At 44.5% G+C, this 235,031-nt stretch overlaps 1 protein-coding gene across 7 annotated transcripts; it reads right to left on the reverse strand.

Moving 5' to 3' along the window:
* Positions 1-2,724: 2,724 nt before the first annotated feature.
* On the reverse strand, positions 2,725-231,767 carry Map2k5 (mitogen-activated protein kinase kinase 5). Of its 7 annotated transcripts, XM_038321196.1 has the most exons (22): positions 230,980-231,765; positions 225,401-225,449; positions 213,153-213,220; positions 195,803-195,872; positions 191,767-191,807; positions 190,782-190,849; positions 184,375-184,423; positions 176,832-176,896; positions 153,709-153,748; positions 144,911-144,979; positions 144,731-144,812; positions 136,658-136,719; positions 131,191-131,239; positions 107,762-107,835; positions 106,786-106,836; positions 100,089-100,160; positions 78,157-78,186; positions 57,021-57,047; positions 56,676-56,708; positions 34,365-34,426; positions 30,980-31,025; positions 2,725-3,186 (listed from the first exon to the last, which is right to left on the reverse strand). In XM_038321196.1, the coding sequence occupies exons 1-22, from the start codon at positions 231,112-231,114 to the stop codon at positions 3,082-3,084; spliced, it is 1,347 nt and encodes a 448-aa protein (XP_038177124.1). In that variant the 5' UTR covers positions 231,115-231,765; the 3' UTR covers positions 2,725-3,081. The 7 variants fall into 7 exon arrangements, with proteins under 7 accessions (XP_038177124.1, XP_038177126.1, XP_038177125.1 ...); XM_038321198.1 differs by lacking the exon at positions 78,157-78,186 and having other exon boundaries at positions 230,980-231,766; XM_038321197.1 differs by lacking the exon at positions 57,021-57,047 and having other exon boundaries at positions 230,980-231,766.
* Between the last annotated feature and the right edge of the window lie 3,264 nt (positions 231,768-235,031).

Here is a 235,031-nt window from a genome sequence, read left to right on the forward strand (position 1 = left end):
GATCGGGCCAGCTGCAGGCCAGCACTCTGAAGTGTCTCTAAAACCAGACAGCCAGCCGGGTGGTGGTGGCGCACACCTTTAATCCCAGCACTCGGGAGGCAGAGGCAGGCGGATCTCTGAGTTCGAGGCCAACCTGGTCTACAAGAGCTAGATCCAGGACAGGCTCTAGAAACTACAGGGAAACCCTGTCTCAAAAAACCAAAACAAACAAACAAACAAACAAACAAAAAACCCAAAACAAAACCAGACAGCCGCTCCCTGGAAGGACAATGAAGCCTCCCATGAGGTCCCTTCCATGGGGCACTGGACAGAGCGCAAGCTGTGAATGACAGTTCTACCATGGTAGCCATTTAGCCAACAAATAAGTGTTTATCACCAGCCTCCTCAGCCAAGGCTGTTTTTCTCGGTTTGTGAAAAGCCCCTGGCTGGTGAAGCCTCCATTCTAATGGAGGACGGGAAGGTGAAAATAAACAACGGGTTTATCACAGTTGCCAATGAGATGGAGGGAACTGGTACAGGCGAGGGACACTAGGCCTGCACGGGCATGTGGAGGGCAGAAGTGGATGCCAGGTGCCTCCCTTGGTCCCTCCCCACTCTATCTGCTGTGTTCTGGGAGCGAGAACAGTGGTGGGTGCTTCAGCAGTGTGGGTGGCAGGTCTTCCTGGGAGGCCACCTGAGTAAAGATCTGTAAGGCGATGGGTCGTGTAGACGATGGTGGGAGAGAGGGCCAGGCATGCAACCAAGGTCAGCAGGTGTTGGCATCACACTGCCAGTAACATGGAAGCCCAAACAGGCGTCTAGCCCCAGCTCATTCAATAGCTCAAGGCAGGTGTGCCCCCGGGCAGTGAATCTGAGGTTTAGGGTCCCCCCACTCTTCAACTTCCCACCTCCTTTTGCAGTTGTCTGTTTTCCTTTGTCAGGAGGATGGAGGTGGGTATGATCTGAATCTGAAGTTTCTTGGCCTTCTTTACATTATTGAGAAGACCTAATCACATGACTCCCTATTAAACAGGGCGTTTCTGGGAGATGTAGTCTTTCCAGCTCTAGCTCCCTATAATGGAGGGAGTGTGAACATTTGGTGTTTTCTTGCTTTGGCTCTGAGGTGGCTGCAACAGAAACAGAACTGGAAGTAACAGGACTTAGAGTCAGTGATGTCACAGGGTTACATAGGCATGGGTGGATCTCTGTTGTCCTCCTTCCCGCCTCCCTTATCCTTGTGTATGTACCTGTGGTGTGCATGCATACATGCTCATTTACATGTATGTGGGCAAATGTGCATGTAGGTGTGCATGCCTGTGTGTGCATTTGGAGGTCAGAGGTTGGCATCAGGTGTCTTCTCTGGTAGCAAGTCACTTTATTTACCAAGGCAGGATCTCTTGATGACCTGGAGCCCTCCAGTTAGGCCAGTCTAGCTAGCCAGCTTGCCTAGGGGCTCCTGTCTCCTGAGGCTGGGATTACAGGCAGACTGGTTCTGGGGATCCACAGTCTGGTCTTCACGCTGGGAGGCAAGCGCTTTATTCACTGAGCTGCCTCTCCATTCAGTTCCCCCTCCCCTTTAAGCTATAGTGTTGTGTAGCCCAGGCTGATTCTTAACAGAGAATGACTGTGAATTCTTGATCTTCCTGCCTCTAGCTCCTGGATGCTGTAGGCATATGTTTGCCCTTTGGCTTGCTCTGAGTGGCTTGGGAAGCTTTGAAAGTCAGGATCAACAACTGTGCATGGTGTTCTAACAGGTTTCCCTAGGTGTCGAGGAGAGGGCTGCCTTCAGGGGAGGTGACATTGGAGCCTGGTGGGATGTCACTGTAGTGGCTGGTAAGAGGCATGCTGACCCAGCACTCGGGAGGCAGAGGCAGGCAGATCTCTGTGAGTTCGAGACCAGCCTGGTCTATAAGAGCTAGTTCCAGAACAGGCTCCAAAGCTACAGAGAAACCCTGTCTCGAAAAACCAAAAAAAAAAAAGAAAAGAAAAGAAAAAAAAGAAAAAAAAAAAAAAGAGGTATGCTGAGTATGTGCATGAGCCTGGCCTCCATTCCCGGTACTACCAACAGTAGAGAAAAAGCCCTCAAACATGGATGCGGGAGAGGAAAGGAGGGAGGCAGAGTAGGGAGCTAAGCCTGCTCCCTCTGCACACTTGTTTGTGCATCGGGAAGGCACTGTCACTGAAGTGACCCAGTAGGGCAAAGAGGGCCTGGATGGGGGTTGGAGTTCGTGTTTGGGCATGTGTGGGTGTCTCTTAGACCAGGTGGCAACTGGCCTCTCAGCGTTTCCCTCATCCTCTGCAAAAGGTGGACGGCCACACTTCCTCCAGGTGGCTGCAGGATTACCTCAAGTGGCCATGAGTGGCCTGGGCCACAGGCAGTGAGAAAGGCTAGTGGCTGCTGTGGGAAGGGTTGTGAAGGCCTCTGAATTCCCGCCCCTCACTCTGGGTGTCCAGCTTCCTCCTCGGCTGCTCCTGGCCACGCCCGTGTTGCTGTTGGTTTGCGGCGGGGGGCCTATAGCGAGCTCCAGACTAGGAGAGGATTACACCATGATCCGAGCCTTGGGGTCTGGACCTGGCCTCAGGACACTTTGCTGTGGGACTTGGTGCACGCAAGTCCTGGTTTCTCATGTGACAACTGAGCTGGGGGCATGGGCCTCAACACCGAGCTGCAGGAAATGCGCAGGATCTTGCAGGTACCCCTTTCAAATGGGGATGTGTGTGACAGACTTGTCCAGACAGACCCGATCCAAAGCAACAATGCTTTTATTCCCATCAGTGCTGCTGTAGGGCCTGACCCTTTACAATGAACAGTAGGGAAACATAAGGGGGTGAGGCCAGAGGAGGCGCCATTCTTATAACCCATCACCCTCCCCCATACCCTCTGCACTATCTCCACCTGCCTTGCTCATTGTCGTCCCCTCCCCAGGGAGGAGGGGTTCAGCAGAGACTGGCTCTCTTGAGGGCTCCTTAGGTAGGGTAGGAGGTGAAAGCAGGAGGCTGGGCCCAGTACAGCTCTTCCCAATCAGGCAGCAGACGGAGAGGGGTCACGGCTTGTTGTGTCCTTGGTGACTGGTCCTTGGTAGTCAGTATCCTGCTGAGGCCTCATGGGGGTCCCTGCTGGCTCCGCCTCTCCTCTAGGGCTCTGCACACCCACATGGACACCACGGTGGAGTTGCCATCATTGAACTGCACAATGAACGGGTGACCCTGTGGGAAAGAGCAGGAGATGTGACAGCAGTCCCCAGGCTAGGGGCCTGGTGCTGAGGATGAAGCTCAATTGGTAGAGTCCTTGTCTAGCTTAATGCAAAGCCCTGGGTTGGATCCCCAGCCCCATAGAAGCCAGGTGTGCTGGTGTGTGACTGTAATCCCAGACCCTGAGAGGCAGAGGCAAGAGAATCAGGTAGTCAAGATCATTCATGGCAAGTTTGAGCTACTTAAGACCTTGTTATAAAAAGACAGACAGACAACCAGATCAAACGAAAAGACAGCTAGGCATCTCAGTATGCATTCCAAGGTGTGTGCTAGCCTGGACCTGATTTCTCTTTTTCAGGAACCCTACGTGGTAAGGAAGGCAGGCTAGAATTGGTGCAGGGTCTCAGCAGGTAACAGTGCTGGAAGGCAGCCTGGACGACCTGCTTGATCTCAGGGGCCCACATGGAGGGCCCACTGACCCTGCAAAGCTGCCCTCTGATCTACGCAGAGGAAGCCAGGAAGCATGAGACTTTCTCTAGGAAGCTCAAAGGTGCAGCTTGTCTTAACGCCGTGCTCTGCCTGCTCCTTTCTCAGCTCAGTTTCACGACATAGCTACTAGGCCAGGGCCTGGCCCCTGGGCGGCCAGCTTTCCGGTCCAGTTGCTGCCCAGAGAGCAAAGGATCATCTTGTCAGAGGCGGTGTCAATCCCTGTTAGTCTCCCCCTTTGTCTCCTGTGCCCCTGCACGTGAAGCACAGTCTGCAAATGAAGCACGGACACCTCGCTCCAAGAGGAGGCAGTGGGCAGGAGGAGTGCTGAGGGGTTTAGGGCAGAGGGCTGGACTTCGGGAGGGGGGCAGCTTTGTTTCTATGTGGTCCATCTCCTGGTCTAACCTACTTAAACCCACAGCCAGGCCAGGTTATATTTAGCCCCTGTTCTGATACACTAAGACCAACATTCCCAATCTCAGGGTGTTGTCTGGAGCTTCCAGGGAGGGGGCAGAAGAGATCAAGGACAAGCCACAGGGCTGTCAGAGTCACAATAGGAACAAGGGACTGGAAAGTGTCATTCCAGTCACCAAGTAGCTTTCTTGACCAAACTTTGTAGCCTGCATGGAAAACAGGCCCTGGGGAGCTACAGTTTGAGTGGGGTGATGAGGCATCCCTGATGCTCACCCCAAGCCCCTGCTTCTCTGCCCCCAGCTGCCTCTTTCCTGCTCCCCCATTTTATCTGAGCCTCTCTCGGACTCTGTCCCTGTTGTCTTACAGGGCTTTAAGCTACGTTCCAGTTTACCTGGCTGTGACTTGTGGCCCTGGGAACCTGCTAAGCATCTCAGTGCCCAGCAATAACCTCAACACATCTTCTGCCCCATGGCTGGGAGGAACGTGGTTCTTCTGTGTCCTGACCCCAGCATCTACCAGGATCCGCAGAGGACCGGGTGGAGCTTAAGGATGGGAAGGAAGGCATACTACCCAGGCCTCTCCAGCCTCTTTGGGAGCTTGTGTCCAATTGAGGGCCCAGGGCTACGCCTAAAGCCTAGCTGGGCGCCATATTATTTATCCCTTATGGCACACTGTATGTGTGTGTGTGGGGGGGGTTCAGACATGAGTGTGGGACCCCAAGAAAGGGTATTAAAGTTAGGCTGGTGGGGACTGTAGGTGGCACAGGCCTGGGAGGGGTGAGACAAGAGACACTCCATTTTGGCTTCCATATGCTTTCCTGTTCACACTTGCCCAGCCCCTGCCTGCTTTCACTACAGCCTGAATTCCTGTGCACGCTCTTTTCTGGACTTGGGAGAGGCGACCTTGTGCCCTTCTGAAGAACAAAGACAGAAGCTGTGCTCAGGAGGACGGGTCCCTCCCCCAAAGCCCAGGGTAACACAGTGTCACTTTCCCAGAATGCCTGGTGACTTTGGGGCCATATGCTCCATCACGGGTATCATCTGTCTGAGAACAGGCAGAGTGGAACTGCAGGAGGGGAGTGGAAGCATTCCTCCTCAGCCCAGGAAGGGCTGATGGCAGGCATCACTGCATGGGTGCCCTGTGTCTAAGGTCACAGAGCTGAACCTTTCTTCCCACTATCTCCAGAGTCCAAACCTTGGATTACACCGCACTTTCTCTTGAGATAGTGCAGAAGGCATGGCACCTGCCTGCAGGAAAGCCCGGCCTCCGAGCAGGGGGAGTGATGATGTCATCTGCCTGCTGATGTCGGCATCTCTGGCTCTCAGTGCTATGGGGGCCCAGACCTTGAGGCCAAGGCAAAGGAACCATTAGAAGCAGTGGCTAGCAGCAGCCACAAACCCTGGCATTCCCTCCGAGGAGCTTGTCTGTCTTGCTCTCCCCAAAACATATTCCTGCTGTCCTTCCTGTGGCACACACTCTGCTACAGGTGTCCTTGTCACCTGAGCACCTGATCCTAACTCCAGTCTGGCCACCAGCTAGGGCAGGGCAGCAGTAGCCACAGAACACCCCAATGAAGTGGCTCGCATTGAAGCTCGTGCACAGCTGGGGTGAATCTGGAGCTCCCCTGAGAGCTCACCCTTGCCCACCAGAGACACTAGGAGGGAGAGGACAGCCAGGATCCCGAGTACACGGGCGAGGCTGGCCCTAGGCCTCATCCTCCAAATTAGCGAAGTCCAACAAGTTGCTGGAAGCCTGCCAGACAGGACTGCCCAGTAGTTGGGGTGCCTGGTGAGGGCTCTTGACTTCCCCTCACGGGGCCTGTGAGGCTCATTGGGAGTCTTTGGGCATCTTCTCAGAGATTCCAGCCTCCCCATCTCAGCACTGAGGCCAGACTGTTAGGATCTACACGACCTCAGACCTGTGGAGACAGGTCTAGAGAAACTAGAGAAGTTTCGTTCTGATTCTGTTCAGGAATACTTCAATCTAACTAATAAAAGCAACCTGTGCTCAGCCTTGTTCAATTCAAAGTACTACAATGAACACCATGCATTATGATATTGTTCTTTTGCAGGTCTTAGGGGCAAAGGCGGTCAACTTGTTTAATCTGGGCACCTGCTGCCGCCTTCAGATGTGTGGGCTGTGTGGTGCACTGGCTATCCAAAAACACCGGGAGCTGTGATGTCCCACTCTGACTGCACCTGAGGATAAAATCATGGGAGCACATCACCAGTGCCTAGGCACATGGCCAGCAAGGTGACACGGTGAGGAGGGGTGGCCAAGGCTGTGCTGACTGTCTTACGGCATCAGCTCCGAAGCCCTGAGCAGCTCCATCTGCACTCTGTGCTTGCCACAAGAGTTTCCCCTCAGCGCTACTGTTGGTGGCCGAGTCTTGCAATAAAACTTTCCTGCTACTCCTTTAAAATATTAAACATTAATTTAATTTTAGTTATGTGTATACATGTATGTCTGTGTGTGGGTACGTGAGCATCATGAGTGCAGTCCAGGAGAGGGCATCTGATACCCTGGAGGTGGAGTTACAGGTGGCTGTGAGCTGCCTATGTTAGGGCCAGGTCTGGCAGCACAGGCCTACAAGCCCAGCTATTTGGGAGGTTGAGGCAGGAGGATCACAAGTTCAAAGCTTGTCTGGGTTACAGAGTGAGTTCATGGTCGGCCTGGTTAAAAAGAGGGCCGAGGATACAGCTTACTGGTAGTGTTTGCCTGGCAAACACACGGCCCTAGGTTAAATAACCAGCAGCACACATGTACACACCCACACTGCACCAACACATGCCCGCACACTCCTCTGCCTTTTATATGAGCGGGAAGTGCTCTCCTGTTCCCTCCCTCCCTCGTGCCCCACCCCTTCCTCCTTTCTTCTTGTAGCACAGCTGAAATTATTTACTTAAAATTCAGGTGAAGAGGGCCAAAGATGTCTCACCAGTAACACCTCTTGCCCCACAAGCATGAGGGCTGATGTGTTCCCCAGAAACATTGTAAAAAGGTCTTAAACCAGAGCAGACAGGGTGGGTGTGGGTGGGTGGGGCAGAGACGAGCAAGTAGATCCCTGGAACTTCAGGCCAGTGAGAGGCTCAGGACCGCTCCCGAGGATGACACCTGCAGGTGTTCCCTGGGCTCTACACGCCACATCTACACACACTGCAACATGGACACACTCAGCCACACACACTTAAAAACACAATTCAAATTAAAGACAGGTGCAAACACTGAGTATTGTTATGCATTTAGTGATTCCTCGAGTTTTGCTAAGTTAAGCTAAAAATGTAGGTGATTAATTAGATACTAGAATTAGGATGTAACTTCTTCCTTCCTTTTTTCGAGAAGGAGTTTTTCTGTGTAGTCCTGGCTGTCCTGGAAACTTGCTGGCCTCAACTCAGAAACTGGCCTGTCTCTGCTTCCCGAGTGCTTGAATTAAAGTCGTATGCTACCATTGTTCGGCTAGAATGTAATTTCTAAACCAATGGATAGATCACGTACTTGGCAGGCAAGGCAGTTATGCCTATGTTTTGTAAATGTGACCTGTCTGTGAGTTCAGGTGAAGTTTCCCACCGTGGCATCACACCTGTGCTCAAACCCTTTTGAGTTTTGGAGTATTTCTGGTTTTTGGAACACAGGGGCTGTGTGTATGGGGAGCAGATGGGGAGCAGGCTGGAGTAGCCCCCTTGGAATACGGCAGAGAGTAACAGGCTGAGGAGTCGGCTCAGGGGTTAAGACTTATGTCCATTTTTAAGGACTTGGTTGGCACCATCTATTACTAAGCATTTGTTTGCATAAATACTACATAAATTTGGATTCTCAATTATTTCTCTTCTATATTTCTTTTGTTAATAAGGACAAAAGTGAGAGAAAGGACCCGTGTCAGTGGGAGTGATCTGTGCACCTAAGGGCACTGAGTTTGGATCCCAGAACCCACGTCAGGTGGCTCACAACCGCCTCCAGCGCCTGTTCCTCTGGCTTTCTGGCCACCTGCACTCAGGTGTCAATACCCCCTCTCCGACATGAACATAACTACTAATAGCAAAACTAAACCTTTAAAAGAGAACAAGAAAGGCCCAAACTCAGACCTTGCATGTAACACAAAGGACTGAGAACAATCAGTTTCTGGGCGTGTGGTGCACGCCTTTAATTGCTGAACAGGGGAGGCAGAGGCAGGCAGATCTCTGTGAGTTCAAGGCCAGCCTGGACTACAGAATGACTTCCAGGCCAGCCAGGGCTACATATTAAGACCTCCATCTTGAAGAAAGAAAAAAATGACCAGTTATTTTCCATTTAAAACTGTACTTCCCTTTCTATAAAAAAAAAGTCTATGAAAAAAGAAGCAAACTGGTTGAAAATTCAGATCATTTTATGGCCCAGCAGCAAATAAAAATCATCATCAGAATGCACTGTTAGCCTTGAGCAGTATTTCCTAAACTACCACACAAGGAACTCCTGGTACGTAGCTATTCTGTTATTGATTCACTGTGCTTTGCAAGGTAACGCTGAAGGAAATTAAATGTATAGAAGCCCGGCATGTGCTCTCCGTGGCTGTGAGTGGGTGACCTGTGTGTTCTGAGGTGGTGTGGCTGGTCATGCGCAGGATGAATGACTGAGGGGGCACACTTTGTCCGGCTATGAGGGCTGCTTTCAGTGTGCCTGCCTCACTGTTAAGGAAGGCAGAGGGGCGACTTAGTTATCAGCATGAGCTTTTTTCTTCCAGGAGGACCTGGATGCAGCCGAGCTCCCTGGGAAGGTGCCTAGGTTCCAGAGCCCTGGGACGTTTTCTGTCATATTCCTTCTCTTCGCCCCTCTCATTTTAGAGGGTCTCATGTAGCCCAGGGGCCTCTGTACTTACTACTTGCCAAGGACACCCCTGAACTTCTGATCCAGTCTCTTTTTCCCTTGTGCTGGGATGACAGACATATGCCACTGTGCTCAGTTTTATTTATGCTGGGGATGGCCTTCAGGGCTCACGCATGCTGGGCAGGCATTCTGCCCACTGAGCTACAGCCCCACCCTCTTTAGCACATGGCTATTTAGTGCCCTCAGAAAATAACAAAGCCTCAGCAACTTGACATCCACACTCCTTACTAAAGAGCACAGGGTCAGATTGCTTCTCACAATCTATGTAAAATATTTGTTTTTTATTTAGTGAGTCAGCTTGCTTCCAGATCTGCAGCTGCTGTGCAGTCTATGACCACTACAATTTAACATCCCACCTTAGACTGTGAATCTGGAAGTTAAACTAAAATTTGAACACTTGATTTTGATCTAGTCCCTCAAGGCTTCACTCAAGCCAATTGCCCTGGCTTGAAGACTTGTTTTTATTTTTGGGGTGTGTGTGTGTGTGTGTGTGTGTGTGTGTGTGTGTGCGCACGCGCACAGGCCAGAAGTTGAGTTCTACCGCTCATCTTATTTTTGGGAAGGGTCTCTCACTGCAGCATTTGACCAGAAAGCTGATAGTCAGCCCCAGGGATCTGGTTACCTCTGTTTCCCCAGTGTTGGGATTACTGATGCACAGGCCGTGATGCCCAGCTTTTGTTTGGTAGGGGTGGGATGGGGTTCAATACAGGGTTTCTGTGTGTAGCCCTGGCCATCCTGGAACTCACTCTGTAGCCCAGGCTGATCCTCCCGCATCTGCCTCCCGAGTGCTGGGACAGCTTTTGTGTGGGTGCCCAGACCCTGAAGGCTTTATTGTAACCAGTGCAGCCTCTCCTGCTTCAATCGCAAACACAGCAGTAGTGGCTAAGTACAAAAGGCCTTCGAAGGAAGGGTACTTCAGAAGGAAGTGCGGGGCCAGAACCAGGAGGCAGCACCTATTAGCAAAACTGCACAGTGAGGACGAAACTGAAACTCGGGTCTGGGGTCAACCACCCATGGACACATGGTCCTGCACACTGTAACAGAGAACCCCGCAAGGCTCACTGCCAAAGACCTATGCAAAGGAACGAAAGAATAAAAAATGGTAAGTTCAGAAGTGTGAATATGTAGAATTTTTAAAAACAAAGGAGTGTGTGATACATTTACAAATCTTTTAAAAAAGATTTTACTTTTATTTTCTGTGCACTGGTGTCTCACAGGCATGTGTTTCTGTGCGAGGGTGCAGGATCCCCTGGAACTGGAGTTATACAGACAGCTGTGAGCTGCTGTGTGGGTGCTGGGAGCTGAACCTGGGTCCTCTGGAAGAGCAGTCAGTGCTTTTAACCGCTAAGTCATCTCTCTGATCCCTACATTTAAAATCTTAAAAATGTAATTTTTCTTTTTTTTTCTTTTCCTTTTTCTTCTTCTTATTTTTGTTAAGTCCTGAGTTTATGCAGGATTTGCTTTAGTTAGCTGAGTAGCTTCCTGGGGTGGAATAGCTCATTCACCAGCCACACTGAAGTAAAAACACCCTGCCAACTGAGTGTTGGAACACCAATATTAAACACAGTAAAAGATATCACTTTGACCATGGCCTTTCTGGAACACTCTCTAGGAAGCAATGTGTGATGTCACAGGGGTAGAGAGACCTGACATCCTATAAATTCAGTAAAGACATATGGGGCAAGTTGCTCTTGGCTTCCTCTGTAGTTCGGTTACCTCTAAGATTTATGTTCATAGTGGAGGGAAAGAGAAAGAAACATCTTCCGGAGTAGATCTATAACCTTATCTTGTTTTTTAATAACATTAGGGATGGCGTCCTATGATATAATCCTGGAACAACTGCAGAGGAGCTCAGAAACTCAGTGGGAAGTTTTATATTTTGGCTTTGGAGCATTTTGTGGAGGCAGGGTCAGGTAGAGTGGGCCAGGGAAAGGAGCCAGGGAGCTTCAGAGAGTGAGTGTCAGCTGGTTTAATTTTCTGTGTCAACTCTGAAAATTAGATAAACAATGACAAACCAGGCTTTTTAAATGAACTTGTCACTTCTGTTTTTCTTGATACACGGTAGCATTTTTCAAGTCCTTGCAGCCTCGAAGACAGATTTAACCCCTGAGAGGATTACCAAGTGTTTGAAAGGCCTCACATCTGAAAACAAAGGCTTCAGTCCAACTTCGTACCCCTTAAAAGAAAACCAAATTCTCATTGAAATCTAGATACCCTTCTCACCACACTAAGGAGACTCCATCAGCAGGTACGGGGAGGGCGGGAAGTCTTTGTGGGAGGGCATAGAAGGCCTTGTGGGAGGGCATGGAGAGCCTTAGCTCTTCCCTCCTCTTTGCGTCCTTGTCCTCTTGGCTCTCCAGACCAAGTCAGCTCTTGAGCATAATCCCTCTGCTCTTACCCTCCTTTCCCAGTGTTCTAGAACACGGACGTGTGCACAGGTCCCCACCTCCTCTCCCTACATAGGGGAGCACGGACACTGTCTCATGGTTTCTCTGCCTCTGCCTCCCCAGTGCTGGGATTAAAGGCATGCACCACCACCACCTGACCACAACAAGTTTTTACTACAGTTATTCACTTATTTGTTCACTTACTGTGCGTGTGAGCATGTGTGTACCCATGCTACATCATGTCTGTGGGTATCCGTTTTCTCTGTCTACCATGTGTGTCCCAGAGACTGAACTTATGTCACCAGGCTTGGTGTTAAATGCTTTTACTCACCGAGTCAACTCGCCAGTCCCAGATTAGTGGGCCTTTCTGCCTACATTGCCTTTGCTCTAGAGGCAGCTCTTTCATGACGACATGGCCTAAGCATGCTTTGCAGAGACTGTTTTACAGGCAGTGGCATCTGGGCAGGTGATCCTTCCTGTCGTCAAGTCCATCCTCACAGCTACCCAGGGAGTCACTAACGGCTCCACTGCTCCTCTGCTCCGTTTGTTTGTAGGAAAACTAGACTCAGGCAAGTTAACTGGTTTGGCCAAGGTGCGTGTGGGATTTGAAGTGGAGGGGCTCCACACCCGTGCCTGTAGTGAATGTAGCAGCAGCACACGGCTCAAAGCAGGCCAAGGGCCCACATATTGCCAAAGGCTCCATCAGCAAGGCCTGGCTCAACACTTGAAAGGCAGAGGAAGAATGAGTTTCAGGCCAGTCTAGGATACATAAGGAGCTCCTAAGTTACATAGCTAAAGCCGAACAAAGACAAAATGAATGAATGATGGGAATGAATGAATGCTACCTTCTTTTAGAGGCAGAGCTCCTACACTTTGAGGTGGTGATGGTGGTCCTTCAAGCTCAAATCTCATTGGCTGGTGCCTATCCTCAGTTTCTCGGTTCCCAAACATGCTTGCTCGACATCCTGCAACCTGTAGAAAGAACTCCCCCCCAACACCAAAGTTGCAGATGCCTTGTCTGCCCTAGAGACAATGTTAATGTAGGTGCCATGAAGCGATCTGGTCCCCCTGCCTCTGCCTCATCCTTGATTCCGAGACTGTTCTGGTCACTCGGGGGAAGAGCTCCTCCTCTAAAGAGCCCACACTTTCAAATCATTTCTGATGGCAGCCAATGATCTGGAGAGGGCTCCGGAGTACGCACCCATTAAAGGGGTGCTGCCCCGGCCTCCCACTGTCTAAAGCTGTATCCCGGCTGTGCGAGGAAGCAGGGAACAAGCCAGCTGTGGGTCCCAGGCCTGTTTTGGTCTGTGAACACTGTCTCCTATAAAATATAGGAGCAGCCCCACACCCATATCACAAGGCGAAGGTAGGAAAGTAGTGCAAGCTGTCCCAGGCCAAGCCTGTGGTCACGACATGAAGAGACCTCAGTTCTGACGCGCCTGTCACAGTCCTCAAGGAAACCGACGACACCCAACACCCCTGCAAAGTCTGGTAGACACCAGGCCAGTTTTTGACACAACTTGCTGACCTTACAGAGGCACACAGGTAAGGGGGTCTGAGACTCTGCTTTCTAGGTATGAAGGCCCTCATCACTTGGAGGCGCAGCCTTATCTCTGGAACAGCCCTAAAGAACCAACTTGTTCTCCATGCGAAACAAGGCCAGGCTGACTTCTCCTGGGCTCAGCCGCCCATGTGAGAAAAGCACAAAATAGAAACAAGGACTCCAACTGTTGCACTCACCAACAGCCTACAGACAAGACAGCAGCGCCCTCAGACAGCATTTCAAATACAGTTTATTAGTGTGTGATATGAAAAGGGTATTTTTATTGCATGATATAATGCAATGGGACCTTGGGCGCTCTGTGGAAAGACCTCACACTCAGAAGTGTAATGAACCCATAGTCCCAAAAACATTATACTGTACATTAACCTATCATTAATGGCACATTAGGGCTAGGGGCATTGCACGCTTGCTGGTCAGGGCTCCATCAGGACAGTGTTGAGAAAACCACACAGTCTTCCCAGGCTTAAAACAAATAGAGAAAATAAATATTCCTGATGTCTACAGGCAGCTTTAAAGCAAGTTCAGTCCCAGCTCTGCCTTGCAATTTCAAAGCCTGCTTTTTGAAAAAAGGAAGTTAGACACTGAACAAAGAAAATGACTGTGTTGCTGTGTACCCTAGCTAGTAGTGTACCCCAGCTAGTAGCTACACAGCCTCAGTGCTGGCTCAGCAAGGGCCAGAGAGAGAACACCTCTGCTGGTGTGAAAACTGCCTGAAGAGGGGACACAGACCTTACAGCGTGGGAAGGGACCTTGGCAGCCATGGGTCCATTCTCTCATTTTCCAGTCCGGGAAATCAGGCTCAGAAGTGTGAAAAATGGTAGTGCAGCCAAGTAGAGAAACAGCAAATGATGTAAAAACACAACAAACAAACAAACAAACAACAACAATAACAAAAACAACTGGCCAACAAACATGAGAAAAAAAACTGCTCATTCTCAAACTTAATAAAAGAAATGCCAATCAAACAACAAATAGATAATTTGCCACTGATCAGATGGCTGTAATTTATATCAGATGAGGTAAGGAAACTGATTTTACATATCCAGCTTTAAAATGTATATAAAGTAATTGTCTTAAAAATTAAATGTATGTATGTACATGGGCATATGCCGTGGCATGGGTGAGGAGGTCAGAGGAAAGCCTGCTGGAGTTGGTTTTCTCCTTATCCCATGTGGGTCCCAGGTAGTCTGGTTTGGCAACAATCACCTTTACCCACTGAAGTCATCTTGCCAGTGTGAGAGTCATGGTCTTAATATTAAAATACAGTAACAGTTAACATGTTCTAGGACAGAGTTTTGGTTAAATAAACACAGCACAACCACATTATGGAAAGCCAAGTATTCACTATGAGTGAGGACACTGAAGAAAAAAAGAGTGAGAACTTCTACATGATGTAGGAGGATCCAGAAGACATGAACTACCAAAGAGCAAAGGAAAGAAAAAAGGACAAGAACCCGAGGTTGAGGACAGACGCTGGTCGTCAGCTTTGGGGATGGGCTGGGTCAGAAGGAGGGCAGAGCCTGGCTTCTTGTACAGGGTAAGGGATTTACAATTTACAGTCTAGTTCTGGAGTCTTTTTTTTTTTTTTTTTTTGGTTTTTTGAGACAGGGTTTCCCTGTAGTTTCTAGAGCCTGTCCTGGAACTAGCTCTTGTAGACAAGGCTGGCCTCGAACTCAGAGATCCGCCTGCCTCTGCCTCCCGAGTGCTGGGATTAAAGGCGTGCGCCACCACGGCCCAGCTTAGTTCTAGAGTCTTACTTGGGAACCCAGCCCTTCCCATCTCCTGTGCACTTTCTCTTTCTGCTGCACCTTGATTGTCCTTTCACCAAACGTCAACAGTGAGTTGGTCACAAGGATCCTTTCCAGCAAGGTGGAAACTCAGTCTCCACAGGACATCATACCTCCTTCTGGTGGCCCTCCTACTGACCTCCCTTCCTTCAACACCCAGGACATAGTTCCTTCTAGGTGGCCCTCCTATTGACCTCCCTTTAGCAGAGATCAATCATTTATAGCCTAAAGGGATTCTTCCCGACCCACAGCGGCTTCCCAGGCACTTCCAGAATCACCCAGCTCTGCTGGTGACTCACCTCCATCCACAGAGGACGGAGGACATGGAAGCTGGGCAAGGTTAGGACTCTGACTTTGGCTGAAGTGCAATCAGATTTCTTTCTGGAAACATCCGTCTCCTTAACATAAACAAGGAGAGGACCTAAGGACCAAAGACTACACACTGTTTGTATAAACAGTGTTTAGGACAGCACAGTGTTGGGCAGGAAAGTCTGGCAGCCCCTGATGTGCTGAGAGCTAAGTGGTCTCCTCATTTCTCCATCTTTCCATCTTCTTGATATATCTGGGTGAGAGACTTGGAGGCAGCAAGCTGAAATGCTGGATTTTGTTTGTCCTAGGGTCTGCCAGCACACGCGGTAATTAAAATGTTGATTAGTAAACAGTTTCAACATATGACAGACAATGTGGCTAAAGCCTACAGTTAGGTCAATAAGTGATTTAGACTTGCCATTTAAAAAAATCTCATTTAAATTTTGCATACATTAATCACTACCACACTTCAAGGTTCTGATATCCACCTGACTACAATATTAAAATAAAACTTGCTGCCCCAGGGAAATCCTACTTATTCTTAATTGTTTCCAGGCTTTGATGGGCTTTTAATCTAAGATTAATTTATGCAATTTTAAATAACTCTTCTTATGATTAATAAGCTTGAAAATTAAAAGGAGTCTAAAGCAATTATAATGAGCATTTGGTCATAACCTCATTAGATGAAGGAGTGAAGGGTACAGCTTTGGAATTCTTACAAGACTACAATTTAAGGTTACTTTTAGAGAAGTCAAACACAGCCCCTGCAATTGCAAAGGCAGGTTAGCAGGGGTCAGTGTTAAAATGATGGCCAGCAAGATTAGCATAGTAATGATGTTCCCTGACAGAAGGAAAGGACACCGAGAAAAGCAGAGAGACAAATGGCATTGCCGCCAAAAGGCTACAGGCTTGGAGCTGCGTTTCTGGTCCTCTTGGTTAGAGACTTTCAAGGGATTTGGAAAGAGGTAGAAGGTTAGGACAGATTTTGCTCGATGATCAGTTCTGGGCTAGAACCTGGCTCCTCTACTCCAGCCAGCAAAACTGTGCCCTATGTCCTTCTTGCTGGCTGCCAAGTGGCTGTCTGTCCAGCCTCTTCTCTGCTGAACGATCAGCGGGGCATCCTGCTTTACGTTCACGCTGGAAGGGTCCTCCCAGGTGGGCTGGGTCTAGCCCAGCTAATGTTTCCCACATGTCCAAGGTCAGCATCTGTACTTTGGCCAAGGTTGGCTCCTTGCCGCCCTGTTATCTTTGGATTCAGCCTGCTCTGTTTTCTCTTCATCGTCAACCCTTTAACAGCAACGGTGACGACAATGAGTGGCCACCATTTATCGATCACTTACTGTATGTCAGGCTATGCTAAGCAAGGAATGTATTTTTTAATCTCACCCAAAAGTGACACTTTGGGCTAGGGAGCCTGCACAGTTGGCAAAGTGCTTGCTGCACACAAGGATGCGCATTCCATCCCCAGAATTCCCGGGTGTGCAGTGCACGCCTGTAATCCCAACGCTGGGGAAGCAGGAGGCAGGCAGAGAGATCCCTGAGGTGTTAAGCCCCAGGCTAGTGAGATACCCTGTCTCAAAAAAAAAAAAAAAAAAAACAAACAAAAAATCCAAGTGCTTTGGTTAGGGTTTCTATTGCAGTGATAAAGCACCATGACCAAAGCAAGCCCGGGAGGGAAGGGTTCATTTGGTTTACTCTTCCACATCCCTGTTAATCACTGAAGGAAGTCAGAACAGAAACTCACACAGGGCAGGAACCTGGAGGCAGGAGCTGATGCAGAGGCCATTGAGGGGAGCTGCTTACTGACTTGCTCTCATGATTTGCTTTCTTATATAACCCAGGACCACCAGCCCAGATGTGGCCCCACCCATAATGGGCCAGACCCTTTCACGTCAACCACTAATTAAGAAAATGCCCCAGTGGCTTGTGTACAGTCTGATCTTACAAAGGAATTCTCTCAATTGAGGTTGCTTCCTCTCTGATGACTCTAGCTTGTGTCTAACATGGACACCAAGGTTGACAGATCCTCAGAAATGAAACCTGGGATTGAAATCTGGCCTCCACATGTACAATCATACATACACAGATGCACACACACACACGCACACAAACACACACACACACACACAGAGTCATGCTCCGTGAACTGAGGTGGGCAGGGAAGGAGGGTAGGGGTGTAGGGGTGTAGGGGTGGGGGGAGCTGCACTCTGCTGCTCCACCACTTTCTGATTTCTGAACTTAGGTTGACTTTTCTGAGAGGCTGAGACGGAGCCGCACATTTTCCCTGACCACTGTGCCTCCTCGGAAAACCACCCTGACATCATCCTCAAGAAGGGAGTGCTCAGCTTGTTCTGTTTCTCCGAATGTCACCAGTGGTGTGTCTTGGCTGATCCTGAGGACACTGACGGTTCTGATGTTCTTTCTGCAACTGGACACACACCTCACTGCTCCTCTTGGCGATTTCCTCCAACCACGGGCTCATTACAGCCCAGTGCTGACAGGAACAGACACAAAAGAGTCAGGATTCCCGTCAGTGGGGGGCAACAGCACACCAGTCCCTGCCAGAGAGACCACCAAAACCAGCAGATGTTGACTGCAAATGTCTCATATATCTGTGTTTGTTCCAAGTCCAAGAAGCTACCAACTGGAGATGCCCAGGTATCTTAGATGAGAAAATCAGAACCCAGCGAGGCTGTATGAGTCAGGCCTACACATGTCAAGCAATTAACAGTTTACAATCATCCTTTCATAAACTTATGCTGGAAGTTCACAGCAAAATGTGACCCTGTGACATGGGCATTAGCATTTCAATTAAAATTTATTATTATTATTTTCATGACAGTTTCATATGTAGCTCAGGCTAGCCATGAACTTGCTATATAGCCTTGGGTAACTTTGACCTTCTTGATCCTCCTATCTCCATTGCCTGAGTGCTGGGATCAAAACCTAGGGCCTTGTACTTGCTAGACAGGCACTGTGCCAACTGAGTTACATGCCAGTCCCACCTCTCTCGTTTTACAGGTAAAGGCACGGGCTAACTAAACAGCTGGGGCTTCCCCACTTTCCTAGGGGTAGTGCCTGTACCAGAAACCCTGATTTGGATGTCTACACCCGGATGCTTATCTCACAAACAAGAGGGAGGACACACAGATGTGACCCCACTCTTTCGTTCACAAGTCTCTCAAAGCTCTTGCCACAGTTTGGCATCTACAGGGTCTCACGTATCCCAAGCTGGAACTCACTATGTCACCGAGGGTGACCTATGTTCTGGATCCTTTCTGTCTCTATTTAAAGTGGTAGGATTACAGGCGCGTGCCACCATGCCCAGCTCTCCAAAGGTTTCCTTGTTTGTTGTGTTTGTTAACCATTTCTTTAACAGAGACAACTGAAGACCCTCCGGTGCCTTTGCTGGGACAGCTGCAGGGGATGCCATGGCTGACCTCAGCACAGCAGTGCTCCCTGCCTTCTCTTACAACCATGCAGCTCAAGTGGCTGGCTTGGAGCTGTTTGTCCCCATGCTTCAGGAGACAAGACTAGAAGCCACATCCCAACGAAAGCTAACGTGTGGCTTCTTCCACTGAGAAGTTTTGACACAAGATAATGTCAGCTGCTTCAAGCAATGCTCCCAGGCTTGACTCCTTTGCTTGGTGGCTGGGCCCAGGAAGGGAAGACACCACACTGTCTACCGCCCACACGAGGGGCACTTTATATCTACACATAGTACCTGCTCAGTAAAGGTAGCTGGGACATAGAAGCCTCTCCCAGGGGAACCAGATGTCTGGAAGCTAATTATTTCTATAACGGTAACTGGGATCGGGAGTGGGAATGTTGTGACCAGAGAACTAGCAGTTTTTTTTTTGTTTGTTTTTTTTTTTTTTTTTTTTTTTTTTGGTACAGGATGCCAAAACCAACAAACAATAAGACCTTCAGATGCTCTTGGCTTCCCTTTAGATAATCACTTAGCAGATCTGGTTCAAGCAGCTGGTTATTCAGTCTCTCTCCCTCTGCTGCGCTGTCTGTACTACGGTTCTGGTTCAAGCAGACCTTGGCTGCGGCTGTGCATGTGCACACCTGCTTGCGGCCTCCCTCAGCCTCCTGTGGATGTGGAAGGGTATAGGACCACGGCAGTGATCTGGGCAAAGAGACCAAAGGCTACACAGGCACCCGTTTTATCGTCTTATACATTTCTTTGTGGAATATTTATACTTCACTGAAAACCGAGGTAACACCCCGCTGCCTACTACGGGTGGCAGGAGACACAGCTCTGAGGTAGTGCACAGCTGGGTCCTGTGCTCCTCCCTGTGAGGGACTCCAGGCGAGTGGTGAACCTCTCTGAGCCTGCTTTATGCATTACCACCGTGGAAGTAGGAGTAAGCCTTCATATCCACATGAAGGTAAAAATGAAATAACGATGTGGGAGAACTCTCTCTCCCCTTCCTAAAAGATGCCATTGGCTTGGAATAACTTCTCTTTCAGATCTTGTTCTTATAAGCCAGGGTCTCTGTGTCACAGTGGCTAGCTATCTCAGACTCGTCGGCTCAAAGGAGCCTTCCATCTTGGCCTCTTAAACAGCTGTGGCTGCAAACCTATGCAAATAAATACACACTTATTTTTTAGGCTGCCACACACATATTCTATCAGAATTCATCACAGTCACAAAGTTCTGTGTAATCATTACTTTATGTCTGCCAAGCTGCTCCTGAGAAAATAAGCTAAGGTAGCAGCTCTGGCCAGTGTGGATATCAGAGCGTGGGACTTTCCCTTAGGAGCCAAGCTGTGTGTCACATAGGTGCATAGGTAGCGATGGTCGCACAAAATACCTGCCCTGTCCTGTGGGGCCTGGTCACACACCACTCCACTCACCGAGTCTCCCCAGATACCCAGGGCCAAGGGAAACCCTTCCTTCTCGGAACTCACTTTACCCATCAATAAATTCCTAGTGCTTCAATTCGGTAGCCATTTGCTGTGTGTTGGTCTCAGGCTGGGGCTAAAGATCTGAGCAGGGTGATAAATGGGACTTATCTGTGCTCTAGGAACCGTGATCTGGTCCATGACTATCACCAGCTACAGTGGGAAGGTAACATGCTAGAGAAAGCCACCTCTTCACTGCAGCAGCCTGGAAGGCAGCAGGGGGTGAATGTGGGTGGCTGGGTGAGAAGTCACCATGTGACTGGGGAGTGGGCTGTGGGAGAGCACAGGGCAATGTTCTAGACACTCAGAGACTGCCAGAACCGGGCAGCTGAGACAAGGGTCTGGGTGTGTGTATGTGTTTGCTGAGTGTGCGTGTGTGTGTGTGCCTGCCCCTGTCAATTCCATCACGAGTAGCTGATTTATCCTCATCTCTCCTGTGAGGCTGCAGGCTAACTGGAGTTAGGACCCAGGGACCACAAGGTACCCCTTTCCCATAGCTGGGTGGGATACACTGCATTGAGCTGGGGCTGGGGCTCAGGGCACAAACTTAGTGAGTGCTCACTGAAATTCTCCACAGCACAGAAAGCTTCTGAACCAGCCTGTACCCTGTGTGCAGGAGGCTATAATCTCGCTGGTCCCGAAAGTCTGCCATGCTTTCCTCCGGATGCTTAACCCACTTTTCAGGAGCCCAGCCCAGGCTCTGCAGACCTCCTGCCAGGGGGTGAGACCTGCTCTGGAGAAAGACCTTTCCAGCATCTGCCAGTTTCTAGGCTTGCCGGTCTGCCTCCCAAAAGCTAGAGGGAGATCATTCCAGAGGCAAGGCTGTGGCTTAAAAAAAAAATCATGTTTAATTTAAAAATTAGAAGCTGGAGCAGGCTGTGAGCACAGGGGTTGATTGAAACAAAATTTAAATTCCTGTCAAGCCCATTTAAACACGGGGGCCCTTCATAGACAATTAGCTGCTCCCTGTGAATGCTGGATAAACTCGGGCCTGGTCACTGTGAGAAGAGAGGCGCCCACTGTGAGGCACTGGAAAAAAATTAACTAAGATCAGGCGGTATGAAATATTTAGCCTTCCAGTGTATCACAGGGGTCTGCAAGTGTAAACAAGACAAAAATCGATTCCTTGGTGCCCTCCAATCAATCCCCAAAATGGCGAGGGCATCTGCTTTGGCTAAATTTTGTTTACATCGGCAGATTTGCCTTAATTGCGGTTGTTTATCTCTCGTGGTCCCGGGGGCCCTAATCTCCCGATTACTAATACTTAACACTCATTTCACATCTAAAGCTACTTCTAATCCTCAACAGGTTTGGGGGGCTCTTAGAATTATTGAAGGCACAGAGGCGGGAGCCGCAGCCTCTTTGTGAAAGGCCCATTTCCTACCCACTACCAGCTGGGCCCAATCGTCACCAGGGAGCGGGGGACAAAGGTGCTAAAAGGCTGCTCCACAATGACTGCCGCTCCGCGGGGACTGAGCCGATGAAAAGGAGCTTTGATGGGAAATCTGAACAAGAGGCTAAAGCAGTCCAGCCAAATAAAGTTACTGTCATAATCAAATGCTGTCAATCACCATGAAAATCCAATTAAAAAATGTCTCAGCACAGCCCTCTTAAGTAGAAAAATGTACCCTATTTATACAAATTTTTGTCAACTCCATACCGATCCCGCAATTAGAAAGTCCTGCTATTAATTGAATCCCCCTCCCCCGCAACTTTAGACAGAGATGCAGGTCGCGCTGAAGCCTTCTGAGGGAGCCAAGACAAACACAGGCTATTGGTGTACAATTAAGAGTTAATCGGGTTACATTTTAAAATTCCATTTTTATTTGTGCCAGGGGAACCTTTGCTCGAATAAATGAAGGGTTCCTTTTCTCCCACTTCAGACTCAGTGGCCATTTCTACGGAGCGAGAAGAGGAGCGGAAGCAGGACACAGGGAAGAAACTAGTCCATGCTCCAGCAGATGTCTCTCGGTAGACCAGGGCCCGATGGTTAATTCGAATCTTGAAAATTAAATAGAGGACGGAAGGCCCAAATGTCTGCGCTGCCTTTCTACAGTCTCTAAATGGCCATGTGAACCTCAAATTACCTTGCAGACAGGTTTAGCACCCCCCATCACTGTATCTGAAGCCGTAAGACTCCCAGGCCCCAAAGGTCCCGCTCAAAACGGCTACAAATTAAAAAGCAAACAACCCATTACACAAATCCAGCTGGCTACAACTGTAAACAGGAGGCTTCTCATATCCCCCACCCCCCCTCTGACATTCCTGGTTAGACGCATTAATAATTGATAAGAATCGCATCTATTTATCAGCTTGTTCTCACAGGGAAAACAACTTTGCTAGTTTCAACTGCCAAGTCCCGGGGACTGGCTTTCAGATCCTTTATGTACCTTCAACAGCTAACCATTTCTGGGCTTCTGCAACCTGACCGCTATTCCTGTGAGCACTGGGGCACGAGGGTGGTGTGCAGCGGGTGTGCTGACCGGGGAGACCTGGGGCTCCTCTGATAGTATCTCATCAGGAGAAGAGGTGCTGGCCAGGAGGTTTCCTTTACTCCTTGACTCGAGAATGGTCTCTTGATTTGGAATTAATGGTTGGAGGTGAGTTCTTCAGTGGTCAAAGGATTGTGATGTGGAGCAACACCTGCCTAGCACTCCAGGCTGTTCCCACCTCCAGGGTAGGGCTGAAACACTAATGTTTGCTTTGCTGTTGTTGGCCATGTCCTACAGCTTGGTGAAGTGCTTTGACTATCACCCATGAACACAGTAATGTCCTAGAAGCTGACTGTACCAGGATGAGCTGCATCAAACAAAAATTTTAATCAGACCATGTACTATCATATGGGGGTGTCATAATTTTCAGGGATTGCCTGTCCTTGGGTGAGTTTCTTCTGGGGACACATCCTGTTTGTCTTCAGCTCTCCTGTCAGAGCAGCCTTTATTGACTGGATTAGCGAGAACGGTGCATGCAAAGAATGATCAATAGCATTTAGCCTGATTGATAGGCAAGGCCCGAGATAGGCACTGAATTATGAGAGCATGCTCTTCCTTCAGCAGACTTACAATCTAGTCGGAGAAAAAAGTGAGTTTCGTTAAACAGTGAGCTTTCCCTCTGGCTGCTCCTTCTAGTTACCCAGAGGGCTGTAAAAGACAAAACAAAGCATATCTGTTCCCTGACCACAGGGCTGGGGATGCTCAGTCTAGTTAGAACCCTCACAATTCTCTAAACCTCTCAGATGATTCTGTGAGGTGTGAGGGCCGACTGGGCACACACTGACTGGCTCTGGATTGGATTAGCATGTCACTAGGTGCTGCTCAGAGTGGGGAGTGAGCCCTGCCAGGGGCAAACCTGAAGGAGGAGGGGACCTTAGGAAGGAATGGGGCCGCCTTCTAGGCTGGACACTCAAAGGCAGAACCTGCAGGCATTTCAGTGTATCCAACAGGGGGATGCAGGCTAACAGTGTGGCTCCCTCAGCCCCCAGCGAATCCGACAAGAGGGAAGAGGGGGCCAACCATGCACCTAAGGTAACCCCTTTCCTCGTGGGCTGGGACTGCAACCCCTCACTGTGCCTTGAAATGAGACACTGAGAAGGTGACAGTGATATAAACCGTGAGCGATGCAGGCTCAATGCAGTGTTCAAACAGCTGCAGTCTCAAACAGGCGAGTCATGGCTCTAAGGACAGATCAGAGTTGGGGCCAGGGAGGTGGCTCAGTGGTTGCTGCCAAACCTGACCTTCTAAGTTTAATCTCCTGGGTCCACATAGTGAGAAGTGATCCCTGAAAAGCCCTGTGGCATCCACATGTGTGCCATAATGCTTGCACATACAACAAACAAACAAATACATACATGCAATTAAAAGAAAAAAGGATCTGACTTGATGGATGGGGGAGTTATCCTCATCTGGAAATGAGAACTGCCAGATCACGACGGCTAAAGCTAGGTCTTTTCCATCTGTATCTTGCCATGTGCATGCATAAAACACACAACACAAACATACACACCTGTAAACATACATGTACACACATATACACATATGTACACATACATGTGTTTATTCTTTAAAGTCTCATAGTGGTCACATTTCAGGAGGAATGAAGCCTGTTTGCTAGGCTGTTTCTGTCTTGCTGAAGTGCTAACTTGCCATCAGAAATTCAAATTAAAGCGGACTGATTTGATTTAGCACTGTCTCAAACACCCAGACAGTGACTTTGGTGTTGTAGTTATATGCAGTTAAAGTGCTAACATGAGCCTTACTAGAGTATTCCTATGTATAAGGAAACACAATCATTACTTTAATGGCCTTTAGAACCTGTGGGGGAGGATGACACAGTTGTCAGTTGGACCCTATTTGATGCTACCATCATTTGCCAATGACTTTTGTGCTTGAAGGGGCCTCCAGTTAGGACTTCTGCCTCCAAATTCTGGGTGCCACAGCTAATGAGTGTACAGACAGAGTATAGAATCCAAAGGAAAAATGAAGTCTGCAAAAATGAGCCAGACGCTCAAGAAATTTTAAAAACAGGTTTGTATGCGACAGGCATGTTGGCACAGGTCTGTAATTCCGGGGTTGGGAATGAGGAGGACCTCAAGGAAGGGAGAGAAGGGAAAAGAGGAGGAGTGGAAGAAGGAAAATAAGACACATTGTACTTGACACAAGCGATGGTCAGTTGTAGAGAATGCCATTCACATTCCCAAGAACTCACTAACCACCCTTGGTATTTTAAAAAGTTTTCCCCCAGCACAGTGGTCCTGAGCACCCTAGGGGGCTGTGGAACTGTGTCTTTTCTGGCCTTCAGCCTCTTCAGTAGGATGTGGGGAGATGCTGGATAGGTGGGTCCTGTGCATCCAGAAAGCTGAGCATCTTCCCACCTTTTGTCAACCATAGAGAACCTTCTGGTCTCAGAGATGAGCCCCTTCTCTACCCTTCTTCAGCTCCTTTACCTGCCTCCATGGAACCCCCTTTCCTTTTGGTCTTTCTGGTTAACGAATGATCTTAAGATAGCAGAAGAGAAATCATTTTAGCTTGCAAAGTGCATTTTGCTTTTCACAGTGGATCAGAAGGTTTGTGTCTCGCGGCAAGCAAAGACGTGTGTGTAAACCCCAAAGTCAGGCGGGGATCTGAGTGCAGGAGGGACCAAAATCTAACCCGGGACCCCTTCGCGCTTTGAAAGAGACTACAGATGTTTGCTTTATCATAATTGAGAGAATAGCCAAGCACAGTATTTGAAAATGTAATTACAATCAGGTTCAAGCAAACAGAGAAGCTACCAGTGACAGTTTAATTTAGAGGAGTTAAACAAGTTAACATCTCTTTGCAAGTAATTAAATGTTTAAACAGATTTTTCTGGAGCAGTTTGGTGTTTATTAGCCCCCAAACATTACTACCTCGCACACACAAAGCCTTCGTGTTTGCAGCTGGGATCAGGTGGAGGGAGCAAACATCCAAAAACCCTGTTGTGATTATGGCTGAACCCCTCCCCTAAGGTCCACTCCTGCTTGTATATCCAGCCCCACGATTTACATGGTTCCTGAGCAAATTGTGACATTCCAATTGCAAACTGAGCCCCAGGTTGCTTCTTAGGAACAGAAAAACCAAACTGGGGGAGAGGCTAACACAGGATACCCTGTTCTGGAATGCACAGAGAGACACACAGGGAAACGCACAAAACAACAGGCCTTATTAGAACCTACGGAGAAAACCCATGTTTTTAAACAGTTACCAAAGCAGGATAGTAATAGCATAAAGACAATTTCTGTGCCAGCTTGTTTTTCTGAAATTCTCTCTGCCACTGAACGGCGAGAACAGATAATAACTATTAGTAAATCAAACTCCTCTGCAGTATCCAGCTGTGCCTCACGCATTTACATACAGATAGAATGGGTATATGTTTTTAATATGTATGGGACCCGTACTTTTCCCACAGCCGAAGTGTGTGCTACAAAGGAGGAGGAGAATAGATTCGGATCAGCATGAGATAATAAAGTGGCCTCGATAAAGTATTAGGCAGCGATTGATCTCAAACCGGGACGCTGCTTTTTTTCTGACCTGATTACTTACTATGCATAGATTCCATTAAATAGAGCTTAGACACGGGAAGCTCTAGGAAATGCTCGAAATGCATAGAACGATCTCCGCGCTGAGCCCAGATTGTAACTGTGGGTGCCTGTGGCCGTCACCCGCCTGCTCCTGAGCTGTGACCCTCATTGGGGACAGGCTGTGAGGTTAAAGGGAGCCTGGCAGAGTCCCACTGGTAGGACACTTCTTTTTCCTCCCCCACACCGAGCAAGCACCCTCCCTGTGAGTGGCTGCCTCTTCCTGAGCTGCTTGTCTGGCCTTGAGAGGAAACTGGAAAGAGCAAAGAGGAAGGTAGCCTGGGAGCTGAACAATCACGGAGGGTCACAGTCCCTTTGAAAAACTGGTGACAACTATGAATTTCTCTTTGCAGGAAAAAAAAGACGCAAATCCGCACATGAACACAGGATTCTGCCTGGAATCTCGGGTTCCTCACTGACTTCCCTGGTTCAGGCCCTGTCCTGGTCCAGGCCCTGTGACCCAGCATATCTCCAGGCTCTGCAGATGAACATGCTGGCATGGAAGGGGAAGGTCATTGCTTTGGGGTGATACAGGGAAGGACTGTGGCTCATACCCTTGCCAAGTCACAGCCTGACCTTCATTACCATAGAACCTAAAGGGAGACATTGCCTCAGAAGCAATCCTTTATGGTTTGCAGAAGCAAACTGTCTACATAGCAATGTTCCGCATCCTAGCTTCTTAAACATTTAAACATAACGATTTGAATAACAAAATAAGACTAGGCCTCCCATCTCAAGTGTTCCTTCTGTTCTCGAGTTTAAGTCTCTAAAGTAATATCTTGTCTCTTCTAACCTGACCTTAGGCATGATGGGGAATATCGTCACCACCTTTGTAGTGTTTTTCCCCTTTCCTCTCAAGTTACACCCATCTTTTTGACTGGCAGAAGCTGACCATGGCTGTCTGAAGCCTGATGATGTTTTGCACCTCCTTAGTCTCTACTGCCAGGAGACTCTTTGCCAAGGATTACTGGTACAAGGTTACAGAGCCCAGCGGCATCATTTGGTTCTTCACATGTGGAATCAAGATTACAGGAGCAGAGAGAGCCGATGGCAGACTGACAGCTCATGGCTTCCTTTACTTCCTGGGCCTTAAAGCTGATTCCTGATTAATAGATTAGGCTCTTGATGGCTGAAGACACCTCCATGTCCTCTGCACAAGTGACTTCCCTGCAGTTAACAGGATGTGCAATTCAAGAGCACTTACTCAAGCAGAAGGGTCTACACAGACAGGGTTCTGTGCTGCTTTGGTGTGGAGTCAAAGTGTTTAGAGCCTTCTGCGTCGACTAGAGGAGTTTCTCTAGTGACTGCCCAGCTGGGGATACATGGCCCAACCAAACTCCACCTTTGTGACTTTGGAACTCTCTCAGACCAAAGTCAAAGGGGTTTCGGTTCCAGCAGGCACTAGAGGCTTCTAAGGCTCTGAAAAGGTGTGGGGTGCACAGACATGGGTGCTTTGCCTGTTCTGCCTCGTTAGCCTGGAACGGTCCCTTGAAATGAACACAGTTCAGTCCATCCTTCAGGGGCGCTCCACAACTAGCCTCTCCACACAGCATCTCCCTTAACTGCCCTGGTGGGTCCCACATTGCTCTTGCTACTCCTCTAAAACTGCTAGCTGGGCACCCGACCTCTCCCTTGAGAGAATCTACCTATGTGGTTTACTGTCCTTTAAACCACATGTGCCACTGGGACAAGTGCAGGACTTCAGTGGTCTTTAAATGTCTGAGTTAGATTATTTGCCAGGCTCTGTGACCACAAAAGAGAATATAGATATTAATGATGAAAACTTGGAGTACATTGCTATTTGTGTGCTGCATGCACACGTGTGTGAGTGTGCCTAACCTGTGGAGGCAGAGGTCAACAGTGGATGCCTTCTACAGCTGGAGTTATAGGCAGTTGTGACTTGCCTGATATTAGGCTGGGAACTGACCTGGGTCCTCTGCAAGAGCAGTACACACTCTCAACTGCTGAGCCACCCCCTGAGTACTGGTTACAGCTATGCAGCAACATGACTAGTCTGAGAACCTTCTGCATGAAGTTGAATATGGACTTTGGTCCTTAACATGCGAGCATTATAAAGATTCCTTGGCCCAGTTTCACAAGACTTCCATTTAGGGCAATACAGCTATCTGAAGAACAACAGAGAATAGAATTTAGTAGTTCTACACGGAAATGTATTCTGAACCTGAGATTTTAAAAACTTTAAGAATTTAACCTGGTGCTGGGTGGCGGTGGCACACACCTTTAATCCAAGCACTTGGGAGGCAGAGGCAGGCGAGTTTGAGGTCAGCTTGGTCTAAAAAAAGAGTTTAACCTTGAGTTTCATATTTAGACTTAGAATGCCATGGACAATGATTTTTAAAGCTTGATATTGGGTACTTGGGTCTGTAAGGTTGTTATTCAACTAGATACAAAGTCTGAATGCTGCTATGAATACGGCCAGGCTCTGGGTAAGGGGTGATCTGGACCACCCATCTTGCATTCATATCTGTTTAGGCAGGACCACGCTGTGTTCCCTCCCAGTCAGAGGCACACCTGGAGTACATGTGAGACTTTCCAAATGGTGAATCGATAACTGTCATCTTTCCAAGCACGCCATCTTTGATTTTCTTATCATGACTTGGAAGATGCTGACCCACTGGGAAATTCTGACAATTATGTGGGCCCTGCAGCTGATACCTGCTGGCTGGGGTTACTGTACTTGGGAGATAAATTGCTCAGGCCCCCACCCATAGTGACAAATGGGCTCTACAGCCCTTGTATTTCCGAGAAGGCTCTTAGAGTCTTCAGATGGGAACACCATCAATGAGGTTGCAGGCAGCGAGGGTCAAGAGGAAACTAAAGCCATTAATATGTTACGAGGAGGAAAGAAATGGTTTCTTGAGATTGGGTCTCAGGATGTAACTCAGGCTCAAGACAAGGAAAACCACTATCTTTCCAACTCCCCTGTATTGAGTTTTTGACCAAAAGCAGCCAGGCAGGTCTCCTTGACCACTGCAGCTGCCTCCCCACTGTTTGCTGCCTCTTCACCAAGTTTCATCAAACAAGGACTGGCTTCACTTCTGCTAGACCTCTGGGGATAGATTTGCCAAAATCTTATCACTGAGTCCTGTTAAAGAAAAAATTAAGTGTAGGACGGTGTTTCCTGTTACTATGTTTTTCTTTATTTTTCTTTTAAATATATATATATATATTTGTTAATAAAAAGATGGAACAGCACACATAAGGGATTCAAAAGCTAAGTGTCCACCCTTCAGCCTTATTTTTGACCTGTACCTCCTTCCTCAGAGGATGTTCCTTACTCATACATACATTCACATGCATGTATGGGTGCACACATGATCTCCAGATGTTTTATTTATAAGTGGCCAGCTCACTACAGCATCAAACATGCACTTGCACACAGGTATCTGTTTTATGAAACCCCCTTTCTCGGTTCTAACAGCTGAGCTACCCAGGCATAGCAAAATAATGACCAGGTAAATGAGTCTCTATTTCTTGAACCTGCTCCAAGCTTTCTCGAATGTGACTAACTGTAAGATCTTCCAAACCACCAGAGACCAAACAAAGCCCAACAACAAACAAACAATAAAACCCCCAAATTACTTAATTAAATAGCAAATCAGACCAAACCCCCAACCCCACCTTCAGTCTGGACACGAGACCCACAGCTACAAATTGCAAAGGTTTCGGGGACGAGCTTTTAATTTGGCGCTTTTAAGAAAAGTGAGACCTAGGGGAGGGAGGGGGGAGGAGGAGGGAAGGAGATGGAAATTTTTAAATATAAAAAAAATAAACCATGAGGAAAAAAAAATAAAAAAAAAAAGAAAAGAAAAAAAAGAAAAGTGAGACCTAGTCCAGTGTGACACGAAAGAAATGTACCTGCCGGTGACAACAAAGGGACATGCATTCTGTGACAATGGGCTCTGCTGTACACAGAAGTTGGGGGCTTAGAACAAAGTCCAGAGAACAAAACCCTCTGAACCAAGAAGAGTGAAAGGTACCTTGCTTAAAAAGGCCACGGATGGCTGACTGCAGTCGTCTGAGGACGGGGAGCGACACCAAGTGCGGCCGGCACACAGCTGACCTGCTCACTGCTACTAAAGCTCCACACAGCGTCCTTCTAGCAGCTCGCACCCTCCAATCAACAATCTGGAGTAAATGATGACCACTTGGGAATGGAGAAGGGACCATCTCTGTGCCTTTCCTGCTTGAGTAAGGACTGTCATTTGCAATCAAAACAAGATTGCCTTGGAGCTGGGAACATAGTGTTGGCCACCTCCCAGTATCTGTTTCTGAGGAAAGATGAAAGATTCACAGCAAACTGATCTCATTTCATTCTACGTGAGTCAAGAGGCTCCCACGCTATAGTCATGATTCCCTGGAGGACCACACTACACACTTCTCTTGCTGTCTTCTGTCACCAGCCCTGGGACTTCTGGAAGGGAGTAAGAGCGAATGCATGAAGCTGTGACCCCTGAATAAAGGAGATGAAGAGGGTTCTTCGTGAAGCTTCAGAATGGAGAGGCTTTCCAAAGAGAAACTTAAGCCCAAAGGTCTGAACTTCAGAAACCTGCACAGGGCTGGGGATACGAGTCAGCAGGACAGTGCTTGCTTGGTATGTGCGAGACCCTAGGTTCAGTCTCCAGCATGGAAAGAAAATGAGAAAAACTCTGCCCAATAAAGTAAGTCATGTTGGCTTTCTGGCCTGTGGATTTTTTTAAAAAAATGTTCTGGTTTTAGGGAGGCTGGGGCTGAGGGCAGATTTAGGTATCACAGGCTAGCCTCATTTAAAGCTGAGGATAGTCCTTCAGTTTCTGATCCTCTTCTACCTCTCAAAGGCCACAATCACAGGTGCGGCCACCATGCTAGGTTATTAGGTGCTGCTGATGGATCCCAGGGCTCTGAGCATGCTGGGAAAGCTCTCTACCAACTGAAACACACCTCTAGCCCCTCACGCCAGGCTCTGTTGTAACACACTGAAGAAGATTTCACTCACCATCAGTTCCTCAGGTGCTGGTCTTTCTTTGGGCTGTTTCCTCATGCTGCAGTGGGAAGACAAAAGACTCTCATTCATATTTGTAATTATTTTTTTTGCTGTTAATTTCCACTCTGTTTCTGCTGGAATTGGGATTTTTGCAAAATGTTGCGGGCTATTTGATCACACTGTGAAACTCCAAGACTGTGTCAATAAAATTAACCTTGGTTTAGGGGTTGGAGCCAGTGACTAGTTGACAGGAATTAGCCATAGAGAGGTTGGAGGAGCCAGGGATACAGATAGAGAGACGGACAGGAAGGAGTAAGGAGGAACTTTGAGATTCAGTGGTCTTTTTGGTTTGGAAGAGTGGAGAGATGCTTCTCTTGCTGGATCTCTGGCCGAAAAAGATGGTCAGCTGATTGTGTCTCAGCTTCTCTGATCTAGAAGGTTTTCACCCCAACATCTGACTCCCGAGTCTTTACTGGTAAATAGAGCGATAGAGACTTAGTTAAAACCTACATTTGGTGGCCATGGCAGAGCCAAGCCATCAGTAGATGCTGGTGTGGCCACTAAGCTGGCAGAAAGCCAACAGCAAAATCCACCAGCTCAATGCTTGTCCAAAGTACTAACACACATTCCCGATCTTATGCGGGCCTTGAGTCAGACTTCTGGAGACACTGGGAATGGGAATTCTTTAATTAAAGTTAGTGTTGAAATAAAGATAAGTTATCGCAATTCTATTTTAAAAGATTTATTTATTTTATGTGTGTATTTACCTGCATGTATGTATGTGGCTCGTGCATGCATGGAGCCCACAGAGGTCAGGAAAGGTATGAGAGCCCTTGGAATTGGAGTTACAGGTGGTTGGGAACCATGTGAGTGCTGGGAACCCAACTCAGGTCCTCTGAAAGAGCTACAGTGCTCTCAGTCACTGGGCCCTCCCTCTAGTCCTGTAGTTCTAGTTTTGAAATCACTGTGGAAAGAACAGCGATATTCTCTTTCTGACTCAGCTGCCACCTTATTTCAACCTTAAATTCGGGGAATGGAGCTCTATTTTGGCCACTGGGATCAGAGGGATAAAGGAAAGGTGACAGTCAAGTCACATGAGAAAAATACCCTTTGGTTCTGGTGCTCAATGATGAGCGGCAAGCAAAAGGTTGGAAGACGCCACAAGACCACAGACGGCTCCTTCCACATCTTCATGACTTGCATTTATTTTAGCTAAAATGCAAGGTGATAATTCATTTCACAGTTGTAAGACTGGAAGCTGTAATCAGTAGCAGTTGCAATGTGATGAAGGACCAAATGGTACAGAGGTGACCGTGGGCAGCTGCCTACCTGTGGCCATGCCTGTTCTGAACTTGGAGCATTTGTGAGCTGAAGTCACGAAGAGAGACTGCTGTATTTGCGACAATACTTTTTTTTTTTAAATAGAGAGATTTAATGATCATTTGGTAAACAAGAACCATAGCTATGAACCATTAATGACATCGAGGACATTTGCCTTCCCTATAAATAACCATATGCACCTCTCAAATGCGGCATCCATTAGCAAGTGATTCAAGCTGTCTCGCCAGTGGAGTTGGTAACAGTCCTAATCTGACATTCCAAAGTAGCTGTATCTCTTGGGAAAACAAGGCTATTACCCATGATCACTTCTGTTTCGGCTGACATCTGTGGAAATTTCAACACAGGTTATTCCCCCTCCCCCCACCGTCTCCGTAAAACTTTTATATAACAGCCAATTAATGTTTTAGATGGGAGGGTGGTAAAGCTTCGTGCGCTGTCTCCCTGGCTGCCCAGAGCACTCCACTTCCAGGCTGGTCTCAGACCGCACAGAGACAGCACAGATGTCGGGTATCCAACCTCTCTCTGTGATGCCCAAAGCCGGGGCTCCAGGCAGCCCGGAACTGCAGTGCGTTTCCTAATTTCTACACAAAGTGGGGCATGATGCACTTCTGAGTGTTTTCAGGAATTGCACAGACAGGAACGGAAAGCCTGATCTGTTTCTGGACAAGGGCTCTGACGAACAATTTCAATGAGCGCCAAGAGCTCAGGAGCCTGGTGTTTAATTAATAAGCATTTTCCCCGAGTATGGCATGCTTTGGAAACAAAAGATTTCTGGAGTAAAAATAGTTTCTAAAAGCTATGGAATATGATGTAAGCATTTTAAGTAAATAGAAGCAATTATACTTTTTAGATCTGGGGGAAATTTTCTCCCTCATTTTTTTTTCTGGGGGAATATAAACCGTCTGAGACATTTTCATTAAGAGGTAACATATTACACTCAGTCAAAAAGGTGATAAAGCTTGACATTTATATTAAGGAATATTTCTTGGTTTCACTTTTGTGTAACCATCAGATGGATCATGAGAGGGGGGAGGGGACAGCACACAGCCATTCTAGTTGAGCAAGAACTCTGCGCAGCTGTCCACGCCACCTTGTAGTGCCCCAGAGAATGGCTTCTCCTGGCAGGGTCTGCCTGTGCACTTGCAGGAAGGGTGAAGAAGGGAGAGGAGCCAGGGAGTTATGAAGGAGTTTCAGAATGTTTGGTCTGTTCTGCCTCCTGCCCTGGAGGTCACCATTCCAGTGCCCTGAATGGTCTCCTGTCTCTGGGGTAATTCCCCATGCTGGGGTGAGCCTGAGGGCAGTGGAGCTACTGGCCTCCAGAGGCCACACCACAGAAGTCCAGCAGGATTGGGGCAATGGCGAAAGGGCTAATAAAAGAAAGATGTGTCCTGTCGGGAGGAAAAAGGCAGAAGGCTGGAAAAGAACCCTGCGTTGAAAACTGTTTATTCAGGGTAAAACGATAAGGCCTTGCTAGGAGGCTCCAATGACCCCTTGTGCAAAACCCTGGATTTCCTCTCAGACCCTCGAGGGTGGGAGTGGGCTCAGCAAAGGTCTCTGTGGTCTCTTTAAAATCAAACTTCAGTGAGACATGACCCTAGGTGTTTAAAAACACCCAAGGACAAGTTATCTACTGAGAATCAGGTGAACTAGTAAATGGTGCTTTTGCTAAGTAACAGGCAGTTTTAGGGGTAATGAGGTTACATTAAAAAAAAAGCTTCATAGGTCAATCAACAGGGGCTAGAAAATTATGTGTATTTTGGGAAAAAAAATCAACGAGGATGGCAACAGTGCATGTGTGGGAGGAATCCTCTTCCCAATAGTTTATTAAGTGTGTGTGTGGGGGGGAGGGGAGGCTCGGAAATTCAACCCGTGTGTAAATAACATTTACATAATTTAAACAATTTCTTGGCTTTGTTGCCCCAGCTGCCCAGGGCCCAGAAGTCCCTCCCATCTCCAAAAGGAAGCGGGGAGAGTCACAAGGTCTCAGAGAGCCTCGGAGTTAATGGCATGTATCATTTACATTGAGGGCATGACGGGTTTGCAAACGGGGACTCACCACTGAGTGATGAAATGTACGAACGGCTCCGAGAACTCTCCAAGCGGAAGGACTGGTGAATCCTGGGAGGGAGGAGGACACAAGTCACCCAAAGTCACAACATTGTTTTCTTCTTTCTTCCTTTTCCACCCTCCACCCACACCTCACAGAGGAGCTGCAATGGCGGAAGGCCTCATCCAATTAAAAGGACTGGCCGAACCCTCCTCCACACGGTGAGGTAAAGATGCCAAATTTCAAGCCACACACATTTCACAATGGTGAGAAACACGAGAGCAGAAAGGGAGGGGAGGTGGAAAAAGGACAATGATAGCCACGGGGTAGGAAGGAAGGTAGGGAAAGTGTAAATGAGAAATTAATGATTATTTAAGCAACACACAAATGGTCTTGTAATTAACCAAGAGCTGGGAAAATTATTCTTGTTTTGACCTTTGTTTCTTTTCCTGGATTTGCTATTTATTTACACTTCCTGTTATTTACATTTTATTTGTATATCTGACTGCTCTTAACTGCTTGCCCCTTGCTGCATATTTGCATCTGGCTTCTGTTTTTTTTTTTTTTTTTTTTTTTTAATTTAAAAGTAAGACACTTTGGAGGGTGAGATGTTTCCCCGAGAAGGGATTTCAGCTTTTCCGCCAGTCTGGACTGACTGTTGTGTTAGGAAGCCCAGGAATTAGGGACATAATGGGAAACTCCCACCTCTGTAACCAGACTGGAAAAAAAAAAAAAAAAAAAAAGAAAGAAAAAAAAAGCAAAACAGAAAACAAAAACCAGGAGGAGTGGCGGTGGCAGCAACTCAGAAAGAGCAGAAAACTACATGGCAACAAATGACTGGGCTTCGTGACCCGGGGAGAGAACCCCATTGCCATTCGCAGAGGAAGGCTTTAAGAATTTAGGAGTTTTTCCACGAGTGACAGAGAGCGCCGCTGTGTTTATAGCGTGGCCGCTCAGGATGTAATGAAATTACACTGCAGAGTACTTCACCAGTCATCTCATTAGGCCTACAGTTGGAACAAGAGAGCCACATAAAGTAGGCAGCTGCAAATGACTCCATTCTCATCCGTTCTCATTTGCTATTAAAAATACCTTTCGGCGCCTTTTCCCCTCCCTGACATCCCTACACAAAGTGCCCTGCAAAGTATGATACATGCACCTATTTAAATTAACAAAGGAATGACTTATTTTAATCTCACTGTGCTTTGGAGTGCTTTGGCCATTTGGATGAGCAATATATCATTACATACAACCTTCCAGCGCTGCAGGCTAGGAACTCAGAGCATGCAGCATTTGGTGGGAGCCAAACAATTTCTCTAGCACACAACTGTGTCAAATGCATGCATGTATTCATTATGGAGAACGAGAGGAAATAGCTTTGATGTAGTGGAAAGGAGAAGAAGATAAAAGCACCTCTGCACTATGCGTGTCATTATCAATGGTGGCAGATAGACACAACCGCACAGCCTCCTATGTGATTAGTAAATATACATATAATTGCTGTGGCCAATTATCAGAAAAATGAGATCGGTAATTACAAGACAGAAAATTAACTAGAACTCTTATTAAGGCTTTGTTTCCGATTCAAACAATTTGGAAACTGCTGAAAAATACAATTAAATCAAAAGGAACTGTGGGGGCCAAGGCAGCCAAAAAAAAAAGGTGTGTGTGTGTGTGTGTGTGTGTGTGCAAAGATGAACAAGATATATTTTGGCTTTTGTGAGTGCACGCTCTGAATTGATTCATCCAGTGGAAGCCAGAGAGGGAGAGGATGGCTGCAATTCCAAACTTGAAATGTCCTTAGTAGAGAAAGCCTTCCAGGAGGAGAAAAAACAAAGGGAAGGGGGTGTGAATAAAAGCTCAGGTTCAAAGCCACACTAAAGGCACTCAAGGGCAGTACACAGAGCAGGGTGCAGTGGCTGCTCAAAGGCCCGAGACCCACAGAGCAGACCAGCCTCAGCGACATACTGCAAGCAGACCAGACTCCCATTGGTTGGAAAAGCAAAAACAAAATGAGGCACCACCATTTCCGACTTGTTTTGAGAAAAGTCATCGTGTATGTGTGTGTGTGTGTGTGTGTGTGTGTGTGTGTATGTGTGTGTGACTGCGCCTGGGTCAAGAAATGACGTTTTAGCTAGATGTGGTGGTTGGTACACACTTTCAGTCCCAGTCCTCAGCAGGCAGATGGACCTCTTGCGTTTAAAGCCAAGTTGGTCTACATAGTGATTTCCCAGACAGCCAATGCTACACAGTGAGACCCTGTCTCAGAAAAAAGACAAAGAACACCCAGAAATGTTAGACACTTTAATGTCTTCAACAACCATGACTGAGAAGGTAGTTAAAAGTCGAAGATGCAAAAAAAAAAAAAAAATTATGGACTCTGATCCACAAAAAAACGCCTCTAATTGTCCCTGCACGAACCTTTTCTTTCCTGGGTGTGTGTGGTACTCCAACTATCTGAGTGACAGTTGCTTTATTAATTTATTCACTTATTATTTTTCGAGACAGAGTTATATTCTACATCCATGGCTGGCCCTGAACTCACAGAGCCTCTGCCTCCTGAGTGCTGGCACTAAAAGTGTGTGCCACCAAACACTGTCCATAGTTGCTTTTGAATGCAGTATTTAGGAAAAAAAGCTTAATGTCTTCATGTGACTGAGTATTTACCAAGATGGTTAAACTGGTCTGGATTTCTGCAAAGCTCCTGTATAAGATACGATGCTAATGCAGCCTTTGCTTCAAGGTGGGATGCAGAAAATCATTGATGAATTGGAGGCTGGGCAGCTTTGTTAAAATGAAGGGGTCTTTTTAACCCAGCGGAAGGGAAATGAGACATGCAGCACCTTGTATGGATGCTTAATTTTATTTAAGACCTAATATTATATCCTGTTACATCCCTCATATTCTAAAACTACAGAACACTGGGTGGTAGCCGTGAATAATTTATTTTACTTCAGAACCAGCAGCCCATGTAGAATTTGGAGAGCCACAGAGAGCAGATTCTCACCTCAGTGGGGCCTGGGAGAAATCACTCATCGGAGATGTGTGGGGGCCAGTCTCATCTCATGTGCAGGCTGCCGGATATTTCTCTTTTGCTTTAAAATCCTCATCTCTTGCCTGCCTCAAGGAAGGAAGGCTGTTCTGAGAAGTGGAGGGCTGGCTAAGAGGCGAGTGGAGGAGACCACACAGGCAAACAGAGGCAAAGGGGCCTTGAGAGAGCTTTGTAGTGCACAAAAGCAGGTTGCTGACACACCAAGAGAGCGGACAGCCCGAGAATATTCATACTGCTGCAGAGATGCTTTCAAGCACATTTTCCTCCCTCCCTCCCTCCCTCCCTCCCTCCCTCCCTCCCTCCCTCCCTCCCTCCCTCCCTCCCTCCTTCCCTTTCTTTCTTTTCCTTTTTGAGACAGAGTTTCTTTGTGCAGTTCTGGCCATCCTGGAACTCACTATGTAGACCAGGCTACGTAGTGATCGAACTCAGGAGATTGCCTGCCTCTGCCTCCTGAGTGCTGAGATTAAAGGTGTGCACCACCACTGCCTGGCTATTCTTTTTTTTTTTTTTTTAAATCTTTTTTTAAAGAAAATAAAGTTAGAAGTTAGTGTAGCTTATGATGAGAAAGACCTCCAAGAATCTGCCTATTTTGTTATTTTGTTCAAATTTTAGGGAAGGAGGGAGGTCAGGCACACACTAAATTTGGGTTCTGGCTTCCCTAGGGTGTGCCAGAAGAGGAAGCGTCCCATCATGGGATGGGGAGGGGATTGGAGGGACTGGGACCCATCCTGAGGGATTCAGTGACTCCAGTAAAGGAGATGCCATGTACCAAAAACATCCTCCTGTGAACTGGGCTCAGGCAAGAGGGAGAAAAGGATTGAAAACCATGCATGTTGACTGAAGAAGCGGGTAAATTACCGCCTCAGCCATGCTAGTGGTGGAAACTGGGAAAAATGGGTAATTCAAGCCTTTAGGTCCCAGGGACTGGATGCCACCTTCAGGGCTTTCCTGTTTAGAAGCTTTCTGTAAGCATCTAAGCATGAAGGTCTAGACCACATGAGCAGGTACAACCTTAGCCAAAAGCTTTAACCTGAGATTTGAATCCCCAAACAACTTCAGAATCCAGCTAAGAAACACAAGCTGGATCCTGCTGCCAAGCAGGCAACTGCTATATGACAGCAGCCACCACGAAGCATTTTGGTAAGCAGCTCTGGGCATGCAGGGGGACAATCTGCAGTTTCAGAGGTTTCGTGACTATCTGGTAAGTTCCTTCTGCCAAACAACTGAACACAGGCAGGCTGCACACCAGAGAACAGCGAAGGACACTGGGAAAAAAGTTTGAATGATGCCTTTGCCTTGTGAGTAATGAACAGTTCAGCGAGGTCAACCCATTACAACCGAAACTGTTTAATTATTAATTATGCACAATCTCTGAGCAAAGGGACAAGTCCGGAATATTTAATGTGTGCCAACTTCAACTGGACTCTCTCTCTGGGTATTCTGTTATTAGCACTTGTCAGCTAGGTACTCAGGCATAAAAAAAGGCAAGCAGCAGAAAAGCAAGAAAAGCTCTCTCTCTCTCTCTCTCTCTCTCTCTCTCTCTCTCTCTCTCTCTCTCTCTCTCTCTCTGTATACCTGCACACTCACAGAGGTGGAAGAAGGAAGAAGCTTAGACATCCAGTCCCAGACAGCTGCTGCCACAGAGCAAGTCTCCCGACGAGCACATTTGTGAGCACAGTGCAGGAAGGGGGCCCCTCCAAATACAGAAAGCGTAACTGAGAAAGAGCTTTACAAACAACTGACTGTCACTTTCATGAAAGAGAGGTCCTGCTTGAAAACCACATTTCGTGGCTTTAAAACGATCCCCATGAGACCGGAAAGATGCCTCTGCCTGCAAGAGCACGGGGATGCCTTTCCAGAGGTTTGGTCCCCAGCACTGTCACCCCAATTCCAGCAGACCTGACTCCCTCTTCTATATTCCATGGGCACTTACACGTATATGCACAAATCTCTATGCAGACATGTACACATGCATATAATTTAAAAAATAAAAACAGATCTTTGAAAAAGATCTGTGCCATTAATGTTTATCTCTAACACCCCTACTCCCAACCCCACCAATAACCTTGTTATACTGTAAAATCTGAATAAAGCGAGTGTCCAGATCTGCGCCCTTCTTGGCTTCCTGGCTGCCATACTGTGTTAGGCTTATGAGAGCTGTGAGTGAGGGGGTAGGTATGTCTCTCGTCTCCAACTGCATGTGGTCTCAAGTGATATTAAGTGAGAATACCTAAGGGGAAAAGGCTATTAAAAAATTCCTAGGAAGCTCACATTTTTAGACTGCTGCTTTGTCACAACTGGAAAAAAGATAAAGGACCTTTCTTTAGGAAATATTTTTAAGGACCTCAGTTTTCTATTCATGCAGAATTAGAGACGACAATGGACTTCTACAACAGTGTGGTGGTCCATTCACACTCCACTAGGCATAAACATGAAGTGCCACCCCAAACAGGAAATTACAATATTTTCTCGGTCACACGATAATTTTCTCAAGCGAGCACCTACTACATCAGAGTCAGCGAGCCCAGCACTGGGGACGACTCACACTAACACCAAAGAATGGCAGATGTGAGCCTCTCCTCTTCAACTGCCTGCCTGCCTGCCTCTCTCCTTCCCTCCCAGAGAGCACATGGCGGTATGAGTACCCTGAACATTTCTATTTGTACAGAAACAGCTATCCTTCCAAATAAAGATTTTATTTTAGTGACATATGGAAGGCAGAGGGATAACTAAACAACTGTGGGGGCACTGACTTTATTTGTGAGTTCTGAGGCTAATGTTAAATAAAAGGTAGAAAGGTCTCCCAAGAGGCGAAGGGCTGGAGAGATGGATGGCTCAGTGGTACACGAGGATGAGGACTGGAGTTCAGACCCCAGCACCCATGGGTGTGGTCCTGCAAATACCTGTAACCCAAGCACTAAGGAGAATAGACACGGGGTGATCATCAGGGCTGGCTGCTGTCAGCCTAGCTGAAAAATGTGAGCACCAGGCTCAGTGAGAGACCCTGCCTCAAAGGAGTAAGGAGGTGGGTGACAGAGGACTCCTGGCTAGGCCGACCTCTGGCCTCACAGATGCATCCTGTCCCATGTGTACACCTTACACACATGTGCCTGTATCCACCTCTCCTTACAAATACACAAAAGAGTATGCTTTCTAAGTTGTTTTATTTTATTTTGAGACAGAGTCTCTCCACAGAGCCCTGTTGTCCTGGAACTCATTATTTAGAATAGGCTGGCTTCAAACCAAAGGCGTGTGTCACCATGTTGGCCTGCTTCCTAAGTTTTGAAATAGGCCATTTTGAGCTATACTGTTGCTACAGCACCAAGTCAGTAAGCAGTTAACATCAGAGAATTGCATGAAGCCAACACTGAATCATGCCCCACATCTAAGGGTCTTTTCACTCAAGTCTGATGCTCCTGTGGCTTGGACCACACAGAGCTGGTGTTAGGTCCTGTGGCTCACACTAATTATCACAGCTCTCTTACGTCGCTCCATTTCTACGCATGGTGCTGGGTCAAAGGCTATTTGTAATTCCTGTGGCTTCCGGTCAGGCACAATAGCATTTTGCTGTCAGATCCCAAATTGTTTTTTGATCCTTACTGTTGATTCCTTATGGTAGCCACCTCTGTGCATGACTGGCAGAACTCACAGGACAATCTATGCTCTCCTGGGGAGGAAACCTAGTTGGTTTAAAAACAAAAATTCGGGGCCAGGGATGTAACCCAGCTGGTACAGTGTTTGCTTAGTATATTTAAGCCCTGGTTATATCCACAGCATCATGAACAACTGGGTGTGATGGTACATGCCTGAAAACCTAGCACTTGGAAGGTGGGGGCAGGAGGATCAGAAGCTCAAGGCTATCCTTGGCTACTTAGGAAGTTCAAGATCAACCTGGAATACAGAGATCCTCCAACAGCAAAAGAGAAGAAAATTAGACCCTCTCCTTTTGGTTAAATATGTGTATAGACAAAAGCTGGTCTATAAACCAAAAGCTTTCTGTGCAGTGAGTAACTGGGGTCTTGGGTGGATGAGCTCAGTGGATAAGATGCTTGCCGTGCAAATGTGCGGTCCTGAGTTCAAATCCCAAGAAACCTCACAAAAAGTAGGATGTGGTCATATGTAGCTGCATCCACAGCCCTATGTACGTGTGGTGATGGTGCTGGGGCAAGAGGATCACTGGGGCTTGCTGGCCATCAGTCTCCCTCTGGGCTCATTGAGTGTCACAAGGGAATAGAGTTAAAGAATGACTAGAGCACTAAGTGACCTCCTCTGGTTGCTGTGCTTACACAGGTGTGTGCATCCACATACATGTTCACATATACCTTACATAAATATACACACATACATGTTCACGTATACACATATATAAAAAAGACTGTTATGGAGGATTATGGGAAATGAGAACATTTTAATATTTCAAAAGCCCTTCAGGTTCGTATCTATCCACTTCTTCCTATCATGGCTTTCCCAGGAGAGAGAGGAGACATGGAGGAAGAGGGGCACGGGTGTCCTTGGCTGGTTGGCTACCATGCTACACACCAGCCATGCCTCAGCAGATCGGCACAAACTTCAAGGTCCAACTGTTAGATGTAGAGTTTATTTAGGGTATGCCACTTCATGACTGGAAGTACATTCTTTATTCCATGCTAAGATGAATTGCCCAATCCTGGGAGTGCTCCAAGGCCAGCACTGGGGCGGGAATGAGGCTCTGCATTACCGAGGCTTGCGAAGACATCAGCAAAGATGCTCCTGAAGGCTCAGCTGGAGCCCAGAGCCCTCCTCTACCCACCCCACTCTACATCGGGCCTGAGTGGAGAGAGTGAAGGATGATTCAATTTCCACCCTGGGTCACCCCATGTCTGGGGTTGCCGGATGTGACAGATTACACGCGTGGGCATTTGGTGGGAAGTTCTGTCTGCTGGGTCTGGCTTGACAGTAGCATTTCATTTAACTTGTCTCAGATGGACCTGGAACCAGGGGCTGAAGGCCTGAATTCTCACTACCGAAACCCCCACCCAGCCGATAAACCCTTCAGTCAAGGGAACCAGCTGTTAGCCAAGAGAACACCACCACCAGATGGCTTGTGAAAACTCAGGCCATACAAACAAACAGGTCTAAAGGAATTCATCTTAGGTAATTGAAACTGATGTCCAGAATTTTTTCAGCCACATCCACTTTAGAAGTTCCTCAAGATATGGTGAAAACAGAGAAACTTGCTTCCATCACTTTTGCAATGACCCAGATCAGTTCGTCTGTTTATTTTGTTGTCATTTAAATAAGATACACATAGAGACTTCCTAAGCACAGCAAAGACTGGGTGTTTTAGAAAATTCTCTGAAAAGAGACCTAGAAAGTGGGTTCATTCTCTAAACCATGTCTGAGGTGGCTCCCTTCCCAAAGCCCGTGAGCATCTTTTCTGTTTTTATTTTGGGTCCCTTGCTGCTCACAAGCTACAGGGAGTGGCCTTATTTAGAGGTACCCGTGTGAACAGAATACCCGCCTCACACACACACACACACCCCTCCCTTGCCTGCAGCTCAGACACAGCCTCAAAAAGCACACTTTGTCTCATAGCGATGGGGTTTCATTTACGAAAGTCTAACCCGCTACTATCCTCACTCTGCGGCTTCCCAGTGCATTTCATAGAAACACTGCTGCAGATAATCAAGCGTGACCACTGACATGCACAAGATTGAGTTTTAGGGACCATTAAATGAGCTCACCCTCGTGGGAAGTCTCCTGCTCCGGCTGCTCTGGAGGTAATTATTCAGCGACTCCTACCTGTGGTTTTACCTTGTCCCTATATAGTGTTTGAATTCCATACGCTGGTAAGGTCACACTTCTTTTCCTCAGGAAAAGTCCGGCTACACATGTTGGTGCCAGACCCACATTATCATGCTAATATACGCAACTGGCATTTCACCAGGTTCTGACTGTGGAAGAGCTGATTAAAAGCTTTTTTAGATAAAAGCTATATCACAAGCTATGTAAGCAAAACTGGGAGAGAAGAACAAGTCTCCATGGGTTCCGAAACGGAGGACCAATCCCTCTTTGCACAGCCCTCAGATGCACAAAGACACCCGATCCATCCGCGCACCACTCAACTACAAGAACCTGGCAGGCCCGTGTCCTGAAAACCCAACAAGCCAGAACACCATCAAGTCAGACTCTGAGAATTAACTGTAAAACCGGAGTTCGTGCCGCCACACGGTGTGTCCTCCTGAATGCTCATTCGAGTGCTGGGATAATTCCTGCCGTTTGCCACCTGCCCTGCAGACTATGGATAAGGGGAAAACCAGAACTTCAGTGACTCGTGGTGAAGGAGCTTGGGTGGCATCTGCTCACATTTTTAACCAAACCCAAAGGCCCATCATCTGCAGTCGCAAGCTTGGGATTGCACGTGAAACTGCTGCACTTGGCTCCACAGAATAACGAACAGGGAGGGAATTTAAATCTGGCGGAAGGAGATACTGCATCAGTTTAAAATTAGTTAATATGAGAGGAACAAAGGGGGGGAGGAGATATGAAACAAAGCAAAACTACACAGTGTGAAATGAACAAGTTCAGTTAGAATGTTCACCAGGATTTGGAAAATCATAATGCCATCTGCTACTCTGGACCTCCGAACATCGGGGATCTCGGGGGCCCAGACGCTTCCATTTCCAGGAGGAAGGAAGTCAGCCGCCTCCATCCTGGCACAGAGGCCAACGCCAAGCTGACCAGTTTGTGGTCTCTTTTGAGGACATTTCTCTTCTCGCACGACCATCTCCCCTGGTCTAGGGAAAAGTAACAGCAGGCAGAACCATTACAGCAACTGACCCTGGCAACCAGCGTGGGTTCAGGGTGTGAAGGTCCCATCATGGTGGATTAAATGAGCGCCGTCCTACGGCTGGGTAAGACTTCACAATAGCGCAACACATGTTAAATGGCAGCAGCCAAAAGTGGCCCCACCGGGAAACTGCCCATTCACACGATGCTATTCACAGACCTCCGCTGCCACGAAATTAATTCATTAATAATACATCAGGCTTCGTGGACAATTCAAAGAAACAACACAAAGCTACGTATCCTGTTTGGCCTGAAGATGCGGATCCTCCCTCACGAATCTGACCTGCTGCAATCAAAATCACAGTGACAAATATGTTAGTATTTTGGTTATTGGAAAAAATTGTGGAGAAAAATCTCCAGTGAATTTGTTCAGTGCCACTGAGATTTCACAAAAACACAGATTTTCAGCATTAGTAAAACATGATTTTACATAACTGTGTTTTAAAAATTATTTTTTTCTTCCTCCAAGTGACTTTGAACATCTTTCAGACTAACAGAGAAAAAAATTTCTTTTATATTGTTTTTCTTGTAACATTTTTAACTCATTTCTTTCTTATTCCTCCCTCCCATGAACTCATAAATATGAATTAAATATAATTATAAGTGAACAGAACATTAACTTTTGGATTACTGCTGTGTTTTTGTAGAATGTTAATGTCATTTCTAAAGAAACAGTTATTGTCAATAGAAGAAAGTAATTACTAACAGAATCTAGCCTTCACCTATTTGCAATCTTAAACCAGCCAAACTGCATTAATTTAAACACACTGGACTTTTCAAAGGAGGTATTAGGTCTCCAAAGACTGTCTCACATAAAGGATGAACATTGGGTTTCAGGCTTCCAGTGCTATATATTCCATCACCGTGAGACACGGGCCTAGCTAATACAGGGCCTGGAGGCTGGGACCATGTGTGCCTCCAGGTGCATGGGCTCTCCCAGTTTCCGAGGCCTTTACCATCAGTCCACAGGAGCTGCAAACAGCAGAGATAAACCTCATCTCACAGTTTCCCATTTGCCAGGGAGGGGTGGGTACTGACACACGGTCAAAAGCATTGCCTGCCCCGGCTGAGCAAGGGCTCAGGCCAGGATCTGCTTTGCTTTGGAACACGTGTGGCCATGTGCTGTGGGAGGTGCAAGGACCTTTCGCGTGCTGCCGGCAGGGAAGGCAGATACCATTCTTTTCCCTCCTTGCTAGTTTCAGAACCCAGGACAAACAACAGGATGCTGTTCCTCCTGCAGTCAGCTAACAGCACTTCCTGCACTTTTGGAATCTGGAGGGGTACTTCCGGGTGGTCATTCTTACTAACCTTTCCCCTAACACTCTTTTCTCTTACAGCCCAGAACTGTCTTAGTTACCCTGATCAGATGCAGAGAATGACTTTGTTTCCCTTTTTCTTCCTTCCCCTTTGTTCTCCCTCCTGCCCCAAAGACAGCAGAAATTTAAGAGCCAAGCCTTTGGCTTTACCACTGAATATGTCTGAGCCACAGACTACAGTACTTAATCTTAAAGACCTGAAATCATCATCTAGATGACAAACAAAACTGAATTGTCTCTCTTGTTCTTTCTTTTTTGAGATGGTATCCCATGTAGCTTAAATATCAGGAGATAAATGGCCTTGAAATCACTATGCAGCTGAGGATGACCTTGGTCTCCAGGGTTGACAGGAGTATATGTGTACACATGACATGTGTACATATGTGTATGTGCATGGGTTTATATGCACCATGTATCCATATAAACTAGGGCACACTTGATCTTCTAGAAGGGAGTTGTAGGTGGTTTTTAAGCCACCTAATGGGGGTGCTGGGAACTGAGCTGGGTCCTCTGCAAGAGCAGTTAGCACCCTTGACCACAGAACCATCTCTCCATCACCAATAATCAAGGTTTTAAAAATCATAATCTATGGATCTCTTGTACCCAGATGCTGTGGAGCGAGGGGCAGAGAGCTAAGTCACCCAATAGCTCATCTCAGAGTAGCTGCAGTCCTGTTAGCTAGGGTGGGTTTCTGAGTAACATAAAAGTGGGATTTAAAGGTATGTGAAAACTAACTCTTAAAAAAAAACTGTGTGTGTGTGTGTGTGTGTGTGTGCGCGCGCACGCGCACACTTGTGTGTGTGGTGATGGTGGTGATGGCTGTGGTGGTGGAGGTGGTGATGGCGGTGGTGGTGGTGATGGTGGAGGTGGTGATGGTGGTGGTGGTGGTGGTGATGGTGGTAATGGTGGTGGTGCTGCTGAGGACCAAACCCAGTACCTCATGCTTGATGCATTCTACCATTGAGCTAATCCCTAACCCATGAAAATGAATTCTTGAGCCAACGGGAATATACAATGCCATTTGTGTATGTTTTTTAAAAGTATGATTTTCAAAAAAAAATCAAAAGTACAGTGGTGGCACAAGCTATTATCCCATCATTCTGGAGGCAGAGGCAGGGAGATTATGAGTTTGAGGCTAGCCTGGGCTACTCAGTGGGTTCCTGAACAGCCTGAGATACGCATAGAGGCTACTTGAATCTGCCAGGGATGGCTAGCACCCAAACATCAGAATATAACTGTTACCAAGAATATGGAGAAAAGGGACCTCTTGGACATCATGGGAATGTAAAGTATAGTCACTGTGGACGAGTGGAAGTTCCTTGGTGAATGAGTAATAGGATTCCCACAGCAGTCAGCAACACCACTTCTAGGTACACATCCAGATGGACAGTTCTTTATCTCAAAGAGAGACTGGCATTCCACCTTCAGCACTGTCCACAACAGCCAGACACAGAAACAAACTAACGTCACCTAGTAAATGAGTGATAAAGAAAGCGACACACACACACACACACACACAGAGAGAGAGAGAGAGAGAGAGAGAGAGAGAGAGAGAGAGAGAGAGAGAGAGAGAGAGAGAGAGAGAGAGAGAGAATATCATTTGGCCTTTAAGAAAGGGAAACTTTGTTAGGTAGTGGTGGTGCACGCCTTTAATCCCAGCACTTGGGAGGCAGAGGCAGGCGGATCTCTGTAAGTTCAAGGCCAGCCTGGTCTACAAGAGCTAGTTCCAGGACAGGCTTCAAAGCTACAGCAGAGAAACCCTGTCTCAAAAACAAAAACAAAAAAGGAAGGAAGGGAGGAAGGAAGGAAGGGAGGAAGGGAGGGAGGAAGGAAGTAGGAGAAACTGTATCACAGTGACAAGAGTGGCTGACCTGGAGCCACCCACCACCATGTGAAGCAGACTGGATAGAGGCAGACAAATACTGTATGACATGACCTCTACACGAAATTGAAAACGTGGAACTCAGAGCAGCAAACAGTAAGAGTGGTTACGAGCGTGCGCAGTGGGGGAAGGAGGGGAGGCATGGATTAATGGGCACACATTTACAGTTGTAAATTAAATAAATTCTTTAGACCTATTATGTAGCATGGCTACCAAGCTATTATTATTAAAGAATTCTATATTTCATATGGCTAAGAGGAGATCTCAAGGGGTCTTACAGAGACAGGGACACCCCCTCCCACATATGTGAGTAGCTATAAGAGATGATGTGTACAGTAGCTTGGCTAGGCCAACTGCTTCAGCGTCTGTATATATCAGGGGACACGCTGTATCCCCTAAATGCACTTAATTTCTATTTAAAGTAATATCCCAGCAAGGCTGAAAATCCACAACTTTGACATTACACAAGACAGAACCGTATTCAAAACCATGGGCACCTCACCTTCTATTGCTTCCTTTCCTCGAAATGAGAAATCAATGTAAGTACCAACCACTCCCAAACCCAGAGTGCGGCTTCAAACATAATTCAAAAATTAAAATTTATGTGCCCACAGCTGGGCACAATGGCACGCACCTGCAATCCTGGCACTTGAGAGGCTAAGGCAGAACTCACTTGAACCCATGAGTTTGAGACCAGCTTGGGGATAAGTACAAGACGTCATTTCAAAGATAAACAAATAATTTTTCTAGCAATGCTTATACAAAACAGAATGTGAGTTGCCTTCTCTTTCCTCTACTAAGGCCCATTCCATCTGCATACGAAAGGCCTCAGCCTTCAAATGGGGGTGGGATGGGGGGCCCTGACCACAGACATTCTTACAGAGAAACTTGCTTCTCTTTTCCCTTTGGCCTTAGAACACTGAAATACAATTCACAAAAATAAAGTTCAGTTTTAAAGTACACAACTCATGTCCCAAACACTTCCTTCAATCTAAGAAGTAATTGTAACAGCCACCCCCCCCACTACTCGACCCTCCATGGGTTCCTCTGCTGTAGACCGTGCATGTACCGAGATTCCACACGACACGCGGCTTCTCGAGTGCAGTCTCTTTCATTTTAGACACACCTATGCTACAACTTTCTCAGTTCCGCATTCCCATCTGTGGCTGAACACTATCCCAATGTTTGTATGCCGGTATTTTTCCCTTTCCTGCTGATAGACTTTTGTGCTGTTTCTGCTTTTTGGCTATTGAGAATAAACTTATGCATATGCATATATGTATTCTTACATGGCACATGTATATACTTCTCTGTGGTCATACCTAAGGAGTGAATTGTTGGGTTACACATTAACCCTATGTCCAAGCTTCTGACAAACATTTCATAGCAACTATGTCCCTTTTAAGGCCTACAAGCTCCTTAGGAGGGTTTCTCCCTCTTTCCAGCCTGGCCAACACCAGCTCTTATTGGTGTCCCAGCAATTACGGGCATTCTGGGAGCAAAGTGAGTTCTGACTTGCTGGTAACTGGGTGCATGAGTCTCCATACTGGCCATTTGCAGGACTTTGATAATAATGCTGTTCAAACCCTTGTTCATTTATCTTTTCAATGCTAGTGAGTTATAGGAATCTTACATATTCTGGATACTTGACCTTTATCAAATACATGTATTTAAAAATTCTGTTTCCCCAACCTCCCAAGTGTTCAGGATAGTTTTAAATTTATGATCCTCTTGAGGGCAGAAATTCTTTCTCTTGCATATTGAGAACCAGCAGTCCTTGTAGCGGAAACACTTTGCTTTTGACATGAGTTGGTCTTGACATTTTTGTCTCTGGCCTGCTGGCTCTACTTTAGGTCCTGCCTTGAACACTACACTCTACCTTGGTTGCTGCAATTTTGCTGTAAGTTTTGAAATAAACCAATTTTTTTTTCCTGACTATTTTGACTGCTCTGAAGATCTTTAAATTTTGAATTATGTATGTGTACATCTGTGGGTGGGGCACTGCCCACGAAGGCCAGAGCATTTGTCACCTCAAGCTGGGACCATATGCGATTGTGAGTCACTTGCTGTGGGTGCTGGAAACTGAACTCTGGTCCTCTATAAGAGCAGCAAACACCCTTAACTGAAGACCTATCTCTCCAATCTCATAGTTTGGCTACTCTTAAGTCTTAGTATATTGCATATGAATTTTGGAATTGGCTTATTTATTTCTGCATAAAAATAACAGGAATTACACTGACTTTGCAGGCCAACTGGGATAGTATCACCTTGTGTTTTGAAGTTAATTAGCTAATCTGTTTATTTAGTGTATGTGCATATGTGTGCTCTTGCCAGGGTTTGGATGTGGAAGTCAGGGGATAACTTGTGGGGGACTCAGTTTTCTTCTTACACCATGGGGGTCCCAGAGATCAAACTCAGGTTGTCAGGCTTAGTGACAAATGTGTTAACCTGCTGTGTCATCTCCCCAGCTCAATGTTACCTTCTTAACAAAACTGAGTTTTTACTACATAGAATATATTTTCCATTAGTTATGGTTTCAGTTTCTTTCAATATTCTATAGTTTCTTTTATTAACTTATTTGTTTTCTGCCATTACAGCATGAACTGCATTGTATTGTTCATTCTGTGTATAGAGACTGCAGAAACACAAGCGCTGCCCGTGCACTCACACTGTGTCCTGCCGCCTTGCCGAACCGGTTACCTGGGATTCTTCTGTGGCTTTTCTAGGTTTACTGAATGCTTTAGTGTAAAAGGGTGTGTCAGATTTTCTAGTGTCTATTGAGGTAATTATGTGTTTTTTTTTCCCCTTACTAAATGAAAACAGTATACAATTGATTTTCAAATCAGAGCAACCTTGCATTCCTGGGATAAACCTCACTTAGTTATGATATTTTTCCATTTTGATTTTTACCGCTGTGATAAAACACTGACCAAAAGCAACTTGGGGAAGGAAGGGTTTATTTCAGCTTACAGTTTTCAGTCATCATCCAGTGAAGCCAAGGGAGGAACTCAAGGCCGAAGCTTGAAGCAGAAACTATGGAGGGGGGCTGCTTACTGGCTTGCTCTGGGCTCACATTCAGCTACACGTCCTACGTAGCTCACCATGCTAATCAGCAAATGTTCCACAGGCAGGCATGCCTACAGACTTTCTGATGGAGGCAACTCTTCAACTGAGGTTCCTTCTCCATCCCAAACTTGAGTATTTCATACGGTTTGGTAGAATAAAGGTTTTCAGAGTATTTATTTGCTTATATATTTTTTTTTTTGAGACAGGATCTCCTTATGCTGTTAAGTTAGTTGGCAACAAAATTAACTAGGACAGATATATGATTCCCTCTAACTATTGTTAAGGGTGTAAAATCCTGCTGGTGTTTTCGTAAAAGTTTTGGTATAGATAAGGGATATAGGTCTGTAGTGTTTCTATTTATTTATTTGTGTATATGTATGGATACAAATGCACCACAGCACACACACAGTTAGGTCAGGGGGCAACTTTATAATGTGTGGGTCCAAAGGGTCAAACTCTACTATCAGCCTTAGCAGCAAGCACCTTTACCCACCAAGCCAGCCTGCTGGCCCTAGTTTTCTTTCTTCCCAAGTCTTTGGGCTCAGTATCAGAGTAGTACTGACTTCACAGGAACAACGAGAAGAGTGGTTCTCTCACTCCCATTTTGGAAGAGTCTAAGAAGGAGAGTTGTTAATTCTTCTTTAATACTTGGTAAAATTCACTATTAAAGCAATGATGCTGAGCTGACTTTTATGGCAAATTTTTATTTATTTAATTTATTAAATTTAATTTAATGTTATAGGCCTACTCTGTACTGCAATTTGGGCTTCTTGGAATTTGTGTTATTTCATACAGGTGATTCCATTTTTCAGGGTATTTGTTCTATTCATTCATTCATTCATTCATTCATTCACTTTTGAGGCATGCTTGTTGGTGTATTCCAGGTTGTATGCCTCAAACTTATGGCAATCTTTCTGCCTAAGCTTCCAAACGCTGGTATTCCAGGCTTACAGTCCCGAGAGCCTAGCGGGAGGGCTAACTCAGGGCTTGTATACCCTTGACTGAAGACCATGCATGCAGCTTCAGGAGAGCCACACACGGAGCACTCTCTTAGCTAGCCTTACATCCAGGTATGCATTCCTGATTTTAGCAGTTGGGAGTTCTTCTGCCTCTATCAGTCTAGCAGAAACCTGAAATTTTGTTGGCCTTTTCAAAGAACCAATGGCTTTGCTGGTTTTTCTTCTCTGTATCATTTGCTTCTGCTATAATCTTTGTTATTTCTCCTTCCTACTAGCTTGGGTTCAGTCTGTGCACTCTCTCTCTTAGGGTGGAACCCGAGCCTGCTGATCTGAGACTGCCCTCTCTGCACCGCTCACCGGTGGCCTTCTGTGAGCTTCTGCCGCTGTCCTGGAAGGTTTCCGGTGGCCCTTTTGGTTTTTGCACTGAGCAGATTATTTTTCACATATTTGTGATTTTTCAGGTTCCCTTTTGTGAGTACTTCTGCTTCCTATCCAACCTGAGCTCTTCGGCTCCCTGGTCAGTTGTCTGGTTTCTGGAACACAGTCAATGTCCTTTAGCAAAGCCCTGCTCCGATGATCACCTTCCTTAGCAGCCTTAATAGAGAAGACTCCTAAGACCAGAACCTTCTCCTTTGTATGTGACTGGGAGAAGTGTCAACATTCTCAGAACCACTCAGCACCTAACCTAGGTCACCTGTCTATCCACACTCCCAGTCCTAGACTGTGAGGAAGTACTGAGAGTTTGCTCATTTACCAACACACGGCCATTACTTCTGAGCAGGTATAAAATGTCACTTCAATGAATTCACATTTTATGTGTAAAATGAATAAACAGAAGTATAAACCAGGGATTTGTTTAATGGCTCTTTTGAGCACCCACAGATGCTAGGCAAGAATTTATTTTTAGTTATAATATACCTGAAATGTATGTATATGCTTAGAATACTATCCCATTTTTCTGGTTGTCATATTTTAGACAACATGAACATTCTGGAATACATCTGTGATCTCAAAAAATAATTTATAAGGTAGTTTCAGGTCTTTCTGCCCAACATTTACATTTTCTTCTGTTTTTAATCTAGACAACTCCATTTATCTTTAAGCCTGAGTTTAAATGCAGTGCCTCCTTACCCACCCCAGCCCGGACTCTGTAGTAGTCACCCTACATGGAACCGTTCTTATTTGCCCTGTGTACATGTCTTGCCCAAGGTTATGGCCCATGTGGGCTCAACAGACTTCTGGGCAGGGTTCCCTTCAGACTTCCACTGGCAGCTCCACACGCTGGCCTGAGAGAGCTTAGGCTATGATGATGCAGACATCAGGTGTATCCTACCTGTGACAGCTCCTATCTGGCCAGCCCTTTGTTCCCAGCTCGCTGGGAGCCCAGGAACCAGGGGTGGGAGAGTCTCTAGTGTTACAGTGTGAGTGTTGGCCCTGGCCAGGAGACCTACCCTGGCTCACTGACTTGGGTAGAAGTCAAGGCTTGTGGCCTTGCCTAGAAACCCATTCCTTCTAAATTAAGGCTGTCCTGAGTGTTCATGACTCACGCTAGTACCTGGCAAGTAATAACTGTGTGCTAACTGGATGCAGGCCCATCCATTTCACTGTATCAGAGGGGTCTTAGCTTCTGCCTTCCTCTTCAGACAAGGCTGCTGGATCTTACAAGTACTGCCTGGGATCTGACTTCATTTGACACATTTTAATTTTGCTAGGGTCACCACTGGTAGTACCAATACCAAAGACAGATGTAAAACTGCTTGGCCAGCACCTGAGTGAGGTCCCTGACAAGAATGAGTCAATATCCCGGGGGACACAGGAGGAGCAGTCATTGAGGAGCACAGTGGAGCCTGGAGGCACATGGCACTCTGATTTCAAGAGGCCCGGGAACACCGCCGAATGTCGAGGCTAAACACGTACCACATTCTTTGCTAGCACACAGTCAGCTCTGGGACTGTCCCAGCCCTAGAGGACACTGATATGCCCACGTTCAGTTCAGCATCACACTCCAAACACAGGCTGGAGTCTTGGGGAAAGTGGTAAGGGACACTCACTACACTGTCAGCAGGCTGTCAAGAATACACATTTCTTTTAAAAATACAAATCTCCCACAGATAGCAGAGGCGGCAGTTAACATTTCTATTATCTAGACAATGGAGCCTTTCATTCCCGAGGGTACTAGGTACTCAGGGCACCAGGTACAGATCATCAGACATCATTTACGATGAGAGGCTGTCAGGTACCCTGAGTATTTAGAGGTTCTCTTGAGACTTACAGCCTCAGCTAGTTGAGCCCAAGCCACCCGAAGCAGACTGGATTGCCCAGATTTCTAATGGGAGCTCAGTACTCAGTCTGCCTTGGCCACCCTTCCAGTTGCTGGTCTGTGGTCTAAGTCTCACCTTTGTAATAGTTATGCTCCTTTTTAGTTTTGGTGTTTTTTTTTGCTTGGACATCTGATGGTTAACATTGGCTCTGCCCACAGTTCCATCCTTGACTGGCTCTAACATTCACTTCTAGTCACTTTGGCACTAACTGGCTTCTGTCCACCTAGGTATTGATTAATCACTGTCCAATCTCTGTATGCTATTGTCAAGGTCAAGCTGAAGTCAGTAACATAATATGCCACACTAGGATTTGCTACTGGTATGTTGGATATGACTCTAAACGGGCCTGAATTACGATCCCTTAGCAGGTAGTATGAATGATGTGTATTCCTGTGCGTCTGTGTGGGGGATGTGCACATGAATACTGGTTCCCAAGGCCAGGGGCATGGGCTCCCCTGAAGCTGAACTTACAGGTAGTTATGAGCCACCCAAAGTGGAGGTCGGGAACTGAACGTGAGTCATCTCCAAGATTAATACATAATTTTAGTCAGCAAACCGTCTCTTCAGTCCCTGGTGGTGCTTTCTGACCTGACTTTTCTGTAACAGGAAATAGCACACACTAGCATCAAGTCCTCAAACCCAAGGAGTAAAAGTATCAATTCCTGACTGGTTATATTCACTCACAGAAGTTCTGAAAGTCAGAAGCAAATGAATTTGGAAGAGAGTTCACAGCCTTGTGGGACAGAAATGAACAGAATCTGTCTACACTGGACACGCATGCACAGTAGCCAAGAGCTAGTGCATTGGAAGCATGAGCAGTAAGAAGTCCAATGACCTGTGCCCAGGACTCTGCTTAGTTTTTGTATTTGAGACTGGGTCTCACTACAATAATAGCCCAGACTGGTCTCAAGCTCACAGTCCTCCTATCTCAGCTTCCCGAGTGCCGGGATGTAGGCACGTGCTTGGATTCATACTTCTTAGCTATTCTGATGCAGTTAGTCTTTGGATCACTATCTGAGGAACACTCAGCACATAGTGACAACTGACACACAGGGACACTGAACACAAAGCACGACCCACGCTTTCTCTGACACCTTGATGCACCTTGCATAAGGCAGCTCATCCGACTGGTCCCTTCCTAATGACATCATCTGATTTGAGATCTGAGAGCCCCACTCTTGCTGCTGCTGGTGTAGGACGCCACCTCAGTTTTAAGATCAACCTGGTTTAGTGAAGACAGTGTCAGCTTCCCAAGTTTCTAGAAAGAAGCTATTTTAACAGGGTTTTGGGGTAAGTGGGAATACTAAGCTCTGTTTTTCTTTTGTCTGAGGGAGACAGGCTATAAAGAAGAGCATGAAATTGAAGCAAGTGTTATGCTATCTTTTCAAGTTTCATTATTTTACCAAATTAAACAAGTAAAATATTTTAAATGTATAACAACCATCATGTCTTTAAATAAGGAATAGAAACATCTATTTGATCCATAAGATCTTCAAATTAGCTCCCTGGCAGCACATGTATCATTGGTGAGGAAGACACGTACCTGGATGGCCACGTACTTCTGATGCCGGGAGCCAGGCAAACCAAGAGCAGTGGAGCCCAGGAAATGGTGCAGGGTGTGCATTTGACTGGCTAGGCCAAGTTTCCCTGGGCACCTCCCCAAGCAAAACTGGAGGGGGATCTCAGGAAAATGGCTTAATTAGGAGGATTCTGGTGGGACAGGATGCTTTTGGAAACTAAGATGACAGAGATATTGATGAGCTATTAGGTCCAGGAGGCCTGTCTGATATTTGAGATAATGGAGTCTCCATTTGTTTCAGGATGATGCCTTCATTTTCACAGCAACATGGTTTATGGCTTGCAGGGGATGTGTGGACTGGCGGATGCAGACATTAAGGATCTGAGAGCCGCCCTCTCACTGCTGCTGTGGTGTGTGTGTTTATTCTTTTCCTAGGAGGATCTTTATTTTTTTCTCCCAAATCTCATAACTGGTTATGCAGATGTTTAATTGAGAAGAATAGCTATGAAATTACTGTTTGTTTGTTTTTTTCCTTTCAAACTTTCCTATCTGGACCACTTATTGTCTCTCTTCTCTACTGACAAATGCTCTAAACAGTATAAAATTAAAGTTTTAAACACTAAACTTTTCTAGGAGGCTAGGGGTTTTTAGAAGGTCACCGTGTCTCAACTGAGATCCTGCTCTGCAATAAGAAGGCTGACATCAAGAGGAGCTGAGAGTCAGATAAAGAAGTAGAATCCGTTAGCTGAGTGAGGCAGATGAGCTCCATGGAGGCAGAGGGAACGAGGATGTCCAGGGGAAGGACGCTCAAACAAGAGAACTTAGGAAGAGAGAAGGCTCCTTACTGGAATACTAGAAGACTCAAAAAGTTAGGGGGCAGGTACTCCAGAAAATGCCTCATGAGGTAATTAAAGCTCAACTATTGACCAGAGCTTTGAACAAATCCCTCCCCCCATTTTAACCAGGTCTGCTTTGATGGATCAGAGCAGAGAGGTGTATTTGATCCAGCCTGTGTCACTACTCACTCAACTCTGACCCCTCTCTACGGAATGCCTTTCAATGTCTCTTATGGAAGCAGTGATACCACTTTAATTTCCAGCTCCATCCCCATCTGGCCAGGAAGAGGATCAATTAATATTATCATGTTTTGTCTTCAGGGCCTCTGACATCCCCAAGGGCCAGCCTGTGGGCCAGCCCGGGCGGGGAGAGAGCAGGATTCAGGACAAGGCAGTTGTGTCGTGTCACCCAGCTCAGAGCATACCACAGAACTTGCTTCGAGGATGTTGGGCATTGTGCTTCATTAGGAAACAAAATATAAGCTTTCCACACCATTAGGGATGACTTTAGGAGTGGAAAGCACATAAGACGATGCCTCACCTCATCAACAATGCACTGCAGAAGCTGGAGAGGCTGCAATGGGAAGAAGAGAGGAAAAAGTATTAGCCTGTGTGCAATATCTTTACAGTGGAATGGAAAGAAAAAAATCATTAATGCAATAAAATATAGCAAGATTAATCAACAACAGCAAACTCTTATAAAAACATGGATGCTCAGGACGTCCTATTATTTCTAATGGTACCTAATCTAATACAGGCAGTTAAAGGTTTGCATTTTCTTCAAAATGCAATTTGCTAAGTTTAAAACAAGGCATTCAAGCATGCAAAGGAAGCAGCCATCAGGAAAAAGAAAAGTGAATTTTTTTTCTGAACTCATAAAGCTTACCATTAAAGATCCCTGGTTTTTCTGAATCTGAAAAAAGGCAATATGTAATTAGCATGTCATAATCAAAATGACTCACTTGGACACATTATGATCACTGAGAGAAAATTATTGCATTGCTGGTGGCAATTTGTGGGCATGTGTTAACACAATTTACATAATGAAAATACACAAATGTTAATAGCTCGCTTCTCATTTATAGGCGAAAGTCAGCAGAATGTTAATTTCACACAACACTTTTTAGTACCCTCCAGGTTGTATTAGAATAGGGAGAAAAACCATAATCCATTTCAAAAGGCTGTTTACGATTCAGATATAAATAATGTTTTATATTGCTAGATTGTGAACACTGGGCTTAATGTTGCAATCATTGCTAATGTTATGAAGCTCACTCTTTTTAAATTAAAAACCGATTTATTTAAAATTGAAATTAAATCATAGTCAGAAATTAGAATTTTGGATTCCTGCCAGTGTCTGCTCACAATCCCCTATTTTGTGAAGAAAACTTTAATTATGTGGTTGAAGTGTTTGCCTGGAACTAAGGAGTAGGGTGAAAACTCTACCCTTTTCAAAGTTCTTTTGAACTGCTTCTCGAGCAGCAAGGCTCTCTGGGAAAAAACAAATGCATGAAGTTTTACAATGCTTTGGTAGGGTGCCTGTTCCCACTCCGCGTTCTGCGGGCAGGCTGTTCACATCTAACACAGACAGTTAACGTGACAAGATCAATCAGCTTTAACTTACTACACAAAACATTAAACACATCACTGTCCCCCTAGATACCTACAGTTAATATGACCAAACCCAATGGAAACTGAGTCCTAGGTCCTGCATTTTGTAAATAGAAAAATTTTAGGAACTAAATACGACCAGAACAGGTCAGTTGTTTTCTGGGATATGTGAGCTCCAACCAGCTGGTTAGATGGGAAAGAGTAAGATCCCATGCTTTCCTGCAGTGCTGGGAATCAAACTGGAGGCCTCAGACACAGTGGGCAGATATTCTGCCACTGAGCTGCCTTCCAGGACCCTTTATGGGTTTTTAGTGGGACTGTGTGCACGCTGTATGCATACACATGTACACATGTGTGTACATGTTGTGGAGGCCAGAGCTGATGTTGGGTGCATTCCTCTACTGCTCTCCACCCTGTTTTCTGAGACAGGATCTCTCACGGAACCTGGAGCTCCCCGTGTCTGTTAAACTGGTTGCCCAGCAAGACCCTGGGAGGCATCAGTCTCTGCCTTACCAGCACTAAGATTACAGGTGCAGGCCACAGCACATGGCTTTTACATGGATGCTGAGGATTTGAACTCAGGCCCTCATGCTTGTGCAGCAAGCACTTTACCCGCTTTACCGCTATCTCTTCAGTCCCTTTATGATACCCGGGAAGTCTTTCCTGCACATACTTATTTGACCAGCACAACTAACTCTACAGAATGCAAGGAAGACAATCTCTATTCAATGCTGGTGAAACCAGGCCTCCCAGAAACAGGGCAGGCTCAGGTCCCAGGCCCAATTCTGGCAGTTCCAAGCCTTTCCAATGTTATCTCACCTGTAGAATACCTGCCTATGATCACAGCATTCCAAAACAAAAACAAACAAACAAACAAAAAACCCAAAAACCAACTAACCAAAAAAAAAAAAACCCAAATAATTAGACTTCATGCTTTTACTTGCATGGTATGGAAACTTAATGTCAATAACCTAATGATTGGGTTTTCGAGAGTGCTATGTGTATGATTTCTGTTTGCATCAGTGTGGCTGATCAGCAGTCCCTCCTCTCCCACCCCAAGTCCTGGCCTACGGAGCCCAGGCTGGCCTAGAATTCACTAGCTTCCTGCTCACCTCCTACTGCGGCCACAGGGGTCTCAGAAAGAAAGCATTTCCTATGCTCTATCTCGACTGGCCAAGCTTCCTGTTCAGGCTGCTACCCTTCCAGTCGTCACAATGGGAAGCAGTGCCAGACTGCTTGGTTCTCAGTGTTCCCTCCCAGTGCCTGCCTGACGTTGCCCAAAGTACTGTCCCATCTTGGACTCCAGGCAAGGACGGCAGGCAGAGATTCAGTCTTTATGGGGAGGTTGAGCTGTTCACCCCTTAGATAGCTGAGAAATTTAGTAAACTCTCTGCAATCAGGTCCCTCCTCCTATTGTGTCTGCTTTTCTTTTGTTTGTTCTAAGCACACACAGGTAGCCCTGGCCCAGTGTTAAAAAGGATATATCCACTTCTACAAGCAGAGCTGCCGGTAAAAAAATCATTCAAAATCCATTTTTACATCAGAGAGCATCTTTTCCCATAGATTTCCAAGAGTCAGGAGATTACAAGATTCTCTGAGGAAAATGTGGCAAAAATTCCATGAGATGCCTTGTAGTGAGGTTAGGGTTGGTTTGTGGCATTGCCTTCAGGAACATGAGTGTGAACCAGATGGACAGAGGGGGAGGATTTCCTCACGACCCTGAATCTTACAGGGCTCCATGGCTTTATCTTGCCCTATCTTGCAGGTAAGAATACCTTAAAGACAATTTAAGATTGCACTACAATGGCTGGGCCAATGAGGCGCTTGCCAATAAGCCTGATGACCTGAGCTCAAGTCTCAGAACCCTCATGGTGGATGGAGAAAACCCCCCTGGCAACTTTTCTTCTGACCCTCACAAGCTCACTGTGGCACACACATGCTCATACACAAATAAAGAAATGTAATTAAAACTGTCCTATATTAAGGCTGCTCTGAGAGAGGGATGACCACCAGCGTCATCCCTCTGTTTTTATGATATGACAATCCAGTTTTGCCCAGGATCTCAGAGATGCTGTGCCAGGGTTTTATTACAGTCTTGATAGCAGCATACTACAGGATGTCAACTTCATGCATTTTGTATTAAGGTAGCAGAGCCAGAACCTGAAATTGATTCAAAATGCTTATGGTACTCAATTACTTCTGAACATTGTTACACAATGCAGTGACTTATGTCTTCCATTTCACAAGGGTCTGATGTGATGATGCAACATCATCATAATTGATTCATTTTCTCAATTAAATAAAGCTACTGTGCCTTTCTTTATAGGAGTGCCACACAGACCATGGAGTTAGATGTATTATCTCCTTGCCTTGTCTCAGATATATTGCCTTAAAGGCTATGTTCTGTTCCTCTGTTAATTCCACTAGAAAAATTTAATGCCACAGTCATATTTTTCAAGTTCTAAGCTGCCACACGTGCGACCGTATTTATATTAGGCATATTTTTCACTGCTAAACTCTTTGTTGTTTACCTTTTTCAAGATCACATTACTGTCTGGCACAGTGACTATAAAACAGATCTGAACCAAGTCAACCTCCAGCCACCGCCTCTGCTTTGGTGCACAGTTCATGTAAAATTGCACCCCCTTGTTTTATAGCACATTAAAAGTGGCACCAACTCAGTGTAAAACACCAGCCGCATGGACGCGATCTTTATTCCGGGTCTGCCTTTCCAAAGGCCTGACTGTGAGAGCAGAGCTCAGAGGAGCACAGCTCAGAGGAGCACAGTCCGGTTAGCGCTGATGTACAGCTTGTGCCCGACAACACCTCTGATGCTCTTTACAACCAGCTTGCCCAAGCCCACACTCCTGCGTGTACATTTTGCTGGTGTTGAGTGGTTTGTAACTGCTCCAGACAAACACCTGGCTCATCATGCTCCAGAATTAGTGGTGTTTTGATACATTTATGAGATGAACTTCCTCTCCTGGGATTTTTTTTTTTCTTTTGTCAATGTTCAGATCCAAGTTTTAAAGCCCCACTAATAGGAGAGTTAGGTCTCCTTCTGATGGAAGGCAGATCCTCACACAACAAACAGGATGGACGACTTATTAGGAGGCAGCCACAAGTACCAGCCAGGTTTTACTGACTGCATTAACATTTACTGTATCTTTCTTTGCAAGAACCACACAGGTGGCAATTAGAAAGGCCCATAACAGGACTCAGGACTTTGGAAAGTGACCTGCGGAGTGGAATTATTGATGCACAGGCTCACTGGTGGGGCCTCACTACTTGTCAATGGTGCTGGCGCTAAGAAACAAGTTTGGGAGTTTCTTTTTGTGCTCCCCTCTCTGCACACAATGGCAAAACAGACATTGATAGCAGGTCTTTCACATCATATTCAGAGGCATAATCAGAAAACCAGAGTGGATCCACTGTGGAGCTGAGGGAAGACACCAGCCAGGCCTTCATTTCCCCTCTGAAATGATGACTTGCCCTGCAGCTCTTGTCGGAGAGATTTATGTGTGACCTAGGTCACATCTTCCAATATCAGTTGACAAATTTTCTCTTTACATATTTACTGCTTTTCAAGCTTGTGTTATTTTCTCTTAGATAGAAAAAAGAAGTCTGAAATTACAAGGTATGGTTGGAATTTTTAAAAAATAGCAGCTTCGCTTCGTGGGACTTGAGCCATATTCCAGTCTTCAGTGTTAAACTGATTTTTTTTTTTTTTTTAAATTTTAACCCAACTGCAAGGATCTGTAGACACTTTAAAGATACTCTTCCAATCCGATGCATTAAGCAGCAGCCTCAGCTAAATCTACAGTGATTGTGGTTAACTGGGATTTTATATTCTACGTGAACATTAAGCATTTCTCAAGTGGAAAGGACCTCAGAGATGTTCAAGCTCAACCTACCTACTTTGTCCTTATGGAAATTGAAGCTCAGAGAGGAACAATATTCAAGGTCCCAGACACAGCCTGACCTGACAGTTTGCTCAGGAGGCTGCCCATCTGGGAAAATGCATGAACCTGAGAATTAGAAAGATTCATGGAATTCCAGCCAGATACCCTTTGCCTCAGAATTCTTCTTCCTGCATTGGGGCTATGGGCAATTGTCTGCACAGTTTAGGGTCAAAACAAGAGGCTCCCTCCCAAAGCCTCTGTGAAGATGGTGCTCTCCATTCAGGAGCTGGGCCTTCTGCCTAAGCCAGGGAGAAATGGCCCTAGCTTTAGTGTGCCAGGTGCTAAGAGGCAACACACTACCCCCAAGCCATTATAGATTATAACGCTTCCCATAGGGATACAATTTACTTCCATAAGCTTTAGCCTGTTGCCTTGTTCCTCTACAGGCTCTGAATGACTGCTTTGCAAAAAGGAATAGAATGAAATTTACTGCACCTAACTATGAGTGGGGATGTTCATGCGGTGCTAATTTTCCTGCAGACAATATGAGACAAAATGAAAGATGATATACATTGTTTCTAATGAGCTAGCATAGATAAACACGATAGCCTTGCTCCTCCCGTCCTCCCAGGTCACCAGCCTTCATCCTTGTTTGAGTTCTTTTCACTCTCAGGAATCTGTGTCTCCTATTGGGTCTAAAACAAATGTTAAGTCCTAAGAAGATTTATTGACAGATCCCAATCAGGGCAGAGTGTGCTAAAAGTCCACAGTCTAAGATCCACTTTCATGGGTTGGATGGAGGGGCACATGCTTTGAATAGCAGCAATCGCAAGCCAGAGGCAGGTTTATTTCTGCGAGTTCAAGGCCAATCAGGGATACACAGTGAGAAATCCTCCTCCCACATCTGTGTGTGTATATGCATGTATGCAAAAAGTATTTGAATAAATAATTAAAACAGAAGTTTAAAACAAGTTTTTAAATTCAGCTTAAGATCCTTTCTCCGTCCCCTTCTTTCTGGCCCACAGCTCATCCTGAAGCCAGGGTTGTGCTTGGGAGCCACCAGTTCTGAAAAGAGAAAACTAACTAGCCAAGAGTGGGTGTGACAGAAAGGTTCCAGGATGCCTAGGAGGGCACAGCTCAGATGCAGCCAGATAGAAAAATCACCAAGGCCATAAATTAGACCACTTGGCTCTTGCTGTTTCCCAAGGATCAAGGACAATGCATTGCACTGAGGTGCTGGACAACATCACTCATCCCCTGGCTCTGCCAGGCAGTGAGAAAAAACAAACAAACAAACAAAAAAAAACCGAAAAACCCAGACCTGCTCCGCGGTCTCTTCTCTACCCTTTGTATACTTAAAACTGACACAGCTCGTGCCCCACTCCATGCACAAGCAAATTCTCCTTTGGGGGAACACTCACTTGCATGTTTGGACACAGAACTGCAATTTGAAATAAACAGATGTGAACTGCACCATCAGTCTGTTTCCTGATAGTACGGGCCTGGCCAAGGTGTTCATTAAGTATCTTCCTTTGAGAAGATTTTAGACATTTTCCTGTCTCTAACTTTAGTTCCCGCTTTTCTTTGTTCTGTGAGGGGATGAGCTTGTGTGAATCTAGCTTAAAACCATCAGAGGTGTGTGTGTGGTGGGGGAAGTGTGGTGGAGGTGTGAGTGTAGGGGAGGGGGTGTGGGGTAGGAGATGCAGTTCTCTCAGCAAAGCCTATGGATGATATCAACCTTCATGACCAAATAAGCCTGGTCCAGCAAAGATGCTAGAAAGGGGTTTTCTAGATCTAGCCTTTAATTGGCTTCCTTGTCAGCTTAACCCCATCCCCCCGCCAATGCTATGGAACCCAAAGCTATGTATGCTGGGTTCACCTGGTCCATATCTTTGTCCAAGTGGCATCTTGCTTTGTATTATTCCAGACAGAGGTATCTTCTAGGGCTGGAATTCCAATGACTCTATCTTGGGCAGCAGGAATTGTTGGGAAGTTTCCTTCATAAATGTAACTTACAATTGTATTTTCTTCATAACAACAGCAGCTTTGAACTGCTTGCATCTCCTACCGGGCAGCACCCTCTTTCATCCGCGGTTAGGTTCGCCACACTTAAGCGCAGCAAATCTCTGCAGTGTTAACCTTTACCCAGAAGGTAGCCACACTGCTCCTGTCACCTGCTGCTTTCCACGGACACACAGAGAATCCCTACTCTTCTTGCGTTGTGTCACTGTGGGGCTGGCACTGGCCGCCATTCCTGCAGAAAGTCTGGTGAGTTTTAGAACATTCGCTATGTTTTGGGGAGCCTATCGTCACAGAAGGCTATTAGAAAGTTCATTTTCAAGCCCAATAAATCTTAAAGATAAGCCCAGGACCCTTGAGTTATGGTGAACAGAAGTGACTTCAGTTCCTTCCATATTTGGAGACAGGCGCCATGTTTTCAAAGTCTTCTGTGCTAAAGAAACACAAGGACTTTCCTCCCGCGATGCCCGTCCCCCTTCCCCCTTCCACAGTAAAGGCACTCTGGCCACATGCTCCACCCTCACAGCCCTCTGCACACGTCAGGATGACTCTGTGTGAGACAGCAGATGGAGCATGGAGCTCAGGCCTGAATTATTAAGACATGTACATCCCTTGGGCTCAGGGAGTTAAACAGTCTTCAGGTGCTGATGGGGAAACACCTGCTTGCCCCAGCAAAAGCAGGTTACTCTAAGAGCCTCAGCAGTCACTGCTGGTCTATGAACCGATCTAAGAGCTAGGTGTGGTGGTGCACACCTTTAATCTCAAAGGCCAGCCTGGTCTACACACTGAGTTCCAGGCAAGCCAAGGCTAATGTGGAAACCTCGTCTCAAACAAAGCAAAAATGAGGCAAACGTCACTGGCCAGATCTGCCTCTCCCCAGGTCAGGAAGCCCAGGCTTTTCACTCAGGGAAAGCCTCTGTGACTAAGGTGACTTTGAGCTGGTATTTTAAGGAGCTGAAGGACCAGCTGTGGTTTTACATCCTGTCACTGTGGTCAGCGTCCTCCAGCTGTGTGCATATGTATGGCAGCTCCTCTCATCTGGCTAAGCTTCAGGACCCTTAGTGGAAGCAGGACACTCTACCCATCCTTACCCATTCCTTGTCTTTACCCGAGTACCTTCACCCCCATCTCTCCCATAAAGGGCTTGTTTTAGGCACAGAATTCCTACTGTCACTCCTCTTGTGCTTTGGGACTCTTACTAAGAAGAAGTGTTACCTAGTGCAGCACTGTGGCACCTGACAGTTGATCTGATGACTGAGACACCTGCTAGGTGACTGGCGGGTGAGCAGTACATACAGCATGGAGGCAATGCACGATGGGGTTAATACCCAGAATGTTGCAGAATAGGGTGGCATGTGGTTCCATCAGGCCACTCACAGTTGCATGCTGTTGGAAACTTAGAATCACCTCTGCAATTTTCTGTTTCATATTTTAGACTGCAGTTGACTGAGGCAGAGTCTAAAGTGCTGGGTAAAGGGAATTCTATCAACAGGTCCCCCTACTACAGGGTACCTGCCCCTGAACACATACTTACTTTGCCTTGATTGGCTTAGCTCATCGTGTTCTGGATCCTGCAGCAGAAACTCATGGAGGATAAAGCACACTGGGTTTTTGGTAGCCGTATCATACAGTTGGCTCAGCCGGGAGAAAATAGATAAGAAGAAACACTATTTTCTCTGCAGTGTCTCATACAGACACGGTATGAAGGAAGGCTTAGCTAGTTAGGGAACCTCGACAGATCTCACATAGACACGGTATGAAGAAAGGCTTAACTGGTTAGGGACCCTGGACAAGTCTCATACCGACACACTATGAAGGAAGGCTTAACTGGTTAGGGACCCCAGACAGCTGCTTCTTGTGTTTCTTTCTTAGGACAAACAGACTCCATGAGTCTTTTGTTGGGTTGAGAAGAGGCTGGCCAGCCATGCAGTGGCACAGACTTCTGGAATCTGAAAGAACATCAAAGGCTTTGGAATACTGTTGAGCTCCCCTCCCGACCCCCGGTTTCTGATCTTTGAAATTCTTCCGCTGTCTGGATTCATCCGGCAAAGGGAAGTTTACTGCTTTCCACCTGTCCCCTCACCCTTTGTCCCTTCTGGACTCTCCTGAAGGACCAACACTCTAGAGAAAATGAACACGTCTCTCAGAAGGACTTGTCTTACAGAGAGAAGACAAAATGAGGAGTGGGGAGCCTTGAGATGTGAGTTTAGTTCTCTTCTCAGGGTTTTCCAAATGCAGAGTTGGTTTTGTCAACATGTTAGTTGGTAAAATTGAGGTAAATAATCATTTTACTGATTTCATCTCTATTTATCAAGCAGTCTCCTACGCCTGATACTATACATGACTCTAGAACCCGAAAGGTAGGCGAGACACAACTGCTGTTCCCCAAAGGTGAATGGCTTATTAAAGTTTCCTGAAACTAGCCAGAGCTATGACTTAATCACAGAGCTTGTCTTTCCTTTAAGTGTCACTCAACATTGGGACAAAACACAGCTATGTAGGGCTGGAGAGCTGGCCCAGTAGTTAAGAGCACTTGTTGCTCTTGCAGAAGACCCAGGTTTGGTTCTCAGCACTCACCACTGTCTGTAACTCCAGTCCCATGGATCGGATGCCTGCTTCTGACCTCCTCAGGTACTAAACATGCATATGGTGCATAGACATACAGGCTGGCAAAACATCCATACACATAAAATAAACAAGTCTTTAAAAAAAAGCTCACAGCAGCTGAGAGCTGGTGATGTACACCTTTAATCCCAGCACTTGGGAGGCAGAGGCAGGTGGTTTGATGCCAGCCTGGTCTACAAAGAGAGTTCTAGGATGGAGACAGAAGGAATCTGGACACGCCTCACACACATCTTTCAACCCACAAGTTCCTTGTTGCTTTGGCAAATGAAATTCAAAGTACATGTGGAGCGAAGAAGTCACAGATCTAGATGAACTTGAACTATGCTGGACTTTTGCTCCAGTGTTCCATTCATTCTTTCCCATCAATTCCAAGGGGACAGTGAAAAGAAAGGCAGAAAGCATGCCCAGTTTGCCAGTTCCTTTAGAGAACTGGCATGCATTTGAAAACGATCATATCAGAAGAAATGCCCTGGCATCCTTGAAAGCACTCCTGTCTAGGTCTGGGTGGCACCCCACCTGCTCTGTACACTGTCTCTCCAGGAGACTATCAGCACCTTCCAGAGAGGAGACTAAGGCCCGAGAAGGAAGGTCAACGAGCTAATAAATGCCAGGCCCAGAAATCAGGACAACCCTGTCTGTGTTTGGGTTGAAGTCACATGTCAATGGTGACATACATTGTCACCTGGGGTGGTGGGTATCATTTGCTGCTTCGCTCTCTTTGCCCAGAAGCCTCTAGTTAATGAGGAGCACAGAGCTGCCCAGAGCAGGGGATAAAGCAAGACCTCTGGCCAGAAACTTGGTTTTGCTTATGGCATTTCATCAAACTGGACTAGTCCTATGGAGAAGGTGGCCTCAGACCCACAGGGCACTTCTGCAACCCATTTCTGCACAGAATTGAAACAAGTTCTAGCACTTCTGTCTTTTCTTCCTGTGCCTGGAGACCCACAGCTTCCCTCTTCAGGCCATTCTATTGCCTGATGTCACTATGTGCAGACATAATCAAGTCCACACTTGATTCTGATAGGTTGCCCTGGCTTCCCACAATCCTTAAGAGCTGTCTTGAGCCTCCTGTCTTGGCGCCCAGTTGTGCTCAGGACCTCTCTGGTCCTGGCTGTGTTTCAGCAATTCCCAGCCCTAACCTGCATCAATTCTTTGCTCCTTTAGGGACCTGTAGATTTTTCAATGAACTTGTCTATTTTATTGGCACTGGAGAGGGTTGGGTTCTTAGGATCATTAACATTTTAGTTGAAGAAGATTCTCCAAAACCTCAGGCGTTAATCCAGTACTGTTAAACATCTAAAAGTAATCTGTGTTCAAACAAAGCTTGGCCAGGTCTGCCCCCTTTTAACTGGGATGCCAATGAGCTTCAATTCTACCCCAAGTTCTCCACGTGATGAGCAGAACAAACTGAGAACAATAAAAGTTGATGTTTTTGTCACTGCCACTGCTGAGACAACTTTCCTCCCAGGGATCTACATCCAGTCAGCAATTACCTGGTAGGCAGGGAGCATCCTGGGATAGTAATTTCCACCTCTGTAGATGCACCAGTTGGAGGCAGTACTTGAGTGTTTGGGTGTGTAAAATAAGAATGGCTATTTGGGATCAAAACCTCTGGGTGCCTCATCAACCTCCCATCCCCACCCTTCTTGAGACAGAAAAAGCCATTGACTTTGGAGTGGGAGATAGAAGCCCTGCAAGGTGTCACTAAATGGCCATGGTTTCCCTTCCCTCCTCTGCAAAATAAAAGCTAGATAAGGTCTTCTTGTGTCTGCAAAGCTAGGATTTCTTAAGGTAGCAACTACCAATAACAAGGTGTAAGAACAGAAATCTCTGGAGTCTAAGAGGGAGACAAGATGGCAAAGTCATTGACTGGAAGCCAGAGCGGGACGTCAAGGTCATTGCTTTACATTTCAATCTTATTTCTAGGCTGATTATTTAAAGAACTGTGAAAGAATCATGGCCCCAGATACTGGACTAAAAATGAGTAGATCCTATATAGAATTCTGTGTTTGTGACTGGGAATGACAAAGTGTAACTCAGAAGAGAAGGACTGGACAGGAAGGCTCTGGTGGGATCAGAGAGGTAATTCATTTCAGTCCAACCCGGCAGGAGACACAGTCATATATTTTCAGAGCCACACAGGCAAATCCCTGAAGTACTTTCTGGAAATATAAATAATATCACCATTGCCATGGCAGTGTTAACCACCTTATACTTTTCAAAGTGCCTTCTTAGGCCTTGACTCATCTGGTCATGATAATTCCTTCCCAGTAGCCTGGAAACTGTCCTGGAATGTGTCAGGTTAAATTCACACAAGTTAGGGAGAAGTGGTCAGATTGTGGCAACTACCCTCAGGGCAGAGATCTGGAAATGCAAATCCTCCAACCTCAGACAAGCTCAAAGGGACTCATGACATCCTGGAGCCCCTCTTCTGTATCCTGTCTGTTACAGGGTTAGCAACATCTGAGACTCCCTTTCTCCTCCTACTCTTCTCTCCCCTTTTCTCTCCCCTAAGCTCGTATTACAATTCACCCAGGAGATTTGCTCAACAGGGGAAAGGATAGCATCTACAGTAACACCCTTCAGACTCCTGGGAGGAGGCTATGCACAACCCATGTTTAGACCTGTGGCTCTTGGTGAACGTACCTCCTTTTCACTTAAATGCTTGGAGTGGCCCTTTGCCATCCTCCTAGCCTCCTTACCCTAGCTCAAGCATCTTCTACTCTAAGAAACATTCTTGGCTTCTTTTAAATAAATGTTACTTTCATTTATTTTAAAAATTATGTGTATTCAGTCCCAGTGTGGTGGAGTATGCCTTTAATCCTAGCACTTGGGAGGCAGTTAGACAGATCTCTGTGTTCAAACCCAGTCCAGCCAATATTGTGAGTTCCAGGCCAGCCAGGGCCACACAGAGTGACTTTTGTCTAAAAAAAATAAATAATAAATAACAAATAAAAATGATGTGCACGTGCCTGAGGAGAATGGCTGTACGGGGTCTCAGTGGAGCTGGAATCACAGGTGGTTGGGAGCTGCCTGACGTGGATTCTGGGATCCGAACTTAGGTCCTCTGAAAGTGCAGTGCACAGGCTTAACAGCAGAGCCATCTTTCCAGACTAAAAAGACTTACTTTTTACCTACTGCAGAGGCCAGAGGCTTTGGATCCCTTGGAGCCGGAATGTGAGCAAACACAGGCAATCATGAACTATCTAATGTGGGTGTTGGGAACTGAACTCTGGTCCTTTGCAGGAGAAGGATGAGCTCCTAATTGAGCCATCTTTCTAGCCCTGTCTTGGCTTCTTAAAGTAAGCTCACCCCGCCTCTTTCTGAGGCCAGCGCATCTGCCCCTGGAGGCTCTTTCTACAGAAGCCATCATTCGCTCCATACTTTTCTTCCTGTTGGAACTGGATTTTCTCTGCTGCAGTTCTGCAAAGTGTCAGGCCTGGGTAGCTGTTCAGTGGTGGATAACTATCTGACTGAACTAGGATGAACATCATAGATAGTTTAGATGGTGCTATAGAACTGGACCAACCTGGAGCTGGCACATCCATCCACCCATCCATCCATCCATCCATCCATTCATTCATTTATTATTTTTTAAATAGTCATCTGTCATCTGGCTGGCCAAGCAACCTACCCCAACTACAGCAGTAACTGTGATGCGAAAACACCACCTTTCTAGATTTCCTAGACTCTGGGGACAATTTCTCTTCCATTTGTGCTATATGTGTGTGTATGTGTATGTTCATTGTGAAGGTTCATGTGCATGTGTGTGTAAGCCAATGGAAAATCTCAAGAGTCATTCCTTAGGATCCAAACACTTTGTTACTTTCCTTTCTCCCCCCCCCTGTGTGTCTTAATTACATTTTTAAAAATTATTTATTTTATTTTTATTTTGTGTGTATGAGTTTTACCTGTACACACACACATACACGCACGCACACACACACACACACACACACACATACACACACATCACATGCATGCCTGGTGCCCATGGAGATCAGAAGAGGGCATTAGATTCCTCAAAACTGGGGTTATAGATGGGTGTGACCCACCACGAAGGTGTTGGGAATTGGACTCAGTCCTTTGTAAGAACAGCCACTTCACCAGCCCCATCTTCCCTGCCTTGCTGGCCTGGAGCCTGCCAGGTAGGCCATGCTGGCTGGCTAGTGAACCTCAGGGATCTGTCTGCCTCTGCTTCCCCAGTGCTGGGATTTTAAGGGCACACCACCATACCTTGTTCTTTGGTCTGGGTTTTGGGGACTGGATTCAGGTCCTCATGTCTGCTCAGTAAGCACTTTATACAATGGGCGGAATGGGGTAGCCCCATGTCTCTGTTTTAAAGGCAGACTAGGAACTCACCTCCTATCTTTAGGGGAGAAGGAGATAAAGTGATATGTTTGAGGAGAACTTGGCTTTGGCAATTTAAAAAATCCCAGGGAGGGGTTGGGGAGATGGCTCAGTGGTTAAGAGCATGGACTGCTCTTCCAGAGGACCCGGGTTCAATTCCCAGCAACCACACAGCAGCTCACAACTGTCTGTAATTCTAGTTCCAGGAGACCCAACACTCATGGCAAAACACCAATGTACGTAAAATATAAATAAATAAATATTTTTAAAAAAAATCCCAGGGAGAAGCTAAGTGTACAAATGAATATCTCCCCGTCACTTCAGGTTTACCTCTGCATTTCAGAAGCATCTGTCTGACTCCATGGCTTGGAATATTCATAGATTTTTAAAGTAACTATATCTTAATTAGTGAGGATAATGAATAAAAATAAATGCTGGCAGAAATCTGTTTACATAATAAATTGCACATAGCTAGCTTTTATCAGCTAAAGGGGAGCACTGATAATTTTGGGGACTACCCAATGCTTTTTTTTTTTGTAAGAGGCTTAACTCAAAACAACATACTTACAGTTTACTTAAATCCTTGATGCTATGAACTTCAAAAAGTCTGTCTGACTAAGAATGATTACAAAAACATTTGTTTAAAAAAGATAAACTTTTTAGGTATTTGCAGTTCTAGGTATGCTCACAGTTAAGAGGCAGGGCATAAATAAGATAATAATATCTATGGTTTAAATTTAATATAGACAATAAGACAATATTAAATGATCAATGTTGCCACTAGTAACAATATGCCAGTGAAAGGCTTTTAAAACAAACGAACACACACACACACACACACACACACACAAATGTAAAAAAAAAACTCTTAGTATTTTAGCTGGGCATGGTGATGCAGGCCTTAATTCCACCACTTGGGAGGTTGAAGCAAAAAGACTGCCAGGGGCTTGAGGCCAGTCTGTGCTAGAGGGTGAATCTTAGGTCTGCCAGGGCTACACAGGAAGACCCAGCCTCAAAAAACCCAGATGAAAACTCCTCTAGTATTTTGACATTAGCATTTGAAGAGTTTTAAACAGCTAAAAACAATGGCTCTCTGCTCTATTCTAAAGCAAAGCCCTGCCCAAGGAGACATTTACTAATAATGTAAAACAAGTGAAATATTAAAAAGCCAGTCTGTCAGTTGACAGGGAGAAGAAAGGGAAAAACCCCAAACATTCAAACAGCAGAATTCTAAAACAAGTTAAAATGTTTTCTCCTTGACAAGCTGTTTCAATTTATATGAAAACTGGGCAAATTAGTCAATAATATGGATTACATATAATAAAAAGGACCTTAGATCACATTAATACCAGGATCAGAAGGCAGTAACTTCAATTAAAACCACTCAATTATTTAGCAAACTTTAGGTATGGCAAATAAATTAATCCTTTTGAAATGTAAGCACCCCTATAAGCAGCCTTTTGACCTATGAGTGGGTCTCAAGAGCAGAATTCACAGAGAAGCCAGAATCTGCTGAAGCAAGGCGAGTTCCCAAATCAAACAAACGACCCTATTAGTCTAAAAGCATGTGCAGAACATTTCCTAGGTTAGCAGCAAGGGGCTGGGACCCAAATGCCATCAACAGCTCCTTATGTACCTTGACACGTTGTGTATGGCATGAACAGACATGGCTGCTACCCATGAGAAGCTGGGCATCTTGGCTGTAACATGGGGTATTTCCATTTCTGTACTGTCTGTGGGAAGGCCAGTGGTGATACGCTTAGGAACGCCTTCTGTCACTAAAGACTGCCTATAATCTACTTAATGTGCAACTCATACTGGGGTTGAAGAATTCCTCTTGGATGGGGACTAGAAATACGTCATTACGTTGGCCGGCTAACAGCTGTGACAGCCCTTCTTCTCCAGTTCAGAGCAGTGGATCTCTGTAAGCATACTGGTGGCCAAAACTGGCAGAATACACGAGAACTGGCCAGTTGATAATGATGCTCATAATCCCTAAGATTAGATGTTCTTTTTAAACTTAGACTTACTTATTCTATTTGGTCAGATGACAATAAAAATTTTTCAATAAAAATGATCTCTTCATTGCAATAATTTGTCTGATGCCATTCTTACATATTTCTTATAAATAATGCCTCAATTCACCATCCTTTCTCTTTTTGATCCCTTTTTCTACTTATCATCTCCTTTATTTGAAACAGATTTTTAACAGATAATCTTGATCATTACAACAATATCTTGCTTGCATTTTATTCAAATAATTCTTAAAAACAGCTTAAAAAGCCGTTTGGAATAACATCAAGCTTGCCATCAATCACGGGAAAAAATTCCGCTGGCGGTTGTATAAACATCAGATCAAGTCTGATGTCTTCAAGGATTTCAGAGTGAACCATAAAAAACTCCATTAACTTCTGACAAAGAATGCAAATTAATCACAACATGGGGTGAAATGAAATTAAAGGCTCTTTTCTAATCAATGACAAGGCACGATGAAATATATGTTACTATCTCTGCACCAGGGCTGCCGACAAAGTCTGCACGCTGCTTGCCAAGCCCCAAATGCAAGGTGTGGGCACAGACCCACCCACCCTCAGCTCAGGCCCTGCGCCCCTCCCCCAGCGTGAGCAGCTTACAAGTCTCAGAGATTCGCGGCGCACACTAATCATCCGAATCTCAGGTGCATCCAATTTGTTATTCACACTCTCCCATGCCAGTGAAAAGCCTGGCGCCGACAGATGCACCAGGAACCCTAAATGACAGTTTTGGCCTCCGGAAGTAGGATCACTACAGCAAAATCTAGTACAGCCTCCAGGTGAAATGTCTGGAGCTCCATATGGAGCAGGGGAAATTAACAACAAGATGGAAATCACTGCAGCAGCGGGGAGTCGGAATTTTTGAAAAAAAAAATGAAATTTAAAGATGAAGTAAGAGAAGTAATAAATTAATGGGGTGTGAAAACATTCAAAGCTTTACATACCAGGGGCACTATTTGCTCAGATCCTCCCCCCCCCCCTTTTTAACTCGGGGTCATTTTGATGTAATTTATTAACCAAGATCAAGAATTGCAGCCAAAACAAGAACAATATTTTTATATATGCAAAAGTGCTTTAAACACATTTGTATCTGTGTTAGCTTCACTTTCCTGAGGCATCCTGCCTACCAAGTCCCCTGGTGCCCTAGTGGAGCTGGCCCCTGAAAAATCTCCCTAATGGATTTACCACTGTCCAAATGCAGGGCCTTGCTGGAAAGTTTGAAGGAAGGATGACAATGTTTGGTGGGCAATCATTCCCATTTCTCCCAAATTTGATGTCATTAAACAAGCCATTGCCTACTGCCATGTTTTTTTAAGCCAACTGACTTTGGGTCTACATGACCAACTGACGAGAAGTGCTCCAGTCCTTGTTGTCTAGACCCACAGATCTTTCCAGATCACAAAAGCTGAATTCCTCAATGGAGTTAGCTTTGTACGAGGCTGCAGAAAGCAAACAAACACTCGCTATCTCATTATGGAACACGCGCCACAGGCACCCAGAATTTCAGGACACTGGGTTTGGTGAGGGTCTGGGGCTATCTGCACGCCCCTGTCATTCTACTAAACACATAACAAGAAAAGCAAAAGGGCTCTAGGGATCAGCCCTGTCATCTGTATCAGCACAGCCCACGATGCGCATTCTCCCTGTACCCTCTGGCAGGGAAGCCGGATGAGAGGAGGGCTTGGTGAACGGTCTGAGACTGGGGGGCGGGGTAAGAGTTAAGAACAGTCGCCAAGTGCGGTGACATGAAACAGCCAGTCACTGAATTTAAATGCCTCCAAGTCCTAGACCTTCCTATCCCCACTCCTTAAGATGAGGTGTGTGGCCTGTTCACTGCATGGCTAGAAATGGTAACAGTTCCCTGTGGTGGGATGTAGGGCCTGGGACACAGAAAGTGCTCAGGACATCTGGGTGGGTTAGGTGCTGGGTGACTTCAAGTCACCATTTCAGTGTTTTTTGTATGAGACAGCTTCATGTATCCCAGGCTGGCCTCAAACTTTCCACATAGCCAGTGGTGCTCTTGAATGTCTCAGCCTCCTGCCCCCTACTCCCCCATCCCCCCCCCCCTCCCGCCAGACGCTAGGGCAGGATAAGCCAGCATTCCACAACTGGATCACATCTCCAACCTACTACTGTTTTCCCCATAACTGCAGCAGTAAGGAAAGCTGCTGTAATGGAGGCCTCCAGCCTCTCTTAGAATCCAGACTGCAGCCCCGCCAGCCTGTGCTACTCCAGGGTCTAAGGAAACCGTGCAAGAGTATCCAAACACCAAAGACCCAACTACACAAAACAATGACAGTCACACAGAAAGATGATCTTGAAGAAATCCAGCCTTTTTACTGACATGGTCCCTGGCCACAGACTCCATCGTGCCCAAGCCCTCCTCCCTCACCTGCACTCCCACCTGACAGTCCCTGTCACCAGGCGCTGGGCCGGAAGAAGGAAGTCTGGAAGCTTGCTGCTCCTTCCAGCTTTGCCCTCTGCTCCAGAGGGGTTGAGGTCTGCTAAGAAGCAAATGGTGGCACCAGGGCCTCTTTGTGCTTTTGAAAGTGGCTTTATATCCATCATTTCATTTGAGGAGCAAACCTCTTAAATCAGAAAGAGAAGGCAAATACCAGAGATGGGGAAGACACGGTCTCAAAAAACTCAGAAAGCAAGAGCAAAGGATGGGTGACTTTGTGACAGAGCCGATTCTTTTGATGCAAGTTCTGACTCACCTCTGGGTTCTCAACTGGCCTCTAAGGAAGGGTGCCTTGATTTGACTTCAGGTTCAGAAAAGAAATTATCTGGAACGAACCCCAGCCCAGATATGGAGAGATTCAACCTGAATGTTCAAGGACCATACTCAGGATTACCATAGTCTTCGTGTGGTGGACAGAGGGTAAGTGTTAAGCTTCCAGACAGTCAAAGGCAGGACCATCTGCTTTTCAGATACCATGCTGTGGTTTGAGTTGATGATACTCACAATCATTTTCAACTCCAGAGTCTGACTCACTCCTACCCACTCCACTTGAGAGTTAATGGTACCAAATCAGTCACAGTTCAGCAGTCAGTAATGGCGACTGCTTATGTTACCCAGGAAGGCTGTCTCACAGCATACAGGAGTCCAGGCATGGCAGCGTGGGACAGAGTGAAGGTGGGCTCTCATGATCCAGCCTTTGTAGCACCTCAGAAACACACATTTTCCTTTACCTGTTCCACTTGGGGGAAGAAGAAAGGAGCAGGGGAGAAACTGATTGATTGACTGATTGGCTTTTAGATGACTGACTGATTGGCTTTCAGACGCATGTGTATGTCTGTGTGAGTTTATGTGCATCACGTGCAGAGGCCGGAAGACAGCAGGACCCCCTGCAGCTGGAGTTACAGGCAGTTCTGAGCTGCCCAGCATAGGTTCTCTAGAAGAGTAGCGAGTGCTCTTGAATGCTGAGCATCTCCCCAGCCCCTGGAAGGCATCTGTAAAGGATCTTCCCCAGCCTTTCATCAAGAACACAGAGCCTGCGAGATAAATGTGAATCACGCTGTACATCACTATTGCTTTTCAAAAGCAGTGCATCACCCGAACTTCCGACGAAAGATCTGGGGAAGGACCAGGTGGCATCAAGGCATCATCATTTTGGTGACAGCATTCTTCCACATTTCAAGGAAGAACCCCTTCCTATCCATTTCTTGGCATAAAGGTTATTGCTAATTAGGGAGATCAGCCTATTAGAATTTTCCAACTTCCACTCAGCTGATCAAGTACAGTGTCACTCAGTGAAGCAACTCTGCCTGTTCCTCATCTGACTGTGACTTTCAAGGGCTCAAGGTCACACACAATGACAACCACACCATAGACTTCTCACTCACTCAATGGCACCGCTTACTTTCTCTACAGATTAGGAACCTTAAGGATTTGTCTACACTTTCAATTTTTGAAATTTAAAAAAATTATTTATTATGGGGAGACACATGTATGGAGGTCAGAGGTCATTGTGGGAGTCAGTTTTCTCTACCACTCACTTGGGGGTCCCAGGGATCAGACTCAGGTCATCAGGTTTGCATGGCAAGCAATCTTGCTGGCTCTCAGTCTTTATCAGATGGCTTGTAAGAGTTCTATCAGGACTAGTTTAAGAGTTAGGTCATGAAGGGTCTCACGCTCATTTTCACAGTTTTACAGGATTACATGCATTAGTCAAACACCGAATAGTTTAAAAATTACCAACAGACTTAAGAGGCTTAACAAGATAAATGTTCAAATGAATATAAATCTTGACAACTGATTTTAATTTGATGGACTACCTAAAGGGCTGAGCGGCATGGCTGAACATGTCAAAATCTCACTCCATGCTAGCGTGCACCAAGGGGTTGCATTCTGGGTTTTTCTCTTTAAAGGAAAAAGATTATGCTTAAGCAAAGAGACTTTCCAATTTGAAAAGTGAGACTAACACTTCTGGACCTAACATCGTGGATGGTTTCTCTTCTCCTTATCTGACGACGACTAACTGTGAAGGAAAAGGGCTTCAAAAGAGACATTTCAGTGAGTGAAGGCTCTTTAAGTCCACATGGGTACTGGGAGAATACGCTGAGAACCACTTCTAAAGATGGTTAGGGAAAAGGCGCCCCCTCCTATTATTCAATAACCATGTTTGTGATGCATCTGCATAATCTAACCATGCATAAATTAGTATGTGTAATACAACACTTATTTGCATAATAATAGCAAGTTAATAGATGCTTAAAGAGCAGAGACCAACACCACCTTTAAATCAGACATGCCTCCAGGCACTTTGGCCTGTTCAGACCAAGATGCCAGGAAAACAGTACACATCAACCAGAAGAGACCCGTCAGCCGCTCATTCTCCACCCCTCTGGACATTTCGCTTCCTGCCCCCCAACAGCAGGGAGCCATTTTCCAGCCACAAAATAGCTTTGTGTCTTAACTGCTTAGCATCCCTCTCTAGTAAAAACTGCGAAGAAATATAAAAATTTAGGATTTTCAATAACTGATAATGAACTATTTGTGACTAGGAAGGAGCAGAATCGAAAGGGTGTAACATGGTCAAAGTCACACGCACAAGAAACTGGGGGCTGTGTGCCTGCTAAAAACAATGACCCACAGTAGAGATTTTCACCTTTTGTTCTCATCTTTTAACTCAAATAATTTTAATTGAATCCAAAATGCTCATAAAAAGTATGGAAAAGGGGTGGGCCCTTCCTCCAACCTCGACGTGAGCGCATGGAGCTGGGTGGAGGGGACACCTCAAATGTCATACGGAGAGCATGGTGGTCTCAGTCAACCTAACAAGGGAAAAAAGTCAAGAGTTTTTTTTTTTTTAAATAAAAAAACCAACAGAGACTTCTAATGATTCCTTTAAGATACTACTTTTCATTTTTACAGGACAGATTTATTTGTATGTGGCTCAAATGTTCATAATCGCTTCATGTACCTTCATACATAGGAATGGATGTCACAGTGGCAAATGGCAGTAATGAACAATCTTACCTGAGGATATGGAAACCTCCCAAGAGCAAGCTGGGAAAGGAAATAATATTTGTCTAGTTATAGATTTGCATGCAGGGCAGATCTCCTTAAGACAGACAAGGACTACATCTCAGAATTGCATCTACCAAATCAAAATAAAAACATCTACAGCACTAATGCATGAACTAAATCATTGCTGTAATTACATTATAAGCTGTATTTAGAATGGACCTCTTTAATGGACAATATTTTATCTCTGATAAAAAAAAAATCCTAATTTTAACAACTGAACATTCTCCCACATACTGTTCATCAGGTTGCATTTTTCAAGCCTGGGGCATTCTTTCACATGTGTGTGTGTGGCAGTTTCCTCGAGACAGGATGTACACGTCGTGGGCCTCCCTCCTGTAAGACGGGATCTAGCTGGTTCCAGAGCCACAGCTCTGCGGTTTTAGGCTTGCATGTCTTGAGGAAGGATTGGAAGAAGTGTGTGGGCTGTCGTGTGAAATTGAAGCCTGGGCTGTTTTTCTCACCCACTTACTGTTTCACACTTTCCTACCAGTTAGAGGCCCTACTGGTATGGAACTAGTCATGGAAGGCTGTGAAGGAGGAGGCCTCAATCTGAACCTGGGAGAATGATTCCCCCGCCCTAGGCCTATTTAGATTTGTATATTGCTCTTTGTTTCTGGGCTAGCCACTTCGTTAACCCACATGTAAAAACTAAGTGACTCAGACAAGTATAGGCTTGACATAATGTAATAAGATCGGACTGAACAAACATATCACAACCTGTTTACATTTATCTGTCTGTCTGTCTGTCTATCTATCTATCTATCTATCTATCTATCTATCTATCTATCTATCTATCGAGACAGGGTCTTTGTACATAGTCCTGTTTTGTATACCAGGCTGACCTCAAACTCACAGATCCACCTGCCTCTACTTCCCAAGTGCTGAGATTCAAGGTGTGCACCACCACCCAGCTTACCATAACCTATTTAAAGGAAACAATGGTGGGGATGTACGGCTTCCCAGTGTAGCCCACTCTCCGTTCTCCACACACATCTGCAACTTTCCGCAAAACAGAAGTGTAACATCAAAGAAGCACGAAGGCATCTGAGCACACGACATATAGAGCAGATATGAACTCTAGAGTCCCTCAAGGGCTTCTCACACGGTTAGTCACGAGAAATCGAGGGGCTGTCCTCCAAGCCCACTTTTAATCCAGTGCTTCTCCCAGCACACTGCGCTGTCTTCTGAGACCTGGATAGCTGCACACTTGTTTCAAAGACACTGATGTTGCTCAAACACTTCTGAAACTCCTCTTTTACAATGGTGTTTAAAATAATTTCATGAAACAAAAGCACACTTTCCTCACTTTATGAGAACTAATTAAAGCTTGGATTTAGAAAGATGGCCCCTAGCTTGGTGATCATGTGACTTCCGTGTAGCCTGGTGCCTGAATGACCCATGTAGATTCAAACCCTGAATACCTACAAAGATCACTTACTAAGGACAGACTGGGGTGTTGAGGTTTTCTAAAGTCTAAAGGCAGTTTGAGCAGCAATGTAACAGGGAGGAGCCACGTGACTGGATGGTGGATTCCTTTGAAAAGGCCAGCACTCATTTGGATATTTGTGTGTGCACATGTGTGTGCTGTATGTTGGAATATCTAATTAAGTGCCACCTTCTACTCATAGCTTTTATATATATATATATATATATATATATATCTCAGAAAGTATATAAATTTTCAAGATATAAATTTATAGTATTGTTATTTCCTTTGATGGATTTCCCTAATCTTCATATACAAATGAGAAAACATACAAAACGAAGGTACAGGAAAAAGGATGGATGTTCACTTTAATCGGTCCAGGGTTTTGTGTGATTCGGGTTGCTGTCTAAATGCTGTTAAACCGCCCCATTCTTCTCTCGCCTAACACAGCTGGAGGTTTGTCTTAGCTCTGAAAAAAACACAGCATGTGGCTGTCAATGAGTGTGCACACTCTGGAGGCACTGTGGTCTGCCGTGGTGGGTGTACCACTCTGTAATGACCCAACAGGCAGTGAGGAGTGGCCAATAGCTGTCACCTATTACCACACCGATCTGAGGAGTATGCATTTCATCCAGGGTAAAGAAACAACAGAAGAAGGATCTCTCATCTAAAATGGCCAAGAGCCTGAAAACTGGTTTAATACATCTTCCAGAGATATGTCACTATCCATGTGGGTACATGTTGACACATCATTGGGGACCATGGAAGATTTCTGCCCACATGATTGACTGGCAGAAGCAACTTGCCTACCACACATACTATCAAGAGCTAGAGCTAACAGACCACAGTGCCAACGTTCTTGGTTCTTGCAGTTTAAAGAATCAAGAAATGAGACAGGTGTGGTAGTGTTTGTCTGTTATCTCAGCACTTTAGACAGCTGTGGCAGTAGGATCCCGACCTCAGCATCAGCCTGGGCCACATAGTGAGGTCTGCCCTCAAAACAAGCACAGACAAACTTAAGGCTTAAGAAACAAGAGCAGGATAATGTGAGAACTGAATTTCTCCCATCTTACACAAGGCCTCTGACTTGCCAGTCACCATCGACCTACAGCTGAGATCTAGCAGAGAGAAGCGTGTGCGTGCATGCACCTGACCCCTCTGTCATATCCAGAACAGGGAAGCAAAGATGGCTGGTGTCATTCATTAAAGACACTGCTATGCAGGAGATCAGAGAAGACTTGGTGTAGAGGGTTGGTGGCCCCTTTGCTTAGTCTGCTTAGGAACAGACAGCAGTGGCTGACCTGGGCAAGCAGCATTCTTGGGTTAACTTTGTTTTGTGTTTCCCTGACTTCTATCCATTGAGACCTCAGTCCTACCTGACATCTTACAGGTGTGAATTTTTTAGATTTACATGACACAGAAGGGTCCCTTGCCTTCAGTACAGTAAGGTCACTTCCTCTTTTATGGAGTGTCATCACTGGGCTGCTATGGCAGCAGGCTTAAGTCCCAGCTCTACACTAGTGAGCTCAGGCGGGGTGTGACTGCGCTTCATTGAAGGCAGTTGTTTGAAGACCCCTTCAGAGAACTCTGCCTTCCACGCATGTCCTCATCCTTCAGTCTAATGTAGCCCTAGAGCTGTTCACTCTATATGACAAATGTGGAAGGAAACACACAGGGTAGGCCCAGAACCCCTTTGCCAAGCTATCAGGTGGAAGCAGAAAGCACACTCTGAGCAGACATGGCTGCACAAAGAACTTCTCCACAAACACATACTGAACCGTACGGGAAGGGAGCACATACATTGTGAACATTCAGATGGCTGGGCCTGGCTGGCCGGTGTCTCTTAGCCTACTGGCCTATTAATCAACTTGCATTTCCCCAGTTTTTATTGTCAAGGTATTATAAATTAGGAAACTTACAAAAGAGAGTATGTAATCTTCTCTGAAATGGCCTGCAGATATGTCACTGTACTAAATGTGTTTCAGATTTAATGAAGCTTTAATGTCCTTTTTAATTTTGCCTGTTTCTGTATCACCAGGGGTCGGGCAAGGCAATCAGCACTCAAGAGGGTGGTTTGGTTTAAAACTAGGGAAAAACTCATTTGCTTATGAGTTGCACTGTATTTTCTTAATTAAATTTACTGAGTAAAATGGTTTAAGTTCAGCCAACCAATGACCTCTGTGTGTAGATTTAGATTTATAAATAGGTTAACGTTAAAGTAAAGGGGGAGGAAAAGAAAGATTGCAACAAAGCAAACAGATTAGGGCTTAGCCAATAGGAAGCGCCACTCGCTGTTATCTTTACAAGGGAAGCATTTAAATATAGGCAGCTTAAGTTCAGTGTTTGCTTTTTTTTTTTTATAAAGTGTACTGAAAAATGAAGACATGCAAGCAATCCATCAGCAGACGTTCTCGTCCTTTTATTCCCAAGAGGAGAATGGCCGACTTTGCACAGGACCTGATACAGGTTTACTGTGTGGTGGCTGGGGAGGAGGCAGGCAGAGGCAGGGAAAGGATTTTTTTTTAATGTTAAATAAACAAGTGCATTTTAATTCCAAACATTTGAGGGCCAACAAACTGCTCAACAGGGCTTAGAGGATGTTTCTTGCCTAAAGGGCAGGAAAAGGAGGCTGTGGCCAGGGTCACAAGTTGGGAATGCACTGAAGTAACAGGAACCACTAACATTCAACTGTGAACCTCGAAACGGTCCTCAGAGTGATCTATTGATCTTTGATTTGACCAACCATAACCTACCAATTGTTCTTGAGGTAGCAGCACTGCAGTACACTGGGTTTTAAAGCGTAAACAATAAATATATTTGGGCCTCTTGGTGTGTGTGTGTGTGTGTGTGTGTGTGACACAGAGAGAAAGGGAAGGGAGGAGAACCCTTTTGTATTTTAACAGAAAGTTATGGTAGAAAACACTTACAAAGTAACAACACGACAGGAAACTAACAACCACCAGGTAACTAGGAAGAAAGAAAATGCACTGCAGCCAGGAGTAGACCCAGACCAGGTGGCCTCCTCAGGCCATCAGCAATGCAATGGGACGAGGGTTTATGTTTACACTTGCACTAAAAAGCACTCGGTTTTTGTTTTTTTTAAAATTCTCAATTTAGACATATCCTATGTTTCTCAGCATAACTGCAAATTGAAAATAAGTGTTTCCAATATAGCTGAAGGGAGACTTTATAGTCCGAAATGTTTTAAAATTTGTTCTTAATTACCTTGTGTGCATTTTACACAATTAAACTTCCATCTAAGGATTTTGCATTTAGATTGTATGATGCAGTTAAGCTTCCATTTCATAGAAATGCGACAGCCACTTGGTGCATTCAGACACAGGGAAACTTAAAAAAAAAACCAAAATGGACTTAACTACTGAATGACATAAAATTCCCCAGGTGAGGTTTCATCCCCAGACCAATTTGCTCAGGCCTGAAGAAAGAGCTTAAATCACCTCAAACTATGTTGGGGAAGACCCACGATAAATATTAAACACTTTAAAATCTACCCTATGATTTGACTTTTCTTCCCATGTATCAATTTCACTGTCCGCTTACGGAATGGTTTCAAGACAATCCAGAGGATATAACAGCAATTTGCCAGTGTTAAAGAGCTTCGGAGGTTAAACTGACAACAAAGAACGCAGAGACACAAAGCATCGTGAAGTAGGGTTTCAATTAAATGGGGGAGGATTTAGCAATGCAGGACCAAAAAAAAAAAAAAGAGTTACAAATTAATTTAATCTTCTGCCTATAGTTTGCAGCTGCACTCCAAAGTGTCTAGGGCTTAAGAACAAAGCCTTGCAAGGCCTTGGAGTGAGGGAAGCTTCAATTTTTAATGTATAACGCCATTAGCTGCTAACTTGTGGAATCTGCGACCCCTGTGGAGGGGCATAAGCGCGAGTAACAGAGACTGATGAAATGACGTATCTGTTCGTGTCTAGAACCACGAGGAAGAGGGTTATTACTAACACCATCAGGCCCCACAGAAATTCTGCCCTAATAACCTTTGGGACCCTCCGGAGCCTCAGTTCCCACGACATCAAATATATTGAAATCAAAACCTAATTCACTTAATTAAAGACAATAGTTTGTTTTACTATTATTGTTTAACCTCATATGATGTGGTAATGCATTGGAAATTAAAGATGGGATAATAAATGTAATGAAGGTGGCAATACCTTCCCATCTATGCTTGGTGCGATTAGCTCTTCGCTGGCATTCCTACCTCAGGAAAGCTCAAGAACGGATCATGAGGGGGAAGCCGCACAGAGGGGGAGGCCGCACAGAGGTATCTCGTCTGCAGAGAATACGGTAGAGCTGAGGCTGTCTCTTTCCTTATTCAGTTTATACTTATCTTGACATAATGCTTTCCTACAAACTCCAAGGATTTCTTTAACACAAACAGAATTATGGCCCAATGGAGGCACCAGAAGCTTAATTAATTTGCCCAAGGTCATACTATAAGTTGGTGGCAAAGCTTGTTAAATTATTAGAACGCTGGGCTCTACAGATGTTTTGGCAATGGCAGGGAACCCTGTCTGCAAAGGCCCTGGAGACTTCCGGTGCACTGGGTGAACCTCAGCAAATAACTCATTATGCCTGCACGAAGAGAGCCAAGTGCCCCTGAGAGCTGGTAAATAACATTTTCCCCTCTTTGTGGAGAAAAAGCCTAACTGGGAGGTTCCCACCAGGCTCGCTCCTTAGCACGTGCCAGCATTTCTAAAGGAAATCCCCATCTTCGCCAGACTCCGCAGACCCCGGGTAGATTTATTGTAACTTAAGGAGACCAAACGCAGTAGCACAAAAGGATAAATCAAGCACTTCTCTATCACTCAGAAGGTCTTGCGTTCTACCCCAGATTACCAGTAATCATGGAGGAAAGACAGCATTACAAATAAATGATTCTAATACAGCATTGCTGTTTTTCTAATTAGAAATGGGCTTACTACAGTGGATGCTTAAGTGGGGAGAGGGCAACAGTAATTCACAAACACAATATCCTAATGCTGGTCCTTTAATTGCTTTATTTGTCTCACTGTTAGAAATGATTGCTTGCTGTGGCCCGACCGCGAACACTCAAAAGCATGATACATTGAGGTCTCAACCTGGGCAAACTGTACCTAAACTTACACTTTATTGCAGCTTAGTTCACAATCTTCACCTAATATAGGGTTATATCCCAGTGCAGCAGGAGGATAAATCATCCTGGAATATTACTCCGGCAAAGTTTAGCTGCGACTGCAGCATATGTGCTTTCGAGCCACTGAAGCAAAGGCCCATAAAATACACTAATTACTGGAAGTTATGGTCACTGAGTGATTGATAGCGCTCTGCGAGGCAACTTCCTCATTTTCAACTCTTTTGACGGGCTCATCCGCCACATAGCAATTACTAATTCATGACCCACCCCCGAGGCGTCAGTACCTTTACACCTAATTCTCCTGCTCTCAGAGCTGGACAGTCTTTTCTTCATCCTGAAGGGCCAGCAAGGACGATAAAAAGTAGGTTCCATGCTGAATGCTATTGTTTTGAATCTTTAAAGCTTGCTTGGGCTTCTTAACCCTGCTGACCTGACACATCATCCTTCTCCTATACTGCTATTTTACTTGCATCTTTTTTGTGTGTGAATATGTAGGTATGAGTGTGTGCACGCACAAGCCTATCTATCTGTCTACCTATACTACATTAAACCAAGACCTGGCTGAGCAACTTTTGGGCTAAATACTGTGCTTAAAGGTAATATATTAATTTCATCTAGGCCGCAGTAAATATGAAGGTGCTAATTGTTAAACTGAATAAAAAAAAGATGGGGAAAGGAAAGTCTCACTATTTAAAAGAACCCACTTTTGTGGCCTTGTAGACATCCTAATTGTTCTAGGCGGATTTCCATCAGTAGCTCTGCTCACAGAAATGCTAATTAAAACATCTGGGCATATAACAAAAATCTTTAAAAGTCACTTAGAAACAACTGCAAAAAAGGTCCTCTTTGATGGCAGTCCGTGCATTAGAGTGGGATTTTGAATTAGAAAGATGTAAAGTTGAGTTAAGATGGATGAAAGCAACCGTTTACATTTCTAATAGAAAAATCACTATTATTCAAAAGGCGGCACAGCCCTCACTGCAGGGGAAAGGGTGGTTCCTATCTGTACCTTAGCCTGTGTGACAGATGACAAATGGAGCCTGCCTGCTCTTCAGGATATGGCTCCCACACATCCTCTTGCTCTCCCTCCTCTGCGGGACACCTGTTTCAGAAGAAGCCTCTGGCCATATCTGTGCAGATAAATCCATACAATTCCTGGCCCATACTTTTTCTTCGGGAATTTTCAAACACCTACTTGGTAAATGGTCAGTATTTATCATCTCCCAGTGTCTTTAATACTGGTAGGTTTTAGCCCTGTGTACAGGCAAACACTAAGCAACAAGTATTTTACATTCTCCATGACACAAGAAATACTATCAGGGCCAACAGGCACTAGGTGTTATGCTAAACTGGGATGGAGACACCTTGTCTGGTCAGCCTAGATGGCATGTTTAGGTTGCTTCTAGCTAACAAGCCAAAATGACCACACTACATGCTCTTCAGCATCAGGATCCGATATCGTAATAGACAGAGCCCTCTTACCTAACACATCACTACTTAGAATGATCATCAACTACCAACTGCACATATTTAAACATTATAATTAATTCACATGAATTATTTCTTTTTTTAAAAGATTTATTTATTTCATGTATATATGTTCTTGTCTACATGTACATCTGCATAACAGAAGAGGGCACTGGATCTCATGATAGTTAGGAGACGGTTGTGAGCCACCATGTGGGTGCTGGGAATCGAATTCAGGACCTCTGGAAGAGCAGCCTTTTCTCTTAACCACTAAGCCATCTCCCCACCCTGGATTATTTCTTATTAAAGACTTAGAAATGGGAAGCCATCTCCCATGTTTAATTCCAACCACTGGAAGCCTTATAAGGAACTGAGAAGTGACTTCCTTTTGGGGCGATGTATAATGCCGGCCCTCTGACAACAGCAGCTTCAAACCATGCCACGTCTCTTAGAGGTCAGCCTCTGTGGGCTCCAACACTAAACTGCTTCCTGAGTCGTCGTGCAGTTGAGATTAGAGAAAACATCAGGGCTGGGGTTTAGCCTACTGAGCTCAAACGAATCTACACTTCTAGTTCTAGGTCCAAGGTCAAGGGAGTCGAAATGGGAGGGTACCATGACACCCGCCTTTGGTGTGTGCTGCTTGCTCAAGCAGGAAGTCATCTGCCCCATTCATCAAAATCTTCACTCAACGCCATTTCTCTTCCAAGAAAGTTTGCCGCAGTGTACTGTTTCCAGAGAGAGAGATGTCACACAACCCACTAACCAGGGTGCTTTTACAGTGTGACCTCGGTGCTTCCTATGCAGTAACCTAAGCTGTTTGAGCACACATGGCAGAATTAATTTTCTGTCATTCCAAGGTTGGAGCTCAACAGACCTGCAGCTTCCCACCAGTCTTACAATATGACATACCAGGAAGTCTAAGCTCGCCATGATGTGGCAAAGGAGGATAGTTGCCCATGTAAGCAACGCCAGAACAGCTATGCCCCCAGCCCTGCCCTCCACCTGGGTGCCGCACATGCTGGTGAAGCAGGGTGGATCCTGTACTTAAGCACTACCCCGAATGCAAGCTCCCCGGAGCCCTTCCTGCTGAAAGAAAAGGGATGGCTGAACCCTGCTAGAACTCCTGACTCATGGGATCCTGAGCAATAAATGCTATTTTAAGGACTAATTTGGAGTGGCTTTATTAAGCAGCAATGGAGGAACGCAAGGCTCTCCCAGACTTTAACAGCTGCCTTCCCTCTCATCAGGGCAGCTGTCCAGTCAGGAGCTCCCAGGGGCAGAGTCTGGACTCTCAGTGCCAACACAGGGCAGCACACTGAACTCTTACCCACCCACTGCCTATTACCTCAGACATATCGGAGATCAGGTTAACCCATGAATAAAATGAACTAGGGGTCTTGGTATCTGGCGAGAGAACAGGCACCTTGCAAAGTTCTGTGAGGCAGAACCCGCTATGAAGGCATTGTATAGTGACCCTGGGGGACAGACTTGATAGGAAGCACAGCCAGCCTGCCATGGCCTTTACATAATGTCCTGCTCACTGTGCGTACCTGGACAAAAAGGAGCAAATCTCATCTGATGAGGCAGGGACTGGCTGCTCTACCTCTGGAAAGTCACTTCATTTTTCTGATCTCAGCTTCTTCACTTTACAAAATGGAGTCTGACACGAGAAGTAGAAAACCAACTTTTGAAAGCACAAATCACTAATTTCTGCCATTTTCCATATTACCCCAGGCAGAAGCTATTGTAGGGTGACAAATATCAAATGTTTAGTTTACATTATCTGAACAAGTAAAGAGCTATGCTGTCACCCTTCCAATTAGAATGCCACTGAGCAGAGGATGCCAACAGCTCTAGAGGCAAGAGCACCAGGCTTCATACCTGACAGCCTCAGTCCCAAGGAGGGGCACGATATAACGCGGTGTTGTAGTGGAGGTGGGGCGCATACCACCTCTGGAGTGGCTTCCTTGGCCTAGGGGACACGACTCACTGAGTTCTATAGTCTTTCCCTAGTTAAAAAGCAACAGTACTCTAATTTCTAAGTAAAAGATATGGGGCCTGAAAGAATTTCCTAAATAGATGTGGTAGACACGTGAACGTAACCATCAAGTTCAGTGCTCAATGTATGTAAGACGGGCTGCAGGATGAAAACAGGCTTTTTAAAGTTTATATCCCTCGGTCACTGGCCTGAGCAGAGGGTCTTGGCACGGGGGTATCTCTAAGTTGAGCTGCAGCAGTGTCTCGTGGGAACACAAGCCACAGGAGACTGGTTTTCCTCAGATCCTTACAGCCGGGAAGTAATCTCATGCCACCAGGTCCTCATATCACCACCAGGATGTCTGTTCTGAGAAATTACAATTGTCAGGTACCGTTCTTTTAAAACTGTGGTTCCATGGAAGCAGGCCTTCTATAGTTTTGCTCAGAGTAGGGACCAGTGACCTGTCACTGGGCCGGCCACATGGAAGCAGAGCGATGAAATGCACAGAAAACGACTAGTTGATCTGCGCTCATACTGTCCTCCTCTGTGAGGGCTTTCTCTGGGACAAGTTTAACTTGTCCTATTTAAACGTCATTGGGGATGATTCCATCATTGAGTGGAAAGATTATTGGGATCCACCTATTAGGAAAGTACACTGAGCCAGGCATGGGTGACACACACCTTTAATCCCAGCACTCAGGAGGCAGAGGCAGTTTGAAGAGTTTTGCAACCAGGCTGGTCTTCAAAGTGAGTTCCAGGACAGTCAGGGATACACGGGAAAAACCTTGTCTTCAAAAACCAAAACCCAAACCCAAAACAAAAACAAACAAAATAAAGTACATTGAAAAGAATACTGTGGAATTTCTTTTGGATTTGTTTTGGTTTTGTTTTAGCTTGGGAAGGTTTGCCTCAACGGACACAAATCAACACTTGCATCTTCACCAAAAACGCTTGCAGTGAGCTGTCAGATGTCAGAACTGTCTTATTTCCTTATTGTTTATATCAAGACTGTTGAGTCTGTTTCTTTAAATTCCAAAATCAGGTGTGTCTGTGTTTGTACTTAAGGTGACATAGGAGTGTACTGCTAGAAAAAAAAAGTCTTCCAATTAGGCCTGAACTATATCAGGATGATAAAACGCTTATCTGGGACTGCAATGTGCCTGCCCCACACTGCTTTGTAGCCTATGGCTGCGCTGAATTCACCAAGCACAAAGCCAGCTCACCAGTGCTGCATCCAGGGGAGCCACTAGCTCCTCTGCCAGTTCTATAGTCATGTAGTCACCTTGGAAAATGCACATTTAGGCGTGGCAATCTGAGACGGCTGGGTCCCTTCACAAACCTTGCAAAAGGACGGGACCGGGGTCGCTCCATCACCTGCTAAGTCACTTCAACAGCTTCCCCCTCCTCCAGTAAGTTAACAAAACAAGCAGATCAAAAAGTCCCAAAGTCTAAAACCTCAAGTTAAGACATCACTACAGAAAGATGGCAAGAGTGGGGGATGGCTGGCAGAAACAGTTAAGTGCTCTCTTCCTCCACGAGAGCCAGCAGAAGGCAGGAGACCCAGACGAGGGCTCCAGGGTCATACCCTTCCAACGTGCCCATGCAAGCTTCCTGAAAATGTTTCGAGATGTGTGTTACTCTCATAAATGGGTGTTGCCCACCTCACAGCTGCAAGGGCAAACAAACTCACTGCAGACGAAAGTTCAACTTCTGCTCACATTTTTTAAAAAGGAGAAAGTAAGCCAGGCACAGTAGCACAGGCCTGTTATCCTAGCGCTAGTGTGTGTGTGTGTGTGTGTGTATGCGGGAACACAGAGGCAGGGGGACTGTGGCAAGTTTGAAGTCAGCATGGCTTGCATAGCAAGTCCCGGGCTAGCCAGGTACATAGAATAAGATCCTGTCTCAAAAAGCAAAACAATAGTAAATTTAAAACGGAGGAACATCTGTAGCTGAGCAAATCATCCTGAATGTCAGGTTTTCTTATGATCTAGACTAGCTGACAGCAGCTGCCACAGGGCGCTAGAGCCTTATGGTGCCCTTCAGACCAGGTTTACAAATTACAAGGGGCTAAACCAGAAGACAAAGCCTCAGCTGGATGCCCACCTGGGACAGTCCCTGTGTGGGTTTTGTTTTGGCAGGAGGTGGTAGGCTTAAGTCTAGATAATTTTAGATTAGATAAATCTAGTTCTGTAGTTTGTGTTACACAGGAAACTAGTCCAAAGAGTTTATCTCCTCGTCCCCATTTCCTTTTCCTTCTCCTGTCTTGAAGGCAGGACCTTAAGGTGGCCCAAGCAGGTGATACCCCTGCCTCATGCTCCTTCATGCTGGAATGACAGGCGTGCACCATCTCAACTTTTTTTTTTTTTTTTTTTTTTTTTTTTTTTTTTTTTGAGACAGAGTTTCTCTGTGTAACCCTGGCTGTCCTGGGGCTTCTCTGTAGACCAGGCTGGTCTCAAACTCACAGAGATGCACCTGCCTCTGCCTCCCGAGCGCTGGGACTAAAGGTGTGCGCCACCACACTCAGTGGTGGCACACTTCCTTAAAGTGACGTCATGGGGTTGTTAATGCTAAATATTCACAGAATCGTCCAGACTCTCATGCTCTAACCTTGCTTTCAAGAACCTGTCTACCTGTTACCTTGTAAGTGTGACATGGAAAGGGGCTGTATTCCCAGCCTGCAGTAAAGTGTTTGACAGTACCACGCTGGCCTTGAACTCACAGAGATCTGTCCGCTTCTGCCTCCTGAGTGCTGGGATTAAAGGTGTGCACCACTACGTCTGACTGCTTGCAAAAAAACCCAGTTATATGTATTATAAAAATTCACATTATGAGGACAAAAATGTTGCCACGTGCCACTTAGAAATGAGATTTGCGTTTTGTTTTTTCCTATTTGAACTGCCAGGAGGAAGGCACTCCCAAACACACGGCTCTCTCCGGACACGTTCTCTGACGAGTTCCTCTTTTGTTTCTCACATTGCGCTCGCTCACCTGGTTTTCTCATTTTCCTTCCTCTGTTTGTTTTGCTTTTCTCTGCAAGTTTTCTTGCTACAGCAGCCCGTTGCCTCTGGAGCGTAGTGCTGTGTCTCATTCCTGAAGGCATGTTTCATTGTTTATTCAAATTCTTTTTCACAGCATAGGTTTTAGGCGCTCACATTGCTTGTTCTCAGTTATTTTAGACCTCTGTTCTCACTCTGAAAGTCTTTCTCAGATATCTCATTAAGTGTAAGTCACAACTGTAATCCCAGCCACTCAATATGTAGAAGAGGAGGCTAGCCACAAGTTCAAGGCTAGCCTGGTCTACACAGCGAGTACCAGGTCAACTGGGCTACGGAGTGAAAACTGCTCCTGTGTGGACAATGCCAACTGGCTGAGAGCTTCCTGTGAGCTTCACCTGCTTGGGTGGCTCTTGGGAAACACTCAACCTGTGGATCCATTAGACAGCAGGCCAGAGTTCCCTGGAGAAAGTCCCTGCCAATCTCCTGCCTATGGTCTTAGCCACTGCTGACCTAGGAACAATGCGGGGTTATGCAGTATTCAGAATCTCTTCTTGGTGACAGGACCAGGTTTCTATGGTCCCAGATGCCATCTATTTTCTTAGAACCTCTCAGTCTCATGTTGGGCCTGGGGAGGGCCATATGCCGAGTTGGGATGTGGTTTGTTGTTATGAGCTTTACTGCCTCTCAAACTGACTCTGAGGGCTGGGGCTCTGCACTTGTCTAATACATGCAAGGTCTTGATTTAACCCAAGAGAGGGAAAAACAAACCTATGAGACAAGTCTCTAGGCCCCATCTTTACTCCCAGCTCCAGATACTGGGAACCCAGGTGTGGAGCTTTGAGGTGCTCTACTCCAGCAAGGCCGCTGCCCTTGTGTGCCCTGCTGCTGATGGAGGCCTTTGCTCTGCCATGTAGTTTTTCACCAGACCCCTGCTCCCTCACATCCAAAATCTGATGGTGGCTGTTGCGAACGAGGCTGTGTCTGTGGAGACTGACCGGAAAGGCAGCAGTGTGGAGAGATTGGAAGGCTGCATGTTCAGAGGCCTAGTTCTCGTCCTCTCTAACAGCTGTTCTCTGCCCACCTCTGTGTCTGAACATCCTGTGATGGACAGATAGGAAGCTTTTAGACTCCGTTAACTCAGCAGGCCACTAGCTTCCACCAACCCAAAAGCTAAGGACGCCATCAGACAGCACCTTGGCCTATAAGAAAGCTTCCCCTCCCCTCTGTAACTGCCTCTCTGATGCGCCACTGATGTAAGTGAACTTGCCTTGATTCGTGACTTTCTTTGTTCTGTAAAACCAGAAAACCTCACGACACTGTTTCCACATTGGAATAGGGAATTTGGGGTAACCTAGGTCTGTGTTCTCGGACCATGGTTCCACGAAATGGTCCAGAATCAACTACTGTTTATTCCCTTCAGATGAGAGCTGTGGCTGTGGTGCTGACACCACCCTCCCTCTTGTGTCTTCGTGGCACCATGCCTTCATTTGTGGCTGTTTTCAGTACAGCTTGAGATGAATGGAAATTCATCTTCAGTCAAAGGGGCTGATATTTTTTGACCTAGATGTGAACATTTTAGAAGCTGTGGCTGAGGTGGGATTTGAATCTGGGTCTGCTGCTTTGATGGAGAGAAACCATTTCTTCATGCATGGTGACAAATGATACTCCACAAACATGAACGGGCACTGACAGCAAAGGCGTCCTCAGACACACACCCTGGCCTTCATTTTCAGGAACTACTTTAAAACTACTATAAAAGTTGGAGATACTTGAGCGCCCACCAGGGTGCTGGACAGTGTAGGCCATAAGAGAGTCAGATTGGAAGTCTGTATAAACTACTCAGCTACGAACAGGAAATGCTTATGTGAAAAGCCAGAGGAGATGGCGGTCCTCTCCGCTGCCGAGATCAGAGTCACATCAGGAAGGTCACATATTCAAATGATATCTTGGGCAGACGAAGGAAAACAGCATTCACGTGACAGCAGAGTGTCATAGTACATGGATTTATTTTTGTAAAGGTAATTCTAAACTTTGAGAAAGGGCTAGGGGCACAGTTCAGGTAGGACACATACCCTGTGGAATGCCATCCGTAGTATTACAAAGGGGAAAAAAAAAAAGCCTTAAAAACTCTGTCAAAACAATGGAGCCCATAGAAATCCTTAGACAGCAGTGTTACTTTGATGACAATGACCTTGTGTGGCTCTCTGAGTATGTTCTCCACCTATCTGGAGACATTTTTCTAAGCCTTGCTCCTTGCTTTCATCATTTAACACATCATTCAAAGCACTTCAATAAAGCAGCGCTCGTGCTGGAGAGGGGCCTCGCAGGACTGGATGACACACCAATTAACCAAGCGTGTCGAGCCAGCCTGCTCTGCGCCTCAGACTCAGGAGACTGGGAGGGAAGCTGCAAACAAAGGTGGCAAGAGCGGGGACAAAGTGAAAAGAGCAAGTGTGCACTGGAGACGGACTCGCGTCTGACTCCTGCAGAGGTGTCCATCAGGGACACCACTCCCCCAACCTCAGCGAGGTCTGTGAGAGCCCTCCTGGCAGCCCCTTAACAGAGGCCTGTGGGACTGCTGCCTTTCCAAGGGAAGTTTCTGCTTGTTTTGTTTACTTCATTTTAAATGGTTTATTTCTTGAGACAGATTTACACTATGTGCCCTGGCTGGTCTGAAGCTCATTACATAGACTAGACCAGATCTGTCTGCCTCTATTTCCTCAGTGCTGGGACTAAAGGTGTGTTGTACCATGGTCAGCCTTTAACGCCCTTCCCCGTGTGTGTGTGTGTGTGTGTGTGTGTGTGTAAGTGTATACATGTGAAGCATGTGGTGGAGTACACCTGGGCCCTGGGCCACACTGAGTGTACACACTGAGTGTACACACTGAGTGTACACACTGAGGTCAGAGGAGCACTTGTGATCATTGCACTTTTAAGTAGGTTCCAAGGACCATCAGGTTGGCAGAGCAAAAGTCCTTACCCACTGGGCCATCCCACCAGTCCCTGTGTGTTTTTTAGAGATAAGGTCTTGCTATATACCTGAGGCTAGTCTCAAACTCAAGATCCTCCTGCCTCCACCTCTGGAATACTGGGGTTCCAGATGGGCTCCACCATGCCAGACCCCTGGTTCCTTTTTAATATGCATGCTTTGTGCGGGGCACACAAGGTGAGAGGAGGGAACATATTGACTTTCCTCTCTAGAAAAGCCATCTTGTGAACACGGGGCTGTTTACCTCCTGTTTAGAGGGTTATGTTGTGATTCAAATGGCATAATATGAACAATAATTAATTAAGGAAAAGCCAAGGGAGTAGACTCTTCCTCAGCCACGGTCTGTGGGATGAGGTGAGTACTGCACAGCTTGTGGAATTAAGATGCTGCTCCACTGTTTCTTCAGAAACCCTTCAGACTTGGTGAAAATAAAGCCCTCGTTTTTGCATGCCAGGCCATTTTTATCCTCAAGTTTAGCCCTGAAGTACTGATGGCAGCACCAGGTGAACAAGTCTAAACATCACCCAGCCACAGTGCTGGCGTGAGCTTTCTAAAAGTGGCAAACAAGTCTTCTGGGGTGGGAGGAACCCCCACCCCCGCCCCGCAGCTCTTCACAGCCCGGGATTCTCAGTCTTGCTGGTCTCACATCTGTCCACTCCTTTACTCTGTGCATTCCCACACCAAATCCTGGCGTGTCCTAATGGAAGAACTTAAGTCCACGTGGGTTTTCTCCTCCACTACAAAGGAGCCCACAAAACCCACACACTGAGACCTCCTTTATTTGGCTTCATAACCAATCCACAAGGGGGGGGGGGCACAAACGCTAAAAGATCTGCATGAAAAACTGTAAGCACACAGTAGAGAAGGGGCTGTTAGCATCCCCACCCAAGAACCCACTGTCCTCAACTCAGGTTGAATAGTCTTACTTCAATCTTTGGGCTGCTTTGCCCACTCCAAATATTTCACACAGATGACAACATCTGGAGGAGACCCACTTTATCCCAGGAGCAGAGGGCTGCTGACCTGAGAGAAGAGGGGAACAGATAAAAGACAGTCTGATATTAAAGGTTCTTTGCTTAAGGCACAAATGTAACAGTCTGTGATTCTTTTTTATCTGTACACTTTAGAGGCATGTAGCATTATCTTTTATGAAAGAGTGTGGCAAGAGGTCTTGTTACGACTCCCTATGGGGGCCATGACAGTATATTAACAGGGAAGGGGCAGCAGGAAGGAGCTGCCAAGGATGAACCTTGGAGAGGAAGGTTTACAGAACAGGAGGCGGGGCCCTGGGGGTGGAAGCAGACACAGGAAACTTTCCCATTTGTCTCTATTTGATTCCCGGGTGCTTCTGGGAAATGCCCTTGCTTAGTTTCCTATTCTGCTGCCCATCTTTTATTCTTCTGGCACAGATCTTCTATGGGAATGGACTGTTGGCTGAAAACACGCTGAGAAGGTGTGCCCACATGTCAGGAGACTGTGGGGAGCTTACCTTCCCACACTGCCATCTAGTCCCTCCTCAAGGGCTTACAGCAGTCCACCAGAGTGAATGGGTAGGGAGGAATGGTCCCTCCTCCTGGTGGCAGACCCCCTTCAAGACCAATTCCTCTCAGATGTCAACCCTTGGTCAACCCCCTGCTCCCCATGAGGGCTTCATCCACACCTTTGCTGAGACCTGTCAAGTGTCACTGCAGGGTTCTAGCATCTTTCTTCTCTACCAAGACAGGGTCTTCCTGGTTATGTGGCCAGTGCTCTGCAGAACCTACCCATGGTATTTACGCCGGGCAGAAGTGAGGAATGAACGAAGGCTCCTATGCTTGGCGGACACACCGAGAGTTGTTCTAGAAGTGAGACCAGAGGCAGCGGTCTTTAAAGTGCTGATTGTGGCTCATGCTGCAAATGGTTCCTCAGAGTTTTTTGTTTTGTTTTGTTTTGTTTTATGAGACAGGGTTTCTCTGTGTAGCCCTGGCTGTCCTGGAACTCACTCTGTAGACTAGTCTGGCCTCAAACTCAGAGATCTGCCAGTCTTTGCCTCCTGAGTGCTGGGATTAAAGGCGTGTGCCACCATTGCCCGGGTTCCTCAGATTTTAAAATGCCATTTCAACGTTCACTTCTGTGTACTGTGCATTTGTGTGTGTATCTGCAGCAGTGAGTGTGCATGTTCATGTCTGTGTGAAGGCAGAGGTCAGCCCTGGGGAAACATCCTTTACGTCCTTAAAGTTTAAGGGTTTAACACAAGGACTTTCCACCGTGAGCTTGACCGCCATGATTAGGCAAGGCTGGCTGGCCAGTATCCCTGGGGTTACTTATCTCTGTCTCCTCAGTGCTGGGATTACCAGCATGCTCCACCAGCCTGCATTTATGTGTGGGTGTCTAGACTGAATGCAGGTCCTTGTGCCTGTGTGGGAAGTGCTTTACTGATTGAGCTATCTTTCCTGCCCTGATTTTTATTTTTAATGTACCTCAGGCTAGCTTTGAACTCATGATCTTCCTGCCTCAGTCCTGAATGCTGGGGTTACAGGTACTTGTCTGTAGTGGTTTGAATAGTACTCATCACACTTAGACCAACTTTCTCTGGTAAAAAGAAAGAGGAGCCTCAGTCTTTGAGTTCTTATTTTGACTTAAGTTCTTAGGCCCTTTGGATGGCATTTTCTTCATACTGACGCAGTAACAAAGGAGCCCTGAACCATAACATTTCAGCTGTAGAATCAAAATCTTCTCCCTTTACCATGCATTTCTTTACCTTGGACCCCAACTACATTTGGTATAAAACACGTGCCAGAGGCTGTACTCTATTCTCTAGTGACTTGCTGCATTACTAAGTTGTCACATGTCACTTGTTTGTCTAGTGGGCCAGAAGCTCTAAGAGGACAGGGACAACACCTCCTCCCCCATATTCCTTGGGATGACTTAGTTAAGCCCCTTGTCTCCCTTGAAAACTCTAAGCAGACTTCGCCTCACGACTCATTCCATCTCATTCCTTGTGAACACAGAGCATAAAAGAACCCTCTCTCTCTGGCCCTCATCCAGCTCCCTCCCTACAAGGCAAACACTGGCAGACCCCCCCCTACAATGCACACACTAGGCAGTCTCCCCCCCCACAATGCACACACTGGCAGTCTCCCCCCCCTACAATGCACACACTGGCAGTCTCCCCTCCCCCACAATGCACACACTGGCAGTCTCCCCCTCCACAATGCACACACTGGCAGTCTCCCCCCCTACAAATGCACACACTAGTAGTCTCCCCCCATTACAATGCACACACTGGCAGTCTTCCCCCCATTACAATGCACACACTGGCAGTTCCCTTCCCTATAATATACATACTGGCAGTCTCCCCCCTACAATGCACACACTGGTAGTCTCCCCCCCCATTACAATGCACACACTGGCAGTCTTCCCCCCATTACAATGCACACACTGGCAGTCCCCTTCCCTATAATATACATACTGGCAGTCTCCCTCCTAGAGTGCACACACTGGCTGTCTCCCCCTCCCTACAGTGCACACAATGGCAGCCTCCCTCCCTACAGTGCACGCACTGGCTGACCCCTCCCTACAGTGCAGTGCCCCTTTTTATTAGGCTTCACATTCCCAGGGCCTAGTAAGATACTGAGGCTGCATATTTCAATATATTTATTGGTCATATTCCAATCTTTCCACCTGGTCTTTCTGATCCTCTTGTTTCCACGTCTGTCCTTCTACAGGCATGCTCCACAGAGCACTCTGTGACCTGCTAAAAACTGAAGTCCAGACCACTTACTCTCCGAAGTCCTGAGCCTGGGGCTATGTGACCCAGTCCCTGGCTACCTCTCATTTATTTTTTCCAGCCTTCACCTTGATTATTCCACTCTAGTCAGGTGGGTGCTCTCATTTTCTCATTATGAGACTAGCCAAGTATAGTAGTGAGAAGGAGGAACAACCAATTATATCACTCCACTAACCTCCTTCAGACTAGCCTGGGAATGTTTTTCTTCCGTTCTTTCATTCTTTCTTTCCTTCATTTGTTCTTTCTTTCTTCCTTCTTCCTTCTTTTATTTTGTTTAGGTTTTCAAGTACCTCTGGCTTTCCTCAAACTCATAGAGATCTGCCTGCCTCTGCTTCCCAAGTGCTGGGATTAAAGGTGCTTACCACCACCACCTGGCAGATATACTTTCTTAACAGTACTTTTTTTTTAAACGATGATATCATAGATCCCAGACCGGCTTTCCACACTCGCTACACATCTGATAAAGATGATCCTGAAATTCTGATCCTCCTGCTTCCATCCCTGAATGCTGGAATCACATCCTAGTCATATGCCACACTTGCAAGCAAACCAGGGCTTCATGTGTGCTATGCAATTATTCTCTCAACCGGGCTATATTCCCAGCCCTCCTAACAGTGCTTCTAGGCTTCCACTAGGCGAGGGTGCATTTCTGTCTCCAGCACAGCTCTCCAGCTGCTGCTGCAACTATAGGAAAGAGAGCAGCAGCAGTGCTATAGAGAATGTCAGTCTGCACTGGGGCTCAGACCTGAGCCTGGTGGGGGCTGCAGGCTGGCCCAGGGCCGCTTAGGAAACTAGTACCAAAGCGAGTACTGCAACCTGGGTCTTCTGTGTCCAACACTGGATTCTGAACCATGACATGAGACCTCTCAATTGTTCTGCGCTGTATCTGATCATTTATAAAATACAACCAATGAGAATGCTCAAAACACCAAAGTGAAATTCCATCCCAGCAAAGGCCCCTGAGCCCCACAGGTCAGAGGCAGTTTTTCTGAGACAGGGCTAAAATAGAGCAAGTCCTTGGGATCCTGCTGAAGGCTGGGTCCTGAGATCTACCGGCTAACTTCAGCCTCTGGGCTGCAGTGTGCACACTACAGTTCCTCTTAGACGGCCTTTCAGGAAAAAGCAGAAGACTATGGTTTAATAAACATTGAGCATTTGATTTTGGCATTCTTCCTGCTGTGCAGGTGAGCTGGGTCTGGAGATATTTCCTTCCAAATACAATGGTATTCATGCGTTACAAAGAAAGATCATAGAAAATGTACTTGACCAAACAAAAGCGATAGGTTTGTGATGGAGACTTCATCTGTGGGGTTATTTAAACATGTTCCTATTTTTTTTTTTAAAAAAAGGCTTCCTTGATGGGAAGGGATGGAATTGAAAGCTGTTCTGAAAGCCCGTGAGTGCCCAGGTTATCTGGGGGGTGCAATTCCAGCGAGCCAGGTGTCTTGCTAATGCAAGTTGTATGACTATTTCTAGCCTGGAGTTCTAATGGGGCTTGCACCTGGCTCACTGAGGGAAAAAAATCCATTCTAAATACAGCAATAAAGAGTAAACACATAAAATTATACAACATACACACCCCCCACATCACCTCTACCCCCACATGCACATATTGTTTATTAGAATGGGGTAGGTTTTTCTTCTTTAAGAAAGAAAATACAACATATATATCCATATGACTATAGCTGATTTTTAAAACATCCCCTTGGATGTCACACATGCACATTCCCTGACTGCCGTCACCCTGCGCTGTTATGGAGTCTGTGTGCAAGAATAGGGCTCCAGCCTAAGCAGGGCTCCCACCCAGGGGAACAGTTCCCACCCGCGCATTCTAGGAGACCTGGGCTGAACTGGTCTGGGGTGGGGCTGACAAACTGTGCTTTAACAAGCACTTCAGGTATGTCTTACACACGTGATGTGTGAGAAGCAGTGCTCTAGAGTAATGTAGACTCGGTTCGAAAGTCACGTGGATATCAACATAAGGAATTCAGAGGCAGGCGATGTGCACACAGCACTGGGTGGGGGGGTTGTGTTATTCTTTCAAGACCTCCATTCTTCCCAAGGGGACGTATTTGTACAGACGTATCAATGACAGCAAACAGCAACATACCTCCATGAAAGAGATTCCTAAGCTCCACACGTCAGAGTGGATTCCATACTGCTCTCCTGAAATTCTTTCTGGCTGTAAGAAAGCAAGAGGGAACTTGTGAGCTGTTGAAAGTTACCCCTGGCAGCACACACTGAATGTAAGCTCAACATGGGGAACCCCCATCATTTGCATGGCATTTACACACAGCAAAACAATTTCACATGTATGCACATATGCATTCTAGAGGCAACAGAGAATCCTGCACGCAGTTCCTATGGAAAAACCATTACCACTGTTTCATTGGTCAAGAAATTGAAGGCTCCAAGAAACCAGTTAAATGGGGGCAGAAACCAAGGTAGCAAATGAGCTAGGACTTGACCCTATTCCATCTCCTCCAAACCCAATGATCTTACCGGGGGATGCACAAACTGTGTAAAGTTTATGTGATTTATTGAATTTGGGTCAAAGGGTCTTAAAGACTTATGGCTTAAGCTTTATTTTTAACTTTTTATCTGAAATAATTTCAACTGTACATGAGGGTGAGAGCCTGAGGTTGGTGAGAGAAGCAGCTATAGTCCCGTCATTTCCTGTCACTGCTTCATTCCATGCAACAGAGTCTTCTGACAGAATCAAGGGGCCACATGGGACTCCTACCCCTCTCCCCCGGGCTGTGCAGCAGCTGCCTGGTCCTAAAAGCTCTGTCATGCATACTCTGTTCCCCAGGGTTAGCAAGTATCCTGAGTTAGTGCCTCCTGGTCTGCCCTTCCAGGATTTGGCCTCCCACAGATCGCTTACAGAAATGTTTTGCAGTGATTAATAATGGACAACTAAATTCAAAGTATGAGGTCCCACAAAACTGCAATAGTTTGTTCAAGTCTGCAGAGCTAATCATGGCCGGGCTGAGTCCAAACTCACATCCCATCTTCCAGTGTGTGACAGGTACTAGGAGGTATTTCTAGTGAAACTGGCCACCCAGTTATGGGAATAACAGCATGGACTGCCATGTGCTATCATCAACAATGCCAGCTAGTCTAGCCAAACTGGTGAGCTCCAAATTCAGTGAGACCCTATTTTAACAAAAAGCAGTAGAGACAACCAACACTGCTCTCTGGCCTAAAACACACAGACACACAGATACGCACACACACACCTGTGCACACACCTCCATACATATAGAATACTGGGCATTGCTTTCACTTTTAGCTCCCACACTGCACTGCAATTATACTTCCTGTCTACTTCCCTCACAGGGAGGCCTTCAAACCCCATGCCACTACTGGCACATGACCGCATGAAGCCAGTGGGGGCTGCTAAGGGATGTTCACTACATATGCAGTCAGTTCTAAGCATGAACTTCACCCTTCATATATATCACAGCTATCATGTCCATCAAAAACTTAGAATGAGGGCAAACAAGGTGATTCCATAGGTAAAACAACTGCTTGCCTCCAAGCCTGATGACTCAAGTTCAAGTCCCAGAACTAACATGGTGGAAGGAAAGAATCTACTCCCAGAAACAGTCCTCTGACCTTCACATATGCTGTGGCATGGGTATGTACACATTCTCTCTCTCTCTCTCTCTCTCTCTCACACACACACACACACACACACACACTCTAAGACACATACACATTCGCAGATACACACTCTCACATAAAAGTCAGACACTCTCACACATATATACAGACACACACATGGATACACACACAGACACTCTCACAGACACACATTCTCTCGCACACACAATTTAAACAAAGAACTCATGATGATGCGCATTCTAAAACCCTCTAGCCTTGTTGAAGAATAAAATCAAATGCTGTCTCCCCCATCCTTTTTTCACTTCCTCTCCCTGACTTTTCTATCCTCAAGCTGTTGCATTTCTCTAGAATACAGAGAAAGTACACAAAGAGGAGTGGCACTCCCACTCCCACACAACATATCTGGGTGGGTTGGACGGTGAAATTAAACACATTTGCTTCATTTGCCCACTGAGCTACCAAAACAAATACAAACTGAGAACTGAAAATAAAACACAGAAAACTGAACTAAAAGAGAAAAAAATATGTAAAGAGTGAAGTCATTCACAAATATCAGGGGGCAATAAGAGATGTCCTTAAGACAAGGTTCTGGCTGCCTCCAAATGGAGAAATTATCACAGCATGCAGCAAAACAAGATCTCTGGTGGAGGAGAAGCAATCGTAGGCAGCAAGCTCTGAGGCCCAACCTACAACACATAAGGCCGACTCAGGCCTCTGAGACGAATTAGGCACGAGATGTGCCTCGGAACCTCACGAATGTACAGAATTATTAGGATATGACGGCCTGAGGGTGCAATGATCTAAAGCAAGGGGTCACCGTGCAGCCACAGTGGCATGCCCTGTCCTCCTCCCCTCAAGTACAGTATGAAGAAGATACAGTCTACCACCAGGTACTGTATTGCTGACAGATTGCTACAGTCCAAAGGCCGGCTGCTGTTACTACTGCCTCCCTGACAGCTGTCAACAGTGCGGCAAGCTATATAATAGGGACAATACAGCTCGTGTCTCAAGTACCTCTGTGTGACTAAGCCAGAGTACATAAAACCACCAACCAAACAAACAAATCCTGGCCAGTTTCTGACTATGCCCCAAAGCTGAATCTACTGAGGTTCTTCAAGGCAGCACTGTTGAACTCCACTCTCTGCAGCTTCTGCCTGTGACTGGGCGTTTAGCCAGGAGCCATATTTAGCTAACGAATTCCAGGACTGTTTATGACACAACACTTCTAGGTGTGACTGGGCAGGAGCATGAAGATACCAAGATACATATTTTATCTCTTCTGAATAGGGAGTTGCTCTTTAGTCGGGTTGCTCAGAAAAATGTCAAACTCAGTGCACAAACCCAGGCTAGCATGCTGTCTACACATGTACTGTGGTGACGAGCTTCCTTTGAGGTAGGCAAGGCCACACCCCCACAGCAAAATGGTCAGGCAGGGTCAGGTAGCAGGACTGCAGACAGAACTTTCAGATCACTAATAATCCCTGCTGTGTCCAACATGCTACCAGGTCCAATAAGGCCTTTAAGAAAGATATAGTTTGTTTGGTGTGCATGTATGCGTATGTGCATGTATGCGTATGTGCATGTATGCGTATGTGCATATGTGTGTATGTGCAGGTGCCCATGGAGGCCAAACGTCTTGCAACTGAAGGTACAGGTAGCTTTGAGTTACCTGATGTGGGAGTTGCCAACCAAACTTGGGGCTTCTGCAAGAGCAGCGATACTATAACCACTGAGCCATCTTCCGTGCTGTGTGTGTGTGTGTGTGTGTGGTGTGTGTCTGTGTGTGTGTGGTCTGGGGGCTGTGCACATCCACTGTCCTCTTTGCACGTGTATCCTAAGTCTGTGTGTGCATCTGCTGTACTCCCCACCATTCCCCCTCGGGATCTTCTTCATGCTGCCTTGACTACTGTCTTTTCTTGTCCACCTTGGCGGTTTGACCATCAACAAAGACCCTGGTATTCGCTGAGCACTCCCATGTGGCAGTTCTCTGTTGAGGACATTACATTTTATCCTCTCACAAGGCTGTGGTACATATACATTATATACAGAGGACAGCACTGGGTGTCTTTCTCTAGGTTCTCCACCTTACTCCACTGACAAAACATAGTAGCTCCCCCGCCCACCCAACTTGTAGCTCGTGTGTGTCCCAGCCCCAGAAACCTTTCTGTCTCTACTGCCCAGTGCTGGGGTTAAGCGCATAAGTGAAAGCAGTCCAGAGCTTAGATCCAAACTCTGGTCTTCGTACTTGTGGTTAAGTGTTCCCACTTGCTGAGTCTTTCCCTGAGTCTCCACTGGCACAGTACTCTAGCTCATGTTCCCTTTTAAAAACCAGCAGCATGAAGATCAAGCAGGTTTGTAAGTACCTTCTGTATACCCCATTACAACTATACACTATAGCCTTCTAATTTCTATGCATATGCTGGTATAACCAGACTCAATTACGTCCACTTTCATCAGCGGGGCCATGTTCAGGAGGGTGTCTTTCCAATTTCACCTGTGCCTCCTCTGGATTCACAGCATGGAGTGTCTTCAGTGGAGACCAATTCATGTAGCTGTTCTATTGGCATACACTAGGGCTGGAAAACATCTGGTTTTGTTTGTTTTTCTTTCTGTTTTTCTGAAAGGCCAGCCTGGGACACAGTTTTCAATTAGAGGGATGCATGCAACTGTACGACTCAGCTGAGCTCAGCTGTTACCGTGGTGCTGCTGGCATCACATCGAGCCCTAAACTAACACCCTCACCACTTCCAGTAAAACTGTACTCACAGAACAGACCTGGGCTGGGCATGGGGGTGCATGCTTTAACCCCAGCACCTGGGATGCAGAGGCAGGCAGATCTCTGAGTTCAAGACCAGCCAGAGCTTCACAGAGAGACCTTATCTTGACAACAAACAAAAACTTTAAAATAATAAATACTATAAATAAATAATAAAACAAATATACAAATAAACAAGAAAGAAAGGAAGGAAGGAAGGAAGGAAGGAAGGAGGAAGGAAGGAAGGAAGGAAGGAAGGAAGGAGGAAGGAAGGAAGGAAGAAGGAAGGAAGGAAGGAAGGAAGGAAGAAGGAAGGAAGGAAGGAAGAAGGAAGGAAGGAAGGAGGAAGGAAGGAAGGACGGAAGGAAGGAAGGAAGGAAGGAAGGAAGGACGGACGGAAGGAAGGAAGGAAGGAAGGAAGGAAGGAAGAAAGGGTGAACAAACAAAACAGAGAGGCCCAGGAGCTATAGTTTGGTAACATTCAGCATGGAATCCCACATAGAAGTCAAAACTACAGACAACAGGAGCTAAAACAGGACACAGCTGGGGTTTATATAAAGCTGAAGAGCCCAGGCCTTCTCCCAAGGGAGCAGCAGCAAGGACAGCAGTTGGGTCAATGTATCCACTGCATAAAGGAGGGTCCTTTTCACGCTCCCCCATCCCAGGCTCTGGCAGGCACCTGGCCAACCAGCGCCTAAGACCCGAGCTCCAGCTCTTCCCTTCCTCTCAAGCTTTCATCGTTTCCTCCCTGGGCATCTCAGCTTTCTGCAGCTTGAACTACAAAGCTGATGACTAGAATTCATTCACCCAAGAAACAAAGCAATTTCAGCTTTGCCGGTCCGAGCTAACGTTTCATAATTTTAATCCTCACACTTTCAATTAACATATGGACGCATCACATTCATCCATAAACAAAAAGGGAAAAAAGTAATTTCTTTAATGTACACCTGGGAAAGACAACTGTAATCTGGATTTGTAGCTCAGATGTGATGCAATTTAATTATCAGAGCAATTTAAAGCTACCGAGAACAGGATGGGCAGTGGAGAAGTTTTCATGGATAGCGTCTTCTCCTTCCGAGTCAAGCTTTCCTAGTCGCAGCGGCTGACATTCAGAGGGCTTTGCTACCTAGAAGAGGGACCTTAGCAGCTTCTTTCAACCCTGGGAGAGTCACGGAGGACACTAACTTTTAAAACGCAGACATGATAACTTTCATAACTGATCTACTTTTTCCACATTTAATTAGAGAAAAAAGCAAAATGTAAATTTTCTTTAAAATATGAAAACTGAAATAAACTATTTCGACCATCTGAAAGAAAATAAAATGCTTTGTATTGTTCTGAGAATAACAAGCTGTAGACCCAGGTTCTGCTCCATCAAGGATCCTATAAAAATGATAACACATGGACAAAAAATACTGAAAATAAGGTCCACGGTTCTGGGCTGGCAAGATGGTTCTGCAGGTAAGGGCACCAGCCTCTGAGCCTGACATCCTGAGCTGGACCCTCAGGACCCTCATGGTAGATGGAGATATCCACATGTGCACGACACCCCTCCCATAAGTAAATAAAAATATAATACATTAAAAATATTAATGGTATATATTCATACTGAAATCTTTTAAGTGTGTGATATCAACAAAGCTCCTTAACCTGAGAGGAACTGCTTACATAAATCTGGAACCATAACAGTAAAAACTAATTCTAAACATTGAAATAAAAACCAGACTCTAGAGAGAAAGGAAGGAAGTGGGGAGGGGTGAAAAAACAAACAAAAAGACTCTGAAATGAGACCAGAAAAGCATTCTCCTTGGCTCCCCCCATTCTCACCAACTCTTGGAGGGATTAAGAAAACCAACAAACTCAAGACTTTTATAGCCACAAATAACTTCTCTTGTTTCAAATGGTAAGAAAAAGAAATGGAACAATTTATCTTCTGATATCTGCATGAATTTAACAATTAAGAAAAAAAATACAGAGCTATACACCGTAGAGAAAACTAAGTGCAGAGCATCGGGAGATCCACAGGTAAAGACTGGTGAGGGTCTGGCCTCCAAACAAACAACCAAGGCTTCTGGCTCGGGCCTTGGTGTACATGAGGGTTTACCAGGATTAACTAAATAAGTGGTGTGGAGAAGTAGCCAATATGCTGTCAAGTGCAATTTTGCTGTAGGATTAAACTTCAAAATTCAGCAGTTTCACACTTGAACCACCCAGTTAAGTCAAGGAAGTCAGATAAGTTGATAGCCCAACCACAAAGCCTCGCATGCTCTCCAAAGACCTGAAAACTGGCGAAGGCCTGGATTGACTTTGTAACTTAGGATTTACTAGTTGGGAGCGGTGGAATTAATTTAAGGATTATACATTTCCATGTACATAAAAATAAAGACATTGGCTTTAAATGTTATTTTTGCATAAGTTTACTTACTGCCATATAAGCATTTGTTCCAACATACGTCTTGGCTATAGAATTCACCAGCTTATGAGACAAAAACGGTCTGTTAGAACAATATAAAGATAATGTGGAAATAAAATGGGCAATTATTCCCCATTTAACCTACAATCAGCACTCCTATAAATCAACTAAAAATTATGTAAAAGGAACAAATTCATCCACAAAGGCATTAAAAATGATTAAATCTCTCTTTTCTTTTGGATGTGATTTCCAATTTAAACAAGCACAGCATCACGGTTTATAGCAGACAACCTTAAACGATTCACTTAAGCGTGATGCTCAGTGCTTTAGTGCCCCAAACCCGCCTGAAAGAAAAAGTCAATTTGAAGTAGAATTTGAACACCCTCATCTTTCCATCAGATGGCTCAAGAAGTGAATGGAGCCCCATGCGTTGCCAGGACGAGATGAACTAAAGAGGCTGGAGGGATAACAGACTTTGACAACTCATAATGCGAAGATGACCTTTGCTTTGGTCTTCGTGTTTGGATGGGAGGAAAGGTGGCTGCGATTCAAATCAACATTGCAGCACGCGTATGGGTCACCATCACTGGGGGTCTCAGGGAGGCCCAAAATGGAAATTAATTAAAATTGGTGCTGCACATTGTAATGGGCCCTCCACCATTGTTGCTCCCAATAATTAATTTTTATCGTGGGCCAGTTGGGCTCCCCAGGCACGGCTCCCTCGCTGTCCTCCCTGTTTGTCTGGCCAGAGCGCTTTCATAGCCAAGCTGCATAGCAATGAAGTTTGCTATTCGTAAGTAGTATTACAAACATCAGCAGTTTTTACTGTCATTAAACAATGAACAATCATATTCTGATGAAGGAAACTCGCTCAGAGATTAAAAATGAATAACGTGTGCTCGGCGACGAGCATACGCATAGCTTCCTGTTTGTCTGGAAACTAGGTGCTTTTCAATCCACAGGGCAGCTGAAGAGAGAAAAGACCTACCTGCGTGCTAACGCCGAAGTCACACAGCTTGACCTGTCCGCCTGTGTTTACAAGCATGTTCGAGGGCTTCACATCTAAAAGGGATCAGAAAAGCTGCAGTGACTAACTCCACACCGACACTGCTTGTTTTTAAAAAGTACACTGTGCATCATGTAACACTGCAGAAATGGTATGCTAGCCCTACCCAGATGCCAATCACAAATGCATAACAAAGCTTTTCTCTGGAAGCAGAAGGTCAAAAGCTATTCAAATGGAAGCCCATTCAAACCTTGACTTTTATCAATAGGAAATACCCCCATCACCCTAGCCCTCTCTTTTGAAAAAGAGCAGCTAGATAAGAAAAAAAATGCAACCTTTTACAATGTACATCCACAAAAAGAGTTGTTTACACTGTGTGTATCCACTAAGTTAGGGCTCCCATCTAAGAAGTAGTAAAGTCAAAGGGGGTGAGGGGGACAAGAACAAAAGCAAAGCCACCCACACATCACTGGTAACGGGTCCTAGATGAGGGAAACAATGAGAACAGGACACATGACCATTACCTGTGCTTTGGTGACAAATGCTACTTCAGATAATACTCAGAAATTGACCTGAAGATGCATGTGCACATATAGATGCACATATGAACCTTCCTTTCTTTATCCTTCCCCTTCCCAATGTCATTTTTGACTGCTGTTACAGTTAAGAAAAGAACTGACGTAGCTTTGCCAAGGCAGTCAGTTGGTAAATAATGACACAAAGGGTCCCTGTGAGCATCACCAGTGACAACAGGAAGCCTTCTCTGGAATTCAGGGAGTAGGTCACAAAAACCACCAAAGAAAGACAAGAGCACACTGGTTTTGATGGAACAAACAGCATGTGCTTAACACTTCATGTTGAATGGTAAAAGCAGTCTAGCATAGGTAGCAAGATATAGCCAATATCCTTGACAAGTAAGAGGCTCATAGTTTTGATAAAATATTTAAAAAAATAATTCTGCAGATGAATTAATCTTCCTTAATCTTTTAGCCCGCAATAGAATATCCCACCAAATTATCTTGCAAAGAGTGCATATTTAACTCAAGTGTCAAGTTCCAACTCTGAAACTGACAGCTAATTGGCCCTACTTAGAGTGCGAGAGGCAGCGAAGAGATTTCTTACATACTAGCTTATTCAGTATTGCCTGACTCCATGGAAGCAGGAATCTGGATCTCGTCTACCCACTACCACATCCCCCAGCCCCTGGAAGATGGACAGGCAGGGATCAGCGATCAGCGAATGCTCAATGGAAAGAGGAGATAGAACGAACAGAAACCATGAGCTCATAGGATGATTCTTATGTGGATGTGTCTGTTTCAGTGGGAAGGGTGTAACTGTGGAAGCTATCTCTGTGGTCTGTCCTTCAAGTGAATTGCATTATAATGAAAGCTGAGGTGAGGAAGAATTCTTTGGGTTTAAGTTGTAGAAAGGCTGCTTGTTTGTTTTTTACTGCTCAGACCTGAAATAACCACACAGAAACTGTACTAATTAAATCACTGCTTGGTCAATTACTTATGTGTATTGATAGCTAGCTCTTATATCTAGAATTAACCCATCTCCATTATTTTATATTTTACCACAAGGCTTGTGGACTATTATATGTCTGTCTCTGGCGGCTCCCCTTCTTTTCTGTTTAAATAAAAAGGAAGGTCTTAACTTTAACATATTAAAATTACATACAACAAGACAGGTTTCAAGTAAGAATTACAGTTACAACATTTGTATCTATTTTATCTTTTACCATAACTAAGGAAAACTATAACTACCAATTCTTCAACTCCATCAAAGACTCCAGAAGGATATATATTACCTAAGTAAACAATAAGTTCATTGAAAGCAACTTCCAAAACTCTAGAATTGACAGAGACATCTTGCTGCCTGGACAGTCACCCAAAGTTCTTCTGTACTGTTGGAGCCTACAGGCCCATAGTGTCCGGCAGACTTTTCCATGAAGCAGGAAATTTCAAAGACAGTTCTGCCTGTATTGGCAGTTTGTCACTTTTTTCAATGCCCTGCACAATATCTGGCAGACTCTTTTATGAAGCAGGAACCCCAAAGGACAGTCTCACCTTTAGGCAAGTTCAGCAGCCATTTCTCTGTGGTCCTGCATGTTCAGTTCACACAGCATACCATTAAGCAGTCCAGGCAAGAGCAGTTTCTTGCCCAAATGGCTAACCAACTCCATAAGGAGCCTCTTTAATACCCATCCTCTTGAAGTAGATTGGTGCTGCCAGGAGCAGGTATGTCTCACTGTCATGAAAAGTCCTAAGTTTTTAAACATTTTAAATGCCATATTCTGGAGTCTTTGAAAGGTTTGAAGAACGCCTATCCATCTGAAATACATCTCTGTACATCTAGAAAACCTAACTAATATGACTACAAGCTTGACTATCATAGATGACTATCTATTAACCTGTATTTCTATTAATTATATGTTACATTTTAAGATGAGTTGTACAAACACAATACCTTAATCGAGAAATACACACACACACACACACATACACACACACAGATATAAACTGACCTTAAATTTGTATCAATAAACCAAGATCCATACCAATGCAAATCTCTATAGCACACAGGTTGGCATAAGCACTTGCCAACTAGCTCCTAACCTCTCTTTTTCCCTGATTCCCATATACTTCTTACAGCACTACTATTTTTAACCCTTAAGTATGACATTGATCACACCATTTCTCTCCTTAAGGATGAGGTTAAATATATTCCTTGGCACATCTTCACTCTCCAAGAATAGAGCTCTCTCTCTCTCTCTCTCTCTCTCTCTCTCTCTCTCTCTCTCTCTCTCTCTCTCTCTCTCTCTCTCTCTCTCTCTGTGTGTGTGTGTGTGTGTGTGTGTGTGTGTGCGCGCGCCTGCGCGCGCTTGTTGCAATGTTGCCTGAGCTGTACTCTATTTGCCCTAGTTTGTTTTCTCTTGATGTGATGAACACTATAACCATCTTGGAGAGGAAAGGTTTTACTTCATCCTAAGGCTTACAATCCATCATTGAGGGAAGCCAGGGCAGCAGCTCAAGCAGAAATTCGGAGGCAGGACAGAAGCAGAAACCATGGGGGAATGCTACTTATTGGCTTCCTCACCTTGGCTTACTCAGTCTACTTATATAATCCAAGATTACCTGACCAGGGTGGCACTGCCTACAGCGGGCTGAGCCCTCCCACATCAATCTATCAAGAATGACTGCCTACAAGACAATCTGATGGAGTCGTTTTCTCCGCTGAAGCTGCCTCTTCATAGATGACTTGAGGTTGTTTCAAATTGACAACAAACCAAACCAAACCAAACCAAACAGAAACACCAGTCAGCACACTTGAGGTCCTCCAGCCTCAGCCTCCTAGGCGCTCAGATTATAGTAAGCATCGGCACACCTGCTTCCATGTTGAACTTTCAAGCGAGCCTCAGCAGCCAGCAGGACATGGCATAGCCAGCCAGAGAAGCCCAAGTCACCCGTTGCTGAACTGAAATTCATCTTAAATTCTACTTACCCTGGCTTTATGTTGCAAATCAGATGCTTATTATAGACCCTCAGCTTAGAATATTTTAAATTTGGATGATCTACTATCTTACATTTTGAACTCAGATCTAATTTGGCTACCACAAGTCCCTGCCTCCCTGCTGCACTAACCTCTCAGGCCACCATGACTTCCCTTGAGTTTCTACAGCACTGGCTAAAGCTTGCTTGGAACTGAGCATGTCACACCTCACTAGCTATTTACTGTGCTAGTGCCATCACCGCAAGAAATAAATTCACAGGCTAGGGAGACGCTTCACACATCTCCATACCTGTCTCCTTTGCACACAGGGTCTTGCTCACTGGGAGATGTTTTTAAAAATATATTAAACGTACTAACATAACTGCCCCCCTTTCAAGTAACATCTTAAAGCATAATCTGAACATAATAGATTCCTTTCACAAAGTCCATGGATTTAGGTGGAGACAAAACTGTGCTTCTGTCTTTTTGAACATGTACACACTTGCCATGGGACTTTGGACTTGGTTTGTAACATTTTAGCTTCTAGGTCTGCAGGGAGATAATAGTTACTTTGTTAGAATTGAAAAACTGTAAGAATTAGCTGAGACAGTGGATAAAACATTGCTTTTTAAACTGTCAATGCTATAACTCAAAGTAGAAAATAATTTCCAAAGCACAGTAAGTAGAATTTATAAAAACAACTTAATGTTAAGAAAACCTTGCCAGACCAGTGTCTACATTCCTCCAGGGGCTACTGAGCCAATTGGCCCCTTCTACAATTTGTGTTCAACACAACAAAGCAATTCTTTAAGACCTAAGATTCTTTAAGGCCAGTGTTGCTCATCCTATGTCCAAAACTACTGAGCGCTTCCCAAGTCAACCAGAAACACAAGGTCCTCCCTTTAATCTCCAGGGCTGAGTATGAGCTGATGCCTCCTCTGTACCTCCTGCCCCGCCCCCTGGCTCATCTGCCAGCCATGCTCCTGCTCAGTGGCTCCTGAGCCTAGAATGCTCTGCCCCCTCATTCATGCATGGCTAACTCCTTCATTATCCTTAAATTCCTGCTTAAATGTTACTGTGTAATGCAGGCTCACAAGCCAAGCTCCTTTCCCTTTCCCCTGGTTTAATTCTCTCTTTAAGGTTTAGCATTAGTGACATCCTGTATCTTTACACAGATATCCGCACTTCCTGTTCCACTGCTCGGGAAGGAAAGCTCCATGAATGGACACTTTTCATTCCATGTCTGGAGTGGTGTTTGGTTGACATGGGAAACATCTGTTGAAGCTATGGTGAATGAATGATGGCCTGCTCAGCTGGAAGACACAAGCATTTGGCCTAAGGCAGTGCATCTTTGACTCAATAGAACCGTGTTTTAGAATGGGTACATTCCTAAATGAGAGTCTTCATTGGAAGACAAGTCTGCAGTTATTTAAAAATGCTCACACAACAAATACTTACTGCTATTCCACCATGTAAAGACACGTAAGAAACATGAGTCAGCCTCCTTCCCCGCCACCTCCCCGGCCTCTGAAGGCATATCCACAGCTATCCAAGAGCTGCTGCTACTTCCCAAAAGACTGCTCAGGAGACGAAGCACAGCTGTGCCATCCCTGCCAGTTCCCTTCTGGACAAACAGGATGATTCTTACAAAGACAGTGAGTGAGTCATGTAACTAAATGGCTCCCAAGCCTGGCAGTACTGTTAAAACCTGATGCTTTCTGGGTTCCATCTCAGACAGACTAAATCAGAAACTAGTTCACTAGAGTCTGGATTCAAGCCAGTGCCAGCATCGAGAAAAGACAAAGGAACCCACTTTTCTTTGCTTATGAGTAAAACATCTGCAAAGTTAAGAATATGTGTTTTATTTCACATTAATTTTTGGAGTCCCATGATTCATTTTTTTAAAAACCAGTTTCACTGTAATCATTTTGCAGGTTGTTTGAGAGTCAGACAAATGTATCCACCAGGTGACCATAACTGAGACGGGATACATTTCCATCACCCCTCAAGGTCGACAGTGTTCTGCTGCAGCCCACGTTGCCCTGACTTTCAGCCTTGGGCAACCACTGAGTGACTCTTGTCATGATCAGTGTGCCAGTCCTCACACGTTATAAATTCCCAAATGTGCTGTCAGATTTGCTTTAAGAAGCCGGATGACTGGTGTTCAGGTACACATCTGTCATTATACTCAGAGACTCTTTGTTACTCCTAAATATATATTTTTCATTTTAATTCTTTGAGAATTTTATACATAAATACAATGTATTTTGATTATATCCATTCCTCTCTACTCCCCTCCACCTCTCCCTAGACTCCCCTAAGATGTGCCCCTCTCAACCTCATCTTTTTTTTTTTTTTTTAAACATTGAATCCTATTCATGCTGCCTGTATGTGCATGGCTGCAGGGCCATCCACGGAAGCCTGGAGCATGGGCAAGCTACTGGGGCCATACTACTGAAGAAAACTGGTCCCCCAATTGCCAGTAGCTTCTCAGCTGGAGGTGGGGCCTTGTGAGCCCTTCTATCCCTGCTGGGATGTTGACTGATCTTGACAGGCAACCACTCTGAGTGGTGCTCATGGGTGCAGTGCAGTGCAGGGTGTGCGAGCGCCTGTGTGCATGCGTGTGAACTTTCTGGAGTTGGGTCTTTCCTTTTACCATGTGGGTCCCAGTGATCAAACCCTGGTCGTAAGGCTTAGCAGCAAGTGCTTTTATCCGCCGAGCCATTTCACTGCGCCCTCATTTAAGAATTTCCTTTTAGCCCCTTACCCATTGTTTTGGCCTTACATCACGAGCCAACTCAAACCTTTCAGCTGTTCTTAACCTTCCTAGTGCTGTGGCTGTTTAACACAGTTCCTCGTGCTGTGGTGACCCCAATAAAATCATTTTCGTTGCTACTTCATAACTAATTTTGTTAGTGTTATGAAATGTATTAAAAATATCTGATATGCGGGATGGTGTTGGGTGACCTCCGTGAAATGGTCATTCGATACTCCCAAAAGGGGGTCTCAACCCACATGTCGCGAGCCACTGTTTTAAAGCTATAAGGGATACAGCTTATAGCTGTATTAGATTACATTAGGGCTTCAGTTGTTAAATTAAACTAAATTTGGATTCAAGTGACAGAATTTGAAAGTGGACCCCTTTAAATGCTGGCCAAGAAGAGGTCCCTCGATTTTAGTTCTCCTTTATGCTGTGGATAATATCCACCTTATGGCTGAGCTACCAACAAGTCTAGTATATAGTCACTGCCCTTACTACATCAAGTGTTCATATCAAACATGGAAATTCTACAACCTCCCAGGAAGAGCTCCAGAAATACTGAGATTATTTTTCTGTTTTTGAAAAATCTATAGACATCTGACTGTGTATAAAGATTACTTTAGAGGAGACAGCTATATCCACGTTTATTTTAATGTCAAGTTATGGGAAACAGAAGCAACAGAAGGCTTGCAGCTTTTCCTCCAGTTCACCAAGACAAATCTTGGCTTGCTTTCGGTAAGCAAAGCACAGAAAAGATGAGTCGCTAAACTGACTGATTATAAAACAGGAACATCAGGGCAGATGTAAGTCATTTTGGTTTAATCAGGCCATTAATTATTAGGGTTTATCAATTAGTTTTATTGAAGGCAGGGGAGCTTAAATGAATGGTAGGGCATTGATTTTAACTGAGGTATCTTCTCAAAGAAAATATAAACAAGGAGAGAGAAGCCTGGAATTACGGGTTTGTTTCATACCTCTGAAGAAGGCGATGCTTGTGTTAGTGCCATGTATAATCTTTAATAAGAAAGAAATCTAAGTCCACACCCCTTTAGCATTAAGCATGAGATGTCATTTGCTTGTGTTCCCTGCTTCAAAGTCTGGTTCCCAAGAAGTCGCTATCATGCTAGCAAAAGTGAGATAAAGGTGAATGCACAGTGGCTCATTTTAATGCCCAGTGTTCTAGATCACTTGTCATGGATGGGCTTTTGTATGAAATAGTGCAGATCCTGTGGTCAGATCCTCTTAGGGGAAGCAGAGGGATTCTATGCTAAGCAGCCGATGGACTTCACCAAGATCTGCTAGTCAGCCCTGAACATGGACTGCACCAAACGCGTCATTCAGCCTCTGAGCAAAGCGAAGTCCAGTCTCACTGAATCCTCAGACCACCCTGAACTCTCACTGGCAACTTTCTGAGAGCAGGAAGATCAGCTATCAGCCCGACTGTGCCAATTGTACCTTACAAAGCCATATGAATGCTGCACAGGACAAGACATGCCTATAATCTTAGCACTTGGGAGGCTATGGCAGGAGTTCTGTTTGCAGCCAGCCTGAGCTACATAACGAGTACTGGGCCAGCCAGGGCTACGTGCTGAGAACCTACCTTGTACCTGAATATATCCTCAGGTCTCATGTCCCTATAGTGACAGAACTGCTGTGGGACTTTAGGGAGACTGTGCTGAGCATGACAGCTCCTACTCCAGGCAGCTGCTGTCCCACTGGGACCACAAAGGAGTCACAATTATCCAGGCACACCATGTGTCTCTTGTCCAACTACTTCCCCAGTCCCTCAGTGTGACTTCCCAGTGAGCTGGACGTTTTCATGATGATGCCATAAACGTGATCTGCAGGAGTGCCACACAGACGGTGGGTGGCTCTCAGCACTTCTGACCAATAATGGGAAGTGCTCAGATGATTGAAAAAAAATCCCCCACAGGAAGAATCTAGGAGTTCACAAATGGTGTCTTGGATCATGTTGAGGACCACACCAGGCTGTGCCCCTGCACCAACACAGATGTCTATAAATGAATAAAAACTAACGTGTCTTTAAAAATTAAACATAAGCCATAAGGTTAATAAGTCAGATAGTCTCAACTATTCAGAAACCTGAGGTAGGAGGATGGCGAGAGCCTAGGAATTTAAAGCCAGTTTGGGTAATTGTGAGGTCCTGTATCAAATAAATGACCATAAAACTTCATGGTCACAATGCTACCCTGTTTTTAGCAAAGCATGAAGCCCCAGGTAGTAACACTAACTGCATACTGTACAGCGATGGTAAAATGGCAAGTTCTTAAACTCGGAGACTGTCTGAATAGCTGTGATTATAGATATTTAAAATCAGATACTAATTCCACTCTCTGGTGTCTTTTCAATAACAAGAAACAGAATCTTACAAAGCCATATGAACGCCGCACAGGACAACACATGCCTATAATCTTAGCACTTGGGAGGCTATGGCAGGAGTTCTGTTTGCAGCCAGCCTGAGCTACATAACGAGTACTGGGCCAGCCAGGGCTACGTGCTGAGAACCTACCTTAAAAACAAAAACGACCAACATAAATAGATGAAAAAATAAAGACATGTACCCAAACAACAGCAGCATTATTCCTAACAGTCCCAAACCATATACAATGACAAATGTCTCTCCTCCCACTGGTAAATGGACAGATAAACTACGTTATACATATATAACAGTATTCTAGTATTCTGCAGTAAAAAGGGATGAATGGCTGACAAATACTACAGTAGAGATCAATCTAAGGAAATGTAAGCAAGGTCCAGCAGTTCATATCATATCATATCATATCATATCATATCATATGTTCTACTTACGTACAGAAGAGGCGAATCTATACAGTCTGAAAATATACTAGTGTTCCCTAGGGAGTGGGACAGGGCCTGGGATGGAGGGGACAAGGACTGGAGAGACAAGCGGGGCTGTGGCAGGAACCGACTGTGAACGGCTATGGAGACTTTTTCCCTAGGGCGATGGGATATTCCAGAACTAGATTAAAGCAATAGTTACACAATAGTATAAACTTATTTATACTATTTAACAATCATATCCTTAAAATGGGGGCCTTTCTTAGTATATAAATGATATATCAATAAAGTTATTTCAAAAAGCAGCCTCAAAACACAACTTATCAGAAGTAGTACTATTTCCCAGAAAACTGGTTGATAATCCATAGTTTTGCAGCCACTTTCCCTTTGTGAAAAGGTAGGAGCCACCACTTAACCACCCTTAACTACATATAAGTAGTACAATGGCTACTTCCTTTTAAAAGCTGGTATGCATTTTTAAAAGAGTCTGGGTAACCACAATGATTATTATTTATTAGTATTTTTAAAAAGGTACTAACTCTAAAGTGTCGTTTTACATACATGAGATTTCCCCAATTGACCAAGGCTATGCCTACGAAACACAAAATCAACAGTTCAAACATGAAAAGCGCAGTCAGGCGACCATGCCCGCCTCAGTAACCTCCCGTAACTGCTCCGACTGATTTTCAGGATGGTCTGATTTTTTTTCTCCTTCCACTGAATTGACCAAATTGACTGTGGAAATTGGTATCATGTGGACACGACTTATGTTGCCGCCCATAACTGCCTCACACAGGAAACTGGATCTTTACACAGGCGGCATCAATTAGCCATTACAGGAGCTGTACGAACAGCAGTGAGCTGGGGCCTGCTAATCAAGGCCGAGTCCTAAAGCCAGTGCTGGCTGCAGCTCCGACCCCCACACCATTAGGGGTCAGGGCTTGGCTGTGGGCCTAAGGGTGGCTACAGACACAGGGACTAAAGAGGTGACTTCTGGTCAGAGCAGTTTTGGGGGAAACTGACTCTGGACAGAGTGTATGCTTTTGTCAGAAAAGAGGGCCACACAGATAGGCGGCAAGCTCTGTGTGAGCTGCTCACCGCAGGTGTTGGTGATGGCATTTGCTACTCCCTTTTGATCTCTAGTGTGTTTACAATATTGACTTGCTTGGTCTTTCAGGGGTGAGGTGCACTGGGTGAGGTAGTTTGAAAGTAATTGTCTCCCAGAAGCCTAGGGGGAGAGGCACTATTAGGTGTGGCCTTGTTGGAAAAGCCTATCAGCTTCTCCAGGACCCAGTCGGCCTGCATGTCGCCATGCCCCACCATGATGATAATGAACTAAACCTCTCAAACTGTAAGCCAGTCCCGGTTAAATGTTTTCCTTTATAAGAGTTGCTGTGGTCGTGGCGTCTCTTCACAGCAACAGAAACCCTACCTAAGAGAGTGGGTTATTTTAAAAGCAGGTATGGGACAATTCTTTTTTTTTTTTACATTTATTTCTCTTATATATGCGTGCACGAGCACAGGAGAGCAGATGCCACGGGGCACCTGTGGAAGTCAGAGGACAACTTATGGGAGTAGGTTCTCTCCTTCTACCCTGAGGGTCCCAGGTATCAAAACTCAGGCCATCACGGTGGCAGCCCTGTACCCCCTGAACCCCCTGAACCCCCTGAACCACCGCATCAGCACACACGGTATCATTTGTTTTGTTTTTCGAGACAGGGTTTCTCTGTAGCTTGGGAGGCCTATCCTGGAATTAGTCTTTGTAGACCAGGCTGGCCTTGAACTCACAGAGATCTGCCTGCTTCTGCCTCCCGAGTGCTGGGATTAAAGGCGTGAGCCACCACTGCTTGGCTATGATTGAATTCTTAAGGAAACAGCAGTTAGTTGTAAAATGTGCCACACAGCTCTGCTGTGAGACCATGTTAGAACATAACTAAGCTTTTCTTTGCTGTCATCCCTCCCTAAAACTAGTCTCCATTCATCAGGCCCCAGGGGCACATGGAGTGGGTCTCCATTCTCAGAACCCCGCCCAGCCCTGGGCCAGACCTCTTCGGCAATATTCCTATATTGAGCTTAATTATCTTATGAAAAGATAACACTCGATATATCCCTCTAGTTATTTCTTAGGGACCACACTCTAGTGAGTGAGAACAGCAGGTACAGTCTATGGTGACACTGTATCACAGAGCCATTTGCACACAACAGGAATGCACTTGGGAGAAAAACAACACCACAATATCAAAGTTCCTCTAAGCACTCCATCATAGAATAAAGGGTGGGCAGCCAGGCATTCTCGCAAAAGTCTTACATAAAATTAAGTAGCACAATTAGCTATGGTAAGTGGCAACTACTGCCTGGAGTCTCAGGACTCAGCTTACAGGAGGCACAATATATGGCTTTCCCTTCTTGCTGAGCACTAGACTTTTGCAAGGCTAATATTAAGGGCACAGGATTGTACCCCTCAACCCCCTTTTCCTTCAAACTTTGTTGCTGGTTTTGTGGTGCTAAAGCTCAAACCCAGAGCCTTGCACAAGCAAGGCAAATCTCTATTACTGAACTAGATCTTCCACCTGCTTCCCTTAATTCCTTCATAGTAAAAAAAAAAAAAGTTTTTTTCTAAAGTTATGAATCTCAGGTCCCACCTGCAGTCTACACATATCCTGGTCCATACATGGGGAACACTAACTGTGGAAGAATGAACTTCTGGGAGTCTGAAAACTACACTCTCCCCTCACCCTGAAAAGTGATGCTGAGTCTAAGACATCACTGGATGAAGAGTCAGAACTATTAATGCTCCTTAGGAGGAGAAACAGATGAAGATGGGGGGTACAGAATAAATGATGTGGAGCAGCACACGCTGGCAAATCCTTTCAAGGAAGAGACGATGACTACAGTAGACAATACTTAGCACTGCTGTATGCTAACCTGGGCTGCATGGTCACTGCCATGCACTGCTGTATGCTAACCTGGGCTGCATGGTCACTGCCATGCACTGCTGTATGCTAACCTGGGCTGCATCGTCACTGCCATGCATTGCTGTATGCTAACCTGGGCTGCATGGTCACTGCCATGCACTGCTGTATGCTAACCTGGGCTGCATCGTCACTGCCATGCATTGCTGTATGCTAACCTGGGCTGCATGGTCACTGCCATGCACTGCTGTATGCTAACCTGGGCTGCATGGTCACTGCCATGCACTTGTATGCTAACCTGGGCTGCATGGTCACTGCCATGCACTGCTGTATGCTAACCTGGGCTGCATGGTCACTGCCATGCACTGCTGTATGCTAACCTGGGCTGCATGGTCACTGCCATGCACTGCTGTATGCTAACCTGGGCTGCATGGTCACTGCCATGCACTGTTTCATTTGACCTTACTCCAACCCTGATAGGAATCATGATTGGCCTCACTTGGCAGATGAGGAAATCAAGACTCAAATTAATGAAATTACTCAGTTATGGTGACACAAACCCGTCTCTCTGACTCAACTCTTTGACCTCAATGAGCTGCACCTTCCTCAGACAAACCCCACTTGAGCACAGTAAGTGGCTGGACTCTTGTACCAGCTTTGCCATTGCCAGGTGAGTAATTCTGAGACATTCACAAGGAAACTGATCTAGACAGTTTCCTTGAATGTCTTTCCATTTCTAGCAAGCTGGATTTCTCTCTATGTGAAAGAAGAGAAGCCTGGAGAGAAGCCTGGAGAGCATTCTAGTCAAGCTCTCTCAGCTTCTTGCTTCTTTCTGAGGAGCAATGGGTTGAACTACTAATAACCACCATGCTCTGCACACGTGCTGCAGACACAATGCTGTCACCTCATGAAGACGAAGAGGCTGACCCCTGGTGAATGACCCTTCAGTCTCATCCTATAACTCCTGTGATGGAGGACTCTCATTGGCTAATAAAGAAACTGCCTGGCCCATTTGATTGGCCAGCCCTTAGGTGGGCGGAGTAGACAGAACAGGAAGAAGGAAGTGAGGTTGATGGCTCAGTCAGATGCTACGCCTCTCCTAAGTTAGACAGACCGCTGTGCCTCTCCTCAGAGAGAAGCCAGACGCGATGAAGCTCCAGCCCAAGATGGACGTATGCTAGAATCTTTCCGGTAGGACACCACTTCGTGGTGCTACACAGATTATTAGAAATGGGTTAAAGCAAGATGTGAATAAGAGTCTGAAATTAATGGGCCAGGCAGTGTTTACAAGAATATAATTTGTGTGATGTTATTTCAGGGCATAAGCTAGCTGGTGGCCGGGAGCTGGGCAGGATGAAAAGCAGGCCGGCCTGCAGCTCCACACTACACTCCTGCATGAGACTCCTAACCATTACTGCCTCCCCGGCGTGAGCCTCTCTAACGTCAATTTCCTCATTTAAACATGGAGATGCAGACACCTCCTCACAAGGCTGTCGTGAAGACTAAAAAAAAAAAAAAGATATTCACAAAGGTCCATTACAGCAGCCCCCAGAAGACACTGAGTTGCTGACCACAGTAAGAATACCACGATTAAGATTACTAGACTCAATCCAAGGGAAATTACTCCTCAAGAAGCAAAACACTAGATTTGATTTCCAAAGTGCTGACCTTCAACCATGCCCTTGAGGAAAGGAGCCACGCCCTTGGTCTGCTGGTGTAGTAGTGTGCCCATTGGACTTGGCAGAACAGGCCACCTGATGACAAATCTCTTCCCTTTTAAACTATTATGGACGACATGGGATTGCTGAGACCTTACACGTCCGTAGGGATTGACCTAACTGGGATGACAGGGAAGAAACAACAGATGCATAAACAGAAAAGTTGGGATCAGGAGGGCCATGTACTCTAATTAAGGGCACTGGCAGCAGCACAAACACTCCAAATTAATTTTATACAGCTGAATTGAAGAGGTGGATATAATGTACATAGCTCAACAAGACAGGTTTAGCTAATCTTGGTGGAAGTCTATAGGGGCACAGTCGCAGTCTCTAAAACATTCAGAAGGAAACCACGGTTGATAGTTTCTGGTCAACTATTTGTAAAACTCATACATGGATAGAGGAAGGCTTAGCTAGCCCCATGGGTCTAAGGCACTGGGGGCCTAGATATGGCTGTGCTCATGTCAACACACATTCCTTCAGGATGCCGTCCACTCCTCACTCAGGATGACTTTGAAATGAAAAGCACTACAGAAAGTTCCAGGAAAAAAAGACTTGACTCATTTATCCAACAAATAACCATAGTACACCCTGTGGTCTCCATCCTCCACAGGGGGTCCTCTTCTGATGAGCTCCAAAACTTTAGATTTACCTAGAAGACAAAACTCAGAGGCAATTGTGCGACTTGTGCAGTGCCCCATGATGGGAAGCTGGACAGGGTCCCGTGTGCAACAGTACAATGATCTGTGAGTCAAAGCACCCAACGATCCCAACATTTACTTCTAATTCCAACCCTCTCTCCACCCTGAAGGTTTTTAGAGGAATAATCACCCACAATTCCTATATATATATATTGCTCTATATATTTCTTGACATATATTGATACACATTTTTAAATGTCATTATGCTGGATAGTTTTATGTCAACTAGACACAAGAGAGAGTCATCTGAGAGGAGGGAACCTCAATTAACAAAATGCCTCCATGAGACTGGGCAATAAGCAAATCTGTAGGACATTTTCTTAATTAGTGATTGATGGGAGAGGGCCCAGCCATTGTGGACTGTGTCATCCCTAGGCTGCTGGTCCTGGGTTCTATAAGAAAGCAGGCTGAGCAAGCCAGTAAGCAGCAACCCTCCATGACCTCTGCACAAGCTCCTGCATCCAGGCTCCTGCCTCATTTGAGTTCCTGTCCTGACTTCCTTCAACGATGGACTACAACGTGGAAGAATAGGCCAAATAAATCCTTCCTTCCCCAAGTTGCTTTTGGCCATGGTATTTTGTCATAGAAATAGTAACCCTAAGATAGCTGACTTCTGAGATAACCATAGAGACACATATATTTGGAAGAAACAATAGAGACATACCACACTGGCTTCTGTGCAGTTTTGTATAATAGTAGTATCGTGTAAAACTATATAGCACACTATACGTGACAAGGAACTGAATTAATAGTACTCTCAGGTCTCCCATGCTCTTGGGTAGGTATAATTAACACAGTAAAAATGGCGATCTTACCAAAAGCAATCTATAGATTCAATGCAATGCCCATCAAAATCCCAGCAAAATTCTTCACAGACTTCGAAAGAATGCTGCTCAACTTCATATAGAAAAGCAAAACACCCAGGATAGCCAAAACAATCCAGTACAATAAAAGAACTTCTGGAGGCATCATAATCCCTGATTTCAAACTCTACTACAGCTTGGTATTGGCATAAAAACAGACAGGAGGACCAATGGAACCAAATCAAAGACCCGGATATTAACCCACACTCCTTCGAACACCTGATTTTTGAAAAAGAAGCAAAAACTATCAACGGGAAAAAAGAAACAACCTTTCTCAAGACTCAGCAACACCACTTTTGGGTATATATCCCAAGGATGCTCAATCATGCCACAAGGACATGTGATCAACTATGTTCACAGCAGCGTTGTTTGTCACAGCCAGAACCTGAAAACAACCTAAATGCCCCTCGACCAAAGAATAGATAAGGAAAATGTGGTACATTTACACAATTGAGTACTACATAGAAGAAAAAAATAATGACATCTTCAAATTTGTAGGCAAATGGATGGATCTAGAAAACATCATTTTGAGTGAGGTAACCCAGACCCAGAAAGACAATTATCATATATACTCACTCATAAGTGGGTTTTTAAACAAAAAGCAAAGAAAACCAGCCTACAAACCACAATCCCAGAGAACCTAGACAACAATGAAGACACTAAGAGAGACATACATGGATCTAATTTACATGGGAAGTAGAAAAAAATCAAGATCTCCTGAATAAATTGGGAGCATAGGACTATGGAAGAGGGTTGAAGGGGGAGAGAGGCAGGGAGAGGAGCAGAGAAAAATGTAGAGCTCAGTAAAAATCAATAATTAAAAACAAACAAAAACCCAGTACTCTCAAGCCGGAGAACATTCCCATCACAAGGGTTACTCACTGTGCCCTCTGTAGGTGGATTCCCTTCCTTCCTACCCTATTTCCTCAGCCCCTGGAGACGACTGATCTCCCTCCCATTCCTCTACATTTACCGTTCAAGAAGACTATATGAACTGCAGCGAAATTTGTGACTGCCCCTTTCACTCTGAACAATTCTCTGCAGGTTTCTCCAGCGTGCTGACAACTGTCCATTCCTTTCTGCACTGAGCACTATTCCACGATACAAATGCACTAGGGTTCATTTAACCATTCCCCATCAAAGGTTGTTTCCAGTTTCGTGCTAATGTGGAGAAAGCTGCTACGAACAGGCACACACAGGTACTGTTTGGACCTAAGTTTTCACTTCTGGGTTATTAGGGCAGCTGTGGGCTTCTTTTCCTGGGAAATATCAACAGTGGGACTATCCCTTCTTTCGCTGCTGCTAGCAATTGACCCAATTCTCTGCAGCCTCGCTGGCATTTGCAATTTTCCCTGTTGATTGCAGCCACATTCTCAGGTATGCAGAGTATCTGTCGTCCGTGTGGGTCTGTGCTCTCTACAGAACACCGAGGCTGACCATCTTCTTCATGCGGTCCTTTGCCATGCCCATGCCCAGGGCCTTTGCCCATTATCTAACTGGATTGATGTTTTTCATTTGTTCTTTCTGTTCAGTTTTGAAAGTTCTTTAAATAGTCTTGGCACTTTTTTTGTATATAGAACTCTTGTAACAATGTATAGAAATTATCTTTTAAGAACCATTATTATGCATACAGAAACCTCTGTGAACTCAAAACAAAGAGAATGCCAACACAGACAAGGAGGTTTAATTTCTAGAGATGTTTACGTGTGTAGCCAGAGCCGAAGAAAAACCAACAGCTCATACGCACTAAAGTAATTTGTTTACCTCAGTTAATTGGCTAAGTCGGCTCACGAGTTACGACACGAGTTACGATCTACTATAGAATTGGCATGTAATGAATGCTTACATTTAAAGAATATTTAAGCAGGAGCCAAGGTCTATTTGTGGCTCTCACTATTAATACCCGTTCAACACAAACATCCCCTACCAGATCCGCCTGACTAAGCAGCCCTGGCACTAGGAAGAAGACGTTCACACCCAGTTTTCCCGTCATTACCCTCTGCGACATAAAACCAACTGGGGGTGACTCTTTTAAATTGACTTGGATCGCTCAAATGCTAACCAGTCCTTGAAAAACAAAAAAGCAAACAAAAAAAAAAAAAAAACCTGGTATTTCAGGAAGCAGAAATATGGCTTAGGCCACTTGAGCTCCCTGTAACTGGAACGGTAGCCCAGCTGCCTAGTCTCTCTGTTATGGAAGCTTTGTGCAAATTACAGCTCCTCATAAATCACTTAAAACCAACTGGGTTAATTTTCTAGTGGTGACAATGCCCCACCAGGAAGGAATCATTCTTAGGAATGTAGTTTAGTTTCCTACTTAGTTTTACCACAAACGCCAGCTTTATCCAAATTCAGACAGCTTTGAACACTCTGACCTTGACATCGATTTTTTTCCTAGGAAATTCAAAGACTTTACTTCTCTATTCTCTTATCGCGGACATAATAATTTTGGAGTAGGATATGTTTATAGGGTTTTTATCTTGCAGTCTGCGTTGATGTCATTTACAAGGTACTGACAACTAACTATATGACACAGGTCAGCATTTTCTTAGCTACTCTCTCCCAGATGACCAGCCTCTGGTCCTCTCAGAATCTTTTAGAAGGATACCTCTCTGCACATTCTTTCCTGGAAATTTCTCATGAATCTACAATTATTTCAAGATAATACACCCCAAGATGTGGTTGCTTTTTATCAAAGTTGTGACTTTACATGTCATTCTTTATTAGTGCCAGTGAGACGGCTCAGTGAGCAAATGCACTTGCCACCAAGCCTGATAATCTCAGTTTGACCTTTGGGGCCTGAATGGTGGAACTGTTATATGCCCATGCACACATACAATTAATGAATTAAAAATTTTAATTAAAAAAGTATCTACTAATGACACTACATTTTTAGTGCAAGCACCCAGGACACTGGTAAGATCTAAGAAAAGTCTTTGTGTGTGTTGTACATGTGTGTGTTGTGAGTGTTGCATGTGTGTGTTGTGTGATGTATGTGTGCTGTATGTGTGTGTATAAATACACATGCACCTATGTGCACTGCTCAGAGGTTTACACTGCGTATCTTCCTCAGCACCTCTCCACTTGCTTTTTTGAGGAATTTACTGATATGGCTGGACTGACTGCCAGTGAGCCTCAAGAATCCTCTTTTATGTGCCTCCCCTCCTGTGGGGGGGGTCACAGTTTTGTTCCATTGCCTGTCTGTTGACAGGGGGACTGGGGAATCCAAATTCAGGCCCTTAAATTTGTTCCTTGAGCACTCTAAGCATCTCCCCAGTTCAGCAAAGGTCTCCCTCGCTTCCTTCCTTAAAAGACAAAATAAGACAAAACGAAGCCCCCAGCGTCTGCCTGGCTCCCTGAAGCATGAGTCCTCTAAGTTCTCCTCGTGCTTCTACAACCCGCCCTTCCTTTGACAGCTACTAAGGCTTCCCGTCCTCAGGTCTGCCTTTCCCAGGGTACGCTTAGCTGGAGTCTCAGTGTGACCTGTCTGAAATTTGTCCATGCTGCTGCAGGGACAGTTCAGTCACTTCCCTGCTGAGCCACGTCCCACTGTCTGGATGTTCACCCCTTTACCTGCTAAAAGACTCATCACTTATTCCCAATTTGCGTCTTTTATGAATAAAGCCACTGGGAAAAGTTGCTCACTAGTTTTGTGGGGCACACGCTTCATTTCTCCTGTGTAAATATCTAGGAGAGGAGTTGCTGGGCCATGCTGTCAGAAATGCCCTCGTGTTAGCTTGACCAACTCTACTCCTGTAAGCCTTCATCCACAGCCATCTTCTCTGTGATCGCCATGGGACCAAGCCCCCCACTCCCCATGTCCCTGTGGTGCTGGATCTACTCAACTCTTCCATCCTGTAGCTAACCACTTTCTAGTGCGTTCTATATTTACTACTGTAGTTATTGCTTATGAATATTTCTTTTTTATTATCTTATCCATCCTGCTAAATGAATGTAGAAAGCCTGTGTTATATATACTGATGTCTCCCAAGCACTCACAATGACACCAAACACAGGTAAGAAATAAATAGCTATGGAATAAACTAACACTAATTTAGATACCTAAGGCAGCACCTACAGAAGTCCAGGTGGGGTCAGTTTGGGGATGATAACACCAGGGAAGATAAGACTTCCAGCGTTTTGCTAGCTTGCTTTTTCTTTGAGATCAGACAGATCGGGTTCATTCAGACAAAAGTCTCTTTCTTTACACAGAGATCTCTAGTTGGGCAAAACTGTTCTGCAAAGAGGCCTTTTCTTTTCACGACAGTGTTTCACCCTATAGCTCAGGCTGACCCACAATCTTCCTGCTCCAGCCTCCCAAGGGCTGTACTAACAGGTATTCACCAGCCTCAAGCTTCCCTACTGGAGAAGGCAAGTAAAATTGCCCAGGTCCATATCTAGAAAGGTATCCTGGGGTACACAGGTCTAGCTTTCTCTTTCTGTAGTTTTCTGCATCTCTGTATGATGGCCCCAACTGATGGTTGGCTTTATTTTCTTAATCTAAGTTCTATTCTCATTACCCTTCCATTTCCTTTTTATCCTCGGGGAAAGCAAGAGCAGTTACTGCCAGGGCATTCTCACGTTTCCCACAGAAATGGCATAGGTGTTAATCTTGTATTTATGTTTGATGTGGGTAGTGATGGCTGTGACTGGAGCCGTGGTTTATTAATATGCAGGGCTCTCACCTCATTAGTGGTGATGTATGTTTTGAAGTTAAGCTGCGGTGTTTGCTGGAATGTCGGGTCTGGCCCCACACACATTCTCACCCGCTCACTTTCTTTGTTTTTACTCTCGGTCAGCACAGGCTGTGCTCACAGGGCGCTCACTTATGTCTGACAACGCAGACAGCTTTTCCACAGTAGTTAATCTTGGTAGGCGTTTCAAACATTTTAAATAAGTATATCTTCATGTGATGTCATCACATTTGCTTTAACTTAGAAGAAGGAATTATGGAATCCTTTGACCCTATAATACAAAGCACAATAATTCTCTCCTTGGCTGGATTTAGTAATGGAGTATTCTTATTGATTGGATGGAGCGATTAATTCATAGTTATAACAAAAATCTATAGGACTAACATTTGATTATTCACAAAGTTCTCTGCCATCTATCACCTCAAATATTAAATGCTAAACAAGAAAACAGCTGACTGAGCAGCACCCTAGGTGGCCCCGCCTGGGCAGGAGTTGCTGAACTCCAAGTTCCACCATCCCCAGGTGACGCAATGTGCAGCCGTGCACACTCACAGGACCAAGCACCATGGGAGGAAGGCTGCGGCTGCTTCTTGTTTAGACTTCGCTCTGCTCTACAGTCTCACTTACCCGAGGAAGAGGCCCTGGATTTTACTTATCCATTTTTCTGTACTTGAAACCCAGGATGCCAAACCAAGCCATTTCTATGGGAGAAGAAGTCTACTCTTTGGTATCAGGCAACCAAACATGTCTCCAGTTCCTCATCTTAGAAAATGTGCACTCCTGAGTATAAAGCACTGTCACTTTAATAATTCTCTGCTCTGTCCGGGGGGAGCGGCCTTAGACGACGATGATCCCGGTGCTCAGCCCGACACAAGTGGGACAGCGTGGGTCGCTCGTTAGTGTTCTGTCGTCTTCTTTTTGCTGGCTGTCTTCTCACACCGCCTCGATCAGACTCCCCCAGCCTCCATAAAAGGACCCAGCTTTGATTTGACAATGTGACACATATTCAGATGTATTCCCATCATCAATCAGAGGAAGCAAAAATGAGTCTATGTGCGTGCAAGAAGGAACAGCGGTGAGCGTATATACAGTACAAGTGTATAAACAACCATATTACCTACTTAATTGCCTTAGCTGAACTTAAAAGCTCTGATCTTTAATTGCCTGATTGAACTCATCTAAAAAGCTACAATTTTTTAATCAAGGAGAAAATTAAATAGCTTTTTGGTAAATAAAAAGGCATCTTTAATCTTATTTTTATGAACTCCAACTTATTAAATATGGACAAAACCCACTCAATTTAGGCTAAGTTTCTTAGTACAGCCCTTTACAAAAGTCTCCAGGGCACTGACTCCTTCCACTCTACATTCAGAAGGTAAAAGCCTCTGTGAATAGCTATGTAACTCCAAGGCCAAACACGTAAATCTATTAAGTGGGGTGTATTATTACCATAGCACACTTTCCGAGAGCTGAGTGTCCATTACTAGGGAATACACACTCATTTGGCCTGCAATCCAGTCACCTTTCTAACTAGGCAGGCACACATTACTTCCCTGATTCGTACTTCAAAATGAAGCCCCTGGGGACCGGCTTGTGCAACCCATCCCACTGAGCTCACAGACACCCCCACAGTAGTATTTTATAGCGGCTTTGCTCTGGGTGCTGAGTGGGCCAGAAAAACCTGAAGGAAGACTAACGATTCTCTTTGGAAACCTGTGTTGGCAATCAGCCAAGTCACTACAACTGTTTCCTACAACATACCAAAGGTCCTTTCTGAACCCCCATTGCAAACAGCAAGAGAAGACATGTACACTGGTCTCCAAGCACTCTGGTCAATTGTGCTTGCCTAAATGACCACAGGAAGATTGTCCTGGTGATCTGACCCTAGGCTTTCAGATCCCCATAAGTCTATCTGAGACACGTCTAATGACATATCATCTCAACAGACACATCTGGTTGTTTCTCACAAATGGAAGGAGACTAAAGCAAACAACATAGAAACAGGGATTCTAGAGGTACAGCCTCTCGTCAGCATGATTTGCCACTTAAAAAAGGGGAAAAGAAAAGATGCTTTGGACTATCCGAGGCACACTTCCTACCCACCAGAGTTCCAGAGAATTCCAGCTGGAGAGAATTCACTAGTCCAGAATGATCCTGTCTGCCCAGAGTACAGAACAATGCTAAGTTTCAGTTTCTAACAACACTCCCATTTCCAAAGCATGGTCCTTTTAATGAAGGCTTTGCTATTGAGCACGGATGCCTTCCCTTAGATCCCATGCCAAATGAACAGCAGATGTCTGGAAAAGGCAAGAAAACGGGCCCTGGCTATGATGGTTCCGTGGTGCTGCACAGGGGCAGGAGCACAGGAAGGGAAGGTGGCCCCTGCTGACCAGGTTAGAAAACCCCTTTCTTTAGCTCACCACTCAGCAGATGGGTTCACATACTGATACCTAGGAGAGTGATACTAAGCCAGCCCGGCTCCCTCAGCGACCACTCTGGTACCTTTTACACTCTAGAAACACAATGGCATTACGGGGGTGGGGGTGGGGGCGACGGGGATCTTAAAATTCCATTTAGTCAGCACGAATGCCTTCAAAAACGGAACACTGTGTTTTTCCAAATGGAGATAGTCTCTTCAAAAAGGGTGAAGAAGTTGGGAAGCATAGGGCTATTGAGACCACCTACAAAGAACTCAGGCCTGGCTGAAGAGAGGGTGAGTTCCCACCAGAAGTTTTAGCCCTTTCTTAGGGGAAATAAAAATCGAAAAAATAAAAAACTGAAACCAAATTTAAAAACAAACAAACAAACAAACAAACCCTTTTGCTTTAATCGCGTCCTATTGTACACCGACTGCTGCGCTCCCCAGATGTACACAGTCAGGATGAGCAGGTGTGTACTAAGTTGAGTGTGTAGTTTGGCTTTCTCTTTTCGCAATTTGCCCCCAATGAATTCAGACATCTTGGGAATGTTAGACAAACAGGAAGTTCCTCCTGTAACACGACACATACCAGACCCTTCTCTCTCATGTCACCAGAACAAGTGACCGTTCCTCATTCTTTCATTAGTTCCTTGCCTAAAGTTTCATTTCCAGGGAACAGGAAGCAATCTCTTCAGGAAGACGCCTGACATTCTGTAAGGACTGAGGAAGGGGAGGGCCAGACCCACCTAAATAACACAGAGTCCACTGTTTTCAAACAGTACAAAATATGTTTTGCATGCTTGATAAATGTGTTGCACAAAAATTTAATTCCCTAGTTAGTACTAGGGAAGGGGAGGCAGAAAAGATGGAAATAAGAGGGAGAAAATAAGGAAAGCAACATTTACAATCACTTTTTTTTATGGTCATATCAGTTGGCTGAAACGGTGTTGCTTTTTTTTTTCTTTAGCCAAGGTAATTGCAGAGACTCCTCCATCCCCACATTAAGTCCACATGTAAAACCCAGAACATACCTCTGTGTAAAATCTTTAAACTCCACAAATAGGTAAGGCCTTTTACAACCTAAAATTACGAAAGAGAAAACAGTACAATTATGGACGTTATAGGAGATATTCCACAGTTAAACAAATGAAGCATATATTTTCCTTTAAACCACTGTCAAACTGAACTTGCCTCTTGAACACTTCCCTGTCTGTATGCTCTCTGGGGTACCAACTGCAGAGCTCCAGGGCCCTTGCTAGTGAGCTCACTGCTCTCCAAAGACTGGGTGTGTCAACGAGAAGAGATGAGCATGTGTCAGGGAACAACCCAGAAGGTCACATGCTAAACCCTCAGGGATGGGCAGGTTAGGAGAGGGACAGAATGAGGAATAAGAACTTTTAAAACAATTTTCCAATATTTCTGAGCATTTGCATAGTTTTTCCAGACAGGGTTTCTCTGTGTAGCCCTGGCTGCCCTAGAACTTGCTCTGTAGACCAGTCTGGCCTCGAACCCACAGAGATCCGCCTGCCTCTGCCTCCTATGTGCTAGGATTAAAGGCATGAACTACAACATTTGGCCTCTGAGTAGTTTTTTTAAATGACTTTATTTATTATTATTTTATGTATGTAAGTGTTTGCCTGCATCAATGTATGTGCAATATGTGTGGGCCTGGTGGTCATGGAGGTCAGAGGAAGGCATTATATGTCCAGAACTGGGGTTACAAATAGTTGTGAGCTGTCACATGGGAACTGTGAACTAAACCTGGGTCCTTAAGGGCAAGCGCTTTTCAACTGCTGAGCCATCTCTCCAGTCCCTGGGTGATTTTAAAAGTCATGCTATTTATGATGAAGGAAAAATTTTTACTTTTACTTTTTTGGTAGTGCTAGAGAGTAGGCCAAGGGCCTGTGTGTGCTCAGGAGATGCTGTACCAAGGAACTACATAGCCCAAGAACGTTTTAAGAAACTGACTCATGAAAGGAAGCAGCTAAAACAGAAACCACCTTTCCCAACAGCAGCTAGGAAAGCCTCATCAGGATCCCAGCCCTTAAATGGCAAACTTAGCTGATGTGAAGAAAAGAGAAGAAAGCATTGGACCAAGCTAAAGCTACATTTCAGCCAGATGTGTCAAACTTTCACTGCAGGACTCTGGTCTAGGCTCTGTGGGAACTCCTGACATGATTTTCAAAACTTTTCTGCAATTCTAAAATAAAATAAAAATGAAAATCATTTTAAGAAGGTCTGTAATTACTGCAGCAGAGAAGGATGGAAGGCACCGAGGTGACCGCAGCAGGCACGCTTGCTGGACAAAGCACGCATGTGGAGGACATACACAGACAGCACCAGGGCACAGGCCAGACAGGAAATGGGTAGGTGCCACTGCATAAATGCCACCCGATTAGCCTCTTTCACTGCCAGAGTTAGAGCGGGCCAAATGAAATTCTGAAAAAGACCCGAACTATACAGGTTGCAATTACTACCTTTTATGTGGGAAATTTAATCAGGAATTGCCATTAGGATCTTTCAATGTTGAGCTGAGTATGTGGCTCATTGGTAAAGGGTTTGGCTAGCAAACAGGAGGCCCTAAGTGCAGACCTTAGAACCACTAAACAAATAAATAAATGTTCCAAATTTATATAAAAGTAGTTGTTATATGAAATGCATGTTTTATTCATAGCATATGAATAGAAACTTACATTTTCAAGGTTTACTATTCATAATTGGATTTAAAAGAAAAACAGTGAACGTACTGCTATTACTCAGAATGTACTGACAGGTATTGAAAAGTGCTTATTACAGAAATTTCTGGATGAGACAGGCCAATGTAAGAAAACCTACCTTGGTGAGAAGTAACTTGGCGGTTTGTGTACCTCAAACATGGCTTTAGAAAAGGAGGTTAGGGCTCTGTGTGCAAAGGTTTTGGTTGATAAAAATGACTATCAGCAACAGTAAACAGCAGAAATACAAACTGAGCAAATTTCCAAATGTTAAAGATCTAGGAAGCCAACTCCCTGTCAGTTAATGCTGGAAGAGGCCAGCCTGTTTCGCCTCTCTCAGAGCAGAAGGTACTAGTGGTGGTGGTGGGGATCAGCTGGCTGACATAGTGGGCAAATCCATTCCATGTTTATATGTTCTAAGAGAACAGAATGCACCTTTTAAAAAAAATTTTTTGGGACAGGGTTTCTCTATGTAACCCTATCTGTCCTGGAATTCACTCTGTAGACCATGCTGCCCTCAAACTCACAGAGTTTTGACTGTCTCTGCTTATAAATACATATAAATGTTATGATAATAAAATTAGAATATGAATTTAACATAAAAGCATAAATGATGATAGTTTTATCAATGGAAAAAGACAAATTATTCAAATGTTTATAAAAGACATCAGCAATGAAAACAGCTTCTCCTTGAGTAGCGGGAGGAGGCCCCAATGGTTAGTGTGGGGCATGAGTAAGTGGGGTTCCTGACTCAGAAGCTCAGCTGTGTCCTATGAGACTTCCCTGTTACAGGATGTGTGCCACTGATATTAGTGCAACAGCAAATGAGTGATGAGAAGACACAGACAAGACACAATCTGATAGATTCAGACTGAAACTAGTAAAAGAAATACAACACCAATTTTATGATATTGGATAAAATCGTAATTTTGTTAGGGATTCAAAAAAGAGCCATTATTGTTCCAACTGTGAAAATAGGTGATATATCCCTTGAATGTGTGTAAGTATCCATTTATAAGTGAGCAGAAAATCTGTCCGCTAATCTGGAGTATCATTGGTATTCAGTGGGCTAGGCTGCACACAACCACCTAACAAAGCCTTGACACTAACAGTACTTATATCTGCTGTCAATCACTCACTCCTCGACATGTCAAGTGCACATCATTTCAGGGACAACGTCAATCAACATTAACATTAGCATTCAAAATACAGCACAGTGTGCCGCTGCTTTAGACACAAGAGGGAAATAAATGGGGGTAGTAGGCAAAGGCACTATTTGTGAGAATCCAGAGTCCAATGGGCAGCAGGGCAGAAGCTGCAGCGCTGGGAGGCTAAGATCAGGTACTTCCTATGGATTTCTTCAGGGGTAAAACATTCTCTCTTCATATATCCTACATGAGAAAATTTGAGTCACATTTCACACATGCTGGCAGGGTTCATCTGACGATGACCTTCAGGTCTTTGGACCTGCTTTGCATGCTGGATTACTTGAACCAGGAAAATTAAGTCCATTGTTGGGAGACATGAGAAGATAGATCTCAGGCTGCACACAGTGGCACTTGCCTGGAGTCCTGGGGAACTGAAGCTTGGGAAACAGCTGAGCCCAGGCGATCAACAGCAAGATGCCACTTAAAAAAAGAACTCTGAAGCAACTGTGTGTTTGTGTATGCTTCTCCACTATTCTTACTGTTCTCTCTCTCTCTCTCTCTCTCTCTCTCTCTCTCTCTCTCTCTCTCTCTCTCTCTCTCTCTCGTTTCTCTGCTTTAACCTTGTTTTCCCTTTAATACCTTTTTCTCTCCCCCCTCCCGCCTTTCAGAAAACAGAGTGAAGGAACAATGGGTCTGGAGACAGACCATCCTGCATCTAGGGTAGCACTGGCCAGGGTGAGTTACTGAACTGTGCTAACCGTCTTGCTTATTACTGGCGTGCTCAGCCATCCTCATCTTAGAGCTGCTCAGGTGGCGTACTCGTACTTAAGTAGACCACATAGACTGGCACTCTAAGACGCACACAGATCCATCGGATTCTGTTGCTGGACTGGACAGAGCTGAGACTATTTGTATGTGCCTTCTTGCCCTGGCTGAGGAATTCAAAGGAAAGAAACTGATGCCACCTTTGGAACATTCAGGAAAAGTCATCAGGGAAATGGGAACCAAAACAGGCTGTGTGTATGCGCATTTTTCAAACCAGGAGGGCCAACCCATCAGGGTGATAGCTGCCTTTGGACTGCTAAGATCCTCATGGTGTCAGATGCTACCCCTGGGCCAGAGTGAAAAAGAATCATCATGTCCGGGGTCTACCCAGAGCGCCCCGCCACACACCATTTTGAAGGCACTATACAAGTGTAGGACCAACAGAGTTTACGAAGGCTATCAGAAGAGCAAAGTGTTTCTTCTACTCCTACCGCCAAAGCTCTCAGCACTCTGCCCTGCAACACTGCGAAAGTGGAGGAAGGAGCCTTGTTTTATAAGAGACTGCTCCTGATTCCAAACCACCAACCCTGCCTGAGCCGGTACTCATGTTAATGCTTCTTGCTAAAGTATTCTGCAAAATTTTCAATCACCCAAGAGCAAGCAAGCCCTGTACTTAAAGCTGGCAGCTTTTCTGCTGACTCTACTTCACAAGCTGGGTGGATCAGAAAGCCCAGTGGCCTGGTTTGTGCTCTACATGGGAGAGAGGCAAGATTGGTAAGGCCGGGGAAGAACACGCTTCTTTACTGAACAAGGTGGGTGTCTATTTTCCCAAGTTCAACAGACGATGGGAACACAGGACGTGCAGACTCCCCTGCTTTCCAGCTGTTCCCTCATCTCTTCTTCCTCTTTATTATACGAGTTGCAATACTCTAGAGCCAAGAACTGCCAAAAGCCACAAAGCAGTCGTTCCCCTCGGAGATTAGAAGAGGAAAGGAAACATTTTTATTTTCATCTAAAGCACTGATTTCAGCACTGAGACGGCATCCTGAATAATCTGCCTCACGTGCAGATTAGAAGCTGCTCAGCAGAGGCAGCATCAGAAAGGAGAGTGCTCGTCACCCTGGGCAGTTCACACCAATAATTAGAAAGAAAAGAGGAAAGCTGTGAATTACAATGAACTGCGCCTGAGTAAGTGTCCATGTTGGATTAAAGAATTTGAGTTGTCAGTTTGATGTATAATGAATGTGAAAATAAGCCATTTAATTAAATGGTACATGATATAATCACTTTGTTCTGCATTAAACCACTTAATTTAACAGAGCGTCTTTACTTTAGCAATTGTTTACGATTATAGCACCGAGTGACTCTTCTTAGACATGGTTAGCTTACAATATTCCAAATCTCAAATCTGGAACTTACAAAATAATGCCTGTTTAGATGATATAATTTGTCTATTAATTAGTGAGTAAAGAAGACAGGAAAACTTCTCATCACAAAGGGTCCAGAATCCTAGATAAAGTCTCTAAAAGATAAGATAGATAAAGACTAAACCCAAAAGCATACAAAGACTGCAAAACCATCTAATAACAAAGATATTTCGTTCACAGACTACTTTTACTCACTTAAATTCTTTACAAATTCCATGTCTATAACCAAAAATGTCCCCTGTAACAGTTTTCTCTCTGATGAAATTAGAAACCTGGGCACCAAGGTCTCTGCAATCACAGAAAGAGAAAGACAGAAACAATGGGCAGCAAGAAGGACCCAACAGTCAGCTGGGAAAAAAGGGACACATCTGAGGACAGAGGAGTGGACTTGATAGGAAGGACAGAAACATCAAAATTCTCTTACACTGAAGCCAGTATACTTACTGCCACTGCAATTCTCCCGAGGACATGCTCTGGAATTTTCCTATATACATCCAAAGATCCCCCTGTGGAGACAAAGATCCGTGTTACTACAGTCCAATCACTGGCCCTGCACTGGCCTCTCCTTTATGCTTGCCTCGTGAGAATGCGGCTTCCACGTTCGTGTGACACACACCAGATATGGAGAGCAAAGTGTGTTTTTAGTTCTACTTTTATGAGTGACATAATTGTTCTTCCAGAAGAACATGGCCAGCCACTTCCCTTTAAAAATCCACAGTCATTAAAATGGAAGGAAACTAGAGGAGGCTAGAACCTGCCCTTAATGAAAATGCAGATGTAGACAAACTGCCAAAAGGGACCCGGTGGTCACACTTGACGTGCTTCACGTGCTGGCTTTTCATTTGGAACCTGGAGCCCTTATCTTAGAATTTCCATACTTATCAAGCAAACGCGAGTGGGCACGCATTTCAGAATACACACAAAGACTGGCAAAGCCGAGCGCAATGCTGTTTCTCATAGACATTACTGAGGACATTAGGTAGCATGAACAGTAACTAATCAACCCCTGGCTCTTTGACAGCCACGGAAAACAATGAGGTAAAAACAAAACTAATCTCTTCAGGTTCTAACTTGTTTCATTTTAAGCTCGCTTATCTATCTATCTATCTATCTATCTATCTATCTATCTATCTATCTATCTATCATCTATCTACCTACCTACCTATCTATTGTGTGCATGCATGGGATGTGTGTGCCCACCTTGGAGGAGGTCAGAGGTCAACTTCTGAGAGCTTATTTTCTTCTCCCACCGTGTGGGTGCTGGGACTGAGCTGAGGTCACTGGGCTTGGCTTGCAGGTGACCTGACCCGCAGCACCGTCTCACTGATTATTTTTACTAAACTGTGACTCACTGCTATACTGCTTTGCCTGTCAACTTCAACTTGTGCTAAATCACCTTTGACATTTTCCAAAACTGAAAAACCACTAGACAGATTCGTCCTGCTGCCCTTCCCATGCTCTTCTGAGAGAAGTGTCGGCAGAGAAATAAACGACACAGCAGGGCCCTCAGAGGCCAACTAGATGAGTGCTGTGTGGTTCAGTCCTTGCTGATCTACTGTTTGTATGCTTTTGACCTTGAGACATCGCTTCACTATGCAGCCCTGGCTGATCTAGAACTCACTCTGTAGACCAGGCTGACCTTACAGTCAGAGATACACCTGCCTCTGCCCTCCAATCAGCGTGTGCCACCATGCCTGGCTAGTCATCCTTAGACAGAAAATGGAAGAGGATTTGGGTCTAATTCTTACCCAGTTTCATGATTTCTAGTCTATAGATCTAGCCAAAAAGGGCAACTAGGAATTTAAGCCAACTGCAGCAACAGTATCATTACTGTGCCCAAAATCACCACAGTCCCGGAATCACCACAGTCCCGGAAATATCACAGTCCCGGAATCACCACAGTCCTGGATTCACCAGTCACTGTGCAATTCCTGAGTCGGCTGTTTTGAGAGCCCAACTCGTGGGGAAGTATGACCTGGAACGGCGATAATGGTCATCTCAACATGACTTACATATTCTGCAGGGGAGGAGTACTTCACTTGCTAACAATATGATGAGAACTAAGCTAATAACACAAAATATCCCCTTAAGAGTCAAACTGAGATGCAGTCTTTCATGGCTATGAACAGGGTACCCAGGATATTTGGGAAATAACATTTTTTTTCTGTCAAGGCTAAAATTTCATATTTATGATGTGACTACTGATGACTTAAAAAACACATCTAATAAGGTTTGAAGTGAAACATGTCACTCTTCCGAAATGCAGTTAAGGACATGCTCTGTGCAAATTGGCTATTAAGTGATGTGGGAGGGTCTTCTGTTTTAATAAAGAAACTGCCTTGGCCAGCCCTTAGGTGGGTGGAGTAGACAGAACAGGAAGAAGGAAGTGAGGTAGATGGCTCAGTCAGATGCCACGCCTCTCCTAAGTTAGTCAGACCGCCGTGCCTCTCCTCAGAGAGAGAGATGCGATGGAGCCAGCCACCAGGTCAGACATGCTGACTATTTCCCGGTAAGACACCGCTCGTGGTGTTACATAGATTATTAGATATGGGTTAGTCAAGATGTAAGTAAGAGGCTGAAAATAATGGGCCAGGCAGTGTTTTAAAAGAATACAATTTGTGTGTTATTTCAGGGCATAAGCTAGCCGGTGGACAGGAGCCGGGTGGGAATGCAGCCCGCCTGCTCCTCACTACAATTAAGTGTGCCACATTCCCTGTTCAAAATGGTCCATGTATCACAGAGCTACAGCTTCCTACGTATGATGAAAGCAGGTGTGGGGAAATGATCACTCCTCGAGGTCACGTCTGCCCGCCGCTCCCAGGCTCCGAGCACAGGCTGACTAGCCAGGGTATAACTAACTTTGTGCTGTGGCTCTCAGTGCTACTGGGGCGAGGCGAACAAACCAAACAAGACACTCATTCGATGAGTGGAAACATCCTTATTTACTAAAACAACATTTTTATTATAGATGCACTAAAAGTGAAAGCAGCTGTGCTCCCACTGATTTTTCAGGTAAATTGGTAGGGGCACGGATGAGTAAGTTCAAGATGAAAAGCTTCACGTGTGGTATTTGGGAAAATGACAACAGCAGCTTACTAGAGCAGTTCCTTGGGAAGCCAATGGACTCAACACTCACATGCACCAACAGGGAGGGGATTTAGTTCTATGCGAGTTACAGAAGAGGCTGGAAGGAGCGCAGATAGTGGTCTCACCAAGCTCAACTGGAAGTCAAAGGTGACACAGCAACCATTATCAACAGAGTAAGGAAAGAGGAATCTTATTCGGAGGTAGCTCACTGGCACTCGGAAACACCACTGTAGTGCTCAGCTGCCCACGTGGACAGGTCTTTATATAGCTGGCTCTGTGTCGTCACTGTTAGGAGGGGGAAATGCCACTGCAGATGCACTCGGTTGAGACCGCCTGAGATTCCATGAGATTCCAGTGGGCACCCTCTCCGCAGGCTCACCGGCAGAGGGTCTGGTAGTGGGCACCCTCTTTGCAGGCTCTCCGGCAGAGGGTCTGGTAGTGGGCACCCTCTCCTCAGGCTCACCGGCAGAGGGTCTGGTAGTGGGCACCCTCTCTGCAGGCTCACCAGCAGAGGGTTGGGTGAGTTCTTACTTGCTCTCACTGCTGGTTCTATTCTCTACACCGCTCCAGAAGGCAACTCTCTGACTCAGCACAGCAGAGATGTAAGGGCCAGAGGAGTGCTAATGGTGAAGCCGCCAACCTTATTTGACTTTACTTGCAACTGAGTCCCATAAATGCAAATGTGACAACCACACTCTATGGTCAGCGGATGGCAGAGCTCACAGCAGACCCGAGCAAGCCTTTGAACATCACCAAACAAACCCACTCCCCTCTCTCCCAACGACACATGGCAGTGGGGTCACATCTTTGGATGAGTCTTACCTCTCCCACATTGTGGTATGATGACATTCACTGACAGTTTCATGTGGCCTGAGATTTGTTATTCAAGACTGGTTTTTGACTGAACTGGGACCTGGGATCTCAGATACTGAAGCCAAGGCTCCTCCACTGAGCTGCAGGTCCAGGTCTTACTTTGGGCAAGCCCTTTTGGTTCCAGCGGTGGAACTGTTAGCTCCTTATTCAGGTCACAGGCTTGCTCCCTGTGAGTGTCACCTCTGCCTTCCCTGGCCGCCCCACCCATCACAACCACCTACTGTACTGCATGCCACACCCACATGGTAAACCAGAGGAGGACTGCTCGTGGGTCAGCAGAAACACGTGCAGTACTGAAGAGCTGCGCGTTACTGCTCAGATTACACCACCATCTTCACTTAAGCAGACCTAAGGGTCTGTGTTACTGTATTATGAGATCTAAACTGTAAGTAGTGTCTTTGTATGCAGGATAAATATACATAGGAAGTGAGGAGTGAGAAGCAACAATACCATCCTGATAATCTGATTGGCCTGAAATGACCAGAGTTATTATTAATGTTAACAACAACAACAAATATATATGTATATATATACATATACACACATACATACATAATACATACATACATACATATATATATATATATATACAGAGAGAGAGAGAGAGAGAGAGAGAGAGAGAGAAAGAGCATGGGGTGATGGGTAGGGTAGAAGGGGAAGAAGGGAGGGAAGTGGAGAAAATGTATAGCTCAATAAAAAACAATTTAAAAAATTAATACAAGGTCTCTTTTAAGTTTCTCCTGGCTGAAAATATTAAAAGGCCTTTCCTTCTTGCAATGTAGGCTTTTTTGGGGGGGCTGGGAGGGGAGTATAATTTATTCCCATGGTGATAACTCAAACATGTCCATACTCTGAGATCTTCCAAAAGGACATTTCTGAGTTGATTTTGTTTTGACTGAGTATAAAAATAGGTTACATTCTTCTCCTAAAAAACTTCCCAATGTCTTTCTAATAAATTTAGCCTCAAACCTAAACTCCTTGCTATTGCCTCTGAGGCCCACGAGGTCTTGCTTGGTCTATGCTCTGGCCATTCAGGCCTCCTGGCCAGCCTCTGGTCTTCACAACATCACTCTGGCTACCACGGTGGTCTTGTGTTCATCTGGGAGCACTAACACGTGCTACTCTCTCCGCTGGTAAGAGCATCCCAGTGGTGAGCCTTGACTAGCTCAGTAGGGCTTCTGCTGGTTGTCACTTCGGTCTCTGATGCCCACTCGGCACCTGTGTGCGCTATTAGCCCGCCCATCCTGCCTTATGCTCTCACAGTTTATTCCTTCTTGAGAATGTACTGTATGTCCTAGGATACACCCTGCAAGGACAAGGTTATTCTAGAATACGTGTCCTGCGAGGACAAGGGCTCAGTCTTGGTCACTGTGGAGTCCACAGGCTTACAATGGTATCTGAAAGAAAATGCTTAGTAAATATTGCATATAAATCACATCATGAGATAAAAATAAACCAGAGAGGAAGATGTCAAGAAACTGGACTGCTCAGGAGGGAATGAAAGCTGGAGGGTGATACACAGAGTGATGATTTTGTGTGCTTTGTGTTGTATATGACCAGAAGACTATATGCTAACCTTCATATCACCCTATTATACAGCCATGGTTAGAAACTGAACGGGAGGTGGGATGCTAGCCCTATCTGCCCAAAACAGACTATTAATGCTTAGAAATGACATGAACAGAACAGGAACTTGTGAGGTTAAAGGTACAGTAACTGAAAGACACAGGACCAATAGCATGAGATGACATGAGAGACACAATATAGGGCGAGCATCTCTACCCGCTGAGCTGTCTTGATGGCTGGGGATATTTCCACTCTTGGTCACTTGTGAGCAACACGGCTGCTGTCACACTGCAGCAGGCTACTGGGTATGTATGCTATTCAGTTCTGCTGGGCTTCTGTGGCGGTCGACTTGCTAGGTCCCGTGATAACTCTGTTTAACTTGTAAGGAAATGCCACGCTGTTCTAGTCTATTTTACACCATTTCAGATTCACACGAATGTTGTCTGAGGATTGCCCCTTTTCTATGCCTTTGCAGACACTTATTATCATGTGGCTGATTTTGTTTTCTATGTATGCACGGTCTCAGATGTGAACATGTACTTAGTTTTGATTTGGGCTTCCTTAACAACCACTGTTGTTGACATGTCACGTGGCTGTTGACCATTGTACATCTTCCTTTAAGAAATACACATTCAAATCCATTGTCTGTTTTTTAAGTGAGTGACTTGTGTTTTTATTGTTGAGTTGCAATATTTTTTTAGTAATTATAAGTAACTGCAAATGATCTGAATATTGACAGACTAGAACAGCTCGGAAGTTCCTCAAAACTTAGGAGTTGCCACAGGATCTGATAGTTTTGCTACCATCAAGCCTGATGACCTGAATGTGATCCCCAGGACCCACAAGGTGGAAGGGGAGAGTCAGCTCCCATAAGCTGTCCTTTGACCTCCAAGAGCAAGCAGAAGCACACAAGCATACTTGTGTGTGCATGCATTCACACGCACAGACATGTGATTAAAATAAATACTTTTTAGATGTAAAAAGTGGAAATATCCTAAGTGACTATTAATGAAAGAAAAACCAATTCTGTACAGCCACTCAATGAAATACTCTTCAGCGGTGAAAAGGGATGGTGGATTGCTACTGCCACTGTTGTGGATGAACTTGGAAATGATATACTAAGCAAGAGATGCCAGGCACAAAGGCTGCGGACTATAGGATCCTGGTAACAAACAATGTGCAGTATCCAGAACAGGCACATCCACAGAGGAAGGAAGGAGACCCATGATTGCTGGGGGTAGGGGGGGAAGGGAGAGATGGAAGGGATGAGATGAACAACTTATGTTGGCTGGGGATTTCTCTTTAGAATGTTTTGAAATTAGACAACAACAAGTTGTAGGTTTCAAAAAGGTGAATTTTATGGCATATGAATTTTATCTTAATAAAAAAGTGTTTTGTTTTGCCTTTTTCAGACAAGATTTCTCTGTGTGGCTCTGGCTATCCTGGAACTTACTCTGTAGACCAGACTGGCCTCAAACTCAGAGATCTACTTGATTCTGCCTCCCAAGTGCTAGGATTAAAGGCATGAGCCGCCAACACCCAGCGAACAAAAAGCATTTTAGTGTAACTGAAACATTATGTAGACCTCAAATGGCAAAAGTTCAAAGAGTGGCCTGTACTGAGATTATGAACCAATGCTTTCTAATCAATGTGTCCACCTACACGACCTATGTGGTTATACGATTTGGTATCATATCAAGGATACCCACAAGAGTGCTTGTGTGTTTGTGTGTATGTACCTGAGTGAGTGTACCTGTATACATGTGTGTATTTGTGGGTGTGTATGTATGTGTGGTGTGCATGTGTGTATGTGTGGGGCATTGTGTGTTTACCTAAAGAAGTAGGAAAGTGTGCCTGTGTGTGTATATGTGTTATGTGTGGGGGGGAGAATATGCGTGTGGTATGTTTGTGAATGCGTGTATGTGCAGTGTTTGTATTTGTGTGTATATGGGGTATATGTGCAGTGCGGATGGTGTGCATACCTAACAAGATAGAAAGGTACAATCATTTGTGTGTAATTGTGGTATACATGGCATGTGTATAGTGTGGTGTATATGTGTGGTAATTGTGTATGCATGGTGTATGTGTGTGGTGTGTGAACCTAAAGAAGAAGATAGGTGAATGCAATTGCTCATTTGTGTATATGTTTACATGTGTAGTTTGTATATGTGTGCATGTATAGCGTGTATCTGTGGGTACGTGTGGTGTGTGTATGTGTGGCATGTATGTATATGTGCGTGTATGCAGTGTGTTTGTTTGTATATATTTGGGTGTGTATGGTCTCTTTATGTATGGTACGTGGACCTAAGGAAGTAGAAGGGCATGTAGGCTGCATTTTAACAGAGGCTAGATACTTAAAAACTAACCTTGTGAAAGGTGAAAATGTGTCCAGATTTAACGTGGATAGCCAATAATAACGACAAAACTTCAGTGACAGGATTCCCAGAAGTCTGTACTCTGTCACAATATTCAGATCAAGGAAGAGCTACCGACAGCAATGAACAGAAAGCAAGGAGGGCAGGACTGAAGTCCAAAGAGAGCCAAATGCATCTCGGCTAAACAGCTGTGTTGAAAAACAATTTCTTGTCTAGCAATTAAGAACCTATTTCTTTCTGAAAGACACAGGACATTGGGTTAATAGATTTCTTTAGAAGAAAATCTGTTTTGGCGACTGAAACATTAAAAGAACAGAACATCTGTTCCCCGGCAAAGGCACACTGCACAGAAGCAGCGAGGACCACGTGCCGACTGGACCTGCGTGTCGTCTGTTTTTAGTAAAAGGAAACCAACTTGCAGTCTTGAAATTACAGCCCAGCTACAAATATTTAACACCAGGAACCTTTTTACAGGAAGGGACTTGCTAGTGTAAAGAAAACAATAATTAACACACTTCAATCATTCTAAAATTTACTTGACATCTATATCAAAACCAAGTTTAAGGCAACTGATTCCAAACACCATTTTGAATATAGTTTAAAGGGAAGAACTTACCATCCATGAATTCTGTACAAATTGAAATCCTGTTTTCTACAAAAAATGCCCCATAAAATCCTATGATATATGATGAGTCACACTGCAACAAAAAAAAAAAAAACAAGACAAAAGTGGTTTAAAACCTGAGCTGACACATAAACATGTTCATAGATAAAAGTGACCAAGAAAAAAAATTACCTTATAAAGAATTTCCAACTCAGACATGATCTGCTTCTGCAGCTCCAGTGTAATGTCTAACAGAATAACCTGAGTACAGACAGACAGACAGACAGCATCAGCACCAGTATGATGTCTACAGAATAACCTGAGTACAGACACAAGGCAGCATCAGCACCAGTGTGATGTCTACAGAATAACCTGAGTACAGACACAAGGCAGCATCAGCACCAGTATGATGTCTACAGAATAACCTGAGTACAGACACACGGCAGCATCAGCACCAGTGTGATGTCTACAGAATAACCTGAGTACAGACACACGGCAGCATCAGCACCAGTGTGATGTCTACAGAATAACCTGAGTACAGACACAAGGCAGCATCAGCACCAGTGTGATGTCTACAGAATAACCTGAGTACAGACACACGGCAGCATCAGCACATGTCCACCTTTATTTACACAGCATGCGGAACACAAAACCTAAAGAAATGCGGTAGTTTATTTATGTAACACCCCCGCTCCCAATTATAGTTCCCAGCACACAGACACTGTCTCTCTATCTGCCCAAGCCTTTGTATAGGAGGAGGCGGTACAGAAGTGATTGATGGTACCCTGGAAGAAACCAGGTCTCAGAGGTCAGCATTAATGGCTTTAAAAGTCAGTTAAGTTATAACACTCAATTTATGTGCCCTATTTTAGCCACACTGGCTATTTTCAGAAGAAGATCATTAAAAGAGAAGAGCCCTGTGAGCCACAGACTCAAAGATAAGCAGAAGGGGTGGTAAATAAAATAACATTTTAAAATGGGATTTTTAGAAATAAAAAAAAAAATGGGAGTTTAAAAATCCTGCCACCTTACTTCCTCCCATGTGGGTAATGTTTCTTTAAAAATGCTGACAGTTGAGAGCTGGACAGGGTCACAGGTCATCTGACTCCCAGGATTTGCTAGGGCCCCCTGAAGTGTTGTGGTTTTCCTTAAGTATGTGCCACTAATGTGGATTTTATGACACAGAAATATCCATGTGTGTGGACCTAAACTTGCCTAGGAGATGCTCTAGTTTAACTCAGACTCCTCATTCCTCAGCAGGTGTGTGCACTGGGGCTGGAGCTCAGCCCTTCTCACAGATGCTGGCCAAGTGCTCCATCACAGCCACACCCCAGCTCAACCACCATCTCCGGTTAATATGCACATTGTGTATATTCTTAGTGCTGACACCCATTTAAGTAAGAAAGGAAGGTGTGTGGGGTGGGGTGGGGTGGGCACTGCCTTTTCTTCCAATGCAGACCACTAGCCAACACTGAGAAATTAATCCCAATCTACGGAGACCTTTTCTCTTCCTCGATTGAGAGCCTTGCGTGAGTTTCCATCACCTGGAAGTAAGATGTAACTCCATAGCACGGGGTTATGCCTCAAGCGAACCCCTTCCCTCACTCTTCCTACACAGCTGCCTTCTTGCCACCCACACCGCCTTACCAGTGTTTCCTCTCTCCACTCCAGTCACTGATTACAAAAGCTAGTTTGACCTTTTAGAGCCAGCTTGAATGCCTCACCACCTCCACACACCCACCTCAAAGCCCTCATCAGAACTCATCTCTGGCTTGACCCTTCCTCATCTTTACCACACTCGGCTTCAATGCCCCAGACGTCTAAAAGGTTCCAGCGCAGAGTGCTATATGCTTCGAGGGCAAGGGAGGTCTGAGCGTTCTTTATTCCTCAGCGCCCAGCGCCAGGGCTCACAGCATCACCCGGTCACTGAGAAGGGCCTTAATTAGAGTGTTCCTCAAGGACAGTCCTCCAGATGTGCTGTTATTAGACACGAGGGAACTGGATCATGTGATGTCTGCAACTAAACCAAAAACCAAAGATGCGAAAATCAAACAAACCGAAGTGCCACGCGGACCAAGACTGGGGTGGGGACTATTGTATTCGTGGAGCGGGCCTCAGTCGGTTTGGAGCTCTTCCATGACCCCCAAAAGCAAATCAGGTCATTTTGCAAATTTGAGAAGGGAAGTCATCTCCATGCCACCACAGAGCATATCGAGGCTCTGTTTTCCATGAGCCTGGTACTTGGTGAAAGGTTAACTCCCTCCCCTGGGCATCCTTGCCAGTGAGCTTCAAAACTGCTAAAAATGAACGGGCCAGTCCTTCCTCGGAAGGCAGTGAGGAAAGCGGTGACTGGATTTTCCCTTTGAACTCTGAGGTCAGCGTGGACTGCCCGAGACTTCACTCCTCAAGCCGAGCCAAGTGCTTCTGACTGAAGAGGAGGAGCTGGAAGCAGCTCCTAGAGAAAGGCTTCAGCCTGCGCGGAGGTACCTGCCTGCCTTCCCACCACTCTCCCTCTGCTAACACCTCCAGGACACACGAGGATGCGCTGTCAAGTTAAATACAAGCAGTCAACTGACTGAATTATAATTTACTCTGTGCTCAATTTAAATTAGTGTGAGACTATTAAAATATACAGTATAAATACGGCAATTCATCACGAGCTGTCATGGATGACTTCATTTATTTGCTGGAGTGGCATGCGCTCCACTAAAGGCAGGGAGAACAAAATCACAGGTCAAATTAAGCCGCTATTCTGTTTTAATTCACTTATTTAATCTGTGGCGACATAATTGTCTTTTACAGTATGTACAACTCAGGAAGGAAATTTGGGAGGATTACAGCCAGGATACAAATGATTAATCAAATGGTCCATTTAAATGCTGTTCTAAAGGCTGCAGAAACCCAAAGCACTCCGGGAATGATAATCAACGCATGCTGCATTCAAGGCTAAGAAATCCCGTTAGATGGATTCTTTTCCCAATCAGAAAACAAATAATCCTGGGGAATCCAGTAAATTCCCCAAGCATTACTATTGGAAAGATTTTACAGGCGGCATTAGTGGCAGAAAAGGTTCTGTTTGCTAGATGGCTAACAGTGTTTGTGTTTGTTTTCTGCTCTACTTATTTGCAATGGTCTTGCTACCGATACCAAACAAACAAAAGCTGGTCGAACGCGTTTCAGCGAGTTTGCAGGTAATAATCAGTTATTTCTGACATGTAGTTAACATCATTTTCTAAAAGTGCTCTGTGAAGCAGAAAAAAAATCTAAATTTCATGGTATAGAGAACTTCCTATTTTTCCTAAACTTAGCTTTTAAAAAAAATACCTGTAAAGTTCTCTTGTCACATCTCAAGTCCAGGGAAGGAAATGCTACAATGTGCTGCTTGTCTTTAAAGAGCAGGACTCAATTACGAATGCATACAAACTGAAAATGCTACTAGCCAGGCTCTCCTCTAACTGGTCCCACAGACATCCAAAGTGTGGCCAACTGACCACAAGCAGGGAAATGAAACCCGTGGCTCCATGTAGGCAGCAGAGCCCTGCAGGTGATTCCACCCAGATAAGAGCCATGATTTGCTGCTCTGTACAGTTCTTCTGTGACACCAGGCAACTGGGGTCACTGGGAGGTTCAAGTGACACGCTTCAAGTCACACAAAAGTCGGGAGAGGGTCAAGAAAAGATCAAATGTGCCTCTAACTCTCAACCTTCCATTTCACCCTTTAATATAACAAAAGGAGCTAAGAAATATTCTGGGGGAGAGCAATGGTCCACACAAAGAACACTAGCGGGTATTCTGTATGTTGCTAAACCTGTTTTCAGTATGTTACTTCAAAAGATAAACAAATACTGAAATAACAAAAACATAAATGACCAAATTAAACAACAAAACTGTATTCAATCAGTAACTTATGTGTTACTACATGTAGTGCTGAGCCCTGTAGGGGAGGCAACAAAACACTCAGTTCTGTTCTCCATGTTTAAAAGATTTCAATACATTAGAGAAAATGGCCATGATACCAGTAACCATGTGCAAGGTGGCATGTAGTCGCCTTTAGGAATTACATGCTGAGAATTCCGGAAAGTGGCTGACAGATGCAACACATGTGACAGAATCAAAGAGCAGGCCCTTGAAGGTTGTTAAGGGTTCTAATAGTTGAAGACACGGATGAAGGCATTCTAATTAGAGAGGCGCACATGAATTAACTTGTTGAAATGAGAAAAAACATCCTAGGTTCAGATGAGGGCACAAGTTCAAGTAAAACAAAACAAAAGGCACAGAGATCAGAAAACATAAGAACAAGCTATAAAAGATGCATTGTGGAGGCTTCCACCTCCCATCCAAGAGTGTTTTCAATGTGTCTGGGCTGTATTGATTATTCTATATTGACTGATCTAACAGGTCCAGAATCTCCTAGGAGACAAGCTTTGGGCGTGTCTGTGGAGGAGTTGAATTGGGTTAACTAAGAAGGGAGACCCATCCTGAATGTGAGCAGCATCACCGTGGGCTGGGGTCCTGGACCAAACAGAAGAAAGAAAAGGAAAAGAGCACTGTTTTTTGTCTCTTTCTGACACAGATGCAGAGTAACCAGCTACCTCGCACATTCCTGCTGCCATGATGGCCACCCCCTCCAACTGTGTGGCAAAATCAACCCTTCCTTCCCCAAACTGCTTCTGTCAGGCATTTGTCCCAGCAGTGAGAAAAGAAACCAGTGGAGAAATGACACGGAGCCTACTACTTTAGAGAGGGGAACTGCATCTAGGGGTGGAGACCAGCAAAGGCAAGGGTTTGCATCTTGGCCTCGGGACTCTCTAGTTATAGGACCTTGGGCAAGTTGTTTAACTGCTCTGTGTCTCAGGTTCTACATCTGCCAAATGAGAAGCAGTAATAGCAGCAAATGTCATAAATGAAGATAACATGTACAAAATATTTATCAACATAGGTCATCAATAAGTTAAAACTTCTATTTCTGGAGAGAATTGTTCAGAAGCTGGGTATTTTTTAAATTGAGGTTCTCTTCTCTCAGGTAACATAAGGTGATGTGGGAAAATGCTCCTGTACCCCATAAAGATTTGTCACTCATATTAGGTTAATAAAACACTGATTGGTCAGTAGCCAGGCAGGAAGTATAGGCAGGGAAACCAGACTAGGAGAATTCTGGGAAAAGGAAAGGCTCAGTCTGTAGTAGCCACCCAGATGCAGAGGAAGCAAGATGAGAATGCTGCACTGAGAAAAGGTACCAAGCCACGTGGCTAATCATAGACAAGAATTATACGTTAATTTAAGTTATAAGAGCTAGTTAATAATAAGCCTGAGCTATTAGGCCTAACAGTGCTGTAATTAATATAGTTTCTGTGTGATTATTCAGGTCTGGGAGGCTGGGAAACAAAAGCACCGTCTCCATCTACATTAAGCTTGTGTCAAGTTGACATAAAGCTATCCAGCACAGTTGTCATAATTATTCCATATACTCTAGAAGGTTTTAAAAAAAGGTTGGGCACATCAAAGAACAACATGGAAAATGTTCTTAAAGCAACAAGGCGTACTTACACTTCTAGGGATAAAAAAGGAGTATTTAAAATTAAAAATAAAACACACACTGGGCAGGAGAAATACCACATTAGACAATGAGGAGGAAAAGGCCAGTGTACTTGAAGATTCTGGAGGAGGAACATTTCAAAACTAAAACAGGTAAAAGACTATCATGAAGTGAACATGTAGGCAAAGTTCTCAATGTGGGAGCATGATCTGATAAAAAGTAAAGGTGTTCCAAATTTGATGAAAGCTGAAATCACACATATTCAAGAACTTCAACAAACCTCAAGCATACTGAATTAAAAAAAAAACATACTCAAGCCCAGCATAACCATGTATTGTAAACTATAACCATAACCTGTAACAAAGAAAAAAAAAACTGAACAAAAGCCAGAGAAGCCAGGGGAGGGAACAAACAGAAGAATAATGAACACACAGGATAGTCAGCACACGGCTGGACAATATAAAGTCAACATTGGAACAAGATCTTTAAAATTCAAAAGGAAAGGCAGTCAGTCTAGATCCTATACCTAGTGATGGTTATGGACTAACTCTCTGAAACTGTAAGCATGCCCCAATTAACACTTCCTCTGACAAGACTTCCTTGGTCATGGTGTCTTTGCAGCAACAGAGCACTGATGAAGGGCCTTATATGAAGGCTAAAGATGGATGCTATCAACTCTAGACAACCACCGAAAACAGTGGAGGGAGAGTGGGTACAAAACCAGGACGAATGGAAAACAATAAACAGAACAAGAGATATAAATCCAATCATATCACAGAGAATATAAGTGGTTCCAACACTCTAATTAAAAAAGCAGAAATCATCAGACTAGATTATAATATAAGATCCAAGTACATGCTGTCTAAGAGAAATTCATTTCCTGTACAGAGACACACTAGGTTCAACTAAAAGGCCAACCAACATTAGTAGAAATCTAGTTGCTGCTGTGGCTAGATCTACATGAACCAATACAGATTTCAAAGCACAGATGGCCATGAACAAAACAGCACTGCATTAAGATAAAGAGGCCAGTTCATCCAAATGGTAGAATCCTACCGAAACTAACAGCACATCTTCAAAAACGGTAACAGAGAACAGTGGAAATTTAAGAAAAAAGAGCCAGACCAAAGTCCAACTGTTGTTAAAAATGTTAACACTCTTTTTTTCAGTAATTGATAGAATAAGTAGAAAAAAATTCAGTTCAGGTATGAAAGATATTTAAAAAGTTAACTTGATCTAACAAAGGTTTATACAACAATTCATTTTCTTCAGATTGTATATTCTTTTTATGTGCACAAGGAAGACTCACACGCAAAGACCATATTTTGAGCCAAATTAATTTAGAATAATTCCAATTATACAATATGTTCTTAGACCACATTGGAATTAAATTGAAGTCAATAACTGAAAAATACTTGGAAGCTTTCCAATATTTGGAAACTAAATAATAAATTTCTAAGAATTAATGCACCACTCAGGCTGTGAAGAAATGGTACATTTTCTCCAACTATAACCATTGTATAATCTATATGATTTTTGCTTTGGTTATCAAGATCAAGTCTATACACAAAAATTAACCACTATTTGATTCAGTTTGCAGACACAAAACAGGTCCTACTAGAAAGCCCAGTTCAAAGGTCCAGCCTAGTGAGCAGCTTATTTGTAAACTCCAGCTATTCTCATATAGTGAAAATCTAACTAACAGTTATTTTGTAAAGTATATTCCTTTTTTAAAAAATTTTATGTGCACTGATTGTTTGGCCTGTATTTATTTATGCCAGCATCAGGGAGTTGGATCCTTTGGAACCGGAGTCACAGACAGTTGTGAGCCACCATGTGGGTGCTGGAGTTGAACCAGGTCCCCTGGAAGAGCAGCCAGTGCTCTTACCCACTGAGCCAACTCTCCAGCCTGTAAAGTATATACTTAAGTGACCTTTAGTCCTTTCCTGAGCAGCTGCTGGTCATTTGCCACACCCAGTTAGATAACTGTACCCATGAATCTTAATATTAGCCTACCCTAAACATAACAAAATATATGAAATATGAAAATTTTATGTTTTTACAAGGCCAAGCGTTCTGGATCATTTGTAGTGATGCTCTCTCCCTCTCATGGCATAACTAAACCGAGATTTGACCGCCTTTACATATAAAAGCAGTATAATAATCTAAGACTTAGACAGGAAAACACTGCTCAGTTAATGGGATGCTCTCATCAAAGGAGGGCTCAGGGGAGACACAGAAGATGGTTCAATGTAGGTTAACAGAGGGAAAGGCTGGGAAACAGCTTATCCCCACACCCCTGCTCCAGGAACTCTTGGGACTGTCGTGTAAAATTGAGGCCTACAATGACCTCAATGGTGTCTAAGCTCACCACATAGATATAATTTGTTTGGAGTTTCAAAGGCATCCTGAGAGAGTCTGCTGAACCTCGCCACACAGGCTAGATTAAAACTAGACCTCATGATGAGGTAGGTGCTGAACTAGGTAGGTGTGAGACAGAAAGGGAACCTTGGAATGTCCTAGAATCCAGAGCTGAGCCTTAGTTTAACTTTAATAAAAATGGAATAACCATCATGCAAATCCTTAGTTTCCTTAAGATATAAGACATAGAAATAGAAACTGAAGTGTTTGGGCAAGGGACCAATTGCTTACTGTGGATGGAGTTACGAGGGCACCTTGGAGATGAATTTTGAAAGGCTGGTAGACAGCAGAGGGTTGAAAAGCAGTCATTTGAACAAACACTGCACAGCACCTGGAGGATGTTAGCTTTAGAGGCAGATGGACATCCTTTAAATCCCCACCTTGCCTCTCCCAAACAACCTTGCACAAATTAACCCTATGAGTCCCACTTTCTTCAAATCTAAAAATGGGTTAGAATTAGCTCAGCGTTTTAAGGATTAAATATAACTTTAAAACACATAGTGTGATACCCAGCACTCAGCAGCTATTCAGAAATGAAAACCTTATTACTAAACGCCCAGAGACCAGAGACAAGGTGAGGCAAAAAGTCATTAGCTGACCGGTGAAGCAGAAAGTGTGTCTGTAAAGGCAGGTCACTGCCAAACTGCAAGAGGGTCTGAATGGCGTGTCAGTAAAAAGCCTCCTGATGAAAAAAGAGTTTGTGCACCAGCAACTTAGGCTTAGAGAAAGGAAATCAGTGAGCACCAAAAATTTCACAACACAGAGCTGAGATGGTTCGGCAGGCAAGAGGACTTGTTGCACAACTTCAGCACCCACGTACGATGCCAGTCGTGGCTGCATGCTGTAAGTCCAGCACCGTTGGAAGAGGAGACGGGAGGACAAGCCCAGCTCCAGGCTAGGTGAGAGAGAGTGATAGAGCAGATCACCCAGCATCCTCCTCTGATTTCTATGTGTGCCTATGTCACACAGACCACACCCACAATCACATGTATTCACACACACTCAGACACATACAAATATACCCAATGCTTACCTTTACAGCTAAAATTTTCCCACTTGGGACATGATATGCTCTATAGGAAGAAAAAAAAAACAAAGTTACTTGATATCATTAGGTAATCTACAGAATGGCTAGGGACATAGTATCAACTCAAATGCTTCTGCAACAATGGGGGACATACCTGGTACCTTCAAGGCAAATGGCCACACAAGCAACATATATTTATGTGATGCTAGATGGCTTATGAAGTGATTATGTATCTTAAAATACGGCTCAAAAGTCACGCTGTTCTTATTACTCTCCTCTTAGAGTTCTGAAGCTGGGGAAGATGAGCAGTTTGTCCAACGCCCAAGTGTACAGCGGCAGAACTAGACTTTAAAACTCAGGTTCTCTGGCTCTAGGTCCCTTGTTGTCATTGTGTGTGTCTGTAGTCATGTATAAGCAGCAAAATGAAGGTTTTTAGTTTTCTTTAAGGTACATAAGTAAAGACATCAAATCATGGTATTTTATCAAAATAGTCACCAATCACAGGATGAGTTCTGACTACGGCTTTTCGTACCATTTTTCATAGGAAATACAGTTACGGGGCTTGACCCACTTTTTCCCTAAATAGAGACGCAAGCTCAGTGTGGTGTCCAATGAGAATGGCCCCCAAAGGCTCAAATGTTTCAATGTTTCCAGTTGGAGAAGCTGTTTAGGAAGGAGTGGGAAGCGTGGCTTTGTTGGAAGAGTGCCTCACGGGGGCAGGCTTTGAGGATTCTAGAGTCTCTCTATCTGCTTCCAAATTGCAGATCAATATGTAAGCTCAGCTGTTCCTGTCACACCTTTGCTTCGCCATCATGGACTCTGTCCCTCTGAAACCAGAAGCCATGAATTAAGCACTTTCTTTTTTAAAGCTGCCTTGGTCATGGTATTTTATCACCATAATAGAAAAGTTATTAAGATACTCAGAGACACTGAAATAGCATTATCTAGATTAAGAAATATTAATAGGATTGGGGATATGGCTCAGTGGTAGAGTACTTACTTGCCCAGCATAAATAATACACAGTGTTGGAGTCCCCAGCACAGGAAAAAGCAAGCAAGCAAGCAAGCAAGCAAGAATTCATTCATACATTTATAGAAAGTAAGAAATTAAGGTTTACAGAAATAAAATCATTTTCTATCAAGATCTAATGCATATACATTTACACTTTCACATCCACACTGCATGAACTACATATTCTCACCATTATTGGGACACAAACTGTTTTATATAAATTTTTTTTTTTGGTTTTTCAAGACAGGGTTTCTCTGTAGCTTTGGAGCCTGTCCTGGAGCTAGCTCTTGTAGACCAGGCTGGCCTCGAACTCATAGAGATCCGCCTGCCTCTGCCTCTGCCTCCCGAGTGCTGGGATTAAAGGCGTGTGCCACCACCGCCCAGCTTAAAAATTTAAAATGAAACACATAACACAAGCGGGTGTTGTAACTGCAAGCCCACAGTGAACTGGGAAGAACCGCGTCTGCCCCACGTTGGATTTCACACGCTCCCATCAGGTGGCTGGTGGCCGGGATGTGAGTGGGCGGCGACAGTGTCCACTTACGCGATACTAATTTTAGCATATACTGTATTTGCCCCAGTGGCTGCAGAAGTTGATGGACTACACTTCCTTTAAAATATATGTGAGGAATTTAGATGCCTTTCCCACATAAAAATAAATAATTCAAAGTATAAGGTTAAATGATGACATTACTTCACTGGTGTACTATAGACGCTTCCGGCTTCAGCTTCACTAGTCAAGGACTAAAGGATGATGACAGACACTCTGAAGCTGGGGGAGAGCAGTGCTGGTTCTCTGGACAAGGGGCAACACATGGCTTTCTGAGACCAGCTGTGGCCATGAGAACTCGATTACCCGAGAGCCCAGCATACACACAGTGCATTGGGAAGTTTGGCAACTTCATTAGCTTGTCAAGAAAGCCGATCTCTTTCCCAAAAGAAAGGTCTCCCATTTCCAACTGAATTGAAAGGGAGACCTGATGATTTAATTATGACGCACGCTAATTCATCCATGCAAGTTTGGGTTCCATTTCGAGCAATAAAGAAAGCTTGTGGCTTGGTTTACAGCCTGGTGACAGGGCCGATTTCACATTTAATCATCAGGGAGAAATGGATGACAAAGGCAATGCTAGGCACTGAGCTAAGCCAACTCCCTCAACTTGGCGATCAGCATCCTACCTGGAGAAAGAGTTTGTTTACTTTCGGCAGATAGTGCGTCTCGATTGTCTTGATTGTCTTGACCTTCCGCAGCACATTAACTGGAAAGTGATTAATGAAGTCTGAATGGAGGCTCTGGTTACACCAAAAGACAACTATACACCTCTGCAATGTTTTAATTAACAGCTAACGCTTCAAATTAGTTTGTAGTTGCCACAGTAATTACCTGTTCCAAAGAGCGAAGGGAGGAAGCATTTGTATGAGGCATTGCTTAGTGCTTCTCCCTGTGCGCTTCTCTTCGCCTTTTGGGACCAGTACCCCTGTAAAACTGAAGACAATACAGACACCTGGGGATGGCACAAGAATAGTCTGGGGTAAATGTCTGAACAGGAGAAACCTGTGAGGGGCTTTTTCCTCAATTAAATTATTTGAGGTGGGAATACCCACTTTTAATTGGGATCTTTTGAGATGGGAAGACTCACTTTGACCTCTGCTGGTAGCCTATATAAAGGACATGGGAGAAGGATGCTTTCTCTTTGCCTGCTTGCTCTTGCTGGCAAGTCCATGCATTGCCTTCACTGGCATTAGAACTTCTCTAGGATTCCAGCCTATACTGAAGACCAGCTGAGACATCCAGCCTTTGGACTGAACCACTCCTGGACTGGCTGGACCACAGCCCGTCAGTCATTCTACTAAACCCCCACATACATAATATATACGATAATATACTAGGTTTTTTGGTTTATGTTGTGGTGCTGGGGTTCAAGCCCAGGTCCCCAAGCATGCTGAGCGAGCACTCTCCCACTGAGCAACAGCTGCAGCCCTGTTTTCTTTCTTCCTCAGCAACAGTCCAGGTGTGGGAGCAATGATGTTGGTGTCAACATCTAATGTCAGAGCAGAGTTCTCTGAACTAGTAGGGAGTGCAGAAAACTGTCCAGGCCAGTCCTTCTTTCTTCACCAGAAATACCCAAAAGCCAGATGAGTAACGGCCAAGCTCAGAAAAACCCAAGAGTATGAAGCGCAAAAGACAAGCAATGGGTAGGGCTGGGGATGTGAAGTGGCTATCGCTGCTCTAGCTGGACTTCAGATCTGTGTTCGCCTTGTCTAGCTCACCTATGAGAAACATGTTTCTATGTAAGTAGAAACATCACTTGACAGTAACTTCTGCTAGGTGAAAAAGAATGTCTCAGTCTCCTTGGGCTAACAGGAAAACATAAGCTACTCTAGAAAGCGCCCATATAACTTCCTTTAATATACATTCTTATAGCTGGGCAAGTTGATGCACACCTATAATCCAACATTCAGAAAGCTGGTGGATCATGAGTTTAAGACCATCCTGGGCTACACAGTGAGGTTTAGGTTAATTTTTGCTATGAGACCTGGTTTCAAAAAAAGTATACATATGCATATATATGTATACATATGCATGAGAATATATGCACGTGCATGCAAATATATACATTTGTGTGTGCATATATGTGGATGTATATATACATGTATGTACACACACGCATATATGCATACATATAGATATGCGTATATGTATACATGTGTATGTGAATTTACATGATGGTGCCCACCACACTTCAGATGTCCCTGCACTGTGTGCCATACCAGACACACATATGCAAACATATGATGTACTCTCATATCATCATTTTTCTATTCTTATGTTTAGCACAGTACTTGCCTATGGTGGATGCTCTATGCTTAATGGGAAAAAAAAATCCTGTCATCTGAATGCAGTGTTACAAATTCCACAAACATCTAATTAACTCTTTCATGGGAAGATTCCTAACTATTGAATCCAAAGTCCTTATGAGGATTTCACAATCTGGTTAACTCATGTATCTGTTTCTGCCAAAGTTTCTTAGCTCTTGTTATCACTCCGCTGTACTAAACCTGCTCCTGCCTCAGGGTCTTAGTGCCTATGCCAGAAGTCTGGATCATGCTCTCTCTAATGTTTACTTGGCACTCTCCACCTGCCTCTGCCTCCCTGGTTCTGGGACTAAAGAAATGTGACAGCATGTGTGCTCTCCTAAAAATCTCTGCTCTACATAGAACTCTGTTTGCTTTATCAATTCTACTTTTATTGTTTACGTCTTCTCTTTGTTAAATTTGAGGGACCAGCTTTTAGTTTGGCTGACTTGTTTCTTGAACTCTGATTCCAAGACTAACTCTCTGATTTCCAGGGTGTGCTCTCCATCCCTGCTCTGTTGTGTCTCGAGCTGTGTTACTGAGCAGTGCCCAGCTGTCCTAACAGAAGCCCTAAGCACGACTTAGCTGTGTCTCCGGATTGCACACTCGGCATTCCTTTTTCTGTTCAACTGTAAACATTTTTATTATGATGTACTACATGATTTGATGTTATTCAGACTTATTCAGTTATGCATTTCAACGTCCCAAATGTTTACCTTACTGCTGACAGCTAACCTAAGTGTTGTTACCAGAAAACATGAGCTGCATGTTACGGACTGGACTGAGATTTGCTTTGTGCCTTAATAATAATCGGGTTTTTGTTCTGAATAAATGCTGTATGCCTGAAAAAAATATATTTTCAACTTAATTGGTGTACATTTCCATACACAAAATCATAAGAACACATTCCGCCTATGTGCTAAGATCTCCTGTATCGGGCTGGAGAAATGATTCCGTGTGTGAGCCCTCCCTCTCCAGCTCTTGCAGAAGACTTGGGTTTGGTTCCCAGCATCACATTGGGTAGCTCTTAACCATGTGTTACTCCAGTTCTAGGGGATGACAGCCTCTTCTGGCCTCTTTCGGGCAACTGCATCCATGTGGTACATGTACAGACCGGCAGTCACACAAAAACATATGAATAAAAATAATCTCCAAAATATTTTACGTACTGATTTTATTTGGCTGATCAATTGTTGATTGCTGAGAGATATTTTTCCAGTGTGGATTTATCAAATGTTCTGGGTAATGGTATAAAATTTCCTTACGTATCTTAAGGTGGTATTATTAATTATATTTAAGCTTATGGTTGCTAAGTCAGTCTTCTTTATTTATACCATCATATAGCAGTCCTTTCTTATCTCTAATAATTATTTTTGCCTTTTAGTTTGTCATATGTCAATACATAAGCTTTAAAGAAAAAAATTGTTGTTGCTATTATTGTGTTTATCTGAAACATTTTTCTATCTTTTATTTCAACTTTATTGTCTTTGTGTTTTTCGGATTCATCTAAACTAATCTAAAAAAGAAAACAGCTATTTAAAAAAACTCAATCTAACTAATCTATCAGGTGACAATCTTTATTTGTAGTTACTGTAACGACGGATACATTGGGATTCATTCCCACCACTCTACCCACTTGCTTCCTTCCTTCACTCTGCCAACTATATTGTTGTCACCTTGCCAACTGTAAAATCAGTTTAGAATAAAGTTACTGTTTTCTATCCTTTTCCAGACAATGTAACAACCTTAGAACTTCTTCCTTGCAGTCACCCCTTCTCATCTTAATACATCATCTTGTGTAAGCCACAAGAATGAACATCAGGCTTAACAGAGATCTGAGCCAAGGAGGCTGTGGGAAGCTGGGCTGTGTCACGTCACTTAGCCCGGTGAGATCTCCAGCTTTTATCCCAAATTGTAGTAGGCACAGACAGAAGCAGAAAGGCAACATTTGAGAACTCGCAGTGGCTGCTGGACGGTGAGACTGGAACTGGAGGTGCTGAGAAACTGTTGCAATGTCCCCGGAAAGGGGTGAGGGGTGCAGAAGGCAGGGGTTGATCAGCTTCCTATCTAAAGATTCATTTATTTATTATGTGTACAGTGTTCTTCCTGCAGGCCAGAAGAGGGCACCGAATCTCATCACAGATGGTTATGAGACACCATGTCGTTGCTGGGAATTGAACTCAGGACTTCTGGAAGAATAGTCAGTGCTCTCTGAGCCATCTCTCCAGCCCTCAGCTTCCTATCGAAACTGAGGCCAGAGAGAGGAAAAGAAAGTGGCCAAGGACGTGAGAAGGGACCTCTGGTAAGCTGACAGCAAACCCTAGAGGCCATGAATGCTGGTGCTTTATCTGCTCTAATGCCAAGCACTTAGTGGTTGGCAGAAGATGTGTAACTGACAAAAAGACAATACTTTGGAACCAATGCAAGTGACTCTATTGCTTCTTCTTTCAAACTTTAAAGAGTCTAGTACAGCTTGCAAGGTGGGTGGTAAGTGTGCTTACCTTCATCAATCTATTTTAGGAATAATTACACAAGCTAGAGAGATGGCTCAGCGGTTAAGAGCACTGGCTGCTCTTCCAGAGGATCCAGGTTATGTTCCCAGCACCCACGTGGTAGCTCACAACCACCTGTAACTCCATTTCCAGGGGATCTGATGCCCTCTTCTGACCTCAGACACCAGACATACACACTGTACCCAGACAAACATGCAGACAAAACATCATACACATAAAATAAGACTTAAGAAGAAAAAAAGCAATTTCTCTAATAATCTTTATAAGAACGGAGAAGAAAAGTTTGAAAACAAAATCCTGCGCCCACCAGGACATAAGGGAGAAATGCTCACATTCCCACATCTGGACTGCCACGCAAGAACACGCCATGCACAGGACCATCCACATCTGTATCTTATGGTGTTTACTTAAGTATTTATGCTTGGAATTTCAAATTCTAGAAGAACCACAAAAATGTGAGTCTTCCAGCTGACTCCTGCTTACAAAATAAACAGCCTAAAGCTGAACGTGCAATTCCTGATACAGCCTATGCAATGTTACACAATTAAAGCAGACATCTGAGTTCTATGGCACTTCCTGTGTGCTAATTTCCCAACATAAGTCCAATAAAGTTACTTTAACGTGTGCAAAGAGGATTTATTCTGGGGGAGCATCTGGCTTCTCTGGTGACTGGGACACCAGAGGGAATTTAAGACAGAGATGTTGACCTACACCTGATGCAAACATTTCAGACTCCAGCACGACTCAATGATGCTACAAAAGCCAAGGAGCAGCAGCATACTCACAAACGATGAGGATGAAAACACCTCTGCACCTATTTCCTTCCTATCCTGGAGAAAGCCCTCAAGAGTAATCACACGTATAGACTGAGCCACAATGTCAGGAAGGAAACACCCGAGTGGCTGTTGTGGCCGTCCTGAGGGCTGGCTGGCTGGCTGGCACAGAAACTATGGCCACAGGAGCTCTGCTTCCCACAGAGCTTATGACCAGGTTAGTGAAAAGGGAAATTACCTGGTCATGGGCAGAGAACACGACAGTCGTGAGAACAGGAAAAGGTGCTTACTTGGCTTCCTGGGTCTCAGAGGGCAAACAGGTGGGACCACAAAGAGAAAAGGCTTTCTTTATTCAGTGGCTAAGAGCACCGGCTGAGCCAGGCAGTGGTGGCGCATGCCTTTAATCCCAGAACTCAGGAGGCAGAAGCAGGCAAATCTCTGTGAGTTAGCCTGGTCTAACAAAAGCTAGTTCCAGGACAGGCTCCAAAGCTACAGAGAAACCCTGTCTCGAAAAACCAAAAACAACAACAAAAGAGCACTGGCTGCTCTTCCAAAGGACCCAGGTTCAATTCCCAGCACCCACATGGCAGCTCACAACTGTCTGTAACTCCAATTCCAGGGTATCCAACACCATCACACTGACATACATGCAAGCAAAAACATGAATGCATAAATAATAATAAAAAATATAAAAGTAAACAAAAGTCACGTCAGCCACTGTGTTAACTGGCTGCAGAGACAGACAAAGCTCTCCAGAATAATAAATCAGATTCTCTGCTCTTCAGGCAATGGTGTCGCTGGCAGGTACCCAGATGTCTGCCTTTCTTTCCATAGCCCTAGAGCTTCACAGTGTACGCATCAGATCGGTGTTGGGTGACAGGGGGTACGACCAAAGAGAAACAAGGGAGATTTGATGAAAGTTTGAGGAAAAGAAGACAAACCACTGCTTAAAAGGAGATTCAGGATTAGTCATCCACTTTATTTAGGCAACTCTTCGTTCTCACTAGCACAGCTCTTAGCTAAGACTTGCCACATTCAGATTCAATTATTAAAGGTACCCCTTACCAAAATGTATGGCAGCCATTAAACCACCACGAGATGCAATCATTAGTTTCCATATTTACAGATGGTGTTTTAATTGCTGTTTAAATGACATTTATTAATTTATTAAAAGCACCCATGTTTTCACTCAAGTGACGTAGCACATACCTGCTATGCTGGCAGAACCAGAAGGGTAAATAGTCTGGGGCTAGCCTGGACTAACATGAGGAGACATTGTCTCAAAAAGCAAACAAACAAAAAGCAACAAAGTAAAAATAAAAGTTCTTGTGAGTCCATATAAACTTTTTAAAAATGGATGGAAGGATTTCTCTAAAGTAGTATTTTTCCATTTCTAATCACATCTAGCCTTTGGGCTAAAAGAGCAACTAAAGGAAAGGGAAGGGGGAGGTAGAACCCCAAGGCCTAAGAAGCAGGATCAGTCCCTGATTCAAATGAAGTCTGCATTCCAAACTCAGGAGGCAGCCAAAGCTGAAGCCAATACAAAGTGAGCCCTTCCTGACCAAAAGAAGTGAGTGCACGAATGCCCATGAGCAGCACAGGACAAAAGCAAGCACTTTCTGCTGTCTTGAGAGTCATTCATAAAATTATTCTATCTTAATTAATTTCTCTGTATATCATCTTCGAATTGCAATGACATCTCCAGCAACCATATGCAAAGTAGCTGTGGGGTCAGCCCATGAAAATGCGATTTTAATGCTTGGTCCTTTTCTTTGGAGGGTGGGAATAATAGCTGGAGAATTTTTTAAGGGGCATGGTTGTACACTAAAACGGCTATAGCCATTCACAGGGAGGGAAAAAAATCAAACAGTTCCAGGGAAATCCACATTGACAGTTGTTGCCTTCCATAATAGATAAACACATTAGCCAGGCTCTGGCTGTTAGAACAGAAAACCCAAAGTAAACAGCAGTTGTAGACAGAAGCTTCAAATCGTGAGCTATGCCAACCTAAACTCCCATTACAGAAGCTTGACTAGCAACTGTAAAATAGTCTGCGCTTAAGCAACACTCCCAACTGTTTACATGCCAAACCAAACACGTTATTAGGTTACAGATATTAATTTCAAGATATTGGCTGTATATAGGCCTCACAAATCAACCTAATACAAGACATTGGGGAAGTCAGCTTGGTTAAAAAGATTTTCAGTTAGAGAACGGTGTTGGCTCCTCTCCGTTTAGTTGGGTGAGACACCCATATCCCTCTCATACCTCCCTCGAAGTTAATGTTATTAGACTTCCATATTTCTTCAGTAAGCTGAAGCAGCCTGCTTCGAGCCTTTAACGCTCTCCACATTAACTAGAGTAATGTCTTTTAATATATGGCCTAAATACCTTTGAGATAGGGGAAGCTCCCGTCACGGTGAACTCTCCATCAAAGGTTCTGAAAGAAGGCAATGGGCAAAGCAGGGGAGAGACATCACAGCAGAAGGAAGTTAAGTAGCCGAGCAATGCACGTGGGGATGTAGGAACATTCTGAGGATGAACCAGATAAGGACCCCTCTCCAGGAATGCCTGAGTATGGGATAAATGCTACTCATAGTTTCTTGGAGAGTGAGCAGCAAATCACTCTCCCAAACTGGCCACAAAGATGGGCACTTCAGAAAAGCTTCTGTCAGGGCTCAGCATTTGGTTGTGTGTGGTTTAGAATATATGTTATGAAGTTTTCAATTTTTTCCTTATTTTGAGAATTTCATACGTATATGACCATATCTCATTTCTCACCTTCAATTTTTGTGTCTCTTTCTTTTGCTTGTTTTTACTAACCTACAAAGTCCAACAAAGCTTGCTGTCCATATGTGTGTGGGTGTGGGGCCAACCACTGGAGCACAGGAAGTCTATCCGGCACCTATCCCATCTCATTTACGCCAGAGGTCAACACAGGAGATCCACTCAGGGTTGAGCACTTGCTCTCTCCTTCTTAGGGTTCTGGTCAGTCATGCATCTCCCTGTTGGCTGCTCCCCACTTGGAGCTGGGGGTGGGGAGCATGTAGGGGAAGTCTGACTAGGAAATATTTTTATACAGAGGCTATTTGCTTTGCTCAAAAACTTGTCAGGGAAGTGTCTTAGCCATTCTACAGCTGAGGGGGTCAAGGCCTGGTGAGGTAAAAGAGCAGTTTCAAATTTCTGTTTGATAAACATAGAGTAGGAGGTGGACTTGGGCCCCCGGAAGCCAAACCCAGCTTTGTGTGAGCATGAACTGGCTGCTTCTAGAGCCTCTTTTCCAACAGTCTTCCACACTTTCTGGAAATGGTTGGTGCTGATTTTTAAAAAGCAATAGGAGAAATCGATCGAATGCCTCACTTTTCAGGGTTGCATTAACTTTTTCAGGCCACTGGGGTGCAATTTACTAAATTACCTCTTCTAGAACACTAAATAGTACCCTAGTGGGTCAAAGAGTAAATGCACCTCTGAAAAGTGAGCCATTTATTCCCTTCCCTGTAGTGCCAGATGTAATATGTCCCTTATGACAGAAATATCATCCTGCTTCCATTGCAAACCAAGACACTGGCTTTCACTAGATAAAACGAGTGTGGGGAAGCTTCAGAAGTGGGGGGATGATGAAATCTCTCCCACAATCCTGTTGAAAAGTCAAGACGGGCTTCTGTGAAAATACTTGCTTACCATTCAATGGAGACTTATTTTTCTTGAGACCTCAAAACAGAATGAAAAATATTTGAATTGAGGGTGTCAAAGCCAGAAGCTCACAGACTATTTTGATGGCCCTTTCACACCTACTGTGTATTACAACTGAGTCCCAGCACCCACTGCCATCTGCAGGAAGACAAAGCACAGGCAGATGGCCCTTTGTCTGTATTTCCCTACTGAGTACCTCTGACCTAAAAGCTTTTGCTCTTGCACCCCTCCTAAGCTCCCAAGCCTGTGTGTGGTTTTGGTCGCCCGAGGAACCGCTCCCGGGCAGGTTCGTGCTCATGAGCTGTCTAACGGAGCTCAAGATCTCAGTTTTCAGCACTGTTAGCCCCTCACTCTTCTGGAAGACGGCGATGCGATGAGAACAAGACGCTTAATTTAAGAATCACCCGGCTTCTAATTAAACTGCCATAGGCAGCTGGTTGGATAAGTTTTAATCAGTTTCAATCACCTATTGATTGGTATACTGAAGCCTAAAAAATTAAAAGTAAAAGATGATTGGGGAATTGTCCCATCTCAGAACAACAGCAGAGGCCTCTGTAAATAAGTCCTCTTTGAACCATCAGCTAAATGGGCACTTCAATACTGCAGTACAAAGTCTTCTGCAAAATCACTTTAACTAACAAGCAGAAATTTATCAGCTTCAGCCAGAATCAATGCTGAAATCAATTTGAACACTGGTTGTGTCTAAAGGGGCTCATTGGCAATTTAGGGAAATTACACCATGTAAATGCCTGTGCTTTAATTGAACAGTTCCATCAACTAGGCTGTGATTGCTGTCCATTCATTTATTTACTTTCACTCGGCTCCCATTCTGCACAGGAATGGCTTTTGTCAGGCTGCAGAGAGGCACTTTGTCTTCATTCTGTGCACTTTTGTGCATAACTGAGTTTGTGGAATGGACACATCATGACCAGGTCAAAATAAACCAGGACAGACTTGTTACTTTAACATAAGGAGGGACACAGACCTACACTGCCTTCAAATCAGTCAAGAGGAAGGAAGGCAGCCCGCACTCGGCCCTGGCTCTGTGTCACGGTCCCGTGAGAACATGGCATACTTTTCCCCACATATTTAGTGACGTCTAACAACATATATTTTGTGTAAGAATGCTCTTCTTGAAGGGCTAGGTAACATTTCGCTTTACAGAATCCTCAGGGATCAGTCAAGAGTAGATTAGAGTCTCTAATCTGTTTAGGACAGTGTGGCATAACACCGTCACAGGCATTTCTGAAGTCAGACATGAAGAAGGAGGGAAGGGAAGGGTGGAGACAATGATGGGTGACCTAACTGCTTTATAAAGACCAGGAAGCCCAAACACTAGCATGATTCCCAAGAAAGAAGTAAAATAATCACCAAGTCACAACAATGAAAAGACAAACACAACAGGTCAAATTATCAGAGAACCATATGAAATGACAAGGGGTCAGAGGTCAGCATCAACAAGTCGCACACTGGGCCCAAGTGCTCCTTCAAAGAGTTCAGGCTTCCAGGAAAGAGGAAGGATGGAGACAGTGATTAACCATCATAGGCCTTCAGTATGATACAAGAGCCTATGCAAACAAATTACAAGCCTGAGGCCAATAGTAGGGCCCCCCCCCCAAAAGGCTGGCTCAAATCTGTCAGCTGAGACACTCTCTGCTCATCTGAGGCTCCTAAAACAAAACCACAACTATTTTAAACTATTTTAAAGAAAAGGCAGAGAGAGACCAAGAAATAAGCAAGCATGCGCTTGGGAGGGGAACTGCTCTGAATCGTCAGGGAACCCATTTTCTCAGGTGGTCTTCAGCCAAATGAGGATCGGAGGCCTACTGTGCTCAGTCATTTCCAACACCCTGGTGAAGCGTGGACACAGAAGGCCGCTGCCTCTGGGCCTTGGCTGTAGAGGTAGGACCTTAAGTCATTTTCCTTGTGCCTCTTAGGCTGCAGAGAAGCTGCTGACAGGCCCTTTCAGTCAGTTACTCCAGTCTGCTTTCTGCAAACAATCACTTCAATTCATTTTCAAAAGAGTTATCTTATTACAAAGTTAAAAGGGAGAAATAACTAGTGTATATGAATTTAACTCAGTGTGAGTGTTTGTGGAAGTCATTCTGACACTCTGTTCCATGCAATATTTTCAACCACACTATAAGGTTTCATTTGCTCTAGTTTTTGTTGCTGAAACAATGTAAAAACATCTTATTAATAGTTAGCTAATGTTTCTGAAAACTTAATAGAGTGTGAATTCTAATTGGTTTTAATAATAAGAACCCCGAGTCAGATATAAGGGGTAAATGCTGGAAAATCAGAGAAGCAGAGCAGACAGCCACTAGTTCTTACCTTTATAAAACCCTCAGAAGCAAGGGGCGAGATCCTTTCTCTATGAATCCTCGGAGCTCCTGTCTCCTCCCACCTTATATTCCTCTCATGCCCCAGTCATATCCCTTCCTGCCTCGTGCTGGGATTAAAGGCGCATGACTCCCAAGTACTGGGATTAAAGGTGCAAGCCTCCACCACCTGGCTCTAATTCCGTTTTAGACTAGATCAAGCCCAGGGTGGCCTTGAACTCACAGAGATCCATCTGCCTCTACCTCCTGAGTGCTGGGATTAAAGTCTATGACACCACTTGCCTGGCCTCTATGATAAACTAGTGGCTAGGTCCACCCTCTGATCTACAGGCAAGCTGTAATTATTAAGGCACAAACAGAATATCATACACTTAATTGTGGTTTAATCAAACCTTTACACTTACTCTCTGAGAACCCTGCTCCTTTACGCTGCTACAGGCAGAGTGGGAGCAGAACCAGGCTGCTGAGGGCTGACGCACAAGTATTTTCCAAATACAACCAAGCTGGTTAAAGTGCTTTATTGACTGTGCCCGAAAGCAAGTTCTAATTTTGTCAGAACACTGTTTTCATTTTATTATGTGAATTCACAAAGCAAAACCATGCGCTGTGTGCTGAATGTAACACCAAACACTTTGCTTTCGTGTAATGAACTCTGGCAAGGAAAACTACGGAAGTGTTACGGTCAAAAGGACAGTACACAAAGTCACACTGAACAAACAAATTAATGTGAAAACAAACAAATAAAAGACAAGCATTTCAGCTGACCTCCACAGCCGGCCCTCTACTGCTACTCCTCTAGTTTAGTACCTGTTCCTGCAACCCTGTGATAAGTGCACACCAGGGCCTGAACACGCTTCAACCCAGAAAGCCAGAAATTTAACAGGAACATGATTTCTTACAGCAAAATAGCCAACAACAGAGCAAAGGGGAGTGGGGAGAAAAGCAAAGTTAGACACAGGAAATGCCTTTGGACTTTCCAGCGAATTATTTTCCAAAAAGGCAATTTAACTAAATGCCCTAGACGCTGTGGTTTACAAACACCTCCTTGTGCAATATGCCAACAAAGAAACTGTAATTTTCTAACATATCAACTACTGCAAAATAGATTTAAAATTTTAGTACGTCTTAGGAGTCAAGAAATGCACCACCTCCGTTGCGCAACCATATAATTATTAATCTAGGGATTCGATTATTAAATTCTGTGCTTTTGATAAGTAAAGAGACCCAAAGAGTAGCCAGTCATGCTGTGGTAACTGTGGGCCAAAAAGTGTGCTAGCAATTACTAAAGAGCTTCTAAAATTAATCACTGCACATAGTTCACTATTGACATACATTCATTTCTACTTCACATTAATAAAGCATTTGCATTAAAAATAATAAAATCCAGAGATTAAATGACATAGAAACTGTGGCTTAGAAGCACCCCCAGGTATTGGTCCAGGCAGCAGAAGTCCCAGGCTGTACTCTCGGCCTTGGAAATGCCACTTCACCCCTCCATGCTTTTCCTTACAGTAAACAGTGGGAAACCAGTCTCGTCCCCATGTCTAAAGGCCTGGTGTGACCAGTCTCTGTCCCTCTGTACACTCTCTCCAAGCTTTCTCTTCTACAACTACTGGCCTGGACGCAACATCTCTGTGCTGATTGCTGGGCTTTAACTTGAGTGCTCCCTTCTTTCTGGAAGGTTCTTCTCCCAGATTTTCTCATGACTATCCTCCAGAAGTCAGTTCGAATATCACTTCTTCGGTTAAGTTTTCCTCATGCGCCTCTTCTCCATACTTCACGGCACCCACAAGGATCATTTTACTTTGGCATTTACTCCTTTAAGGACTCTCTGTTGGGACCCTAGACTGTCCTACTTGCTACTAGGCTGCATGTATTTACAACAGTCCTGGCACATAGTGACACTCAGTAACCACTAGTTCAGTGAATAAATGAATATATAACAAGACAAAATTTAACAGCAAAATGAAACAGATCTGGCACACAATATTTATGGCTGCTGGGTGCTGCATTTAGAGGCTCTTTATTAGCTCTCTGAGACTCAGGGGGGCTCTATGCAGTCAGCTTACGCCTAGGTTGAAGGGACAGTTCTTGTCTCAGCAGTTCTGGGCGACAGCACATCTTTCTGCTTGTACTAGGTGTTTCCGGAGTTACCCTACTGTGATGGTTTAAATAGGCATGGCTCCCATTGACTCATGCTATTTGAATGCTTGGTGCATAGGGAGTGGCACTGTTAGGAGGTTTGGCCTTGTTGGAGTAGGTGTGGGCTTGTTAGAGGAAGTGTGCCACCATGGAGGTGGGCCTTGAGGGCTCATATACGCTCAAGATATGCCCAGTGTGGCACACAGTCTCCTTCTGGTGCCTATGGGTTATATGTAGAACTCTCAGCTCCTTCTCCAGCACAATGTCTGCCTACATCCTGCCATGCCCCTCCATGATGATAATGGGCTCAACCTCTGAAACCGTAATCCAGCCCCAATTAAATGTTTTCTTTTATGAGTTTCTGTGGTCATGGTGTCTCTTCACAGCAACAGAAACCCTAAGACACCTTGTATTCGGTCTGGGCCTGAGGCTAGCCTGAGGTCATGTATCACCTGTGGACAGAACTTTTGTGTCTCTCAGGACATGGGCGCTTGACAGCACATGCTCAGAACTTGCAGGTCAACAAATGAAGGTCTGAAGAAGCACACCTACCAGGCCTCATTATTTGTCCAGATTTGTTCTTTTGAACTCATGTCTCTGCTAACTTAATACCAGAAGAAAAAAAAAAAAAGCCCATGAATTCCACGGGGCATGCTGCAGGACAGCGTCTCACTTAGATGGCGGCCTCCTGAGGCAGCCAGGGAACTGACTTCAGATGGAAGCAGCGTCTCTCCCACCTTCTGCTAACGGATGCATGCTAATGCATCTTATACCTGCACACAAGCACTGTCACTGGGGAGTTGAAATTTCTCCATAAACAAGGCATTTTACTAACATAAAATATTACAAAGAAGTCTTGTAATCTCAAAATTATTTTTCCCTGAAACAGAATGTGTTGAAACATTTAGATTCAGCAAATTCTTACTTGAAATATTACCATAATGTATTGATTTTTACCATACTCAATTGACTGAAAAGTTGTTTGTATAGCAATATTGGCCAAACCAATATAGTAGAACAATTTTGTTACCCATAGTAATCAAGTGCATTTCTGAAGTATAATTATACTGTCATAAAAATAAAGCCAAGATACCCTTTTCCAAGCAATAAAACTATAGGGGCTATAAAACAGGAAGAAGAAAAGGCTAAATAAATGAGATTTTTAAAAATAAAATTTAGTGTCTTTCAAAAACACCACGGCCTCCTCTTCCTTCCCTTAAGCTACAGTTAGGAGAAAAAAAAGATCAATACTTCAATCTCAATAAACTATTTCAATAATAGTTAATTCAAGTGGAAACATAGTCTGAAAGTCTCTGCTCAGCGACCTGTGACATCCTGTCATGTTGGTGAGATGCCAATAATCCATCATTGCCATAATGGATTGAGCACGTGGACACAGAGGGTAGGGAGCACAGGTGGGAAAGGTGTGCGTAGAGACGCGCGGGCACAGGTTTGTGCTCCAGCTTCGGATCAATACAGTACATATTACTGCAGGAAACAAGCCCAGAACGGTGAGTGCTGAGAGGGGAAGAGGGGGAAGCATACATAATTAATTTTATTTGACAAATACTCATTGATTTTCTGAAAACAATACAATCCCTGTTCACCAAGTGATACCGTAATGCAAGCCAGCCATATGTAAGTATTTAATTTTACATTAGGATGAGGCCTTGTTGCTTGTTTAAAATATGATCTTGGCTGCAAAGAAAATGCTCTTCATTCCACTGGAACTTTAAGGTCAAGATAAATCAAACAAGCACCCTGGCTCTCAGGTCAATATCAAAACCATTTAAAAACTACTTTTAATATATGAGATACATGTCAGGGGAAATATGAAGGCGCAGGGTCACTGCTTCTGTTTGACACAGCAGGTTGGCTGGTGAGAGAGGAAGTCAAAGCTTCTGGTGGATTATGTGGTTCTAAATAAAGAATTCCAATAATAGTAAAATTCGACTGGAATTAACCTCAATGCCTCAGTCAACAAAGGCATGCAGAGTGAGAAACCCACTTAGGCAATTCTGCCACTATACAGACATCAGAGAGTGTACAAATACTGTGAAAGACACCTATAACCTACCCTCTAGGTCAGTGGTTCTCAACCTTCCTAATGCTGCGACCCTTTAATACAGTCCCTTATGTTGTGGTGACCCCAAACATAAAATTGTTTCACTGCTACTTTATAACTGTAATTTTGCTACTACTGTGAACTTTAATTTAAATATCCTATATGTAGGATACCTGATATGCAACCCCAAAGGGATCATGACCCATAGGTTAAGAACCGTTGCTCTAGATGATTACAATATCATCATGGACCACTCTTGTCTATATGGCCTGCTGCCAATCAAGACAGTGTCACTCAGGATTCTCAAGACAGTGACACTCTTCATTCTCGCTATCAAGGCCAGTTTTGTTATGTTTTTAGGAATCCTATGGGTTTGATATATTTTGTCTACTAAATGACATTTAATTAGATAACTCATGTATTTTCCCACTTTATGTAAATGCCCATCAGAGATTCTGCTTTTCAATACTTAAATCAATTACTATAATGACTTATTAGAAGCCCAGCTTCTAAGTACACATTTATTTTAGTTGGTTTTATAATCATATCACAGGCCCAACAGTTGACTTAGCAACTCATAGGATCTTTGCTACTCCCTCCAAGGACTGTCCCCAGCTTGGAGCCTAATGAACATCACTTAAAATAAAGGAAACAACAGAAACCAACCCCGAGAATTACCCTCCCTTTCTTCTTATTGTCTCTAGATAAAAATCTTCAATAATGACACATATTAAGTCTTTAAAGCACCATATAGATGAAATAAGTGTCACTGAAAATTTACTCAATATTCAGACAGGATTCTTCACTGTATTACAGGGAGGAATTAGACTGGAAAAATTCACCAATTTCTAACATCTAGAGACTGGAACTCATGACCAAGACATCAGCCATCATCCGGAGGCAGAGACAGGCTGATCTCTCTGAGTTCAAGATCAGCCTGGTCTACAGAGGGAGTTTCAGGACAGGCTCTAAAGCTACAGAGAAACCCTGTCTTGAAAATTAAAACAAACAAACAAACAAACAAACAAACAAAATCTAAGCATTAACTTAAAGAATTTGCATTAAAAAAGAGACAAACAGCCAGGTGGTGGTGTCGTACACCTTTAATCTCAGTACTCAGGAGGTAGAGGCAGGTGGATCTCTGTGAGTTTGGGACCAGCCTGGTCTACAAGAGCTAGTTCCAGGACAGGTTCCAAGGCTACAGATAAACCTGGTCTGGGGGGTGGGGTGGTCAAACAAAAACTTGAAGTGATGAGCCTTGGTGACTTGGGCGACTGTTAGCTAACGGGCAGCCCCTCTGGTTACTTGGGCGACTATGGGCAACTATTGGCTAATGGGAAGCCCCCTCTATTTACTTGGGTGACTGTTAGCTAATGGGCGGCCCAATGTACTCTCAAGACAACCATCCTGCACTTCTGACGTCTGAGTGCAGCAGCTCTGTCCAAAGCAGAGTCTGAGTGGCTGGCTTTGGAGCCACAAGATGTATGTGTCCAGAGTAACCGGGCCTGTTAATCACTCTGATTTCAGTACCACAAACTATCCAAGAAAAGGGAAGAGGGACTAATTTGCTGGGCAAGAAGATGCTGTGTCATCAAAATCTTAACATCTGCAAGAGAACTAATCAATAAATAGACATCTTTGCTCTGGAAACCCCCTTCTAGGTGAGAGAGACAGGGAAGGGTGCAATTAAGGAGCCCACCAAAACCTAACTGGAAGCCTCAGTTTTTCTCACTCTTATTTCAGCCAGCACGCACCAAGCTTCCACTCAGTGCTTGACACTGTACCTGGTGTGCTAGGGAATACAAAGGAACACAATAGACTCTGCCTGACCTTGAGAAACAACACAGCCTAGGGGAAAGCACAGAGGGGAAAAAAAGAAGAGGAGACATTGCCTAGGGTTCTGGCCTAGCCGATGGACGGACGACTAAGCAGATCCCTCTTACTTTCCAGGGGCACAATGGGCTTACAGCACGTGAGCCATCCTGTGACAGTCTGAAAACAAACTGTGATAGCGGAGAAAATACTGTGAAGCTTTCAGAAAGTTGCAGCGTGATACTGTTTTATTAGTGGGATAATTAGAAAATTAAAATTATATAACATGCAGCATAGTGAAGATTTTTTCCAAGTTAATTGAAGTCCAAGGATGATTCTGAGATTGCTTTTACAGATGCTTCTCAGCACGAGCTCCAGACCACGCAAGAGCAGAAAATGAGATTTACACTGTCAATACTATCATTGCCAGAAGTCACCATGGAAAGGTGCTACCCACATGGCTCGGCCTTCTGTGATCTCTCATAAATATGCAGCAATCTGAAAAGACAGGTCCTACTATTATCCCCACTCTACTGATGGGAACATAGAGGCAGAAGACTATACACAAATTGCCTGATTCGCATGGCTAGTTAGCAACAGACACAGAATTCAAACTCAGAGCCCGCACAGTTAACTACAACATATACTGCCTTCTATATCCACTGCAGTTTTGAAGTTAATTGTGAATCAGGAATTAAAACATGCCTTTCTTGTAAAAAAATGGTTTTTGGAGATTTATAAGGTTTCGGTAAGGGAGCAATGAAAATGCCCCTATTTTCCTTTCCCAAACTTCCCCTTCTGCCACACTTAGGCTGCATCTCAAATTGCTACAAGAAACATGAACCAAAACCCAGAGAATGGCCTACACGGAGTCTACACTACACCAGTCCAGATGTCTGGAGCCAGCTTTTACACAGCCAACTGAGGGAAATATCTAGACTGAAATGATGAAAATGTGCCAACTATTAAATAATATACATCACAGTTACATGAGGTACCAGATCACTTGAAATTTACAGCGTCCCAATAAGTGAAGTGAAAAGATTGAAATATTAGACTTTTGATGCACACTTATTAGCTTTATTATACTTCCTAAGAAGAAAATTAAATAGAACCATTAGGCAGTTTTGTTACCAATGAGTGGATTTTTCCAATATTTTCTTCATCTAGTTTATGTAGCATAGCCTCTAATGTAATCATTTTATTTCCGAAAAAAAACCCACAATTTTTACAATAAACACTATTAAGGTAAACTTGATGTAAGAGAAATGCAATCACAACACATCAAACAGTGTTCCTTAAAGGCTTTGGTAAAACGAACGCTCCACTCCTGATGACTGGAGTGTTCATCTGTGGTGAACTGAAAACCAGAGTTCCGACGACACTGCACACTGAAGCGCAGAAATGAAGGGCAGTCATCGAGCACAGTGGCTTTGGTTTGGATATCGTCACATTCTTTCCCTTTAACAACTAGATATGAACCAACTGCAGTGACAGACACCTGAATTCAGGAAGCTGAGGCAAGAGGCTCGCTGGGACCAAGGAACTCAAGACCAGTTTGGGCAACGTGGAAAGATCCAGTCTCAAAACAAAATATACAAGTAACAGAATTGTGTAGGCAATAGGATATGTGGACTTTTTTATGAAAAATGTACTAATTAAAAGAAGTACTCCATCATGATGACACACCATTTACCTTCCCCAAGCAACTGCAGTCCAAACAGTAACCCTGTGAGACTCAGTGTGAGTGGATGTGGGCAGCTAGGTGAACCCTTGGAAGAAGCTGATAACGGCAAGCACAAGAACCTGTGACACAGACTTTTGAAACGTCCAAGGGACATTTCAGTCCCAATGAAAGGCTTTCTAGCCCAGGTCTGTGGCTAGACCCCAGGGTGAGGGGATAAACAGGGATATTCAGTAGGAAAATTCCCCGAGAGAGTTCTGAAGACAGTAGGGACTGATGGCAGCTTCTGAGCGGGAATGTACCTAATGCCACCAAACCACACATTAAAAATGCTTACAAACCAAGGTGTGTTGGAGCATGCTCTTGGTCCTAGCACTCAGAAGCCAGAAGCAGGAGGATCTCTGTGAGTTCCAGGCCATCCTGGTCTTTATAAAATAAAGTTCCAAGCCAGCCAGAGCTACACAGTGAAACCATGTGTCAGGAAAAAAAAAAAAGCACCAAAATTTGTATAAAATGGTTATGATGATGTTAAATTTTATATCTAAACATGATTAAAATATTTTTGAAACAACAGCAGCACAATTTTGTAACCTCCCCTTGGGAAAGTGGACAAGTTATTTCCACTCCCTGTCTACTCCCCCTTTATATTTGTATCGCAGTTTTACAGATGATTAGAATTTTAACATCTATACTGGAGGTGCAGCTCAGGAGCTCTGGTCCCTGGGTTCGATTCCAACATCATTGTGGCAGGACTTAATTTCAGACCAACGATTCACGTTATTAAATTATCTGAAGGAAAAATCATCTAAAAGATGAATGTACTTTCTGTTCTTTTGTTTTTGCTTTTGAATTTTTTTGAGGCATGGTCACGTGCTGTGGTTTATGCTAGCAACTCACCGTTAGCCCATGTTGATCTCAGACTCTTAACAATCCTCCTGCCCCAGCATCCCAAGGGCTGTGATTACTAACGGTTTTGTTGTTGTTTATGGGACAGGGCCTCACTATGCATCTCTGGCTAGCCTGGCACTCACAGAGATCCACTTGCCTCTGCCTCCGGATACTGGATTTGAAGGTGTGCACATAATGCTATGCCTGGCACAAGTTCTTAAAGAACTGTGTTTTGGGAGAGGACCCACATCTTCGCTGTATTTAGGGGGTCAAAAGCCCCAGGAGTGAACACATCCTGGCTGTGCCTAGGGGTCAGAAGCCCTAGGAGAGGACCCACATCCTGGTTGTCCTTGAATTGGGGAACTGAACCCTGGGAGGATGACTGGATCAGATGACTTGAAGGATCTCTTAACTCCCTATCCAATTCCATGCCAAGGCGGCATCAATACACAAGGATGTGTTGGGTTTACAAGGAACCAATCAGAATACAAATTAATTCTTTTATAACCCCAATTATTTTTAATATTACAATATCCATGGTTAAAAAAAACCACAGGCACAATTCGGTATAGGGCTGGTGTGTGTGCAAGAAAGCTCTGTTGCCCTGAGGGCTTTCTTATGGAGGATGAATTTGTTAATTCCTAGAGGAATATTTTTCATACACCACTGCAGACTATTAAGTGCCACACATTACATTATGTAGTTGAAACTTTGCACTGCCGTGAGAGGGACTTCCCTGTCAAGAGAACTTTTTTTTATGCTTAGCATTTTTTAATATGAAAATGAACACTCCTTTAGGGTAAGATCACTGCAACTGGATTGGGAGAGTCTCCTAACTTAACATATTCATCAATGTGTGTAGCAGAAACACTCTGGGGGAGGGGCAGGAGAGAGGGAAACACAACAGGAAAAAGGGTTTTTAATAACAGTGTCAACACAGGGCAGAGCATTGATATTTATAAGGTTTGGTTTCCACTGGGCATAACTGTAAACAGGCAAGAGACCAGCACAAGGTGAGAACAAGTTTCAAAAATAACAATAATAAGTAAAGGTGTTAAAGAGCAAAGAAAAACATGTGCTAAACTTCAGGTCAGTAAAAACCGCACACTTGCTAATGATGGACTAGGAACCACTCACCCAGGAGAGATGCAGACTCAGAAATATTAAAAAGGCAATATAAATGCATTTTTCAGGCAATTCCCGAGAAAATAGAAGTTGCCTTGCAGATCCTGGTGTCAAATGTGGAAATAAAATCCAAGCAGTGGTGGACATGTAAAACCTTGCCATGAGGTACCTGGCTCTCAGCATTTGGCAAAGTAGACAGAAGTTTAAACAGAATGACTACTCACTTGTAGACTGTGCCTCCGTTGCCATGGCCAAGGGTGTCTCGATACCGTATGTCTTGTTCATTCATCTCCACAGGAAAGAAAGAAAAACAAAAAGGGTGTCATGCTGCGGATGGAAATGTCAAGGAAAGCAACTCTGGGCCATAAACAACAAGCAGGCTGGGTCATTCCAAGTTCAGCTGCAAGAACGAGAGGATCAATACAACATTTGCTGTCCAATTTATAAAAGACGATACCAAGGGACAAAGTGATGGAAAGTTTAATGACAATTTGTTTGCCTGGGTCATTTCATTAAAGTTTGATAAAAGGTGTCAAAATGGAATGATATAACATAGCTCAGAAGGGTCAGGTCAGAGAGATACTGATAGGAAAATGGTCTCCAGCATGGCACAGAACTAATGCCAACCAGCGACACACACACAGGACCAAAGCCAAGCTTGCTATGATCTCACACTCGAGCGCACACGTGCGTGCATGCGCACACACACACAGAGCCAGTAATTTATGCATGCTGTGTAAATAAACTAGCCCCTGAAAACTCCTTGGGTGACCCCATAATTAACACAGAGAAAACTGAATAATGTTTATCATTTTCCTCAAGTGGAAAGAGGTTTTCTTCGCAAATGATAAGTTAGTACACAGCAATAGCTGGGTAAAAATCATATTATGCTGACTGGTAAATGCCAAACCACATGCCAACATCATAATGCCTACAGGGAACACACAGCATGTGTGTGATATCAACTAATGCTACTCCTATAACTTAAAGTACAAGAGAGCATGCATGTTTCCTAAGGTTGTACAAAACTTACACCAAAAACACCACTCTTGTTTGTAATCATGAATGGCAGGTAAATTATGTTGGCACCCACAAAGTAATGTTTTCAAGTCTTTAAGGGACTCTCTAAATAATCATTTATCAAACGACTTTAAAGCTAGTCTGACTCCATTTGATATACTCAGTAATTCTTTAGGCACTGGTACGGTTGCATAAAAATTAACTGCCAACTTTATTCACAAAGTAGATTTAATAAAGGTATTGTTTTCCATATAGCTAAAGCTTGGGAAAGTAAGCTCTGAAAAAAAAATCAATTTCCAGGGAATTGCACTGCCTTGCATTGGGCAGAAAATGGATGGAGTTCTTAATTCAATATCACTTGGAAAATAATAGTTTGCTTTTGGACCATTATTATGGTAAAGCTTTAAATATTTGCTCTGCTCTAAACTCCCACCTTCTGAATAAAGCACAGGCTTCATTTATCAAGGGAAACAGTTTTCCTCTCTACATTTCTGTGGTTGAAGCTTCGGAGGACCGTGATAATTAAGTGTGCGGTGCAAGTAGAAGCGACAGCTTCCTTGCCAAGCCATTTTGCCAGTTCCTAAAAGAGTATCGACAGACTCATGTGTGAGGGTCAATTCAGCACCAGATTTAATTGTTGTAGAACCTGATTGATGCAATTTACAATCAGCTAATTGCTATATTTAAGGTCAGTGGAAAAACACTGGCAGACAAGTCAGAAAAATTGCCAACTGCTTCCATATTTGAGGAAAATTCTTTTCTCATGACCTTTAAACTGCCAATGTAATAAAATGATATTTTACCCTGTAGAAAAGATGTGGCAAGAAGGAAAGAAAGCCACATTACTCTGGACTTAAATGACACCTTTTCTAACAATATGGAGAACAGCAGCCCAGGAAGTGACCTGAGATGCTAGGCGAGCAGGACTGCCCCTTGCTTCGCTTTGATTGATGAAGGCTTCATAAGCAGCGGTGTCTACTGGCAGGTATGAACAGCTACCAAGCCAATTCCCTGAGAGCATTTCTCTAGGTAATCTAAACATGCCTCCAACAACCTAATTTGCACCATTAACTTGCCTAACGAGATACATTCTCACTGTGGCTCGAAGTAAATTTCTAGGAGGGAGAAATGTCACTTAGTCAAGTGCACAAACTCTGAATTGGTGACACTAAGGTCAAAGGGCAGTTGGGATGTAGACATGCATACAGCACAGAGGGTCTGGGTTCTGGAAGGACTAACATTTGTGAGCAAGTCCTTCCCACCGGCAAAGAGCAAGGTATGGGTATTTCTGACCATCTATACCCACAATTCTAACAACACTCACAAAAGAGGAGAGGCCAGTATTCCCACACGTCAACTCCATTAGGAACAGTAGGTTTGCATCAGGGGAGGGGCTTAGAGCCTCATGAGGGAGGTTGGTGAGAAGCTGAGGGGAGGCAAAGCCTGTTGTTGCATGTGTACATGAAATGAGTGCTAAAAATGAAGATGAAATTATGGAATCCCCTAGATAATGAGGAAGATTATGCAAGATCATAAACATAGAAGTGGTTCTGAATTGTAGGTTCTAAAAGCATATGACTTCAAAAGACTACATCCATAAGAAATGATCATATGCTATTGCAAGGTATGCAAGGCCTTCGCCCAGCCAATGAACTGATAGTATTTTCTGTAATATTAAGAATACCAACAGCCAGAGAGATGGCTCAATGGTCAAGAACACTTGTTTTTCTTGCAGAGGACATGAATTCTGTTCCCAGAACCCACACTGGGAGGCCCACAATTGCTTGTAACACCGGTTTCAGAAGAATCTGATGCTCTCTTTGAAACACTATGGGTATTGCATGCAAATGGTGTACATATGGATAAGCAGGCTCACACACATGGTAAGAAAGGAGGGATGGATGGATGGATGGATGGATGGATGGAGGAAGGAAAGGAAGGAAGACAGGCAGGCAGGCATGGTGGCACACTCCTTTAATCCAGGCACTAGTTAGGAAGAGGCAGGAGGATCACTGTGAGTTTGAGGCCAGCCTGGTCTACATAGCAAGTTAGAGATTAGTGGGTCCAGAGCTATATCGTGAGACCTTGTCTCAATAAATAAATAATTTAATACATATGTACATATCTTTATCTTTCTGTTTGCTTATGAGTTTTCCATGTTTTTATAGCATATGGTATTTCTCGTGTTTTTAAAAGTTGGGCTCCATCTGCTTGTTTTAGGAGGCAGGGTCTTGAAGTCCTAGGGTCAAGTGGTTTTTTTTTTCCTGGTCTCAGCCTCCTGTGTTTGGGACTACATGTACATGGTTATTGTATCATATCATATCATATGGACAAAAGCTTATTAAAGCAGAGATCATGAACTGAATTTTAAAAACATTGGAGATTTCATACATGATATAAAACTATAAAAAGCTAATGCATTTTTGCCAGTTATTCTTAGATAAGCATATTAAATCAGCCTTTCAGAATGAAGCACAAGAATCATGTTTACTGAGAAATGGAGGTGGGATTTATAAACTACAGAGTAATTCATTTGACCACTAGGATCATACAAACCACAGTTTTATTGCATCTGAAGACCACTTAACCCAATCCACAACTTCATGAGTACACTAGTTCAGCATTACTCACCCACAGTCTGTCTTGGGTGCAAGATGGGGGAACACGGTTTTCCAATGGTCAGTGTGTACAGACAGGCAGCCACTAACCAAAAGGCTCTCATAGGTTAAAAGCAATTTTCAAAGTAAATAAATTTCACTTATTTCTAAGAAGGAATATTTTAAAAGCAACACTTAGCTCAAGAGCTAGGGAGACGGCTGAGTTGGTAAAATGCTTGTTATGTCAGCATGTGGAATTGAGTTCGTACTCTTACCACCTACATAAGAATGAAGCACGGCGACATGCACCTGCAACGCCAGAGCCGGGGGGCAAAGGTAGCTGGATCTCTAGAGTGTGCTAGTCGGCAAACAGCCAAAATAGCAAGCTCTAGGTTCAGTGAAAGAGCCTGTCTCAAAAAACAGAAATGGACAGCAATGGAGGAGGGCACTTACGGTCAATCTTTGACCTCCATGTGTGCACATTACTAGCATGTACATATATGCATGCACTATGATCCCTACACCCCATCCACCTCCACCCACCCCTAGCTTTTCAAGCTATAAAGATGTGAGACTGTTTTTTAACTTAATAAAGATGCCAGTTTTTATTTATAGTTATTTTCCCTGTTTTAACTTTAAGAAGCAAATAAGCAAAACAACAGGTGTGAGCGGAGAGGAAGGAAAAGCCACAGAAGCTGCATATTCACAATCAAGAAAGCAGATGATTGGCAGTACTTGTGTTCTAGTTCAGAGAGAAGAGGGGGCCAAGAAAGCAAGAGCCAGCAGCCAGCACTGAGGCCCGGCTATGTCTGGGCAGAAAGAGGGACTCGGCAGATCTGGCTCACACTCAGCCTCATTCCTGCCTCAGCTTCATCCACTGGACCATTCAGAACTGGAGTGCTTTACATGCTGGTGCTGACTGGGCTTTTAAAGGTAGTTGTTACAGCTGATCCCTACCCTCCCTAGGTTAGAGAATTTTTCTAAAGGTACCTCAAGCTCTGGAAGCTACAAAGGTGTGGCAGGAAAGGAACTGGCACAGTGTTAACCTGGACTGACAAGGACAGTAAACACAGTCAATCTCGCTACAAAATCAGAAACAAAAGGGAAAGAAACCACTTTAGAGACACAGAGGCAACAGTCACAGGTCCATGGAGTGATGACTGTTTCTTTTTAAATCCTTTGAATCGACCCTCTGGGCTCTTCCCAGTCATTTTCAAACTCAGGGCCAACATTAGACAGACAAAGTCATGCTGGACTCAAGTGGGGGAAAACACACTCCAAAAATACCATGGCAAGTCTGATTCATAGCTCTCAATAAAACAGAAAATACCTTTTATTTATTTAATAAGCTGGAAACTGGAATCCTCCACCATAAAGTGGTAACAGGAAAAGAACAGCTCTGTTCCAAAGACTAAAGGTAAACTTGTAAAGTGGTTCTTGATTTAACATATTAATGAAATTAATGAGGACAATGAAACAGAATACAATTATGGATTAGCAAAGAATATGTTCTTTGTTTATTGTCTGACTGTGTTAAAAAATAAGTATATCACTTATAAATCATTAAAATAAAAAATGCTCAATTAATCCTATTTTATATGTAAAGGCCTGACAGAACCGAGTCCCAGCACGAGACCTTTGCTTCACAAATCGAAGCAATAATGGTTTCAGAAGGCGTCACACTCTATGAGCAGACAATTGGGGAGATTTAGTAAATCCCACTTTATAGAGCAGAGACTAATCGGAAAACACAAGCCAGTCAAATGTTTCTTATGAACTGTTGACACTCTATCAATGCTGAATCAATTGGTGGCATTTACTCTGAGTGACAGAAAAGAAATAAATATTTATATCACATAACCTATATCAATGAACCCAGGCAGAAAGCTATTTCTAACCTGTCAATATTTGATTATCTTGAAGAATCATGTCTCTTTCTGTTAATGATTAATATGAATTCCTTATGAAATCTAAGTGGAGGCTAGTGGAAAGGCAAATCATTATTAATGCTTGAGAGCTTAAACCACTAAAATAAAACTACACTCAAGTGTTCAAGTATCGTTAAATGTGACTTACATCTCCCATATCAAATGCTGTCAGTGTGCAGCCCGGAGATTTACCGATGCCCACGCCGTGTGCATTGCCTCACCGCAGTGCAATCTCACCATCAGTGAGCGGCTCCCCAGCACAGAGATTAGTACAAGGAGGTGTTTTGAAAGCATACGGAGGAGCATTACTCGTCTCTCATTTTTTAGTTATTTATTTTTGAGCAAAAGTAAGCATAAGATTAGCTTATCTTAAAAAAAAAAAAAAAGAAAGGAAGGAAGAAAGAAACTGCCTCACTGTCTACTGTGGGGTTAGCATATTCCCGAGAGAAAGCAATAAACAATACTTAAGTGTCAAAAACCATTGCGAGCCAATCTCCCACTGCAAAGACCCTCATATGTGACCCTACTACAATATTTGTGGGCTGTGTTTTTTTTTTTTTGTCAAAACATTAGGGGCATTTCAGAATGACAGTGTGTGTGTGTGTGTGTGTGTGTGTGTATGTGTGTACGCGCGCACATGTGTAGTAAAAACAGTGTTTTTCATTTTGAAGACTGTATGACAGGCTGTTTTCCATTGCCTAGGTTGAATAAATGTAGTTAAAACTTCTTAATTTATGTATATTTTGAAATATATTTTCCAGCTGGAGAATATGAGTGACTTGTACATAAACTATAATTAATAACAAAAATGCAAGCATGCTGAAGATCCAGAAGTGGCCTGGGCGCAAGACTCTGGCTTTTGTTCATGCTGGTCCTGCACACATACCAGGCACAGGGCATCAGGCGCAGACCTTGCTCTAAACTAACCCTGGCAGAAACAGTAAGTAAATGCTATCTACCATTTGGAGGCTGAGGGGACAGCACTAGCTTAGAATGTGAGAAGAGCCAACTCTGAGCTCTAGCACCGTCCAACTCAGAACTGAGTCTACCGGGATTAGACACACACACACCACCAAGTCAGAGCCTCTTCTGCTGGACGGGGAGCATTTAATGACTAGAGATCGTGCACACTGGCTGGGAGGCTGTCAGAATCAGATCAATTCAATTTTTTTAAGTATTCAAAAAACTGTGTGCCAAACTTCCAGAAGTACTTCCACGCGTGACACGCACGCAATGTTACAGGTGTTATTAAGAGACAAGCGTGAGGATCCAGCTTTGTCCTCTCGCCATGCTCCACTACAAGTCCTTGATTCATGAAATGCCAGCTAGGCTTGGGGAGGTCGGCGTGCGGAGGCACTGAATAAGCATCGGAGATAATTAAGACCTCAGCCTTCGAAACATGGACGGAAGTGAACAGCAGTTAAGAAAATCAATAAGAGTCTTTTATTTGCAGTGACACAGATGTCTCAGTCAATAGAGCCTAATAGGCAGGCTTGATCGCAACGGACAGGCGCTGCCTGCAAGGCTATCAAAGGGTGCGCTGTAACAAACATTAAAACGCATTTATGTTGCTACTGAGGAATTGCAGGCCCTGTAGGTAGCTTCATTTACCAGTGAATGTTTAAAAGCTCTATATTTTTTCAGAAGTGTCCATTTACTTGAGTCAAAATTAGTGAAAAATAAGTGGCCTGCAGGCCTGTTTGTCCTTCCTGGCCGGGTTAGGTCATTCAGTTTAAACTCAGATGGCCCATTGGAAAGGCAAACCAAAGATCCCTGAAGCTCAGGGACTCATGTGCCACAGTCTGTCCAGCCTGGCTTCAGTCCCCACAAAAGCCAGTGCTGGTCTCTGGAAAAAAGAGGAGCTAAGGCTGGAAAGTAACAGTCTTCCCCCTTTGTCCCCAAAGATAATGGAAGAAACAGTCACCTCAGAACACAGGGCCCTGTCAACAACCCACGGGTTGATGACTTGTTCAGAACTGATTAACTTTTTTAAGCTGAGATGGCAGTGGGGTGTGTGCACAGTGCCTCAATCTGCTGGGAGTGAAAGCCATTAGCTCAGGTTGAAAACCGTGCTGCAGATTGTTCTGCCAATCAAATTAAGCTGTGGCATTCATTTATGACAAGAAGAAACGTGCAGACTCTTAGTCACTTAGCACTAACTCTGGCACACTCTGGACAGCCACAGAGTGCTACTCTGAAGGCTAGCACGCAACAATACTTACCTGGCCATTGGCCAGGATCTTCTTCAGTTCAGCCGAGGACTTCTTCAAGCTGCAAAATAAAGACACCGTTAGCATCATGGCCACCAACAAATCTCAACACCACTGCAAACCCTAGTCCAGGGCCCCGAGGGCGCGGCTCAGGCGGCAGACTACTTGCCTCCCATGTACCAGGTCCTGGGGTTGATCTCAAAACCAGGTAAACAGTGTGCTGGTGCACATCTACAATCCCAAGAAGCAAGAGAAACAGTGGTTCAAGGTCATCCTCAGCTACATATGGAGTTTGAGTCCAGCCTAGGCTATATGAGAACTTTTCTAAATAACAATAAAATAATAATAATAATAACACACAAATAAATGAATAAAACTTTTAAAAAAACATAGCACCTCCCCAACCACTATTCTCTTTGAAATGTAGAGCTGACAAGCTCTGTCCTCAACTGCCCACACTACACTCTCCTCAAATAAACTTCCCCTCTGGTTTTTCCCAGTTTGGCTCTCCCTTGCCCTACAGTCTCCCCTGAGAACACAGATCTCAGCTGGGTCTATTATGGCCCACTCCTCCTTGCTCCTGAACACCAGGTGCTAACTGTTCAAGAAATGGTGGTCAATCTTATTCTGTGACAGGTGTAGCGATAACATGGAAAGATATAAATATCTTAATACATCAGGAAGCAAATGGGATCGGAACCTAATCTGAACCACACTGGCATTCTACCTGACATTTTTAATAAGTAAAACTGGAGTTGACCTCAGACTTTGAGCTGGACCTTCAGCTGATAATCATTCTCTCTAAATGCTCCTTAAAATTCTGCTGGGTCCAACACAGACTACTGGGCCTCGGTTCCTACTTTTTAAAAACTGTCTAAGATATGCCTTCACCTAAGGATTCTAGGCTAATAATGTCCTCCAGAGTCCAATTGGCTAGGGGGATAGTCAGGAATTTCGTAGACTGGAACAAACCAAACATACCAAAAAGTGAGCAGCTGCCTCAGAACCAGTCCGGTTACCAACATTGTCATGGCACTTCCATGTACAGGGTGCTGAGCAATGCCAGGCACTGTCGCAGGGCTACTGCATATCCTCCGGATTTAGTCCTCAGGAACTACACTCCTTTATGCATAGTTATTATCCCTGACTTACAGACAAAAGGCAAGGCTCTTGTCCAAATTCTGATTATCACTTACACTTTCACACGCCTGTCTGAGAAATATTTCAGTCACTGTATTCCCACAAATGACTCTCAGTTTGGTAATTCTGGGTCTAGTAAGGACACAAATAACCAAACAAAGGCTTCACCGTGTCCTCTCCACAGACAGTCCATTACGTCATAAACAAATAACAACACTTTCAATTCACGGCATTTACAAAATGCCTTTCATCCAAGAAACAAGATATGATTCCTTAACATAGCTTCATCAATCTTACACTGTCAGTGGATGGAGGGAGAGTGTATTCATCCTAATATTACAGAAGGCAAAGACCACACTGTTTGGAAAGGACTTGGCAGAGGAACTTGAATTCAGTCAATTATGACCTAGGAAGACCATGTGGGTTGATAAGCTCAGTCTATCAACTGGTCATTTACCTATGCCAAGGAACAGCTTATACTTTGAAAAGGAACAGAGGGAAGACTGATTCCATTTCACACCAGTGTCTAGATGTGGGGATCTAGTTTTAACAAGGGCAGAGGGGTAGCACTCAGAAGTAGAGTATATGTTTAGGATGTGCAAGGTCAAGTCGTAGCAGGAAAAAGAAAAAGTTTCATCCAGTAAGTCTGTTTTATACACTGCTTATTCAGCATCTCATTTCTGTTTATAAGAACTCAAGCTACCAAAACTCCTTTTAAAATGTTTTAAAACTTAAGTGCACATAATTGTAACCTGGCTATAACACCTGAGGAAAGACACTGAGATATCCAAAGTGTAAAAGAATAAAAAGGCAGGGCTAAAGGCAGGAGAGGTGGCTCAGGGGTTAAGAGCACAGATTAAGTGAGGAGAACTGAGGCTGAAGGAGAAGTAAAAGTGGACATGAGTATACACAGCCACCCACCCACTCATCCCAGCAAGCACGCGTCCCATGCCTCAGACCGGGGCTTGCAGTAGGTACACTGTAGTCACTGCCCTCCTAGAGCACCGAAGCTACGGGGCACCAAGATGATGGTGCTCCGATGTGCTCACTGCTATAGTCAAAAGAAGCATGGGTGAGGGTGGGGCACAGGGGTCAACAGAGAGAGCCTGCTATCACTGTGCAGGTGGGTGGTGACGGGGTCCACACAGGGCACCTGCTATAGCTTGGTGGGTGGGTGGGGCACAGAGGTCCACACAGGGCACCTGCTATAGCTTGGGAGGTGGGGGGGGCACAGGGGTTCACACAAGGCCCCTGCTATAGCTTGGGAGGTGGGGGGGGCACAGGGGTTCACATAAGGCCCCTGCTATAGCTTGGTGGGTGGGAGGTGGGGGCACAGAGGTCCACACAGGGCCCCTGCTGTAGCTTGGTGGGTGGTGATCAAGAATAGGCTGAAGTACACAGAGCACCTGTATGCAAACAATACCCCTCAAGACCCATAGAGGTCTTGCTTCATCCTGAAGTAGGAAATGGTGCCTCATAATTGTGCCTTAGGGTTACATTTTGGAGTTGGTTTATTTCCCCCATGGTCCATGTATAAGAGACTCAGTCCTCAGGGTGTCAATGTTGAGGATGCAGATCTTGAAAAAAAAATCTAGTGGGAGATGCATATGTCAGTTGGAGTTGTGACCTCAAAAGTGACTGTGGAAACCAGGCTCACTCTCCCTGGTTCCCCGCATCAGTCACTCTGAATGAGGAGAGACAGTCACAAGGAGTCATCACGAAGACCTGTCCTGGGTCACTGGGCTTTCCATGCCCCAAATTGTGAGTTAAGTAAACTTTTTCTCTCAACACAATGGACTGTCTTGGGTATTCCATTATAGTGAAGAAGAGCTGACTAATACAATTAGCAGGCTGTCCCAGCTAAGGTAGAGGAGACCTACAGGGGCAGTGGAGATTTTCCCGGAGCATCCACGCAGTCAGAGGGACGCTGAAGGTGGGCGGGTGCAGAGGGACGCTGAGAGTGGGTGGGTGCCGAGCTCCTAGGAAGGTGCCAGGCTGCTGGAAGGATGTGATGTGGGAGAGAAGATGGAGGGAAGAGCTCACTTGAAAGAGGGAATAGTCACGTTCTGGGGACAAAACTCCATCTTTACAAGTGGGTGCCGAAAGGCACCAAATCCCCGCTCAGAAAGAGCTTCTTAAGATGTACCTGAACAACAACAAAGGGGCAGCCTTGGCCCAGGAAGCACATCCCTGGCCCAGATGCTGGGAGGAGACTGGATGTCCATTAGACAAAGAACAGGAGTCAAGCATCAGGGGAGAGCAGGCTAAGACTGGTGCTTCCCCTCCTCCTGCTCCCCACAGGCAAATCATCTAAGAGCACCGGGCGGCTTGCCCTCTGTTACACAGCCCTCTCTGGCTCTGTAAAGAAAGGTAAAGCCCCTGGAACTTCCAGACCCCACGTGACGGGACTCCTGTCTCCATCCTTGCTTCCCACCTCTTTTGTTACTCTCCCAACTTCCCATACCCTGCCCTAACCTGGCGCCTCCCTCATGTTCCAGCCAACCAGCCCACTTACACAGGCCAGCTCTTTCCCCTCAGAGCCTTGTCATAGGCACATCCCTCTAGCTGAAATGTCTGTATTGTGATGTAACTTGGTCCTCCTTGTGCATCAGGTCTAGATGGAAACATCCCTTTCCCCAAGGAGCCAGTTCTGAGTACCCAGTTTAAACAGAAACATATTCCTGTCTAGTGTTTCCCTCCGCATGCACTTGCTTCCCTCACGACAGTACTGCCGCATCATACTCCTAGGACAGCAGCTAAGGAGTAAGAGGCACTTCATAAATACCTGCTGATTAGTCATCAACCCAGGGCACAGAACACAGCCAGTGTAGGGTAACATTAAAACACCCATAGGACTTTTTCGATTAACGTTCTTCCCATGACAGGAATCACCATCCTTGCCATCTAGGAGGCTGCCGTATCCCCAAGTGAAGATGCCAGGATGAAACCGTGCATAACTAGGTGGTGAAGTTTTTTTGCCCAATCCAAGAGTTACAATACTTCATGAAGAGATGTGACAGCTTTTACCCCAAGCTAATCCTCAGTTGTGGCTAAAATGACTGTGGAACACTGGAAGTAACACTGCTTCTATGTTTTGAGATCTTCTCAATTCCATAGGAAAGTGTGATCTAAAACACCAGGGGAAAACCTTGTCCTTCCCCAGGGCTAATGTGGCGCTTGTGTACACACCAGCTTTTCTGGAATCAGTGGTACCAGTGAATTGTTCTACCTTTCTGGAGCTCGGTGAACACGCAGGCCTCTACCCACAGGCCTCCACTCTGCGGGACCATGACTCACATGTCCAAGCAACACGAGACTGAATGCAAAGCAGTGTCAACATTGGCCCCACGAGACCAGGCAGATGGCACGCTGGTGACTAGCTAGCCAACTGCACTGTAGCATGGCGCTAACTGTTAAAGGCAACACCCTTTTAGAGCCCTGTGTCCTCAGCTGGAAGGTTGGTAGGGAGATACTGACACCAACCAGGATAGCAGCTTTGCTGGGGGAAGGGGGCATAGACCTAGTGGAGACAGTGTGGTGGTACACACCAGTAGTAATCCTAGCACTTGGGGATTGCCATGTTTGAAGTCTAGCTGGGCTACACAGCAAGACTCTCAAAAATTAAAGAAATGTAAGTCAGAGAGATGGATCAGTGGTTAAGAGTACTTGCTGCTCTTGCAGAGAACCCAGGTTTGGTTCCCAGCACCCAGGTAGAGGCTCACAACCATCTGTAACTCCAGTTCTAGGGGCTCCAACCACCTCTTCTGGCCTCAGTGGGCACATGCACACAAGTGCTGCATATTCATACATGCAGGCAAACACTCAAAATGTAAAATAAAATGATTAAATTTTTAAAGAAAATAAAGAAGAGGGCAGGACCACAGGCACAGAGGGTCTCTCTGTGGCTTCCATAATTAAGATGCAAATCCTTCCACAGATGTTCCCACCATGAGGAGAGTGGTTGACAAGGAACTCTCATCACAGCCTGCCAGGCAAGCTGGATTTACAGCCTCCAAAACGGTAAGCCAGAGTCAAATCAGAAACCCACAGCCAAAGCTCAAGACTCTGGGTAAGTGAGGACAGAAAGGAGTGAAGGGAAAGCAGAAGCCCAAACCACACCTTAGCCCATAAAAGGCTGTGCACACACTGACTGAAGCCCAGAGGCCAGGAACTCCAGTGCAGAATGGAAGAAGGGTCCTTCGCTTCTGCCAGCTTTTCAGTCGCCACTGTGACTCTGCCATCCCGAGCAACCACCTTCCAGCATCACCCCCAGTGAGGAATCTGAGGTTACTAGTAGACTAACTGGCCACATGGACAAAATGTCCCAAGTCACCCCTCTGACCTGAGTACCGCCACAGTATGGCAGTTCAGTTCAGGTACAGAAGAAAACGTTGAAAGGCTTAAGATCTGTCCCAGGGTGGGGGTGATGCTACCATGAGTTAACAATAATCTTCCTATTACAGTAGCTTTAATCTCCTGGACAACCAAAGACGCCATTAATGAGCGGCATTGCCGGTCACGTTAAATGTCACCATTTGACTCTTCCCTGACTCTGTCTGGTGAAGATGCCAGCAGATAATAACACTGTCAAAAGGTGGACAGGCAAGAAAGACTTGGTAAGTATCACACAGCTTGTGACTGTACCAAGACTTGACACAGGCATAGAACAGTCTATACAATTTGGAGACTCGGGGAAAATTACTCTAGAACAAGGTTAACGGTGTAACATGTCGATTCCACCTTTTGTATATTCATTCATTCATTCATTCATTCATTCATTTACTGTGCATGGGGCTGTGTGGTAAAGGTGTGTGTTTGCGTGGGTGCGCGGAAGCCAGAGGTTCATATAAGATACCATCCTCAATGGCTCACAATCTTGTGTCTTGTGATAGGGTCTCTTATTGAACCCGAAGCTCAGGGACTCAGCTAGGGTGGCTGGCCAGTGAGCTCCCGCGAGCTGCCTGCCTCCACCTCCCAGAACTGGAGTCACAGATGTGTGCTGCCACATCTGGATTTTACACGGGGGCTGGGGATCAGGCCCTCACGCCTCCCTGGCAGGATCTTCCACTGGCCATCCCCCTGCCTCTATCTCAGCTTTCTATGTTAAGTCTTTTTCCTCCTCAGCCAGTATGCAGCAAGGGCTATCTGGCTAGTTCACTTTTCTCTATAGCCACCTACACCTTTTACCTTACAGAACAGCCATGTGGATGACCAAGCCCTTCCCGCCCCCACCTGGAGAGGGGAGTGCAGCAGGGCACACTTTCCTTGTTTGTCCTCACCTATTGCTTGGAAGGGAATCTGAGACCACAGGGCTGGCATGTTGAGATGGTCCAGCCCGCGTATTCACCTATAAGTAAAGAGAGAAGTTTGATCAGCCTTGTGTTCTGAGGACACAGTTCTAATTAACCTATAATTCACCACACAATGCCTCATCTCACTATGAAGGTTAATTAGCTTGTTGCTAGACAGACCCACGGTTGGAGTGTATTCAGTATATAGGTTACAGAACTGTACAATCCATATATTACATAATCCCTACCCCTGGCATTATTCAAATACTTAAATAGTGCTGAAAGAAAGAGAAACCGAGGGGTGAAAACCTCAGCTTGCTATTTAGAACAATAGAAAAGCGGGATGCCCACGAAGGCACGTTAAGCTTGTGTCTGGGGGTTAGTAGGAAACCTCAGGATGCCACCCCCTTCCAGCTCTACAACTGCTTCTCATTCACTAGAAAAATGAGGTTCGAGTAATTAATTATAAAACACTTGAGCCTAATAAAATAGCCAGCTTTTCTTTCAGACGTGAAGCCTTGAGCAGAAATCCAGAATTTAAAACACGCAGAACAATGAAAAGACATTAACTAGATATGTGTTTCAGACATAAATATGTCGAGAGAAGAGGGAAGGCACCCTGTGTGCAATATGCTATGTGCTTAATTAATCACCAAAATGAAGTCCATGTTCTCACTCACATGAATCTTTGTAGAGAACAGACCCCAGGATCTCCTGGAGAAACTGACCAGCAAAACGATTCCAAAAATTGAAAAATACAGCACCAAAGGCCCAGGATTCAAGTACATACACAGTGTAAGCAAATACAATGTTGCCTTCCACCCACACCACTCAAAAAAAAAAAAGAGAGAGAGAGAAAAAAAGATTGCTTGTCAGAGCTTGAGAAAGTGCAGTTTTATTTGACATTTCAATAAGTGGAACACAGCATTACAAATCCATCTAACTTTACTGAAACAATTATTGAAATTCGTACCTTCAGGCCATGTATGTTCCGTTCCCCAGGAGGCTTGCAGGCTGAAACAGTAATTGACTAAATTGTAGAACACATCAGGGCCATTTACAAATTTGCTCAAAATGAATCGTTTAAAAAGAAATGAGGGTGACACCAAAATTAGCAGAGAGAAATGATTGAAAAGTGGCCCCCAAGACCCAAGGTGGGAATTATGAACCGGGTTCTTAACTTGCAGGCGTGAGCGTTTATAAATGCAGAGCTTTCTGACTCCACTTCATATGAATTCCAATTTCTGCTTAAAACATAGCAAAGCCATGCTAGCCGAGCTAAAATGATGAGACTCCTCCCGTGGCTCGGGTTTCTGCAGTCTTCCCTCACTCTACCGAACTGCATGAGGCAGTCAAAGGCTGTGCAAAACAGCAGGTCTCTGCTTCTGTTGCTTTGAAGGCATGGAGGGGTAGGGAAAGGGTCCTTGAATCCAAAAAGATTGCCATGGACTCCAAGATGGAACATGCCAGTCTGAGGGTATTCAAATTCTGTGTAGCCACAAGCAGTCAGATTTAAACACAGATAGACGATTTAATGAGGTTTCTTGATATCTGCTCCTATTTAGCTCTGAAGATAACGTGGGGCCAGGAAAACCAACAGCGCTTTCCCAGCACCACCCTGGGCTCCAAGTGAGACATTTCTAATGCCCGCGGATCGTTCTTCATCCCATTAAAACACAGGGCTTTCTAGCCATGTTTATAGACTGATTCTATTCAAACACCACAGGGTGGGGAGGGCTGTCGGCTCTGACTGATTTTTTAGGGAAGAGTGAACATGAATTTTTTTTCTTTCTCTGTTTCTGACAACAGAAATTGAGCTGCTTAAAAAGATGCACATGATAGTTACAAGGTGTGGGTGAGTTTCACTTGAGGACCTCAAGTAAATTTGAATTTATTGTGTTATTAGGGCTGGAGAGATGGTTCAATAGTTAAGTGCACGGACTGCTCTTCCAGAGGACCTAGGTTCAATTCCCAGCACCCACATGGTCACTCACAACCATTTTTAACCCCAGAGTTTCCAAGGTGTCCAACGCCTCTCTGACCTTCTCCAGTTCCCAAACACTCATGGGCAGGCACACGCTCAGGTACACAAAGACACACAAAATGAAGTATATAAATATAGTTCTAAAAGTGAATTTATTAGGTTATACAAAAATATTATTCCAAAAATATATCTCAACATGAATGAATGTTTTTATTTTTTCTCTAAGTGCATAAGATACTTAATACATTAAGACTCCAAATCTCTCTCTAATATGCAAAATAACTCTTTGAACAAAATAACAGCTGCATACATCTGGTTCCCAGCCCTTGAAGGACCCTCAGTACTCCCTCAAACCTTTGTCATTAGAAATCTAAACAGCCATGGTGCATTCAAAACCCCAGCAACCTCATACATCCTGAAGTTAAAAAGGCAGTTACTATGACGCTTGCCAATTTTCATACTTATTAATATTTAACACAGCTCTGAGCCACAGGGAAGACTTGGCCATGAACTAGGAGTGGAACACTATTCAAGAAAACAGTGATGCTTGGAATGAGGAGACTGTGACTAGAGTAGAATCACTGTCTCCTGTCCCGCCAACTTGCTCGGTCTAAAAATTCTTTTTAACATGGGGCCTGGCCACAGACCCTACCAGGCTTGAGGCCCTCTGACCAGCCAGGAAGACCCAGGGAGCCTCCTGCCACGCCCACGTTCTAACTGTACATTGTCTTAGGATGCACCCCTGTGTTGCTATGATAAACACCATGGCCAAAAGCTACCTGGGGAGGAAAGAGTGTATTTTAGCTTACAGGTTACAGTCCATCATCAAAAGAAGCCAAGGCAGAGACCTGGAGGCACTAACGCAGAAGTCGTGAAGAGCTGTTAACTAACTTGTTTCTAGACTCACACACAGATACCTTTCTTATACAACCCAGGAGAGTTTACCAAGGGCTGGCATTGCAGACAGGGGTCTAAGTCCTCCTTCATCGATTAGAAATCAGGAAAATGCCCACAGACATGCCAGTCTAATGAAGATATTTCTTCCGCTGAGGTTCCCTCTTCCCGGGAATATCTTAGCTTGTGCCACGTTGAGGAGATGTAACCAGAGAAAATACACATTTCATCACCCCATCATCTGCATCCACACTGAGGGAGTCAATAGCAAAAAAACAAGACAACAAAAGAGCCCGAAAGACCCAAATCACAGCACAGAGAAGAACCACAGAAAGGGGGAAGAAGTCACATTTTGGAATCCTCAGCATGCCTTGGTGAGACTACATTTAACGTGCATTAAGCCTCAAAGGTGTTGTGCGGGGGCTGCAGTGATACCAGCAGCTCCTAGCTTTGTCTTTGCAGCATCCTCTTCCTCCCACTCTTACACGACACCCTCCAAAGCCCCTCACACACCTCACTGGTACCTGAAGTTAGATGCCTTTCCCCAGAAACACACTGTAATCTAAACCAAATTCTCACTCAGAATACACTGAACACTTAGGAGCTGTGGACTCTCTGGTCACTTCACCCCTCTGAGCCTCAACAGTCCACACAATGGAAGCAGTAAACCCTAACTGTAAACCTGTTGGGAGAGCAGAGGTCTCAGAATGGCCGCCACCAAGGGGGCTCTGCGTAGGAACAGTAACATCCACAAGGTTGCCCATACAGTAGAAGGGAACTAAACTAAAAAGATTCCCCATGGAGAGAAGAAAACAGTTAACTGAGGAGAAAAGCCCTTGGCATGATGACTAGGTTCTTGGGGATCTATACCCGGCTTTGCCATAATAGAGCTCAGAAGCAACTCATAGAGATTTTCAACCTATAACACACTATTCCTTTTGGAGGAAACAATTTCTAAATTTGCCCTAATTCTGCAGCCACTGAGAACACCAGGAAATAATCTGAGTCATCATCAGGGGCCATCTACAAAGAAACAGCGGTCTCCCTCTGCCTGTTCAGCAAGCAGCACAGACCCGATGAATCAGTTTCCTTCTGATGACCAATGAGCTTGAGAAGCACAGTTTATCCCCTCACTTAGCCCTTCATTAAGTTCTTACTAATAGTGAAATAAGCCCCCTGGTTCCACTGCCCACACACACACCCAAAGAGGAATATTGTGCTTGAACCTGCATCTCTTCCCTGGCTGGTCAAGCCAGCAGCCTTTGGAGACCATCTCTGCAAATAGAGCCCACTGGTTAATTGAGCCATTCAAACTTCTGAGTTACAGGTAATGAAAGTCTAGAATGTTTAATTGGAAAACTCATACCATGATTATCTGTACAGTTAAAGAAGGTGAGCTTAACTTTTAATTATTTCAATTAAGCTATTTCTAGAAGACTTACTTAGACGGTTTCCTGATCTGTTCTATTAGTTAGAAAACATGGATTTCAAGTGGGACAAAAATAATGGCTAAAAATGTACTGGTTTATATAATAACTAAGTCGCTCTTTTCACCATTATTTAAATTTTGAGGGAGATGTTTGCACAAATGAGCCATTGTAGCTGATACAGGCTGGTGCTACCCAATCTAAAAGAGGAATTTCCACTGAGACTCACCCTCATCCACTCATGCCATTGAAGAAGATGTCCCTCCCCTACCCCAAGACAAATCCCAAGTTCTGCCCAGGGCTCTGTCCTAGAGCCCCCAGACTTCATAGCTTCCACATTGTCTCAACGGCAGCGTGCACCAACATCACGAGCTACAATATATACATCCAGAATTCAAGCCATCCATTTGCCTTGGTTTAGAATCATGGGGACTCCCAAAGAGTTCTTTAAGCGAATGTAAGTATGTACTTCAAAAACAAAAAAACAATCTAGTTAGTTTAATTTACTCCAGCAGATTAGATATTTTATCTGCTATAGCTATAATATAGCTCGCAATCCCCCATGATAATGAATACTTCTTTTGTTTTTTTCAAACTAAGAGCGAAACATCATGTTGTGTGCATTTAAACCTCTGGAAAACATAACTGTTGATGAAACAGTTTGCTGAAATAATCATTGTTGATTAGGATTTGTTCAACGTTACCTCTTGGAAATATCTGCAGCGGCTCTATTAGCTGGCCATTTACTTGCTGTTCCATTACTGTGGAATAATACTGCAAAGAGATAATAGAAAGGAATTACTCAGTAATGTACGGACACTGGGATAGACACTGTTTAATTCATTGTACTTTTGTAAATGGTTGGTATGCACATATTGGTCTTGAGAACACATACCCTATATCTGCACACCAAAATCACTACAGTGATGATATTCAGGATTTGGAAGCCCAGCATGGGGTTACCATCCATACCACCATTTATCTTTAAGACTAACAGTATTAACTAAGACCCCATGTTAGTATTTATCATATTCTAAAATGATATCTATTTTAAATGACACAAAAAGCATTTTGATAGAAATTACTCAAAATTTCTCTTGTCTTTTTCTTCTGAATTTTATAAAACAAAATGAATAGGCTCAATATTTGGCTTGAATCCACATGTCAGATAATGAAACATGTACAATTGTGTATAAAAACACACAGATAATGAAGATCAAAATTGTAAAGACTGTGGGACCAGTGAACAACACATTATCCAACCAAAGACAACAGAATCCCCACATAAAAAGATAGTTCCCTTCTAGAAAATCGACTTCAGATGCGTAATTTAGCCTCAGGCATAGTTTAAGATGGATCAAAATTTACTGTAAAACTCTAGGCACACAAAACATAAGGTCCTGAGTAAAATATAGCTCCCTGCCCTTCATAAAGCGTTTCCAAAACAGCATGAGGACTGGACTGAGGTCCCATCCCTTTTCCTTGAAGTACTGCCTGGACCCCCATCCACCTACTCCCGGAGATGACTTCTGTTCCTTCTTATTTATATTCCTTTTAAGCTGAACAAACAAGAAAATGATGCTCATGAAGAAAAATTCCTACAATGAAAAGCACTGACTGGGCCCAAAATAGTCTTTAAAATTTTTTATGTGTCCAAGAGTTTTGCCAACGTATATGTCTGTGTACTACTACCATGTCAGGTGTCTGCAGAGTCCAGAAAAAGGCCTGGAACTATAGACGGCTGTGAGTCACCGTGTGGTGTCGGGGAATCAAACTGCAGTTCCCTGGAAGAGCAGCCAGTGCTCTTAACCTCTGGGCCCTCTCTCTCTCTCTCTCTCTCTGTCTCTCTCTCTGTCTCTCTCTCTCTCTCTCTGTCTCTCTCTCTCTCTTTCTCTCTCTCTCATCTTTGCTGTTTTTTATATTTAAACATTCATATCTCTTAACTAACATATTTTCAGGAAATTCCTGAAAATTGATTATCATGTTCACTAACATGCTAACAAAACAAAACAAAACAAAACAAACAAAAAAACACCAAACTTGTATCTTGGAGCTGAAGAAATGGCTTTGTGGTTAAGAGCACTAGCTGCTCTTCCAGAAGACTAGGGTTCAGGTCCCAGCATCCACACGGTAACTCACAACTGTCTCCACTTCCAGGAGACCTGACAAAACAACAATGCATATAAAACAAAAATAAATAATTTTTTTAAAAAAATGTGTCTTTCTATTGGTTTTATATAGATTAAAGTTATTTAGAATTAATCTTTTTCATAGAAATATGCAGAGGCCTCAAAATTCTACATCACTGTGAGGGTCAGAAGCCGAGAAATCCAAGGCTTCCTGTCCTGCAAACAAGGAAGGTGAAGGAGGGGAGGGCCCAGGAGGGACTTTTTTGCTAATGACTGAGATGAGTGTGGCCTCCCCTGCAGTGGCTTTCAAACTGTAAAGGAAGGCAATTCTTTCTATGGATCTAAAAACTTAAACACGCACAGCGTAAATATGTGCAAATCACTCTGGAATATATGGAGGCAACACGAGACTGTTCCTGAAAAGCCCAGAAATATAGCGCGCACACCATTACTCACGCAGTGACGACAGGTAAATGAAATATCAATCATGTCGGCTGTCAACCTTTTGGGACAGCAATAACTGTTAACAAGTAGTCTGGAAAAATTGTCCGAAAATGACTTGTCCTTGGCACACAAGTATTTGAGGTTTCCGTGGAAAATTAAGATGCCAGTGGCTATTTGGAACATTGCTCAGGTATTCTTTTTAATGGGAAATTTGCCGGTTATTGATCCACAGCATGTACCCGTGCTTCTGGAAGGCTGCAAGCAACTTTCCAATCAGTGGCTGTCAAAAAAATTCCTGCCTTTTTATACTGATACAAGACAGGGCCATGGTGGTGACTATAGTTAATGCTTTCCTTTAATTAACTGCTATGCACAGTAGGTTTCTACTTTGCCATGGTCCTAGAAATCAGGAAAAAAAATCCTTATGCTTTATCTAACAAACTAATTATAGAATTGTCTGAAACCAGTGCTTGGGGTCAAGTTTGAAAACAAATAACCTCAAGTGTGAAGGGTCAGAACAGGTGCAATGCCTTTTTCCTACTATAAAACCTTGCATGCATGAAATTGACCTGTTTTCCAGCTTTATTTATTTACCTCACACAATAAATTTAAAAAAAGGCTTCTCTTTCATCTTAGCACTGTGCCAGATCAACTGGAAAACTATATATATGTTTGTAACCATTGTGAAAAATCTAGGCAATCTATACCCAGCTCTCTGTATCATGATTAACGGAGTCCCACTGCAATGATACACGCTGTGCTGATTAAGACTTTTCTCAAACAACTAGTTAGGCTTTACTTCTACTTTTCTACAGTTCTCCAGAATCCAAGTGTCTTTTCTCCCGCTGACACACCAGGATAGAGTTGAACACACACAGGGATGGGTAGTAACCCCAAACGATGGTGTGAGCACACTTGGCACAAGTGACTTCCAAGCAGCAGGGCTGCCGAGAGGTCACAAGGCCCCAGCCTGAGTTCTAGCTACCTCTTAGGCAAGGATAAAACCTGGGGCGTGTATAGTAAACTGGCACAGAGCACTCCCATCAGGCCACTGGGCTACCAGGCTGCTAGTGCTGCTGTAGCCCAAGTAAGTGAGCAAGGCACTCAAGAGTTGGAGGGCTCATTCCTGGGAGCCTCACCATTGGCCGTCTCCTGACACATGGCACCAGTGAGGCAATGCTGCCATGCCCTGCTGTGTCTCACTCCGCTGGGTTGTAAGATGGGGTCCCGCCAGAGGAGTGCTGTAAGCCTTACAGAAGAAAGGGGCAAAGACCACGATGAAACCACTGCACAGCAAGCTGGAATTGGGTCTGATCCTCTGCATCTCTGCAGTGCCGTCTTCCTTTGTTCTCTCCCATTGGGTTCTACCCAATTATAAAACCATCCATGACAGCAAAGACAAGAGACTGCCTTGACCAAAGAAAAAGAGAAAACAAGCAGTAACAGTGAAGGCCTATACCTCAGTCACCAAGAGAGCTTACATGAGTTGAGCACAATGTGGCCATCTACCATGTCTTGGCTTTTATCACTTCAACATACGCTCTATGTGTAGTAGGTGTCGACTGAAATGGGCCCGGTCCCTGATTCTGCTACTGTGAACAGCCTTCAGGAAGTCACCTAACCCTCCCAGCATCATGACTTCCAAAGCAGTGGAGATGTTCACCTCATCACCCAGGGTGACTATGGACTCTCAAATTAAACTGCAGCAATAGCACTAGCGAAGGGACTTCGTAAGCTCAAACCCGGAAAGCCCATCTCCCAACACTGAAGTAACACTAAGCCTGATGCTCTCTACCTTCAAAGCATTCCAGCATTCAAAACACAAAGATTATGTATGCAAAGTACAGGATAGGTGCCAAACCAACCCCAGCAGCGGCAATTATAAGGTGTGTTTGCTTCAGCTGTCCTTCGCGTAAGCCATTACAGGCAGTAATTGCAGCAATAATCAATATACTAACGAGTTAAAGATTAATCAGTTTTACGATAGCTAATGGAATCTCCAGTACCGGGCTCGGATTGGTTTCAGTCTGCCTGAGATGTTCTCTAAAACCCTTAAACAGTTTTAACGAGGATGTGGCAGAGTTTAGTGTAGCTATCCTGTAATAAAATTCATCTCCAACAAGAGGTTACAAGTACAATCTTGGACTTTGTTTGTTTGCAAGTTTATCAAGTAGTGTTCCTGTTTGTTATGAACCCAATTCTAACTAGAACAGCAAGATGCAATCAATAATTAATTTTTTTCATGGAAATATACCATATTTTAAAAACCCTGAGTTCAAAACAACACAGTTTAATATTACAAGGCTTTCTTAGGAGGGGACAAGCCTCACTCCCCCGAGACGCCTGCACGTGTTAGACTCAGCACTGCACATCCCTCTACTCTATTCATCTCTGTTTAATGGATGAGACAAATGACTTGCCGATGAACACAGGTTATGTGTGAACAAAGAAAAATGTTTATTCTAGCACATGAGCTCAAAACACGGAACTCACACTTACAACTCTAGGAATTAAAAAGGACTGGGTCTCATTCCTCCTCTAACTAAACACAGAGTTACTGTACTGATTGTACTGTAAATTGCCGAGCTAGTATAGAGCTCCGGCTTCTTCACTCACTGCTCCCATGATGTGTGAGTTTAGCCATGCTCCCTGGCAGAGGAAGCAGCACAAAGCCTTCTGCAATGACTGTCCTCGGGGACTCTGCTCTCACATACCTAGCACCCCCGGGTACCCCCATTCTAGTTCCTGGTAGTGTCCCCCTTGAAGTGGGTGAGTCCCTGCGGCTCTTGAGCAATCCTCCCTTCTCTCTGTGCATTCTCCTTCTACCACTTCGCAGGTTTCCATAACCCGAGGAGTCATGGAGACTAATTAGGACCTACCGAATCACAAATCTTTATTTCCAGCCTGTCTCTCAAAGGATTTGGAGCACATCTAGTTGTCTGACTAGAGCCTCCTCCAAGGCTACAGTCCAATCTGAATTCCCTGCCTCTTTACCTCCCTCAGACCCCAGACTGGTTTTCTGCCACCTGGGTTTACCAAGCCATTAAGTACAGGTACCCAAACAGATGTCTTGAATTGATCCTGGCCACCTCTCTTCCCATACTGGCCACACGGATTTGTTCACCTGACCTCTTCATCTCACAGATCTGCATCCTCTACTACATTTGACCTGAAATAGCCCAAGCTGCTTCACTTCTGTGTTTTAGAACTCTTGTCCTGCAAGCCACACTCCAGAGAAATAAACTGTGACCACATCCCTCCCCTCGACACCAAGCAGAGTCCTGCCATGTTCCAGCCCTTCATTCTCCACAGCCCATCACACACACCCTCCTTCTGCTGAATCCCAGGCAGCTTCTCCTTAATTCCCCAGGCAGTTTCTGCCTCCAAACCTTTAAATACACTGTTCCTCTGCACAGAACACCCTTCCCAGTCCCTTGGGCCCCGTCTACTCCACCAGGACGCCACCTTCCTCAGGAAGCCTCCTCAAAGATGGATTAGGCTCTCTTCTGTGCCACAGGCGGTTATGTTTCAACACTTCTCGTCCTGCCTGCTGGGGCAGCTTATTGTCCTGACCTGGGTTTTCTCTCTGCTGTGTCTGTCGGGAGGAACAGAAGGCTCGGGTTGCAAACTCTCTGGGCCCACCTCTAGCATGATGCTTGGCCAGAACTGTATCACCCAGCACACCCAGGCTCTTGGAAACTAGCTGTGTAGGTGAGTGAGTGAATCAGAGAAAAAGTGAGGTTTGGCCACAGCAATGTTTGGGTTGTGACCTAAAGAAAGGTCCCATATCCTATTGTAAAAATTACCTGCCTTACTCACTTTAAAGTCATTAGAAAGATCAAAACTAAACAAGGTGGTACATGGGAAACCGTCTATAAAGTACTTTTTAAAAGTCACGGGACTATGGCTCTCTTACCATTAAGCAACTGACACAGAAAAACAATGTTCCTAATGACAGGCGACACAGGAAGCTCTAAACAAGCTTGCTGATATGCTCCACCCACTAAAGGCGGGGTTCATAAATTGAGTCAGCATTTCCCTCCCTTGTCCTCAATCACTACAGTGTTATCAGTAATACTCAAAGTGAGAGGTGCTCGGAGAAGTGTCAGGTTTCTTTCAGAAACTCATCAAGGGCAGGGGCCATGCTTCAACTATTCTGTTCTCTTGGCAGATGTAATCACTTGGGATCTTCGTGAGCTTTAGGGAATCCTTGGAGCTCCTGAAATGATGTGTGTTATGTTGTCTGACGTGAACCTTCTGGTAAAAGAATAAGAACCTCAGATCTCTCTACCCTTCAGGAGCCACCGCTGGATGATGCCTACACACACCTGCTGCAGATGTTTCCAGATGGAAGTGGGGAGCCATCAGCCTTGGCAAGTGCTCTCCCTGACCCTTGTCCCTAACTTCCTCACGTATGCGCCCTCTTCAGTCTATATGCACAATTATCACGGGGCAACTTCCTAAATCTCCTCTTCACAGGCCTTCAACACACGAGACTTGTTGGCTACAGCATCTCACCTATAAAGAATCATATTGGTTGTTCTAATAACCAAATCTTCAAACTCCTGTTTGATCAATGCACAAGCATTTCCTATTATAAGTAGCTCTGTCAGTAACTACAGCAATGATTCACAAGCTTCCAGCAACCCACAGTTATCCATTAGCTCTCCCAGTGAAGCACCCAGCAATCTTAGCTTTGGATACCAGTCCCGTCACCTCACTGAGATGACCCGCCAATTGCACTTTCCTTCAACTATTCCCCGTACTGCCCACTAAGAGACTTCTTTATCATAGCAGCTTCCTACAAACTACCTAACTGTTCCAGTCTTCAAACTTTGCACATGATGTCAATCTATTTTGCATACCAGCTAGTAGCTACATTTACTACATAGCTCCCTAACAACTCATAGACACCTTTCCTCAAGGAGATCCTTCTTTAACTGACTCCATGCCAAGGGCCCACATGTGGTCATGGGCTGAGAAGATAAGGAAAAAGGAAACCACAATGGACTCAGTCTTCCAGAGGAAAAAGTCAAGAGACCAACTCTGGGCTCTGCTTCCAGGCTGCTGCTACTACACACATGTATCTATCAATGATCTGCAAATGAAAATGACAGCAAGTTGACCATATTTAGTAATAATACCATTTGTTTTGTCTAGCAAAATTATAAAGGACTTTAGGGAGCTCCAGATGGGGTGTCAATGGCAGGCGAGATTCAACTTAGCTAATGTGTCCTGGTAGTAGAATTTTAAATTGGCACAGCATTGGGTCCAACACATTTATTTAGGTGTTCTCAGCTGAAGCTTTGAATCTCATGGTGATTAGTTTGGGGCAGTGGCCGCACTAACTTTTTACTTGATATCTAGGAATTCTACTGTCCTCTCTGAAGACGTTTAAGGCCTACTTAAGCTATCCACTTATATAATAAATGGATATAATAACACTATCAGGCCATGGAGACAGCAGACCAAACAGAACACTCTTATAAAGATTCTACTTGCATCCGTCACAGAGCTGGAGTTCGAGTAGAAGGAAGTTATATCAATATCAAAATCCTGGTGGCTCGAAGCTGTGGGGTTCCATTTCCTGGTGCTGCAGAGCCTGAGTCTACCTATGCTTCTCCTTTGCTTCCATAGTTGCACAGCAAATCCCTATTTGATGCCAGGCATGCCCTGAGCTATTTCAAAAGGTGGGCAAACATAAGAGGCTGCAACATTTTCATCTCGATTTCAAGAGACTCCAAATGGCCTCAATAACACAGAAAGGGAAAGTAAAATGATCTGGCTCTAAAAACAAGTTTTGTTCCTCTTCCTCTCTCACTATTTCTCCACCATGCTTGAGAGGTATCGTGTGTGTGTGTGTGTGTGTGTGTGTGTGTGTGTGTGTGTGTGTGAGAGAGAGAGGGGGGGGGAGGATCACTGAATAAGATGAGAAAATGAAAACTACTTTTGGTTTTACTGGTGGCTTGTGGCTATTATTTGAGTAAATAGTATAATATCTAAAACAAGTTCTTTCATTCCTGTCTTAAACACTGTTCTGTTGCTGTCAGGAGACACCATGACCAAAGCAATTCTTACAAAAGAAAGCACTGGGGACTGGCTTACAGTGTCAGAGGTTTAGTCCATCATCACGATGGTGGGAGCGTGGGGGCAGGCATGGCACTGGAACAGTAGCTGAGAGCTACATCCTGAGCTGCAGTGAAAGGGAGAGGCAGAAGAGGAAAAGGGAGACTGGGCCTAGCATGGCCATTAGAAACCTCAAAGCCCACCCAAGTGCCACACTTCCTCCAAAAGGGCCACACCTCCTACTCCTATCAAAGAGTTCTACTCCCTGGTGACTAAACATTCAAATATAAGCCTATTAGGGGCATTCTTTCCTTTTTTTTTTTTTTAAGAGAAAGACAGGGTTTCTCTATGTAACAGTCTTGGGTCTTTGTAGACCAGGCTGCTGGCCTTGAACTCACAGAGATCTGCCCACCTCTGCCTCCAGAGCACCAGGATTAAATGTGTGTGGCACCACTGCCCAGATAAAGGCCTTATTTTTCAATTCAAATTACCTTTATTTAGTGTAACAAATGAACTGATTTACACAAATAGAAAAATGTTTTAAAGAAAAAAACACAAGAATTTAGTTTCCTAGCAAAGAGCTGTGGCTGCAGATCCTATTCTGTTCTTTTAAAGATTTATTTATTTATTATGTATATAATGTTCTGTCTGTGTGTATGCCTGCAGGCCAGAGGAGGGCGCCAGATCTCATTATAGATGGTTGTAAGCCACCATGCGGTTGCTGGGAATTGAACTCAGGACCTCTGGAAGAGCAGTCAGTGCTCTCAACCTCTGAGCCATCTCTCCAGCCCTCCTATTCTGTTCTTTACGTTGTTTGAACATTTTCTTTTTTTCATTGTCTAAGACAGGGGTTGTTTTGTTTTGTTTTGTTTTGTTTTTCCTGTGTAGTCCTGGCTGTCCTGGAATTCACTCTGTAGACCAGGCAGGCCTTGGAAATCACAGAGATCCACCTGCCTCTGCCTCCTGAGTGCTGAGATAAAAGGCTTGCACTACCACTGTCTGGCCTGAATATATTTCCTTTAATAATGTCAAAAATGCTTATTACATATGTATCTTCTCTTCTCTGGCTCTCGGCCCATTAAGTGGGAGTCCTCTGAGAACAACTTTACAAGGCAAGACCCCACACCGTGACAAAGCTCAAACTGCCTTTAATAATCACTCCAATTGCCTTTGCATCTGGACAGGAATATTTTTACTACTTATTTGCTACGAGACATACTGGAAACAAACTCCTGTGGGAGTTCCACTTAAGGGTGCCACAGTGTAACGGTACTGGCTCCTGGTACTAAACTTTACTGGGTGAGGCAGACACTGTCATGTCTAGAGCAGACAGGACATTATGTGTACAACAGCAGCACACATTTTCCCCATCTTCATAAAATCTGTGCCCTGTAGCGTCATCGGTTTTATTTTCCAAGTTAGATTTTAACTTTGAATACTTAACGCTGTTGTTGACACGCATTTCACTTTATTCATGTTTACTAGGAATATGGGACAAATGCTGCCAATCTCTGCACCCGTTCTCATTTCTCCTTGTTTTTGCCTCCCCAAAGAGTCTGCAATACAGGCAGAACACTGCGTCTTGGGAGGCTGAAAAGAGCAGTCAGGACCCGGAGGCCTTCTCACCGCTAGGAAGGATCCGTGCGTAGTAGGCTTCGGGAACCTTCCTCCCCCACCACAGGTCCAGTTTCCCTTCTCTTCATCATCTCTCCAGCCTGTCTCAAGAGTGTTCTGCATGACCGACTGTACATGTTAATGGCATGGAGCTGGAAACTAACTACTTATTGAAGGCTGAGCTGACTTTGTCCCCTGCAAAGTAAAATCCTGTTCAATAAAGAGTAGACTTAAGACACACGTGGACATTCCTCTCTAAAGACAACTCCCTGCCAGCAGAGGCCCTGGGCTTCTTAAACATTCTACTCCCAAACGGGCAGTATACTTGTGGTAAAAATATATTTTGGCCAAAATATATATATTTTAAACTTCAGAAGCCTTAGAATTTTTTCATTCTTGCTTGAATTCTTGTTTGAACTCAGATGCACAGTCACTGTAGTAAAAAGCGTTATTTTCAATAATCAAGAAAAAATATAGTACGTACAAAACTCTCTCCATAAAACTTACTAGTCACCAGAACAAAAACCATAATTGAAACAAGTGAGTGTCCAATGCAGTCTCTGTCCAGGCCTCCTTGGTCCAGACCCATAACTCCAACACATTTCTGAAGCTGATGTCTAGGGCTCCGGTGCTCACCTGCGAAGCGGAGGCACTCACAAGACCTCTGAGGTGCCCTCCGGCTCTTCTCAACTTAACCACGGTTTTAGAGGCAATCTCCACATTATGCAGACCAGGGTAAAGATAATTACAGCCCAATTTACAGGGTGCTCCAGAGGTCAAAGAGTGCTTCTCCCTGACGTTAGCCACTGTCTAACAAGGTACACGATGGTCAAGTATACCAAAGGGAATACTTACACTCCACGGAAACACAAGGTCTCTGCTATAATGAGAGGCATTACGGTAAAACTCATCCTGTACTCTTCTGGAAATGAGGGGGGAGCAAATGAAGATAATTATTCTTGTTAATACTCTGCTCCACTCACAAAAGCCTAGGAGGAACAAGAGACTCTAGCATGAAAAACATCCTTTGCTAGACACAGGACCCAGCAGAAACCAATATGAATCCACTCACAGACACCACACCATGCTGCTGTGTTCCACAGCGAAAGGCCATCCCAAAGAAGAGGTTAGCATTACAATAAGCCCTTCAACAAATGGGCTCCACAGCACTGCAGCACAGCAATACCAAAGGGGAACAGCAGCCTCCTGTTTCTAATCTTTCTCAAAAGAAATGAGAGGGGAAAATAAGAACAACAACAAAATTTAAACTACATTAAGGGAATATTTAACAGGGTCCTTTAAATAATTCGCAATGATCAGGTATTTAGTTTTCAGAATATGTAGGTTGTATGTTTTTCTAATAAAGCATTTCAAATTCTAATTAAAAAAATACTTTATGGAGGAATTAAAAAGATACAATAGTGTCAGAGGAGAAGCCATGATCCCAGAAGTGGAATATTCTAGCAGTATAACTTACAAGAAACTACGCTATAAAAACAGATTGTTGATTAACACAAACTCATAACAAAATGCAGAGAGCTATCACCATGCTGCTGTAATAACACTTGGCTGCTGAAGTCTCTCAATACATTAAATATCTCCTTGGAGACCAAATTACTTTACATTTTCTTAAAAGACAATTTATTACAGCTTTGTTTTCTTCTCATTATCTCTTAAAAATATATCGGATGGAGAAAAGAATACAACTTCTAAATAACTTATACGAAATGGTCCTGATGTGAGTCAGCAGCCTTCAGTTTGTTTGCTGGCTATTACTTAACAGCACACAACCTGCTGCCAGGACATGCCCTCACTGCCACTCGACAGCCCCGGCTCACATGGATCAAAAACCACGGTATGCCATTATTACAGCACTCATAAAATTAACAGCCTCGGGCTGCTAGCGATTTAAATAATTGATAAGTTTTCAATTAAAAAGCCAACATTTTCAGGTCTACTACAAAAATCTATTTAAATTACTGATAAAAACGTATACTTATGTTGGCCGAAAGCCAGAAAACCCCTTCATCCAGTTGGGGGTGGGGTGTGACTCAGCATGCCTTCACTCTCTCTACCTGGGCTGTCCACTCCTCATTTTTGAGAGCTGTAGAAGAAAGTATTAAAGAAGAGAGGTGAAATGTCTCTACTTCCGCTTCCCCACATGGGTTTAAAGTGAATTCCACATTAAAGCCAAAGCTGTTGTAGTTTGTGCCTACAATAAAATGCAGTTCTCTGGTGGGATCTTCCCATGCCAAATCCTTTTGCAGAGTCTAGTTGAATTTTCTATTGTACCGGGTGGTTTTGTGTGTCAATTTGACACAAGCTAGAGTCATCAGAGGAAGGAGCCTCAGTTGAGGAAATGCCTCGATGAGATCCAGCTGTCAGGCATTTTCTCATGTAGTGATCAATGGGGGGAGGGCCAAATCTATGGTGGATGGTGCCTTCTCTGGGCCGTTGGTTCTGGGTTCTATAAGAAGGTGAGCTGAGCAAGCCATGGGAAGCAAGCCAGTAAGCACCACACCGCCATGGTCTCTGTTATCAGCTTCTGACTCCAGATTCTGCCCTGTTTGCATTCTTGTCCTGACTTCTTTCAGTGATGAGCAGTAACGCTGAAATATAAACCTAATAAACCCTTTCCTCCCCAACGTGCTTTTTGGTCATGGTGTTTTGTTGCAGCAATAGAAACCCTAACTAAGACACCTATTTATTTTTTGAGAAGAGGACTCACTGTGTATCTCTGGCTAGCCTAGAAGTCACTGTGTAGACCAGGTTGACAGCGAACTCACAGACATCTGCCTGCTTCTGCCTTCCAAGTGCTGGGATTAAAGGTGTGAGCTACCTACCATACCAAGCACACAAAGTTGAATGTATAAAATAAATACAGAGAAAACTATCCATTTCTTTTAGATTTTCCAATTTTATGGAGTACACGTTTTAAAGTATGACCTAATAATCCTTTGATATCTGTTGTTATGTCCCCATTTTCGTTTCTGATTTGGATATTCTTTCTCCTCATGTTTTCGTTAGTTTGGATAAGGGTTTGTTTATTTTGTGGACTTTCTCAAAGAACCACTATTTTTTTGATTCTTTATATTGTTATCTCTGTTTTTATTTTATTGATTCCAGGCCTCATTTTGATTATTTCCTACCCTCTACTCCTCTTGCGTGTGCTTACTTTTTTTCATTCCAGAACTTTCAGGTGTGCTGTTAAGTTGCTAGTATGGGATCTTTTCAATCTTTTATGTAAGCACTTAGTACGATGATCTCCATTAGGTCCCATCCCACAGAAGAGAAGGAAGGATTGTTGAAGCCAGAGGGGCTGCAAAACCCAGGACCACATGACCCACAGAATCAACTAATCAGGGCTCACTGGACAGCAATCACCAAGCCTGCATGGGTCTGCCCTAGATCCTCTGAATATGTTATGGTTATTAGCCTGGTGTTTTTTGTGTATCTCCTAACAGTGGGAAAGGGGGTATTTCTGACTCTTTCACCTGCTCTTGAGGCCCTTTTCCTCCTACTGGGTTGCCTTGCCCAGCTTTGATATCAGGGTTTGTGCCTAGCCTTATTGTATCTTGTTTTGTTTTGTTTATTTTACATCCCGATTGCAGTTTTCCCTCCCTCCTCTCTTCCCAGTCCTTCCCCTACCACCTCCCCTCTGCCTCACCCCATACTGTCCTGCATTTCTATTTGGAAAAGGGCAGGCCCTCCATGGATATCAATAGAACATAGCATATGAAGTTACAGTAAGATTAAGCACCTCCCCCTGTATGAAGGGTGGATAAGATGAGCCAGTATGAGGAATAGGCCAACAAGAGTCAAAGAAATCCCCTGCTCCCATTGTTAGGAATCCCACAAGAAGACCAAGTTACACAACTGTCACATATATGCAGTCAATCCCATGCAGACTACAGGTTGTCGGTTCAGTCTCTATGAGCTACTATAAGCCCAGGTTAGCTGATTCTGTGAGTTTTCATGTGATGTTCTTTTTTTTTTTTTTTTTTTTTTGGTTTTTCGAGACAGGGTTTCCCTGTAGTTTCTAGAGCCTGTCCTGGAGCTAGCTCTTGTAGACCAGGCTGGCCTCGAACTCAGAGATCCGCCTGCCTCTGCCTCCCGAGTGCTGGGATTAAAGGCGTGCGCCACCACCGCCCGGCCTCGTGTGATGTTCTTGACCCCTCTGGCTCCTACAATCCTTCCTCCCTCTCTTCAGCAGGAGTCCTGGAGCTCAGTCTAATGTTTGTCTGTGAGTCTCTCCAACTGTTTCCATCAGTTGCTGGGTGAGCCTCTCTGATGACAACTGGACTAAGCATCAATCTATGAGTATAGCAGAATATTATTAGGCATTGTTACATTGACTTATTTTTTTTTCTCCAGTCATGTTTGGTTTTAGCCTAGGCTTCTGGGAGGGCAATGTGGCTGTGACATCTGTCACCCCATTGATCACCAGGGCTGGTTCAGCTGACCTGGCTGGCTAGATGGGTGTCCCCTTCCTCCCTCACAGCTCTACCTGAGTCTCTCCAGAAGCTGCTTGCTCAGTTGAAAAAGATGACCTCCCCCAAAAGGAAGACTGGTCTAAACAAGCTCTCAAGGTCTTTATTGTGTCTCCTTGTGCCCCGTGAGGCTGATATCCCTGGGAGGCCTGCTCTTTTCTGAAGGGAACTGAAGGAGGAGTGGATTGAGGGGGAAGGGGAGGAGAGAGAACATGGAGTGCAGGGAGGGACATACTGAAAACAAAAGAGTCAAATAAAATAAAATTTAAATAAATAAACACCAATAAAAAAATTCCTATATCAGGCTGGTGACCCTGAGGAATATCTGTGAAACCTACTGTGACAATGCTGGTCCCCATAGTAATTTCCACCAGAAGGACTGAGGCAAACTAAGAGGGATAGTTGTTTTCAGACCAAAAAAACACCTCTCAAGAAATCTCAGGGACTACATGTCCTACAAGATTATGTGATCATGACTAATGTTTCTACAACAAAAATAATTAAATAATGTATTTGAAAAATAAGTGTAAGTTATAAGGAATGTATAGTCCAGACAGCATAAGTAAGATATTGTATGAATAAATCAATCAAGTTCTATAATGGCCTTGACATAGTTTCCAGTAGAATTTTTTAGGTGGTAGATCAAGAAGATACTGTGTGAAAGAATGAATGGCTGTGGGATTTGGAAAGGCTAAATGAAAATCTATACCTTCTTTCTAAAATTTATTTTTAGTTATGTGTATGTATGTATGTCTGTGTGTGGGTTTGTGCATGTGCATGTGGGTGCCCACAAAGACCAGAGGAAGTGTCAAATCCCCTAGAACTGCAGTTCCAGGCAGTTCCAAATGCTGGTCCTCAGCAAGAACAGTCCCTGCTCCTCACTACCAAGCCATCTCTCTCCAGGCTGGGGTCTGAACTTTCAATATAGCTTTAAGACCTTGGGCATGCCTTTCAAACATTTACAAAAAAAGAGATGAAGGGTTGGAAGGGTAGCTCGGCAATGGGGTGCATGCTTGGGAAATATGGGGCTCTGAATCAATCTCTAGCCCTCCCCCAACCCCCGCAACAAAACACACAAGAACCAGGGCTAATGTCTTACACAGAATGATTAAATTATTCTCCTTTTTAACGGCTGAGGAGATGGCCCCGTGAGGAAAGCGCTGTGTCAAAAGCATGAAGACTTCCCCAGAAGCCATGTGAAGCTAGGTGTGGTGGCAAATGTCTGTGACCCCAGGCTGCAACAGGATGACTGCAATACAGCAGATTCCACGGACACTCAAAGGCCAGCTAGCCTGGCACATGCAGTGGCTTGCCTCAAACTGGCAGAAGGTGAAGACTGACCTCCTCACCTTGTCCTCTGACCTCCACATACATGCCCTGGCATGCATACACCTGTACTCACACACAAGATGTTTACACATTCCTCCATTACCACCTTACCTACGTACCACCCCCGACACACACAGATACACAAGTAAGTCAAAAAAAAATCAACGAGAGAGAGAGAGACTTTCAAGCTCTGAGTTTACACACTGGGCACTCAGACATGGAAAGGATTAGCAGCATCACGAGGACCACACTCATTACTCTCTTTCACAAGGAGGCCCAATTGGCAAGGCCTTCGGAGAAGTCCACACTGCTTAGATGTGGGTATGCCGAATGCCTGTGAAAGTACACTGTTGTCAGTTCTCTGCCAAAGCCTTACGTTAGAAAACCAGAACCCGTCTGTGTGCATGCATTTCCTAAAAACAAAGGAGTCATGCTCTCGGGAGAGTTAGCCAATCCATCAACAGCAGTGCTGCCTTAGAAAAGACAATCCCACTCTGCCTTCCACGTACCGATGATCTCAGCTCTAAATTCTCAGTACACAAAGACTCCCACATAAGTTAATGGGAAGTCAATGGGAAATTGACTTTTCCTACTCTGGGCTGGTAGGAATGCAATGCTCTGTTAATCATGCCATCCTTCTTGTTCTCTTTCCTCCTACCCTAAATTAAAACTATTGGCGGAAACCCACACAGACAGTTTCCAGTTTTCATTACGATGAAACAGTATCCTGGTTGAAGTTGAAGGCCATCAAGAGCACACGTCCTGACTGTGGGCTCCAGTTCAAGTCTGAGGGAACCGCAAGTGTCTGGTCTGGCCCGTCATGTCCACAGTGCTGTCACCTTGCGTTTGCAGAGCGCTTTCCCATCTGTTACCCTATCTGACCGTTACAATTGCCCTGTGCAGCAGAAAGGATGTGTGTTATCACCCACCACTGACAGACGAGGCAACCGTGGTCCTGAAAGGCTAAGTGATCCGCCTCATCCACCTCAGGCCGGGCACCCAAAGCAGAGCTGTGCTCCTAGCAGTTCCTTCCCCAGACCAGAAAAGGTTTTCCAAATAGCATATAAAGTCAAGTAAAAGGAAACCAGGGAGGCAAGCTCAGACCAGGGCTCAGGGAAACTATATGTCTCTTGTTGTTTATAAATTTTTCTCAGTTGGTACTGAAGCTTTAGAACTGTACCCATTCTGTTACCTATTTTAGTCTCAGACAAATGTTAATGCAAATTTCCAGCAAAAGTCGAGATACCAGAGAAAAGTCCACCTAGTATAAATTCAGTCCTGCTGTTCATTCCAGGGTATAAGCAGGAGGGTAGGCAGTGCATAGAATAACCCGGAGTACATCTTTAGATCCCACGTCCATAAAAGCCTGCAGCTATATTATAGCTGAAGTCTGGAAGGGTGAAAGAGATCTCCAGTCAAAAGTAGATTTTGAAAAATTTTTTAGAGCCCAGGGGTTCATTTTTAATGAGCCGTTACTTTAAGTACTGCATAAAAAATACAGGAAATTGATAGTCCATTTAGTCTGCACCATACCTAATGCAAAAGTCATTAAGATGCATTATTCTTAATGTTCATGATATGATCAGTAAGTGTCTTTTGAAAATAATGTCCTTAACTTTCACATAAGGAAATCTTGAAAACCTTATCTATTACACAGGAAAATGCCATGGCAACTGTGATTTACTTACATATCTTCACTGTGCCCAAGAAACAGCATCCTCAATTACATTAACATGCTTTAAAAACAGTCCTTGTTTGCTAGGCTGATGAGATGGCTCAGCGGGCAAGACACTTGCCACCAGTCCTGACAACCTGAGCTGCAGCCCCAGAACTCACATGGTAGAAGGAAGGAGAGAACCAATTCCTGCAAGCTGACCTCTGGCGTGTATGTGTGTGTGCAGGGGTGCGCATGCGCGTGCACGCACACACAAATAAAATGTTTTTGCAAACACTACAATAGCCCTCGTATGCAGTGCACTTACGTATGACAGCATTGCCTTCATTTCTTCATCACTTCTCACTGTAATCCTATCACCATCTTCATCTTCATCTGTTCAAAAAATGAATAGGATGAAAGTAGTAAGACTTGCATTCTTTTTTAATATTTATCTTATCGTTTCATTGTGTGCATGTGCGGGAATATGTACACACGGGTTCAGGGCTCACGGAGGCCAGAAAAGGAGCTAGAGCACCTGCTCAAGGAAGAACTAAAATTTTCTTTTAAGAGGAAGGTAAAAAAATCAAAATACTTCTCTAGTTATTCTCGACGCATATCTAGGTCAAGTAAATTTGACTGGAGTAGGACAAGATTGGCTGTTGAAAGAAGAGGGGCCTCTCGCTCTACTTTGGTACTTTCTTATGTCTCATGTGGCGCCGTGTTCCCGTTCTCTATTCCTCCTCTCTCCCAGAAAACCCACCACATCACTGAACAGGAGAAATGTCTCCCACTTGCTAAACACTGCTGCAGGAAGGGGCCCTGACTTGGGCTTCACATGTTACAGTGCCTGAGAAGCACGCCACAGCCCTGCACTTCGGACAGCAGGGCTCTTCCTGCTTTACAGAGGCAAGCCTGGGCCTCGCACGAGGCTCACAGCAAAGGGGCTCCAACAGTGGGCTTCCATCTACCATCCTATCTGGCAAAGCTCTCTCTGAGAGTTTTGTTTGTCCCAGTCCTCTGACCTGCAAGAATCAAACGGTGATTCATGCTATTCTGAAATAATGTAATAGTCTCAAGACTCAGGGCTATTAAGACTTTATAAAACCTATAACCAGAATGTGCACATTTGAATAAATAGTAAAGAAGTCACATCTAGAAACAATGAGCTCATTTCAGTAATTCTCTTAGCTTGAAAAGCTGTTTTTAAGAACCTAAAAATAGACCTCTTGAGAAGATCAGATCTCAATTTTAACCTAAAATAGAATTGTTGACCTAATCACCACCAACATCTTTTCCCAGGCTGGACTAGAATAACTTTCTTGTTATTTCTAAATATTTTGATACCTCATCCTTCTAAAGAATAGGAACACATGGTGACCAAGATGGCCCAGTGAATACAGCACTTGCTTTCAAGCCTGACAGGCTGAGTTCGATCCCTAGGCTCCACATTGTTGAGGGAGGGATTCAGCTCCTGGAAGCTGGCCTCTGGCCTCTGCACATATGCTGCAGCATATGTGTTCCCACGGGCATCCAAGCACACACACTGAATGAATGGATGGATGAAAGAAAGAAGGAAATGTAATAACAAAATTTTAACAAGAGCAGGAGCATCTTGTTAAAATGCAGAAATTCTAAATACATAGTTCAAAGAAAAAATGCTCAACCTTTGGAGCAACGTACAGAGCCTGCTCTGCCCAGGTAACAGTCTAGAAGGGGCAGGCCCTCGGCAAAGATGCTCAAGATCTGAGTACTTGCTAAACAGTCAGCAGTATAGGTCTGCTTACTCATGGGCATATAACTGCAGATTTGATTAGATGGGCCCATTCCAAACCTGGCACATTGGGTGTCTCATCCTAAGAGAATAACTTTGCACAGCTCTGAAAGAACAGAGGGATTTGGTTCAGCACACAAGTCTCCCATCATCCACAGGCATAGACACTTGTCCAGAGGAAGACATTATAAAGATGTCTTCCTGTTTGGTGACAAGATCATGGGGGCCCTGGGAAGGGGTCTGTGCTTTTCCCAATTAGCCTATTACTAAGCAAAATACTAGTGGTTCCTTTTTGTTCTCAGTAGCCAACAGCAAACTGATAGCACCAGGGGAAGCAGCATTTCCCTGTTACCCTCAGTGACTTCAGCCAATGGTTCTCAAAGGGTCTTCTTTCCAAAGCCTCATGCTGCACAGTTCCCCAAGCCTACTGAATCAGTGTCTCCAAATCACTGTCCAAACAGCTAGAAGCTGTCCAGAACCCCTACTGAAAACTCCACAGAGTACCACAATAGTATGCAAAAGACACATTCCCACATGCATCCCTGCATATCTGAGAAATTTCTACACATAAAAAGCTATTTTTTTCTGTGTTTGGTTTTCAATACAGACTTTCTAAGGACACACTGGAGAGAAACACTATCTAGCAGGCGTTTCTTCATGGGTCTTAGAAACTAACACACTGAAGGCTAAGTTGGAAGTTTCCTTTGAAATTCAGAAGACAAGGAAGAAGAGAAAACATAGTATAAAAGCATGGAAGACTATGTACCAACACCACAAAGGCACGCCATAGTTTTAAAGTCAGGTCAAAGAAGGCTGGGAATATAGCTCTGTTGGTAAAGTGCTTACCAAGCAAATATAATCTGTGCTAGGGACAAGGAGACAGGAGGTTACCTGGGTCTCACTGGCGGGCCAGTCTAGCCAAGCTCCAGATTTAGTAAGAGAACTTGCCTTAAAGAATACAATGGAAGCTGGGCGATGGTGGCTCACGCCTTTAATCCCAGCACTGGGGAGGCAGAGGCAGGTGGATCTCTGTGAGTTCAAGGCCAGTCTGGTCTACAAGAGCTAGTTTCCAAGACAGGCTCCAAAGCTACAGAGAAATCCTGTCTCAGAAAAAGACAATGGAGACTAAAAAAGACATATGAATTTAACCTGTGACCACCACAGACATGCTCACACATATACATGTGTACCTTCACACACACATGAATGCACACACATAATCAGCCAATCTGGGTCAAATTCTGTCCAGCATAAAGGAGCTTTTAGCCAATCTCATTCCTACATCAGAGTTAGTTATGCAGATACAACTCACATTCAAATTTCAACAGACACACACACATACACACACAGGACCACAGGAAGGTATTCCTTGACTAGAACAGGAAAGCACTGAGTTTAGTAAAACAGTAAAAAGCCTTTTATGACTTCTGATGAGAGACCATAAATTCCGTAAGTACCATTTACATAATTATCTCTCTAAATTAAGACAAGGAGGTATTGAAGGAGAGAGGAAGTGGGGGGGGTGTGAAGTGGGAGATGGAATGAGGTGGGGAATTTCTAAACTCTCAAACCCAGACGGAAGTACTTAAGACTACTTAAGGTATTCTGGAACTGTGGTTTCTATGTAAGCTTGAGAATTTTTGCCAGGGAGGTCAGCTGGCAGATCAGTGCCTCACAGAGACGCCATGCACAGCAGACAGGCCCCACCGCCACGGCGCTGTAGGAGACAAAGGGTGAAAGAGGAGAGTGCTGCCCACAGCACGCGTCTGACTCCAAGGGAAGAGCTCAGGCAAGTTGAAAGGAGCATTCCAATTAAGCCTGGTGATAAATCAGGCTTATGTGGCATAGTGAATAATAGCTCGTATGGCCTAACTGGATGGATGTCTTGGTTTCTCAGGGGACTGCTTTACCCTCTAATTTCCATGCTTAGCTGCTTTAATGAAGACGCTGTTCTTATCAAAGTGGAAGTTGGGTTGGAAAAATAACCACACTCATGAGAATGCAGGTGATGCTGGCCAGAAAGTGAAACAGAACCTGCCCCTGACCCCATGATGCCAGGCTCAGGAACAAACCACTCACCCCAGCATTTTAAGAGAGGAAGCAGTTAAGGGATAGGCCTGGGAAGCAAATGAGAGAGGAAAGCAGAGCGCTACCAAGCAGCTTAGTAGACAGTTACCTGAAACACCTTTTACCCCAAAAGTTAGACCTACTCAGGCAGCTCCAACAAACAGCCTGGCTATTTGCCTTTTAAACTATATTGTCTATATTAAAACTACACTCACTGGAGTCATGAATCCTAAGAACTTAACTAAAAGGGAACCAAGAGTTCGAAAGGTACAGACGGTTGGTACAGAGCTCCAGAAGGAAGTGGCGCTGAGCAGCAAGAAGAAAAATATAACCTGAGCTCTTTTCTGTCTTATACATGAAGGTTCTTTGCCATCTGACCAAAGGAACATTACAGGATATAACCGGGGAGAGGGGGCGCTCAGAGATCTGACACACTGGTTCGCAATGACAATCCCAGACTCCTCTAGTTGCCTGGAGCATAGTAATATGATTTTCCAGCACATTAGGGAAGCAAAAGGAGAACCGGAAAGTCTATGTACTGGCTGGATTTTGTTAATGTCACTTAAAATGGAGGCAAAAATCCTAGCACGATACCAAATAGAGTACGGCAGATGGCAAACAAATATTATGAAGCAATCTTTACAAAATCTGCAGTGTGTCACAAATATACAAAATGGCAGAGTCTGGGAAAAGAGAATCATAACAGGCCATATGTTGTTCACGATTTTTATCCGAAGCAACATGCAATCTGAAAGACAAACTTAGAGGAGCCATAGGAAGGCCCCAGAAGAGAGCAGTACCTCAGGTAGGGGTGGTCAGAATGGCCCACTGGACAAACAGCAGAAACTGGAGAATTTATAGAACTGCAATGAAAGAAAGTGAAAGCAATGTATTATGTGTCATTTGTCACACTCCTTCTGTACCAGGTAGGAGTCAGATACAACTACAGTAATGGCAGGAAAGAAATGGAAACATGGTTGTAAATATTAGAAAAACATCAGTTGGAAATTACCAGAAAAGATGCCAAGTTCAGAGCAGTTCTCAGGGATAGTATCCACTGACCTAGGGAGGATAACAGGCCACGGCTTCTGTGGTCACACCTTCATATCCATGAGCTATCACTGAGCTCCTGGCCTCCCCTAATGTTCCATGGCTTCCCTGTTTCTTGGCTTCCTTCTCCTTCTTGCAGAAGAAAGCGCCTACTATGTGGCAGGTATGATACTCAGGCATGGAGACGGTGACGTGGAAACGGGTAGGTCATGTACAAGCAGATGGTATTTGGGAAAGAACACTATGGGCAGAAAGAACAGCTAGCACAAGGGAAGAATTCCTGGCATGTTCCAGGGACAAAGCAAATGAGACTGGCAAGAACAGAATGCAAAGAGGAGGAAAAAAGAGTCCAGAGAAGCGATGGTGTGGCTGGGTCAGGGCCAGTGTGTGACATGGGGACCTGAGCATTCGAAGGAGTTGCCTTTCGCTGCTGAGTAAGATGAAAGCCAAGGGAGCTTTCTGATGCTTAAGAGCTCGTCTTCTAGGAGGGTCACCCTGGCTGCTGGGTGGACAAGAGGAAGGCTGGGACAGGGGCCAAGAAGGCTACTGTCCTACTCCAGATGAGAGTGATGATGGCCTAACCAGCTACAGATGTTCTGAGTTTTGCACCCCACTTTAAGAGTTAAGAGTTTCATTGTGCAGCCCAAGCTGGCTCAACTCATGGCTTATGCAATCCTTTGACCTCAGCCCGTTGAACTGCTGGGACATAGTGTGTACCACTAAGCCTAGTCAAGTTGAGGTTTTGAGAACAGACCACATGCTGGCTCTATGTGAAGACAAGTTCAATGGGTTTGCAAATATAGGGGACAAACAAACTTGCTCCAGGTATTTTATTTATTCAAGCACCCATGCATTCCAGAAAACCATCTCAAGTCTATCATGTGCCTGGTGCTGCAGGATTTCCAGGGACTCAAATGCAAGCAGCCACTGATCTCGAGGAACAACTGGTCCACTGCTTGCTTAAAGAACTTCTTTATACTCATGCAAATTAACAGTATTTTTTATATATATAAAAAATACAAATATATAAATATATACATATGACTAAAAAGAGTCTAGATTTTTTAAAGCCAAAATTCTAAAAATTAAAGCCCTCTTCAAATTTCTTCAAATTTGCATAATTAACTTTTATGTGTCCAGTATTTTTTAGACTCAATGTACATTCACTGTAAATTATAATCTGCCCACTAATCTATCTAGTTTGTTTATAAATAATGACCTTTTTCTATATACAACAATTTAAGAAAATGAAACTTCATTTCTTCCGACTATCTTTAGACTTGAACTTTTCCATGATATAAAAAGTGGCTGCCACCCAACCATTCCCACTCGACTGTCTGTGCTGCTGCTTAGACATAAGGCACATCCCACACATACCACTCCAATACTCAACTACAGTTGAGGGAGGGAGGGAGGGAGGGAGAAAGGGAAGAAAGGAAGAAAGGAGGAAGGGAGAGAGAGGAGGAAGAAGGGAGAGAGAGAGGGAAGAAGGGAGGGGAGGGGAGGATGTAAGGAAGGAAGGAAGGAAGGAAAGGAGGGAGGAAGGGAGGGAAGGATGGAATAGAAAACCTTCAGAGGTAGGAGGGTGCAGAGATGACTCAGTGGTTAAGTGCTACTCATTCAGGGACCCATATTTAGTTCCCAGCACCTACAACAGGCTTCCGGCCTCAAAGGCATAAACACATAAATAAAAATTTTCAAAAATTAAAAATAAACAGTTGGGTCTGAAGAAAGGCACAAACATTCATCTTCTAACCATGTTTTCTGAGTCTAATTCTGATCCAGAGTTTGACGAGGATGAAGACACAGGATGGCTGCAGGCCTGAAGCTAGTATCATGGAGAAGTGAGAACACATGTGTCTGGGTGAACTTCAAGCTCATCCTTCAAGCTGCCCATGAGACTTCCCCATCCTACAACACCACCACCAGTCTAATAGCCACGGGTCTCAGAAAAACACAGAGAACGATGTGCACGTAATAGACACGCACATGAAATGCATCTGCAGGCCTGGCTGATGTTCATCACCTGGTGTGTTGGAGTGCTCATTAATCTGCTAATGAAACTGAGAGACTCAGCAGGGACTCTGGGCCTTCATAAGTGCCAGGCTCCCACAGCATCCGTTAGGCCCACACATGCAACATACAGGAATTTTTATGGTTATGGAATTTAGTCTCATCTCAGAAATGCTCTCACATCTGGGAAAAGACAAAGTATTCAATAACTGGCATGGAGTCAACTATCTATTTGCATGAAAAATAAAACTGGACTCCATCTGACTACTGTCACCAAAATATACTGAAAATAGTACAATAGTAAAAATAAAATCTTTCCAATCTTGGTAATAAAAAAACTCATGCTTTTCATTAAAAAATGATACACACAAATAACATGTATGTGCAAAACCCCATTAAGTAGAAAGAAAAAGCAATAAAAATAAATGTTTTCAGCACCCTGGAATGTGGAAGACCTTTTTAAGCATAAGAAATCCAGAAGTAACAAGGAAAAATATGGTAAGCTTGCCCACATAAAACTTTAACCTTCTCTATAGAAAAAACAGAGAGAATAAAAAGCACAAAACATGCTGAAAAGAAAAACAGTACCTGTAAAGACAGACAGACAACCACAGCACTCAGCAGACAGACAACCACAGCACTCGGGAGGCAGAGGCGGGCAGATCTCTGTGAGCTCAAGGCCAGCCTGGTCTACAAGAGGTAGTTCCAGGACAGCTAGGGCTCTTACACAGAGAAACCCTGTCTTGAAAAACCAACCCCCACACACAAAAAAAGAACAAAAACAAAAAAAGAGAACCAATATTTTCCTTTAGAAAGCTTTCAAATCAAACAGAAAAAAGCAACCTAAAAGAAGCATGGGCAAAGGTGACAAAATACAGTTTATAGACATTAAATACACATAAAAAATACTATATCATTATAAAGAAATATAAAGAGAAAGGCAATAACGTTTCTACCCATCAAATTACTTTGAGTAGAAACCCACTAGTACCTAGGGATTGGTGAGGGTGGAGAAAGGGCTTTCTAGAATGGTGGTAGGATGTGAATGAGTTCCTTTTGGGAAAGCACACACGGTCACAGAGGTTCGGAGCAGAGGGCTTCCTGTATCACAACGATTCCAAATGCCTAGGAATCTATCCTACGCACCAACGTACTCAATATGGGAAGATCTAAGCCACTACTGTGGATTTCCACATTTTCTCTGGTTCTAAAAAGCTGGTTAAAAACTTGGATGTTCATCCAGTAGACTAAATAAGTCACAACCGAAGACTGAAGTTGGCGTATGCACACCAATGCTGGAAAGAAGTCTAATGCATGCTAGCAAGTGAGGGCAGGGAAGAGAGCGGTAGCATAGTATGTAAGGGAACTCAAGCAGCACTAATAATAAATGAGAAAATGAGGACTTCTGCTTTGTTTCTAAGCTACTTAAAATTTATAACAAATATACCATTATATAAAAACAAACAACCCACTAGGCATTAATAAGTACTTTTGGGTTAGCACATTGGCTCGGTGGGTTAAGGCACTTGTCACTGAGCCTGAGAGCCTGACTTAGACCCCTGACACACATGGTGGAAGGAAAGCACTGATTCCTGCAAGCTGTCCTCCTACTTCCCTCCACACATGTGATATGGCCTACGTATGTATGTGTGCATGTGTATGTGCAAGCACAAGTGTACACATGCACACACATACGCTAAATATATGCGAGAAAAGTAAATTAACTAAATAATGCTCTTTGTGTTCCAGTTATGAGGGAAAAGAACCTACAAGGGTATTAAGAAAAAAAGAGGCTTAGAATCGCCAGCCCCACTGGCGAATGGGACCCACAGGAGCATCCCTCCTATTCCATGAAGCCTTAACTCCTTTGGAAACGACAGGCCAGGGAGCAAACCAAGAAAACACAATAACTGTAGAACCTCTGCCCCTCAGGACAGTACAAGTAGGAATTTGAATTGGAGCCCAACTTGTCCACCATAACCAAATATATCTAGGTCCAGGAGATAGCACAGATAATCCCAAAGTACAGGACAGTATCTATTTAGCTGTAGCTCATGAGCATTTCACAATTTCCATTTGAATATAGACAGACAGGACACTGGTTCTGCTCAAGAAGCACGGCCCCCAGAGCTCTAGAGTTAGTGCAAAGAAGTGGAAAAGACGTGACTGACACGAGGGAGGGAAAGGCAGCCGGAGGCTGCTGCTCCGTCCACTCTGAGAGCAGTGCACGAGACAAGCCCCGCAGAGCTGGCAACCTGTCACATCAGCAACAGTTCCCCTTCTCTCAACCCTTTCTCCCTACCTTTATGAAAACTGGTAGCTTTGAGCTCTACGCTGTCTCTTGCTGCTTCGTAATTATCACACCACTTCTCCAGTATGAGGAGCCAGTTAGGGTTGGGTACACTCTGCAGTGTTAAATAGTCCCTTCACAATGTTTTATTTATTTGAGGGTTACTCATCCACCATCCACCAAAATGCCTCAGCCTTCCAAGAAGATTCACCTACAAAACCAAACCATAACTATTTCTTGCATATTGGTTCTACTTAATGGTTCATATTTTTGGGTCACACAATCAAGCTACTCAAAAACAATCATGAGAAAGCCAGCCTAGGGTGATGATAATCCAGTCCAAAACAACGAAAGGCCGTCATCATTTTTCTCTGCGTGTTTATATCGATTTTTGTCTGTTTTCTACCTTATAGCTGGTCCAGAGTTGGATGTTGGGGCAAATGCCCACAGTCCTAGCACTTGGCAGGAAGAGGAAGTGGGGAAAGAAGTAGGAGGAGAGATAAGAGGGAGAGAACCTTGACATAACCCATAGATGAGCAAAGCTGACCAGCAAACAGCCAGATACAGAATCGCTATCCTTACTGGAAAACACAGAAGAACATGACATTAAAGGATGAAAACCTCAGCTGAGCAGTGGTGGTGCACACCTTTAATCCCAGCACTTGTGCGGCAGAGGCAGGAGGATCTCTGTGAGTTCAAGGCCAGCCTAATTTACAATGTGAGTTCCAGGAAAGCCAGAACTGTTACAGAGAAATCCTGTCTCAAAAATCAAACAAAACAAACAACAAAAAGAAAAAAATGGAAACCTCAAAGTCTGAACACTTTTTTCTATCTATGCTTCAGAGAATTTTCCAAGTGCTTACAACAACTGTGTGTGTTTGAGTCTAGGCTCCGTGACTTCCTAGCAGTCACTTCACATCTGTGAGTTCCAGTTTCTTCACAGGTCAAATTTTCCTACTGTGCAGAGTCACTATGAAGATTATTAAGCCCCAGCAACAATCTACAGAAAGAATCTAGTACACTGGATGGCTCACAGAAAACCATCAGTATATTAGTTAGAACAATTAGCACTGTTATTATAAATGCTAAACCTGGATGCTAGTGGAGCAGGCTCGGGCCCAGGACTGGAGAGTACAAAGTTAGGCCTATGTGTGCAAGCCTCATGGCCTGAGTTTAATCCCCGAACAACTGTGGAAGGAGAGAATTGACTCCTGAAGGTTGTCCTCTGACCTGCACAGGTGCCTGAGTCGGGGGGGACACATGTAAGTATACACATACATGCATATACATACAGAGAGATTAAAATAGAGTGAAAATAAACTCCTTGCCGTGTTTATGGAAAGTCAGCGAGAATATACTTCAACTGTGGTGACTCTTGGCAGTCCAGCACAGCAGTTGAGAAAATATGTTCTAGAATGCGCTCACACGTATCTGAGCAAATTGTTCAGTTCTTGGAGATGCCCTTGCTTGGGCTGAAACAGGAACAACAGTCCTTCATCATATCTCATGGAAATCTTGTGAAGACCAAAGGAAATGAGCTAACTATCTGGCAGCAGTATGAACACCAATGCTCGCTCGTGGACTATTCCTGGCCCCTGGCCCCCTTTAGCTACTGAAAAAAGTCTAAATAGAGGTCTGTGTGTGTGTGTGTCTGTGTGTGTGTCTGTATGTGTGTGTCTGTGTGAATGTATACACAATACATATATATTCCTCAATAGTATAAAGAGCCTAGCACCATTAATAAAACAGTAATTAATTGTCCTACTCACTATATTTTTTAAAAGCAAGTTCTGGTTACTGAACACTATTCCAGCGATAGGGACATCCATAAAGTGAAACATGTACTTATTCATCTCTAGTCCCTCTGGGTCCATGTCCATTTTCCGGGGAGAAAGCACTACATTGAGCCCTCTGCAGCTCCTGTCCCAAGTAAACATTTAAGGTGGGTAAGGAGGGCTAGAATTTTGGTGAAATGGGATTGTATCATGCACATCATTTGTCCATTCAACCACCAATCCCAGTCTCCTTCCATATCAGCACATACAGTCTGACCGTGTTCTTTCCAGGTACCGCTGTGTGCTTCAGAACATGGACACATTATCACTTCCTGGTCCACTCTACAGAGGCATTTTGCTTATGTTTAGTCTTATACTATCAAAAATAGTCCTACCATGTACATCTTGTTTCAGCAAGGGCATTCAGTGTTTCTGCTGGACAGCTTCCAAGAGAGCTCTGTTGAGTAAAAAGTGCTACATAGTTCACCTGTTACTAAGTGTGGTTGAACTGTCCTCTAACAAGGACATTACTTACTGTACACGCTACCTGTGATCATCTTTAAAACAGGAACAAAAGCATACCGTCATGGGGGGGGGGGGAAGCTACAATCATTTCCATGTTGGAAAGTGGCACACATTTTTGCGTGCATACATGTGTATGATGTGTATATGTGTGTATGAGTATATATGGGCATGTTCCTATGTGTAAGAGTGGATAACCACAGCACATGTATGGAAGGCAGACCCCAGCCTTAACTATTGGTCTTCGGCGTCTATCTTGGTTAACTTTTTTGTTATTTGCTGACTCCATCAGGCTCGCTGGCCCCACAGCCTTCAGATCTGCTGTCTCTATCTGGGGTTACAAATGTGTGCTATTCTGCTCAGCGTTTGCACGGATTCTGGGGATTTGAACTCAGGTTCTCACAATGGCGAAAGTGTTTTATCCACTGAGCAATCTCTTCAGCCCATGGCCCCATTTTCAAAAAAGGGAAAGACCACAGTTCCAACCCCTGACTTTACCCTTCTCAGCACCTGAGGCCCTGCACAACTTCAAAACTAGCAGCAGGCCTTCCTTTGCAAAGACTGTATCAAAACCAGTTTCCTGGCACATCCCAGCCCTGTCCATAAAAGCCAATTCAATGGAAAGCAGAGGATTCAGGACAGAGGTGACCCTGTCATCATCAACAGGAAGGCCAAAGCCCATTGAAACAGAATCATTCCACACACGCCCACAAGAGCTTTACTCGGCTGCTATGTCCTAAAGCACTGAAGAATTAAAACCTCTTCATCAACGATCACTGGTCTACAGGTAGTTTACACGTTTCATTTTGCCCTGCACTATAATAACACGGAGAAGAGCATATAAAGGTCATGTTGGTAATTAAAGCTATATTGTAGAGATATGCACACCCAAGATATGATTAAATAAGAAAATATTACTTGGTTCAGTATCATCATTAAACTTGCATTAATTTATAAATATTTAAATGTACCATATGATGATCATAAATAATCTGTTTTTGTCAGTTTTGAAAGTAATGCAACCCATAAAGCATGTGAAATATTACTGCAGAAAGAGAATGAGGAGCGTATAGAGCCAGACTCACATTCAAACGCTGTCGTCGTTGCTTCAGGCAGGACCTGGCCTATCACATCCTAAACAAAGGAAGAATAAAGAAGCACAATTAGTCATCTTCTTTATTGCCAACATGTGGCAAGTCCAAGAGAAAATAGGGGAACCAGGGAAGGATTTTTGAAATGCTGGCATATACTATGGAAACATGAGCTGATAATCACACTTCTGCAGAAACTTTACATCTCTACTCCAAGGAGAAGAAGGTTCCCTTCATATTGTATTAAAGACAATCTTTTATTCTCAATTCAACAGTGCACATCACCACACTATTACACACACCCACACACAGCTTCTTATTTTGGAGGCGTGGGGGGGGGGGAGGCTTAAGAGTCAGACCACCTTAGGCTTGGGTCCTTACTATTAAATATACAACCTGGGAAACATTTTTTTTATTTAAACATCCTGAGCCTCATTCTGATTATTTCCAAAATGTATCCGATGACATTGAAAGAGTAATGTGAAAACTAAATAATGTAATAAACATAAGCTTGACACGTGGTAGACACTCAACAAACGTGGTTCCTGATCTGTAAAGACCACAAGGAGCCTTGCTCTCACAGTGGTAGTTTTAGCAAACAAGTTTCTGTGATGATATGCAGCATAAGGGTAGTAAGACAGTTCTCATCAACCTTTATTCCTAAGCAACACAAACATATTTAATATTGCTGGTATATAAGTTCACTGGAGGGGGAGCCCTAGAAGCTATATAGAATCTGTTATTAATATGTAAATGAGTCTCTAAAGTTGAAAACACTAAAAAAATTAGTCTGCAGGGGCAGCTAAATTGAAGCGGTCCAGAACACCTAAGCTCTGGGAAAGGAGGCCCTCCATCATGTCCAGTCCCACAGCAAAAGCCCTGCAGACCCCATTTCTCTCCAGGAGCTCTGCTACGACAGCACTCCCATGCCCAGGCTGTGCCAGAACCAGCACCAGGCAGCCAGCTGACAAAGCCGGCTGGCAGCGTTTCTCAGCAGGGAGCCCCCAGCCCTTCCAAAGCAGGGCACTTAGCAGAGCGGAGGCTGCAGCTTCCTTCTAAAGGCAGCTCTATAGGAGCCTTGCTGCGGTACCAATTTGCATAATCATCCTGGCACTTCTTGCCTCTTTTTTTCAAAAAATAAATCTGTACATAAAAAAAAAAATTGATCAGGGAAAACCACTGGGTAGTCTTTACTCATCAGTCAAAAAAAGGTGATGTCTTCCCGTCTCTAATCTTAGCAAGTGAAACATCAACTTGGTGAGCAAGTGAGGAGACAAAATTTTAGGGTAAGGAAACTGTTTGTAGACATTCATAGGTAGCAAGCACCTCTTAGCAGGCAGCTGGCTATACACTGACTACAGAATGAAGTATACAGGCAATCCAGAGGGAAGGATGGAAACCTAAACACAGCCAGAGTGGCAGGACTGTCTCCCCAAACCCTCTATTGGCCATTTTTAAGCAGGGCACATTTAATGGCTTTACATACATTTCTACTTTACTCTAAGAGATTATTCTGTACTTGTTTCCAAGGGGATTTCTGCTATCCTCAAAAAATGCAACAGTTTTCTTTACCTAAAGACATTTTCAAAAGAAAATTTAAATTGACACATCTTGACAGTGATCATTTCTTGATTTTCCTTCCTACCTCTCAATAAGTCAGACGAATATCTAACAGAAGAGAAGTAAAATGGTCTCTATAGCATGCCAGGAGCTTTGTACGTAAGTGCATGTTAAGACTTGGCTCTTCAGCAAAACTATGATTTGTTCTCTGAAATAAGATGGGCAACAGAAAGCACTTTTCACAACAGAAAGAGCCAAATGAAAGATGCCAATAGCAAACAGTGTTTGTTCACTGTGATCGCTAATATTGCCTATCAAGCAGACAGAACCTAGAATCACTTAAGAGACAGACATTGGGGCACGTCTACGGGGGAGTTTCTGTGCTGTGCTAACTGGGGTGGGAAGGCACACCTTAACCATGGGTGACGCCATGCCATGGACATGGGCTGAGCAGCACTCATCGTTCCATGCCTCCTGATGGCAGACACAACGTGACCAGCTGCCTCCTGCTCCTACTGCCCTGCCTTTCCTGCCAAACCCTCAAACTGTGAGTGAAAATAAAAACTTTCTTCCCTAACTGGCTTTTGTTAGGAATCTTGTCACCACAAGGAAAACACCTGACACTCAAGAGGAAGGAAGAATCACGGGTTCAGTTTGGACAGAAACATCATCACAAATTGGGGACAACTGGAAGTGAGACTTCAAGACAGGCTACGAAGAGAAAGAGAAGGCCACTGACCAACCCAGTCCCACACACAATTCCTAGAACTGGAGACTGTCTCCAGGGATGAGGAGAAAAGAGGCCAAAGAACAACAAAGAGCCCAGTGTCTCTGCCCTTGGTTTTGGCTTCCTCCACACTGCATTTAACTCCCGGAGATACAGACAACAGACAAGCGTGGAGGGGACAGGATAAGACCTGCACAGGGTCACCCAGCCATTTTGAGAAGTAACAACTGGAATCTTCAACTACTGACTGTAGTCTCAGATACTCAATCACTCTGACTTAGTAACTAAACCCTGCACTGTCTTCTGTGTTAGGTTTTGCCAAAAACAGGCTCTATGGCTCTGCAAGGCCCTGCCCCTCCCAGGGTACAGCTTCCTCATCTGAAAACTGGGAAGTGTACAAAAGGGCTCAAGTAGACAAAGGGACCATCCAAGTTTCACGTGGCCTTCAAGTTTAAGGTTCCGAGTCCGAGATGCTGATTTCTTTGGGGTTTTGTCTTTTCCTGATGGAAGAGATGAGGTGAAGTGGGAGAGCGGATGACAAGGGCCTGAGGCAGCACCCTGCCTGACTTGCCTTGAGCCAGCAGCAGCACAGAGCACAGACCCACTTCTAAGGTCTTTGTTGGGCTTACTGACAAATGGCCTCCAGCTGTTCTAATGACAAAGAAGTCCCAACACACAGCGCTGAGCCCTAGTGCTGGGCCCCCAGTGTGATGTCTAGGCCACTGAGTCTTAAGCTGGAGATCTCCTGGGATCCTGAGAAGCAGAGGGCCAGGTCCTATCCCTTACATCATAGTGTCAACATTTATAGAGCACCTTCTCTGTGCTTCATCTTTACAAGTCTTGATGCAGGTGTCCCTGTGCAGAAATAAGGACAATGAGGCTCAGAGAGATATGACTGGCCAAGCTGGTGGCACAACTGGCAAGAAAGTCCAAACAACCCGACTCAGAATCTAGTGCTCACCCAGCATTCAAGAAGTAAAAGCAGGGGGGTGAGGAGTTCGAGGTTATCCTTCATAAAGTAGCCAATTTGAGATCAGGCTGAGCAACATGACACCCTGTCTCAAAGAAAGACGCCAGAGATCTGCACAGGTCATAACCGTGCACATCTGGGTTGGTGATCATTTTTTTTAAAGATAAATGTTTTTTTTAATTTTTCATTTATTATATAAACATGTGTATGCAAATAGTAAACATGGGTGCACACATGCCATGGCAACATATATGGAAATCAGAAGACAACTTTCAGGAGTTGGTTCCACCATGGGTTCCATGGACTGAACTCGGGTTGTCAGGCTTGCAGAGTGTGTACTTTTACCCACAGAGCCTCTCCTCCTATCAGTAAATTTCCGGGTCCTATAAGGCAACAAAAACAGGGCGCTCTCTCTCTCTCTCTCTCTCTCTCTCTCTCTCTCTCTCTCTCTCTCTCTCTCTCTCTCTCTCTCTCTCTCTCTCTCTCTCTCTCCTCCAGAAGTTTAGCTTATAGAAGAATGGTCAGGCAAACAGTCATGACTAAACGAATGCTTTACTATAGGAATGGACATAGGAACCAATGTGGCCACCTGACCAACATTAACAGAGGGAAAGAGGAGCTGGGTGTGAGAAAACAGGTGAGAGTTGGCCAGCTAAAGAAAAAGGCAACGTGCAGGCACAGCCTGGGTACCTGGGAGGACTGGCAGGAACACTGTATACTTGGGACACAGGATGCTCATGAGGGTGTGGCAAGAAAGGACGCAGGTGCCAGGCCAGTCAAGATGGAATTGAAGAAGGCAGTGATGAGGACTGTGTGGGCTTATAAGGAAAGGGAATCATCAAGGGGCAAAGGTGTGAAGAACACCAGATGCAGAGAAGAGATGGCATCTGGAGGCTGCTAGCCCACTACAGGTGCCACACTCTTGTCCTAGGCACCTGAAAGCCTGCATGGCCTGGATGGTCACTGGCATCTAGCTTTCAAAATGAAATTTTATATATACACATATATGTATACATAAATACATATATGTATATATGCAATCCAGTCAGACTAGACATCTGTCTGCTAGAGCATTCTTCCCAGTACATCGAATTCTGTCTGAGTTACTCCATGCATAAAGTGAATACATTATGCCCTGTTAATAGCAAATGACTAGAAAGATGCGAATGAGCTGAAGTATGTGGGAAACTATAGCATGCAAAGGAAGTAAGTTTGCCAACCAGGGAGATGGCTCAGCTGGCCAAGTGTTTACCATACAAACATGAGGACCTGAGTTTGATCCCCAGAACCCATGTCAAAAAGTCAGGTGACGGGGGCTTGAGAGGTGGTCCAAGCACGGTGGTGTGTGTATGCCTGTAATCTCAGCAATCTCAGCACTGCAGATGCTAGAACAAGTGGATCCCTGGGGTTTGCTAGCCAGCCAGCCCTGTCTCAAAATACAAGATGGATGGCAGCTGAAGAATGACACCTGAGCTTGATCTCTGATCTCCACATGCATGCACACACATCTGCACACACATACAAACACATACTAAGTAAGTAAGCCAGAGTTTTGGTGCTTACTCTCAACCTCAGGAGCAATAATTCCTGAGAAGGTCCTTTTACTCTCGACTCAGTACATATACACAGACATATAATGCCATACAACATATATTACATATGGGCTCAGGAGCGCACCTACATTAACTTTCAGAACTCTGTGTGAAATATTCTGAGCATCCCAAGGCAATCCCCTGTTGATTCTAAGATGCACATTTTCCATCAACACTCAACATCGCTGAAATTGAGCTGTTTTTTCCCCATGGGATGGTGTGCTACAGTTTTAACAGGCAGCATTTTTTTCTTATTGATAGTTAAGTTTATGTCTTTCAATCAATGACATCTAAGGTTTGCTTAAACATTGTAAATTAAGGTTGCCCTGATTTCCCTTTCCCAACAGGTCACAAGTTCAGGGAACTCAGCAGTGACAGGGCTAGAATGAGGGCAGAGATGCTTTCCAAACGCTTGAGTAAAAAAAGAAAAAGAAAGAAAAAAAATTTTTTTTAATTAGCGTTTTATATGCCAGTTGTTTGCACTGGTGTGTAAATCCTAGTGCAGGCTGTGAGCTTCCTGAGAGCAGGGGTTCAATAGGATTCATCTATTTCCCAGGACCCTGCATATTTACCAATTTTCAATGAATGCAATTAATCGATATTATGGTTCAAACAAGCAAGATGACCCCACCAGGGGCCAGCTCAGGCCACCAGTGGTCAAGATGCTATCTATCCAGGTCCATGAGCCCCAAGCTGGGATTTGGCCGCTAAGATTACCACTCACCAGCACATCCCTGAAGAGTAACTGCGGCCCGGAGTGCACGGTCCAGTCCACCGCGCCACTATTTGGAATCTTGATCCGAATCACCAGCACTTGGTTCTCCATAGCAGGGAAGGGGCCAAGGGCCAGCCACAGCATTACAAGTTAAAGGGTCTCACATCCTGGGGCGAGGGGTACCGACTGGCCCCTGCTTAGGAGGAGCCCCAAGAAGTGACAAGGGGAACGAGGAACACAAGATAGGAGATAAAAACAGGGAGTAGGATGGTGGGAGAGGTGAAGAGGAACGATCAGGAGGGAGCTCACAGGCCCTGAACCAGGCCCGGGTCGTATGGAGTTTGAGTGTCTCTCAGAGAAGATACACTGGGGAAAAGGTACGGGTCAAAAGGTATTAGCAGAGAGTGGAAGGTCCTGGAGTTACAAAAGTGGACAAAACAGATCCGATAAGCATTTTTGAAGTCCGTGTACGTAAGGGGAGACAGCACAGCAATGGCCTGGTTTAGGGGAAGTGCATCAGCCAATGTCCTGCAATCCTGGGTGGGCAAGGGGAGGGTGTCTGGGCGCCGCGGGCTGGGTCGGGGCTGTTACGGAGGAGCACCGATGCCGCCTGCCCGCTACCAGACCGGAGAGCCCAGGACCGCGAGGTCACGAGGCGGGTCCCGGGCCGCAGCCGGAACCGGAGGGTGCTGGGCGTGCGGGCTCAGCCGACGAAGGCCCGCGTCCCTGCGGCCGGAGGTGGCTGCGCGAGGAGGAAGAAGGCTGCTAGAATGCTGTTACTCCGGAACCAAAACTCACGGCGCCGGAACCCGGGGAGCCGACGAGTGGGACCCGCCTCCTGGGGCGCCATGTTGGAAAAGGGCAGGTTGGGGCGGAGCAGAGACAGAGACCGCGTGCTAGGACTGGCGACTGCCCCGTTACCCGGCGGAGGTGAAAGCATCCTGGAAACCGAGAAAGATACCTATCTATGGCTGACGCCTGCCAGTAAGACAACTTAAGGCTTAATCTTGCATAATGTGGCTTCAGAAAAGACGTTGCAAGACAGGCGGGCAGTTCCAGCTTGTCAAATTGTGTACCTTTTAATATCCGTGGGGTTTGTGCACCAAATCGGCAAGAGCCAGGAAAGACCTTTCTTTAAAAAAAAAAAATAGCAAGTTTTTCTGCCCCTTCTTCCAAGTAACAGTTCCAAAATACCACTATGTTTCTTTCACGTTAGCAAAGTGCATGAATTTTTCAGGGAGGTCCTTTACCCCAATGAGTGACCTGCAGTACCAAACAATCCCCTGCTCAAAAGCAATAGTAAAGAAACTCCGTGAAGAGCTTTACTGCCTGGGGACAGCTGTATTTCTGGCATCATAATATCTTATTCAACCGTTGCAAAAAATATCCCTTCTGTTCCATATATTTTCAACTAAATCGCAGTGTTTATGCAGTCATGATAGCAGGGCAGTAGCCGTAAACCTTGGTTATTTTTAAATGCCTTGTTACCTCACATTTTAAAGTGCATAATCCTGTTGATCTATGGTGCCTATTCAAAAATTGCTTACAAATGACAATGTGTAGGTAGGTCCTTTATGTGTAATTAATTTGTGCTATTATCGCTACCTTTTGGAGCTGATTATGCATAAATGTGATGCGTGGGGGTGGGGTGTCCACTTTCCCCAGAACTAACAGATATGTGATTAATATAAGAGGAGGAAAAATTAAATGCTGATGATTTTTAATATAATACCCAAACTTGTTGCATAATTCCCTCTGCCTGGGCTTTTTTCCTGTTGCATTCAAAAGGCCATTGTAGGAAAAAAATGATCATCTTTTAGTTACTATTCCTTAATAACTTAGGTAGAAATCCATTCAGTGAAATTCTCCCAGGTAGCATAGGACCTACCCATTCCTACCTGCTCTTCAGGGCTGAAAAAATACACTATTCACTCATTTCCCCACGTACTTCTTAAATTTAAAGTTTATTTCTATTATTTGAGAAAAGTTATTACAAAGCTAGAGATTTTCTATTAACCTATCATTTGCTAAAATATCTTTTTTAAAATTCATAATACTATAAAGGAAACCAACTCCATTTGCCTAATTTGTATATGTATTCTGAAGATACACACACACACACACACACACACACACAGAGAGAGAGAGAGAGAGAGAGAGATGGCAGAGCCACATTTTTCCCAAAATTTACAGAGCAAATATAATCACATCTCAGGTTTCATAGCCTTTATATACCATGAAATCTTAGACTTGAAGATTTGAGTGAAGATTTCACAGAAAATTCTTAATGCTCCCAAAATATCTCTTTATCATGTAGAATAAGCCCATATACTTGTCTGAATTGGGTTTTATGATCTATGTTGGTGAGGAAGACTGACCATGTCTCTTCCTCAAGTAGAATAAGTACTACTTTCCAAATTAAAGGTATATATGCATATGATCTTAAAGCTTTTGCACATATTTTCTTTTTAATAGTGAATATAAATCAATTAGTCATTCAAGTACTGACTTAGGTAGTTTGGTATCCATAAAGCACTTTGAATGTAGTAAAAGCTCAATGCTTGTCTTTGTCCTACTTGAAGGCTGTTATAGCTTGGATCTGAAATGTCCCACATGTGTTCAAGTCTTGGGTACCAGTCAGTGATGCTGCTAGGGGATGGGAAATTCAAATGAGGGGCTCAGAGGAAGTTAGGTCATTGGAGGCATAGTAAAAGATATACTGGGACCAGGGCCCTTCTTCCCCCTTGTCAGCCATGAGGAAAACAGCTTTCCTTCTGCCTCTTTCCACACACTCCCTGACGTGTTGTTCTGCTTAACCACGAGCCTAGAGACTATGTGGCCAACTGACCATGGCCTAAAACCTGTGAACCGGTCAACTAGCATAACATAAATTTTTATCGTTGACAACTAAAACAAAGAACTTCCTTCTCAATGAGTATAATAGAAGTTTCTCTCAAAATAAACTAGTCTGATGAAAGAAACACAAAAAAGTGAATAAAGCATATCAGAAGGTGGTAAAAGCTAGGAGAAAAATGAACCAAGAGGGGACATGGAAACACTACATTCCGATGCGTTAACACTAAGGGAGGTGACAGTGGCCCTGGGAAATCCTGTTACTCGTGACCTTAACTGAAGAGAAGGCATTTCTGAAAATTAGGTGTGTGGTAGTTTGAATAAAAATGGCCCCCGTGGCTCATAGGGAGTGGCACTATTGGAAGGTCAGGCCTTGTTGCAGGAAGTGTGTCACTGGGGTGAGCTTTGGAGTTCCAGAAGCTCAAACCAGGCCCAGTGTGGCTATCCCTTCTTGCTGTGTGCCCATCCCGATGTAGAACTTTCCGCTCATTTCCAGCACCAAGTCTGCCTGTATGCTGCCATGTTTCTTGCCGTGACAATAGTAAATTAAACTTCTGAACCTGTAAGCCAGCCCAAATTAAATGTGTTCATTTGTGAGTTGCCATGGTCATGGTGTCTCTTCACAGCAGTGGAAACCCTAACCAAGACAAGTCTCTACTGGTTTTTAATATTTTTGTGTTAATTGTGAAAAAACACACATAAGATTAGACTTAGCCTTTTAAAGTGTGCAGTTCTGCAGTGTTTAAGTGCATTTGTATTGTTAATCAATCTCTCCACGTTTCTGCTCACAAAAGTGAAATTCGCTATCCATTAGATGACTTCCCATTTCCTCTTCCTTTCACCAGCATTAGATTTAGCATGTTGAATGTGAACCATTTTAGAAACTTCATGCAAGTGGAGTGAGACAGTGTTTATCTTTTGTGCCTGGCTTATTTTACTTAGAGTAATACCCTCAAGGTTCGTCTCCATCGAAACTTTGTACCAAAGTTCCTTATTTGCAGGGCTAAAGAGAAATCTTTCCAATCTGAAATATGTTCATTCATTCATCTGCCAATGGAATTTTAGATTGCTTCCACCTTTTGACTGTTACAAATAATGCTGCTATGATCATGGATTTAGAACATCTATTTCAGGACTGGGTGTGTAGCTCAGTGGTACAGGTGTTTTTACCACAGATTAGGCCCTAGATTTGATCCCTACCATCAACA

This window comes from Arvicola amphibius, chromosome 3 (assembly GCF_903992535.2).
Source record: "Arvicola amphibius chromosome 3, mArvAmp1.2, whole genome shotgun sequence".
Classification (NCBI taxonomy): Eukaryota; Metazoa; Chordata; class Mammalia; order Rodentia; family Cricetidae; genus Arvicola; species Arvicola amphibius.

Coding starts and splice junctions, on each gene's coding strand:
- Map2k5 (XM_038321196.1), bottom strand. CDS start 231,114: ATGCTGTGGCTGGCCCTTGGCCCCTTCCCTGCTATGGAGAACCAAGTG. Junction 190,850..191,766: donor GGAACATACATGGCCTGAAG/GTACGAATTTCA, acceptor CTTTACTTATAG/GTGAATACGCGGGCTGGACC. Junction 107,836..131,190: donor TTTAAAGATTTTACACAGAG/GTATGTTCTGGG, acceptor GATCCCTTTTAG/ATGTGAAGCCCTCGAACATG.